Source organism: Microcaecilia unicolor, chromosome 4 (assembly GCF_901765095.1).
Source record: "Microcaecilia unicolor chromosome 4, aMicUni1.1, whole genome shotgun sequence".
NCBI lineage: Eukaryota > Metazoa > Chordata > Amphibia > Gymnophiona > Siphonopidae > Microcaecilia > Microcaecilia unicolor.
This window is the reverse complement of record NC_044034.1, coordinates 292,191,511-292,428,559: the sequence shown is the minus strand read 5'-3', so window position 1 is coordinate 292,428,559 and position 237,049 is coordinate 292,191,511. Positions and strand designations below refer to the sequence as shown.

Here is a 237,049-nt window from a genome sequence, read left to right as displayed (position 1 = left end):
AGTTCATAATTATGAGAGAGATTTCCATGCAGTGGAGGCAGTGCATTCAAATGTCTTTCATGAATATTGTGGATATCTTGAAAACCTGACTGGCAGGGGAGCCCTCAGGGCAGCTTTGGGAATCTGTGGTTTAGGGGTTGGGTTTACAGTTGGAGTTCATAGGATTGTGGTTGGGATTAGGTATGAGATCGCTGCAGCGTACAGCAGCCTTGATCCTGGTCTTGTTATGCCACAGTTCAGAGTGTTAGAGTCTAAGGTATGGAAAAAGTTCAGCCTAGAGGCATACTGAGAAGTGTAATTTTTATTTTTTTTTACTTCCCCCTCTGCCTCCACAAGGGGGTTGGAGAAAAGAAGTCTCTTGGAACTGAATGCCTCAGTTCCACTGTTCTGCCAGCAGAGGTCAGTCCAGTAGCAGCAACCACCTTTCCCTCCACCCACAGTTATGTCACCTCTGTACAACACTCCAACTCCACTGGCCCTGGGAAAGGAGTCTGGAACCTGAGTCTCCTGCACTGCAGCCCAGCCCTGAATTCTACTCTTTTAATAGAAAAGTGGGTTTATGATCCCAAGATCAAATAGGTGACTGGAATCTGTTCTAAGCTTATGAGCTGTTTCCTTTTTTAAAAAACAAGAACAAACACAGTTACTCCATAGAGCCACCAATATTGTTTTTTAAAATGATGATTATTTATTTTAATCTTTCAACTTGCTTTTTAAGATTTTGTCTCTTGCTGGAAGCTGAAGTTCCCCTTCTAATTAAATGCAGAACTACAAATTTCAGCTTTGCAGGCAGTGATACTTGTCATTATACTAGCATAGGAATGATTCAGGGCCCCCTGACATGAAGTTTCGAGACCACAAAGGACAATGTTCAGTGTTGTATCTGCTATTGAAAGTGTCCAGGGACCATTGCCGGTATAAACAAATATGAAAGTTCGCCCAGTTTATGAAGTAAAAAATTAGATCTCTGCAGGGTACTGCTATAAGGAAGACTGGACGCTGGGAAGACAAATTCCTACATAAGGAATAAAGGCTATACAAGGGGTTATTTACCATCAACCCTGTGTAACAGTGGAATTTCTTGTGGACTCCAGCAGGAACCTATACATAAGACAATGCTTCCCAGTCTTTTTGTGGCTGTGACCCCATGATTCTAACCAAATAAATTTGCGTGGCCACCATGGAGCCCCCACCACCCCACCTCAATGTTGTGACCCTATTTTGGGTCCTGACCCATGTTTTGGGAAACTCTGCATTAAGGGGAAAATATTCTGCCAGCAGCTGCGAGTGTTTATTCGGCTGAGACATTCAATGCTGAGCCATGTCTGGGCGCTGAAATTCAATTTCCGGATTTATGGGACTGGGTATCTCCTATGTGCAATACTCGGCACGTAACCACCTAAGTGAAACCGGATAAAGCTAGGACTGTGTTTTATGCAGTCTGATTTATCAGGTTAAGTGCCGACTCCACCGCCGGACCACCCACAAAGAAGTCAGCTTTGCAGTTAGTGCGGGTATTCAGCATCACCAGTTAAGGGCCGCTGAATAAAATTACTTTCTTATGCGTTATCCTATACTGTTTATTGTAAGCCATATTGAATTCAGACTTGTGTGGGATGTAAATGTCATAAGCTATTTAAACCAGCCAGGAGCCTCTCCTGCTCAGTTAAATCACTATCAATATAGACCCCCCCCCCCCCCCCCACATTATTTCATTTATTTGTTTTGCCTAAGGTGGATACAAAATTTAACATAAAAAGACCCCACCCTTGTTATTTAAACTGTATGGTTGTCATTGCTTTAAAACGCTGACTACAGTATTTAAAGTTGTACTCAGATACTTGATTCTGGGCTGTACCCAGATAGCGGTGCTTAATAGGTGGGTATAAGGTGGTACCGGAACTATCTGGGTACCGCCAGTATTTAATGCCTCTACTCAGATAATCATCCGGACAAGTTAGGATATGCATGCACGCACTGGAGGCCCAAGATAGCAATGGTTGTCCTAATTTCTTCGGATAATGCTATGGAAAATCCACATATGGTATTGGTGAGTGGTGCTGAGCCAGGTAGGAGCAGCTCCTGAATTGATAAGTGCCACTGAATGTCAACCCGATAGTTCTCACAAATAACATCGCACAGAACAATATGCATTTGAAAATGAAGCAATACCTTAAAAATCACCTAGTTGTGGCTAGTGGGGATCCCCCAAGACTTGCCAGCTGAACTCCTTCTCCAGTGGCCAGACTCCTCCAAGCTCAGCAGCCTGCAGCAGTCCCCAAGTTGCTGCTGCCACTGCTAAACCACTGTCACTCCCCCCCCCCCCCCCCCCACATGCATGCATAAAGTGGGTGGCAGTAGCTCGGGAATACTGTCACCAGCTGCAGTGAGAGTTCTGGCCCCCAGACTGGAAGAGGAGGTCTTGAACTAGCAGGGCTTGGGGATCCCCGCCAGCTCAGGTCCTTATACTTTGCATTCAGAGGGTCCAAGGGGGAGGACAAGAGGGTAAGGAGTAAATTTGGCACCCACCATTTTAGGCTCAGCTCCCCCCACCCCAAGTCAGCTGTCTGGCTATGCCACTAGTAAAACTAGTTATCAGAAAATGTAAATAAGCCAATAAACATTCTGGTACTCAAAGCAACAGATTGTTCACCGGTTGCCTATACATTTATTTTTAAAAAAGTACATATTGTTCATTTGCAAAGCACATAGACGTAACAAAGTATGTAACTTTGTAAGTCTATGTGCTTTGAAAATGAGCTTCACAGTGTGCCGATATAATGCTCACGGCCTGCCAACAGGTATCTGCAATTTCTGTCTGCTCTGCGCTATAGAATGAAAAGGTTGTGGATGATATCAGGATGGTTTACTATGTGGAGAGCTGCATCTGGTACCAGTGCAGTCCATAGGATAAACATGGCAGGTGGTTAGTGGCTTAATCCCCATCAGAGGCCTGTCTTCCTCAGAGTTTGTTTGGTCTCTTTTTGTTGGAGAGCCCTGGACCTTTTGAACCATCCCCTGAAACCTTGCTGGAGATTCCCTGAAGAGTCCCCAAGTTGTTGTCTGAGGTCATTGAGCAGTTAAAACAGCAGAGCTAAGCCCTCATTAGGGGCTCTGAGCCTCCACAGGAGGCGTCATGAGGGGGCAGGGGGTGCTCTCTAGAACTTAGTGATTAGCTTAAAGGCATCTGGGAGCTGAGCAGAGGATGCTTTCTCTCTGGACCAGGGCCTGTTGTTTTCACTGCCTGTCTAGGGACTCAGTGCTCTTTAGCATTAACTTGGCAGATTAAGGGAAAGAAAACAAGAGACAGCTTTTGCTAATGGATTTAAGAGTGTGGTATTAAGAAACAAAACTAAGAGAACACAATAAAAGCTTACACACTGAATAGCATCAACTGTCAATTACGTGAGCAAAAGGGTAGAACAGCAGAGCACCGAGGCTCCAGCAAATTCAGGCCTTGCATTCTGTATTTTCCTGATGTCTCCACCGGTGTTTTCAGCACCTATAACCTGTATTTTCTGGTGTCTTCAGACACTTTGCCTCCTCCCCACTGCAGTTTTACCAAAGGCTGTGAATTGAATTTATTTTCTTGACAGGCAAACCAGAAAGTATATTATTTGTATCCAATGCATGGAACTGCCCTTCCAAATACATCCACATTGACATACTGGACAGCTAGCCACACATGTACAGACAAGTGATGGAGTGAGATCTAAGCAAAGGAAAGACAGCAAGAAATATCAGAAATTTTAGAAAGAAACGTATCTTTCTCACCTCCCTAAAAACTCTGTCCCCAAGCAACAGGAAATAAGTCACCCCTCTTTTCCTCTTTACCAGTTAAACTGTATCTAAACAACTAGATACTCGGGTTGATTACTGAAAGCAATTTAACCAAGCAGAAATGGCTCCTGACTGGTTAAATCACAATTTCAGGGCTAACTGCTCATTTTCAGCAGCCCAAGGCAAGATTCTGCCTCTCCCCCAGGCTGAGATGCTGCCCCCTTCTTTCCTCAATGCCGTTTGCGGCGTTTACCTTGTTGTTTCATCATGTCCTAAAAGCCAGTGGCGGCAGTAAAGGGAAGAGGTAGATGCCAGCGACAGGGCAGCATATGGGAATCGCTGCTACCGCTGGCTTTTGGAACATTCCTATGCAAGTAGAAGGATTTGACACCATTTGAAAAAGGATCTATGTAATTATATTTAAGGGGATTGTGAAGATGGGGTGGTTGTTTATTGTGGGGATGGATAGCTATTGGGTGGTTGTGATATGTATGTTTTGGTTTCTATGATGACAGTTTTGAATGTATAATAGAAGAGAGTGTTCTCCAACAGTGAGAACAGCATTGCAAAATTTTAGACAAAACTCAGAAAATTCAAAGGTGTATTTTATATTTTATTTATTTTACAGCACTTATATCCAGTGGTGTGCTGGAGCAGGCTCTCACAGGCTCTCGAGAGCCGTTTGTTAAGTTTTTAAGAATTTTGGGAGCCGGTTCTCCATGGCTACTTTAACAAATGGATCCCAAAATGTGGGCTTGGGCCCCTCCTGAATTCTCTTTTACTTTGCTGGTGAGAGAGAGCCCCCTGTTAACAATTTACCAGCACACCCCTGCTTATATCCCACAATTTCCCACCGCTGGCAGGCTCAATGTGGCTTACAACAGTTAAATAACAAATAGGCGAGTACAATAAATGGAAAGGGATAAGCGGGGCAGAGAGGTAAGGATTAAGAAATGGGTCAGTCTGTAAGGTCAGTATCCTGAGGTCAGTGAGGTTGGAAAGGATCTTTGGGGTACGCTTGCTCAAATAAGCAGGTCTTAAGTGACTTCCTAAAAGTCAGATGATCCTGAACCGTTTTCACTGATTTAGGTAGTGCATTCCACAAGTGAATACTGACGTAGGAAAAGGTGGAAGCATACATGGTTTTATGCTTGAGTCCAGAACACGCAGGGTAATGGTGGTTTAAGTAAGAACGGGCAGTTCTAAGTAAGTTTCTTGGTGGTAGGTGGACAAGGGCATCCATGTACGCTGGGGCTGCTCCATAGAGAATCTTGTGGACTAAAGTACAGATTTTAAAAGTTATACGCTCATGTACGGGAAGCCAGTGTAATTTCTCGCAAAGTGGTCCGGAACTGGTGAACTTTGACACTCCATAGATGAGTCGAGCTACTGTGTTTTGGACGGTTTGTAGCTTCTTTAGGAGTACGCCTGTGCACCCTGCGTATATGCCATTGCAGTAATCTAGTCGGTTTAAGACTAACGATCTGACCAGATTGCAAAATACTCCCCTTGGGAAATAAGGTTTCACTTGTTTTAGCTTCCAGAGAGAGGAGAATGCTTTCTTGGTGGTTAAGATGGTATGATCCAGCAGCGTTAAGTTCCGATCTACAATAACACCTAGTATACGTAGGCTCTCAGAGATGGGTAAGGTACAGCCTGGTACAGATAAGGTAGTGGGCCTGAATTTATTAAAAGGAGAGGTAAGAATAAGGCAATGAGTTTTTTCGGTGTTAAGTTTTAACTTCAAGGTGTTGGCCCATGTGAGCATGGTGGTTATTCCAAGGCTGATGTCATCAGTGATTTCAGTGAAGCTTGTACGAAATGGGATGTAAATAGTGACATCGTCTGCATAGATAAATGGGTGGAGACCAAGTTTTGAGAGGGCTGCAGCCAGGGGAATCAGCATTACGTTGAAAAGAGTAGGAGAGAGCGGCGAGCCTTGGGGCACTCCACAGACCTGGTGCCACGGAAAGGATAACTTTGAGTTGGACTTCACTTGGTAGGTCCTGGTGGTTAAGAAACTGGCTAGCCAAAGTATTAACCACTTAGGATCACCTCCAAGCTCTGGATCCTCAGTATAAGGCTGATGCAGCTACTTTTACTCCTTATTACATGAAAGGGCTTGTAGTGCTAGCCTGGTGACTTCCCTGTCTCAACTCCTTATGAAACAGACAATGGCCATGCAACTCATTGCCAACCAGCCTGCAAGTGGTCTTCAGCTTACCTATAGCCAAAGGATTGGCTGAATAATTTAATTAGGTCCGTGCTGTTGCTTGAAGTAATGGTTCCATCGTCTCTGCCATTATCATCATGTAACCTTGACCAAGGTAGCCAGATGACTGCAGGTCATCAGGGACAAACTGAACCAGGCCAGTTGTAGCCTATTGACTTGCATCTATTGACTTGTAGTGCCAATTTTTCTAAGAGTAGTGGGACTAGCAGTGGCTATGTCCAGTGGGACAAAGACAGGACTAAGTCTTGTCTATGGCCTGAAAGTCATCCTGAGTCTCTCACTCTTTAAGGAAATGGTGGTCAACCTTTGTACACAGAGGATTGTGTAAATGTCAGAACAATCCCTAGTAAGACACACAGAGAAAATTAACAAATTTTTCAAATTTGGAGTCAGCCTCATAAATAGACATGGAATCAGGTGCCACCTATATAATTTCAGAATACAGTTTCCACACAAGGCTCTAAAAATAACTTTAGACGCAAATAATAAGAGAGAGAGAAAAAATCACAAGCCAATATTGGACCATTCCCCTAGTTCCTTCTTTCTTTATCATCTTCAGCCTGTCCTGTGAAGTACAAAGATAGCAAGACACAGCAGAGGCTAGAAAGCAGAGAGCTGACAAGGTGCAGAAATCAAGGCTTTAGGAGAGCATGCTGCTCAAGCTGCAGCATCTGCACAGGGCAGGCTCCCTCATAGCTGTTGAGAGTTAGCTGGCAGAGAGAGCTACCAGAACTCCAACATGCTGATGCGTCTGAATCGGGTGTGGAGCTTGGGAGTAATATACTGAAATGCCTCTGCACTGCAGCCTGTGTCAGACATGGGCTTCTGGGAAGAGTGCTGGCTATAGGCATCAACAAACTGGTTCAACATAGGAAACTGTCAAACGCCAAGCAAAGACAAATGGAGTCAAAAGACCTCCGTCAGATGGTGTCCACATCAAAGTCGTATATTTTACTTATTTGAATACAAAACTATACGACTTTGCTGTGGACACCATCTGAGAGAGGTCTTTTGACTTCATTTGTCTTTGCTTGGTGTATTATGGGACTTACGTGGAGGGGCATAATCGAACGTGAACGCCCATCTCCATGGGCGTCTATGTCCGAAAACGGGTATGTGAAGAGGCGGGACAGATCGTATTATCGAAAAAGATGGGCGTCCATCATTCGTTTTGAAAATACGGATTGGACGGACCAAATGCCATGGATTTGGTCCCTTCTGAGATGGGCGTTTTTTGTTTTTTTTTAAGCAATAATGGAAACTAAAAACGCCCAGCTCAGAAACGTCCCAATCCAAGCCATTTGGTCGTGGGAGGGACAAATGTACAACACTACCATAGCTCTTAGGGGTGAAGGGGGCAACTACATGTGGGTACAGTGGGTTTTAGAGGCCTCCCATTTACCACCACAAGTGTTACGGGTGGGGGGGATGGGCCTGGGTCTGCCTGTCTGAAGTGCACTGCAGTACCCACTAAAGGTACTCCAGGGACAGGACTTGTTGCTGGTGTATAACCTTGGCACAGCAGTTGACACCTGAAGACTAATCTTGCTGAAAACGTCCTTTATTTGAATAAGCACCTTTACTCACAGTTAACTGCCGATCAGAGGTTGTGCCCCACTGGCAACGAGTCTCGCTGATACTGAGATTAGCAGTAGGTCCGAGCTGGCAGAATGGTGTACAATGCCCTCTTTCAGCAACATTCAAGGTAAGAACTAAGTGCTGTAACGTGGCTAACACATGAAAGGGATCTAAAAGTGTCTTTCACAAATGGCCACTACCTCATGGACTACCGGAAACAAAACAGGGCACACTCTGACCCAGTAAGCAGAGGGAAAAGCACCATGGGAGTAGAGCCTACCAACATCGTGAGCATTTAACACAAGCTAGTGGAAACACGGAGCCCAATATCCTACACCCACCACAATGCATTGCTGATGTGGCTCTGCAGTGCCCTTAACAGAAAAGGCGTCACACTCACCCGAGACCCACATCAGAACCAGGGAAAGGCTGTCAGAGGATAGAACACATTCTGCTGTCATGGAGGTGGGTACGGCATTTGAGGCTGGCATACAGGCTGGGAAAAAAAGTTTGTAAAGTGGGGGGTTTTTTGGTGGGAGGGGGTTAGTGACCACTGGGGGAGTCAGGGGAGGTCATCCTCAATTCCCTCCGGTGGTCACCTGGTCAGTTGGGGCACTTTTTTGGGACTTGGACGTGAAAAAAATGGTCCAAATAAAGCGGACCAAATTCTCGTCAAAAACTCCCTTCTTGTTTCGATTATCAGCTAAAGACGCCCATCTCTCCTCAGCCAATAACCACGCCCTAGTCCCGCCTTCACCAGGCCTCCGACACGCCCCAGTGATCTTTGTTCGTCTCCGTGACGGACTGCAGTTGAGGACGCCAAAAATCAGGTTTCGATTATACTGATTTGGGTGCCCACGGGAAACGGACGCCCATCTCCCGATTTGGGTCGAAATATGGGCGTCTTTCTCTTTCGAAAATAAGCTGGATAGTAACATAGTAGATGACGGCAGAGAAAGACCTGCACGGTCCATCCAGTCTGCCCAACAAGATAAACTCATATGTGCTACTTTATGTATATACCTGACTTTGATTTGTATCTGCCATTTTCAGGGCACAGACCGTAGAGGTCTGCCTAGCACTAGCCCCACCTCCCAACTACTAGCCCCGCCTCCCACCACCGGCTCTACCACCCAATCTGCGCTAAGCTTCTGCTATATCTTTTTTGAGATACAGTGATCAGAACTGAACACAATGCTCAAGATGAAGTCGCACCATAGAGTGATACAGGGGCACGATAGTATTCTTGGTCTTATTTACCATCCTTTTCCTAATAATTGCTAGCATTCTGCTTGCTTTTTTGGCTGCTGCCACACACTGGGCAGAAAATTTCAGGGTATTGTCTACAGCAACACCTGGATCTTTTTCTTGGGTGCTGACCCCCAAGGTGGACCCTAGCATCAGGTAACTGTGATTCGGATTATTCTTCTCAATGTGCATCACTTTGCACCGTGCTATAAAATTACTCGCCATGTGGGAGGTGTGATATGGATAAATGAACTATCCATCAATTTCCAGTAGCATGAGAAATCTTACAGACTGTCCTGGCACTTTTTGGATAACACCGAAGGGGGAGAGGGAAGATATTCACTATCCGTATAGTTCAGCGGTTTAATTTTACAGTTGTGAAAAAGCAGAGCTATATGGATAGCAACTGAATATCAATGCTGTCTATATGGCTGCCATCTGTCAGTGGGTACTGTGTATATTCAATACTGCTTACCGTATGGATAGTGGCATTAAATATGTGTTATTTAAATGTCATGGCCAGCATTTTAAAAAACCCTGCTTGTACCTGCTGAATATTGAGCCATTAGAGTATAAGCCCACTTGAGCAAGGAAATAACTTGTGTATCTACTTATAATTTGCTTGAGCTTGGAACTGTGAAGGGAAGTAATTAAGGGGCTACCATTAAGATTTCTTATTTTACCACTAACTCACACTATCATAGCACAGGCCCGATTTTATGCGATTTGACCTTTTACTAAGGTGCGCTAATAGATTTAGTGCATGCTAACGATTAGCATGTGCTAAGGAGCCCTTTTACTAAAGGGTTGCCAATATGGCCACCAGTGGTAGTTCTGTCTTGAGCGTGTGCCATTTCTAGTGCTACGGAAAATAATTCCATCATTTCTAGCACAGCGCTAACCCGGATATCTCAATGGGTGGCAGCAAGTGCTTCCCCCTGCTTTTTACCCACTGCAATAAAAAGGGCCCTGGCACAGGGCAAAAACGGCTACCGCAGAGCCCTTTTTACTACAGCTTGGTAAAAGGACCCCTAAATGCAGCACAGTCCACTGTATACACGAATTTCGTGACCACTAAATACATTAGTGCAGCTTAGTAAAAGTACCCTCTAGTTACTAATAACTGGGGTTAACAGTAAAATAATATGTTTAACAGTTGCCCACCTTGATGACTTACCTCTCAAATCTGAATGTGTGCTAAGTTTTAGCACACAATGTTTTACTCCTATTTTATTACGTTCATCTCTAAAGAGGGAATTTTCAAAGGCATTTCAATGGGGGGAACACTGTGTTCTCCATGCAGAAATGGCCTTTCCTAAGATTACCCAGAGTATAAGCACTTAAACATGTATGTACACAGGGTGTGTGGATGTATCTCTGACCTGCACTGAGGTGATCCTGGGGGCAGGAATTGATCTTAGGCCTGAACTGTGTGTGTACTGTTTGTGCAAAATAAAGTGAGAAATTTGTGCATGCCAGAGAGCAGGTGTAAACGTGTGCATGCATTTTTTGTAAGGTAATTTTCAAAAGAAAAATATGTGCACACTTTCCCTTAGAAAGCTATATAATTTATGCACATACCTGCCATACAAGTTAGGAGACCTATTATTAAATTACCCTCTATGTGACTTAAATAAATAATGAATAACTGGTTAATTATTACAGAGAAGAAGCTACATAAATAACTTGGCATTTCAGAGACAGGCCCCTTCCCCTCACTCCCCCAGAACTCTGCAATATAGAGGAACTGCAGCATTTAATTAAAACCTTGGCCCCTTTGGCTTTCTGAAACTGGCAGCTCTCTCACACACACTACCTTTTTCATGGGCACTTAAATCCTCAAGCACATGCTGTAAGTGGTGAAAATTGGACTCTTGGCAGAAATTCTCAATTCCGACCTGCAAGTGGACTATGCTAAACACACACCCTCTGTGTTGATTTAACTAAGTAAAGAGGCTTTCAGCAAATCTGTGGGAACAGCATCCATTTACTGAAACCACATAGCACCACAGCTTCTAGCCAGTAGTGGAAAAGGAGACTACTCTCTTCCTGATTAAATAGTCTCCAACACTCAATGTTTCTGTAATACATTAAAGAGACTTCACCCAATATGACATATCCTCAGGGCTTTTTTTGAGGGGGTACTTGGGGGTACTGAGTACCGGCACCTTTTCCACTGTCTGCTAAACTTGACCCATGGTTCTCATATTCTAATGAAAGAGCTCAGGTTCTACATACAAATTCTGCCTTGTCATAGATTCTATGATTGGTTGCAGGGGTCCTGGCTATTGTAGGGTGGGTCCCTCAATGACCACTCCACCCCTGAAGGGTGACCTGGTATTTGAGTACTGGCACCTTTTTTGCTAGACACAATGCATTGCATATCCTTGATTAACCCACTCTTCCCCACTCCTGGTCTGAGTCTTTCTCCCATTCTGCTCACAGTATTATACCCCTTATTACCCAGCATATTGTTCCCTAATACCTCTAGTCATGACCTTTCCATATTCTTCTCAGAATGGTTCATGAGTGGCCCACTGTCCTGTACTGGAAAGGATAGTTCCAGAAAAACCTGGCCTCGTATTCCTTTGGCACTTTGACACATCCCACTTTCTCACCAACCATAATCCTAGGTGTCCCTCATAGGTTATGAGACACTGGCGCCCGCTTATGATGTCATCAAACAGCATCAGCAGTCTGTTCTTCTTATGCTGATGATGTATTATTGGCAGTGATACATGTTCTTAAGACCACTAGCTGACAGTCACAATGCTAAACTGTACTCCATGACTTTTAACAGAGTAAGGTAATACTTCTGTAAGAAGATTATGGAGACTGTGATAGAATCTGTAGATTTCAGCCTTATTTTGTGCTTATGTTCATGTATTTATATATGTATTTGAAATACTTATATGCTAACCTAAGTACTAAGGTGGATTACAACCAACACAGGAATTAATATAATCACAATACAGACAAAATAAACCTCAAAGGAAAGAGTAAAACACAGTCTATAAGGGCAACTAATTAAAGACTACTTAATATTATGCAAAACAATTAATAGGTTTATAATTTTTTTCCCAACAAAACAACAAATGTGTATCTTTTACCTTACATCTACCCTACCAAATGGGTGCACCAGCTCTTCAGCCTCTTCTCCTTCAAATTCCCCTTTCCACATCCCAGAATGCAATAGCACATTAATATTCAAATCATCTACCTTCATAACCTAGGGCCTTGCTGTTAAAACAATCTCCACCTTGCCTAATCATTTTTCCAGTGCTCTGCTTAGACTTCCTGCTGGTCAAATTATTTCCAGTGCATCATAAGTACAATGATCTCACATGTCCCAAATCTCGACCTTGCTCTCTCAAGACCAGCCTTTGAAAGCTGGCCATCCTACACAACACCAGGTGTGAATGAAGATGAAACCCAGGGAACCGGAGGCAAACCTGGAAAGATCCACTTTCTGGGGCTGCCACTGTTTCCTCACAATGAATCATTTAAATAGTCCTTCCTTAATTTGCTTTGTTTATTGACAAAGAGCCCTTGGGGCAAAAATCCTATTAGTGTGAGACAGGAAGGCCTATACTGGAAGCAGAGCCTTTTGTTACTAATTAATCAACCAGGGCACAGCAAGAGAGAAAGAAAGAAAATAAACTTCCCAGAATTCCCCTCACTTCTCTCTGAACATCTTTCTCCTCCTGTCAGGTGCAAGTTTCTGTTGGAGACAGAAATCAAGTGATTAAAATGGGATATGCATATGCATTATCTAAAACTCTTTTAAAATTATTTAGAAAGGAAAGTCTGCTTCACAAAAACTTTTCAAGCCAAATCAATCTTTCCCCCATTACCATAGCTAAAATCTGTATTATTTGTTCTAGTCTTTTTATTCCTGGGTTTCCCCACATTTTATTCCCCTCCCCAATAACTCAGTCACTGCAGTGGCCACAGACAGTGGCCCCCTTTAGAATGAGTTCTCTATGCAAGCCTCTCCTTCCTCCGTCGGTTTTGCTATTTTGTGATGAACAGGCCTATCTTCTAGTCTCCCTACCCGCAGCTGGATATGGGGAAGGAGCAGGCAGTCCATGCTGCTTTCACAGCATCCCCAGCAAGTTGCACTCACTGAGGAGCCTGACTCAGAGAATCCACTGAGGAGAAGGACTTGGATCTGCCTGGTAAAGCTGGGTTTCCTGTGCAGCAGAAAATCAGAACTACAAGGTCATGGGCGCAGTAGATGTGCAATTGGCACTGAAGCCTATCCTGCAAAAAGAGTCATTTGGATACCCGCAGTATTGCAACTGGGCCAACCTGCTGCCCCCTAACATCCATATATAAATATTTAAGAAGAAGCTTTGCACTGGACACCTGGAAATGCTGTGAACCTGCTCTCTGGGATATTCTGGATACAGAGGGCTGTAAGGTGCCACAGATTCTGCTTGTGGTATACTGAAACACTGTGTCATTAGGTAACACCATGGATTTGGACATGCCACATTATATTCCAAGTTTATTTATTTATTTATTAGGATATATTTACCGCCTTTTTGAAGGAATTCACTCAAGGCGGTGTATAGCAAGAATAAGTCAAACATAAGCAATAGACAATTACAGCAGTAAAAATATTCAAACAATACAAAGTATGGCACAGTATGCTACATTATAATGCCAACATAATGCACAATAAAACATTTTAATAGCACAGGGTGTACGCAAAGATGGAACATATAGATAGATAAGATAGAGTAGCAGGAGTAAACAAAATAAGGGACTAGTTAAAGAGAGTTGCAAATGAGGTCAGAAAGGTGTTTGAACATTATCTTGGCTAGGGTAGGAGTGGATAAATGTGTCCTGCTAGAATATGTGTAGCTGGTGTCATTTACTTCTACCGTTAAAGGCCTTGTTGAAGAGTCAAGCTTTCACCTGCTTCCTGAAGAAAAGGTGGTCTTCTACCTCCAATTCCTATGGAGGTACTACAGATCTGACTTCTCAAAACCAGCACTCTTTCTGAAAATAATCCCGTTCGCCTAGCAAAAGCCAGTGTCCCTGACTGTGCATTTCTCAACAGCCCAAGCTTTTCTGGAGACAAGAGGCAGTCACCTATAGAGAGGACTAGCTGTTTCCCTTCATTACGGACAATCTTCAACTGACTCTTTGTACACTGCTGATTCTCAAATAACCGTCTCAACTACTCACATGCTGAACCTGTCCCCCTTCACTCCCTTCTCACCCTCAAGCCAAACCAAAAGAAAAGAGTCACCAATGGTGATCTCAGAACACGAGAGGAGCACGAGTTGGTCCAGCAGCGCGATATCTAATTAGCACTAGTGTGTACCACACTTGGATGGTATTTCCCAAGCAACCGGCTTTGTAACATGTGGAAGAGCCCACAGGGAGTTATTGTCCTGTTTTACAACACTGACCAGCAGGAGACAGAGGGTCCCTGGGCCCTTATGCACTGAAGGGAGGGACTAACAAAGCACCTTTTTTTTCAATATGCCTTAATTGTATATTCTTTTGTCCCTTCATTAGTTAACATTAATTGGAAATGACAGAGGATTTCGGTAGCTGAATGCAGGAGAGAACATAAGATGTAACATACTGTGTTGCAGTGATCGGTAATGCCTTTTATTTGCATACTAGCCGTTAAGCCCATACCAACGGGCTAGTTTTTGTTTTCCTATGGCCTCCCCCCCCCCACCCCCGGTCCACCAACCCTGCTCTCTCCCCTGCCCTCCCCCAGCGTCTGTTTCCCTCAGTTCCGCCCCCTCCTTCCCTCCCTGCTCCCTCCTACTCTGATTTCCACGCCCATGTCCAAGCCCTCCTCCCTATTGAGCTGTGCTGCTGTTGGAGGCGGGGCTTGGACTTCTACACTCTCAGCGTTCCGACTCTACTGCGCATTTGCAGGTGAGTCGGTCACTTGCCGTTTATATGTTTGATTTTTGATTCTCTGGGCCATGTGAATGTGCAGGAGTTTGTGAAAGTGGCAACCTCATTTTTGCTCATGAACACATTTTTAAGTGTAAGGATCTCTTTGGGACCTTTGCTAGCCTAGTATGTTCCTGGTGACAGGATCACACATCATAGTATAGTGAGAAGATGTAAATAAACCATTTTGCCACAGCATCTCCTTCTGGCGTGGCTAAGCCCATATAAGGAAGAGACCCCTAGATGGCAGTGTGGACTTTGCTTTGGGCTCCTGAAGGCAAGATGGGTTTTTTTGTTTTGTTTTTGCTTTGCCTTAGGCCTTTATGCTTGTGGAAAAGCCCCCCTTGGGACTTAATTTTAATTTAATTCTATTTTATATTGGCAATCTAAATAACCAACAAGTTATCAAATACATAGTAAAATGCCATTAATTCAAATAATCCAAACTTTTACAGAAATTTTGTTAAAAGGTTCAATATCACAACTTTTAAAAACATCTCTGAAGCTCCACTTAAATCCTTTGTGAAGTGCATCTGAGAAGTCGTAGGTTTTAGCCAATAAGGGAAAAGGAAATATCAACTAAGAGCTTGACTACAGGAGACAAGATATTGTGGGAGAAAGGCTTCCTCGTGGAAAGAGTCTCCGTGGTCAAGGATCTCAGAACGGAGAGGGGAAAGCCATTATAAAACTCAGTGAAAGGGATTAGCTTTACCCACAAATTTTTGTGGAGGGGGGGGGGTACCAAAATTATGTGAGTATGGCCAATATTCAATACCGTACTTGCATAACTTATCACACAAGGTAGAACTACTATTTGAGCAGCCTTACTTGCCTGGTTAGCTATTTGGGAACCAGCACGAATATTAGATACCTGCAAAACCCCCAACTTCACCCAGATTCTGCCCCTAGACCACCCCAGCACTGCCTGAACAGAGCTATGGTGGTTAGAGGGGATATTCAGCGGGATATTCAGCAGTACTGTCTAGTTAAGTGCCACTGAATTTCCCCTCCTAACCCACTCGGTGTCATTTAACCTCTCCTGCTCAGTTAAATCATTGTGAATATTGGACCTGGTGTAAATGTGTGCAGTGCTCTGTGAGTGTATTTATAAAATAAGCATGTATGTCGCAACTCTGCTTCTGCTCCACCCAAACCATACCCTCGGGAATGCCTACAAGCAAATCATGCACACGTAGGCACACTTTTCCCCTTATTCTATAACAGGTCACCTACAATTAGGTGCCAAATGTGCATTTAAGTTACTAGAACTTACAGTGCTTGGTGGTTACAGTTATGTGCATAAGTGCTGGTTGGGTGCTAACCAGTCTTCTGTAACTTTAGTGTGCAACTTGCTTAGCACATAAATGCAAGGAGGCATTCACAGGGAGAGGCACATGGGCGTGGTCAATAATTATCCCCCGGATTCTATATATTGTGTCTAGCGTTTGCCAAAATCCAAGTGTATTCTATAACAGTATGTGTAACTTAATTGACTGAACAAGTTAATCAGCATTGATTACAGCACTTAAGCAATAATGAGCACTAATTGGCAATGATTAGAATTTACACTCTCAACTCGCTAAGCGTATTCTGTAATGAACGGCACCTAAATTCTAATGTGTGCAGTTCAAAAGGGAGGTGGCTATGGGTGGGGAAATGGGCATTTTTCATGGGCGTTGCAAAACTTACTTGCATAGGTATAAAATATGGACCAATGTGCGTAAATCTATGCAAAGGGATTTATGCCACATTTTTGTTGGTGTAAATGGAGGCGTGTAGTTTTAGGCACTGGGATATCAACTAAGCGTATTCTATAAATTGAGCCTAAATCTAGGTGCCGCTTATAGAAAATGCTTAGTCAGAAATGGTTACCGTGCAGATTTTTTAAGCACCTTATATAGAATCTGGCCCTATATCTGCAACTTATAGAGTACAGTTACGCATTAAATTGCCACTTTTAGGCATGTGCATTTACGCCTGCTATTGACATGGTTTAACTATTGGCACATAAATGCCAACTGAGGCTAGCATTCTGTATTAGAATTTGGATACTGTATCCTGGCACTCACTTTTCACTTCCTTTATAAAATTTTCCCCCTTTGTGGGCTAGATTCTATAAATAACATCTGAAAATTCCATGCGGAAAAAAATATATACCTAGGCGTATTCTGTAAAGTACCCCTAAATTCAGAGCTTTTTTTGAGGGGGTACTTGGGGTTACTGAGTACCGGCACCTTTTCCATTGTGTGCTGAAATTGGCCCATGGTCCCCAAGTTGTAATGAAATTGCTCAGGCTCTACACACCAATTCCGCCTTGTCATAGATTCTGTGACTGGTTGCAGGGGTCCTGGCTATTGTGGGGTGAGTCCCTCAGTGATCACCTCATCCCTGAAGGGTGGCCTTAGCATTTGAGTACCGGCACCTTTTTTGCTAGAAGAAGCACACAGCCTAAATTTTACAGAATAGGCTTAAATTTCCACACAGTATGCTGAGTGCCGGTCCATGTGTCTACATTTAGTCATGGTCAATTAAGCCAACTAAAACGGAGTGGGTATATTCTATAATAACGCTCATAGATTGTAGAAACACCCATGACCCACCCATTCCACACCCATAACCACTCCCACTTTTCAACTATGAGACTTAGAATTTATGCCCCCCACATTACAGAATAAGCTTAGACAGTAGTGCGCACAAATTCTAATTAATGCCAATTAGTGCTGATAATTGCTTGTTAACATCCAATTATCAGCGCTGATTAGCTTGTTAACTAATTAAGTTATGCACATCGTTATGGAATACGCTTTAATATCCTCACGGAAATCACCACGCAATATGTAGAATCCCGGAGTATATGCGTATTCAGTCACACCATTTCATAAAAGCCCTTCTCTGTGTATTAAAAGGGCTTTACATGCAGAAAACTCTATAAATTTATAATCTCCAATGTGGTATGTCACAAAATGACTCATTCATCCCCAAAAGTTTTCTGTCTTTCTCATTTCTAATTATGTCCTCCTTTTGATGGAGAATTCTGCTTCCTGCTTAATCCTGTCCTCTCTTTCTTGTCCAGACAGGCTTTGGGCATTCCTCCTCTACCCTTGACCCATCTCCAACCCCAGCAGAATATTCTAGACTTGGCCCATATATGGTTCTAGCATGGCGTCCATTGTTGATATGACAAATGAATGCTAGCTGTAACGGATAGCCAGCGTAGTGTTACACTGTTGTCAAAACAAGGCTTTGCTAGCGTAACTTGTCATGCCAGTGATGGATGCTGAGCTGGAAGCAGGTAAGGGGGAGTGCTGCTTCCAACTCAACCCACATATTGATTGAGGAATGGGAACTTTAAAGATAAAAACCAGTTTAAAAGAAATCAAATGTATGCAAAAATTAAGAGGTAGTTTTATACTTTTGAGCATGGATTAATACATACTTATCTCTGCAGATTTTGCTAGAACTTCAAAATGAAAGTGGTCATGTACCTCCACTTTGAAAATTACCCCAGGAAAACTATGTGCTTACATTTCTAACTGATCATTGGGAGCACAGGTTTTCAGGATTAATCTATTTGCATATGCTTCAAGTTTCAAAAGTAGGCATGTAAACAGGGGTGATATGATACAGACGTTCAAATATTTGAAAGGTATTAATCCACAAACAAACCTTTTCCGGATATCGGAAGGCGGTAGAACTAGAGGACATGAAATGAGATTGAAGGGGGGCAGACTCAACAAAAATGTCAGGAAGTATTTTTTCACGGAGAGAGTGGTGGATGCTTGGAATGCCCTCCCGTGGGAGGTGGTAGAGATGAAAACAGTAATGGAATTCAAAAATACGTGGGATAAACATAAACGAATGCTGTTCAGAAGGAATGGATCCTCAGACGTTTAGCGAGATTGAGTGGCAGAGCCGGTAGGGGGAAGCGGGGCTAGTGGTTGGGAGGCGGGGCTAGTGCTGGGCAGACTTCTATGGTCTGTGCCCTGAAAAATGGCAGATACAAATCAAAGTCAGGTATACACATAAAGTAGCACATATGAATTTATCTTGTTGGGCAGACTGCATGGACCATACAGGTCTTTCTCTGCCGTCATCTACTATGTTACTATCCAGCTCATTTTCAAAAGTGATCGCCGGCCATCTTCTGACATAAATCGGGATATGGCCGGCGATCTCTCAAAAGCGGCGAAATCGGTATAATCGAAAGGTGCTTTTTTGACACCTTCTCCGCTTTCCCGTTGCCGAGCCAGCGAAAGTTCAAGGGAGCGTGTCGGCGGTGTAGCAAAGGCGGGACATGAGCGGGCATGGGAGTGGCTACCAGATGGTCGGCTTTCGCGGATAATGGAAAAAAAGCGGCGTTAATCAGTATTTTGCTGGTGCAGGTCTTTTTTTGCCGTCATCTACTATGTTACTATCCTGCTTATAATCGAACGAGAATAACGCCCAAGTTCCGACCTAAATCGGGAGATGGGCGTTCTTCTCACAAAAACAAATAAAGCGGCATAATCGAAAGCCGAACTTTGGACGCTTTCAACTGCACTCCGTCGCGGATGCGGACAAAGTTGACGGGGGAGTGTCGGAGGCGTGGTGAAGGCGGAACTGGGGCGTGGTTATCACCCGAACAGAGATGGGCGCCCTTCGCCGATAATGGATGCGTTTGTAGCTAGAATTTAGGGCACTTTTCCTGGACCCTGTTTTTTGACGAATAAGGCCCCAAAAAGTGCCCTAAATGACCAGATGACCCCCAGAGGGAGTCGGGGATGACCTCCCCTGACTCCCCCAGTGGTCACTAACCCCCTCCCACCACAACAAATGATGTTTCACAACTTTTTACTTTCACCCTCAAATGTCATACCCTCCTCCCAAGCAGCAGTATGCAGGTCCCTGGAACAGTTGTTAGGGGGTGCAGTGGACGTCAGGCAGGTGGACCCAGGCCCATCCCCCCCCTACCTGTTACAATTGTGCTGCTTAATGCTACTAGTCGTCCAACCCCCCCCAAACCCCCTGTACCCACATGTAGGTGCCCCCCTTCACCGCTTAGGGCTATAGTACTGGTGTAGACTTGTGGGCAGTGGGTTTTGAGGGGGATTTGGGGGGCTCAACACCCAAGGGAAGGGTGCTATGCACCTGGGAGCTCTTTTACCTTTTTTTTTTTTTTTTTTTTGTAAAAGTGCCCCCTAGGGTGCCCGGTTGGTGTCCTGGCATGTGAGGGGGACCAGTGCACTATGAATCCTGGCCCCTTGCATTTATTCGTTTTTGAGCTGGGTGATTTCATTTTCCATTATCGGTGAAAAGCAAAAACGCCCAGCTCACACCTTGGCGAATAAAGCATGGGCGTCTATTTTTTTAAAAAAATACGGTTCACTCCGCCCCTTCACGGACCCGTTCTCGGAGATTAACGCCCATGGAGATAGGCGTTTCTGGTCGATTATGCCCCTCTATGTTACTTAGTCCTTTTATTTTCACGACCAAGCCTCAAAAAAGTGCCCCAACTCACCAGATGACCACCGGAGGGAATGGGGGATGACCTCCCCGTACTCCCCCAGTGGTCACCAACTTCCTCCCACACTAAAAAAATAAAAACCTTTTTGCCAGCCTGTATGCCAGCCTCAAATGTCATACCCAGTTCCCTGACAGCAGTATGCAGGTCCCTGGAACAGTTTTTGTTGGTTGCAGTGGACTTCAGGCAGGCGGACCCAGGCCCATTCCCCCACCCCCCCACCTGTTACACTTGTGGTGGTAAGTGTTGAGCCCTCCAAACCCCCCAAAACCCACTCTACCCACATGTAGGTGCCCCCCTTCACCCATAAGGGCTATGGTAGTGGTGTAGAGTTGTGAGGAGTGGGTTTTAGGGGGGATTTGGGGGGCTCAGCACCCAAGGTAAGGGAGCTATGCACCTGGGAAGTATTTGTATATATATATATTTTTTTTTTTAGAAGTGCCCCCTAGGGTGCCCGGTTTGTGTCCTGGCATGTGAGGGGGACCAGTGCACTACAAATGCTGGCTCCTCCCACTAGCAAATGCCTTGGATTTAGCCGGGGTTGAGATGGCCGCTTTTTGTTTCCATTATCGCTAAAAAACAAAACCAGCCATCTCAAACCCGGCGAACTCTGGCATTTGGCCGGGCCAAACCGTATTATCGAAAAAAAGATGGCCGGCCATCTTTCCGATAATATGGTTCGGCCAGCTGTTTGCGGCACCGCCAAAATAGATCGCCAGCAATCTATTTCGCCAGCGCCATTCAATTATTCCCCTCCACGTTAAATCAAAACCACATTCCAACCCCACCCCTGCCCCTCGCCCTTCAAGGAATGACGGCACAGGCTAAATGCATGTTATTTTCACTACATGTTGAATAGGACATTTTCAAAAAGCTAATTTTTACACATAAACCATTGTTTTACCTACAGATATGGGTTTGAAAATTTAAATAAAGCCCATAGGGTACAAAACAGTGCAAGCACAATTTGATTTAATTTTCATAAAATAGTTTGAATTTTATGATATTTTCCATGTGGCTCTAGGTCTCACATGTGGAAGATGTCGCAAACTAAATAACAATGGGCTCCTTTTACAAAGTTACGTTAGCGCTTCTGGCATGGCAAATGCGACAGAGCCCATAGGAATTGAATGAATTTGCTGTGCTGGAATCAGTAGAGCAGCTTTGTAAAAGGAGCCCAATTTTTCCTGAAAAAAATGTTGATTTGTCTCACAAATTTTTATTCTTTTGAACTCAATACATAAAAGTTTGAGAATATTTTTATGTATGTCGGGGGGGGGGGGGGGGGGGGGGCAAAATAACTGCCTGACAATTTTACTGAACAGAACCAAATTTGGCATGGAGAAAAAAGTTGATGAAAAGATACAGATTGGACTTAGGGTCCGAGAGATTTAAAGTCCCCTACCCTCTCCCACCACGTATAAAAAAATGGCACAATGCATATGCAGGTTTGAAAATAATTCCATCATTCCTTCATATGTTTTCCTCATCACACACCTCCCACCTCTGCCACACCCCATCCCTACTGGGCTGGACACTAGTGTACTATGAAACAGTTACTGAACAGTACAGCTTTCCCTTGAAATCTGTTGACAGTGAAACATATTTTCAAAGCACTTAGGGGTCCTTTTACTAAGCTGCGGTAAAAAGTGGCCTGCAGCAGTGTAGACACGTGTTTTGGGCGTGTGCCAGGCTGGTTTTTACCACGTCTGCTAAAAAAGGCTTTTTAAAAAATGGGACGGAAAAAGGGCATATGATACAACTGAAACTAAAACGTGCCTAATACCGGCCTGAGCCCTTAACGCCATCCACTGATGTAGCAGTAAGGGCTCACGCGCAACACGCGCGGTGACTGGTCAGCATTTGCCAACTGCCAATTACTGCCAGAAAGGCCGCGCATGGGAGGAAAGAAATAAATCATCCAGGCGTTATGGGCGCACGCCAAATCTGAAATTACCGCCAGGGGGATGCAGTAGCCTGGCGATAGTCTCATTTTGGCACGTACTACACACGTGTAGAGCCTAATGCACCTTTGTAAAAGGGCCCCTTAAACTTGCAAAGATACATAGAGGTATATTTTCAAAGCACTTAGACTTACAAAGTTACGTGGTGTCACCTAATGGTTAGATATGATCATGCTTTGGGAGCCTTTTACTTACGTTAATGCAGGAATTAGTGTGTGCTGATAGTACATGGCTATACTAAAAATGTATGTTTATGTTGTTATGTTTATTAAAATTTAATATAACCCTCATGCTAACTGGCAGACCTGAGCAGTATACAATAGTAGCATAAAATCAAAAACAGAGGGAAAGGAGCTCCATTATAAAATAAGAAAGATACTCAACATTCATCCCATATGAGCAGAGAACTCAACTATCATATCATATAAGAGTAGCATAAAAAAAGAAAGCAAATAGGGACAAAAAGGGTAAGGGATGCATAGGGAAGAGGGAGCGGGGAGGTAGGGAAACATTGATAACCCAATGAGGGCACCCAAACTCAGGAAGTCGTATTGTAAGCCTAATGAAAAAGTCAGGTTTTTATTGTAGTCTTGAATTTTTTTTGAAAGATTTAAACAGCAGTTTTACACTTTCCCCTGGATTCTGCATAGGTCACCCAAATTTTGGCACAGATCCCAGATCTGCGTGTAAACTAATTAGTCAATTATGCGCTAACAATCAATTATTGGAGTTAAGCAATTAACTGGCAGTAATTAGGAGTTACACACAGATCTGCCCTACTCCCTATTCTATAACATGCAAACCTAAATTTCATAGCGTGCAAATCCAAAGGGGGGCATTCCCAGAAATTAGATGCGATGTTAAGGAGTACCTGCATTTGTGTGCCAAAGTTAAGAATTTAAAATACAGGCATAACCCGACACGGGTTATTGGAGGCAATTTGTTGCGACATCATGATTGAATCTGGAGAATCTCACATTCAAGTGTGTGGTATGTACATTTTGTCCGACCCCTGTTGGGTTTTGGTTTCTAACATTTGTGTTCACCACTGAGTATTCGTTACTTTAATACAGGACCCTTGATGAAGGCCTTTGTGCCGAAACACGGCCCATGTTGGGTTATGCCTGCATTTGAAATTGAATAAACACCTTGGAACATTTATACTGGTTATCTTTAGGACTTGTGGTTTTAATGACTTCCACTCATTTGTTTTTGTTTTTGTCTGGTACTTCTTTGTGGAAGGTTTTGGGGTTTTTTGCCATTTGTTTGTTTTGCTTTGTGCCCAAAGTTAGGCACGAAATGCATACTAAACTAGTCCTACTATATAAATGAAGAGTGACCGACATGCCGCGCATGCACAGAACAGCACATCACAAATCTCTTCCAACGTTGTTAGAGGAGGCAGGAACAGAGCTACGGGTGACCGGCGACCACTGGGTGGGATCGTCCGACAGCAGCTCCGAGGTGCACTCCGACATGTTCGATGAGCTGCTGCCGCTGTGACCCGGGCGCTTTCCACTACCACCATCCCCCAGGGCGGCTTTCCTGGGCAGGGTCTCGGCTGGACCCGGCGGGGCTCCGACCGCTTTCTTGCTTGTTTTAATGGGCTCAATGGCTTGTACTCTATAAAAGGATGCTCTGCGCAGATCATCACAGTGCCTAACTTTGGGTGCCATTTATTGAGTGTAGCCCATAGTGCATACTAATTCCTGAGTTAACTACAGTATGTAGCAGGAAACGGGCGTGGACTGCACCTTGCAGTAATGCATAGTAACTTACCGCATATTGACATGTACACTGGCTCCCAATCAAAGAACGCATTACCTTCAAAATCTGCACCATGGTTCACAAAATAATTTACGGAGCAGCCCCTGGATACATTTATTTATTTTATTTTTATTTATTTGCTGCACTTGTATCCCACATTTTCCCACCTATTTGCAGGCTCAATGTGGCTTACAAAATGTTACAATGACATATACATATTATAGAATAAGAATTTCAGAATATGGATACAGATAGGTACATAAGAATATTATAGCAATCATATTAACGAAATAATAATTTTACAATTCTTACAAATAAGAGTGCATAAGTAAATCACATTGGAATAGAAGTGGATTGATACATAATGACAGACTTGATCGACTTACCAGCTAGAAACACATCAAAATCAACTCGAACATATCTAAACCTACACTACCCAAGCTGCAAAGGCCTCAAATACAAATCAACCTACGCATCCAGTGTTTCCTACATAAGCACACAACTATGGAACACATTACCAAAAGCCATGAAAGCGACACACGACCACCTAACCTTCCGGAAATCAATAAAAACGAACCTATTCAAAAAGGCATACCCCGCTGATCCAACCTAAATGATTGATTTCTGCGACACATCAAAATTAAAGCACGTAATGGACATAACTTAACTCCTCCGCTGCACAATTCCCTAAATGTGACTGCGCCACATGAACTTTATCCTACCACTATATCACTATGTATCTGTACTCACCGGAGCCGACAAACGCCTCCCGGTACTATGTAAGCCACATTGAGCTCACAAATATGTGGGAAAATGCGGGATACAAATGCAACAAATAAATAAATAAATAATACAGCAGATAATGCAGATCACTTAATGCCACCTGTTGCTTCTTTCTCTATAGCATCAGCAAAATTTGCCCTTTCCTCTCTGAGCACACCACCCGAACTCTCGTCCACTCTCTCATTACCTCTCGCCTTGACTATTGGAACCTACTCCTCACTGGCCTCCCACTTAGCCATCTAGCCCCCCTTCAATCCATTCAGAACTCTGCTGCACGTCTTATCTTCCACCTAGACCGATATGCTCATATCACCCCTCTCCTCAAGTCATTTCACTGGCTTCCGATCAGGTACCGCATACAGTTCAAGCTTCTCCTACTAACCTACAAATGCACTCAATCTGCAGCCTCTCACTACCTCTCTACCCTTATCTACCTGTACGCTCCTACCCGAAACTTCCGCTCACAGGACAAATCCCTCCTCTCTGTTCCCTTCTCCACCATCGCCAACTCCAGGCTCCGCCCTTTCTGCCTTGCCTCTCCCTATGCTTGGAACAAACTTCCTGAGCCCATACGCCAAGCCCCTCCCTGCCCATCTTTAAATCCTTGCTCAAAGCCCATCTCTTCAATGTCACCTTCGGCACCTAACCATTTCACCTCTATCCAGGAAATCTAGACTGCCCCAATTTGACTGTCTGCACATGTTGTACATTAGATTGTAAGCTGACTGCACATGTTGTCCTTTAGATTGTAAGCTCCTTTGAGCAGGGACTGTCCTTTTTTGTTACTGTACAGCGCTGCGTAACCCTAGTAGCGCTTTAGAAATGTTAAGTAGTAGTAGTACCTCAATAGTAGTGTTAAGTGCATCTGTGTTATCTGCAGCGCAGTTAATAGCTAAATTTATTTTCTCTATGTTAACTATGTGGGCAGAAGCTGGGAACACCATAACAGTTAACAGAGAGGCTTTGCATTTACTGTGCAGTAATTTGGGCCATTACGGTATGGTAATGGCAAAACTTTATTGCCATTTATAAAAGGCCCCCTTTGTTTCATTAATTATTCTTTCAAACCACCCAAATGTTTGGGTACCATTCCATTCAAAACTCTCCACCCTTCACCCCTCTGCTTCAGACACATGCATAGGAGTTGGAAAGCTCTGAATGCTTTCCCTACGTTTCAGTTTTATACTCATTTTTTTCATTGAAGGACTATATTTCACTGTGAGAATTGTTTGAGATGTTGGATTGAAAAATTCTATCCTTTTTTTATGGTGCCCACATAAAATTGATACAGTTATCATTTGTATTTCATAAACATTGAGCAAACTCATATGAAAAAACTTTAAAAAATTGCTGTATGCTGCAAAATAGAAAATTGACCAAAGTTAAGCAGAAGTGGCATATTCAGTCCAGACCTATTAATCACTGTCCGTTCTCTGTTGTTGTCTTCTGAAAGACTGAACATCGCCTGAAGTGGTGAAATTTGTTAGATTCTGCAAGTTTTCTTCAATGTCTGTAATTTGTAGTCCTTATAAGTATTTAATAGTAGCTGTCTTGTGTACTTGTGTAGATAGATAGATAGATAGATAGATAGATAGATAGATAGATAGATAGATAGATAGATAGATAGATAGAGTTTATATAAAGAGATAGAGAGAGATGGAAAAGTTATTGATATGGGCTACTGTTAAAACATGTTTACTGTTAGCTAGGTCTCGTTGTATAAAATGGGATCTGTCTTAAAATAGCACAAGTTAGTGGTAAAATAACACATATTGACAGTAGCCCATGTTGATAACTATACCCCTTAGTGTGAAGAGTTTCAGTCTCTGGGAGCCAGAGCAGATATTGTGATGTCATAATGCCTCATTCCACCAATGCCTAAGAGTGAATCTCATCAGTGATGGTTCGATTGTCCTATACTTGGCTCACTTTTATTACTTATAAGAAGTGATTTTGATTTCTAGAGACATTTCCTTATTAAAGGGAGAGTTATCAATGTGGACTATCATTAAGACATGTTGTTTTACTGTTAACCCCAGTTATTAGTAACTCACTGCATAAAATGGGACCTCTGCTAAAATTGCACAAATTAGTGGTAACATAGTAGATGACAGCAGATAAAGACCTGTACAGTCCATCCAGTATACCTGGTCTTGATTTGTCCTTGCCATTTTCAGGGCATAAACCATAGAAGTCTGCCCAACACTGTCCTTGTTCTAAAATTTCTGAAGTTGACATTGAAGCCTCTGAAAAGCTCCACTCCAACCCATCCAAGTCTATTCAGTCATGATCAGGGCACAGACCGTAGAAGTCTGCCCAGTACTGGCTTGGTTTCCCAATTGATGTTGTTGCTTTCTAATCTCTGCTATGCTTCTTTGGATCCATTCCTTCTAAACAGGATTCCTTTGTGTTTATGCCATGCATTTTTGAATTCTGTTATCGTTTGCATCTCCACCACCTCCCACAGGAGGGCATTCTAGGTATCTACCATCTTCTCCATGAAAAAATACTTCCTGACATTATTTCTGAGTCTGTCCCCTTTCAACCTCAATTCATGTCCTCTAGTTCTAACACCTTCTCTTCTCTGGAAAATGTTTGTTTGTGGATTAATACCTTTCAAATATTTAAATGTCTGTATCATATCACCCATGTTTCTCTTTTCCTCCAGGGTATACATGTACAGGTCAGCATGCCTCTCCTCATACATCTTGCTATGCAAACCCCATACCATTTTCTTCACTTTTCTTTGAGCTACTTCAAGTCTTTTTGTGTCCTTAGCAATATTCAGCTTCCAAAACTGAACACAGTACTTATGTACTCCAAGTGGGGCATCACTAATGATGTACAGGGGCATCAGAACCTCCTTCTGCTGGTTATACCCCTCTCTATGCAGCCTAGCATCCTTCCGGCTACAGGCACCACCTTGTCGCATTGTTTCTTCACCTTGAGATCCTCAGATACCATCACTCCTAGGTTCCTATCCTGAGCCGAACTTAATAATCTCTCCCCTCCTAACTGGTACATCTGTTTTGGATTTCTGCACCCTAAGTGCATCACTCTGCACTTCTTGGCATTAAATTTTAACTTACAGACCCTTGACCATTCTTCCAACATTTGGGGATCCCTTCTCATTGTTTCTACACCCAGAGCCGCTGAGGGCCTGGGGTAGGACTGCTGCCTGCCCTGCCCCCCCCCCCGGGCCAGCGCGCTGCACCCCCCCTTCAGCTGCCGCCTCCACCTACCCCCTTACCTTCCTGTGTCTGACTGTTCCTCTCTTGGTCTGTTGTCTCTTGCTCCTGTGTGCCGGGACCTGGATGATTGCATTAACGCGATAACCCGGGTCACCTTGTTAATACAGTCATCCGGGTCCTCCTGGCATAAAGGAGCAGGAGAGAGACAGATCCGGAAGCAGGCAGGCAGGAAGAAGCTTGCTGGCACCAGGGCCCCTCTCTTGGAGGCAAGGCCCATGGAATATTGTCCTCCTTACCCCCCCTGGTGGTCCTGTCTATATGTATATGTTTCCTCTGATTTCTGTGGCATCGTTGGCTAGATATACAAAAGAATGTATTCATATAGCAACCACCACAACATGGATAAATCCCTTCTCTGTGAACTTTCAGCAGCACTAGGCACTATCCCCCAGATTATATAAATGGCACCCAAATTTGGGTGTGATCCTGAGATCTGCATGGAAAATAAGTTGCTGAGCTGGCTATTAACAATCAGTTATTGACATTAATTGGCTCTGATTTGAATTTGTGCATTGAACTGGCTGTGCACGATTCTACAAGGATCTGCAAACAAATCCTCTTGTGGCCAGCTCAGAAAGGAGTGTGGCTATGGTAGGGGCATGGGTGGATCAGGGGCCTTCCAAATAATTACACTCAATGTTATAGGATTTGCATGCCAGGATTTGCACCAGGTTTCAGGTGGTGTAGAGTCCTTGTGCCCAAAGCTGAGCATCAGACTGCGCAGTAAGGCCCCAATGCTCAAAACTCCAGTGCTGTTCCGAATAGAACCATAAAAATAGCTCTGGAACAGCACAGAAAAACAATGTTCTAATGCTCAACCCTAATGAGATGCAAGTATAGGCGCGCTCATGGCGTTGAGCATTAGGGAGTTTGGTGAGAAGATTGCGCTTGGCACATGCGCAGAAGAGTTCTGCATTAAGCTCGGCTCCTGTGCACATGCTCCTGATAAAACCCAAACATGAAGAACACATTGGCATCTGTTTTCTATGGCCTAAATATAAGAGTTTTAATTTTTTTTTCACCTTGGACGCTTATATTTAGATGCAAGAAACAGATGCCAATGTGTGCTTCACTGGACGTTTTAATTTTTTGTTGTTGTTGTTAGCATGGGCGCTTTAAATTTAGATACAGAAAAGAGACAGCAATGTGTGGGGTCTTCTGTAGCCAGACTTCGACAGGAGGGGGGTCTAGAGGTTGAGGTGAGGGGGCACATTTTAGCCCCCCTGGCGCCGCTGACTCCCCCGCCTGCTGCCAACTTTCACCCCCCCCCGCTGCCGCAACCCCCTCGACCCCCCCCTTCCCACCGCCAAACCTCTCCCGCCGCGTACCTTTGCTGGTGGGGGACCCCAACCCCCACCAGCCGAAGACCTCTTCTCGGCCGTGCGGCGTTGCTGACCCCCCCCCCCGCTGCCACCACCGCAACCTTCTCGACCCCCCTTCCTGCCGCCAACCCTCTCCCACCGCATACCTTTGCTGGCGGGGGACCCCAACCCCCGCCAGCTGAAGTCCTCTTCTTGGCTGCGCGGCGTTGACAAATGATCAGATCAAGTTTAAATCTGTTTCTGTGTGTGTATCTGAAGTCCTGCACCTATAACGTGCAGGACGTCAGACGCACGCACAGAAACTTGATCAGATCATTCAGCAAGCAACGACGCACGGCCGAGAAGAGGACTTTGGCTGGCGGGGGTAGGGGTCCCCCGCCAGCAAAGGTATGCGACGGCGGCGGGGGAGGGTTGGCGGTGGGAAGGGTGTCGAGGGGGTCACGGCAGGGGGGTCCAGGGCCAAATCTATGGGGGCCCATGCCCCCGTTGCCCCATGATAGCTACGTCCCTGTTTCTCACAACCAGCGCTTAAGGACTCGCATGGGCTTCCTTCTGCTTCCAAAAGCAATCAAAACCGGCAGAGTTTGCAGAAAGAAGCATGAGAGAAGCATGAGGATCATGGGAAATCCTCTCTTCCAACACCATAACACCTGCTGCGACCTGGGGTTATTTTTTGCAGCAGTAAGACAATTTTGTTTAGGGCACTCTTTTCTGCACATTGGGAAGGAATACAAAATGACCTCATTAACATGAGCTTGACTACATTTGCGTGCTGCCTGCCCTAAGGCCTGGCGTGCTTGTTGTTTATCATGCTAGACCCCTCTGAACATTCTACGCAGGTAAATGCGGGCTAATGGCTTCTAGTGCCCGCATTTACTTTCGAGCATCAGGGCTTAAGCACTATTCTATAAAGAATGCTTAGTCTGGAGAGTCCTTTATAGAATTGCGCTGATCGTGCATTTTTCCCGCCCTCTAATTTTGGGCATCATTTACCAAATTTATGCCAGTTAAAAAGCTGTCCTAAATTAAACCACTTAGTGGTATGGATCAGTGGCGTTGCCAGACATATTATTTTGGGTGGACCTGAGCCCAAACTGGGTGAGTACACAATCTCCCCCTCCCCCCTCCGCATGCTTTCCACCCCTGCCCCTGTACCAGCAATGCCCAAAGAATAAAATAAAAACCTGAGCTGGTAGGGATCCCCAAGCCCCGCCAGCTGAAGATATTCTCTGGCAGCCAGTGATTTTCCTACTTGCTATAGCCGGCGGTGCTTTCCACCCATTGCTGCCACGCCAGCCTCTCCCCTCTTGCACACACTTGGTTTTTGTGATTGTGCGTGGGGGAGGGGTGTTGGTGCAGTGGCAATGGGTGGAAAGTGCCACTAGCTGTAGCAAGTAGGGAAACCACTTGTGGCTGCCGGAAGATATCTTCAGTTGGCAGGGTATAGGGATCCCCGCCAGCCATGGGGGTGCAGAATTTTGGGTGAGCCTGAGTCCAAACTGGGTGGGCTCAAGCCCACCTGGGCCCACTTGTGGCTATGCCACTGGTATGTTTAGCAGCTGACTATCACAGCTGTCTGTACAGTGGTGATGATCATCCTCCTTTCTGCAGGTTCAGCACCACTGTTTCTACAAATACATAAATGCCACAACTAGCATTAAAAAAATGCTGATCACAGGATTTACATATTGATCTCATTCTATTGTTCAATCAAGTATGTATTCTAGTGGGTTTGTTTTGAGCAGATGCCTTGAATAGATCCAGTCTAGAACAATTAATAGTACTGTTCGCAAGAATATCTCTTCAGGCTTATCCCCTCCTGCTGTCTGTAAATGGTGAATATTTGTATCAATAACCATGCTTGTTTTTCCCACTTCAGACTGGTCATGGAAAGATGGTTACACTATCCATGAAGTATATGAAAGAAAGGGGTGCTGGCATTCCCTAGGACAGGGTTGGGCACCACGGACCTTGAGGGCCACAAACCAGTCAGGTTTTCAAGATTTCTACAATGAATATGTATGAGATTGATTTGCATGTACTGCTTCCATTGTACTATAACAAAAACAAACCTCACACTGATACCAACTATATAAAAAAATATATGTTTTCATATTTGTTGAGATATTTGTAAACTCATATTTCATGGACAACAAGCCTCAAATATTTGAATCATTGCATAATATAACACATATCTTATCATTACATAATATAACACCACTAATCCAGTGGTGAACTGGATTAGGAATTGGTTGACGGACAGACGACAGAGGGTGGTGGTAAATGGAGTTCGCTCGGAGGAGGGAAAGGTGAGTAGTGGAGTGCCTCAGGGATTGGTGCTGGGGCCGATTCTGTTCAATATATTTGTGAGTGACATTGCCGAAGGGTTAGAAGGTAAAGTTTGCCTATTTGCAGATGATACTAAGATTTGCAACAGAGTGGACACCCGGGAGGGAGTGGAAAGCATGAAAAGGGATCTGAGGAAGCTAGAAGAATGGTCTAAGGTTTGGCAATTAAAATTCAATGCGAAGAAATGCAAAGTGATGCATTTAGGGAGTAGAAACCCACGAGAGACTTATGTGTTAGGTGGGGAGAGTCTGATAGGTACCGAGGGGGAGAGGGATCTTGGGGTGATAGTATCCGAGGATCTGAAGGCGACGAAACAGTGTGACAAGGCGGTGGCCGTAGTGAGAAGGTTGCTAGGCTGTATAGAGAGAGGTGTGATCAGCAGAAGAAAGGAAGTGTTGATGCCCCTGTACAAGTCATTGTTGAGGCCCCACCTGGAGTACTGTGTTCAGTTTTGGAGGCCGTACCTTGCGAAGGATGTTAAAAAAATGGAAGCAGTGCAAAGAAAAGCTACGAGAATGGTAAGATGGGAAGGCGGTAGAGCGAGAGGACATGAAATGAGATTGAAGGGGGGCAGACTCAAAAAAGATGTCAGGAAGTATTTTTTCACGGAGAGGGTGGTGGATGCTTGGAATGCCCTCCTGCGGGAGGTGGTGGAGATGAAAACGGTAACGGAATTCAAATATGCGTGGGATGTGCATAAAGGAATCCTGTGCAGTAGGAATGGATCCTCAGAAGCTTAGCCAAAATTGGGTGGCGGAGCAGGTGGGGGAAGAGAGGTTGGTGGTTGGGAGGCGAGGATAGTGGAGGGCAGACTTATAAGGTCTGTGCCAGAGCCGGAGATGGGAGGCGGGACTGGTGGTTGGGAGGCGGGAAATACTGCTGGGCAGACTTGTACGGTCTGTACCCTGAAAAAGGCAGGTACAAATCAAGGTAAGGTATACACATATGAGTTTATCTTGTTGGGCAGACTGGATGGAGCATGCAGGTCTTTTTCTGCCGTCATCTACTATGTTACTATGTCACTGTGCATGCTTCAAGTGATATTAACTTTTAAAGAAAATGTGAGTTCAAACTCATTGTTACTATGCCAAAAGTATGGAGAAATTATATCTTACCTGATAACTGTTTTTCCTTAATCAGCTACAGTATTCTGCACAAGTGGATATTATCCCCACCTACCAGCAGATGGAGGTAGAGATCTCCATGCTTGACCAGGCCCAGTCTGGGGACTGGATGACCTAGGAGTGGATCCTAGGCTTAATGAAGATGTGTGGCTGTAGCCAGCAGAGCAGGGAACTAAGCCAGAGACCAGGAGCACCTAACATCTGATCAATAGAGAAAATACTGGATCTTTCCAGGGAGCACCACCAGCTAATACTGGTGAGGTCACTGGTAAAACTTAGTTTTTCTCTACCTCCATCTGCTGGTAGGAGGAGATAACATGTCTTTCAAAATATTTTATAATGCACTTAGGGGTTATTTTACTAAGTGGCAGTATGCCCAATGTGGGCTTACCGCTCGCTAAACCATACGTACCACCGGACTACTGTAGTAGCCCAGCAGTAATTCCCACCCCCAGCGTACTCCCGGCGGTAATTGGGCAGTGCCACGTACTGCCCAGTTACTGCTGGGTTAGTGCGAGATCCCTTACCACCACCTCAATGGGTGGCAGTAAGTGCTTCCCTTGAAATGGCCACTTGGCAAGTGCTTCACTTGCCGCATGGCTATTTCTTTAAACAAAAACCTGCCTTTTACCTACTGCGGTAAAAGAAGGCCTCAGTGCATGCCAAAAACATGTGCTGATGCCAGTGCAGACCCACTTTTGCCGCAGCTTAGTAAAAGGACCCCTCAACTTTTATACTTGAGGTCCCTGACCATGTTTCATACCCTACTTCAAGTAGACCACTGACTAAAGGTTCTTCAGTCAATCATGAAAACAAGAAATAAATTTCCACATAGCCAACACATTAACCCCCTAATTTTATAAAAGTTGCAAAAAATACACACGCAAATTTGGATGCATTTCCAATTTGCGCACGCAATATAATTGAATAATGAGCCAATTAGAGCCAATAATTGGCATTTTAACAAGCAATTATTGGCACTAATTAGATTTAATTGGAACTTACGTGTGTAAATTTAGGCACGGAATCTGCACCTAAATTTTACACATGAATAAAAAAGGGGCATGGAAACAGAAGGGTCATGGACAGAACAGGGGCGTTCCTAGCATTTATGTGCATTGCTATAGAATAACGGGAATATGTACCTAATTTTAGTTCATACATTTGCTCCACATTTCAGTTGGTGCAAATGGCCACGCCTAAAGTTAAGTGCGAGTCCCGAGCATGAGCACTATTCTATAAACCACGCCTAACTTTAAACATGGCTTATAGAATAGCGCTTTTTCTCTGTGCCAATTTTTTCAGTGCCATATATAGAATTCACCACTAAAGTACTAACCCAACGGCAGTTGGTTGGATTGCCAATTTCTGCCAGCAACCTCTTCAATAGCCATATTCACACTGCCGTTCTGCAGGGTACGAAACATTGTCCATGTTGGGGACCTCAAGCATGACAGGTAAGCGCACTATAAAATATTTTGAGATATATTTTGGCATAGTCACAATGATTTTGAGCTCACAGTTATTTAAAAATTAAAAAACACTTGAAGAATGCATGGTGGTGCTATATTGTGCAATGATTCAAATATTTGAGACTACTTGTCCATGAAATATCATGAGTTTAGAAATGTGAGCACATATAAAACATTTTTTTGATAAAGTTGGCATCAGTATGGGTTTCGTTTTTGTTATAGTTATAGTAGCATTGCCTTACCCTTCCAAAATGTATTCTCCTAATTATAAGGCTCCATTGTATGCAGATAGATCTCATGCATATTTATTGTGGAAATCTTGAAAAATCCAATTGGTTTGTGGCCCTTGAGGATGGTGATTGCCCACTCCTGCCCTAGGACAAGTACTGCATGAAGTGTACTTCAGACACAAAACTGCTTTCTTTTCACCCAGGCAGCTAAAGGACAGGACACCCAGACACATGCAAAAAAAAAAAAAATCTATTTGCAAACACTGCAACATGGGGGAGAAATTGCCTGAATCCCGGATGAGCTCTTTAAATTCATAATTCCAATGGGTGGAGACACAAGGGAGTTTGGAGAGGTTAATCCTTTTATCAGAGTGCAAACAGCTAATCTGATTTTAGTGCCTGGTAAAGTGGCTTTGTTTAAGAATGAAGCTGATCTAAAAAGGCAGCCCAGAGGGCATAAAGGCAAATTGAGATTCCATCTCTGGCACTTTGGTAGCCAGGGTAATTTTGTTGCAAACCTCAATGTGGAGCAAAGATAATAATTTGCATTTTTCACCATCTTTACGAAAAGGGATGATTTGAAAGTGCATACGTGTTAATTTATTTATGTATGTGCTCATATGTACATAATTAATTCTGTTTGAATGGGAGCCTGCTGTAAACATTTCTGTGAGGAACAACGTGGATGTTGTGTATTTGCCCATTGCCTGTCTAATTTCTATACTTCACCTGTTCGTATGTCAGGGAGGAAAAAGTTTGAATATTTATCTCCCATCGTGGCTGAATTGCATTGGTTGCCTATTACAGTACAAATTACTTTTAAGTTATTCTGCCTTGTTTATCAAATTTTTCTGTATGAGTACCCCAAAATATATTTCTGATAAATTACAAAGACATGTCTCTCTTCTCAGTATTCTTTGCTTCAGCTTCCTTCTCTGAGCTCAGTCAAATTGACAGCTACTAGGAACAGAGTTTGCTATGTTGGATCTTTTTTTACTGCATTCCTTATCAACTGAATTTAGTAGCTTTTCTACTTTTTCAGGTATTGAAAAGACCCAAGACTTGGCTCTTTGAAAGAAGTTACGGACTTTCTATTACTTAGGGCCTCTTTTATCAAGCTGCGCTAGCGGCTCCCGGTGCGGTAATGCCAACCAAACCCATTCACTTTAAATATTCTCCGTCGGCATTGCTGTGCGGGAAGTGCAAGCGTGGCTTGATAAAAGTGGCCCTTTGTTTAATTAATTGGATTCTGTGCTATTTTTATTTTTTGGGCTTTGCAACGTTTGAAGTTTTAGGGCTCCTTTTACAAAGCGTGCGCTGAAAGCAAAGAAGTCCATGGGAATTGAATAGGCTTTTTTGCATTCAGCACACCACTAATTGGTACTGCTGCTTTGTAAAAGGAGCCTTCAATTTTTTGGATGTTAGTGATTTTTTTGTCAATTCTTTTGTTTTATAATGCCCTGTTTACTAAGCAGCGCTAAATGCGCACTAACATTTTTAGCACAAGCTAATGATTAGCACGTACTCTAGTGTATTAGCATGTACTAAAAATGCTAGCACGGCTTAGTAAACAGGGCCCCCCCTATATGTTTTATTTTGTACTATTATATTGTTTTGTGTTATTCTTATGTGTATTGTAAACTATTTTATCATTTTTGTAAACGTTGTTTTATCATTGAGCCTGCGTGTTTGTGGAGATACTGTGGGGTATAAATACATTGATAAATAAATAAATAAATAATTTTTTTAGCTGTTATGTTTGTTGCAAACTGCTTTAAAATGTTGCCCTATTAACAGTCTATAAAGTAAACAAATCAAATCAAAATGCCTGATGAGTCCTGAAAAGGTTTGGTACAGTCTTACACATCTGCATCATATTTGTCAGCCCCCATCCTATATTATTGGAACATAATCATTGACAGGATATAGCACAGTTGGGACGATAAGTTAGCAAACCAGATACCAAAGTTCAAGAAATATCATACAGCAAGTATATGGTTACATAATAGAATCTGGTTCTGTTTTATTTTTTGGAAAGGCAAAAATTACCTTCTGTACATTCAAATGTAGAATTCCATGACTGGAATTTGAAGAACTGGTAAAATCCCAGTTTTATAAGGAAAGGTATCTGTCTCTATCTGTAGGGTAGCCATCTAGTTCTCCATTGGTCTCTCCATCTCCTGTCTGTCTGTAAAGCCACTATTATTGCTATTTAATCATTTTAGCCTTACTATCAAACATTCTGGGTACAATTCATGTGGATAATCTCTAAATGACAGAACAAAACAAAAATAAATCATTACTTAAAATTAAATGGAAAATATCATTAACAAAACAAATAAAATCACCACCACCCTTACAGGAAAGTCTTAAGGAGGTCTACATTAATGTGCCTTCAATTGTTTTCTGAAAAGGTGCACATTCTATAAAGCCCAAAGACAAGGTGACAACTCATTCCATCCCCGAGGGCTGGCAACTGAAAACATCTACAACTGTGACCAGGTCTTTTCTACCATTTTAAGGTGTCCTTTACAAAGCTGTGGTAAAAAGTGGCCTTACACTGGTCTTTCTCATGCACTAAGGCCATTTTTACCACAGCTGGAAAATGGCTGATTTTCCATTTCTTGAATTAATGGCTATTTATTTATTTACTAGCCGTTAAGCCCAGCTACCCTCCTCGCCACCGCTCCCTCCCCCCTCCGTGCCAGTCCTCCTGCACTGACCTGACAGCGCCTTTCACCTCCGTGTGAAAGCGCTGCAGGCAGCAGCAGATCGCTCTGCTGCCTGCAGCACTTCCACACGGAGGTGAGAGGCGCTGTCAGGTCAGTGCAAGGGGCCCGGCACGGAGGAGGGAGGGAGCGGTGGCAGGGATGGGGGAGAGGGTGGAGGTTGGTGCATGCGATGTTCGTTTCCAGGCTCCAGTGGCAGCATCCGACAGTCCGACTCCGTTTCCCTCTCTGTTCTGCCCTCTGATGTCATCACGTCTTGACACGAGGGCGGGACAGAGAGGGAAGTCTCTACTGCGCATTTGCAGGTGAGTCGGTCACTTGCCATTTAAATGTTTGATTTGGATTTTGTTCCCACCTTTTTCAGTAGTAGCTCAAAGTGAGTTACTTTCAGGTGCCATTACATCCTTTTAGTGTCATTTTTTGATGCGTTCTTTGCTACTTTTGGACCTTAATATATATCCACAACCTCCTGAAGCAGACACATTTGCCGAAACACAGTGCTGTGTCGAGTCGTCATTTTTAATACCATTTCATTTGCGGAATAAAGTATATATGATAGTCTCCCTGGTATCAATGGAAGAGTCCTGTTGATCATGCTACTCCTTTGGCCCATAGCACGTGGCCATCACCAAAAATTAGCACGTAAGCCCCTACCGCCACCTATTTTGTATGTGGTAAGAGCTTACGCACTAATCCCATGCTACTCAGTGAGTGCGTGACAATAAAGATACGCTAACTGATTAGCACAGAAATGCCTCAGACACACTCCCCTCCCTGAAAAATTAAAACATACTTTTTAGCCCATGGTACATATGTGAAGTCCTTTAAAGCTTCGGTAAACATTTGCTGGTGCTTAACACAGCTTAGTAAAAGGATCCGTAAATGAATTACAATCCAACAATCCTAAACTGAATGACCTCAAGGCATGGTGCAGCTGATAAAACCATAGCAGACTGATAAACTCTCTCCTAATCCCATACATTAAAAACTGAACTTCAATAAATAGAAGTTTAAAATGAGTCTGATAGATTACTTGGTCAGTGCAGAGCTGTCAAAGCAGAAGTAATATGTTCAAAAAAATTACAGTCTTTGATGTCGAGCTGCTGTGTTCTGTTTTTGTGGTAATGGATGGCAAACCCACAAACAGAATCTAACAATATTCTACAACAGGATGTCACTCTCAGAAAGAACCAAATGAAAGCACCGAAGCAAAAGTAACTTTTAAAATGGCACCTAATAATACTATGAACATGGAGGTGAAATTTCAATCTGCTGTCTCAAGCTCCCAGCTAATGCACCTCAGAGCAAATTGGGATTAAAAGATTCCAGACAGTCAGTACGTCAGGAGATGAGGAGATGCCATATCACCCAAAAACTAAAACCGCAGTTGGTATGTTAGGCAAAAAACTGTTGCACCAACATTTTTGCATGGAAATCGAAGCATATGGTATAAAGTATGCTTTAATTCAGGCATACTTTATAGAATTTGCTGAGTGCTCGTCCTTGTGAATAAATTTAGTTGTGGTCAATTATGCCAACTAAAACCTGGTGTACATCCCGACGCCTAAATTAGGCACAGAGTGGGTATATTCTAAAAAAGCATGCATAAATTTTAGAAATGCACATGACTCGCCCATTCCATGCCCATAACCACGCCTACTTTTCAACTGTGCGACTTAGAATTTACACACGCCACATTACAGAATATGCTTAGCAAGTAGTGTGCATAAATTTTAATTAATGCCAATTAGTGCTGATAATTGCTTGTTAACATCCGATTATCAGCGCTGATTAGCTTGTTAACTCATTAAGTTATGTGCAAGGTTATGGAATATGCTTCGATGTCCATGCAGAAATCTCCGTGCGATATATAGAATCCTGGCATAATGGGCCAATTCTATAAAGTGGTATCTAAATATAGGCACAGCAAAGAAGCATGAATAGCACCAATTTTCTAATGGCGTCAAGGTGCGTCTAACCTGTTAAAGAACAGTAGCACAAGGCCGCTTTGTGATACTACTCTATAAGGGGCGAATGGTGCTAGGCAGAATGCCCATGACACGCCCACTGGTACAGTCCATGTGCTGTTACATGCCACCCCCGGATTCTATAAATGGTATGCAAAATTGCCCACTATCCTGAGATGAGTGCAACTAAATTTGCTAATGAGCCAATTAGCACTAATAATTGGGTGCCAACAATCAATCATTAAATCAAGGCTGGGGCCCTTGCAGATAGGCTAGACTTTGGACCAGGGCCTCTGGTTTGACTGGCAGGGGTCCCCTCAGGCCCCACCAGCAGAAGAGGTCTTCCTCGAGTGCTGCTGTTCTTCACTCTGTCACCTTGCCTGTCAAGCGGCTGCTTTTCCCCTCAGGCCGTGCATGCTCGCTTTTGAAAGTGAGCATGCGCGATATGAGAGAAAAAGCAGCCGCAGGGGCAGGCCATGCGGCACTATGAAGAAGAGCAGTGCTGGAAAAAACCTCTTTTGCTGGAGGGGCCTTGGGATCGCCGCCAGTGCGGGGGCGGAATTAGCAATTCTGGGTGGGGTGGCAGCAGCGGCGGCGACAATCTTGGGGGGGGGGGTGGCTGCCCTGCCCCGGACCTGGCCAGCTCAGTCTCTTGGTGGCCCTGCCAACAGTACTACCTTTTCAGTCTTACTATATGGCATCAAAGAATTCTAAATCATCCCCAACGAGGGATAAAGATTCAAAACTTTTTGAATAAAAGTATATGGAGCATACCTTATTTCATTCTTTTCAACTCCACTTTATAGGTAGGTGAATGTATATGGAGGAGTAGCCTAGTGGTTAGAGTACCAGTCTCGACATCCAGAGGTGGGCAGTTCAAATCCTACTGCTGTTCCTTGTGATCTTGGGCAAGTTACTTAATCCTCCTTTACCTCAGGTACAAAATTAGATTGTGGGCCCTCCAGGGACAGAGAATTGCTCAGTGTACCTGAATGTAACTCACCTTGATCAAAATCTAAACAAATGTATGTCTGTGGGTTGTTGAGTGTAGAGGTAAGAATGTATGTGTAGATTGCAATTGTTTATTTGTGTTGGTCCTGCACTTTGTTTGGTAGTGTTAGGGTTGGGACAGTTTGCAGAGTGGTGGATAGTTTTTTTTTTTTTTTGGGGGGGGGGTGCAGTTAGGTTTTGTGTATGAGGGCATTTAGCAGGGTGCCGTGGCAATTGCAAGCAGTATTTTTTGGAGGTTTGGCAGTTTTTGTGTTGGCGGAGCACAAATGAGACCCTAAAATTATCCACTGCAGGAAATCTAAGCAATTGTCTTGGACAAATCATAGATGAAATATCTTGTTTTCCATCTGTCTGTCTATCTTTTGATCTTTGTCTGTAGGTTGTTATTATTATTAATATTATTACTATTGCTGCTTTTATTTGTATAGCATATTCTAGTATGTAGTTCTATACAGAGACACATGGTCCTTGCACCTTGGAGCATAGAGTCTACTTGATAAAGACAGACAAGACACACAACGAAAGATAGCAAGGCTATGACTGAGAAGATAGAAAGGTTTAAACTGGGGAGGGGGATTTAATTTTTTTAATTGAGTATCATCAGATGTGATATAACAATTGGAGGTCTGGCAATGCATTAAGAAGAACACTGCTTATGTAAGTTGTTGTAAATCAGCTTTTATGTATAGTGTGAAGTAGGAATGCAATATCAGCCCCATTTCCATCTATGACAATGAGAGCACTCCCTGGTCTAGAATCCCGACTGATAAATCTGTTACAAGAGCAGAAGGAATTGGTATTCAGGTATTAAAAGCACCTTGCATCGTAGTCAGGAAAAGATTCACGTTTCTAAGTAGGTTAATGGGTGCAGTTTAATTGTAGATAGGGACCAATTTATTTTGGTAAAGTCGTAATAATTGAATTTTAGTTCCATAAAGCAATTTATACAAAAACAAGAAATGGAGTGGCTGGGTGACAGACAAGGTTTGTGGGCCTCCCAGTCAAGCAAAGTATTTCCTGGACTCTGAATTTTTACTTCCCCTCTTTAAAAAAGTGTGCTCAGGTTTTGTACTTAACATACATTGAGGAGGAGATTCTATATATGGCACCTAAAAATTTTCACTGGCCGAGAGCAGCAACTAATACACACTGCTCATGTTGGCCCCATAGCCTTCCCTCTGATGCAACTTCCTATTTCTGCATAGGCGGGAATACATCAGAGGGAAGGCTGTGGAGCCAGTGCGAATAATACGTATCTGCCGCTGCTTGCTGCAGGCGAAGATCTGCTATTTACAAGGTATGCAAGAGGGACAGTTGTTGTAAGTTCTTGGTGGGGCTTGGGGATCCCTGCCAGCCACATTCATGCGTGTGCTGCTACTGGGTGGGCCTGAGCCCAAAGTGGGTGGGCCTGGGCCCACCCTTGGCTACGCCACTGCTCTATCAAGCAAACGCAGATACTACAGGCCCTGAAGATACACTGCATTGACATTTCTCTTTTACAAGAGACACCTGACGCATTCTGAACATTTAAAACTAAAAAAAGATTGAGTTGCAAGCTCTTCTCAGCATCATATTCAGATAGCCAATGTGGTGTGGTGATACTGTTACACAAACAATTACTCTTTGTACTTCATAAGCTTCATTGGTACCCAGAGGAGGAGAATTACATGGGGCAAAAATAACACATATGCAATATATTTGCACCCAATATTTTCACTCATAAATGTTTTTCACATTTCCTTGATGTTCTCCCTTATTGGGAATGACTTCAATATCTCAAGTGATCCCTCGATTGATTGTACAGTGAAACCCCAGAAGGACCAAGAAGGTAGAGGAGTCAATCTTCTCATGCATGAATTAGTAGTATTAGATGTTTGGAGATTGCTTCATATAGAGGAATTTGTGTACACATTCTTTTCACACCCACACAGGGTTCATGCATGGCTGGATTATATTTTAATCTCTAAAGCACTCTTTAGTAAGGTTTCTAAAGCATTTATTGAGACTGCGGAGTTGACGGATCATTCTCCAGTAGGGGTGGAGCTTCGGCTAACACACATGCCACATTTGCATCATTGGCGCATGAGCCCTACTTTGTATTTTAGTGATGACTTCCATATATTTCTAAGATATGCATGTTTCCAGAATGAAACAAAGAAAAGGTTGGAAGAAGTTGAGCCCAGGCTTTATTGGGAGGTGTCCAAGGCTGTCCTTAAAGGTAAAATTATAGACTTTCCAACAGGGGCACAAGAATGCCATGATAAAGAAATTCTTGACATGCAGCTCCGGAGTCTAAGGAAGACCTTTATTTCTACATCTAATGTACAACGCTGCCAGGAATAATTCTCCTGTAAACAGAAACTACAAAGATTATTGGATCAAAGGGCCCAAGCTAGTATTAAAATATATAATTATCACATTCATTGATGGGGCAATAAAACAGGGAAACTATTAGCTTCACTGGTCATACAAAGTACATCTAAAAACTATATTGGTAAACTTAGAGGCCCAAGAGGGGAAAATTTTTACAAAGGAATGTGATATACACCTAGAGTTTATATGATTCTATGAATCTTTATACACCAAAGGTTCATTTAATGAAGCTGAGTGCTCTCAGTTTTTCCACAGCTTACACTTGCCTCATATTTCTCCTGAACAATTACAATATCTCACTGCCCCATTTGCAGGCCTGGAGGTACAGAGAGTGATCAAGGGATTAAAATTGGTAAAGGCCCCTGGGCCTGATGGGCTGAGTACAGAATTTTTTAAAATACTGCAAGATATGATTCCTTGACCCTTTATTCAAATGTTGGTCAATAGATTAAGGATGTTTTCCCCCCCAATTTATCCACATGAATCAAGTTGGATTTGTCTCAGGACGGTTTGCATCCACTAATATATTAAAAATGAAAAAACTCCTTCAGGAGGGCAATACATCGTAGATAACTCAACAAGTATCAACACCCCAGGCCACACCCTCCCCATCTCAGACAGCCTGAAAATCCTCAGCGTTACATTAGACCCCAACCTAACATTAGAGAGCCAAGTGAAATCCACAACAAAGAAAATGTTCCACGCAATGTGGAAACTCAAACGCGTGAAACCATTCTTCCCGAGGTAAATATTTCGCAACCTGATACAATCAATGGTACTAACCGCCTCATAATCGAAAGTGAAAGACGCCCATATTTTGACCCAAATCGGGAGATAGGCGTCTTTCTCCCGTGGGCGACCAAATCGGTATAATTGAAAGCCAATTTTGGTCATCTTCAACTGCACTCTGTCGCGGAGACGAATAAAGATCACTGGGGGCGTGTCAGAGGCATGGCAAAGGCGGGACTGGGGCGTGGTTATTGGCCGAGGAGAGATGGGCGTCTTTAGCTGATAATCAAAACAAGAAGGGCATTTTTGATGAGAATTTGGTCCGCTTTATTTGGACCCTTTTTTTTCAGGTCCAAGTTCCAAAAAAGTGCCCCAACTGACCAGATGACCACCAGAGGGAATCGGGGATCACCTCCCCTGACTCCCCCAGTGGTCACTAACCCCCTCCCACAAAAAAAACCCCACTTTACAAACTTTTTCTCCAACCTCTATGCCAGCCTCAAGTGCCGTACCCACCTCCATGACAGCAGACTGATTCTATCCTCTGACAGCCTTTCCCTGGTTCTGATGTGCCTCTCGGGTGAGTGTGACACCTTTTCTGTTATGCACACTGCAGAGTCACATCAGCAATGCATTGTGGTGGGTGTAGGGTATTGGGCTCCGTGATTCCACTAGCTTGTCTTAAATGCTCACGATGTTGGTAGTTGGTAGGCTCTACTCCCATGGTGCTTTTCTCCCTGCTTATTGGGTCAGAGTGTGCCCTGTTGTGTTTCCGGTAGTCCATGAGGTAGTGGCCATTTTTGTAAGACAGTTTTAGATCCCTTTCATGTGTTACCCACGTTACTGAAAGAGGGCATTGTACACCATTCTGCCAGCTCTGACCTACTGCTAATCTCAGTACCAGGGAGACTCATTGCCAGTGGGGCACAACCTGTGATCTGCACCAGTGGCATAGCCAGACCTGAGATTTTGGGTGGGCCCAGAGCTAATATGGGTGGGTAAGCACTGTCTATATAAGTATGAGTAGTGTCTCTTGGGATCCTTCAAAATAATGCCTTAGAATTCACTTGATGATAGATTTCTAAGTAGTCTGCCCAACAGCTGCCTTGCATCAGTATAACCACATACATACTTAATGGAAAAATTGATAGTTTTAAATACAATTACATTATCCCACAATCTCTCTACTGCAAAATTCTATACACAAACTTATGCAAAAACACACTCATATCCTTACTAAACCATAACAGCACTAATTCCAAGGACAGGATGAGCTGCTTGAAAAGGCAGAACTGTAATTACACTAGGCTCTAAAACACCAATACACTACCTTGTGAAAAAAGAGTAATCAAAAAAAGAGTAATCAAAATGCTGGCAGGTCATGGGGGTGGGCTTCTGGGTAGGGGTGGGCTCTTCACTGCAGGGCAAAAAAGGGTATATTTTAATAATTAAATATATACATTTTTTTGCCCTAGGCAGTGAAGTGCTTATCTCACCCAGAAATTCCACAACAATACATTTTAATAGTGCCCAGGCCCTAGCTAGCTTAATTTTAAAACAATTACAAAAAAAAAAAAAGCATTTACAATGTATTACCTGCTGCTGGGCTGGGCTGACAGCTGCTGCTGCTAACTCGATTCTGGAACTGACTGGATGATCTCGATTCTCGATTCCAACTAGAACCTTCTTCTTTCCAAGTTCCCACGTTTTTCAGGGCAGCCGCAGGGCCAGGCTGAGGCTCGCACTAATCATCAACCCCCCTGCGTGCCTTGCGTGCAGCCGTCCACGTGCAGCTAATGCCCGAGCGAACCGACGAAGGAGCCGAGGAGCGAGTCGAGAGCGAGGCTGATGAGCACGCCCGCCGCCGTGCACAGCCACGTCCGGCGCGTAGGATGGATACTTGGAACAACTACGAGTCGAAGCGCCTGGAGTGGAGAAATCAGCTGAGCCTGCTGGGCAGGTGCCGGCTGCGATGCGACGTGGTAGCAGTAGTAGCTTACGGCAGGGCAAGGCTGCTGCTTCGCAGAGTATGTATTGTGCGCTTGCTTGGGTGGCGTAGTGGGCAGGCCAATCGGGCTGGAAGCAGGAAGGAACCTCGGACCTCCTGGAAAGATCAGCTGAGCCTGAGCCAGAGCGCGAGCGGGTGCCCCATCTCTGCTGCACGTTAGGCTGCTGCTGCTGCTTCAGTGTGCGTGCGCTTGGGTGGGCGGGCGTGGGCCCACCCAGGCCCACCCGTAGCTACGCCCCTGATCTGCACTGAACTGTCATTAAACGTGGTTATTCAAATAAAGGACTTTTTCAGAGAGATTAGTCTTCAGGTGTCAACTGGTGTGCCAAGGTTATACAGCAGCAACAAGTCCTGTCCCTGGAGCACTTTTAGTGGGTACTGCAGTGCATTCAGGCAGGCAGACCCAGGCCCATTCCCCCCTCCCTGTAACACTTGTGGTGGTAAATGGGAGGCCTCTAAAACCCACATGTAGTTGCCCCCTTCACCCCTAAGAGCTATGGTACTGTTGTACAGTTGTCCCTCCCACGACCAAATGGCTTGGATTAGGACATTTCTGAGCTGGGCGTTTGTAGTTTCCATTGTCGCTAAAAAAACAAACCGCCCATCTCAGAATGGATTTGGTCCTTACAAACCGTTTTTTTGAAACGAATGATGGACACCCATCTTTTTTGAAAATACGGTTCGGACCACCCCTTCTCATAGATGTTCCCGGAGATGGGCGTCCTCTATGTCACGTAGACTACTGCAATGGAATCTACGCAGGAAACAAAGAACAAATCCTAAAGAAGATTCAGACTGCCCAAAACACAGCAGCCAGGCTAATATTTGGTAAAACACGATTTGAAAGCGCAAAACCCCTCCAAGAAAAACTACACTGGCTCCCAATCAAAGAACGTATTGCCTTCAAAATCTGTGCCATGGTCCACAAAATTCTCTACGGAGAAGCCCCAGGATACATGACAGACCTCATCGACCTACCAACCAGAAACACATCTAAATCATCATGAACATACCTAAATCTGCACTACCCTAGCTGCAAAGGCCTCAAATACAAATCAAGTTACGCATCCAGCTTTTCCTACATAAGTACACACCTGTGGAACGCATTACCGAAAGCCTTGAAAACAACATACAACCACCTACATTTCCAGAAATTACTAAAGACCAACCTGTTCGAAAAGGCATACCCTACCGACTCAACCTAAAAGCCTGATCTCTGCAACACAACAAAAGTGAAGTACGTACTGGACATAACACAACTCTTCCGTTGACTGCTCCACACGAACCTTTATTACCAACACACCACTTTGTATTTCTTCACACCGGAGTCTGCAAATGCATTTCCAGCACTATGTAAGCCTCATTGAGCCTGCAAATAGGTGGGGAAATGTGGGATACAAATGCAACAAATAAAATAAATAAATAAATAAATAAATAAATAAACTAACTCAGATGACACAAGTGTGGCAAGTTTAGATGCAGAAAAAACATTCAATAAAGTGATATGGGAATACATATTATGAGATTACAGGGGACTTTGCAGATTGGATTTGGGTACTTTACAGAGATCCCACAGCCTAATTAATGCTCAGTGACTCTTTGACCACAACCTTGCACTTAAAGCAGGAGACCCACCAGGGATGCCTTCTTTCCCCTTACTTTTTGTATTATCACTGCAACCTCTAGTGGCAAAATATGGCAGGATCCTTTGCTTGAAGGAAGATATGAATACCGTATTAATTTATTTGTGGTCAATATGCTGCAACAAACACACCAGGGAAAGTGATGGCTTGCATTACAACATTTGGGTCATTCACAGGACAAATCAATTTTTCCAAATCAGAAACCTTGACTGTCTCCCAACCCTGTGCCTGCAAATCAATACTCAATTTTCCTCTTACACGGGCTGCTACTGGGATTAAATATTTGGGGGTGTACCTGAGTGTTGACATTGAGTGGGTATATAGGAAAATCATAACAGAGAAGCTTGAGACTAAACATTACCTATGTGTCAGATTGAAAGATCTGCCAGTCAGTTTTTTAGGAAGAGTGACACTGGTTAAAATGATCCTCCTACCCAACAAATTCTTCCCCTTTGGGTGAGAAGTAAGGATGAGGGGCACTACAAAAGCTTGGTCAGCACATTTATTTGGAGGAATAAAGCTCCAAGGACTAGGTTTCAGAAGCTCATCTTTGATTGTTCAATGAGGAGGATCAGGTTGCCTGACCTTATCCTTTACAATGTGGTCTCACTACTGCAATGGCTCCACAAATGTCATACAGGAGAGGCTGTTTATGCTCCACCTGGGTTCTGGGCTGACTGGTGTTCTCTGTATAGGACATTTAATGTTCTTCAGGTCAATATGGGGGGTAAGCTGGGGACAGTCAGAACAAATATATACCTACAAGCTTTGTGCTGTGGATGGACCTGGTGGCGGCAACACATAGGGGGTGCAAGGAGGTGGATCCATTCTTGTCTCCAGCAGGCATAGGGAGATCATTATTTCAGGTTTGGGACTTACAAGGGTGCAAATACTTGGGTCTTCTCACAGAACTGGTGGATGATCATTTCCCATCCTTCAAGCAAGTTAAGATATGCTATGGTCTCCCCAACATATACTTACTACAGTTTTTACAGGTCTGTCATTATTATTCCATGCTAGTGCAAAAATCTAAACAGCCTGTCAGCTTCTCCAAGATAGATTTGACCTTTTTACACCTCCCTACTAAATTAAATAAGTTTTCTCAGTGGCATCAGCTAGCCTGAGATAGTAGACAGACACCCCACCTGGACCAACTTACTTCCACTTGGGAGGCCTACCTAACTGAGGAGTTGACGACCACTAATTTGCAAAGAATGTTTGGAGAGTAATCAATGGTAACCCTGAATGCCCTTCCTCAAAAGACTCAATATAAAATACTACATAGGGAGTTCACAACTAAGCAGAAGGGGAAGCAATGGGGGATGTGGGAGGATGATAAGTGTAAATTTGTACTGATACTTTTTTGCACACTACAGCCTATTTGATACAAGACAATCTCAGTTATTAAAACTGTTACACATATTGAATGGTCATACAAGGTTTTGCTGATGGGTGACGGGGCCTCTCTGCGTCAGGCAGGCCTTGTTGAAGCTACTTGTAGATTTGCAGTTTTGGCCACCTTATTAGTGAGGAAATGTATCCTTCAAGTCTGGTTAATATCTGATGCCCCATCTACTACCACATGGCTGAATGTGATGCAAGAGATGGCTGAATAGCTGGATAAAATGAATAGTCAAACAATAGCTGTATGGAAGAAAAAATAACAAGCCCTTTGGCATAGATTCTTGCAATTGTATCCCAGACACACTTCTTAAATATTCAGTTGTTTTGGGGTTTTTTAAATTTTGTTTTGTAATATTCTCAGTGTAAGGGAAGACTAGGATAGGGAGGGAGATGGAGGGAGGGGGTTGCAAAAAAAGTGGAGAAAACTTTGATCCTTTTGCTTGAGATGATTACACCAAGGAATGTCCTTTGACATGTCTCTGTTTATAGTTTGTTTTCACTGTTCTGTTTACTAATGTTACTATTGCCAATTATTGTATGCTATACCTTTAGCTCTATGGTTGTACATTGGGATCATTAAAAAAAGCACAATCAAGGAAGGCAATTCTACAAATGGGAATCTCCTTTTAAGCACCCAGATTCTGAAGAACTAAGGCTGGTGCTGGGCAGACTTCGTAGGTCTGTGTCTGTATATGATAATCCAGTTTAGGATGGGCTGGAAAAGGTTTCAATGGCAACTTCAGTAGTTGGAACCAAGGGCAGTGCTGGGCAGACTTTTACGGTCTGGGTCCTACAAATGACAAGAATGATGTGGATAGGCTGGAGTGAGCTTTGACGACAACTCCAGTAGGTGGAACATAAGGACAGAGCCAAGCGGACTTCTATTGTCTATGTCCCAGAAATGCAAAAAAAAAAGACTCATGATAAAGTATATAATATCACGTTCATTGTTAATTTAATCATGAATTGATAATGAATGTGACTGTTGGGCAGACTGGATGGACCATTCAGGTCTTTATCTGCTGTCACTTACTATATTACTATGTTATAGAATACTTGCATAAATCAGTATCAATGTTTCTTACATTTAAGCACTTGCAGTTACTCCAGCCACCGAAAAGCAGCAGGTACCTGCATAACTTACAGTATCTGTAAGCTGCATGTGCAAAGGGCAGCCCTGCCCATGCTCCCCTATGTGCATGCCCCCTTGTATTTATATACTATGCCCCTAGATTTCAGCAGGGAGATTTACGGACTAATTCATTGCAATTAATTGATGTTAACAATCAATTATTGCAGTTAATTGGCAATAATTGAAATTTGTGTGCACATCTCCCCATTCCCTATTCTATAATCCCACGTGCCTAAATCCCCTAGCGTGCAGCTCAAAAGGGGGCATGGTCAGAGAGATTGGCAGGGGTGTTCCTAAAAGTTGAATGCGGGGCCATAGAATAGCTCAATTTATAAGCCAAAATGCCTGGAGTTCGTGCCAGCATTTAAACCAGGTTTCAGCTGGTATAAAAACTGGCACCCAACTTTTGATGCATAAATGGGCTCTAAGCACTATTTTATAAACAGCACTCAACCCAGAGCATCTTTATAGAATAGCATGCCACACCAACCTTTTCTGACAATGAAATCTCACCGCCACTTATAGAATGCCCTCATACCACTTATATGTGCCCTTCAGGGGTGGTCCAAGGTGGATGAAATAGCACCCTAGGCCCCCAGCATCACACCCCTATACCAACTCCTTCCTGCCCCCCCAGCTACGGTCTTGCATCTCTACCCCCCCCCCCCCAGTCTACTTTCTTTTTTGTTGCTCTTGTTTTCAAAAGTTGGTGGCGGCAGTGATCCCCATAGAATGTCCTGTCACCAGCACCACCATCTCCTCCGTACTGCAGCCCACCTCCAAGGAAACAGGAAGTTACATCAGAGAGGCGGGCAGCGCAGCGTATGGGGATCACTGCCGCTGCTGCCTTTTGAAAAACAGGAAGTAGGCTGTGGAGAGGAATTGAGGAAGGAAAGGGGAGAGATGCCGCTCCATAATTAGTGCCACCTGAGGCCCCCGCCTCCGTTGGCCTAATGGTAGGGCCTAATGGTAGGGCCGCCACTGGTGCCCTTACAGAGCAATGTTTAGTCGCCTTGTTGTCACACCTGTGTAAGTGTTCATTTACCCATAAAAGTGATGGCATTCTGCACAATTACACATGCAAGAGGCATGTAAGCACAAATGCACAGTTACAGAATTGCCCATTAGGGACCAGATTCTGTAAGTGGTGCCCAAATTTGAGCACAGAAAAAAAATGAGCGCTAAATGAAATTCTATAATTTGGGCACCATTTATAGAATAGCACTTAGTGCCAGGATCCGTGCCCAATTTTGCACATTAGGATTTACACCAGCTGAAACCTGGTGTAAATCCTTGCACCTATATAAGGCGCAGATCTGCCATATTCTATAACACTGCGCACAATTTCTAGGAATGCCCCTGATCTGCCTATGCCCCTCCCATGGCTATGCTCCTTTTTGGTTCCACGTGGAAGAGTTATGCGTGCATCTTTATAGAATACTGACTACTCCTTTGGCTTCTCTTATCCAGTCTAAGGGCATTTCTTCGTACCTCTATGCTGATGATATTCTTCTGATTTTTTTTTCCATCAATCTATTTTCACCTTCTATCAGTCCTCTCCAAGATTGCTTAGATTCGGTTGACAAATGGCTCTTTCAACATAGATTGGTCCTAAATAAAGAACACTGATTCTTTTGCTCAAATGTTTTGGAATTTCAATCAATCCAGTGGAAAGTTTTTGCTATTTAGGAATAATTCTGGACTCCAATCTCACATTCTTGCCTCAGGTTTCTAATTTATCTAAAACAAGTTTCTCTCTCTTCCATCAGTTATGGTCTATTAGGCATCTATTTGATCATGACCATTTCCATGCTCTTATTCTTTTCTGTTTGTATCACGGTTAGACTACTGTAACATTATCTATGCAGGTCTTGGCCATTCACTTTGAAGAAGTTGCAGTCCTTACAAAATATAGCTATCAGACTCCTATGCCGTGTGGCCCATTTCAACCATGTTTCCCAGTTGTTTATTAGACATCATTGGTTACCAGTGGAGCAAAGAATTATATACAAGGTTTGGTTCTTACTTTCAAATCCCTTAGAACAGGTGTTCCAGAGCACTTATCAGTTTTAACCATCCCTTATTCCCCATCTCCTTATTCGCTCTTTGAATGATTATCACTTGGTACTTCCTGGGCCCAAGAGTGTACAGTTGGAAGTTACCAGGCATTATGCCTTTTATTATTATTTTTTTAGCACAGTTTACTTGGAACAATCTCCCACTTTCTATTCGCAGTGAACCAGCTTTTAAAATTTTTAAATCCACTATGAAGGCTTGGCTATTTTGTCAAGCCTTTAGTGAGGGGTAGGCTTGGGGTCTCACTTGGTGATCACAGGAAACAAAATTTTATTAGTTTTTGTTGAGTGAATACCTTTTCTTTCTCTGTTGTTTTGTCAGTATGGTTGACTCTCTTTCCTATCATATTAGATGGAGTTCCTTTCTTATTTCTATTTTTTTTTTTTTTGATTGTTGACTGCTCAGTTCTGCCAGTCAGCTGGGGCGGTATAGTAAATTGAATGCAACAATTCCAAGACTTGTACAAAGTCATGACAGCAAAGAGACAAATGCAAGCAGATTACATACAAATATCAGATTTTTAATAAAATCCCTGCCCTTCCCCCTTCCACATCTCCCACAGCAACTTCCCCCCCCCCAATCAAATACCCCCAGCAGTGAAATTCAAATAACAGAAATATAATGCCCGCTGGGATATAAAATAACACACATCAACAGAACTAAAAAGAAAAGAGGCGGAGTCACCTTAATATACAAATCCTTCTTTACAGTAGAAACCATAGTTGAACATATATCCCCCTGCGATTGAAATCATGGCATGCAAAATCACAGACTCAACATTAACTAATCAATTAAGTGGTATACTTTTCTACCATCTGCCTGGAAGATGACCCAATGCCCAAGACGACTCAATGGACTTTATCATCAAACATATGCAGAAACTTCTCAAATGTCCTTCTACTAGGTGATACCAATCTACACCTACTGTACTCATAATGCTATATTGGCTCCCAATCAAGGCCAGACTATTTTTCAAAACCAGCACAATTATCTTCCAATTGTGTTTGGCATGTCACTGGACTACATGCTAGACATGATCACACTATCACCAAGAAATGCAAACCCAGGAACCAGAGGTTACCTACTACTTCACCTGTCCAAATGCAAAAACATACAAATTCACCAACACGGCAGGATTTAGCTACCTGGGCTCAAAACAATGAAACTCAATTCCCATAGTCATAAGAAGCATCATGAACTACCTTCAGTTCAGAAAAGACCTAAAGACCTACCTCTTCAGGAAATTCTATGAGTAAAATATGCACTAATCATTCTGGAACAACAATACAGAACACAACTTCTAACTGTAATGCGTCTTTTCATATAAGAAATGAACTAAGACATATCTTCTCCAGGAACTCAATGACTATTCCAAGTGCACTAATAGTTATCTTGCCAACCACTGTAAAAGACAGCATCATACAACCTTGTAATTGAATCAGTATATAATCTCTATCAACTGTTAAATGTAAGCCACATTGTACCGAAACTTGTTTTTGGATAATTGTGGGATACAAGACAAGTGTGAATGAATAATAAATAAATAAAATAATATTTACTGAATCATTTAATAAGCACACATTAGAACATTAAAATTTATAAGCATAACTTTAAAGCTCTTAAATTTAGATGGATTTTTAATTGAAAATAGGGCATACATTTAAGAGCCTAAATTTAGGATCCCAGCTTTTATCGAATATCAGGTCCTACATCATTATCTTATGCGGTCATGGGTAGAGAAAACACAGCCTGAGAAGAGCCATCCATTTGCATTCTGCAGGAGCTACAGGAAAGAAATCATGATCTTATCTAGAAAACAAAGCAGAGCCACAAAGAAGGTGCCCATGAGAGAAATCCATGGGATCCTAGACATGGGTGGACAGATGCTGGAATATGACAGCCATCTGTGACAATGCTTATTAGAGGAAGCCATTAACTGCCACATGACTGTTTTCAGTCCTGAGGCTAACTGTGAATCAAGGTATCGTACATTCAATTGCAAAGGTATTTGATTTCAAGATTGTTTTATTTTCTGTTTCTGATTTGTAGTTAAGTCCTGATCAGCGCACTGAGCCAAATAGCTGCTTTTCTGAGTTTGATCTGCTGTGTCCTATGAAGAGTTCAATTCAGGTGCTGCTGCTGTAGGTCTCTATGATCATGGCCTGTTATTGAGACCTAGATCCAATCTGGAGAATAAAGCATATATCAAAATATATGCCAAATGTACAAAAGCATTTTCCCATTAGATACTACACAGAAAAAGCCCTTCAGTATATAATCCTTAATGATCTATTAATGCACATTTGTCCCGACCAGCAGAAGCCCCTGTTAATGAGACCCACCCTCCTCCCAACAGACAGCTCTTCCAATGCACCTTAGGCCTGTCCTGTACCACCCCCTACTATACAACTCTGCCATTGCACCCCATTCCTGCTCTGCAGTACCCCTGCTATTCCAGTACATAGACCCAGACACACAGCTCTGCCAATGCACTTTAGTCCTGTCCTGCCGCCTCCTCACTCTATCTATTGCCTATGAAATATTTGCCCTCAGCTGGGAGTGACTTTGCCAAAGGATGGATTATTCCTCTAACCTGTCAGCGCAGACCAGACTGGAGTCAGTTTAACTAAGTGTTCAATTTGCTCTCCGTGTTAGTACCCAGAAAACTTTTCAGTTTCCTTTCCTCAAACAAGGACTGAGAAAGGATGGGCAAAGCTGAAAACTCCAGATGCAGCAGTTAAAAGGAGGACAGAGCCAATGATCCTTAAAATTGCCACATCTGTATAATCTGCCTTTTATTTTCTGCCTCATGAACTTTTATTTCCTATTATTTATTCACCTCTCCCCCTGCCGCTCTCCCTCCCTCGCCAACTCCTGCCTCCCCTCCCCTTTTCTCGTTAGTATTCGCCACGCTGAGATACGCTCCATGGCCTCCCCCCCCCCCCCTCCACCATCCCCACCCGAACCACTGCACCTGGACCCTCAGAATGTCTGCAGGACCCGATGATAAATAGCACCTTTCACCAAGGAAGGCAGAGGCAACCCAGCCAGACTTTTCAAATCCATTAAGCAAAGAAAAAAAATCTCTTAAACATCTTGCATACGCTTAAGCTTTAAGGTACACGGATCCCTTTAGCTCTACTTTCAAAGAGACGTCCCACGTCTCGTAATATTTAGAAAAATATGAACTTCCTCAAATCTCTTCTGGCAGAGATGCCACCGGGTCTGTATGTAACAAATTCTTCTCTGCTCAGTCACAGCCTGTTCCCTCTAGTGGTGTCACACTTCTCGCCTGATTTCTGTCGTGGTGTCACAGTGCAGAGCGAGTGTGTGTGACAGAAACTCTCCTGTACAGCCACAGCTGTCTCCCCCTACCCCGATCCCTTTATTGCCAGCAGAGCACAGGGTGTGAGAATGTAATAAAAACTCTTTCCTGTGCTCTTTCATTGAATGATCAAGTTCGGGGTGGGGTTTTTGTGTTTAATTCACTGAGCAGACAGTCTGTAGACTTATATAAGGTTGATGTCTACTATGGAGAATAGAGGTGATGTGGTCCAAATACCCCTTCATTGTGGACAGTATGTAATATTTACAGTACCCGCTGTTCAGGAAATGGAAAATGAAATAGGTGAGTATCCCAAATAGTGATCTGCAATTCGTCATGGTTGTTGTGATCCCACCTACTGATTACGGATCGCCATCTGAAGGTAAGAAAACAGTGTGATGATGAATATGGAATGATCTGGTTTACCTCCAGGCATGTGCTTAAAACTCACAGATTATGGGTTCTGATGGAGCAGAGTTTGGAAATGGGACAAAGGGGGGGAGAGAGTTCTTTTATTTCTTTGCCCAAAGCTGGATGCCAGGTGAGGTAATGGGGGTCATGAATAGTGCCATGTCAGTAAGGATGCTATTTAGTAGGGCAGAGTCTCCCCCAAATCAGGCACAGAAATTATATGGAAGCGGGAAGCAAAACTCTAAACACTGTTTTCCCCAAGAAAAATGGGGGAAGCTGGTTCCCAACATGAGGCAGTGAGAGCAGCGCAGGCGTCTTTCTTAGAGTCATTTTACAAATGAAAGTGTCAGGATGGTAATTTATGGTTCACCAAACTGGATTTGGGAGGAAGAGAAGAGGGGAGGCGGGAGAGGGTGGGATCTCATGAGTTTATGCACTGAAAGGAGGAGGGGAAGAGGAGAAAAGCCAAGAAGGAGGGGGTTGAGGGAAGGGGGGTGTCTGTTGTTTTGCTTCTTGCTGTTTCTAGTTTGATTTATCCCTAATGAGTTCTAAGCACTTGGCTGATCACAGCACTCCTGTGGGACTCCCAGGCCTCCTGTAGCCGCCAGCCAACAAGAAGTCCACGGCACTGGCAACAACAGAAAAATAAAAGCCAGAGTCAGTTCCAAAGATGTGAATCCTGTTTCACTGAAAAGGGAATCATGTTTCCTTGCAAAGGAACCTGGTGTGTGCCACACCAAGACTTTAAGACTGTGGGTTCTGAGCCTGGTTTATTTATATTTATTTATTGCATTTGTATCCCACATTTTACCACCTCTTTGCAGGCTCAATGTGGCTTACAATAATCATGAATAGTGGAAATATATTAGAAACAGGACATTTGGTGTTTGCAGAAGGATATTGGGCTACATGATAGTGATCATAGTTTGTTCCTCTAGAGATGAACTTAGGGACAGAATGCATAGAGCCACAAAGAAAATATGATTGAATTTTTGAAGCCATTCTTATCCAAATGGGATCCCAATATGCAAAACATCTACAGCAGGGATGGGTAAGCTGCACGGTCCTCGAGGGCCACAACCCAGTTGGGGTTTCAAGGAATATGCATGAGATCTGTTTGCATACAATGGAAACAGAACATACAAATGAGTCTCATGCATATTCATTGTGGAAATCTCAACATCCCGACTGGGTTGTGGCCCTCGAGGACCGTGGCTGCCCATCCCTGATCTAAATAGATCGATGCACACCCACACATACATGAGGATTCTTAGCTTGGGGATGAGGGGTAAAGCCTGAGATAAGAAAAGAGGATCCTTAGCAGCTCTGAAGCTAGAGATGAAACATATTTCCTGCTAGCTTAGTGCAGCGTCCTCCATGCCAGTGATTTGTACAGCTCCGGCCACTATTCCTCTTTTTATTAATTTATTTACATTTTGAAATGCCTATTCCCCCTCACCAAAAAAAAAAAAAAAACCCAAAACAACAACTCTAGGAGATGTACTGACAATGAGTCAATGAAATACAATACACATGATGTAACCATACAAAGGGAAAGTAAAACCAGGGGGATATAAGAATAAATAAATAACAGTAGTTTGATTCAAAAGCTCAATGCATAATAATAATAAAAAGATAGAAAAAAAACAAGAAGCTTAGACCCACGGCATGTATACAAAGAAGAAAACACTGCATATTAAAACTATAACTACTTATTACTATTCTTTAGCATTGAGGGGTCCTTTTACAAAGCCACAGTAAAAAGTGACCTATGGTAGTGTGAGCATGTCTTTTGGATGTGCACTGGGCCACTTTTTTACGTGGCTGGGAAAAAGGCCATTTTTTAATGGACCGGGAAATGGGCGTGCACAAAAATTAACACTAGCGAGCACCTATTTACGGCCTGAGCCCTTACCACCAGCCAGTGACTTAGTGGTAAGGGCTCACATGCTATCCGCATGGTAACCATGCAGCGCACGCTAATGTGGCCGCGCTGCTGATTACCGCCGGGAATGCCCCTGTGGTAGAAAATAGAAAAATCTTTTCTACTGCAGGATTCGACGCACGCCAAATTTGGAATTACCACCAGGCACATGCGCTACCCCGGCAGTAGTGCCGATTTGACGCATGCTACCTGCACATTAGCCCTCCTGCACCTTTGTAAAAGGGCCCCTGAATGAATAAATTGAAGTTCAAACCTACCCCCTCTATCCCTTCTAAAACAGTATCACAATAGGATAAGGCAAGCTATAAGAAGTTGTGACCAAATTCTTTTTTTCAGAAAAGCAGTCCTAAATAATCTCATCCTTAACCAGCCTCCAAATCCTTAACCATTTTCTAAACTAACCTTCTTTTCCATAAGATAGGATTGCACACAAAAAAGCAGGGGCCCTTGATCTGACCAGTCAAAATCTTTGAATGATGGGACCCTACGAGACCTTTCCCAGCAGAACTTAATCATTGTATTGGAGTATACTAGCTTAAGCTGAGCCTTGGCCACCCATGGCCTTAAAAATGAGATAGAGCTGTTTCAACTGGGTACATAATTATATAGGAAGCCAAAGCAAATGATTCCATACTAAAGTAATCTGATCTCCAATGCAAAGCCCATCTTGGCAGCCATATTCTAGCCAAATTCAAGCAGGAAATAGCAACAGGCAAAAACATTCTTCTCCTCTAATTCGACATGTCTAGTGCACTCGACATGGTAAACCATAATTTATTAATAAGATTACTAGATAAGTTCAGGATTGGTGGAAACATACTTAACTGGATCAAGGGCTTCCTAACCACAAGAACATATCAAGTAAAATCAAATTGAAACATATCATCACCGTGGAAAACAGACTGTGGAGTACTCCAAGGATCGCCACTATCACCGATCCTATTCAACTTAATGATGACCCCACTTGCCAAGTCCTTATCCAACCATGGCCTTAACCCTTTCATATATGCAGACAATGTCATGTTGGAGGAGGCGGAAGGCCTCCACTCCTCCAACAGTCACAATATACATTCCTTACAAAACCGAACTGACAGAAATCACCAACAAAATCAAGCTCGGCCTGAACATCATGGATTAATGGGCAAATGCATTTCAACTAAAACTCAATAAAGAAAAAACTCATTGTCTCATCCTCTCATCCCAAAACAGCGCGGACATCCCCACAATTATCAACACCCCAGATCACACCCTTCCTATCTCAGAGAGCTTGAAAATCCTCAGCGTTACAATGGACCGTAACTTAACACTAGAGAGCCAAGTGGCATCCACAAGAAAGAAAATGTGCCACTCAATATGGAAACTCAAACGAGTGAAGCAATTCTTCCCATGGGAAACATTTTGAAACCTGATACAATCAATGGTACTAAGCCACTTAGATTACTGCATTGGAATTTATGCGGGATATAAAGAACAAACCTTAAAGAAACTTCAGACCGCTCAAAACACGGCAGCTAGGCTTATATTTGGTAAAATGCGATTTGAAAGCGCAAAACCACTCTGCGAAAAACTACACTGGTTCCCAATCAAAGAACGCATCACCTTCAACATCTGCACCCTGGTTCACAAAATCATCTACGGAGAAGCCACGAGTTACATGACAGACTTGATCGACTTACCAACTAGAAATACATCCAAATCAACATGATCTTATCTAAATCTGCACTACCCAAGCTGCAAAGGACTTAAATACAAAACAACTTACGCATCTAGTTTTTCCTACATAAGCACACAACTGTGGAACGCATTACCAAAAGCCTTGCAAAATAACGTACGACCACCCAAACTTCCGGAAATCACTAAAAACCAACCTGTTTAAAAAGGCATACCCTACCGATACAACTTAAATGCCTAATCTCTGCAGCACAACCAAACTAAAGCACGAAACAGACATAACACAACTCTTCCGTTCTCCGATTCCCTAATGTAATCGGTAAGCTGTTTGGTTACCATACTTTCCATCAACTTAACTACTAGTGGAATAGATGCTACAGGACGGTAGTTGGTGAGATCACTAGTTTTTTTCTTGGTATCTTTTGGAATTGGGTAAGTAGGATGTTGCCATTTTCCTCGGGGAAGAGACTTAGTTGGAGCATGAAATTCACGTAGGAAGTGAGATCTGCTATGAAGCAATCAGGGGCAAATTTTAGTAGGTAACTGGGACAGGTGTCCAATGTGCAATGACCGCCATGGTAATTGAATCAGTACATAAGTACATAAGTAATGCCACACTGGGAAAAGACCAAGGCTCCATCGAGCCCAGCATCCTGTCCACGACAGCGGCCAATCCAGGCCAAGGGCACCTGGCAAGCTTCCCAAACGTACAAACATTCTATACATGTTATTCCTGGAATTGTGGATTTTTCCCCAAGTCAATTTAGTAGCGGTTTATGGACTTGTCCTTTAGGAAACCGTCTAACCCCTTTTAAAACTCTGCCAAGCTAACCGCCTTCACCACGTTCTTTGGCAATGAATTCCAGAGTTTAATTACGCGTTGGGTGAAGAAAACGTTTCTCTGATTTGTTTTAAATTTACTACACTGTAGTTTCATCGCATGCCCCCTAGTCCTAGTATTCTTGGAAAGCGTGAACAGACGCTTCACATCCACCTGTTCCACTCCACTCATTATTTTATATACCTCTATCATGTCTCCCCTCAGCCGTCTCTTCTCCAAGCTGAAAAGCCCTAGCCTCCTTAGTCTCTTCATAGGGAAGTCGTCCCAGCCCCGCTATCATTTTAGTCACCCTTCGCTGCATCTTTTCCAATTCCACTATATCTTTCTTGAGATGCGGCGACCAAAATTGAACACAATACTCAAGGTGCGGTAGCACCATGGAGCAATATAATGGCATTATAACATCCTCACACCTGTTTTCCATACCTTTCCTAATAATACCCAACATTCTATTTGCTTTCCGAGCCGCAGCAGCACACTGAGCAGAAGGTTTCAGTGTATTATCGACGACGACACCCAGATCACTTTCTTGGTCCGTAACTCCTAACGTGGAACCTTGCATGACGTAGCTATAATTCGGGTTCTTTTTTCCCACATGCATCACCTTGCACTTGCTCACATTAAACGTCACCTGCCATCTAGCCGCCCAGTCTCCAAGTCTTGTATGGTCCTTCTGTAATTTTTCACAATCCTGTCGCAAGTTAACGACTTTGAATAACTTTATGTCATCAGCAAATTTAATTACCTCGCTAGTTACTCCCATCTCTAAATCATTTATAAATATATTAAAAAGCAGCGGTCCTAGCACGGACCAGGTGATGCATGTGGGAAAAAAGAACCCGAATTATAGCTACGTCATGCAAGGTTCCACGTTAGGACGTCAGACTCACCGGTCTATAATTTCCCGGATTTCCCCTGGAACCTTTTTTAAAAATGGGCGTTACATTGGCCACCCTCCAATCTTCCGGTACCATGCTCGATTTTAAGGATAAATTGCATATCACTAGCAGTAGCTCCGCAAGCTCATTTTTCAGTAGTGAAGAGAGCAAACTTTAACCAGACTCAATCCGCTGGATATTCTCCTGAGGATGGGTCTAGACCAGTAATGAAGTTTTCAAAATCGATGGTGCTCTGAGGAAGGTTTTTTCATAATTTAACAATTTTTTCATTAAAGTAGATTGCTCTTGAGTATGATATAAATCCTTATTACGCCATAATAGGGATAAGTATAATTTATAGTGGTCGGACCAAGGAATTTCTGTCCACTTGGTATCTGATATAATCAGGTTTTGGTCAGTAGACAATTTATAAGAGATTAGGTCAAGTGTGTGTCCTTTAATATGAGTTGAATTCACACACGGCCATTTAAGATCCCATGAGTTAAGGAATTCCTTGCATTCCTGTACGTTTGTAGAATTCGGGTCTTCAAGGTGGAGGTTGATGTCTCCTAAAACCAATATATTAGAGTTGGAAGTACAAGTATTTGAGATGAAGTCCATGAAGTTTGACTGACTTTCATTCCAGTTCCCTGGTGGTCTACAAAACAAGACACAGGTCAGGTGGTCAAACAGGGGTTTGCTGTGGATCCTAATTGATGCAATCTCTAAATGGGTTGTTATGGACTCAGCAATGGTGACAGTGGTAGAGTGGGATAGGTGAATTAATGCTATCTCTCCGCCTCTTTTTTCCTTCCTAGTCCAGTGAATGATTTTATGTCCTGGGTTGGCAGAGATCAAGGATTATGGGATCCTTTTGATCATGAATCCAAGTTTCACTTATGAAGATTAAATCAAGGTTTTCCGACGTGATCCAGTCAGTTACTGTGTTAGTTTTGTTTACAACAGATCTGGCATTGATATAACCCACTTGAATTTTTTGGTAAGGGGTTTCATTGTTTGTTGTTGTGAGTATTTTTGTTAATTGTCGAGTCTTGATGTATTTATTACTAGTAAAAATGGCCCGTTTCTGGCGCCGATGAAACGGGCGCTAGCGGGCACGGGACTCCCTTCCCCTCCCCTTCCGGTACCTGTTCCGTCGGCCCAGGAAAGAAAGAGCCCCCCTCTTTCCTCCCGTAGCGGTGGCTTCCTTGCTGCATGGTGTGGGAGTCCGGCTCTCGGCATTTCAAAATGGCCACCGAGAGTTGAAGTCTCGCGAGGCAGCTTGAACTCTCGGCAGCCATTTTGAAACGCCAAGAGCCGGACTCCCACACCATGCAGCAAGGAAGCCACCGCTACGGGAGGAAAGCGGGGGCTCTTTCTTTCCTGGGCCGACGGAACAGGTACCTCTAGACCACCAGGGAGACACGTGTAAGGGGAGGGGAGGTGACAGGGAGGGAGGGAGGGAGGTTGGTGAGGTTAAGCATGTGCTACCCTGGGCGGGGCTATGTGGCGAAAGGGGCGGGGTTCATGTGCATGTCAGCGGCGGCTGGGATTTGTTGGAAGGGCAGGAGTAGTTTCCCTACTGCTCCCCGTGCGTAAATTGGTTTTCGTGTTCCGCCCTCGACGTCATCACGTGTGATGCGAGGGCGGGGCATGAAGATGTTGTGGTGGCTTCACCATCATGAAACCACGAACCGGTGTGTGAGTGACTTCAGTGACGTCAGTGTCCTCAGAACGTTGAGGCTGCGTTTTATTATAGTAGATGGCCTTTCTTTCCGTTCTGATGATATTGACCATGGATTAGTGACCTTCTTACAATATGGTTGTTAATAATTTGGTGGGGTGTGGAGAATCTGGACAGTTTTTTATTGTTGAGTAATATGTAATATGTAAGTGCTGCTATCAGCACTCATTAGCTTGTTAAGCTTGTTAAGTTATGCATATTGATTTTGGCGCAGATCTCTTGGTGCGCTATACAGAATCCAGGGGATAGCGGCTAACTCCCCCCCCCCCCCCCCTCGGCAGCCCTGCCATAACCACCTAACTACAAGGATAATGTCTGTCAAGGCTGTTTCCTAATCTATTACCATGGCAATGCCAGTCAGTCATCTTGATGGAAATCAATGTACAGAACAATTATTGGTCCAAGCAGTAGCAACTTTCATTAAGGAGAACAACAAACTACCCTCCCCCTGGCAAGAGAGGGGACAGCTTTGAGGCTTTTGACATCACCCACCTTAACAAAGGATCCTCTGATTGGTGCTGTCAATCTTCTTACAACTCAGTAAACATGCATTTGATTGACAGACATGATCAGGTCAGAGGTCAGTACACTGCTAGACCTCAAAGGCCCAACGGTTGGGAGGGGATTAGGCCTGGCATCCTTTCATCAGAGTTCTGTAGTTTTGAATGCATGTTTGTTTTTTCTCCCTTTTTTAAATTTTTTGAAAGGAGGCAGAAATGTTACACTGGTAAAAAGTTGCAAACTGGGCAGCTCTCTGTGAACTTCCTGAGTTACTTAAGGTTTCTTTTTGGAATACATCTCTGACCCAGTCATGCTTTCCAGAACCAATTTTTGTTGTCTTATGCAGCTGGGTGCACCTAGAGGTAAAAAGACCATGGGGGGTAATATTTAGCCAGCGTTGGTCATCATTTCTTTAAACACTGACAACTACCAGCTAAATTAGACCTGGAAATTCAGTCCCGGACCATGTCTGGGAACTGGCACTGATTATCCAGTGGTTTGGTTGCCCCATAAGTTATCTGGGTACAGCTAATATTCAGTGCTAAGTCCAGATAGGTAACTGGGCATATTTAAGATTGCCTTTTGTGCAGTCCAACATGATAGTTATCTATCCAGGTACTGGCATTGAATATCTGTGGTGCTTGGATAACATCCAGATCTTCCTCGGATCACTACTACTACTACTACTACTTATCATTTCTAAAGCGCTACTAGACGTACGCAGCGCTGTACACTTGAACATGAAGAGACAGTCCCTGCTCGGCAGAGCTTATAATCTAATTAGGACAGACAAACAGGACAAACAAGAGATAAGGGAATATTAAAGTGAGGATGATAAAATAAGGGTTCTGAAGAAGTGAATAAGGGTTAGGAGTTAAAAGCAGCATCAAAAGGGTGGGCTTTTAGCTTAGATTTGAAGACGGCCAGAGATGGAGCTTGACGTACCGGCTCAGGAAGTCTATTCCAGGCATATGGTGCAGCAAGATAAAAGGAACGGAGTCTGGAGTTATTGTAAGCTCTTTGAGCAGGGACTGTCTTTCTTCTATGTTTGTGCAGCGCTGGATATGCCTTGTAGCGCTATAGAAATGCTAAATAGTAGTAGTAGTAGAGTTAGCGGTGGAGGAGAAGGGTGCAGATAAGAGAGATTTACCCAGTGAACGGAGTTCCCGGGGAGGAGTGTAGGGAGAGATGAGAGTGGAGAGGTATTGAGGAGCTGCAGAGTGAATGCACTTATAAGTCAATAAGAGCCAGAATATCACCCCAGAAGTAACTGCATAAGTAGGGTTACCATGCATCCAGGATTCCCCGGAGATGTCCTCCTTTTCAGGGGATTTCGGGGTCTGGGTGGTTTTTTCCAGTCTGCCCGTTTGTCGGGGTTTCTTGGCTGGCTGGCCTCCCCACTCCCCCCCCCCCCCCGAGCCTCAGGGTGCCCTTCCCGAACATATCTTTAACATGTTTTGGTGGTCTAGTGGTCTCTTTGGGGCAAGAAAGAACCTCACTCTTTTCTGCCCACTGCCGCTGACCTGCTCACTGCAGCCGCTTCTTCAAAATGGCTGCCAAGACTTCAAGTGGAAGTGCTTGAAGTCTTGGCAGCCATTTTGACGAAGCAGCTGCAGCAAGCAGGTCAGCAGCAGCAGGCTGGAAAGAATGGGGTTCTTTCCAGCCCCAAAGAGACCACTAGACCATCAGGGCACGTTAAAGGTATGTACGGAGAGGGCACCCTGACTTAGGGCTGGAGGGGAGGGGAGGGGAGGAGAGGTGGGTGGATGGAGTCAGATGGGTGAGTAGGTGGTGGAAGGGGCTGTAAAAAAGGTAGATGGAGTGTGAGTACAAGGAGGGAGGCCGTAAAAAAGATTTGTGAGGGGGATGTACAAGGAGAAAAGACTTCTGAGGGCAAATATGTTAGAGGTCTATAAAATAATGAGTGGTGTGGAATGGGTAGAAGTTAATTGTTTGTTTACTCTTTCCAAAAAGATTAGGACTAGGGGGCATGCAATGAAGCTACAAAGTAATACATTTAAAATAAATCGGAGAACATATTTGTTCACTCGATGTGAATTAAACTCTGGTATTTGTTGCCAGAGAATGTGGTAAAAGCAGTTATCTTAGAGTTTAAAAAGGTTTAGATTACTTCCTAAAAGAAAAATCCATAAGCCATTATTAAGATGGACTTGGGGAAAATCCACCTCTTATTTCTAGGATAAGCAGTATAAAATGTATTGTACTGTTTTGGGATCTGGCCAGGTACTTGTAACCTGGATTGGCCACTGTTGGAAACAGGATGCTGGGCTTGATGGACCTTCAGTCTGTCCCAGTATGGCAACGCTTATGTTCTTATGTTCATGTGTTCTTATGAAACACAGCATATGGATAGAAGGGGTTGGACAGGAGAGGAGGACATGACATGCTGCTCATGGGTATTCAGTTTTTTTTAAATGTACATCTTTTCTAATTTTGTATTTAGCAGAGTATGGAAGAAAATGCATTTCTGTTACTTTTACTAGCATTTTCACTGCTTATAGAATCTGGTTTTCTTGGGGGGTCAAGGTGACTGTGCGCATGGTGCGGTGGAGGTGGGGCTGGGGCAGAGTGGCATTTTATTTTTTGTGTCCTCGTTTTTGTCTCCACAAATATGGTAAGCCTGTGTATAAGGCCATGGTGTGGTATGGGGCAGGCCAAGGGTGGCGGTTAAAGTTATCTATTCAGTGCCAAAATTAACCCACTGCCTGGTTAACTTATCCATTGAACTCTGAACACACGAGAAGCAGATATAACTTTTAAAGAAATTTGTTTAAAGATATATGTAAAGTTTCAGCAGCATTTACTGCCACTGAAAACTTGTGCATCTTTAAAAGTATTTCTTATCTGTTCAAAGTTATGTCATTGCCACACTGCTAAATATTTACCTCATGGTATTTTTAAATAGTTTTAGGGGCCATTTTACTAAGCCTTGTAAGGCTCTATGCACACCCAAAGGGCACCAAAATGGAGTTACCACCTGGCTACCTTGTGGCTCTTGCATTAATTTTATTTTTGGTGTGCGTCCAATACGCACATCTGAAAAATAATTTTAATTTTTGGATGCGTGTATCGGATGCACACCAAGTGGCATTTGATGTGCATAGGGCATTACCGCTTGGTTACTGCGTGAGAATTTACCACTAGGTCAATGGCTGGCGGCAAGGTGGCAGACCCAAAATGGACATGTGGCAATTATGATTTTGCTGCAAGTCCATTCTCGGCAAAAATTTTGTTTTTTTACAGGCATGCTGAAAAATGGATCAACGCACACCCAAAACCTGCACCTACACTACCGCAAGCCATTTTTCAGCGCACCTTAGTAAAAGGACCCCTTAATGCTCACATTTGATGATGAACATTAAAATAAAACATTTGTGTGCTGTCATCTTGCTTTACACTTTTGATTTTCCTAGTCCAGTGATTATCATTTTATTCTATCCTCCTTGCTCATCTGCAAATTACAGTGACAGACATAACATAGTAGATGATGGCTGGCAAGGACTAATTGGCCCATTCCATCTGCAAGTCTTTCCTTTCCAGACTGGTAAAGACTTAGCCCAGCTGCCAGCTGTTTGCAGGATATCACTTCATATCCAAGTCAGGTTTGTTTTGCTCATTGGATCTTTGCCAGCCTGCATAGGTGCACACACAAGTCCCATACTTAATGTAACACCCAGCTCTCCTCCTGCTCAGACGTCTCACAGTCAAGCATTGTAAACATAAAAACAGTTATCAAACCTAGCAAGTCTGTTGCCCAAAATCTTGTCCTGCTGCCTGAATAATTATGTGAAGTTCTGTAAACTTTCTGCTAACAGAAAATGAACTTTCTAATTAATTATTTTTGGTATTACTTCATGACTATAATGATCCATCTCTTATATCATACTGGTTATGCAACTACTTCTGGATTCTTCCACCTTAAGCTGTATCTTACACTATATATATATCCAATTTTTGATGCTGTATGTTATTCTTTGTTGTTAGCCACATTGAACTTGAGAATGCTTTGGATAATGTAGGATATAAATGTCATAAATAAACATGTAGCCAGCTATGTACCCATATCCTTGTTGAATGGCAGCCAGCCACTCCTTCAGTGTGTTAGGTTTCTGGGGAGTAGGAGCCTTGTGTATTGTTCCTAGGGTGAACCTTCCTCCCTTCAACTTCATTTCTTGACCCCTTGTTTTCGAAATTCTTTTTTTTTTTTTATAAAAATGTCATCTTACAATAATTTGCTGAAGCTTTTTCTGTATTTAATTATGTGATCTAGCCACTAAACATGGCCCTTGCTATTTGTAACATCCCAGTGCCACAATGCTATTCTATAAAGGGCATTTCAGGATTACTCTTCATAGAATAGCACTGAACACCGAATTCGGTGCTGAGCTTTGGGCACAAGGGCTTATACCAGCTGAAAAGTGGTGTAAGTCCTGGTGCCAGATTGGGGATGGATCCATGCTATTCTGTAACAATGCATGCATCTTTTCTGAATGCCCCTGACCCGCCCATGCCCCCCATGGCCATGCCCTCTTTTGAGTTGTGCACAATTCAATTTAGGCACTTATTGTTACAGATTAACGTCTAGCCAGATCTGTGCCCAAATCATAATTAGTGCCAATTAAGTGTTTGTTAGCGCCAATAATTATTTATTTCAACACTTTTTAGCCTGTGTTACCTTACAATTCTAGGCAGTTCACATAAAAACATACACAGTAAAAACCTCTCTCTATAAGTCATTTCTAAAACACCATATAAAACCAAAACCAGATAGTGACAACAAGTTCACACTGGTGAAGTGTGAGTTGTGGGGAACACCCAAGATGGCCGACTGTGCAGGTTCTTAAGCAGACTGCACCGGAATATCACTGCTACTTTTGCCTTTGTCATACTGCTAAAATGCCTAAGAGGAGGGGAAAGTTAAATATACTTTAGCACCCCTCCATTGGGACAATCAGCGATATAGAGTGACTATGCAGGAAAGCTCTGGTGGTTCTTCTGCTGGTGTCCCAGTGCAGGGACGCCTTGTGGAAAGCATCTTACTCAGTCCATCTGCTCGTGCTCTGTCATAGTTTCTTGCAGTCAGTTTCCCGGTGTATTTGAATGTGATGCTGATCCAGACCCTATCTCAAGATGAGAACACAGATCCTGGAGTTGTAGTTGACCGCCCTGAAACTGGTGGGTTTCTGGCTGGAAGAACAGGAGGGGAAAGACTGGCTGAGGAGCCAGTTTTGGTAACTCCTGAGGGAATAATCTTGGAGAGTACGGTACTTGGTCAAACATCAACTGCTGGAGTTTTACCTACAGAAATCACTTTGGTTTCGATTTGGGAGACAATAACCAAGTTGATTATTAGACCACGTTGAGGATAAAGTTGGCAATTTGTCTGCTATAGAACAATCTAAAGAGGAGGTGGAGGAGAGGCTTTCTAGCACAGAGGAGGAGGTTAAAAAGACTCTAGAAAGTCAAATAAAGATCTTGTATGGATGTGGTGGTATGCAGTGAAAATTGGAGTTGTTAGAAAATCAAATGTGAGTGTGCAACCTTCGATTTCTGAACTTTCCTAAGACTCAGATGATATCACCTAGAGAACTTTTTTAAAGCATTATCACCTGTTAATAGGGTATATTACCTCCCCTCAGTGTCTAATGTAGAAGAGGAATTATCATCTCCAGATAGTTAAAATGTAACTGAGGGGCCCTTTTACAAAGGCGTGCTGAAAAATGGCCTACGATAGTGTAGGTGCGTCATTTTGGGTGCGCGCAGAATCATTTTTCAGTGCACCTGTAAAAAATGCCTTTTTTGAATTTTTGCCGAAAATGGATGAGCGACAAAATGAAAATTGCCACGTCCATTTTGGGTCTGAGACCTTACCACCAGCCATTGATCTAGCAGTAAAGTCTCATGCGGTAACCGAATGGTAATGACCTGCGAGCGTCAAATGCCACTTGATGCGCGTCCAATATGCGCGTACGAAAATAATTTTTTGGACGCATGTATTGGACACACGCCAAAAATGAAATTACCGCAAAATCCACATGGTAGCCAGGTGGTAACTCCATTTTGGCATGCATTGGGCACGTATAGATGCTTACACGGCTTAGTAAAAGGGCCAATGAGTTTGTAGAGTCTACAAAGAGGCCACACAGATCCGCAACAGAGCAGACGCAAAAGAGAGCAGATCCAAATCCAATATATAAAATGATGCCTTTATTTAAAAGTACCCGATGTGGTCAACATTTTGCCCATACATGGGCTGCACCAGGGGTTACAATACACCAGGGAGGAGTGCCTGGGATGCACACTCCCAATCTAAATATGTTAGTGCTCAGCACAACAGCTTGAAGCACAACGAAGCACAGGCTGTTTCCTTCACAGCTTCAGCAGTATGCGTACTAGTTTCTGCTCTACCACAGTTGCTCGTTGGCAGATATTACATTATGTGATTTCCTTTGGAGAAGGTGTGGCTATGAATATTCCTTGGGAAGACATTAGCAGCCTTGGAGGTGTGTAGAGGGAGATCCTGTTCTTCAAATACTCTGACCCATTTCCTTTAAAGGACCTTAAGGATCAGACGTGGAGTTTTACATTTTAGTCCTGTATCATACTGATAGCCAGTGAAGTTTATGCAGAAATGATGTGATGTAATCATGTCACAGCATTCTGAATCAATTGGAGCTGGTGTAAACCCTTTGTCGTCACACCAATGTAGAATGCATTACAATAATCTAGTTGATGTTATTATCATGGCATGAACCACTGTGAAAAACTTGCCACCTTGATGTATGGTGAGAGGCAGCATAGTTGTTGCAAGATGATAGAATCAGCTCTTCAAGATTGCTTGGATTTGGGGGATCAATATAAGTGCTGAGTCTAGCTGTACTCTAGGGTTCCAGATTTGTGGTCAAAAAAGGAGTCTGTACCCCCCAAAAGGGATTGTCATGTCAGGTATGTGACTGTTTTTTTTTAGGGACCTGCTGGAGCTCAGTTTTAGTTAAGAATTATTTTGAATTGTCCATTTATGAATATAATCTTGTTATGAATTATATTTGTATAAAACCAGGGATAGTCCTATGGGAATGAAAAGGTGAGAAGTATAAGATTAGGTTAGAAAATTGTACTCTGACCTCTATATCCTGAAAAAAATGTGTTTTCTACAGTGCAGTAACTTTGCAATGATTGTCACACTATTCATCTTAATATTTATTATGTTAATTTGAAAGTCACTTTGAATTGCTGAACAAAATTGGCTTTAAATAAAATCAAATGAATGAACAAACCATTAATTCATGGCAAAATGCCAAAGATTGCCAGTTAAGAGGGTAGTTACTAAAGTGTGTTAGCCGAATAGTGCAAATTTTCTGCCAAACAAATGGCAGAATCACACATGGTTTGCACTAAATGCATGTTTTTGTAGTGCAACATGAGTTAAATAATACTGAGATGGAAGGCATGTAAATGCAGTATGGGGCCTGCTATCTTTGTGTTGCTGTGGCCAAGAATATGCAATGTTCTTGCCTGAAGCAACTCAATAAGGAATTTACTGCAAATGTTACTAAACGTACAGTAAATTCACCTGTGTTAAAATACAATATTTTACTGTAGTATAGTAACTACCCCTAAAAATGTAGAAGATGGTGGGACAAGAACATTCAGCATATCCAGCCTGTCCAATTACTCTGTGCACCCTGTTAAGGATACATGCAGTGCATGACCACCTCCAACAGGACACAGTCATCATGGCATTAGTGAACACAGGGCTAAAGTGACCACTGTGTCATTTTTTTCCTTTTCCCTATATTCAGGTAATGACGTACAGGCTGGGACTTCTCAGCAGCAAAAGAAGTCACCGGAGCCAAAGCAGGAGGCAGCCCTTGGCCAGAGCTTCAACACTAGTGTTCCCTTTTCTGGAGCCATAGAAGAAGGCAGAGACTTGCAGGAGGCCCAGAGGTGGATAGTCCCCTCACCTGTCAACCGGTGGAGGATATGTAGGCCTTCGAGGATTAGCAAGACCAGCTGAAGGACAAACCATCGACCCTAGTTTTAATGGCCTAGCAAACTCTGTTTAGTGTGATGATAGGATGATCTTAAACACAACTATAGTGAACTATCCTTTGTTTTGTCATTAGAGCCGTTTGTTTTTATTGATTGTATATTATCTGCCAAGAACTGTGAATGGAACGGACTATAAATATTTCAAATAAATGCATGTCACTTCTTATTCCATCCTCTTGGGTAGAACAGCATATAGGATCCCCAATTATTTCCTTTCCCATGCTTAACCACAGCATTCAAAAGTAATCCAAACAACCAGCAAGAAGAGTGCAGCAGTTGTTTGAACAGCTGGAGCACGATATTCAGCCAGCAGCAATCAGTGTTTTGCTGACCGAACCCAGGAATTCAAAGTTGGGCCATGTCTGGGCAGCGGCATTAAACTTCCGGGTTTGCAGAGCCAGCTAACACATTGCCAGTTAAGTGTGATATTCAGCACTAAGGGGGTCTTTTTACAAAGGGATGGTAGCATTTTTAGCATGTGCTAATGATTAGCGCATGCTAAATGCTAGAGATGCCCCTAGGAATATATGGGTGTCTCTGGCGTTTAGCACATGCTTATTTTTAGCATGCACTAAAAATGCTAGCATGCCTTTGTAAGAAGACCCCTTAACCGGCTATGAGGCATCATATAAAGATAGGACTGACTTTTACGTGGTCTTATTTATGGGGTTAACCTGGCCAGTTAAGTTCTGAATATCATCACTTAACCAGTCAAGTGCTGACTCCGGCCCCTGGAATGCCCCAAAATAGCCAGATTTGAATTTGTCACTAACCGGTTATATTCAGTGGCACTAATTGGTTAAGTGATACTGAAAATGACTGGTTAGCCCCGAACAGACAATTTAACCAGCTAGGAGCCATTTCTGGCTGGTTAAATCATGTTGAACATTGACCCACTGGTCTTTTAGGCCCCCTGTGTAGCCTGCCTGGCTATGTGAGTATCCACAATTTCTACTACTACTACTTATCATTTCTAAAGCGCTACTAGACGTACGCAGCGCTGTACACTTGAACATGAAGAGACAGTCCCTGCTCGACAGAGCTTACAATCTAATTAGGACAGACAAACAGGAGATAAGGGAATATTAAAGTGAGGATGATAAAATAAGGGTTCTGAACAAGTGAATAAGGGTTAGGAGTTAAAAGCTGCATCAAAAATGTGGGCTTTTAGTTTAGATTTGAAGAAGGCCAGAGATGGAGCTTGACGTACCGGCTCAGGAAGTCTATTCCAGGCATATGGTGCAGCAAGATAAAAGGAATGGAGTCTGGAGTTAGCAGTGGAGGAGAAGGGTGCAGATAAGAGAGATTCTGCTAAGACTTGTAGGAGGTTATTTTCTAAACCTTTTTTGTGTATATAATGTTGTTGCACTCTGTAAAAAAGCTTTTCTAAAATGACCTCACGTTTAAAATATGTGCTATGCAAATAGGCACATACTCCTAATCTACTTTAAGATAGGCGTGTTCAGGGGAGGAGTTTGGGCAGAGCATAGGCAAAGTCCTGTTTTACATAAACTACGTGTCTACATGTGTACTTTACACCCTAGCATTTACGTCGGCTTCTGAGTTGGCTTAAATGTTCATACTTGGGCTAGTATTTTATAAAGACACACAGGTGCCTATCACGTGTCTTTAAAAACAGGTGCCTTCCTGCTATACTTTAAGAATTTATTGAAAACTTTTTGCAGTCATAGAATTTTGATCTTCCCTGATGTGACAAAGACAATGCAAGACAGAAGGAAATTATTTCTTGCTCTTAGGGAAGAGACGAGGGCACTAGGAGCAACATTCTTACTGGCATATCCCTGCAAATGCCTAATTCGATTCTTGGGCAACAAATATGTTTTCTTTAAACCAGAACAACTTCGAACATTTTTGGATATGAAGAAATTGGTCAAATAGACTGTTGGAATGATAGTTGGAATAACTGATTAAGGAAAAAGAATAGGATTGGAATAGGCCAGGCCATTTACTTTGAACAATTTTGTGTTTTATTTTTTTGGATCTCCTCATCTATTAAGCTCCCCCCCCCCCCCCCCCCCCCCCCCCTTTATTGCTTATTGTGGTCTAAGAAACAGATTGGTTGTAATCTTCTTTAAATTATTTTATTTTTCTTCTTTATAAAAAATATTTTATCTCTGTATTTCAGTCTACAAGTTAAGCTTGTAAAGGAATATAAATGTTATAAATAAAATAATAAAATTAAAAAAAAAAAAAGAGAAAAACAGGTGCCTTCCTACCCATTTAACCAAAGAAGCCTGGCATAAAATTACCCCCCACTTTATAACGTCTAGTTATTGGGACTTGCAGTCTGCCAGATGGATCCAACTGTTAGTTCAAGTCTATCACATCCTGATCTAATAGCTACCATTATTACCAAAAACAGATTGACCTGTCAGGACAGAGGTAGCTCAGGTGGCAACCATAAGCCCCATGGAAACATATATTTTGTGATGGCAATATTCAATGTGCTAAATAAATACCAAACTCCAAAAACTGGAGAAAAAAGGAAAGAGCATCTTGAGGGAAAAGTAGGGTGGGCCAAATGACTTCCAGCAACCAGGCATAAAACAATCAAAATTGAATTGACGCATCCAAATTTAGAAGAGTCCTGACACAGGGCCAAGTTTTGGCAGGGAACCGCCTGCCTCAGGGGTCAAAATGCTCTGTCAGCTATACTCCAAGATGGAAAAGACTGGAGGGACATGCAGGTCCAGCGACATAAAGCTCACAACTGGGTATTCTAGACTCAAAAACAGGTACAGAGATTTGAGGAACTAACACACCTAAAAAATGCAGAAAGAAAATAAAACCGCTTCTAGCGCCAGAGATGACCAATAAAACATGGGAAAAAATTTTTGATTGTTTTATGCCTGGCTGCTAGAAGTCATTTACTCCACCCCTACTTTTCCCTCAAAATAGTCAATGTGCAGCAGTAAGTGGCTTGTAAGCGGCTTACAGCAGCAGGCTGAGCTAACCCCGGATATTCAATGCTGAGGCATGCAAAGCTCCCAACATTGAATACTCAGGTATCTGTGCTGACCTAGAAGTTAACCAGGCACTGGCTAATATTTAACTATTTTGCTGTCCTAATTTTATGTACTCAGCTGGACAGTGCACTGAATATTGCTGCTGGCAGTCTAAGTGCTGGCTCTACCCAAGCTCTGCCCCCAGCCCACCCCTAACTTAGCTGGTTAGAGAATGGCTAGTTAGCAGAGGTATTCAGTGGCATTAGGTGCTGCTGAATATCATAAGAACGTAAGAATAGCCTTACTGGGTCAGACCAATGGTCCATCTAGCCCAGTATTCTGTTTCCACAAGTACCTAGTAGAAACCCAAATAGTAGCAACATTCCATGCTACCAATCCTAGGGCAAACAGTGGCTTCCCCCATGTCTGTCTCAATAGCAGACTATCCTGCTTATAATCGAACGAGAAAAACGCCCAAGTTCCGACCTAAATCGGGAGATGGACATTTATCTCACAAAAACGAATAACGCGGTATTATCGAAAGCCGAACTTGGACGTTTTCAACTGCACTCCATCGCGGAAGCGTACAAAGTTCACGGGGGCGTGTCGGAGGCATGGTGAAGGCGGGACTGGGGCATGGTTATCACCCGAACAGAGATGGGCGCCTTTCGCCGATAATGGAAAAAAGTATGCGTTTTTAGCTAGAATTTAGGGCACTTTTCCTGGACCCTGTTTTTTCACGAATAAGGCCCCAAAAAGTGCCCTAAATGACCAGATTACCACCAGAGGGAATCGGGGATGACTTCCCCTGACTCCACCAGTGGTCACTAACCGCCTCCCACCACAAAAAATGATGTTTCACAACTTTTTATTTTCACCCTCAAATGTCATACCCACCTCCCTGGCAGCAGTATGCAGGTCCCTGGAGCAGTTGTTAGGGGGTGCAGTGGACTTCAGGCAGATGGATCCAGGCCCATCCCCCCTACCTGTTACAATTGTGCTGCTTAATGCTTAGTCGTCCAACCCCCCCAAACCCACTGTACCCACATGTAGGTGCCCCCCTTCACCCCTTAGGGCTATAGTAATGGTGTAGACTTGTGGGCAGTGGGTTTTGAGGGGGATTTGGGGGGCTCAACACACAAGGGAAGGGTGCTATGCACCTGGGAGCTCTTTTACCTTTTTTTTTTGTTTTTGTAAAAGTGCCCCCTAGGGTGCCCGGTTGGTGTCCTGGCATGTGAGGGGGACCAGTGCACTACGAATCCTGGCCCCTCCCACGAACAAATGCCTTGGATTTATTCGTTTTTGAGCTGGGCGCTTTCATTTTCCATTATCGCTGAAAAACAAAAACGCCCAGCTCACAAATTGTCGAATAAAACATGGACGTCTATTTTTTTTTTTTAATACGGTTCGGTCCGCCCCTTCACGGACCCATTCTCGGAGATAAACGCCCATGGAGATAGACGTTTTCGTTCGATTATGCCCCTCTATGGATTTTTCCTCCAGGAACTTGTTCAAACCTTTTTTTAAACCCAGATACGCTAACTGCTGTTACCACATCCTCTGGCAATGGGCAGGAAACCCTTTTGAATATTGACTCGTGTACCTTTTTTTTGTTTTGTTTTGCAATACAGGAAAAAAATCTTTTAAAAAGGGATGTCGAGTAGAGAGTGTAACTGCTTTGCTCTGATAATGATCTATAGATGGTGAGTAGAATTGCCATCTCATCTAGGTCAATGATGCTGAACTAGTCCTAGCTTGGCCCACTATATGCATATAGTTGTTATTCTGGTTCCAGTTTCCTAGGTAAAGTAGGATTATGTCTCTCTGAATGCAGTGGATGAAAAAAAAAAAAAAAAAGACCAGGTCTGGATCAACCTCTCCAGTTTGGCTTCAATGATCAGACTGCCCTAGTAGTGATGTCATTCTGCAGAGAGCTCAAGAGGCCATATCTAAACGTCTGGTGCCCAAAGAGACCATATTGGAGCTAGTAATGATTTTGCCACAGTAATTGACATGGAAAAGGTTGAAATCTTGGAAATGGCTGTGTGTAGCTGCCTGCTGGGAAGGGAAATCGTGTGTGAAATGGAGAAATCTGTATCTATAATGCATATGTGATGTTTGTCTCTGACTACAAAAGCTTTTTAACTATAAGGTTTTAAGATGTAAATTAGGTACTAAATGCAAAAAGGTTTTTGCGTTTTGGTTAGCACACCCTCTCCCCCTTTCCCATCCTCTGTTCTGTAGCCTGCACAATACTGCCTATCTTAAGAGTTATTGAGTCAAAACTAAAGGGAATGTAATTCTGATGTAAAGTGCAATAAATGTGCACCAAATTTAGGTGGGCAGGAAATTGCAGTGCTTTAAAATTGGTGTAGAGAAATATTTTGGGGGGGAGCTGGGGATAGAGCCTAGGAAACTAGATAGATTTCTTTCTCATGAATTTCATGGGTGTTTTACTGGTACTGCCCAGTGCTGTTGATGGTGACAGAATCCCAGGAACTGGGATATGCAATGGCAAAGCTATAGCATTTTATTTTGTTTTTCACTCTTTTCTACTTAAATTGTATTTCCCCTTTCTCTTTCTTCTTGCTACATATTGGATATGTTATTAGATTGATTGTAAACCACATAGATGGCTTCTCAATAAGCAGTGCATCAAATAAATGTGACGCTTGAAACTTGAAAGCCTGTTTTGGCATGCCCTACAACACAGTGACCTTACTACAAGTAGTCAAACACCAACTTTGCCTTCCAAGTGGAGGCAAACAAGATTTAGAAGACCAAAACCGATCGACACAACAATTAGGGAAAAGAAAGATCCATTTTCGATGTCAGGCAAGGTATGTAACCTAGAAATAACATAGAAACAGAGTATATGATAACAGATAAAGACCTTAAAGTCCAACACTATACTAAGAGCTATGTGAGTAGAGCAGCCGTACAGGGTGCAGATATGGAGGGGCACAAAAGTTTCTCCCAGTCATTTCCCTCATTGGTGGTAGTGAAGTGGGTGCGGTGGGGTGGGATGGGGGAGGGGAGGGCCACTGGATGGGTCTCACAGCCCAGAGCTACAGCTTGGTACAGTCCTACTAAGGCCCATTTCATCTGTACAATGTACTTCCTGTCGCATGGACCCCAGCTGATCTCTGACTTCCCTTCACTTCTTCACAGTTAACATTCATATGTGCTGATCCCAGGCTTCTCTAAACCCTGTTCCTGTTATTTCTTCCTCCACTTCCAGTGGGAGGTCATTCCATGCATAGGCGGTTGGTGGCCCAACTGTTTGGGGAGGCTAAAGGGGACGGGGTTAGGGGTGGGGCCAGGGGTGGAGCTTAAATCCATAATTGTCTGATAACACACAGAAAAAGTAAATAAAAATAAAAGTCACAATTAATACCTTTTATTAAATTTAGATATTAGATATGTATCATATGTCAAAGAATAAAGTGGTTGCTCAAAGCATATTCTAACCACAATCGCTCAACTGCAAAACACTATGCACAACTTTGTGCAAAAACACACTCAGAACCTTACTGTACCATAAATATTACACTGGGCAGAACCTAATACACCAATATACCACTCATACGGAAAATGCAGACCGCCAACAATATGAAACAAGGGATCATATCATCACAATTCTCATGCAGAGCCACAAAACACCCTAATTCATGTTTAATGTGGGATAAAATGCCATAAATAAGTAAATAAATATAAACTTTTAATGTTGAGCACCTGATTCTCAAAGTGGACATATTCCAATCACTATAATGAAAATAAAATGATCTTTTCTACCTTTGTTGTCTGGTGACTTTTTCTGATCATGCTGGCCCAGTATCCGATTCTGCTGCTATCTGTCCTCAGGTGTCAGTGCAGGTCTCTTTGGTATGAACTGCTCATGTGCAGGTCAGGAAGTCATCCTCCTTAAATATCTCCCTGGCAACCCAGGACACCTCCAGCTAACCCCCCCTGCTCTCCCAGCAGTAAGGTAAACAAATTAAACCATAAACCTATTTCTACAACTGGTTACACAAGGCTAGAGACAGCTTTCACTGCAGCTCCAGCTGTGAGGATGGAGGTAAATCAACAATTTAGACCCCCCAGAGCAGTGGGACTCCACAGCTGATCCATCCTGCTGCAGCAGGGGAGGCTTAGCCTCCCCAAGCCTCTTATACCAGACGCCTATGATTCCATGCATTTACTGCCCTTTCTGTGAAGATATACCTTCTGATATATCCCATTTGAGTCTGATACAATGATCTCTCATTTTAGAAATTCCTTTTCTCTGAAAAAGGTTTGCTTCTTATGCATTCTTTCTACCTTTCAGGGATTTAGTACAATTATACCCCTAAGCTCTCCTCTCTCCTTTACAGCTTACAGATTTAAGAACCAGAGTCTCATTTCATAGCATTTTCGGTGCAGACTATTGATAGTCCTTCTCTGGACTACCTTCTGACTTTTAAGACCTACTCTTTAAATATGTGAAATCCAGTTTTGGATAGTTAACCTATCCCAAAATCTAGACATGAAAGTCACCATCTAAACTGATATATCCCTGCCCCTGGGGGAAAAATAAACCTGTAGGTTAGGTGCAACACGTGTAGGTTAAGCTGCTTTCCACATGTAGAGGGAGGATCAATTTTATGAACCTACACATTTAAAAAATACACATGGAAAGAACCAGAGTTTACATGTGTGTGCCGTCAGTCACACCTATAGATTGCAAAATAGCAGCCTAGTGGTGGCACATACACCTGTATGGATGGCGTAATGCAAACTTACACATTTATCTTCTGATCCCCCGTGGAGTCAAACCTACCCCTCCAACAGTAACCTCCCTCATGATTATCAGCCCCTCCCCATGAACCAGAATCCTCACAATTATCACCCCCTCCCTAAACCAGACCCCTCTCAATTAGCAGGCCTTCCTGATCTGATTCCCCTGCCCCCCACCATCAGCACCCTCCTCCAGAGTCACTCTCCCCCCATACTAGACCAGCTGTTCCAACCATTCCTACCCCTCAGGATCCTCCATCCACTCTCAGGGCTTACTTGGAGGGCATCCTGGTAGTCTAAGGATTGGAGATGGTAGCAGTCTCCCTCCTTTCCTGCCCTATTCAGCTCCAGCACAGAAAATGGTATTCATGCCCTTTAGCAGTAGCACCATGAGACAACCAGTGGGGGGTCAATCTTCCATATAAGGGCCTGCTAATTGAGAGGGGTGTGGTTCAAGGGGGAGGCTGATAATTGGGGAGGGTGTTGTATGATGCAAGGGGGAAGGGAATGCTGATCATGGGGGGAGAACAGTCTCATGAACGAGTTATGTTAATGTGCCAGTTTGGGCAGGGGATAAGTGCAGCCTAGCCTGAAATGGGAAATAGAGGTGTAAATTCTGAAGTGCGGAATAGACATGTAAAAGTCTGTCCCACCATGACCCTGCCTACAGACCACAGAATTCACGCCCCCTTTATGACTAAACGTGGATAGGACATACACAGATAATATCAACCTTTCTAAAATGGGATTTTACATTTTATGTATGTTGGTATTCGTGTTTGCATGTGCTTCTAAAATTATGGGCCTCTCAGAGTATGAAAGTGATAAATATAATAGCTAATAAGAGCAAGGAAGCCTTAAAGTCTGCCTTATGATCCATCCAGACTTCATAGTCTCCTAAGATTACTTCATGAGTCTTTCTCAGCTTGAATTGTCAACATGGGTAATCAAAGAATGGGTTTTTCTTCTTGTTAACATCATTACTTTCTATAGTTACAACACATCTTTTGCCATTGAAATATCTGCCATTTCTGATCGTAGAGTGAGTATTCGAAAAGACTTCTCCAGGAACAACCTCATAAGGTACCCATAATTTAGAAATGCCATGAACTGGTGCTGCCTGCCAAACTTCCCCACCAACACCACAGCTCCACAAACATCAACACAGTCATCCTTGAACTGAAGTTTGTTAGTTGACCATGTTGTGAAGAAGGCTAACTCTGGAAGAAGACAGAAAGCTGCCGAAATGCCATTGTTTTAAGACTACATTGGGAAAGTACTCTTAAGACAGCAGTTACCTTATGATTGTGGGCATTGAGTGACAACATGTTACTCTGTTTCAGCGCTGATTCAGATAAGTGGTCAGTTGGTCTATTTTGGGAGTTTTAAATTGGGTGACTGAATAATATTTCTTTGAGTTAATTCATAATTGTGTTTGATTACATTTTTGAGGGATTAAAACATTTTTGAGAGCAGATGATGGAGAGTTATAGAAATGGTTGGGTCTTGTAATGGATTCATGGCCCATAGGAAGCCCTATGATCACTATTAATGAATGAAATCTATCATTTAAAAGTAAACAACTAATTTAAACACAAAATATATTTAAAATATAAAAAATCAGAATACCTCTATAGAAGTTCAACTTGTCATACGTCATGGGTTTTTTTTTCCACTTTTTTGAGTGGACTCATTTGTTCATGCTAATCTGAACACCAGTTGATTGATCACATCATCAGTCAGGCTGATCATCATATCTATGGACTTCTTAATCTTGCTCTTCTTAGATAAATGGTTTATAACCCTACTCTGATCCATGTGCATGAAAGAACAGCTTTGCCAAACTCTGTTACTCCATTCCACCTCCCTTCAAGTCCTGGTAAAATTGCTCTGGATATAAAGATTTTTCTGGTATAGTGATTGAAGCACTGCATAAGTGTTGGATTTTAAGGACAGAAAGAAAATTTGATTTCATATAAATCTGAATTTTCAAAACATTTAAAACCCCAAGATTGTTTTATTGCAGGTTTCACATTCTTTAAAAGCACTGAAAAGGAAGTGGAGACAATTCAACATTGTGGGAAAAAAAGTTCCTTCATATGTCCCCGCATAATCACTGGGAGTGATTGGATCAACTTCCCCTCCCTAATTCCTTTACAATATTTATATAATTAATATATGTATTTGTGTATACACATACACAAGCTCTATGAAACCTGATTGGACCTATATACAATAGCTCACACTTTTAGATACGCTTGGTTTGGTTGTCACCACAGCTGGTCATTTCAAGTTACTCTAGAGAAGGTCACACTTGTAACCATATGCTCTTCAAAACAACACAGATCTTTATAGTGAGTCAGAAACAGAGGTGCAGGAGACAAATTACAGGCAAAATACCTGATTCCCCAAGGGGGGTCTCTGGTGTTTTAGAAATGCAATGAATGAGTTTCCTGGAAACAGTGCATCCTTCTCAGCCACTGGCTAATGGAGCACATCATAGGCAAGTCCTCCAACAAGAGACATGCATCTGCCTTGCCAATCCCAGGAAGAAGGGTTCTGCTTGACAACAGAAAAGGATGAGAACTAATTCACTATATGGTCAGATGGGAAATCCAACATGAATTATTGCCTAGGTTATGTTAGTCAGGCCTAGCCTTAAGTCCAGTTGGCCCTTGGTTAACACCATGGGCTTAAAACAAAAGAGAAAATTCTGAGGTAAGGCAGCCAACCATCAAAAGCAATTTTGAAAAGCATTTTTAGCATGTGAGGTGGGTGTTTGAGAGCCACGTCTAAAAGTTCCATTGCAAAGTAATACATTGTATAAGGGGGCTAAAATATTTGGCTCTCCCTCCAAAAGTAGGAGACTTGGCTACCTTTCTTTGATTACATCATGGAAATGAAGAATTTCATTAACCTTTCCCAAATATCTTTCAATGTTTTTTCAGTCTTAACTTTAAAAAATTGATAAAACTGTTTTGATGATGAGAAGAAGCTGGTAGAATCAGTCTATGCATTCCACTGAAAAAGGTAGGCCTGACTGTTTACATTATGTGCTGCCTTCCAAGTCAAAAGACCATTTGTGAGAAGTCCATTCCTATCCTGATAAATATCAGCATTATCAGGTCGTTGAATGTTGAGTCTCATTTTTGACTGCTGTGGAAGTACTACAGGTGTGTGTTTTGGCTCCATAAAGTTTAAAATAAAGTTTCTCTTGTTTTAGTAGTCTCCCAGGACATTGTCGCCATTACCAAGATCATCATGTTTATCATTTCACGCAGTGACTTTGTTTTAAATGGTGTGTAATAAATAAAGATTCCTTTGTTTAAAATTCCACAGGCCTGTCTCAGCCTGACTTTAACTTCCCCCTTGTTCTCTGTAGTTGCTCCCATAGTTTCCCTGGTAACTACAGGTGATCATAGGCTGCAGCTGCAGTAGGAGGTGCAGTGGCTCTTGAGGTGGAGCTGTAGTAGAACGGAGAACCTGAGAATTGAATAACAACAGAAATCACTGGATGGAAATATTATCCTAACTACTCTTAATGGCATCTGCAACATGCTAGGACACTGTCAGCTAATAAATTAATAATCTTGCAAATGGACTCATGAAAGATTAACCAAGGTGCGACCCTGCTCATTTTGTCTTCCCTTTTAATTGAAAGTGTTGTTTGTCCAGTTTCTTAGTAACATCCTTGTCTATCATTCTTTTATATGTTTAAGACACACATTGTTAGCTCTGATTTTAATTCATCTGTGTATCCAGAAATGTTACTAGCAGCTCAAACTAATGTTGTAGGCCAAATACAATAAATTGTACATTTTGATGCTTGTCTAGATTTGTTTACCGCAATGATTTTTTTTAATGCATGCATTAGGAAAAGTGCACTGAAGCTTTTCTTTGTTAGGAAATGGTGCTGAAGCTCAACACACATTTCTAATGTTCTGCTTTTCACATCAGCATCATGGTGGAAGAAGAGGATTTTGCTGGTTTGACAGCTGCAGAGCTGCCTATCTGTCCCCTCCTTTCTTCTTGTACCTAGGTGTCCTTTCTTTTCTTTTTTGTGTGAATATATTTCATGATATTTTTACATAGGGGGCGATATTCAGCCAGTGGCGGCGAGCGTTTTTTAGCCGCCTCCGGTGTTGTTTCCAGATATTCAATGCTAGGCTATGTCTGGGTACTGGCAGTGGACATCTAGGATTATGTCGCCTAAGTTTAGTAATTAAATAGGACCAATTAAGTGATGCTTATGCGGTTAAGTACTGAATATTAACACCCACATAAGTGCCAACTCTGCTCTCGGACTGCGCATAAAATAGCTAGCATTGAGTATAGCGGTGTGTGGTGATATTCAGTGGTACCAACCAGTTAAGTGCCACTGAATATCAGTGGATAGCCCAAAACAAGTGATTTAACCAGTCAGGAGCCACTTCTGGCTGATTAAATTACTTTGAATATTGACCCCCCCCCCCCCCCCCCAAAGTCTTTAGAAAACATGTTGCAATCAATGGCATAAACCATTTTCTCCCTAGTTTTTTCTTTTGACAAATTGTTCTTTCTTGAAAACAGGTGACCCATGTGTATGTTTTACCTGGACCCTGTCTTGTGTAATGCCTTCATGGGATTCTGAGAGGGGTCAGTATAGCAGTGTCCCCCAGCACCCTACATTGCTCAAATTCGTACTCACAAATCTGGTTCATTAAGAGAGGCCTTCAAAAACCTTTCAAAGTGTGTCTGCTTTGGAACAAAAAAAAAAAAAAGAAAGAAAGAACTGGGAGGAGACAGGGGAATTATAATGATTTTTTTTTTTAGTTTAGGTGCAAACTGATTTATGTAATTACTATGGCTGGTTTCAGCTGCTCTGAAGTACATCTCACCATTTTTTGAATTAGCAGTTCTCTCTTGCTTCTTTGGGCTTTCAGCTCAGTTGGAACCAAGGTTGGGGATCTGGTACCATGAGCCTTCATTCATAAGTATTTTATATCCCCTTCTAACATACTTTAGTCTACTAATTGTAATGAAAATCCTTAATCAGGTGACACATACCAAGGTTCTTTCAAAACCTTGAAACCACTTAAGGTCCCTAAATTGTCACTAGGTGCCACTATTGTACAATGACTCAGTCGTCTTACCTCTGCTCCCAGCGCAGAGGCTACAAATGGTGCTTTCTCAGTACCTCCATCCTCAGCCAATCTGGGAAAAGGAGGACCTGACCTGTGAAATTTAATACCAGGTTCCTCTCTCTGGCCATTGGGCCACCAACTTACTCACTAGGTAAATTTATCCTTGATCTTTTTCAAGCTGTGGTGTGTCACTGATACATCCAGTTTCATCTATCCATACAATCCTCACACAAAGCTCTGCAAGACCACCTTACAATCTGGTCAAATTCTATACAATCAGAAGTTCATCTTTGTCAGTGGGACAAAATTCTAGGCACTGGTTTCTAGGACTCTTACATGGGGGCTCTAGGCAAAAAAAGCACAATGAGCCTCCCATAATAATATACATTTTAAAACTTCTACAAATGGGGTCCCATGAGGTATTGACTGCAGAGGGAAACCAGCATAGGAGGAAGCAGCAGGTAAAAAGCACTGCTTGATGACTCTTGCAGCCAAATGGAGAAATAAATATGCTTTGGGAGCCATTGAATTAGCAAATCTGAGAGGACCTCCAAAACATTTGGGCCCTAGGCATGTGCTTTAATCTTACTTAATTCACTTCCAATTGAGTTTAGAAACTGGCTTCAAACTGCGATGTGAGCTGCTTTCAACCATCCTGGAATGCATTTAAAATGTTTCTAATGCACTGCAAGAAATGAAATAAGGGCTGAACTGCCTCATTGCTTAACTACTCCTACCTCTAATCATTTCCAAACACTACTAGACATACACAGCATAGTACAAAAACATGCAAGAGACAGTCCTTACTTGTCAGAGTTTATTATCTATTCAAAACAGACAAACTGGAGAAATAAGGTTGTAAGGAATTTCATTTAGTATGGGGTGTGGGGTCCTGACAAAGATATGCTTTCTTCATTGCATACAGTGAGTTCTGTATTTCAGCCTGTTGTTCTTATCTTTAATAAAATAAAATTTGGAACAACCAAAAGATAATGACATGGGTATTGAACAAGAGAATGAGGGGTTAAGATTTAAAAGCAACCTCAAAAAGGTGGGCTTTTAATGTGGATCTGAATAGGACCAGAGAGAGAGCATGACATACTGACTCAGGAAGTCTATTCCAAATATACGGCACAGCAAGGTAAAAGGAATAGAGGGTTCCTTTACTAAGTTGCGCTGAAAAATGGCCTGCAGTAGTGTAGGCGTGTGTTTTGGGTGTGCGCAGATCCATTTTCAGCATTCCTGCAAAAAATGCTTTTTAAAGTTTTGCCGAAAATGGACGTGTGGCAAAATAAATATTGGCGCATGTCCGTTTTGGGTCTGAGACCTTACCACCAGCCATTGCCTTAGTGGTAAGGTCTCACGTGTTAACCGGGCAGTAATAACCTACGTGCACCAAATGCCACTTGGCACGTGTAGCGGATACGTGCCAGAAAATAAAAATTATTTTTGGGACGTGTGTATCGGACGCGCGCCAAATTACTGCAAGAGTCATGCTGTAGCCGGGCGGTAACTCCAAAGTGGCACGAGTTGGGCACGTGTAGACGCTTGCATGGCTTCATAAAAGGGCCCCAGAGTCTGGAGTAAGTGGTAGAGGAGAAGGGTACAGACAATAGTGACTTAACAGATGAACGGAGTTCCTGAGGAGGGGTAGAGGGAGAGAAAAGATAGGAGAGATACTGAGGAGCTGCAGAATGAATGCACTTGTAAGTTAGTAGTTTAAACTGTTTACAGGGACAGATAGGGAGCAAATGAAGGGACATGAAGAGAGAGGTTATGTGGGTGTAGTGACTCTGGCAGAAGATAAATTGTGCAGCAGAATTTTGAACAAATTGAACGGGCAAGAGATGGTTTAGTGGGACACCTCTGAGAATTAAGTTGCAATAATCTAAATGGGAGATGAAGAGTGTGTGGGTAAGGGTTTTGGTAGAGTGTTCAGATGGGGGGGGGGGTACATTTTGGAGAAAGAAATGGCAGGATTAGCAATTAGTTGGATATGTGCAGAGGAAGAGAGAGGAGTCAAAGATGACTCCAAGGTTACAAGCAGAGGATACAGGGAGGATGAGAGCAGTGGCGTAGCAAGGGCGGGGCGGTAGGGGCGGTCCGCCCCGGGTGTCCGCGGGTAGGGGGGGTGCTCTGTCGCGTCGCTTCTCCTGCCACCGCCTGCCTTTTTCTCTTTTTTAAAAAAAATCCGTGCAGCCACGCAGGCAGCGCTTTGCGTCTGCCCTGCGTGTGCTGTGAAAGAAGTAAATCGCCAGCACTGGCTTCGGGCCTTCCCTTGATGTCCCGCCCTCGAGGAAATAGGAAGTTACCTCACAAGAGGGTGGGACATCGAGGGAAGGCCCGAAGCCAGCGCTGGCGATTTACTTCTTTCACAGCACACGCAGGGCAGACACGAAGCGCTGCCTGCGTGGCTGCACGGATTAAAAAAAAAAAAAAAAAGGCAGGCGGTGGCAGAAGAAGAGGGCTCTGTGGCTCTCAATGGAGGGGGGACGGGACTGGGTCAGGGGGGGAGCTCAGAGGGGAGATTGGAGAGGGGGTGGGGGAGTTCAGAGGAGGGGTGCTCAGAGGGGAGAAGGGGACTGGAGAGGGTGGGGGTGCTCAGAGGGGAGAATGGGGATTGGGGAGGGGTGGGGGTGCTCAGAGGGGATTGGGGAGGGTGGGGGAGCTCAGAAGGGTACTCAGAGGGGAGAAGGGGATTGGAGGGGTACTCAGAGGGGAGAATGGGGATTGGGGAGGGGTGGGGGTGCTCAGAGGGGATTGGGGAGGGTGGGGGAGCTCAGAAGGGTACTCAGAGGTGAGAAGGGGATTGGGGAGGGGTGGGGGAGGTCAGAGGAGGGATGCTCAGAGGTGAGAAGGGGATTGGGGAGGGTGGGGGGTGCTTAGAGGGGGGATTGGGGAGGGGTGGGGGTGCTCAGAGGGGATAAGGGGGACTTGGGAGGGAAGTGCTCATGGGAGAAGGGGTCTGGAACTGGGGGCTGAAAAGGGGCAGGGGCTGAAACTGTGGGGACTGGGGGCTTTAAAGGGGACAGGGAGAACTGGCTGGGGTTGAAGCTCGGGACTGGTGAGGAAGAAAAGGGCTGGGGTTGAAACTAGGGCTGAAAAGGGGACAGGGAAAGTGGCTGGGGGCTGAAGCCCAGGACTGATGGGAGAAAAGGGCTGGGGACTGGTGGGATAGTGGGGCTGAAAAGGGTGGCATGTGGGAGATGTGGGCAGGAACTAGGTGCAGGTGGAAAGAGGGGGCTGAAAAGAGGGGGGCAGAGAGAGGGGACAGACCCCGGATGGAAGGAGGGGGAGCGTGAGGGAGGGCAGACCCTGGATGGATGGGAGAGGGAGGGCAGATGGATCGAAGGGGCAGAGAGAAAGGGGAGATGGTGGGTGGAAGGGGGAGAGAGAAAGAGGGCAGATGGTGGATCGAAGGGGCAGAGAGAGAGGGCAGACACTGGATTTCAGAGAAAGAGCAAAGACAGATGCTGGATGGAAGGAAGACATTGAAAAGAAGATGAGGAAAGCAGAAACCAGAGACAACAAACTGTAAATAAAATATATATATATATATTTTTTTTGCTTTAGGGTATAGTATTGTATCTGTGTTTATGTGTTAATAAATGTTTATAAATAGAACATATAAATAAGGTAATCATTTTATTGGACTAATTTTTAATACATTTTGACTTAACTTTCAGAGAACAAAACCCCCTTCCTCAGGTCAGGATAGGATACTATAACAGCACTATACTGTATTGACCTGAGGAAGGAGGTTTTGGCCTCTGAAAGCTAATGTATTAGTCCAATAAAATGGTATTTTATTTACTATATTTGTTTTATTTCTATTGTTAATTTGTAAAGTGGTGATCGGATTTGTTAGTTTTTTCAAATTTACATCCACTGTCTTTATATTTTGCACAGTACTAGGGGCCATTTTCTGTTTCTGTGGTGTTGCATTGTATGCAGAGTCTGGCATCGGGAGTTCAGTTTAATTTTTGTCTAAATAGAAAGTTTATGATTACTTATTCTATAGTGGATTAGGGTGTATCTGTGTTTGTGAAAAAGACATGGCTTTCGGTTGGCATTGACTGTGCAGGATCGACGATCTGTACTAATCTGTCTGTTTTCATTTTACAATAGGTGAATTGATGTTCTAGTGCTCACTGTAGCGTTTAAGATGCTTGTGTGACTCGTAGAAATGACTGCTTATGGTATGGTAGAATTGCGCTATAGGTCCTGAGTGTTTTGTATTCTCGGTATGCCTAGTACTGGATTTGGGGGGGGGGGGGTGTTAAAAAATGACCGTCCCCGGGTGTCAACTACCCTAGCTACGCCACTGGATGAGAGTGTTATCCACAGAAATAAAGAATGGAGAAAGAGGGTGAAGTGGGTTTAGGGGGAAAGAGAAGCTTCAGTTTGGATCATGTTCAGTTTCAGGTAGCAGTAGGATATCCAGGCAGTAATGTTAGACAAGCAGGCTGAGACTTGAGCCTCGAGGACTACGAACAGGTCTGGAAGACCGAACTGAGCACTAAAAAGCACAACGTGGAAACTGATGAAGTCATACAGGGGGGCCCTGTGTACTAAAGTTCAAAGTTACTTCACAAAGAGCACTTTGCAAGAAAAAGAATGTAAGACACTTGGAGATATGCAAAAATGACAAAGTTCAGGCATTTTGTCCTCTTTTTTGCATAAAGTGCACTTTTGTAAAGCCACTTTGCACAAGTACACTCACAGTAGTCAAATGTTTATGTAAACATTGCAGTAATGAGCTGCTGCAATGCCAAATCATGCAAAGCATCTCTTTAATGTAAAGAAAAATGCAAAAAAAACAAGTGCACAGAAAAGATTTTGTAGGTCTGTTTTTGAAGAAAAAAATAATACAGCTCGAGAGCTGTCAGGGGAAAAAAATTGTCACTTTGTGTGTCAATGGCAGCAGTAAATTAAAGGGCTCTTCAGCTCGAATCTGAGGTTCCCCTGGACACCTTCTTCTGGGGAGACCCAACTTCCTGTTGGTCCTGAGGTCCTGACACCTCCTCCCCATTTTTAAAACATTTTTAAACAACCCCCCCCCCCCCCTCCAAAGCCTTGCCACTTAACTGTGGAGAGGTTTGGGTAGAGTCAGGTTGGATTACCCCATCCCATCCTTCCTTTCTTCATTCCTCTGCTCCCCCTTTCTGGTACCCCGATTCATCCCAAGGGTCTGAGAGTGATGAAGGAAAGAGTGATCTCCACTCAGCCCTCTCCTAGTGACTGTCTTCCTCTAAAAGGAGTCTCTGATCTCAAGCAGTAAGAGTCAGGTGGCCAAATGATTGCCCTTATTTGGAAAATCTGACTCCTAGAAGTAGTACCTCCTCTCAGTTAAGGGGTGAGATGATAAATCTATTGAAATCAGTCTGTTACTGGGGCCCAGCTATTCTAATATATGTCAGGGTTATTCATTGTGAATACCCTGAAAGCCAGACTTCCTGGAAAGTGGGAGAAGGATGGTGTCTCCAGTAGAGTTAAATTAGTGCTCTAGAATTTTTAGAAACATATGAAGTTTTGCAAAACATGTGAGTTCTAAAACATTTTAAAACATGCTCCTCCTTTTAGCTGTGGGAGAGGGAGGGTCAAGGAAGGAAACTCAACTGAGCTTACGCCATTGTAGCTATGTGTGTCATTTGCTAAAATTTGGGTGAATGATTTTCTAGAGGGCTCCACATTTGGCAAACTTGCTCCTTTAGTAATTATCCATACTTACTCTGGACTCTGTCCCTTCCCATCCCCCCTCTTGAAATGAAATCACATGCAAAGGTCACTTACTCAGCAGGCTGGAGTTGGGGAACCGCCAGGCTTCGCCATAGCTGGAGTACGGTCCATGGGCATAGGCATTTCCTGAGTAATCACTTCCTGCTAGAACAGATATGAAGAAGTTCAAGTTTATTGAAATTTAATATACCGCCCATCAAAGTATTTTCTAAGCAGTTTACAATATATAATCCAAATAACAAAGGGAATCACAATCAAGAAATCAAAGAGGAAAGGACAGAAGGTACATAAGTCCCCAACATCCACCATCGGGTATAAAGGCAAAGGACTACGAGGGATAGGCCTGTTGGAAAAATGGGTTTTTAAACCAGATTGAACCTAACAATAAATGTCTCTAACCAAAGCAGGGAAGGGAGAGCATTCCAGAAGGTAGGGCCCACAACACTAAAAATTTGGGAGTGAAAGAAATTACCAGTTATATCATGGAGGGAAGGAACCACAAGACTGTTAGCCTGTGAGGAGCAGAGTGTTGTGACAGAGACATAGGGTATGAGGAAACAAAAGAGGTTATGAAGGGATTTGGTCAGACCTCCACCATTGCTACCTGCTAGCCAGAATCCAGTCCCCAGAAATGGGGTTGGAACAGAGGCTGTTAATATCTTGAAGATGTTCCATTTCGCTGGCTTAATACTTTGAAATGCTTGTGTGAGCTTTCTATTTTTTTTTTTTTTGTAAATTGTTGTAGTGGAAAAAACAAAATCTAAAACAAATGCTATCTCAGAGTTGCAATAATCCCCAGATGCTGTAGCTGTGTACATAAACTTAAAATGGAGCACTAGAGATAAAATTCACTGTAGAGACTCTTACATTGCCTGTGCAAAGTTGCCATGTAACTTACAGTTCAAATCTGCTTAGGTTAATGGTTAAAAATCACATTTTTAACAGGGGGCTGCCACAAGATGATGGTTTCCATGGCAGTCCTTGGGTATGTTGCCAGTGCTGTCCCTGGCCATCTTGGGGGGGGGGGGGGGGGTTGAGCGACTTGCCTAAGGCCACAAGGTGATGCTGTGGAACTTGAGCCTGGGCCTTCCGGCTCCCAGCCTGCTGCTTTAATCATTGGGCTACTCCTCCACTCCCCAATAATACTGTGTATTAAACAATTCATCAAGACCATGGGTGTTTCCAGAGGTTGATTTCAAAGGCAATCATATCCTAATGTTTAGTGATGTCACCTCTTGATAAGAGTCTTATAGAGCTTTGTATTTTTTATTTTTAGTGCATGCCTACATAGTGGGGAGTTTTATTTCAGTTGCTGGCAATGTCAGCAACAATAGGGTGTCACAGTTATGTCGTTCAGGGCCATTGTTTTCAGCTGGCACCCTCACCAAGTTTCCTGCATAACACTGGGCCTTACTAGTTTCTATGGAACTTTAGAATAGAGAGTTGCATGAGGATAGAAATTTCACCTATTCCTGCCCATCCCCAATGGAATCTAACCATACCCACCATACCCGCTAAGATCCATTCCATCCGTGCCCATCCCACAATTAACCTCCTCCATCCACTCCTGTACCGCAGGAGTCAACGTTATTATTACTTGCTCTCAGCCCTCTATTCCCTCCCAACTCCAACAGCCTTTCATGGTGTGCAGGGTTGCCAAATAAAAAAAAAATTCTCACACAAAACCGTCAAAAACCCGCCCAAAAACCGCACACACCCCACCCTCGCCGTCATCAACCCCGCCCCTTCGGTCATCACCCCCGCCCCCGCCGTCATCAGCCCCACCCCTCCATCATCACCCCGCCCCCGCCGTCATCAGCCCCGCCCCACTGCCATTGCCCCGCCAAATACGCCAGCAAACCCCGCCCAAAACATCACAAACCCCGCCTCTGACGCCATTAGCCCCACCCCCCGCCGGCCGAAAAACCGCCCCAAAACCCGCACAGAAACAACAAAAACGAGCCCAAAAAAACCGCAACCCGCCGTGGGCAAAAGTTTCCCGCGGCGGGTTGCAGAAAACCGCCCAATGGGACGGGAAAAACCGCCCATCTGGCAACCGTGATGGTGTGGAACATTCATTGGTTGAATAGTGTTCCAAGCCTCAGTCTGATGTTCCAGCTGCCTCTCTCTGTACATTCCAAGCCTCATTCTTGCACTCCACTTGCCTCTCTGTCCATTCCAAGCCTCATTCTGGAGTCACCAAAGATTTGACTACACTTCTGGTCTAGAACGGGTAAAAGTGAATCAATTTTTTACTCTTTTCAAAAAAATACAAAGACTAGGGGACACTCAATGAAGTTACATGGAAATACTTTAAAAATAGATAGGAAAAATATTTTTTCACTCAACAAATAGTTAAGCTCTGGAACTCATTGCCAGAGGATATGGTACAGTGGTTAGCGTTATCCTGGTTTAAAAAAGGTTGGACAAGTTCCCGGAGGAAACGTCCACAGTCTGATATTGAGATAGACATGGGGAAGCCACTGCTTGGCCTGGGATTGGTAGCATGGAATGTTCCTTCTATTTGGGTTTCTGCCTGGATTGGCCTCTGTTGGAAACAGAATACTGGGCTAGAGGGACCATTGGTCTGACCCAGTATGGCTATTCTTATGTTCTTATGGGAATTCCTGTGCAACTCTCTACTTTCCATTTCCTTTCCATTTCTCTACCATTTCCAGTAAAAGTCCCATTATTTTGGAATGCCTGCATAACTGGCAACTTTCCCAGGCAACACTTGCAGTGGAGGGGAATGACAGGAGGGGAAGGGTTAGATTAAGTTCTGCTATGTCTCCTCCAGCATTTGCCTCCTCTCCTCCTGCCTAGAGGAAAACAGGAGGGGAGATAGGGGGAAATGACAGGCAAGGAGAAACTGAAATAGGGAGCAGAGCACAGGAACTCTTTTTTACCTTGTTTTGTGCTCTGTCCTCACCAGGATCATTCCCTTCCTGCCTGTTCCCCTCACACTGTTGCCTAGGAGAGGAGGAGAGGAGTTGGCATATGAAGCAGAGAGCTCTCAGGTAACTGGTAGTTTTGATTCAGAAGCACCCTGCATGCTAGGTTTTTGAGTCTTCATATCTGCAGTAAAGCTCTGAAAGCTGTGGGATTATGAGCAGGGGGATATAATTCTCATTTTATTTCTTCTAGTCTCTTCCATCTCTTTTTGCCTCTTTTTTCTGCTCTATGCTCCATTCTCTTTTCTAGGATTCATCTTGATGACAAAGCCGAGAGAGAAATGGTGAAATATATCTGAAAAAAGAGGACAAATATTTTTCGTAACTTTGAAAAAGATACTTTTGGTTGAAAGTTGTTAATGAATAAGCTTTGTATGAGGCTATCGGCTCTGTTTATTTCACTGTATATAGTGTATCACATATATTGGTTTCTCTATGTTGCCAGTTATTCGGGGGGATGGGGGGAGGGGGGAGTGTTCTTTAACCAAGTCTACAAGGTGCAAACTAACATAACATAAACTGTTAAATTTTACAGTGCTGCGTAACCCTAGTAGCGCTCTAGAAATGTAAGTAGTAGTAGTAATAACATAAACTGGGCCAAATAGTAAAAAAAAACATTTTAGAAATAAATTACAAACATTCTTTAGTCCTACTGGCTTTTTGTAACCTTACTAATCCCTCCTTCACTCCCTCAGTCTTACCCCCCTAACCATTACTCATGATACCCAACCTCTTCTCCAAAACCTCTTTGTGTGCAAGTCCAACTTTAGGAGTCTTGTACTTGTATAGCATCCCTTGACACAAGGTGTCACCACTATAATCCTCTCTAACCCTTTTCCTCCATCCCTATTTCTTTCCACTCCCACCATCCCTGGAATTTTACTAAAGCCTCCTTCAGCTCACAGTCCAACTTTATGATCCAGCTAATCCTTGCCTTATAAACCTTGGAACTTCTCTTCTGCTCCTCTCTCATGCCCATCTCATTCAATAGATACGCTGTGTGTGCTAGGTAGCAATCCTGAATGTAGGGGTCCCATGTCATTAAAAATTCTTCCATTTAAGTGTCACTCTTGAGGAGGTGCAAACTATTCCTCCAATACCAGACGGGTGGGGTCCTTTTGTATCCAATATCGCATAACAACCTCTCCACCAGACAAGCTTTTCTCACCAATAATGTGGTCCCTGCATTTCACACCCAGGCCTTACCTTTGTCCAAAAGTGTCCCCTCTGGGAAAGTTTTACTGTCCTGGTCTATTATTCTTCTCAAGTACTCAGTAACTCCGTCTGGTAATTTTGAATTTGGGGGCAGGTCCAGTCAGATTACTTGCAAGAAAGCCACTCTTTCTTGCTCACATTCCTCACACGCTACTGAATACAGTTATTCTTTTTAAAACAAGGCTCTGTCTTTTTGGTATGGTTGGACCCTGTTATCTATGCTATATTCTATGTTGGCTTGCAGTTGTCTCTGATGATATTAGAGAACTTGGACCAGAATTCAATTGACACCCACCAAACCACTACTTCTATCAATGTCAACTGTTCTTCCATGAGCATCACCAAATTTCTAGATTATTTTCAAGAAACCTGCATTTCAAGATAATGCCTTAGATTATAACATTAAGACATAGCAAAAGTTCTAGGTTGAGCTTATTCCTTTTCACCAGTAGCTCATGGTGAGTTATATTCAGATACAGGAGTTGACTCCTATCCCAAAGGGCTCACAACCTAAGGATTCTCATGTACTAATCTGCATTAATGGGAGTTATGCATGTGGAGAGTAATTTTATTACAGGTTGCTAAGGCTGTGAGCGCCTGTTTTAAAGATATTTTATGAAGATGCATAGGTACCTATAAATACTGTCTTTATAAAATTTCTCCACGAAGAGTCACATGGTGCCACGAGCAAGTGAGAACGTCTCCTTGCTGACTCTGAAGATTTCTTAAGAGAGGCTAGCCTACCCAAATTAACTCAATGTTTTAACTGTGCCTCTCAGGCTCAGGAATTACAGAAAGCTATCAGATCATTATGCTAGCATTCTGCTCCAGGGACAGATGGCTTTAGTAAGACATTTTATAAGACACTTCAAGATCAACTTATAGGACCATTAATTGATACTACCAAGAGGTAGTGAATAAAGGTGCATTATCGCCATACTCCAATGTAGCACTTATAACATTAATTCCTAATCCAGGTAAGCCCCTGATGTAGTAGATTCATATCAGCCAATATCTATACTTAATGTTGATATGAAAATTTTTGCAAGAGTTTTAGCATCTTGGCTGGTGGATTATCTTCCAACGCTGGTTGGATCAGAACAGGTTGATTTTGTTAAGGTCAGACAATCAGTGCTTAACATCAGGAAAGTGCTCTAGCCATGTCTACTGTCAGGCAAATGACATCCATGCCATGGTGCTTGGGCTAGATGTAGCCAAGGCATTTGACCAGGTACAGTGGCAACATCTCTTTGTGGTATTGCGTGAGGTGGAAATATCAAAGTGGTTTTTACAGGCAGTGTAAACCTTGTAATCTTTCCCATAAGCACAGATTTTGATCAATGGAGGTTGCACTCAAACTTTTGAAATTCGTAAAGGCACACGGCAGGGATGTCCTCTCTCACCCCTATTATTTGTTCTCTCCCTGGAATCCTTCCTTAGAGTATTGATTCAACTAGACACAATTCCTGGGCTTAGGCTGCATGGTCATTTAATTAAAGTTATGGCATATGCACATGACTTTTTGTTGTTCCCTGACTTCTCCAAGAGAGCTTGTTGCCATACTTGTTAAGTCTGATGGAATGCTTCGGGAGTTTCTCGGGATTTACACTAAATTTGTCCAAATCTAGAGCTTTGCCAGTGTTGCCCTCAGTCCATGCTAAATAGACAGGAGATTTGCCATCTGTCTGGGAAGAAAGAGTGCAGCCTTATTTAGGAATTTGGTTACCTACTGATCTGAAAAAGCTGTATTCATTGAATGTTAAACCATTGTTAGATGATACAGAATTGAAATTGGACCTTTGGAAAACCTATCCCTTGCCAAATTGGGGCTGGATACACCTTTTCAACATGATAAAAGCCCCCAATGGCTATATGTTTTTCAGCTTCTCCACTTTATCTTAGACAGACCAAAGATAAGAAGCTTCAAAAATGTTGCAAAATATTTTGTGGTTGGGAAAATGCTCCTCATCTGCAGCTAGCCATGGTTTAGGCCCCAAAGGCATGTGGTGTGGATGGGTCGCTTAACATTCACTATCTTGCAGTGGCAGAAGGATGAGACACATCAATGACTGGTTCGAGGTACAGAGTCATTCTCTGCCACATCACTTGGAAACTAGCTTGCTTTCGGGGCTCCACTTTAATCAAGTGCTGTACACTCCAATAAGTTGTCAAGGGGTCTTTTGGGAACTTTGGATTCCCTGAAATCCACAAGCGCAATGTGGTGCGTGAATATGCCGGCACTTTCATTTTCTTCAAAGGGTCCCCTACTTATCCATATACGATAACCCGACTTTCTTCTGGTCAGGTAACTCTGTGTTCCCTGCCTGGGCTGGAAAGGCATCCATTACATATTACATGTAACCCACAGAGGAGGCAAGTGTGAAATCATTTGTGGAGCTCCAAAGGGTTCATGGTTTGCCAGATGCACATCAATTTTGCCTATATTCAATCTGAACACTATATCACATCTCTACAGTGGCAGAACCTCACCGAAGATGTTCAAGAAACACTATCAGAGGCCTTCAGGTTGGGGTTGCAGCTGCCAGTGCTGTTAAGGTTCTCCATTGCTTTTTAAAAGATACTACTCCAGATATTGTTGGCAAGGAATTGGTCGACAGATCTTGCAAAAACTATAACTGAAAGTCAGATAAAAGATTAGATTTGCATACAAATGTAGGTCATGCATGCTAATTTATCTCAAGCATATTTATTGTGGATATCCTGAAAATCTGACTGTCTGGAAGTGTCCTTGGGTTGAGAACCCCTGCTCTAAACACTAGGCTACTCCTCCATGTTAGCTTTACCCCTCTTATTCCCTCTAGATCAGGGGTTCTCAACCTAAGGACACATCTAACCAGTCAGGTTTTCAGAATATCCATAATAAATATGCATGAGATAGATGTATACGATGAAAGCAGCACATGCAAATTTATCTCATAGATTCATTACAGATACCTTGACAACCTAGATCAGTGTTTCCCAAATCCAGTGCTAGAGTACCCCTTGCCAGTCAGGTTTTCAGGATATCCACAATGAATATGCATGAACTTTATTTGTATATACTACCTCCATTATATGCAGATCTCTTTCATGCATATTCATTATGGATATCCTGAAAACCTGACTGGCAAGGGGTTATTCCAGCGTCCGGACTTGGGAAAACACTGCCCTAGATGCTACATTAAGCATGCATTCTTAGCTGTTGAGTTAATGCAATTTACTTTGTGACTTATGCCAGGCCTACTGTACAGTGTATCCATGTATGTTACACACGTGTGCCTGATGTTGGGTCACAAGAGTGGAAATTAAGTATTACTAACTGTTAAACACCATCCTGTATACCACTAACTTTAGTGAAAATTTAGCTTTGGCAGCTCTCTTCTTGGAGTCGGGTATAGGGGGGGGGGGGGTTGTTTTGTTTTTTTTAACCACTGTTGCACCTGATTGAATTCATATTTGGCATGATGTGCTGCACTGTATTCTGTGACATATTGCTTTAACATTGCATTAACCCAGTGGCGTGTAGCAATGGATTAATTTGTCATGGTGTCACCAGGGGATTGTACCAACGGACGGATTAATCTGTCATTTTTAGTTGTAATTTAAGCACAGCAGGGGGGAAGGAAGCGGGTCCCAAACTGGACCAATACCCATCTAAGATGTTTTCATTGTCTCAAGCCACGACTGGCAATGCTTACAGCCAAATATAGACCTTTCAGCCTATTAAATTCTTGACTTTTAAGTTGTTTCCATCATGAGACAAGTTTAACAGAAGCCACTGTTGTCACCAAAAGTCACCCACCCAGGACACAGGAAGGCTTCTGCAAATCTAGATGGAATCTTGCATACTTATTTTTATAGTAGTAGTTGTCCCATGTGTTCCGAGGTGAGAAAGGGGTAAGCGGGGACAGCGATGCTCAAGCCGTGTCACATAAATTTGGCCTTAAAATAGGATATAATCAAGTCATGCAATGTGTGGAATGACTTATATCATATCCAACATAGACCTAATGGGAGTCAATATGTGTGAGATAATCTGTGACTTCTTTGATGACCTGGTATCTCCCTGGATCTCTAGGGAATTATAGCAAGGAGCAGCTTAAACAATATAAAATAGACCTACCAAAAGGTATTTAAAAATATGTGCTGTGATATCTCTAATTGAACCTTCATAAGATTTATTCAAAGAAGATTCTGTACCTTAATCACATCTGAACAGCAGACCTATATTGTCTTTAGAAATATAGGTCTGCTGTATCCCTATTTGTAAGCTAGAATTCTATCCAATTCACTGGGGACCAAGCTGGGATCTGCTGCTTTAAGCCTTCATTTGTGCACGTTGGCAATTTTATCACCAATTTTATATTTCTCCTCTTCCTAGCAGCCTCACTTGGGTTATCCTGAGTCAGCAGTCATACAGCCTGGCTCCCTTTGGAACGACGAGGGGAGGGGCAAGATTCCTCCGGGCCTGACCTCCAAGTGGGGTCCAACGCCGGCAGTAGAAAAGCTGCTTTCTTCAGGTTTCAGTGGCAGGTACAGGCAGAAGGCTGGCTTGGTCTCCTGCTCCTGTGTGCCAGGTTATGCATTATCGCATTAAGTCTGCTGTACCAGCCACATCCCACCTCCTATGAAAAATATTCCTATTTCCACATAGCAGACCTGCCAAGTCTCTCCCATTCAGTGGGAGATTCCCTCTTTCGCAGGTCATTTCTTGCCAAGAAATTGAGATCTCCTGCTGAGTGGCCTCCCATCCAGCATCAACAGGAAGCACCTTCATAAAGCACCATCTCCTGCTACCGCTGATCCCACGCCCCACAGCAGCAGGAGATGACATTTTATGAAGGCGTTTCTTGCTGCCGCTGGATGGGGAGACCACTCCTGTAGCCGCTGGCCACTAATCAGCTGTGCTGGGGTGGAAAATTGGTGGAGTTGGGTGGAGCAATGGTCGGGGCAGAACAGAGCTGGGGTGGGCTGGGGATGGGCCCTAAATCCCCCACTGAGTGGATCGGCCCCCTTGACAGCTCTGACATAGGCAGGAGGGGATGCAGCAGGAGACAGACCGAGTGAGCAGTAAGCTACTGTCAGGTGGGGGGCCAGGTTGCAGGGGGCCTGAGGGGGCACAAGAGGTGGGGGCCATGGGGGTTCCTCAGGAAACCCAGGGAGGTACCCTCAAGATTGTTTGTCCTGGGTCCGGCTTGGTCTCTCTGTGGCCCTGCTTTGGAAGGACCATGGGTCCTCATTTATAACTCCAACACAATCTAGGTGTAACTTCTAAGTAATGAGTATAACTTCCCTCCCCCCTTCCCCAAGGGGCTGCAAACCCTGCTTTTATAGTATTCCTTCTTCTATATATTCTAGGAAGTGGAAGTTCCAAGTTGGCAATTGAACTGGAGACCTTCTACAAGATGGTCCCCCAGTACTTACCATTTGAGCTAAGAATCCAGCCTGCTCTTTGATTAATTCTTATGTTCAATAAGAGGCTTCATAGCCTGCAATGTTCCCAGCACAGAGAGGGAGCTGCTGGCTTCATGTACTTTGAAACTGCTATACAGTACACAGAGGTTATATCTTTATTTTTAGTAAAAAAGGGAAAATAATTATAATGCTAAACCAGTCCAAAGGCCATCATCTACTAAGAAATATGATAAACCACAGTCCATCACTGAGGAGTGACTTAACAATGAGTAAGCACTATTCATTCTTGATTCTGATTGACTTTTGATAGCCTAATGGTGTATAATTAACAATAAACAGATACAAGAGGAATTTTTTCTCTCTCTCTTAAAGTCCAAAAAGGGTAATGAAAGTAGATTGGAAATGGAATTTGATTGAGTGTCCCTCTTGTACATACTGTTAAAAAAAATAACTGAATCTTTTTTATTTTTTATCTTGGCCAATCTCATTACACGCTTCAGAAGAGGTAGAAAGGGTGGGGGGGAACTAGGAGGGGGTTGAGAAAGAATTTTGTATTTTCAACGCTGCATTAACTGCATCTCCACGGCAACGCTGCAAAAGCCAGCTCAGCATGTTCCAGGGTAGCTCTGCCAACCACAACCAGTTCTTTTGTCTCATTTACATGTACCTGATGCTGTCACAGCGGAGGTCAAAGAAGGTCAAACAGCAACATCCAGCAAAGATTAACCCCTCGCTAGGAACTGCTGGGTTAATAAGCAATGAGCCTCTGCTGGGTACTGACTTTTCAAAGTTGCCGGGGTCTTCCAGGCAGGGTAGGGAGGGGCACTGCCATTGGTCCTTCAGAGCTGATCATCAGCCTTTAATTCTCGATTTTTCATTCATGGTTACCCCTTTTCCTAAGGCTGAACCCAGGAGGAAAGACGGTTGCTTGTAAAACTAATCTTCTTGGGAAACAGGCTGAATGTGTTGGGGGTCTCTGATCACCCTGTACAAGCATATCAGTGGGTCTTATTAAGGACTGGAGAGGGTGGGGGAACATATACACATGGAGAGAGCAATGGATGGAGTAAATGAAAGTGTTCCCCTAATTCCCCTAAGTGTTATGCTAATTCAGAAGAAAGAATTCTTAGCACCAAAAGACATGAAATAAGGAATATGCTGCCACCTGAGAGAGTTCAAAATACTTGAGGAAACACATATAAAATGAAATTCGATGGGTTTGGAGATGTTAGAAAGAATTTGCTCATGATCTGGTGCTGACCCACCAATTTGTGCTGGTTTCTTTCAACAGTCAGGCACACACAAAAAAAGGAATGAATTAGGAGAAGTTTGGGGCTAGAAAACAGCATGAATGCCAGCCATTATGAAGGATAAGGTGTTACCATCTCAAGCAAATAATTGTCCAGATGCAGCCTTTGAGTATAATGAAACTTTGGAAAACTCATTCATTTGAAGATCAGACACAGAAAGGCTATACAACCTTTGGCATTTCACCCATAATTGTTAGTTGTATAGCCTGACCTTTCTATGTTACATAAAGCCATTTACAAAAAATAAATTCAGGAAGTGAATCTCAAGTAAATTAATTTTCTGGGAGTAAAATATTCCAGTGAATAACCATGACAATGTCAGCAACCACTGATACACCTATTATTCTCTAGCTCTGTAAAAAAAAAAAAAAAAGGAAAAATCTTTTTCAGTATAACAATAAATTTTTGCGAACATTAGCTATCGACTGTGTCAAAAGAGAGATTAATTTTTAGGACACTCCATTATTACAATGTTACAGTCATTCTTAATGTCAAATAGATAAAAGCACAGACTTCCACAGCTAGAGGCAGACTGCACAGGACAGAAAAGAAACAAATGCTTTTTCATAATAAGTTCACTGCAACTGGATTCTTACATTTGCATTCTCCGTATCTAATAAAAATTATACTGTTGTGGCAAACACCTTGCTTTCAGCTGGGTTTTAGAAGCAGAGATTAGATTAGATTACAGCAAGTAAGTGCCAGGGACTTTTCCAGACCACAGCAAAAAAAATAACACTTTCCTTGTAAGTCCTTCGCAATGTCACTTTTATGCAAATACCAAACAGACCTCATCTTCTGGTATATTCCCCCTGATTCTATGTATGGTGGCCAAAGTTGTGGACACAATTTAATTGACTAACAAGCCAACTAGTTTCAAGTTTATTGAGAATTTTCTATCCAGCCCAACAGAACAACCATCTGGGCTTTCTAAAATCTAAAAAAAAAAAAGGGGGGGGGGGGGAATCGCCTAAAAAAAGCAAACATGATACAAAAGGAAAGAGGCGGAACTACAGTACAAGGATAGGAAAGAAGAGAGGATGAAAAAAACAAAAAGGGAGGCAATACAGTTCTCCAGGTATGAGTAGATTCATCTGGAAAAATTAGGAAAAAACGTCTTGAAAAAGAAATATTTTAAGTTCAGTTTTAAAAAGTGGCAGAGAAGTAATCTGTCTGAGATGGGATGGTAAGGAATTCCATAGTTTGGGACCTTGAAATAAGAACATGGTGTGTCTACCATGTTCATGAAAAATGTTTCTTTAAGTAGGAATGGTGAGAAGATTGAGTTGCATAGATCTAAGTGTTCGCATCTGAAATAGGGAGTAAGGCATCGTGAAAGGTAAAGAGATTCTGATGAGGTAAGCGCTTTAAAGATGAGCAAAAGAATCTTGTAAATGATATGGTGAGGGAAGGTAACCACTGCAAAGCTTTAAGGTAAAGAGTCAGTGATCATATTTTTTAAGATGGTGGAGAATTCTGATAGAAGTATTTTGAACCAGTTGGAAACGGTGCCGATCTTTGACATGAAGTCCAAATTAATGGCATTAACTGGCAACCGTTTGAATTTGCATGCACATCTTGTTAAGCGCTATTCTATAAAGATGCATGCACAAATTTGTTGTGCACAACTGAAAAGGGGTGTGGCCATAGAGGGGCATAGGCAGGACAGGGGCATCCACTAAAGATGTGTGCAGTATTATAGAACTCAGGGGATCTATGTCTAATTTATGTCTGAGGATTTACACCAGATTTCAACTGGTGTATATCCTCATACCCAAAGTTAGGTGTGGATCCTGGCGCTATGCACGATTCTGTAAATGGCACCCAACAAAGAACGCTATTTATAGAATAGTGCTCAGCACACATTTTTTTTTTTTTGCACCCAAATTTGGGCACCATTTACTGAATCTAGTCCATTGTGTTCAGGGCCAGATTTACATCTCACATAATCTTACGCAAGACAATGCACTAACCAAATGGCATACTTTGCATGCTTGAGGTGGGGGTGGGGGGAGACAGAGAGCTCTCTTCTAAAGATGCAGGCTGTCTTGCCTCATATTTGCCATGATCAAAGGGTGCCTGCATCATCCAGATGGTGCTTTCTTTGATGTGACGCTCTATTGCAGTTGGTTGAGTGACAGCATCCTGTTGGAAAGACGGAGCACACAACAGTGCCTAATAGGAAACTTACCCTGACAGGGTCCAGTTCTGGATCCTAGACTTCCTAAAAGGGTATAGATAGAGTATAAGTAATCCACAGAAATGGCACTAAAATGTTGCAGAATCTGCATCAGAAGTCCTTTGATTTAAAAACACATGATCCAAATATCTAGGCCTTAGAGGAGAGGCAAGAAAGAAGAGTGTAAATGCACAAAAAGGAACCATTTCTCACAGGAGACCATAAAATGAGAATCAAAGGGATAAGATTGAGTAATATTACAATGTATTTCTTCACAGAAAGTATGGTGGGTACATAGGAACAGCCTCCCAGGGCTGGTGGTGGAGGTAAAATCTGAACTGGAATTCAAGAAAACCTGGGATAGCCACAGATGTGCTAAGGGCACTGTCCATAGTCTGAACCTTCAGAGATGAAATGAAGTCCTGTTGCTCCAATCCAGAAGCTGCCACCATTTGCTAGAGCCACTCAGATATACAGTAGTGAGGATAATGATACTGTAAAGTTGTGTTTTCTGTCTCCATCTGCTGAATGGGGAATATAAACCTATGTGTCTGGACTGGTCTAGCAGGAAAAATAAGAAACATTTTTTCAAATGACATCATGATGTGGGAATTAAAAGGGTGAGACTGAGAAACAGTACAAAATATTTTGTCACAGAAAGGGTGGTAGATGCATGGAACTTCCTCCCTGGGTGGGTGGTGGATTTAAAATCAGAAATGGAATTCAAGAAAACTTGGGAAAAGCACAGAGGAGTCTTAGCTGTAAAAAAGGGAAGAGAAAGTCAGAAATCAGCTAGGATCTATGATATTGAAATACAAAGGCAGTTGGGCAGACTAGATAGTCCTTAAGGTCCTCTTCTGCCATCAGATGCTATGTGATTGTGGAATAGAGCCGTAGCGAGGGGAGCTGACACCCGGGGCGGGTCGCTGCTGCGCATCCCCCCCCTGGGTGCAGCACGGCGCACCCTCCTCCCGCTGGAGCGCACCCCCCCCGGAGCACATACCTGCGGCGAGGGACGGGCGGGAGGGCCGATCCGCCCTGACTGCATGTTGCTGGGGTGTGTCGGCTCCGCGCTGGTTCAGTGCTCTCTCTGTCCCGGAACAGGAAGTAACCTGTTCCAGGGCAGAGAGGGCAGTGCACCAGCGCGGAGCCGACACCCCCAGCGGCGTGCACCCGGGGCGGACCGCCCCCCCCCCCCCCCCCGCCCCCCCCCCCCTTCCTACACCACTGTTGTGGAAGTTCATGTGTAATTAAGAATGACTGTAATACTGACAACATAGGACTCAGTTTCTACTCTTCATCAGGTCTCCTTTTGGGAAACACCCTGTAATCCAAGCCTCAGCAAGTATGACCTGTCAATTCCAAAGCAGTTTTTTCATCTTAAAGCATGAATCTTGCCCTGATTTAATGGAAGAAACAGGCTCTGTTGATGGCATTATCACTTCTGCTTTTAGAGTCCTAGTAAACACCATTATATTTATTGTGGTATCCAACTGGCTTAACATAGTCCATGGAAATTCACCAACCACAGATATGGAAACTGGAACTTACGAATCTTTGCCCTGGGTTTCCAAATGGACAATTTTAGGCTCGAGACTCAGTGCCTGATGAATGGAATCAACTTGGCATTGGCAAGCAATGCTCACCGTACAAAAGATACCTTCGAAGTCAGAATGCAAATGAAGCTTCTAATTCCAGCTGGAAATATATGATGGCTGTACTCTACTGTGTCCTTCTTCCCCAGACTATTCCACACTTCAGGCACTTTTAACTCCAAGCCAATGACTGTACCACTGATTTAAGGAACAGCTCCCCTAGCTGAGAAAGAAGATCCCAATCTGGCTGAGCCAAATTAACCATTGCCCTCCCCTGCCACCTTACCAAAAAAGCTTGCCTCCTTCAGTTGACCTACCTGCCACCATGCCAGCTATTGCAGATGAGGTGTAGTTGCCCTGGCCACTGGTCGGGATATGAGGAGGGTACCCCGGAAGGGTGGAGCCTACCATGTCACGGCCTAGATAGAGGACAGTACCAAAAAGTCAACAGAGAAAAAGAAAATGTAATTCATACACATCAGGTCAAGTGATCACAATTGCAGTTGGAAAAGATTCCTTAATTTTAGGACCCAAATCACTGTTACCTGTATACCTGTCTCATGTCTTAACTCTGACATTTTCTACTCTGTAATATAACTAAATGTGAGAGTGAAATAAAATATCTCTGTTCAAATAATGTGTTCCCTTTTGGTCTTTCATGTCAGGTTTGCTCTTGTCAAAATTAATACATAACTAAGCGGTAATGGGCCTTCCTAACTGTTCTCTGCTGGTTAAAAGCAAATGGAATTGCCAGGGCTAGCATATCAGACTAGAGAACAACCTTTATTGGTATTTTCTAAAATTGTTATATTAATTATATTTCAAATAACAAAAAAAGTGAGGAAATGGAACAGGGTCATGAGAGAAACAACAAATACCAATTTACACAATAACCAAGGAATTATTCCAAAAATCTGATTCAAAGGAGCTTGGGCAAGCACACCAGTCCCTTCTCTTCATTCACATCTGAAGAAATGGGATTACAGGATCTCAAAAACTCATGTACTATAGCTTCTAATGGATTAAGGGTCATATTTAAAGCCATTTACAGAGATAATTAGACATTTACCTAGACACTGGTTTGTTTAAAATTGCCTTCCTTTATGTGGCTAACAGTATGCGTAGGCTTTCCTGGCATGTGTGCTACTAGCTAAGTGAACAAAGCATTCCATAGGCATTAGGTTGGGACAGTAAAACAGCACACATAGTATAGGCCTTATTTTGTAATGGAGCACCTAGGTAAGAAGTCCAAAACTGCACCTATTTGAAGCCTATGGTATAAAGACAACATAGACACCTATGTGCCTTTATAAAATGGGCACCCAGAACCAGCCACTGCAGACATCTACATTGTAAATGTGTGAATGTACTCTAAGTATGTACTGATGCATTATATTAAAATATACATGTACTTTGGAACGCCTCCCCTGTTTCTCCCAATTTATGCCCCAGAAACACCTACACCCAGCTAACATACATATATACCATCTTGCTGCCATGCTCACTTATATGAATGTATATTACCACACAATTTTATAATAAAAACCTTAAGAAAATGACCTCCATGGATGTTATTTTGCACCCTGCCCAACCCAGCCACTCACACAAACAGCAGGTGCACAGTACAAGGGCTGCTTTTGGTGGTTTCCCTATAGAAACTGGCTGTGATGTACTATCACACACCTAACAAAACTTGACCCCTGTACTGGAGGTGAGCTCAGGCCTCTTTCTGCTTTTATATTACTGTATATCTCTGCCCTATGAGGTGGCACTACTTGATTGATCCTTTTCTAGATTGCTTGGGCTGAATTATCCTTATAGAAGACTTCCCTATATATATATATATATATATATATATATATATATATATATATATGAGGTACATACTCTAGGACTACCAGCTTTCTCTGTTTTCAGATATTTTATGGAGCTCTGAGTGGCTTGTTCTCTTTTGATCCCTGGTGGTTGACTTTGGCTAATCTATCGCTAATGAACCTATGCTGCCTGCTTTGACCTCTGCCTGTCATCTTGGATTTATTCTCTGATTGGAATCTCTCCTGCCTCCTCCTCCTCCTCTTCCACCTGATGTCTTTACTTTACTTTATTGGATTTATATCCCACACACATCTGAGTCGAAGTGGCATACATTAAATTAATCAGATATACAAATACAAGTTGAGTTGGCTTAGATAACTTAAGCAGATATATATGTTCAGATTAGGGTGCAAGAGGAGGGAGAAAAAAGATAAATGGACGATTAACATGTCTAGGGTGGGATGTGTGGTAACATGTGTGTCCACTCCTTTCTCTTTGAGACCCTGTGCTTCAAGTCCTGATAGCTTCTGAGTACCAGAAGACTGAACCCAAAGGGTAGGGGAATAGGTGAAGGTACATGGCCCCAGTTCCTGGTGTTCCCCTTGATTAGACCTGGCTGTGACATGTACATACATGCCCATGTGTATTGTGAATATCAAAGGCTATCAGAACTGCCGGTCCCCCAAAATGTATTACGCCTTACAAAGAACCTGGTTTTCTAAAGTATCAATATGACTTCTAGACTTTGCAATTCATTGGCAGCAAATGAATTTTCCTCAGATTTTCTTGACCTTTTTTTCAGTGACACTTTTTACATTCTGAATAATACAACTGGGTAGCAATCTGCATGCAGTTGCTGTAGCAATGCTTTCTGGAAAGACAAGCTCCCATGAACTGACGCATCACTATTCTTCCCATAAGGGAGTGAAATGGAGAAAAACAAACATTTTGGACCCATATGTTTTATCTTCTCACTACAGTATCACACCATTCAAATGGCTATCAGAGACTGAGCTCCAGTGACAGGAATGAAAATAGATCCCCAATGCACTACTGCTCAGTGGGCCGAGTCCAGGCAATTTCCTGATCTGAAATTCATAATTGACTAGCCCTTACAAGGTCAGAGGCTGGCCTAGGATTTGGGGAAGGAATGCATATGTTATTGTGGAGGGGCAGAAGTACTCCCACTTCCTCAACAGGGTTCCAGACCTATATAGCTTTGTGTGAAACTGCTGGAAGTCTGTAGAGAAATTTGCCTGGGAAATTTACTGTACAATGGCTCATTATGGTGACTCTAGAAAGGCAATTTGGCTGCAGCTGCATACATGCATAGGTTAGTTGCTTTAGGTCATCTGTAAAACTCTCACAAAATGACTGAGGATACTATGGAGGCACCATTGACAGACCCCAGGAGGGAAACTCAGACATCCTTCAAGAGCACTGCCTACTGGCCAAGTGAAGCATGTCAAGTAGCAGAGGGAGCTGCGTTCTCTATTTCTCAACCAGAAGGCTGGCTGTCAGTGTGATGGCTGGGCTGAATGGGAGAGGGAGTAGGAATAAAAATCTAGATGGGGAAACTCTGGGTGACTATGAATGAAAGATCACTGTGTCATACCCCTGCTGGGGCAGATTCTGAGTTAGTTGAATGCCCAAAGGAGCAGGAGAAAGCTGTTTTGAAAAAAAATCTCTAAAATGAATGCTGACTTAATTAGAAGGGATGAAAAATACAATACTTAAGTTACTAGATAAACCCAAACGTCAGTGCATGTTCACCTTTGGAAGCAATTTTCAAACTAGCTGCAGTGGGGCAAAGGCTGCGTGTACTTTTAACCTGTGAATTCTGCACCAATTTTCAAAACTTAGAGGTCCTTTTACTAAGGTGTGCTGAAAAATGGCCTGCGCTGGTGTAGATGTCTGTATTGGACATGCGCAGGTCCATTTTCAGCACACCTGCAAAAAAGGTCTTTTTTTGGCTGAAAATGGATGTGTGGCAAAATGAAAATTGGCGCGTGTCCATTTTGGGCCTGAACCCTTACCGCCACCCAGTGACTTAGTGGTAAGGTCTTACAAGTTAAGCATGAGGCAATCATCAGTACGTGCACAATGACAATTACTGCCCGGTTAGCACCATAAACCGGAAAATTAAAATATTTTCCGAAGCGTGTAGCAGACACGCGTCAAAAATGAAATTACCACCCGGGCCACGTGGTAGCCGGGCAGTAGTTCAAAACTGATGCGCATAGGACGTGCATATGCACTTACGCGGCTTAGTAAAAGGGCCCCTTAAGTACCTGTATACTTTCCCTTTGAAAACCGCCATTGAGTGCATAGTACATATGGTCCCTTGCTCCTGCTTTTGTCTGCAGGTAGAATTTTGCTCGAAAAGTAGATGTGAAGATTTGAAAGTGAAATCTGCATGTACACTTTATTTCTAAACTTCCCTAGCAATGCCTTGTCTCAGTGCAGCTACAAGTATATGTGTTGTCATGTAACGCATGTGCGTGTTCTCACACTGAGGGAGGGCAAATTTCAGACAACTGGTTTATACAAATTACATGCTTTGCTTTATACCTGCTTGGCCTCTTTGGGGGTAATTTTGTAAGTGATTTACAGCATTTTAGAAGGAGGTACTCATAAAAGTGCACTAGTATATGCATGCATAAAAGAGGGTGCTAGGAAAACGTAACACCTACTCATGTGTAATATAAATACAGGCCTTCCCAGGAGAAGAGAAGAGGTGGAGCAGAAGCAGGATGCATGCATAAATGCCAATTCTTACCAGCATATACATATGTAAAGTTACTCCCGTGATAGCTTTCTGGTGGACTATTTCATACAGGCACATAGGTATCTCTGTTGCTTTTATAAAAATCCAACAGATCCTACTATCAAGGATATTTTCATATTCTGATTTATACATTGTACACTGCTATATGAATTAAATATGCTAATAGCTTTTATTAAATAGGCACAACCAGTTTTAGAAGAGCTCCATTTCTATGTGGATGGTGCTTATTTTATAAAGCAATAATAAACATTACCGTGTGCCTCAGCGATGTAACTCATTGAAGACCAGCTTTCAACCACAGTGAGATTTACACCACCAACCTCTTCATTGCCATCACAGGAAGATATTTATGTGAATTTTGCATAAACAGTTAATTGCTTTTCTTATATATATATATATATATAAAGTTTTAAATTAAGTACTCATCTGAGTTAATATTCCATTGCTGGGTTGGGGACATAATCCGACATGACTCATGTTCCCTGCTTAGATTCAGCAGTCGGTGTATTACTGGTTAAGCTGGCACTTATTTATTGTTTGTTGTTTCAGATCTTATTATGTATGTTTTTTGATCCCCGCTTAGATTGTATTAAAATATAGCTGGTTAAAAATAAAGTTTAGATAGATAGATAGATAGATAAAGCAATTAACTATTTATGATACTTTTGAGAATTGCAATAATTAGTAAAATGCACATAAATATCTTCCTGTAATGCCATAGAAGAGGTTGGTGGTGTAAATCTCACTGTGGTTCAAAGTTGGTCTTCAGTGAGTTTTACACCGCTGAGGCACATGGTAATGTTTATTATTGCTTTGGGATACTGACTTGGTGTGCTGCTTCAGTTAAAATACCCTTAGCATAGATTATTTGCAGTTAATTGGGGGTCATTTTACAAAGTTAGCATAGGCCCTGATGTGCCTTTATAATTAGGCTCTCAGAAGCAGCCCCAATAGTGCACAAATTCACATGAACAAATGCACATCTGCTCCGAAGCAGGTGTAAATGTATGCATGTATTCTATACATGTATACTCTGGAGGAAAGGAGAAACAGGGGTGATATGATACAGACGTTCAAATATTTGAAAGGTATTAATCCGCAAACGAACCTTTTCCGGAGATGGGAAGGTGGTAGAACGAGAGGACATGAAATGAGATTGAAGGGGGGCAGACTCAAGAAAAATGTCAGGAAGTATTTTTTCACGGAGAGAGTAGTGGATGCTTGGAATGCCCTCCCGCGGGAGGTGGTGGAAATGAGAACGGTAACGGAATTCAAACATGCGTGGGATAAGCATAAAGGAATCCTGTGCCGAAGGAATGGATCCTCAGGAGCTTAGTCAAGATCGGGAGGCGGGGCTGGTGGTTGGGAGGTGGGGATAGTGCTGGACAGACTTGTATGGTCTGTGCCAGAGCCGGTGGTGGGTAGCGGGACTGGTGGTTGGGAGGTGAGGATAGTGCTGGGCAGACTTATACGGTCTGTGCCAGAGCCGGTGGTTGGGAGGAGGGGCAGGTGGTTGGGAGGCAGGGATAGTGCTGGGCAGACGTATACGGTCTGTGCCCTGAAGAGCACAGGTACAAATCAAAGTAGGGTATACACAAAAAGCAGCAAATAATAGTTATCTTGTTGGGCAGACTGGATGGACCGTGCAGGTCTTTTTCTGCCGTCATCTACTATGTCATCTACTATGTCATCTATACATGTGTACTCATATTTTATAAACTATGTGCAGACATGACAACTCTGTCCCACCTCTGCTCCTAGGAACACCTACTTGCAAAACACATATAAATACAGGTGTAATTTTTAGCACACATACTTAAACACTCATATACAACAATGCAGTTTCAGAAAAGCTCCTTTTCTTGGTGTAAGAGGCTTCCTAAATCACCTCCTCTGTGCCTTTTCTGTCTAGGCATTTTTTAAATAAGATTACCCTTTCTGTGCATATCTAGATGTTGATGTGCTTGCACTGATTGAGACTGAAACCCAGGGACAAAGGAATTAGAGAGTGGTTCTAGGGACAACAGGCAAAGGTTGTACAGATTTAGGTTACTTCATATAAAAGACTCTTCTGCATCTGTAGTTCACTCTCAGGCTTATTTTTGAAAGAGAAGGGCGCCCATCTTTCGACACAAATCGAGAGATGGGCGTCCTTCTCCCAGGGTCGCCCAAATCGGCATAATCGAAAGCCGATTTTGGGCATACTCAACTGCTTTCCATCATGGGGATAAGCAAAGTTCACGGGGGCATGTCGGAAACATAGCAAAGGATGGACTGGGGCGTGCTTAACACATGGGCATCCTCGGCCGATAATGGAAAAAAGAAGGGTGTCCCTAACGAACACTTGGCCGACTTTACTTGGTCCTTTTTTTTTTTACAACCATACCACAAAAATGTGCCCTAAATGACAAGATGACCACTGGACGGAATTGGGGATGGCCTCCCCTTACTCGCCCAGTGGTCACTAACCCCCTCCCACCCTAAAAAAAAAAAAATTAAATATTTTTCCAGCCTCTATGCCAGCCTCAAATATCATACCCATCACCATGACAGCAGTATGCAGGTCCCTGGAGCAGTTTTAATGGGTACTACAGTGCACTTCAGGCAGGCGGACCCAGGTCCATCCCCCCTACCTGCTATACTTGTGGTGGTAAATGTGAGCCCTCCAAAACCCACCACAAACCCACTGTACCCACATGTAAGTGCCCCCCTTCATCCCTAAGGGCTATGGTAGTGGTGTACAGTTGTGGGGAGTGGGGTTGGGGGGTTCAGCAAACAAGGTAAGGGAGCTATGCACCTGGGAGCTTTTTCTGATGTCCACTGCAGTGCCTCCTAGGGTGCCTGGTTGGTGTCCTGGCATGTGAAGGGGACCAGTGCGCTACGAATGCTGGCTCCTCCCATGACCAAATGGCTTGGATCTGGTCGTTTCTGAGATGGGTGTCCTCAGTTTCCATTTTCGCCGAAAATCCGGGCCGACCATCTCTAAGGTCAACCTAAATGTTGATATTTGGGCGTCCCTGACCGAATTATCGAAACAAAAGATGGCCGCCCATCTTGTTTCGATAATACGGGTTTTCCTGCCCCTTCACGGGGACGTCCTGCGAGGACGTCCTCAGGAAAACTCGGACGCCCCGTTCGATTATGCCCCTCCATGTCTTCTGACATCTCTGTCCATGGTACTGAATACTAAGCACTACCATGTTGTGTTTCTACAGCCAAAACCTAATGGGGGGGAGGGAGGGGGGGGGGGTTGCATGTATATATGATTTGGATTTAGCTTATGCTTTTGCATTTGCAGGCCAAGTGGCTAAATCCCTAGTTTGCTTAAATGACTCTGGCAGTCCACAAGAACCATTCTGAGGAGACCAAGGAAATCTGAAACATGAGTTGTCCCAATTTGGAACAATCATTCTAAAATTCATTCTCTACGGCAGGTGTTAACATTCCGCCAACTGAAAAAAATATCCATTTTTATAATCAATAGATATCAATAGATATAAACCTAGGTTACCTCCTGCTACATAAAATAAAATATCCTTCCATAAAAAACACGTTGAAGTACTGCATGACTGCTATCTCTTGTCTGATCAGAGTCTTATGGGATTCTGTTCTGTGTCCCAGCATCCTCAAGAAACCCAAGGCTTACCATAAAGGAATGAAACTAATGAAATAATAATGAATATCCAGAGCTTTTTTGAGGGGGTACTTGGGGGTAAAATTGACCCATGGTCCCCAAGTTTTAAAGAAAGAGCTCAGGCTCTACACACCAATTCTGTTTTATCATAGATTCTGTGACTGGTTGCAGGGGGTCTGGCTGCTCTAGGGTGGGTCCCTAAGTGATAACCCCACCCCTGAAGGGTGGCCTGGCATTTGAGTACCGGCACCTTTTTCGCTAGAAAAAATGCACTGTAAATATCATACACATAAAAGTGATATAAAAGCAATTGGGAAGGATTCTAACTTAATGCTGATACAGCCCAAACCAAAACTATATTTGTTTTCAGTGTATTATTATATCAGATCCCCTGCATCTGCAGCGAGATGATGTTCATACAGCAGATTGGTTATGGATATCCATTCAGGGGATCTTTTCCTAAGCAGCAGTAAAATGTGGCCTGCGGTAGTGTAGGTACTTGTATTGAGCGCACGCTGGGCCAGTTTTTACCACATCTATAAAACAAAAACTGTTTTAATGGGATGGGAAAAGGGCCTGCAGTAAAAATGAAACCAGCGCATGCTCAAAACTGGCCTGAGCCCTTAACACCATCCATTGATCTAGCGGTAAAGGCTACATGAGCGGTGACCGGTCGTGCACACCAAATGCCGATTACAGCCAGAACTGGTATACGTAGGAGGAAATAAACAAATAATTCATCCATGCATTATGGGTGCATGTCAAATCTGAAATTAACACCAGGAGGGCATGCTGGCCTGGCGGTAGTCTAATTTGGGTGCACGCTACATGTGCGTAGAGCCTACCGCGGCTTAGTAAAAGGCCCCTCAATTAGGTATTGATAATAATTGTCTTTCAGGACTAATGAAATGGCTGTTTTCACTTGTGTGCAGTAGAATGAGTTTTCCAGTGTCTCTCAGATTTACTCAGGACCTGACATGATTGGAAAACAAAGAAATTCTGATGTTATGATATTGGCTCAGAACAGTCTTTCCTGTTCTTCCTAATCATTTTAAGTAAATAATCATTAAAAAGAACTTGGATCTGACTCAGGGATAATGCTGTGAACTTTCAAGTGGAGGAATGGGTTTGATTTCCATGTATTAAAAAAGTAAGAAGGAAAACCAAATGACAGTCGGCATGGTTAAAAAGTGAGGTGAAGGAAGCTATTAGAGCTAAAAAAAAAAAAAATCCTTCAGAAAATGGAAGAAGGAACTGACTGAAAATAATAAGAAACAGCATAAGGAATGTCAAGTCAAATGCAAAGCACTGATGAGGAAGGCAAAGAGGGACTCCGAAAAAAAAGATTGTGATGGAGGGAAAAACACATAGTAAAAAATTCTATATTAAAAGCAAGAAGCCAGCAAAAGAATCAGTTGGACTGCTAGATGACTGAGAGGTAAAAGGGGCAATCAGAGAAGACAAAGCCATAGCGGAGAGATTAAATGAATTCTTTGCTTCGGTCTTCACCGAGGAAGATTTGGGAGAGATACAGGTGCCAGACGAGTCAGAAAAACTGAATGAAATATGTACAAACCTGGAGGATGCAATGGCTCAATTTGACAAATTGAAGAGTAGCAAATCTCCTGGACCAGATGGTATTCATCCCAGAGTAATGATAGAATTGAAAAATGAACTTGCGGAACTATTGTTAGTAATATGTAATTTATCTTTAAAATCAAGCATGGTACCAGAAAATTGAGGGTGGCCAATGTAACACCAATTTAAAAAAATGTTCTAGAGGAGATCTGGGAAATAGACCGGTGAGCCTGACATCGCTGCTGGGCAAAATGGTAGAGACTATTTAAAGAGCAAAATTACAGGAGCATTATCAAAAGCATGGATTAATGAGACGTGGAGGGGCATAATCGAACGTCGCTGGCCAAATAGATCGTCGGCGATCTATTTTGGCGGCAGTGCTATAACTGTCCGGAACCGTATTATTGAAAAAAATGGCCGGCCATCTTTTTGTTCGATAATACGGTTTAGCCCGGCTAAATGCCTTGGATGTCGCCAGGTTTGAGATGGCCGTTTTTGTTTTTCAGCGATAATGGAAAAAAATGCCAGCCATCTCCAACCCGGCGACATCCAAGGCATTTGGTCATGGGAGGAGCCAGCATTTGTAGTGCACTGATCTGAAGTCCACCGCACTGACCTCTAGGGTGCCCAGTTGGTGTCCTAGCATGTCAGGGGGGAGAGTGTACTACGAATCCTGGCCCCTCCCACGACCAAATGGCTTGGACTGGGACGTTTCCGAGCTGGGTGTTTTTAGGACACCCTAGAAGTCAGTGTGGTAGACTTCAGAAAAACCTCCCACATGCATAGCTCCCTTACTTTGGGTGCTGAGCCCCCCCCCCAAAAAAAAATCCCACTACCCACAAATGTACAACACTACCATAGCTCTTAGGGGTGAAGGGGGCAACTACATGTGGGTACAGTGGGTTTTGGAGGGCTCCCATTACCAGCACAAGTGTTACAGGTAGGGGGGGGGGATGGGCCTGGGTCCGCCTGCCTTAAGTGCATTGTGGTACCCACTAAAAGTGCTCCAGGGACCTTCATACACGCAGGCCTCTAGGACTTGTTGCTGCTGTATAACCTTGGCACAGCAGTTCACACCTGAAGACTAATCTCTTTGAAAAAGTCCTTTATTTGAATAAGCACGTTTAATCACAGTTAACTGCAGATCAGAGTTTGTGCCCCACAATAGGTCAGAGCTGGTAGAATGGTGTACAATGCCCTCTTTCAGCCACATTCAAGGTAAGAACTAAGTTCTCTAATGTGGGTAACACATGAAAGGGATTTAAAACTGCCTTACAAAAATGGCCACTACCTCATGGACTACAGGAAACACAACAGGGCACACTGACCCAGTTAGCAGGGGGAAAAGCACCATGGGAGTAGAGCCCACTACCCTACACCCACCACAATGCATTGCTGATGTGACTCTGAAGTGCACCTAACAGAAAAGGTGTCACACTCACCCAAGAGCCAAATCATAACCCGGGAAAGGCTGTCAGAGGATAGAACACATTCTGCTGTCATAGAGGTGGGTACGGCATTTGAGGCTGGCATACAGGCTGGCAAAAAGGGTTTTTATTTTTATTTGTTTAGTATGGGAAGGGGTTGGTGACCACTGGGGGAGTATGGGGAGGTCATCCCCCATTCCCTCCAGTGGTCATTTGGTGAGTTGGGGCACCTTTTTGAGGCTTGGTCGTTAAAATAAAAGGACCAAGTAAACCCGGCGAAATACTGCTTAACGCTGTTTTTTTTTGTCCGTTATCGGTGAAAGCCAGCTATCTGGTAGCCACGCCCATACCCGCCCATGTCCCGCCTTCGCTTCACCGCCGACACGCCCCTTTGAACTTTCGCCAGCGAGGTGACGGGAAAGCGGCGATGCTGTCAAAAAAAGCAGCTTTCGATTATACCGATTTTGCCGCTTTTCCAAGATCGCCGGCCATCTCCCGATTTGTGTCGGGAAATGGCCGGCGATCACTTTCGATTATGAGCTGGATAGCCAACATGGATTTACTGAAGGGAAATCTTGCCTCACCAATCTATTACATTTCTTTGAAGGGGTGAACAAACATGTGGATAAAAGTGAGCCATTCAATATTGTGTATCTGGATTTTCAAAAGGCGTTTGACAAAGTACCCCATGAAAGACTCCTGAGGAAATTCGACAGACATAGGATAGGAGGTAGTGTCCTATTGTGGATTAAAAACTGGTTAAAAGATAGAGATCAGAGAGTAGGGTTAAATGGTCAGTATTCCTATGGAGGATAGATAGTGGGATTCCCCAAGGGTCAGTATTGGGACCGCTGCTTTTTAAGGTAATTAAATTTGCTGATGACACAAAGTTATTCAAAGTTGTTTGTTAAATTGCAAGAGGATTGTGAAAAGTTACAAGAGGACCTTATGAGACTGGGCATCTAAGTAGCAGATGATGTTTAATATGAGCAAGTGCAAAGTGATGCATGTGGGAAAGAGGAACCCAAATTATAGCTACGTAATGCAAGGTTCCACATTAGGAGTCACTGACCAGGAAAGGGATCTAGATGTCATCGTTGATGATACGTTGAAACCCTCTGCTCAGTGTGCAGCAGCAGCAGCTAAGAAAGCAAATAGAATGTTATGTATTATTAGATAATGAATGGAAAACAAAAATGAAGATGTTATAATGCCTTTCTATCGCTCCATGGTGTGACTGCACCTTGAATACTGTGTTCAATTCTGGTGACCACATCTCAAAAAAGATATAGTGGAATTAGAAAAGGTACAGAGAAGGGCAATGAAAATGATAAAGGGGATGGAATGACTTCCCTATGAGGAAAGGCTAAAGCAGCTAGGCCTCTTCAATTTGGAGAAAAGATGGCTGAGGAGAGACATGATAGGGATCTATAAATTAATGAGTGGAGTGGAATGGGTAGATGTGAATCACTTTTTTACTCTTTCCAAAAATACTAGGACTAGTAGGCATGCAATGAAGCTACAAAGTAGTAAATTTAAAACAAAATAGAGAAAATGTTTCTTCACCAAACATGTAATTAAACTTGGAATTTGTTGCCAGATAATATAGTAAAAGCAGTTAGCTTAGCAGGATTTTAAAAAGGTTTGCATGGCTTCCTAAAGGAAAAGTCCATAGACCACTATTAAAATGGACTTGGGGAAAATCCACTGCTTATTTCTAGGATAAGCAGCATAAAATGTGTTGTACTTTTTTGGGATCTTGCCAGGTATTTGTAACCTGGATTGGCCACTGTTGGAAACAGGATGCCGGGCTTCGGTCTGTCCCAGTATGGCAATACTTATGTACTTACATGTACTTCTGTACTTATGTACCGAGACACGAAGAGGCATCAGATAAAATTTACATTGAGCTATGGGATCTCTTATAGCCCCAGCTATTTCAGATCTAAGCTCCTTTTCAATTCATCAATCATGTGCCTCCAAGTCAACGGTGCTCAATTCAGTTTTTATATATTTTTACTTTACTTTATCCATTGCTATATCCCAAGCTTTATTCAAAATACCAAAACATGAATAATACAAAAAATAGCGGTTACTCATCTTAGAACTGCAAGCAGCGATGACAGCGCTGTAAAAATATTCAGAAACTCTTTGGGATCCTGCCAGGTACTTGTGACCTGGATAGGCCACTGTTGGAAGCAGGATACTGGGTAAGTCCAGTTGCTGAGAAGGAGGACCAGTGCTGGGCAGACTTCTATGGTCTGTGCCCCAAAATTGGCAAAGAGAGAAAGAGATTAAGTATGCATGTGTTTAATCATGGAGAAGTGGATCCTGTGCAGAGTGCCAGATTCAATCGGCCACCTTGTTGGGCAGACTGGATGGACCATGCCAACATATGTTACCATGGGCTAGATGGACTGTTGGCCTGATCCAGTATGGCTATCTTATGTTCTTATGTACATTATCCTACTCAAGCTGGATAGATTACATAGGTAAAAAGTTCTATCTCTCTATCAATCCACTTTGTTATTCACCCATCTACCTCTACTGTTCTTGCTGTTATCTGTATTTAACACATTTGATATATATTGACTAAACAAACTGATTAACAGTGCATTTGAAGCCACTTTCAAAATAAATGGAAATGTATTCCATGATGATTAGAAATGGGTTAACTTTGCTATTAGAAACTGGCCTGCGACCAGTTTATTCCAAACTTATTGGTTAATCATACGACAGGAGGACTGTTCTTGTACACATGAACCAAAACATTGGAAGATAATTCCCTTTTAAACATGTTTGGACAAGTACAAGAAACAAAAGTAAACAAAAAGTCAAGTGTTGGGTGCCAGCATTAGGCAAGTCCGCAGATGACTTTGCTGTTCATGAAAAAGAAGAAAAGTCATTAACATAAACAGCTTCTTTAAAAATTAACAGCAAGGAGCTTATTTAGCCTTTTGGGCTGTAGTAGGGGAGGGGGATGAAACACCCTCCAATGTTGTGAGAGGACTGGAGCCCCCACAGAAGCTTGTCTTGTGATTATTAATATGTCAGGAATGGCCAACATTTGCCTCCTAGAATTACCAGCTTCAATTCACAGCAGGAAGTGGACAGAGGAACAGTTGAGTAGGGAGGGTGATGTGAAACACTATACTAATTTATAGCATGTGAAAGTTTACTTATCTAAGGCTGTTAGGAGGCATGGGGTGAGAACATACAGCATCTCCTCTAAAGGAGAAAAGGGTGGGAGTACTGCGGTTTTTTGGAAGTGCTTTTTATATATGTACGTATGTAAAAGAATTTATATACTATAATAAAAGCTAATGTTTTATCTATGCAATTTAAAAATTACATACACAAACTGCATAACAAAACTGTAACAATTAAAACCCAGTTTAAAAACATACAACCCTGCCCATTGCATTATCTGATGGAGAATCTGGTGCTTATGAATGGAGAGTACGTTTCTGACGTCAAGATGGCGGTCCATTTGGCATCTAGTGATCATCGTATGGTATGGTTCAATATTAAAACAGAAGAGAGGGTTCACTCGAGATTGAAGGTCCTGGATTTCAAAGGAACTAACTTTGCCGAGATGGGGGAATTTCTCAAGGAACAGTTAGCGGGATGGGAACAGCTGAAGGATGTAGAACAGCAATGGACAAAACTGAAAGGAGCTATATTAAAGGCAACTAACTTTTATGTTAGAAAATTACATAAAAGTAAGAGTAAAAGAAGGCCTCTCTGGTACTTGAATGTAGTAGCTGAAAAGATAAGGGAAAGGAGGCTAGCCTTTGCTCGTTATAAGAAGACTCAGAAAGATGAAGACAGGCGAGAATACCTAAATAAGCGAAGAGAAGCTGGAAAAGCTATCAGGAAAGCAAAGCGGCAAATAAAGGTAAAATTGGGGGACAAGACCTTTTTCAGATATGTAAGTGACAAGAGGAAGTGCCATAATAGCACTGTGAGGCTCAAAGCTGAGGGAGAGAAATATGTGGAAGTTGATAAGGATAAAGCCGAACTGCTTAACGATTATTTTAGCTCTGTGTTCACGAATGAAAAAACGGGGGTAGGGCTGCAGAAAACAAAGGCTAAAGGGGATGGATGTATGGTAGACCAAGACCCATTTACGGAGGACAGTGTTCGTGAGGGGCTTGCCAAAGTAAAAATAGACAGAGCGATGGGGCCTGATGGGATACACCCGAGGGTGCTTAAGGAACTTGGAAAAGTTCTGTTGGCTCCGCTGACGGACCTCTTCAATGCTTCCATAGAAACTGGAGTGGTCCCGGTGGACTGGAGAAGGGCGGATGTGGTTCCTTTGCACAAGAGTGGAAGTAAGGAGGAGGTAGGGAATTACAGACCTGTCAGTCTGACCTCGGTGGTGAGTAAGCTAATGGAAACGCTTCTAAAGAGGATTGTGACATTTCTTGAACTACATGGAATGCGGGACCCAAGGCAGCATGGCTTCACTAGTGGCAGGTAGTGTCAGACGAATCTGACTGTCTTCTTCGACTGGGTGACCAAACAGTTGGATGTGGGATGGGCGCTTGATGTGGTATACTTGGATTTCAGCAAAGCCTTTGACACAGTTCCTTACAGGCGACTGATAAATAAATTGAGTGCCCTCAGTGTGGGACCTAGAGTAACTGATTGGGTAAAAAAATTGGTTGAATGGTAGGAAACAGAGGGTGGTGGTAAATGGAGCTTGCTCTGAAGAAAAGAAGGTCGTCAGTGGAGTAACGCAGGGATTGTCAGCGATATTGCGGAAGGGCTGACTGGTAAGGTTTGTCTCTGCAACAGAGTGGACACCCTGGAGAGTGTGAATGACTTGAGGAAGGACCTAGCGAAGCTAGAGGAATGGACCGATATTTGGCAACTAAGGTTTAATCCCAAAAAATGCAGGGTCATGCACTTGGGTCGCAAAAATCCGAGGGAACAGTACAGTATAGGGGGTATAGTGCTTCAGTGTGTGAAGGAAGAGTGGGACTTGGGGGTGATTGTGTCTGACGACCTTAAAGCTTTCAAACAGGTAGAAAAAGTGATGGCCAAAGCCAGAAGGATGCTTGAGTGCATAAAGAGAGGCATGACCAGCAGGAAAAAGGAGGTGATAGTGCCGTTGTATAAGTCTCTGGTGAGGTCTCATTTGGAGTACTGCATGCAGTTCTGGAGACCGCACCTAAGGAAAGATATAAACAGGATGGAGTCGGTCCAGAGGGCGGCTATGAAATTAGTAAGCGGTATTGAATGCAAAAATTATAGGGACAGGCTTATGAACCTCAACATGTATACGCTGGAAGAGAGGAGGGCGAGAGGAGACATGATAGAAATGTTTAAATATCTCAAAGACATTTATGTACAGGAAGACAGCCTTTTTCAAATGAAGGAGAGCTCTGGAATGAGGTGGCATACGACAAAGTTGAGAGGGAATAGGCTTAGGAGCAACCTGAGGAAGTATTATTTCACAGAAAGGGTGGTGGAGGTGTGGAATGGCCTCTCGGTGGAGGTGGTGGAGTCGATGACTGTTCCGGAGTTTAAAAAGGCATGGGATAAGCATTTGGGATTGCTTAGGAACAGGAAGAATTAGGGGTTACAGAGGATGGGCAGACTGGATGGGTCCTATGGCCTTTATCTGCCGTCATGTTTCTATGTTTCTAGAATCCCTACCTCACCTACATCTCTCCCAGATCTCCCAGCCCCACTATTTATCATTAATCTACCCCTACTTCTGGGATAATCCAGATCTTTATACTCTGTAGAAATTTACCGTAATCCAACCCTAACTTAAACCAACTTTCTATATATATCAGAACTTGTGCTGAAGCAATGAATGGCCCAATATCATATGATCATAACTCAACAAGACTCATCTCATTCTCCTCTTCAAGAGGAGAAACAGCCTACTCTTCCATCTCAGTAGATTTCATTTACCTCCCACCCTTCTTTAAAAGAGTGCAAACTGAATGGACCCTAGTGCTTAAATGTTCTGAGGATGACATCTCTTTGTGAATGAATGTGTGGAAAACTAACACAAGAATGCAAATTATGCACTTATGTGATAGTCTGTGATAGTCCCTGTATGATGTGTTGTAGGTTCAGCTCTAGCCATTTCATGCCATTGGGAAGAGAGGGTACCCATAGGTCTCTCTGTAGCAGTATGATATCATAGGAAGTGTATAAATGCCAGATTGTTTGCACAATTAGTTTGCGGGCGCTTTCCACCTTATAATGACAATTAAACAATTAAACAAACGGAACCTTAAATCCCCCGGTAGCGAAACTTTCAATACAGAACTACCACTACCAACATAGGGGTCCATTTATTATCATAGGTTCCGTAAGGGACAGAAGATGAGGAAAACCAATCGCTCAAAAAAACTCACTCTAAGTGAGAAAAACGAGCGACTTAAAAAACCTCCTCCTGTTCCTTACTAACACCTAACGTGGAGTACGCCAATCACCAAACTAAACAAACATGTCCTAAGACATGGATTTGAGGTTCCATTTGTTTAATTGTTTATTTAGAAGAAGTCTTTATTGAAAAATGAAAGATCCCTGTACAACAATTGAAAACTACAGCAACATCGTTAAGAAAATGTCAATCTCTTCATTTCACACAAAACCATATTCAACTTACAAGGTTCACTGCTAATGACAGCATATGTCTGGACTTCACTTTTTGTTCCCATTTTCCCCCGTTAGATTTATCCCTATCATAGTACAAAATATCAAACCAAGCCTAATTATAGAAAATATCCCACCCATCCTACCCAGTACATTACCCAGCAAAAGACAATATCACATTTATTCAGCAGTCGAATAGTAACAGCAACCCCGTCTATGATCCCATACCTAGAGGAGCCCATATTCTTCCCCATTTTGCCAATTGTTTGCGTTCCTTTGCTAATAATTTCTCTTTTTCTGCAATATTTCCAAGCAGAGTTTTCCACTTAATTATTGAAGGACTGTTACGTTGCTTCCAAGCCTGTGCAATTATCAGTCTGCCTGCACAAAAACAATGTTTCGCTAGAGTCAAGCCCTCTTCTTTAAGTCCCAAAATATTTTTATGAAATAAGTACACTGCGGGGTCCCATGGTATATCAACTCCTACCCAATGTTGCACCCTCCCCTGGATATCCCTCCAAAATGCTCCCACCTTTCTGCATGTCCACCATATGTGGCCCATGGTGCCTAATTGACCACATTGTCTCCAGCACATCTGGGACACTGTACTAAACATATGATGCAATCGTACTGGGGTCAGATACCAACGATATATTATTTTCGCAACATTCTCCTGAATGTTTATCGCTGGGGAAATCCAAACTGAGCCTCTTTCAAATCTCTGCCACTCCGCCTCTATATATTTTACTCCCAGTTCCTTTTCCCACTGGTCCCAATGTCTGGAGTTCTGCGGGAATTGATCTCTCAAATATCCATACAGCAAGGAAATTAGACCTCTAGTTCCCTGTTCTCTTACACATAATTCTTCTAAGAATGTGACTTCTCCAAACAGATTAGCTCTTAATCCCGGGGATTGTAGAAAATGCATTAATTGCGTGCATGCGTATTGATCTCTCCGAGGGAGGTTATAAGTTTCGGCTAATTCTGAGAACGTGACAAATCTCTCTCCACTCAATAATTGTCCCCAAAGGTCAAGACCATTCTGTGCCCACCTAGTAAAGGTTGAGGGTCTGCATCCCAGAGGAAAATTTAGATTGTATGCTATTGGGGACAGCCTAGAGTTATACACTTTCCTTCTACGTTCCATTTTATCCCAACACGAGAGTGTAAAGTGAATAACAGGACTCACCCCCACCCTCAGCTGCCTATGTTTAGGTGTTAGCCATAGCATATGTCCTAATTTTAATGGACTGCGAAGTAGGCACTGTTCTGCCCTTATCCAAAGCTTATGAGGGGTTTCCTGGAACCATTCTGCCGCCGCTTTAACTTGGGCTGCCGTGTGATAGAATTCTAAGTAGGGGACTCCCAATCCTCCTTTAGATTTGCGGGCCATATAGGTCTCATTGGAATGAATTCTCGGCTTATTCCCTTTCCAAATAAACTTTGTTAACCGACTCTGCATGCGCTGAAGCAAATGTTCTCCTATTGGCAGTGGTATCGATTGAAAGAGGTATAATAGACGTGGCAAAATGTTCATTTTTACTGTGGCTATCCTGCCGAACCAAGACAAACCAAGAGGTTCCCACCTATCTAAATCTGCCTTAAGTTCAGTCACTAAGGGAGTATAATTCACCTCACTTAGGCACTGCATATTACTAATGAGGAAAACTCCCAGATATCGGATGCCATCAGTCACCCATCTCAAGGGGAAAAGCTGCTGACACGTCTGGTAAATTTGCGCTTCCACACCTTGTGCCAATGCTTCCATCTTGGTATAATTAATTTTGAAACCGGAAACCTTTCTGTAGGCCTCCAGAGTCTGAAATAGCTTTGGAAGGGAGTCTAGAGGAGATGTGATTGTCAATAGGACATCATCTGCAAATAGTGCTACTTTGGACTCCCATTCCCCTACCTTCACTCCGGTAATTCCCGGATCGTTTCTAATGGCCCACGCCAGGGGTTCCATCACCATAGCAAACAGAAGAGGTGATAGTGGGCACCCCTGGTGTGTTCCTCTTTGTAAATCAAAGAAAGGGGAGACCTGTCCGTTGATCTTTAGACATGCTCTAGGTCTAGTATAAAATTCCTCTATCCAACCCATAAAATTAGTGCCGAATCCAAGATGTTGCATTGTCTGGTATAGCAAGGGCCAATGCACCCTATCAAATGCCTTTTCGGCATCAATACTTAACAAGCAATAGGGTAAATTTATTTGCTGTGCAGCATACATAACATCTATTGTTCGCCTAATGTTATCAGAGGCTTGCCTATTTGTAATGAATCCCACTTGGTCTGGGTGAATGATAGATGGCAGAACTGTAGTTAACCTGGTGGCCAACATTTTTGCCAGTATACGCACATCGACGTTTAATATCGAGATTGGCCGGTAAGAAGAACATTCGGTCACATCTTTTTTGGGCTTAGGGATTACGGCAATCCATGCCTCTTGCATAGTTTCTGGCATACTTTTTCCTGTTCGTATAGAATTTAACACTTCCGCTAACAGAGGTGCCAGATATGGGGCAAAAGTTTTACAAAATTCACTTGTATAGCCATCTAGCCCAGGCGCTTTGCCAGTTTTTAAGGATTTAATAGCATTTAGCACTTCCTTTGCCTCTATAGGAGCGTCAAGCATTTCCCTGTGATCTAGGGAAATACTTGGCAGGTATATTTTCTCTAAATATGACCGAACATCTCCTTCCTGTATCGAGCCATCCTTGGAGTATAATGCAGCATAATACTGGCTAAATCAGTTTCTAATCTCTTGCGACTGTCGGAGACTCTCTCCTTGTTGCCCCTTAATACAAAAAATGGTACGCTCTACTCTAAGCTTTCACAGTTTAAGCGCTAGCTGTCTACTAATCTTATTTTTCTTAGTATAATTATGAAGCTTTAACTTTTCATTAAGGAAATCTAATTCCTGGCTTAGCAAAGCATCTAATTGTACCCTCTTAGCTTGCAAGGCTCGGTAATGTTTAAGACAGCCTGTGCTTTTATGTTTTAGTTCTAGTTCCCTAATCTGGCTCCTCAACTGAGTCAGTTCGCTATCTCTTTTCCGTTTAAATCACCCCGACACCGCCCTGAAGTGGCCTCGGGATACTGCCTTAAGCGCATCCCAGACCACCGCTACTGACAGGCCTGAATTCAAGTTAAATGACAAATATTCCTCAAGTACCTTCACATATTCAGCACAGGCCTCTTCTTGTTTTAATATCATATTATTGAAAGTCCAGGTACCTCCCCTTTTCTCTGTCAGGTGACTATCTCACTGTAGCATACATGGAGCGTGATCAGAGAAGGTGATATTTCCAATCTGAGCTCTCCCAATTTGATTTCCTAGCAGTTTATCTATAAGAATATAGTCTATTCGGGAATACGTCTGATGAGCTTGGGAGTAAAAGGAGTAGTCACGTTCTCCGGTGTGGTTGTCCCTCCAGGAATCACAGAGCCCCACGTCCTCCACAAAAGTGGTAAAATGCTTAGCAATTACCCTGTCGTTCCTTGTGGGAGAGCCAGATCGGTCTAAATCTGGTTGCAAGGTGGCATTGAAGTCGCCTCCTAAAATCACAGAGCCTCCTATCATTTCCATCAATTTTCGCTTAAGAAACTGGAAGAAGGAATGTTGCTCCGTGTTGGGGCCATAAATTGATCCGAATGTAACTTCCCTTTTCTATAGTACCTCTGATCAAGACATACCGCCCTTTTGGGTCCCGTTTCACCTGCTGGACCTGCAGAGAGAGGTTATTATGAAAAAGTAGGGCCACCCCTCTTTATTTCTTATTAGAGACATCGGATGCAAAATAGATTTTTGAATAGTGGTGGTGCCAAAACAGAGTTTCATGGGCCCTTTTCAAATGTGTTTCTTGTAGCATTATGACCTGTGGTTTCAATCTCAGAAGTTCCTGCCACACTAATTGGCGCTTTCTCTGGGCGTTAAGGCCCTTTACGTTAAGGGTTACAATATGTAAATTATGTGTCATTAGGTTGGTATCGACCTAGACCAGGCCCAAAGCATGATCGCTGTCCCTGAATAATGTACTCCACAAACCCCCCACCTTTGCCCCCCTCATCCCCCTTCCCCTTCCCAGAAACTCCCTACTGGCAAAGAAAGACAAGGGGGGATCCAAAAACAAGTATCTCTCCTGCCTCTCACCTCCAGCCAAGTCGGCAAACCCATCTATAACCCACCAACCGGCCCCCCTGAACCCCTCACCTCTTTTGCTTTACACAGATAACAAATGCATCTCTCCCTTTTTGTCTCCCATATGCTTACACTGATGTACTTGCAAGACACTACCAGTTATATATGTTCATTCAGTCTCAGCAGAAATCATGTGGCAGATTTAGATGCAGTCAACCGGGGCTTCTTCGCTTTATTGAAGACCTGTTGCCACTGTCGCACTTTGTCCCGTGTTGCTGCGGTTGTTGTTGTGGGAGAAGGCTCTGTCTCCCTTTCCATCAACCTTGCCATTTGTAACCGTTGTCGAGCCGCTTCCACAGTGCGGACCTTATGGAGTTGTCCCGCTATGGTGAAGCAGAGAGAGAACAGGAACGCCCACCGATATTTAATATTATGCTTTCCCAGGATCTCCAAGATGGGTCTCATGTTTCGTCTTTGTTGTAAAGTATACGCTGAGAGGTCCTGGTAGATAGTAACAGTGTTTTCATGAAATTATAAGTCCTTCTTCTGTCTAGATAAGGCAAGCACATTTTCCATCTCGGCATACTTCCAGAAACGCACAACAATGTCTCGTGGCTTGTTGGCCAGCGGTTTTCCCAGAGCCCTGTGGGCCCTCTCGATTTCAGGGAGTGCTGCTTCTGGGGTCCCCTCCATTAATTGTGTGCACAGTTCTTTTATTATTTTCGGTATATCTTCTTGCTCACCCACCTCCGGAATTCCCCAGAAGCGCAAGTTATTTCGTCGTCCCCGATTTTCGATATCGTCAATCTTGTATTGTAATTCCTCTAACTGGGTAAAAAATCCATCTTCCCGCTGTTTTACTTGCACCAACAGTTCGTCCTGCTCTTCAACTCGGCCCTCAAGCTCTTCCAGCCGGGCCCCAACATCTTTAATCTCGCCTCTCAAATTGTCTATACTTTCTACAATTTCTGATTTCATATGAGCCAGGTCTTTTCGGAGATCTTTAAGTATCTTGGTGAACTGCGATTCTCAGACATTGCCCACTTCGTCTTCAGATCTCATCGATTCAGAGTCCGAAACATCCTCGTGTTGCGGAGAAGTATGGCGCCCGGCTGTCTTGCTCACCCTTTGACTGCTCCTCGCACCGCTTTTGGGATCCAATAGTTTTGATTTCTGCGACATCTTAGCGTAGACAGGTTGCCAAAAGTTGTTTAACTTGTAATCGCTGTCTTATTACTTAGTCTGTGTCGCTATGATAGCTATTTTAACGGGTCCGGGAGCTTCGAGCTCAGGCTGCCATCGAGGTTGTTGACGTCACCGGAAGTCCATTTGTTTAATTGTTTAATTGTCATTATAAGGTGGAAAGCGCCCGCAAACTAATTGTGCAAACAATCTGGCATTTATAGATTTACAAAAGTTTACACTCCCTGTATTATTTTGAGTTTATCTAATATCATAGGAAGTGTGTAATATTTTTCAAACACTCCTTGGTCTAAGGCAGAGGTTGTCAACCTAGTCCTCAGAACACACCTAGTCAGTCAGGTTTTCAGGATACCCACAATGAATATGCATACAATGAAGGTAGTGCACACAAACTTATCTCATGTGTATTCAGTGCACATATCCTGAAAGTCTGACTGGCTGGATGTGTCCCAAGGACTGGATTGAGAACCCCTGCTCTAAAGGGAGGTATTCTTCTCACCAGTGTGATCTGAAGAAACTGGAAGGACACTTAGTAACGAATGAGCCCCAGAGGTCTGCAGCTGTGGACATTCTGCTTCAAAAAATAGACTCATGCTACAAATACCCCAAATGTCTCAAAGAGCTATAATAATGTCACTCACTAAAAATCTCTGAAAAAAAGTTGGTACCATCAACACTCCAAATGCACTACATGAAATTCATCATTGTTATAGTTTCCATTTTTTATTATTTGTTATTTCTAAATTTTTCACATTTATAATAATTTTATACATCAGAAACAATGCCGCTACTAGTATACGTGGCTAAAGCAGGGGTTCTCAACCCAGTCTGTGGGACACACCCAGCCAGTTAGTTTTTCAAGATGTCCACAATAAAGGGAATAGGACTTGATATACAGTCTTTGATGGTTTTTTGCAACTGCATTCAAGGTGGTTTACATAGAGGGGCATTTTCGAATGGGGCTGGCCATCTCTAAGGGCGCCCATCTCCGAGGATGGCGCTGCGAAGGGGCGGGGCCAACCATATTTTCGATAATATGGTTAGAACCGGCCAAATGTCAGAGATGGCTGGGTTTGAGATGGGCGGCCTCAGTTTTTGCCGATAATGGAAACCGAGGATGCCCATCTCAAACTCGGCCAAATCCAAGGCATTTGGTCATGGGAGGAGCCAGCATTTGTAGTGCACTGGTCCCCCTGACATGCCAGGCCACCAACCGGGCACCCTAGGGGGCACTTCTAAAAAAAAAAAAAAAAAATGTAAAATAGCTCCCAGGTGCATAGCTCCCTTACCTTGGGTGCTGAGCCCCCCAAATCCCCCCCAAACCCACTCCCCACAACTCTACACCATTAGCATAGCCCTTATGGGTGAAGAAGGGCACCTACATGTGGGTACAGTGGGTTTTGGGGGAGTTTGGAGGGCTCCCATTTACCACCACAAGTGTAACAGGTAGGGGGGATGGGCCTGGGTCCACCTGCCTGAAGTGCACTGCACCCACTAAAAACTGCTCCAGGGACCAGTATACTGCTGTCAGGGAGCTGGGTATGACATTTGATGGAATAGAGGCTGGCAAAAAAAGTTTTTAAAGTTGGTTTTTTGAGGGTGGGAGGGGGTTAGTGACCACTGGGGGAGTCAGGGGAGGTCATCCCGATTCCCCCCAATGGTCATCTGGTCAGTTCAGGCACTTTTTTGGGACTTGGACCTGAAAAAAAAGGGACCAAGTAAAGTTGACCAAATGCTCGTCAGGGCCGGCTTTCTTTTTCCCATTATCGGGCGAAGCCGGCCATCTCGTACCATGCCCCCATCCCGCCTTCTGTACCCTGCCGACACGTCCCCTAGAAGTTTGGCCGGCTCCGCAATGAACTGCAGTTGAGGCCAGCCAAAATCGGCTTTTGATTATGCTGATTTCGCCGGCCTTGAGAGATGGCCGGCCATCTCCCGATTTGTGTCAGAAGATGGCCGGTCTTCTCTTTCGAAAATAAGCTGGATAGTATACCTAGGGCAACAGAGGGTTAAGTGACTTGCCCAGAGTCACAAGGAGTTGCAGTGGGAATTGATCCCAAGTCCCCAGGATCAAATGCCTAGATTGCACTAACCAGTAGGCTACTCCTCCACTCCATGCATAAGACACATTTGTATTGTAGGTATCCTGAAAACTTGACTGGATGGATGTATCCTGAGAACTGAGTTAAGAACCTCTGGGCTACAATGAGCATAGATGCAAATGACACAACTGCTAAAGCAGTAAATCATTTTCTTTGCTTGAGCATCATCATAAGTCTCCTTGTTTTAACATGCTATGTATATGTATCAACATTAAATTAAAATGCAAATGATCAAATCCAAATCTATTGTCAATCAAATACACTACAATCCACTCCATATATGGCAGTTCAGATAGAAATTGATCGTGAAATAACACTGAAAGACATTTATCTGGTATGATGCCCAAGAAACATATATGAGGACTCTGTAGGAAACTTTCCACCTTATAATTGAAAGAGAAAAACGCCTAGATTTCGACCCAAATCGGGAGATAGACGTTTATCTCACAAAAACAAATAAATCGGTATAATGGAAAGCCGATTTTGGACGTTTTCAACTGCACTCCATCGCGGAAGCGTATAAAGTTGACGGGGGCATGTTGGAGGTGTGGCGAAGGTGGAACTGGGGCGTGGTTATCGGCCGAGGAGAGATGGACGCCTTTCGCCGATAATGGAAAAAAAGTATGCGTTTGTAGCTAGAATTTAGGGCACTTTTCCTGGACCCTGTTTTTTCCACAAATAAGGCCCCAAAAAGTGCTCTAAATGACCAGATTACCCCCAGAGGGAATCGGGGATGACCTCCCCTGACTCCCCCAGTGGTCACTAACCCCCTCCCACCACAAAAAATGATGTTTCACAACTTTTTATTTTCACCCTCAAAGGTCATACCCACCTCCCTGGCAGCAGTATGCAGGTCCCTGGAGCAGTTGTTAGGGGGTGCAGTGGACTTCAGGCAGGTGGACCCAGGCCCACCCCCCCCTACCTGTTACAATTGTGCTGCTTAATGCTTAGTCGTCCAACCCCCCCAAACCCACTGTACCCACATGTAGGTGCCCCCCCCCCTTCACCCCTTAGGGCTATAGTAATGGTGTAGACTTGTGGGCAGTGGGTTTTGAGGGGGATTTGGGGGGCTCAACACACAAGGGAAGGGTGCTATGCACCTGGGAGCTCTTTTACCTTTTTTTTTGTTTTTGTAAAAGTGCCCCCTAGGGTGCCCGGTTGGTGTCCTGGCATGTGAGGGGGACCAGTGCACTACGAATCCTGGCCCCTCCCACGAACAAATGCCTTGGATTTATTCGTTTTTGAGCTGGGCGCTTTCATTTTCCATTATCACTGAAAAACAAAAACGCCCAGCTCACAAATTGTCGAATAAAACATGGACATCTATTTTTTTCTAAAATACGGTTCGGTCCGCCCCTTCACAGACCCTTTCTCGGAGATAAACGCCCATGCAGATAGACGTTTTCGTTCAATTATGCCCCTCCATGCCTTCCAATGATAAATTCCAGTTTCCTCTGGTTATTCGATTATATTTTGATCTTCGATCTCTTATTTTTGTTAGCTGCTTTGAACCGGTTTGTGGGATTAGGCATTTTATAAATACTAAGATTGCGATTGAGATTGAGACCTTGCTTTGCTGCCTTCTTCAGGAACCTGCACTGGATCCTTTTCCTGCCACATCTGTTCAAACAAAAGCTGAACCATAAATTTCATTTAGGGCATTTGGATTGCTGGTGGCACTGATGTTTTTTCAAAGAAGATTTCTAATGAGTGAAAAGATCAGGGCTTTTTTGAGGGGGTACTTGGAGGTACTGAGTACCAGCACCTTTTCCATTGTCTGCTAAAATCGACCCATGGTCCCCAAGTTTTAATAAAAGAGCTCAGACTCTACACAACAGTTCTGCATTTGTCATAGATTCTGTAACTGGTTGTAGGGGGCCTGACTATTGTGGGGTAGGTCCCTCAGTTATCACCCCACCCATGAAGGGTGGTCCGGCATTTGAGTACCAGCACCTTTTTCGCTAGAAAAAATGCACTGGAAAAGATAGACAGCAGAAGTCCCCCCCCCCCCCCCCCCCCCCCCCCAATGTTATGTCCTCCTAAGACAGTAAAGTGGAAGTCTGTGGATTGAAGGTCATTTTTCTGAAGCATAGCGTTTAACTCTGATCATTTTGTTACATTTGTACCCCGCGCTTTCCCACTCATGGCAGGCTCAATGCGGCTTACATATTGTATACAGGTACTTATTTGTACCTGGGGCAATGGAGGGTTAAGTGACTTGCCCAGAGTCACAAGGAGCTGCCTGTGCCTGAAGTGGGAATCAAACTCAGTTCCTCAGTTCCCCAGGACCAAAGTCCACCACCCTAACCACTAGGAAAGGAGCAAGAATCAAATATATGGGGGAGTACAATAGCATCAAGGAGACCCCTTTGGCATAACCTGAAAGGATGCCTAGAGTTTTGAATACATTTAGGAGCTGATATTCAAAGGATTTATGCTCTTAACTTTGAGAGTTATGCACATATATCAACTTCTTTGAAAATATACTAGGTCTGAGTGCATAAATTTATACTCATTATTCACTAAGGGCTCGATAATCAGCCAGTAGTGTTATTCACCGAAATTCAATGCCAGGCCCTGTCCGGGCTTTGGCGTTGAATATCTGATTTTGTGGACCCGGCTAATGCATAGCCAGTAAAGTCCGATATTCAGCACTTATCTGGCTATGGGTTACCACATAAAGATAGGACTGACTTTTTTGCGGTCCCATTGATAAGGTAAACCTGGTTAAGTGCTGAATATCGGCACTTAAATGGTCAAGTGCCAACTCCACCCCAAAATAGCTGGTTTGCAGTTCAGCACTAACTGGTTATTTTCAGCAGCACAAACTTGTTAAGTGTCCATGAAAATTAGTGGTTTGCCCCGAACAGGAGATTTAACCAGCCAGAAGCTATTTCTGGACGGTTAAGTCGCATTGAATATCGACCTGTAAACTTTTAAATTTAGGAGCATAAAAAGTAGATGGAAACAGGGGTGGATTTAGGGTGGGGAAAAGAAGTTAGGAGCTTACCATTGACTTTCAGCACTAGGCTGATAAATCTAGACCAACAAATGGCCAGCCTAAATTTACGAGCATAAATTTTAAGCTCCTAAATTAAGATACATTTTCAGATGAACAGTTATGCTCCCAAATTTGAAAATAGGGCACAAATTTAGGAGGTTAACTTAGGAGCATAAATTTAGGAGCTCAGCATTTCTGAATATTAGGCCCTTAATTTACAAGTATTACCAGAAGAAAATGTGTTTTTGTCAGTTTATCACTATTCAGCACATTGCTTACTCAGAACTTTTAATTTGAGAACAATACAATCATGTGCAGATTTATCTTTATTCCAAAGTCACAAAAGAGTGTACCTAGCACTAAGGATACTGAAGACTTTTACACTGCCATAGGGAGACTCTGGGTTGCATAATGGTCCAGTATGTCCCAAATGAGCCTCTCTGTCCAGTCCCAATGTGGAAGGGGAGTTGCAGAGCTGTTTCTAATTCTACATTAGGAAGTGCCAACAAGTAACCACAACAGGACAAACAGGTGGAGGAAGGGGTGGTTAGATGTTTTTTCTGCTGCAAATCCTGGAGCATTCTGGGTTGTGAAGTGCTACTGAGTCAGTAGACACAGCTAGACCAAAACTGACTGATGAACCAATTCCAGTCTTTCTAACCTACACATCTCACTTCCACCAGAGCATTCTCAGCAACTGGATTTCTGTAGTCTCTTAACTTTTCTAGCTCAGAGTTCTATACTTTGCTGCAGTATCTGGCATTTTACAGCCTCAACAACATTTTTCATTTTTCTGGAGTCTCTTGTGATTTTCAACACCAGAGAATTGATCTAAAAGATAACTGGCAACATTTCAGCAAGATCTCTATTAACAGTCTGAGGTCAATTAACATGACTGAAGAGCTCGGTTGGGCACTTCTTAGGGGTCCTTAGTTATCAGAAAGGCCATAAAATGCCAGAGTGTGTACATAGGATTGAGAGATGAGAGTAGAAGCATTAATATCTCCAAGGCCTACCATGGGTATCAGCTCTGCACATACAGTTGGTGCTTCACAACCTCTCATATTAAGCAGGGAGGAGTAATTTGTGTTGATTTTAGCACACCCCCAAACATTTTGAAAAGTTACCCCCAATATTCAGCCGGCAGTGCTTTTGCTGTCCGCTGCTGGCATTAAACGCCAGGCTATTTCCAGTGACTGGCACTGCATATACAGGGTTCTTTTAATCGCTAAAATGTTAACCGGCTATGCCAATATTCAGCACTAACCGGTTAACCTTTTAGCAGTTAAAGATAGGATGATTAAATTTATCCAGTTAGGCGCTGAACATCAATGCCTAACCAGATAAGTTGCGCAATATAGCTGGTTATGCGCTAGGCGCTAACCAACAATATCCAGTGGAGATAACTAGTTATCTACTGCTGAATATTAGCGGTTAGGTGTCGATATGATATTTAACTGGTCCTGGCCAGTTAAATAGCTATATATACAGGGGGTTAGTTCGTATGGATCCCATTAGCTGCTAGCATTGGTAATGGGTGAACCAGTGCATACATCTGAAATGACAATGACATTCTCATTGGCTCTCACGTTGATTTACAACTTTCTGCTTTCCGTATTGCACACAGAAGTCTGCAAATTCAATCTCTTGAGTTGTCCCACCTGGTATCCTCCCTGTACCCTACTCCTCTTACACAAATGTTGCACTGGAATAGATTCAGTATTTGTTGATTCTTTTCTGGTCTATATTGACTCTCTGAGGGCAGTTTAGCCTGACTTATGCATAACTGAAGAAATCAACCCCATACTGTCTGAAGTTGGAAAGGTATGGTGCATGGGACATCTTAATGGACTGGCAGGAGGACACAAAAGTTTGTCATGCCTATGTCGCTCAAGAGATCAAGTCTTGCCTGGATTAATAGTGACCAAATGATTCTACTGTTTTACGCAGACTGTGATTTCAGGCTGGCGCCTGCTGGATACAAAGCCAGTTACTGAAAAACACTGCTATCATAAATATTGATGGTTAACTTCGAAGGAAGCCCAAGAACTGAATAAGCATGGATACCAAACTTGCATCTCATTGTTACCAAAGATTGTCAGGGGATATGCGCCAAACAGAGAAAGTATGATTTATAACAGCAAGACTAAATGGGTGCAGTGGCATAGCCAAGGGTGGGCTTGAGTGGGCCCAGGCCCACCCACCTTGAGCTCAGGCTCACCAGTAGCAGCACACCTATGATGTGGCTGGTAGAGATTCCCAAGCTGAAAACTCCCAACAACTGTCCCTCCTGCATACCTTATAAATAGCAGATCTTCGCCTGCAGGAAGCAGCAACTGATGCATACTGCTCACACCGGCCCCAAAGCCTTCCCCTCTGACGTATTCCCGCCTATGCAGAAACAGGAAGCTGCATCAGTGGGAAGGATGTGGGGCCAACATGAGTACTGTGTATTAGTTGCTGCTTACTGCTGGTGAAAATCTGCTATTTAAAAGGTGTGCAGGAGAGGGGGGATATTTGAGAGACCATATGGCATGCAGGCGAGAGAAGGACAGACCAAATCACCTGTGGGATGGGATGGGGTTCTTCTGCCCACCCATCTTAGGCCCAGGCCCATCCAAAATTGGGTGTCTGGCTACGCCCCTGCACGGGTAAACTTGGACTGCTGCCCATGTCTCCCTGTTCTTGATGTAAATGTCAAGACTCCAGTTTCCAAAGATGTTAAATTGATTCCCTTAACCAAAAGCAATACATATTCAGCATTCCCTGCCAAACTGTTAATTTCGTTTCCTCTCCCAATCCCATAATGTAATAGCACTTAAATGGACACGGTATCCATACCTGGAATGATAGCCTGGCTTGTGAACTGACCATAAACTGAAGCAGCATGGGAAAAGGCATTGAACGTTGATGGGACAGAGCTGCTTACAGGGACTCCTGTGCTGATTGGCTGAAGGTCCAAGAAGGCAGGGCTAGATATAGAGGAAGGGGTGGGACTAGAGCTGGAGCCATCTGATGTTTCCTGCTTAACACTGAAAGATGAATGGGGGTCTGTTACAGGGAAGAGGAATGAGGGGAGGCAAAGGGAAAAAAACAAAAGTAAAAAAAATGTAGATGAAATTAGAAAACACAATGTCTAAAAAAATGGCAATAAATAATAATTGAAAAGGGGAGAGGGTACATTGAGAATGAGAGGGAAGGGGATATTCTTCAGATGGCATCCCAAGCAACATTTTTGGCTAATGATGAAGCGAAAAGTAAAATATGCATTTTGTAAATAGTTTTGTAATATCACATAAAATTCTCAGTACTTTCAAAAACCCTTTGCCATTGACTTAAATGGAAGAAATTCAAGTTGAAAGGTGGAAAGCCCAGTTTCATGGCCTCATTGTCTTACAGTTGAGAAAAGATTGCGGAACTAATTTTTCTGTTTTATATTCGTACTTGGATTCAAAATAAAAATTTTGGGAAAAAATATTCAAAAGGGAAGTTTTATGAATGCAGCAAAAAGGGGCAATTTTGCTTTTGCCAAAATAGTTCCCATTAACTTCCATTGCAAGGAAAGTAGCCAGTTTTAGAGTGTGAGAAATTGTTCCACCACAGCAAAACATATTATACATATCTCTTAACACTAGGCTCATTTCATATGGAATTCTTGCTAAAGGTCACCCCAGAATTTCAGTAAGACCAATTTGGACCAAATGAAGGAGTCAGCTTTTTTGCTCCTTGCCCCTACCTACTTTCGTACCCTTGTCAAAATGGGAAGAAGGAGCCAAGGTGAGATGATGAATATTTTGATGTCATTACATTTACCTGAAATAAGTTTGTACTTGGGAATCTTCTATGGCTTTTATGATTTTGTTCATGTTTTTTCTCTTGTTCCAACAGCTTTGTTCTGTTTCTTTGAGTTTTCAGTTCGACTGAAACAGCCCCAACTGGGGTGGTAGCAACCTAAATCTTTATTTACCCCTTTCCGAGGGGGAGGAGGTGCTCCCATTGTTAAACCCCCTCCCACTTAACCCAGTTTTGCAGTGACAGTTCTGTGGATGAGAGCTATACTTATTTATTTATTTATTTATGTCATTTTTAGTCTGCTGTATTAACTAGGTGTAGACAGTAGATCCTTCTTGGAGCAAGCAGGAGCGTAGCCTTGGCCAGCCCGGCCAGAGGGGGAGGTCAGTGTGAGACTTTGAACACTGTTGAAGTAACCTCTAGCCCCAGACTGGCACAAAGAGCAACAGTCACATCTGGGAAATGATCCCAGGGCTTTTGCCTAGAAAGAGGCAGTGCAACAGTTGAAACATTGGGCTGATCTTGGATGCTGGAGCTTTGTGAAAGAATATAGTTACGATCTCTCATCAACTGTTTTTTTTTTCCCCTCTGTTCTCCCCAAATGTTATTCCTACTGTAATGTATAGCTGTACTCAGAGACAGAATCTTATGAATTTCTTTAATTTCTGTTTCTAATTTCTCTGTTATTATTGTTAAGTTGTTAATTTTAAATTGCTTTCTTATGCTGTATCAGTTGTTAATTATTTTCTTGTCCCTCAAGGGACAGGAAAATACCAATTATACCTGAATCTAATTCACTGTGAATTATTAAGAAAGAATTGAGCTAAATCCAGATCTCTTTGCCCTTTATAAATAACAAAAATACAATGATGATGTTAATAATATTCACAGCAAAAGCAAACCTATGATGAAAACTTTGAGTTTCACCTATGTAGAAAATTTACAACTGTCTGCTTTCATGAAATGTTGTGCCATAGAATATTATGGGAACAATTTGGGGTCCTTTAACTAAACCGTGGTAAAAAGTGGCCTGCGGTAGTGTGGGCGCATGTTTTTGGTGAGCACTGGGCCATTTTTTGCCACAGATGGGAAAAGAAGGCTTTTTTAATGGGGGCAGTAAATGGCCAAGCACTAAAATTAAAAGTAGCACATGGCTATTTACTGCCTGAGCCTTTACCACTACCCATTGACCTAGCAGTAAGAACTCACATGCTACACGTGTGGTACTCATGCAGTGAGCGCCAATGTGGCCGCGCTGCCGATTATCACTGGGAACACCCCCTGCGGTAGAAAACAGAAAAAATTTTCTACTGTGGGAAACAGCACTTGCCAACTTCAAAATTACCACTGGGTGGGCACGCTAATTGGGCAGTATTGTCAATCTGGCACATGCTACATGTGTGGTAGCCATACTGCCGGTTTGTAAAAGGGCCCCTTTGGTGAAAGCAGGGGCATAGCTAGGTGGGGCCCCACAGATTTAGAACTGGCCCCCCTGTTTCACCCTCCCCGCCGCCAACCCTCCCCGCCACATTCAACCCCCCCTCCCGCCGCCGCCAACCCTCACCCACCGCCGCCGTCAGGTACCTTTGCTGGCGGGGGTCCCCAACCCCCGCCAGTCTAAGTCCTCTTCAGCGCCAGTCTCCAGCGCGTTGCTGATCTGGATTCTGTTTCTGTGAGTCCTGACATCCTGCACGTCCCTTTAGACCCCACTCCCCCGCCGCAAACTCTCCCCCGCCACCGCCAGGTACCTTTGCTGGCGGGGGTCCCCAACCCCCTGCCAGTCTAAGTCCTCTTCAGCGCCAGTCTCCAGTGCGTTGCTGATCTGGATTCTGTTTCAGTGAGTTCTGACATCCTGCACGTTCCGTGCAGGATGTCAGGACTCACAGAAACAGAATCCAGATCAGCGAACGCGCCAGACTCGGAGACCGGCACTGAAGGGGACTTCAGCTGGCAGGGTTGGGGACCCCCGCTAGCAAAGGTACCTGGCGGTGGCGGGGGAAAGTTTGCGGCGGGGGGAGTAGGGTCTAAAGGGACGTGGAGAGGCGGCAGCGCCAAGGGGGGGGGTCAAAAGTGGCAGGGGGGTTGGCGGCGCCGGGGGGGGGGGGACTAAAAAGTGCTCTCTCACCTTGAGTTCTGGACCCACCTCCTGCCGAAGTCTGGCTACTCCCCTGGGTGAAAGCAAACCCAGAGCAATACCACTATCTTCACAAATACTTCTCCTTCTTCTTTTTAAAGAAATGTGGGCTCAAGCTGCAGGGCGTGCTAATTCCCCCACTTTCATAGCTGAGAGGTCCATACTGAACACTTTTGCAAATATGCAAAATACAAGTGATGTTCACAAAAAACTGTTTAAGCTTAAGAGCCTCATTATCCATCATATCCAGAAGCAAATTGTAAGAGTGAAAAACTGGACATGCAGGTAAGCACCATTTCAAGGTGCTTTGCTTTCTCCAAAATGAGTGTAAGAGGCTAGAATGAGCTGTTCTTCAGAATTCTTATTATTTCTGGAATAACTTAGGTTTTATTACTATCCAGCTTATTTTCGAAAGAGAAAGACGCCCATATTTCGACCCAAATTGGGAGATGGCCATCTTTCTCCCGTGGGCGAACAAATCGGTATAATCGAAAGCCGATTTGGTCGTCTTCAACTGCACTCCGTCGCAGGAACGAATAAAGTTGATGGGGGCGTGTTGGAGGTGTGGCGAAGGCGGGACTGGGGCATGGTTATCGGCCGAGGAGAGATGGGCATCTTTAGCTGATAATCAAAACAAGAAGGGCGTTTTTAACGAGAATTTGGTCCGCTTTATTTGGACCCTTTTTTCTCAGGTCCAAGTCCCAAAAAAGTGCCTCAACTGACCAGATCACCACCAGAGGGAATCAGGGATCACCTCACCTGACTCCCCCAGTGGTCACTAACCCCCTCTCACCAAAAAAAGCCCACTTTACAAACTTTTTTTCCCAGCCTGTATGCCAGCCTCAAATGCCGTACCCACCTCCATGACAGCAGAATGTGTTCTATCTTCTGACAGCCTTTCCCTGGTTCTGATGTGGGTCTCGGGTGAGTGTGACACCTTTTCTGTTAAGGGCACTGCAGAGTCACATCAGCAATGCATTGTGGTGGGTGTAGGGTATTGGCAGTGGCGTACCTAGGGTAGTTGACACCCGGGGCCGGTCATTTTTTAACACCCCCCCCCCCCAATCCAGTACTAGGCATACCGAGAATACAAAACACTCAGGACCTATAGAGCAATTCTACCATACCATAAGCAGTCATTTCTACGAGTCACACAAGGAAAAGGAAAGCATCTTAAACACTACAGTGAGCACTAGAACATCAATTCACCTATTGTAAAACGAAACCAGACAGAACAGTACAGATCGTAGATCCTGCACAGTCAATGCCAACTGAAAGCCATGTCTTTTTCACAAACACAGATACACCCTAATCCACTATAGGATAAGTAATCATAAACTTTCTATTTAGACAAAAATTAAACTGAACCCCCGATGCCAGACTCTGTATACAATGCAACACCACAGAAACAGAAAATGTCCTCTAGTACTGTGCAAAATATAAAGACAGCAGATGTAAATTTGAAAAACTAACAAATACCAATCACCACTTTACAAATTAACAAATAGAAATAAAACAAATACAGAAAATAAAATAATACCATTTTACTGGACTAATACATTTAGCTTCCAGAGGCCAAAATCTCCTTCCTCAGGTCAGTACAGTATAGTGCTGTTACAGTATCTTATCCTGACCTGAGGAAGGGGGTTTTGTTCTCTGAAAGTTAAGTCAAAATGTATTAAAATTAGTCCAATAAAAAGATTACCTTATTTACATGTTCTATTTATAAACAACACAGCTACAATACTATATCCTAAAGCAAAATAATAAAAATATATATTTACAGTTTGTTGTCTCTGGTTTCTGCTTTCATCTTCTTTTCACTGTCTTCCTTCCATCCAGGATCTGTCTTTGCTCTCTCTCTGCCATCCAGTGTCTGCCCTCTCTAATGTCCCTTCCATCCACTGTCTGCCCTCTCTCTCTCTGCCCCTTCCATCCACTGTCTGCCCTCTCTCTCCCTTCCATCTACCATTTGCCCCAGTCTGCCTTCTTTCTCTCTCCCCCTTCCACCCACCATCTGACCTTTCTCTCTGCCCCTTCAATCCATCTGCCCTCCCTCTCCCATCCATCCAGGGTCTGCCCTCCCTCATGCTCCCCACTTCCTTCCAGGGTCTGTTGTCCCCTCTCTCTCTGCCCCCCCCTTTTCAGCCCCCAGTTCCACCTGCCCCTAGTTCCAGCCCCAGCCCACATCTCCCACCGGCCCCCCTTTTCAGCCCCACTATCCCACCAGTCCCCAGCCCTTTTCTCCCATCAGTCCTGAGCTTCAGCCCCCAGCCACTTCTCCCTGTCCCCTTTTCATCCCCTAGTTTCAACCCCAGCCCTTTTCTCTCACCAGTCCTGAGCTTCAGCCCCAGCCAGTTCTCCCTGTCCCCTTTAAAGCCCACAGTTTCAGCCCCTGCCCCGTTTCAGCCCACAGTTCTAGCACTAGCCCCCTTATCCCAAATACCCTCCTTTTCAGCCCCCAGTTCCAGCCCCCTTCATCCACCACATGCTTTGCAACCCCCCTTTTCAGCCCCAGACCCATTCTCCCACCTGCCCCAGGCATGGACCCATTCTCCCTCCTGCCCCCTTGTCGGACCCCAGTTCCAGCTTCAGACCCCTTCTCCCCTCTGAGCACCCCCACCCCTCCCCCACCCCTCCCCAATCCCCTTCTCCCCTCTGAGCACCCCTCTGAGCTCCCCCACCCCTCCCCAGTTCCCTTCTCCCCAGTTCCCTTCTCCCCTCTGAGAACCCCTCTGAGCTCCCTTGTCCCCTCTGCGAACCCCTCTGAGCTCCCCCACCCCTCCCCAGTTCCCTTCTCCCTTCTGTGAACCCCTCTGAGCTCCCCCACCCCTCCCCAATTCCCTTCTCCCTTCTGCGAACCCGAGTTCCCCCCACCCCTCCCCAATTCCCTTCTCCCTTCTGCGAACCCCTGAGCTCCCCCACCCCTCCCCAGTTCCCTTCAACCTTCTGTGAACCCCTCTGAGCTCCCCCACCCCTCCCCAGTTCCCTTCTCCCCTCTGCGAACCCCTCTGAGCTCCCCCACCCCTCCCCAGTTCCCTTCTCCCTTCTGCGGACCCCTCTGAGCTCCCCCACCCCTCCCCAGTTCCCTTCTCCCCTCTGCGAACCCCTCTGAGCTCCCCCACCCCACCCCTCCCCAGTTCCCTTCTCCCTTCTGCGGACCCCTCTGAGCTCCCCCACCCCTCCCCAGTTCCCTTCTCCCCTCTGCGAACCCCTCTGAGCTCCCCCACCCCTCCCCAGTTCCCTTTTCCCTTCTGTGAACCCCTCTGAGCTCCCCCCACCCCTCCCCAATTCCCTTCTCCCTTCTGCGAACCCGAGTTCCCCCCACCCCTCCCCAATTCCCTTCTCCCTTCTGCAAACCCCTGAGCTCCCCCACCCCTCCCCAGTTCCCTTCAACCTTCTGCGAACCCCTCTGAGCTCCCCCACCCCTCCCCAGTTCCCTTCTCCCCTCTGCGAACCCCTCTGAGCTCCCCCACCCCTCCCCAGTTCCCTTCTCCCTTCTGCGGACCCCTCTGAGCTCCCCCACCCCTCCCCAGTTCCCTTCTCCCCTCTGCGAACCCCTCTGAGCTCCCCCCCCCCACCCCTCCCCAGTTCCCTTCTCCCTTCTGCGGACCCCTCTGAGCTCCCCCACCCCTCCCCAGTTCCCTTCTCCCCTCTGCGAACCCCTCTGAGCTCCCCCACCCCTCCCCAGTTCCCTTTTCCCTTCTGCGGACCCCTCTGAGCTCCCCCACCCCTCCCCAATTCCCTTCTGCGAACCCCTCTGAGTTCCCCCCACCCCTCCCCAATTCCCTTCTCCCTTCTGCGAACCCCTGAGCTCCCCCACCCCTCCCCAGTTCCCTTCAACCCTCTGTGAACCCCTCTGAGCTCCCCCACCCCTACCCAGTTTCCTTCTCCCCTCTGCGAACCCCTCTGAGCTCCCCCACCCCTCCCCAGTTCCCTTCTCCCTTCTGCGGACCCCTCTGAGCTCCCCTCACCCCTCCCCAATTCCCTTCTCCCCTCTGAGCTCCCCCACCTCCTTCTCCCATCTGAGCCCCCCCCCCCTCCATGGAGAGCGACAGAGCCCTCTTCTCCTGCCACCATCCTGCGTTTTTTTTTTAAATCCATGCAGCGACGCAGGCAGCGCCTCGTGTCTGCCCTGCAGTGTGCTGTCAAAAAAGAAAATCGCTTTGCCGGCGTCGGGCCTTCTCTCGCTATGTCCCGCCCACTTTTGAGGTAACTTCCTATTTCCTCGAGGGCGGGACATAGTGAGAGAAGGCCCGACGCCGGCAAAGCGATTTTCTTTTTTGACAACACACTGCAGGGCAGACACGAGGCGCTGCCTGCGTCGCTGCATGGATTAAAAAAAAAAACGCAGGATGGTAGCAGGAGACGACGGAGCACCCCCCCACCCGCCGACACCCGGGGCGGACCGCCCCCACCGCCCCCCCCTTGGTACGCCACTGGGTATTGGGCTCCGTGATTCCACTAGCTTGTGTTACATGCTCACGATGTTGGTAGTTGGTAGGCTCTACTCCCATGGTGCTTTTCCCTCTGCTTACTGGGTCAGAGTGTGCCCTGTTTTGTTTCCGGTAGTCCATGAGGTAGTGGCCATTTTTGTAAGGCAGTTTTAGATCCCTTTCATGTGTTAGCCACGTTACAGAACTTAGTTCTTACCTTGAATGTTGCTGAAAGAGGGCATTGTACACCATTATGCCAGCTCTGACCTACTGCTCATCTCAGTACCAGGGAGACTCTTTGCCAGTGGGGCACAACCTCTGATCTGCAGTTAACTGTGAGTAAACGTGCTTATTCCAATAAAGGACGTTTTCGGAGACATTAGTCTTCAGGTGTCAACTGGTGTGCCAAGTCCTAGAGGCCTGCATGTATGCAGGTCCCTGGAGCACTTTTAGTGGGTACCGCAGTGCACTTCAGGCAGGCGGACCCAGGCCCATCCCCCCTACCTGTAATACTTCTGCTGGTAAATGGGAGGCCTCCAAAACCCACTGTACCCATATGTAGGTGCCCCCTTCAACCCTAAGAGCTATGGTAGTATTGTACATTTGTGGGTAGTAGGTTTTGGGGGAGGGGGGTTGGGGGCTCAGCACCCTTGGTAAGGGACCTATGCATGTGAGAGCGTTGTCTGAAATCCACCGCACTGACCTCTAGGGTGTCCAATTGGTGTTCTGGCATGTCAGGGGGGCGAGTGTACTACGAATCCTGGCCCCTCCCACGACCAAATGGACGTTTCCGAGCTGGGCATTTGTTTTTTTTTAGCAATAATGGAAACTAAAAACGCCCAGCTCGGAAACGACTAAATCCATGGCATTTTGGTCCGTACAAACCGTATTTTCGAAGCGGAAGATGGATGCCCATTTTTTTTTTTTAAATACGGTCTGTCCCACCCCTTCACGTACCCGTTCTCGGACATAGATGCGTTCGATTATGCTCCTCCACGTCTTCCAAAATCCCATATTGGAACTCATAAAATTAGTTAAACCTCCAGGGCTTCAAATTAACCTAGCATTATGCCCCAAGATATAGGCTGATCCAGTCCTAAATTTTTCCTATTGCATCCATGGATGTGCAGTTCTCATTTTCATAGGCAAATCAATTAAAAAAAAACCTGCACCTACAAGACACCTTTCCCCATTTAGGGGGTCTTTTACTAAAGATTAGCTCAAGCTTTATTCCTATGAGACCTCCTGCAGATAACTCGAGTTAATCTTTAGTAAAAGACCCCCTCAATGAATTAAAACCAGAACTCGTGGTCTACAGAGCACCTTGCAACAACATATCATTTGTGCAAGAACTGTTGAATCTGGTGACTGAGGTAACCCCGAGTTACCCTAGGTTACTGATCATGGGAGACTTTAGCTTACACATTAAAACTCCAGACACCACCACTGCTGCCTTCCTTGATTCCAATGGCAGTTCTAGGATTCACTCAGATGATCAAATCTCCAACCCATGAAAAGGGTCATACGATAGACTTGGTGTTCTGCAAAGGGGTCGACATCTTTGAACACAAGGCTGGTGGCATCAAGATAACACCCTATCGTGGACAAATCATTTTCTAATCACATTCTCTACTAAGACTAACAAAATCAGATGGGCCAACCAATGTTTGGAAGGAATTTAGAGACATGAAAAATCTGACTGCTGATAACTTCCTATAAACCTTGTCCTACCCCCATGTGGATGAAAAGATGATGACAGTGTCAGAACAGGTTGATATCTGGAATGTACGCTTAGTAACGGAATTGGAAAAATGGCCCCTCTAAAGAATGTCCTATGCTCTACACACAAACGTTCCTCGTGATTCTTTCCAGAACTATGGGTCCTTAAGTGTCAAGGACGCCAACTTGAAAATGGCACAAATCTCACCGAGATGAAGACAGACTGAACTGTAAGAAACTCATGGCAATGTACCACCAGGCCTTAACAACAGGCAAAAAACAATATTTCTCTCAACACATTGAACAAGCTGCAAATTCAACCAAGAAACTATTTAAAATAGTAGACAGTCTTCTGCAAACCCCACAACAGAACCAGCCCTCCCAGTCACAACTCACCAGCAATGATTTTGCCACATGCTTTGCCAACAAAATTAAAGGTCTCCATCAGGACCTACAGACAGTCCCAACAAAATTCTCACCAAGTAATATGGAGAACACTCCCAGTTCTCCACCATGCACAGCCATCTGGACCTTATTCAACTAGGTCTCAGAGGAAGCACTTGAAAAAATTCTGAAAGGGCTAAGGCTGACAACTTGTCCTCTTGACCCCTGCCTTGCAAAGATAGTACAGCGAGCAAGCAAGCAAGCAGAGGCTTCTTTGAAGGGGCCACAAAAATTAACTCATCTCTTGTGGAAGGGCAGTTGCCAACAAACAATAAAAAGAGCTGTGGTGTGCCCCCTACTGAAAAAGAACTGCCTTGACCAGGACAAGCATGAAAACTACCGACCAGTCTCTAACATTCCTTTCTTGGCAAAACTTATAGAAGAGACAGTTTGCATTCACCTCAACGACTGGCTAAATGAAAGTAATTGGCTAGATCCATGTAAATCTGGTTTCAGACTTGGGTAAGGAACAGAGAAAGTTCTTGTGTGCCTTCTTGATGATCTGCACAGAAACCGTGACAGGGTGATCTGCCTTGATACTAGTGCTGCTGGATTTCTCAGCAGCTTTCGACACTGTGGATCATAATATCATACTTACTAGGCTGGTAGAAACAGGTATCGGTGGCACAGTATTTACATGATTCAAATCCTATTTCAGACACACAACAATCAGTTCTCTTCAACAACAGAATATGATTACCTTAGGCACTGAACTGTGGGGTGCCACAGGGATCCATACAGTCTCCCATTTTATTTAATATCTACCTCAAGCCTCTGGCTGAGCTGCTTCGGTCAATTGGCACAAAATTCTATATCTATGCTGATAATGTGCAACTACTCATGCCCATTGAACCAGATCTACCCACAGCTTTGAATAAACTGACTGCTTGTCTAACTGCAACTCAGGAATGGGCAAAAAAAACCAACAAAATCTGCCTAACCCAGGCAAAACAGAGATTCTTTGGGTACCTAACACAAGTGGACAAACACCTGATTTCAAAATACCTTTTGGAAAGTATGAACTTCCCCTAAAATCACTGGTCAGGAATCTTGGGATACTGCTGGACTCATCACTCACTCTGATCCTGAAAATTCAAACAACCTTTAAAAATTGTCTCTGTCACCTTATGGCAACTATGAAATCTCTCTCCATATAATGAAAAGACAAGTCTGACCACAATGGTCCATGCAATGATAACATCACTACTAGACTATTGTAATGCCCTGTACACTGGTCAATTCAAAAAGAACTTGCATCAGCTCCAACTAATTCAGAATGCTATAGCACGACTGATAGAAGGCTGCAAGCAATTTGACCACATCACACCCTTCCTGCAAAATCTACCATACTGGGCTAAATTTAAAACTCTCTGTTTGGTTTTCAAGGTCCTCAGACAATATGGCCCAGAGTACTTAAAGAATAAGTTAGCCCTCTACAAACCTTTGAGACCTCTAAGGTCATCTCAAGGATCATCACTATTTGTACCCTCATCAAAAAAGAATTGTACAAAGTGATACCTGCCAGCGAACTTCTCAGTAGTAGCCCCCACACTCTGGAACCTACTCTCAGAGGGGCTACATCTAACTCAAGACTACAAGACTACCTCTACTTCAGGAAGCAGGTGAAAGCTTGGCTCTTTTCACAAGCCTTTAGTACATGTAGTGACTGACTATACACTCACTGTGCATGTGGACTAGCTTGCAGCACACCCTATAAATTAGACCAGTTCCTCATATCCTGGCTGATATTCGAAACCATTTAACAGGCCAGGAATGGCACCTGGCCGGTTAAATGTTACTTTGCCGGCTATACGTTGATAATCAGCAGGAGATAGCCAGCTATCTCCTGCTGAATATCCCGGGTTAGTGCCTAGCGGATAGCTGGTTATATTGTGCAATATAACTGGCAAATCACCGCTTTTCAGCATATTGCCAGCTAAGTTTGGCGGTCAAATCTGGCCATGTCAATAGCAGGTCTATCTTTGGCTGCTATGAACTTAGCCAGCCAGTTCTGAATATCGGCTTGGACGGCTATGTTCTTAGTGGCCAAAAATAAATTGGATATTCAATGCCAATCATCAGAAATGACCCAGCATTGAATATCCAGGCTCCACGCTGACCACAGAAGGCAGCCCAACTACCTCCCATGATCTGAATATAGGGCCCTTCTTGTTTAACTGTACAAAGATTTTGCCTTGAGTTTAGCTACCCATCTATTTATCCCAATTGACTCTGTACTACTCATTTTGTCTCCATCTTTATATCTGCACTTGGCCCCTCTGCTGCATAGAAAGCATTAGCATCATATCTGTGCTATTTCAATGCTCTATTGGGTTGCTTATTAGGTATTTCATTGGTATTATGTTGACACTTCCATGCTGTCTCTTATGGTATTGCTTGTACTGTACTGACATTATATTTCCAAGTTTTCCTCATTTATTATATTTATGTTTATATTTGGTCATTTTATTATTGTTATGTCGTTAACAAAATTATAAGTTTTATGTTAAACTGGACCTGCTGTACACCGCCTTGGGTGAATCTGTTCATAAAGGCGCTTAATAAAATCCCAATAAATAAATAAATAAAACATCTACATGAGAGCAAGGCCAGGGATCATGTGAAGGTCTATTTGACACTGCAGTGGGAAGGGATATTAGGATGACTGGCTGAGCCTGGAGAACATTTCTGGCCATCAGGTTTTCTGTTTTTTTTTATTTGCTTGCTGGAGCATCCACCTTTCAAGCCTGTATCTGCCCCATTTTCTAGGAAACCCATGGCAAAAGCCCTCCCATAGTTAACTAGAACCAAAGGAAAAATGCAGATGAAAAACTAAAGATGCTGCTGTTATCTGGGTACAAAAAACAGGAAAATCCACTATGAATTAAGAAGGTACAATAAACAAGCTCACTCTAGCAGTTTCTGCCCACGTAAAGTTAATTAGTCATAGACTGAACTTTGTCATAGTACAAGAGCATAAGGCCTGCCTTCACAGGAAGAGGGAGGGTTGGAGATGGGAGATTCTGGTTTCCCATCTCCATTGGTGATTTTATACACACCTCTCTCTCTCCACCCCTCTCCCCACTGCCACATATCCCCACATTTTCCTGCCAGAGGACTTCAGAGAGAGAACAGGGACCAAGAGAATGGCTGCTGGCTCAGCCTGCAGTTCAGACCATGGTGGGGGGGGGGGGGGGGGGGGTTGATTTGACTTAATTTCATTATATTCTGCCCATCTCTGGGAAAATCTAAGAGTGTGAAATAAAATATATAAACCACAATCTAGCACAGATTTTTTTTTCCCCATTCTGCATTCTTCCACTGGAATGGCCCTGGTGATAAAATGGTTCAGATCCTAGTCAGCAGGGCATGGGTGTTCATCTGGTACAATAAAGATCCATTTTGTATAGTACTGGAACATCCAGGTTGGGATATACACACATCCCCAGTATTTTACAAACGTGGAGCCTTTTTGTAAAATTCATAGAAGGATGCCAGCAAATACTTTGTATTTACTGACAGATACAGTGGGAGGGGCAACTTTACAGAGCTCCACATACAGTAGGAAATAAAGAGTGGCATCATCTGGTAGCTTCTACCTAGAAATGTCAGTGATAATATGTGGAAGTTCAATTTTGCAACTTTAGTATAAATAAATGCCATCATCCCCCAGATTCTATATACGATGCCCAAAATTGGGCGTCGATCCGAGATATGAGCCCATCTAAATTGGCTAAGAAGCCAACTGTGCCAATAATTGGGTGCTAATTGGCACCAATTTGAATTTGCGCACACATCTTACTACGTGCCAGGGGTGTAGCCAGACTTTGGCAGGAGGGGGGTCGAGAGCCCAAGGTGAGGGGCACATTTTAGCCCCCCCCCCCTCAGCCATTGCCGACCCCCCCTCGCCATTGCCGACCGCCGCCACCGCTGCCACCAACAACAACTTTGACCCCCCCCCCATGCCAACGACCCACTCGACCCCCTCCTGCCGCGAACCCTCTCCCGCCGCCACCGTCGCCTACCTTTGCTGGCGGGGGACCCCAACCCCCGCCAGCCGAGGTCCTCTTCTTTCGGCGCAAGGCTTTGTTCTGTTTCTGAGTACGTGCAGGATGTCAGACTCAGAATCAGAGCAAAGCCTTGCGCTGGAAGAAGAGGACCTCGGCTGGAGGGGGTTGGGAGTCCCCCGCCAGCAAAGGTAGGCGACGGCGGGTTAGCGGTGGGAGGGGGGGTCAAAAGGATCGTCGGCAGGGGGTTCCAGGGTCAAATCTACAGGGTCCCAGGCCCTTGTGGCCCCACATAGCTACGCCACTGCTACGTGCTATTCTGTAACAATGTGCGCCCAAAGTGTGAAACCAATGGGGAAGTGGCCAATTGGAGGGTCATGGGCATTCCTAAAATTTGTGCGCAGTGTTATAGAATATTAGGGATGTGTGCCCAAATTAGGCACCAGGAATTACACCCTTCAAGCAAGCACAAGTCAGCACTTAATGCTGTTCTCTAATGGATGCTCATCTTTGAGTGCCCGTTATACAATTAGCCTTGAGTGCTGATTTTTCAGCACCATTTACTGAATCTAGCCCCATGTAAATATAGAGTTGGCTGATTTCACAGATCTATAAGTGGAAATGTAAACAATTAACAAACAAGGCTGCTAAAGACATTAGAAGCAGGAATCAAAAATATGGGATTAAGGAGGACAATGCCCCCTTAATCCCTCACTTAAAGTCCTGGTCAAAATTAGCACTTATTTATATATTTTTAAAAAACAACTATTCTGCACAATCCCAGAGTTCTAGGCAGATCACAAATGTTACATAGAGAAAATAAATTTTACAAAACACAGTTTACAAAAAACAACACACCACATAACATATATAATTAATCAACTTGTTGCAAACCTATGCTTGCCTCAGAGCAGGTGCTAAATTTGATGGGGAAACTGTATATGAGAATATACTTTCTCAGCCCGACAGCCCACTCAAACCAAGGCCTCTTGACATCCTTGTATCCCACAGATCTACACATATAAGTAGTGGCTTTCTGAAACTGCTATTTACATATGTAGATGCTTCTAATAGGACCTCCTCAAGTGTCCCTGGAGCCAAGTTAACCTTCCCATTCTCTCCCTGCTTCTGCCCTGGTTACTCTGCATTGCACCTCTGCTCTTTTTCCCTGCCATCAAAATCTGTATTTACTTGAACAGCTGCAGAGATACCAGAACACCACAGGGGAACTTTTCTATATGTATAGATAAGTACATCATTTACTTAATCATCCCCCCTCCTCTCCCCACACACACACATATACATGTGTGCCACTTGACATTGCCTCATGATAGTTGACCTGTGAGGGGGGGGGGGGGGGCTGTACACAGTTCCCACTATTTGTATTTCTTTGGTGTGACAATAAAGTTATTTGAAACTGAGCCTGAACACCTTGCCATCCTTTAATACATCATTTTTCATTTCTGTCACTAGGCACAGGCAGACACTGAAATGGCCTTTTCCCATGGCTGTGTCATGACTGTGTGGGAACTCTTGGGAATGCTTCTGCTCCAGTGAGTCCGTCTCTTTTCCAAAGCACCATCAGGTCCAGCCTAATGAGGCGGCACCGCTGCAAACACACTTCCCAGCTGGGCAGTATCAACAGCCACAACGGGCAGGAAGAAGCCACTGCTTTCTCTCTTTTACAACCTTCTCAGTTTTTTTCTCTTTCTTAGCAATATTCTGACTTCTGAAATGTGTTAGTTAAATCAACTGTCCAGAGAGGAAGCAATCCATCAGAGATCTATGAAAAAAGCTGGGAATGAATTCTAAGCCCAGCTCCGACACTGACTTTCTATGTGACCCAGGGCAAGTCACTTTATTTCCCTGTGTTTTACAACTTTTCTTGGCTTTGAGCTCTGTCACCATGTCTTAATATCACCCTAGGCATGTTGTTTTATCTCCCTGTGCCTCATTTACTGACATTCGGTGTGACCTTGAGCTCATCACTTTATCTCCCTGTGTCTCACTCACTGATTCCCTGTGTGACCCTGAGCTCATCAATTTATCTTGACTCTCTGTGTGTTGGATCTAATCCTGATTTTGACAAAGACAAAATTCCAGAGGACATTTTTGAGCAATACCCTACACCTCTCTGCTTCCGTATCTGTTTGTCTGTCTGTCTGTCTGTCTGGGTGCCGGACCTTTGTTCTCATCTTACCTGACACAGCAGAGTAGGCCTGGTGAGCAGAGAGATTTCGACCCAAGGGTGTACTTGAAGGAGTCAGAGTAGCCTTTCCATCATCCATTGAGCTATTGATCAGAGGCAGTGGGTACAGACCCTGACAACAGAGAAGAGGGTTTAGAGATAATCATTCACGTGGTAACATAATAACCTAGTAAATTATTATTATTATTATTGCATTTGTACCCCACATTATCCCACCTTTTTGCAGGCTCAATGTGGCTTACAGAGTGTTGTTATGATGCTGTCATTACATGATGGCAGAAAGGGATCAGATTTGATCTTGCAGTCATCTCAGAAGCAATTTTTCCACTTTGAGGAGATGAACATATTAATTCTCATTCTCAACCCAACCTCGGCTCTTTTACCTAAACTTTCAACTCCTTTCCTACCACTGCACTCCCAAGCATGCCCAAAATTTGTTCATGTATTAGGTTCCACCACCTCCACTGGTAGGCTATTTCAGACCTTTGTCATCTTCCTTTATGTTTCTTACAACATAAAAACTAAATCCAACACCTAGGCCTCAGTGTCTTCTTACTAAGCTTTTTCATAATCCACACAACTACCCAAACTAGCAAATATCTGACATCCCCAGGCTTATTGAGTTTGGGGTTTTCACCATGGTCATTCCAAGCAGGACACCTCAATGCTTTCTTGGAATCCTACTGTGGACATATGTCCTTGACATGTGCCAGCACCACCAAACTTCATGTTGGGACCATTCATATGTGTCCCGATAAATAAATAAATATGTTCCTGATACGTATCAATATCACAAAATTCCAGGTCAGAAGACCACATAACCTTGAAAAGTGTCAATATTACCAAACTCCAAGTCAAATGGAGACCATCTATGCATCCCTGAGATGTGTCTATGTCATCAGCCTCCAGATTAGTAGATGGTTCACTTGTCCTTACAAGTCCTTATCAGTGTCACTAAACTCCAGTTCAGGAGATTCTTATGATGTGCTAGTCTTCCCTGTTCTCCTGCCTTTCTCATTCCGTGGGTTGTTTTCCTTGCCTTAGTACATTTACATGGCTTTGATAGTATGTTAGAGATATAATCATTGGTCTGAACAATGGAATCTTGCTTTAAAGACTCAGAGGAAGTAGTTGCTGTGCATACAGACTGCCTCCTGTTCCTTGTCCCTGTGTGGTATTCCTGCTGAGCCTACAATGATGCCTATGAAAGTGCACTCCCATTTTGGATGTTGTATTCACTTCTCCCCTTCTTGATCTCTCCTTCACTGAGAGGAACATCAGAGCTTTCATTTTCTAGATGGTGGTGCCTGCTGCTTCTTAGCAGATGTTCTGTGAGCTGGGACTGCATGCAGATCTGCACTGAGACACATCAAAACGTATACACTGTTCTGCTGAGGCAACTTAAAACAAACACCTTTCACCCTGCCTTTTCCCCATCTGCCAGGGCCTCAGCTCATCACCCCAAAAGCACTAAGCCCTTACAGTACCATGACATCTTCTGTCCTATGATATTATTTCCTTTCTTCTCTCCATGTTGTCTAGAGGAAGAGGTGTCTCCCTTGGAAACTCCCGTCCTGATTTGAGAATTCATGACTGAGAGCTTCTCTTTCCCAGTATCAGGATGGGATGTGATCCCTTCCCCACCTTCCAGTGCTCCACCATTGTACCGCAATCCTGGATGTCCCAACCTACACTACAGTTCAAAGGGAAAGCAGGAAAAACCTCTACATAAGTCCAAAGGGAATGTCCAAAAAAGAAGAGGATGACTCACAACTTCTACATGTGGTTAGAGAACAGAAGATCTTTATAGAAGCACTGATAATGGCAGTGCAATAATTTACAGTGTACCTATGCTCACTGCTGTGGCAGACTAGTTAGGTTATTTCTGTACCCTTATATGATATGTCTCTTTCCAACAGCAGAATCAACATATTATTCTCTAGAGTGTGTGTATCAGACCCCTAATGCAGGTGAACTGACTGCCAAAACATGGCCCCATGTTGGGTCTTTATTCACTGCTTCAATAAAGATCTTCTGTTCTTTAACCACACGTGGAAGTCGTGAGTCATCCACTAATAGATGTTTCACCTTACAACATTCCTCCAGTGCACCACAGTCTAGGTATCAAGAGGACATTTCTCATAAAATGGAAATTTGTGTCCTGGCACTTTCTCAGATTAGTTCATCAATGCATCTCAAACAATCATCAGTTAGAAAGAACACCTTGTCCCCTGGGGAAATGAAATGGGAGATGCTAAGGACTCTCTTTACAGCCTTGTCTAAGACAGTTATCAATCATGTATCCTTCCCAATGGACTGAGTTCTACACCCTCTCCCCACTATTGAACTAACCTGTTCCCCTTTGGTGTGGCTTGGTGAAGCGTAGGATTCTGGATAATGTTGCCTCTCGAAGGGGCACTCCAGAGAGTCCAAGTGATGCTGGCTGAAGGTGTCAGTGCGGAGGTGCTTCCGGGGGCCTCCACCACTGCTCTGAGAATCTATGCTGAGTCTGCAGCTGTCCTGGTCACCTGAGAAAGGAAGGCATCACACCAATCACAGCCTTTGCCTGATGCACAAGAGATCTTGTAGCTATTAATCCAATGTTCTAACCCCCAGACCATGAGCTCAAATCCAAGCTCTGTCATTCACTATGTATCCTTTGGCATTTTCCTTTCTCCCCTCCCTCCCCCATCTGATTTATAGGCATTGCTCTGAAGCCATAACAGTTGATAGCTAACTGATATATCTCAGAAGCATCTGCTATTTATGGAGTACTCTGGCTGCAAAACATACTGGGTTTGGAAGAAAAGGACAACATAGCCAATACCAACAATGCAAAACTACCACAGTTACCCCAGGCAAATCCATAGAGTGATGGGATGGTAGATTGCCCATTGTTGTCAAAGCCCAAAAACAGGAAGACCTCTGCAGAAACACATAGAGCAACACAAATAGCAAAAGTGATCCAAGGAAGGAAGAACAGACTGGAGTTCACCAAAATAAACTTGGTGAACTCCCATCTGTTCTTCATTCCTTGGAACACCTTTGCTGTTTGTGTTTTCATTGTTAGACAAGGCTATTTCCTTGTAACTTTCAGCATAGTCCTCATTTACCTGTAATGTGTTACATCTGAGCCTCAAATTATTTAAGGAGAAATTATATGTGAGCCATGTTGTAGAGTACTTGAAAAGTGATGTGTTAACCATACATCCCACTTATGAGGTTATAGAGGGAGAGACATAAATAAGAAATGGTAGTAGTGAGGGAGGGCAAAGACAGATGGATAAAGTGGAAAAGAGAGTGAGGTTGGGAGGGGGAATAGGTGAGGAGCAGAGGCCAGGTTCAAGTGGGGAAGAGGATGAGTAGAACTGAGGAGGAATTGATAACCTTTAAAAGCTTGTGGTAACATTGGATTCAATATCTAGGCTAGTCATGAGGTACACTCACTGTCATCGATCTTGCGCTTGCCATCACTGCCAGGCTGTGCAATTCCCAGGAGGCCATTGATAGAGTAGGTAGATCCCAGTGAGTCAGACTGAGGGGATTCTGGAGGGGTCACTGCAGAACTAGGGACTAGAACGAAGACAAACAAATTTACAAGAGATCTAAAAAGACCACACATGGCACCCACTTATGTCTTGAATATGTTGCAGGGAAGACTTTCACTAGGTTGAGCAGCAAGACCTTTTATTTAAACTTTCTTTATATCTCCTGGGAGAGGACAAGGAAAGGAGAGCTCTTAAATTCAGATATTCTTAAGACAAGGCAATGCATGCTGGCACCTAGGGTTGGTTACAAAATCATTCTTGCTTATCGCCTGTAAACATAATAACCATACCTGACTTTCCAAAGAGCTCTCTACCACCTCAATCCAACAGAAAGTATCTATTTCCTGGCACAAACTGGTTTCAACACCTTCACTACTACCACATTCAAAGTTCTAGAAAATTGACAGTGAGGACTGTGGGACTGTGTTTTTTTGTTCTAGGAAGCATTTTCCCTGGTTCAGATCCTAAGAAACCTGCAGTGAGTATTATGGGACTGAGGTTTTGTTGACTGCATAGAGTAATTACTAAATGTTTTCTGTGCTTCAGTTCTTTGGAAAGTTGCAGTTAATACTTCCTCCAATGGATAACTGCTGAACTTTCTCTGTGGTTCAGCTCCCAGAAAAGCTGCAGCAAGGGCTGTAATATTTAGGGTTTTTTTCTTTGAAAGAAGATGTGATTACTCACTGTTCATGCCAAACAAACTAATTTATCTCTTCAAGAGCACAGAAGGACTTTAACTAGACTCTCCCTAGCTTGGTTCAGGTTCTCCATTCATTAAACCTAGGGGTGGAAAAGCATCAAAACAAACCACACAGTACGTACTCAAGGTGTGTCCTGGGCTGAGTGTCTTGGTAGCCACACAGTTTTCCATGGGGAGATTGAAAGGCTGCTGCACTTTGGTGCGGATAATTCTGTCATTGATTAAAAAAAAAAAAAAAAGAAAGACAAGGTAGATGAGATAAAGGTGAAGTGACTCTGAGTTCTGAAGGCTGTGAATATGAATGTGTTATAGAAGAAGACCAAGGACCAGATATCCCATAGCCACAGAGAGGGGGGTGCTTGAAGGCCTGCCCCCTCCCACACACACACACACACACTTTGGACTCAGGACCCCTCCAAACCCGAACTGCACCCATTAAATGGCTAAAGGGATACTAAAGCCCTGCAACCAAAGACATTCGCTGCTGAGCCGCTCTCCTCCTCCTCGTGCTTCTGCATTAACCCAAAAGTCAGTGGGTTGCCTCCAGCTGCTGACATCGGGACTCCTCGCACATGCCCAGTTCACAAAAAACTGAACGTGCTTGGGGAGTCACAGAGTTAGAGGCTGGAGGCACTCCACCGACATCTGGGTTACTGCAGCAGTACAAGGAGGAGGGGAAGTGGCTTGGCAGTGAATTTCTTTGGCTGGCAGGGCTTCGGCATCCTGGCCAGCAAAGATATCGTTTTTAACACACCGGGGAAGGGAGGAGTTGTATATATGTGGCCCCCTTAGTCCACCTCTTGCCCCCCTTCAAGATCGGAGCGCTGGCTATGCCCCTGACAGATTAATGAAGGTAGGCATATTGGCATGTACAAGCTACACTAACTGTTTCCTGGGGACAGGGTTTGCAGTAGGTTTGGGCAGTCAAGAAATGTTTGTGTTGTTTTGTTTTAAATTCCAGAATAAATGCTGTCAGTAGTGAACACTCTGCAACAGAGTGTGCACTATCCTCCCCCCCCCCACCTCCCCGATTCTATAACTGGTGCTCAAAATTGCACATGCAAATTTAGACACATGTCCAATTTAATTGAGTAATGAGCCAATAATTGGGTACAAACAATTATTGGTGTTAATGGGCAAAATTTGGATTTGTATGTGCATCCTGTTAAGTGCTGTTGTATAGATACATGTGTAAATGTTTTAGCACATAATTGAAAAAGGGGTGTGCTCATGGGAGGGGCATGAGCAGGTCAGGGGCATTCACTAAAGATGAACACAGTATTATAGAATTTGAGGGATCCTCTCCTCATTTACATGCAAGGATTTACACCAGGTTTCAGTTGGTGTAAATTCTCACACCCAAAGCTGGCAAAGATCCTGGTGCTACATGCTATTCTATAAACAGCATGCAACTTGGAGCACCATTTATAGAATGATGCTCAGCATGCATTTTTTTCAGCACCCAAACTTGGGTGCCATTTACTGAATCTAGCCCTGTTTGTAAAGAGGATGCACTTTTCTTACAGCGGGGCCCTTTTACTAAGCAGTGGTACCACAGGCTTGCTGCACAGTAATCCAAAATACCACTGGCCCAACATGGGTGTCAGCAGTAGTTCCACCCTCAGCATGTGGCCATTTCCGGCACTAGTGGAAATATTTGGAAAATATTTCTGCAGGGGGTTACCTGATGGTAATCAGGCAGCTCCAGTGATATGCTGAATATCAGCAGATAGCCGGTTGTATAGCGCAGTATAACCAGCTATCTGCTATGCACTAACTGGCAATATTCAGTGGGAGATAGCTGGCTATACCCCACTGAATATCACCAGATAGCCGGCTAAGTACCATTTAACCGGCCAGGTGTCATTCTTGGCTGGTTAAATGGTTTTAAATATTGGCTGGATGGTCTTTTGCACTGTGAAATCTATAAGGGTGGGAGAACTTCTCCCAGTGGTCCCTTCCGAGTTCTTCTAATATAGCTTCCAGTTTGCCTTTCTCCTGCATTCATCTACATTTTGCCTTTACTCCCCTTCTTCTTCATTACCTGTTTATTGAGCTGACGCTGGGAACTGTATCATTGTCGCATATACCCTCTGTTAGGAGGCGGTCCCGAATCTCCCAGGCAAACATTGTTGGATTCTGACGCTTGTAGTCCCCAATTTTCTCGACGACTTTGGGAGTTGCCACCTTTGGCTTAGAGCCACCAATCACACCTGGTCGTATACTTCCAGTCTCGTAGTACCTACTCCAATAGAGAAAGGAGTATAATTACCTAATACATAGCAAGATATAGAGGAAGAAGGAAGGTGCTCTAAAGCTTTTTGAAAAGGGGAGCAACTTCACAATAGCTGTATTCTGAATGACTCAGATCTTCCTTGTTCCTTCATCCATTTATCTCAATCACTTTTATCAACCTTAGTTTTTCCTGACCTTTATGGTCTCTTTTTCTCAGTATATCCTCATTTTACTTGGTAGATGGTGTATATCTCAACTGCCTCTCAATGCAAAGGTGACTTTCTAGGAAGACAGTGCCATTCATCTCCACAGACACTGTAAATGCCACCATGTTCTTTTATATCAGAGTTATCTATTTAGCTATTTAAAGTGAACAGATCTCATTCAATGCATGAAAATTATGGGGGTTACATTCTTCATGGACTCAGCAGGGAAAGGGGTATGAGATCCCCTTATGTGGTAAATGCGCAGAGTGATAAGTGGGGGACCTCCTGATTCATAACTTAACATGGGGAGTAGTATGGAACCTTCCTTATTAATTACTCAGCAGGGGAATCAGTGTGGGTTTCCTTCATTAGTGACTCAGCAGGGAGAGATTTGTAGGATCTCTCTTATTAATGATTCAGAAGGGGAGCTTACGGTCTCTTATTAGTGTCATACAGCTTGAGAAGGACCTAGATCAGGTGAAGTATAGAAGGGCATAGAGGGCTGTAATCTGCGTGGAGTGGCAAGTACAACCTCAAACAAGGGCACAGAGGGATGTAACCAGCACAGTGCGTCAGGTACAACTCTAGCCATCTGTAGTGGCAATCATCTAGACTATGTCCATTGCCCTCTGGTTTACACTATGTAAACATGTCAGTTGACTCCTTAGAACATCTGCTATCCTCTGCTATCGTCAGTTTGGAACTACCACCCGGCTATCACGTGGCCCAGGCGGTAATTCCATTTTTATGCGCGTTGAAAAATAATTTTTATTTTCTAACATGCGGCACTAACCGGCTGGTAATCGGCAGTGTACACGCTGACAATTACCACCTGGTTAAGGCGTGAGACCTTACCGCTAAGACAATGGGTGGCGGTAACGTCGGACCCAAAATGGATGCGTGTCAATGTTTATTTTGCTGCGTGTCCATTTTTGCCCCCCCCCCCCCAAAAAGGCCTTTTTTACAGGCACGCTGAAAAATGGACTTGCGAGCATCCAAAACATGTGCCTATACTAGTGCAGGCCATTTTCTGCTCAGCGTAGTAAAAGGACCCCTTAGTGAGTTACATGTGTAATTGGAAGCCCCACCCCCATGCACTTGCACTCTATCCTGCTTATTTTCGAAGGAGAAGGGCACCCATCTTCTGACACAAATCGGGAGATGGGCGTCCTTCATCTAAGGTCACCCAAATCAGCATAATCGAAAACCGATTTTGGGTGTCCTCAACTGCTTTCCATCGTGGGGATGACCAAAGCTCAAGGGGGTGTGTCAGCAGTGTACCAAAGGCGGGACAGGGGCGTGGTTAACAGATGGACGACGTCGGCCGATAATGGAAAAAAGAAGGGCATCCCTCACGGGCATTTGGACGACTTTACTTGGCCCATTTTTTTTCATGACCAAGCATCAAAAAGGTGCCCAAACTGACCAGATGACCACCGGAGGGAATCGGGGATGACCTCCCCTGACTTCCCCAGTGGTCACTAGCCACCTCCCACCCTGAAAAAAACAACTTCAAAAACTTTTGTCTTTTTTTTTTTAGAGTATGTCCTTCGCTATGCCTCTGTCCCTGTGACGGCAGTTGAGGACGTCCAAAATGTGGATGTTTCTGTGAGAAGGACATCCATGCCTTTGGTATGACTCCAACACCCTCTTTATTTATTTATTTATTTGGATTTGGATCACAAGTGGCAGCAGTGGGATTTAAACTGGCCACCTCTGGATTGCAAGACCAGTGCTCTAACCACTAGGACACTCCTCCACTCCACTCCACTCCACTCCCTTGAAATATGGCCATCCCTGTGTGAGAGGGCAGTATGCAGGTCCCTTATATTTTGCGCATACTCTGTTGCTTTATGTTATATAAATTGTTTTGTTCAGATCTTGCAGTATAGGCATGATTACTATATGCTCATTGAGAGGAAAACACATAAAAGGAATTAAGTAAAGCATGCTTGTCTGGGTCATTGCCAGCTGACCCAGACAGGCATGTTAATCAGGAAAAAAACACCATTATTTAACTAGACTGGAAAATTCTAGAAGTCGAGGTCTTTTCTCTGGGGTTGACAAACTGTCGGAGAACTCCCATAACATCACTCCTAACTTTGCCTGCTGGTGACAGGGATTTTCGCAGACTAAGTGGACTGGTGACTGAGCCAGGATGTTGTCATTTGTTGCAGTGATGTATTCTTGTTGTTATTATTATTAGCTGTAAATATATTTCATTTGCTTTTAAAAGCATGGTACTAGCAGTAAACAAATTGCATTTATCTTTGGGAAAGTTTGTGTGCTTTCTCTTCTTTTTTGGGCATCTTTCAAGGCTCAAACATCACCTTACTGGGCAGACTACATGGACCATAATGTTCTTTATCTGCCGTCATTTATTATGTTACTACATATGTGAGCTAGAGGGAGGATTAATGTAGATCCTGTTTCAGCCATAGATAAAATTATCTTACAAAATCCACTTCACTTCAAATTTTTCTCGATCAAGTGCTCAAGATCTGAAAATATTACTGGCGTGCCATCCCATTCTACCACCCTTTCCTGCAAGTAGGGATGTGCATTATTTAGTGCACATTCAGGGCCCCTTTTCCAAAGTGGTGGTAAGCCCAAAGCCATCATATCCAGCACTACAAAAATATATTTACTTTTGTAATGCCGGTGTGTACCCAGTGGTAATTGGACAGTGCCGCGCGGTTACCGCTGGGTTAGCGCAGAAACCCTTACTGCCACCTCAATGGGTGGTGTGGTAAGGGCTCCCCCCAAAATGGCTGCACGGCAAGTGCTTTACTTGCCACATGGCCATTTCCTGCAGAAATGAAAGACTGCTACGGGGGCCTCGGCACATGTCAAAAACATGCGCTGACTCCAGCGCAGGCCCCCTTTTGCCGCAGCTTGGTAAAAGATGCCCTCAATTTGTTAATGTGCCTTTTAAAAAATTTTGGGCGCTGTTTACCAAGACGTGCTAGCATTTTTAGCACGCGTGCTAATGCTAAATACATCCATATATTCCTACGAGTGCCTCTAGTGGTAGTGTGTGCTAATTTTTAGCACATGCTAAAAATGTTAGCATGTCTACAGCAAGGCTTAGTAAACAGGGTCCTCTGTCTGTAATTGCTAAGTTAATTTAAAGCATATTAACCTACAAATGAACATGTTTTAAGTTAATTAGTGCATGTTAAAAGGTTCTAAAATGCATTAAAATATTTTATTGAAATTAATGTTTGAAATGAACTGAAAAGGACATCTGAAAAAATCAGGGAAAAAACCCCAAATGAACAAACACAGACACAAACCACAGCACTATGCTCCAAGTAACCTTGTAAGCAAAGTTTTCTTGTAGTACACTTACTGGGTTCAAAGTAAAGAATTCTGATTCTGGAGAACCATGTTGAGAACATTTATAAATGTTATAAAATCTCTCAAAACTGATGGATCCCATGTAGGCATCCCAGGGTGATTCTAGGTCAGTTCCCACCTGGACAGTTCCCACTGGACAACTCCCACTTACCAATTTCCATCTGGAAAATTACCACCTGGGTTATTTACCACCCAACCAATTCCCACGACTCCAGGGAAGACAGTTCCCACTCTTACTACTACTACTACTATTTAGCATTTCTATAGCGCTACAAGGCGTACACAGCGCTGCACAAGCATAGAAGAAAGACAGTCCCTGCTCAAAGAGCTTACAATCTAATAGACAAAAAAATAAATAAATGAATAAATAAAGTAAGCAAATCAAATCAATTAATGTGAACGGGAAGGAAGAGAGGAGGGTAGGTGGAGGCGAGTGGTTACAAGTGGTTACGAGTCAAAAGCAATGTTAAAGAGGTGGGCTTTCAGTCTAGATTTAAAGGTGGCCAAGGATGGGGCAAGACGTAGGGGCTCAGGAAGTTTATTCCAGGCGTAGGGTGCAGCGAGACAGAAGGCGCGAAGTCTAGAGTTGGCAGTAGTGGAGAAGGGAACAGATAAGAAGGATTTATCCATGGAGCGGAGTACACGGGAAGGGGTGTAGGGAAGGACGAGTGTGGAGAGATACTGGGGAGCAGCAGAGTGAGTACATTTATAGGTTAGTAGAAGAAGTTTGAACAGGATGCGAAAACGGATAGGGAGCCAGTGAAGGGCCTTGAGGAGAGGGGTAGTATGAGTAAAGTGACCCTGGCGGAAGACGAGACGGGCAGCAGAGTTTTGAACCGACTGGAGAGGGGAGAGGTGACTAAGTGGGAGGCCAGCAAGAAGCAGATTGCAGTAGTCTAAACGAGAGGTGACAAGGGTGTGGATGAGGGTTTTGGTAGACTGCTCAGAAAGAAAGGGGTGGATTTTACGGATGTTGTAAAGAAAGAAACGACAGGTCTTGGCAATCTGCTGGATATGAGCAGAGAAGGAGAGAGAAGAGTCAAAGATGACCCCAAGGTTTTGAGCTGAGGAGACAGGGAGAATGAGAGAGCCATCAACAGAAATAGGAAACGGGGGGAGCGGGGAGGTGGGTTTGGGGGGGAAAATGAGAAGCTCGGTTTTGGTCATATTTAATTTCAGGTGGCGTTGAGACATCCAGGCAGCAATGTCAGACAAGCACGCTGAAACTTTGGTTTGGATGCAAGGTGAGATATCAGGGGTAGAAAGGTAGATTTGGGAGTCATCAGCATAGAGATGGTAGGAAAAGCCATGGGATGAGATTAATGAACCAAGGGAAGAAGTGTAGATAGAAAAGAGGAGGGGACCAAGAACAGAACCCTGAGGTACGCCGACAGGCAGAGGGATAGAAGTAGAAGAGGATCCACCAGAGTGAACACTAAAGGTGTGGAGGGAGAGGTAGGAAGAGAACCAGGAAAGGACAGAGCCCTGGAATCCAAGTGAGGACAGGGTATCGAGAAGTATGCTGTGATCGACAGTGTCAAAAGCAGCGGAAAGATCAAGAAGAATGAGGATGGAATATTGACCTCTGGATTTAGCCAGTAATAGGTCATTGGAGACTTTAGTAAGCGCAGTTTCGGTTGAGTGGAGAGGGCGAAAACCAGATTGTAGTTGGTCAAGAATAGAAAATTCGTTCCCATACCGGGAGTTGAACCCGGGCCGCCTCTTAACAATCATAATGGAACAAAGTCTGGCATATATCTCCATCCCGTTCCCCTTCCAAATATGCAGCTCATTGGGGGGGGGGGGGCAATGCGCTCCACATCCCCCCCCAAACTACACCCATGTTACTTCCCCTCTCAGACATAATCTTCAGCAAACCACACTATACCATGCAGAAAAAAACCCCCAAATCCAAATAAATAAAAACCGTAAACTATAACCCCCAATACAACCCAACAATATCCTCCAACGCAACCCAACACACTAAAAAGAAAAAAAAAACTAAATTTCATACTTTATTATGTTTTTTAACTGACTTGTGTATATTAAATAGATATTGAAAAATTAGTGTCCTTGCCACTCACCAATTCCCACCCAGTCCCAGTAAATCACCTTTCCAACAAACCCACCAACTCCCACCCGATTCCACTGCCAAACACCCAATTTTTCAACAAACCTTGCTGCCTATCAGCAACTTCAAGCTTCACCTCTGTTCAGAACCATACAATGCCACTTCTTATGCAAATTCCGATGCATTAAAAAAAACCTCAATAAAACACCGACGCAAGAAAATGACCAAACACTACATCTCGATAAGAAAAAACTTCGAAGAGTGGGAAATAGCTGGGGGGAATAGTTCTAGGAGGGAATTGTCTGGGAGGACTTCGCTGTTGAGAGATGTCCAGGGGAAAATGTCCTGGTGACAACTCGCTAGACACCCCTCAGGGTATCCTCTTGCCGCTAGTGATCCTCTGTGTTTATCCCATGCTTTTTAAAATTCTGTTACTGTTTTTGTCCTTCACACCCTTGGTGAGTGCATTCCATGTATCCAACCACTTTTTCATTAAAAAATATTTCCTGAGGTTGTTCCTGAGTACAACCCTTTGAGGTCTGGCTAATCACACCTTCCCCAAAAGAACCTATAAAGCAAAATAAATCAAGGACTTTTAATAATTCATCTAATTGTTTACCATCTAGACTGAGCACACCCCCTAGCTAGGGCTGTCATCAAGCGTAACAGAATACTCTGGTTACTTTCTGATGATGTAAACACAAAACAACAGGCACACAGGAATTTGCTCTAGTAGCAGTGGCATGGACTCCATTTTGTCCCTCTCTTCTGAAGGCCCTGCCCTTAGCGCCTTCTCATTATTAGGACAACCTCTCCTTCCCCTCATTTGAAATCAGTCAAACGTTTATGCATAACAAGGACAATTTTCAAAGGGTTTCATCCAGTCAGATAATCGTGGTTGAAAACTGTCCCCCTGACAGTGAGTAAATATATGCATAGAATGTGGGCCATTATGGGGACAGGGATGGAGTGGGGAGGAGGGGAACATTTTACATAGATCTGTGTTTTGCCCTCATTGTACTACTCACAGAATTATCAGATGTAAAATTTGTCTGTGCTTTGGTACCTGCATATCTTGTAAGCAATTTTCAAAAGGAAATTATGTGAGCAGTTTCCCCAAGATCCTTGTGTACACAAATATGCTCTTACTTTGTAGCAGCACCAGCTACTGAAAATTGCCCCATCTATTTGCAGAGGTATGCAGGTGACTTGAAGCTGCAGAAAATGATGAGTCTGTCAGAACTTTATGATGGGTATCAAAAACTGAAAAACTGGGAGAAGCTTCATAGCCAAGTATCCCTGGTCCAGTGGTCTTCACTCAGAGTCCTCATGGGCTATTTGAAAATTACCCACCCTCTCTGTGGATAAAAGTGCATGATGATGGTTCTTTCAGCTGTTAACATCTACTGTGTTGTTTTGACTGAACTGTTCTTTGCCACACACCCAGAAGTTGCCACCCTAGGTGACTTCCTGGTTTGCCTAATGGTTAGAGTCAGCCCTGGGCTTTTTTACAAGGAGGGACTTTGTTAGTATCTTGTTAGCAGGCAGGGAACATCCTGATTTTTGTTTGCGCTGACACTGAGCATGGCAGATGAAGGAAGAAGGCTTCCTTTTTGATACTAGGTCTTGTGTGTGTGTGTGTGTGTGTGTGTGTTGGTACTGGGCATGGTAGAGGGAGGAGAAAGAAGAAGAGGAAAGTGTCCATGTTGGTGCCAGGTCCTATGTGTATTTGTTTGTGTGTTTCTGTAGAGGAAAGAGAAGCAATCCCTTATTGACAGGGCTTTTTTTGTGGGGGTACTTGGGGGTACTGAATACCGGCACCTTTTTCATTGTCTGCTAAAATTGACCCATGGTTCCCAAGTTTTAATGAAAGAGCTCAGACTCTACACACCAATTCTACCTTGTCATGGATTCTGTGATTGGTTGCAGGGGGCCTGGCTATTGTAGAGTGTCCCTTAGTGATCACCCCACCCCAAAGGGTGGCCCTGGCATTTGAGTACCGGCACCTTTTTCAAAAGAAAAAACACACTGCTTATTGATGCCACACCTTGTGTATTGGTTGGCATTGCACATAGCAGGAGAAAAAGAAAGGCTCCCTTGTTTGCAACAGTCATGGTAGAGAGAGAAGGACCTGCTCCCCAAAGCTTAAACTTGGTTCTTTCTTACCTGCCAAGGATTTTGCTGACGCAGCCATGGCTGACCCGTAACTGTCGGGAGATGTCGCATGGTCTCACCCCCTGGTGCGCCAAGTCCACAATGCGCTGTCGTACCACCTCTGGCAAAGGACGGCCATTCACGAAGGCCCCACCTAGCTGATTCATTCCACCATGACCTGCAGTAACAAATGGAAGAGCGATTCATTTTTACCGCTGCAGCCAGAATGACACCAATGACATACAGAACTAGGCACGAATGAACCCTGAGAGGCAGCAGTTCTTGCTGTAGTACTTGAAGGTTTATAAGATAGCTCCATGCCATGAAGAAGAGCGAGGCTGAGCCCATCCTGACTTTACCCCATTACATTTAAAGAACAATTCTATAAACTGGGGTGCTAATATTTACATGCCCATTGTGTGCATGAATGTTTAAAATACAAACATGTAGGCGCATAGGTGTGCGCTCATGAACATATATGTCAGAATGTCATCTAACCACTATTCTGTAAATATGTGACTATCCTGCATAGCCTATATTTGGAATGAGGGTGTTCTCATGGATGGGACATACCTGGGGCTCCAACTTGTGAGCCAAGCTTACAGAATACTATGTCACACAGGTTCCTACCACATTTAGGGGTCCACATTTACACCAGTTCTAAGGCTGGTATAAGTGGGGCCACCTAAATGTTAGACAAATTGATACTGCATTACGCTAGTACAGTACGTAGATTATCCAAACGCCGATTAACCGAATGTCCAATTATCCAAACCAACATCTCATTCTCCCTCTCACTCCAAACTTGCTTTTACAGTCAACAGTGCTACACATGCTGCTTCTTTCTAGCTCATTGTAATGTAGTATCCTTCCTGCAGGAAACAGGAAGTTCCATCAAAGGAGGCGGGACGCTACAGGCTAGAGAGAGGCACCATGTTCAATAGTTGCTGACTGTAAAAGTAGGTTTGGAGGGTCAGCAGAGGGAGAGAGAACGAGAGATGCCGGATTGCTGGCCATTGGGGGGGAGGGGACAGGAGACAGAGAGAAACTTGACATGGTAGTGGGGGAGCTACAAGAGATGTGGAAACAAGGAGGCCCAGTAATCAGTGAATTTGTTTTGTTTTACTGCGAGAAAAATGCTTTTTACCGTTCCCGCAGGGCAGTAAAAGGTTTGTCCAATCATCCAGATTTATGATTATCTGCTGAGGATAGTCCAGATAATCAGCGTCGTTATGTATTCTATAATGGAATCTAGGAGCTTTGGTTCCATTATATTATAGTTATAGCGGGTCGATATTCAATGCAATTTAACCAGCCAGAAATGGCTCCTGGTCAATTAAATTGCCTGTTCGAGGCTAACTGGTCCTTTTCAGCAACACTTAACCAGATAGTGCCACTGAATATAACTGCTTAGTGCCAAAATGAAAACCAGCTATTTTGGGGGTGTTCCGGGAGCAGAGTCGGCACTTGACTGGTTAAGTGCTAATATTCAGCACTTAACTGGCCAGGTTAACTGCATAACTAGGACCACATAAATGTCAGTCCTATCTTTCTGTGGTTCACCATAGCCAGTTAAGAACTGAATATGCGTTAGCTTGCTCTAGAAATCCAGAAATTCAATGCCGCTGTCCAGACATGGACCGGCACTGAATTTTTCAGTTTAACACTGGTGGTGGTCAACAAAATGCTGATTGCCGCTGGCTGAATATCAGACCCTAGGATCCTATCACTTGCCCTCAGGATGCCTAAACGGAGGAGCCCAGTGTAGAATTATTCTCTTAGCGACTTGCAACATGGCAGTTAATAAAAAAACTTGAAGGGCAATTCTATAACGATGTGCCTGTGATTAGGCGCCCCTTTGCACATGTGTGTGTGTGTGTGTGTGTGTGTGCACAAAAAAACAGTACTAATGTACTTTAGCACACTAGCAGGCTTATTTTCGAAAGAGAAGGGTGCCCATCTTTCGACACAAATCGGGAGATGGGCGTCCTTCTCCCAGGGTCGCCCAAATCGGCATAATCGAAAGCCGATTTTGGGCGTCCTCAACTGCTTTCCGTCGTGGGGACGACTAAAGGTTATGGGGGCATGTTGGAAACATAGCGAAGGCGGGACTGGGGCGTGCCTAACACATGGGCGTCCTCGACTGATAATGGAAAAAAGAAGGGCGTCCCTGACAAGAACTTGGTCGACTTTACTTGGTCCATTTTTTTTTACCACCAAGCCTCAAAAAGGTGCCCAAACTGACCAGATGACCACCGGAAGTAATCGGAATTGACCTCCTCTTACTCCCCTAGTGGTCACCAACCCCCTCCCACCCTAAAAAAAAGGTTTTAAATATTTTTTTGGCAGCCTCTATGCTAGCCTCAAATGTCATACTCAGCTCCTTCACAGCAGTATGCAGGTCCCTGGAGCAGTTTTAGTGGGTCCAGTGCACTTCAGGCAGGCGGACCCAGGCCCATCCCCCACCTGTTACACTTGTGGTGGTAAATGTGAACCCTCAAAGCCCACCAGAAACCCACTGTACCCACATCTAGGTGCCCTCCTTCACCCCTTAGGGCTATGGTAGTGGTGTACAGTTGTGGGGAGTGGGTTTTGGGGGGCTCAGCACATAAGGTAAGAAAACTATGCACCTGGGGGCAATTTGTGAAGTCCACTGCAGTGCCCCCTGGGGTGCCTGGTTGGTGTCCTGGCATGTGAGGGGGACCAGTGCACTACGAATGCTGGCTCCTCCCATGACCAAATGGCTTGGATTTGGTTGTTTCTGAGATGGGCATCCTTGGTTTCCATTATGGCCGAAAATCGGGGATGACCATCTCTAAGGACGACCATCTCTAAGGTCGACCTAAATTTCCAGATTTTGGCGTCCCCGACCGTATTATCGAAATGAAAGATGGCCACCCATCTTGTTTCGATAATATGGGTTTCCCCGCCCCTTTGCCGGGACCTCCTGCGAGGACGTCCTCAAGAAAACTTGGGCGCCCCTTTCGATTATGCCCCTCCACGTGATATTCCATATGTGATATAGAGTGCAAATGCATGGGGGGCGGGACTCCCGATTACACATGTAACTCACTAAGGGGTCCTTTTACTAAGGTGAGCTGAAAATGGCCTGCACTGGTGTAGGCACATGTTTTGGATGCTCGCAAGTCCATTTTTCAGTGTGCCTGTAAAAAAGGCCTTTTTTGGGGGGGCCAAAAATGGACATGCAGCAAAATAAACATTGGCACGCATCCATTTTGGGTCTGACGTTACCGCCACCCATTGACTTCGTGGTAAGGTCTCACGCCTTAACCAGGTGGTAATCGTCAGCGCGTACACTGCCGATTACCACCCGGTTAGTGCCGCATGTGAGAAAATAAAAAATATTTTTCAACACTCATAAACATGGAATTACCACCTGGGCCACGTGGTAGCCGGGTGGTAGTTCCAAACTGATGCACATTGGACACATGTAGGCTCCTACGCGGCTTAGTAAAAGGGCCCCTAAATACTGTAAGTTATGCGCCTTTGCTGTGTTTAGGCACCAGGTCTATTGCTGGTGTAACTGCAGGCACTCTAATACCAGGTTATACTTGTATTCTGTAACCGAATCTGGGTACCTACATGCCATTATAGAACTGCTTGTTACCATGCAGCGTCAAAGTGCCTACAATGAGATGCCAACTTATAGAATTGTGCCCAAATGTTCTGGTTTCCAAAAGGAATGTAGAACTAAACTTCCTGCTTATACAGGAGCCAAGAGAGGATGGGCTCAGCCAGACCCAGATGACCTGGAGCCTCCTCCTAATAGTGGAGACCCCTTGTCCTTAATGGCTTGAACCTTCTGCTAATACTCAGAGAAACAGCAACATTTTCAGTTTAACCAGGTTAAAGAGTGAAACATTAAGCCAGTATCCATTTTTTCACTTGTCTCCATGTGCATTCTAGGGTTTACTTTCTTAAAGGACTACAAGTACCAGAATGAACTGGGATAGGAGTTATGAAACCATAGCAAGCTTTGCTCACTATTGCTTAGGGTGCATGCCAAATAAGGGGTTATTCATGAAGGGGTCAATATTCAAAATGATTTCACCAGCCAGAAATAGCTCCTGGCCAGTTAGAAAGAGCTGTCCACCGATATTCAGCTGCACATAACCAATTAATGCCAATGAATATTACCACAGAAGTGGTCTGTGGTGATATTCATTGGCATTAATCGGTTACATGCCCCTGATGCTAGGGTCCACCTTGGGAGTCAGCACTCAAGAAAAAGGTCTGGGTGTCATTGTAGATCTGAAATCTTCTGCTCAGTGTGCGGCAGTGGCCAAAAAAGCAAACAGGATGCTAGGAATTATTAGGAAAGGGATGGTGAATAAGACCGAAAATACTATAATGCCTTTGTATCACTCCATGGTGCATCCGCACCTTGAGTATTGCGTTCACTTCTGGTTGCCGTATCTCAAAAAAGATATAGCAGAATTAGAAAAGGTTCAAAGAAGAGTGACTAAAATGATAAAGGGGATGGAATGCCTCTCGTATGAGGAAAGGCTAAAGAGGTTAGGGCACTTCAGCTTGGAAAAGAGACGGCTGAGGGAAGATATGATTGAGGTCTACAAAATCCTGAGTGGTGTACAACGAGTAGAAGTAAATCGATTTTTCACTCTTTCCAAAAGTACAAAGACTAGGGGACACTTGAGGAAGTTACATGGAAATACTTTCAAAAAAAATAGGAGGAAATATTTTTTCACTCAATGAATAGTTAAGCTCTGGAACTCTTTGCCACAGGAGGTGGTAACAGCGGTTAACGTATCTGGGTTTAAAAAAGGTTTGGACAAATTCCTGGAGGAAAAGTCCATAGTCTGCTATTGAGACAGACATGGGAAGCAACTGCTTACCCTGGGATTTGTAGTATGGAGTGTTATGATTTGGGTTTCTGCCAGACACTTGTGACCTGGCTTGGTCACTGTTTGAAAAACAGGATACTGGACTAGATGGACCATTGGTCTGGCCTAGTATGGCTACTCTTATGTTCTTATGTTCTTAAGTGAAAGTCAGCTGTTTTGTGGGCAGTCCAGGGGCGGAGGCAGCACTTATGAAGTTAAGTTCCGATATCCAGCTCTTAACCACATAAATTAAGTGGCCATATCTGACTGCATAATTCAGTCCTGTCTTTATGTGGTGCTGCTTAGGCGGGTAAGGGCTGAATATCACACTTAACCGCAAAAGAGATAGCCAATCACATAAACCTGGATATTCAAAGTTGATGCCCAGACATAGCCCTTACTGAATATCTGGGAATTACGCACTCACCACTGCCAGCTGAATATCTACCCAAACTATTTAGTGTGGGTAAAGCCCCTTGCTAAATGAGACATGCACGCTAAGGACTGAGTTCTATAAAAGATACCTAAAAAATTAGTGCCAAAAAATAGCGCTAAGCACTATTCTATAAACAACGCTTAAAGTTAGGCACCATTTATAGAGTAGCGCTTAGTGCTGGGAACTGCGACTACATTTAGGTGTGATCATTTACACCAACGGAACCTTGGTGTAAATCCCCCTGCCTAAATTAGACGCGGATTCTCATTATTCTATATCAACGCATGCAAATTAAGGGAATGCCCCGATCTGCCCACAACCCTGTGTACAATTTACAAGCGGATCATACATCTACGTTTACGCTTGTAAATTTTAATTCCAATTAGCACCAATAATTGCTTGTTAAAATCTCAATTATTGGCACTAATTGGTTCATTATTCAATTAAACTGCGCACGCAGTTAGAATTTGGGGATAAATGCTAGCACATGTGCATACAAGATATACAGACAGCATGATAATAAGCTCATTTGCTCTTATCATTAAAATAAATATATATCAGTAAATCTGAAGGTTGTCAGGACCCATTAATGTAGCACCTGCTGGAAGATAGTACTATAGTTAGCAAGCCAGCCATTAACCCAGGGCTCACATTGAAAAGTAGACCTTCTGGATATCCAATCCATCCCCATCCTGAAGACATCAAAGCCTCCACTGGACTCCCTGACACCAAAAGAACAGACCAGTTCAGAGACAACCCATCCTTTGCCAGCAGGAGGCAGTACAAAATCTTTCTGCTAGCAAGTCCAAACTGAGGAATAGGCAATGTAGGCATATGCATAGGGGGTCTTTTACTAAAGGTCAGCTCGAGTTTTCTGCAGCAGGTCCCATTTTATTCCTAAGGGTCCTGCTGCAGATAACTCGAGCTAATCTTTAGTAAAAGACCCCCACAGAGCAGCAAATTCAGAAGGTGTCTGAAATCTGGGACCCTGGATTCCCTGTTGCTATCTGATCTCTGGGAGAACATCTCCCCACTGGTTCTCTACCTGCCGGGTGCCATGATTTTAAACCCAACCTTGACTGCCAACAGTGCCACTGTTCTCTATACAGTGCCACTTTGTGGCTTGGGTTATCACCTCACTGTATCTGTATTTCAAATCAAATTTCTGGAATCAACAGCAGCACAAAAAAAAAGGAAAAAAAAAACCCCAGAAAATAAAATCAAGTTACAACGCAAATGGTGGCTTCTTCCAAATTCAGTTTCCAAGCTACTAATGAATGTGCAAATGGACCTAAGAAACCAAGACCTGCAGTCTAATGTAAGATACAAGGGTCGCTTGAATCTGAGCTATGCCTGACAGACAGACAGACACCGGAGCAGCTGCAGCAAATAAGTAGCTCTTTTTTTTTTCATTTCTGGATTTTTGCAGTATTTTTAGTACTTTAATTCTAATTTTTGATTACGGAAAAGGCTGCTGACATTTATTACTTGGGGTTCCTCCCACTCACCCTTTTCTTTTCTTATATAGATTGGGGCAAAATTATTTAATTAGGCAGGTGAAGCTCTTGCCCGGCTAAATCACGTTGACTGGGCCAAACCCAGACGTTCAGCGACATATTCCCACATATTGTCGCTGAATATTTTGGCAGACTACAGCAGCACTAAACTAGTTTTCTATAAAGGGTGCTCTGAGCTGAGCAGATATAGAGAATGCTAGCTTAGCATGGATTTCATGCCTAACTTTGGGTGCCAACATTTATGTCTGCCAAAACCTGGTGTAAATACTTGGCAGTTAGGTGCGTCAAATGACGGTATTCTACAACATTGCACCTAACATCTGGGAACACCATGATCTGCCCATGCCCCTCCCATAGCCACACCCCTTTGGAGTTGTGCGCTATGAAATTTAGGCCTGTATTTTCTAGAATAGCGCCTTGAGCATATTTATTTATTTATTATTTATTTATTTATTAGGATTTATTTACCGCCTTTTTGAAGGAATTCATTCAAGGCGGTGTACAGTAAGAATAGATCAAACATGAGCAGGAGGCAATTAGAGCAGTAAAAATATTTGAACAACAATACAAAGTATGGCATGGTATACTACTTGCAATGACAACACAATATGTACTAGAACATTATAATTGGTAGTGAAGGGTATACGTAACTCCAAATTGTTGCCAATTAACATCAATTATTGATTGTTAACAGCTCATTAACTAATTAGTTTGCACATGGATCTGAGATCCGCACCCAAATTTGGACGACCTATACAGAATCTAGGGGTAAGTGCCAGGGCAGTCCAGGGACAGCATTGGGGTGCTGGAAGTTATTTGGGTATCACAGATATTCAATTTTGATGCCTAGATACTAACCGAGCATGTTGGACTGCATTTAGGGTCCCTTTTACAAGCCATGATAGGGCTACCATGGGCCTGGCATACGGCGAGTTGGCCCTATTGCCAGGCCACTGCGGCAACCCAGTGGCAGTGCTGACTCCCACTGCATGGCTTTCTGGCGCCAAAAGTTTATTTTTAATTTTTTTAGCACTGGGGGCTTACCCAGTGGTAATCATTGCCCAGTTACCACTGGGTTAGTGCAGGAGCTCTTACCACTCCTAAAAAGGAGACAGTAAGGGCTCCCCCCCCTTTGGAAATGGCTGCACGGCAAGTGTTACACTTACCGCACCACCATTTCCAGTTTTTTTTTAAAGTTCTTTTACTGGCAGCAGTAAAAGGGGGCCTCAGCTCAGCATATGGCAAATCCAAGTGCTGATGCCACTGCAGGGGTCCTTTTACCGCTGCTTGGCAAAAGGACCCCATAATGCGGTCCTATATATGTCCAGTTATCTATCGGGATATAGTACTGAATACTGGTGTACCCCAATGACTTCCAGACACTGTCAAACACTCAGATATTTAATGCTGGTGGCCGGGTAGGGGCCTGTACTGAATATCTGGGTTAATTCTGCCTGTGGTGGTCAGTGCTGTCAAAAACAGAAACCACTGCAGGCTGAATATCGGTGGCATTGTTTCTATGGATGTGCACCGGCAAGAAGCAATCTGTTACTTCAGAAGCAGGTGAAAGCTTGGCACTTCTCACAAGCCTTTAATACATGTGGTGACTGACTACCCCACTCACTCCGTACCTGGACTAGTTTTCCGTACACCCTGTAACTTAGACCAGTTCCTCATATCTTGTTTAACTATACAAAGATTTTGCCTTGAGCTTAGCCACCCATCTACTTAACCCAATTGACTTTGTACTATCCATCTTGACCCCGTCTATATATCTGCACTTGGACCCTGGATACATAGTAAGATGTTTCATTGTACTGTAGAAAACATTAGCATCATATCTATGCTATTTGAATGTTCTATTGTGTTGTTTATTAGGTGTTTTGCTTGTATTCTGCTGACATCATATTATATCTGTTATTTGAATATTCTTCCATACTTCCTATTATGGTATCATTTGTATTGTACTGACATTTATCATATGTCTAATATATGACTTTTACACTGCTGTTAAATGTGTATATTTCTGACACAGTATCATGTTAGTCCTATTATTATGATTCAATTTGCCTATCTCCAAGTTTATCTCATTGATTTGTATGTATGTACTTACCCATATAGGTAATGGGCAGATTAAAAATGCTAAAATAAATGAAATGATATGCTTATATTTGGTCATTTTTACTATTACTAATAATCATTTCTATAGCACTACTAGACATATGCAGTGCTGTACATATTATATATAGGTACTTTCTCTGTCCCTAGGGGGCTCATAAGCCAAGTTTCTTGTACCTGGGGCAATGGAGGGTTAATTGACTTGCCCAAGGTCACAAGGAGCTACAGTAGGAATTGAACCCAGGTTGCCAGGAGCAAAGCCCACTACACTAACCATTAGGCTACTCCTCCATTTTACAATTGTTATGCTGTTAACAAAATTGTAAATTTTGTTAGTCTGTACCTGCTGTACAACATCTTGGTTGAATCTCTTCATAAAGGTGGTTCATAAATTCCCCCTCCCCCCCCCCCCAAAAAAAAAAAATTAAGTTAGATTGTAAGCTTGAAGAAATGGGCAGTTTTGTGTATCTGTAAAATGCTTTCTACACCTGGTAGTCCTATAATACAGGCCTACACTACGTGGATAACCTATCCAGATAGCGGCTGCATGCTTCCACTCTGTGAATAATCTGTAGGGTCACTGCCCCTAAACTGGCTCACATTGATATGGACCATATTGGCCTTTTTAGCAATTTAAATGGTCTGATACTCTCTGTATAAGTTTTCAAATTCTACAGGCAAGCAAATTATGCAGCTGTCGAACCCTGGTGAATGCATAATTTGCCTTGAATTTTTTTGGCCCAATAGTTCTGACTACCCTGCACAGTGGGACTACATTTCCCTGCATGCATGCAGTGGAATAAAACTAGAACTGGATCTGCCCATGGGAGTCAGTTCTTTGTTTATGTTATTTATTTATTTATTTATTTATTTATTTGAGGGTGCTTGATATTTTGTCAAAAACATGTGAATGCAGCTTGGTGGTTTACAATTTAAAACAATGAAAGGAAAAGGAAGCAATGAAATAAATCATCATAAGAAAAGCCTAGAATAAAGGGGATGAAAGAGGCAAAAGATACAAAAAGAACAAGGGAGGGAAAAAGGGGAAGGTAAAAGGGGATAGGGAAAGGAATAGGAGGAAATATTTTTTCACTCAACTAATAGTTAAGCTCTGGAACTCTTTGCCAGGGTTAACGTATCTGGGTTTAAAAAAAGGTTGGACAAGTTCCTGGAGGAAAAGCCCATAGTCTGCTATTGAGACAGACATGGGGAAGCAACTGCTTGCCCTGGGATTTGTAGTATGGAATGTTGCCACTATTTGGGTTTCTGCCAGGTACTTGTGAACTGGCTTGGCCCCCGTTTGGAAAACAGAATACTGGGCTAGATGGACCATTGGGCTGACCCGGTATGGCTATTGATATGTTCTTATGTAAAACAGAAAAAAGGATCTGTGGTGAGAAATTCAGACAGTATGCTTCTAGGCATTTAAAGTAGGGGTGGGGGGCGAGAAAAGGAAACAAGGGAATTAGGAAGTCATCCCCAGCAAAAACAGGGCAGCAATGGGGAAGGTAAAGTTAATATTTTTAAAACATATCTAAACAACTTACTTAATGGAAAGCAATGAGCATAAATGCTTGCTGTCAAAGTAAAAAGGTTGAGAATCTGCAAGCCCTGATGTTTAAGGCAGACTTAAGAGCCATGATGACCCTAACAGAGAGCATAACTCACTTATAAAGTAACTGAAAAAGCCATTTTTAAGATGTATCTTACATGTTTAAATGGAAGGTTCAGCATGGAGATAAATGGAAAGGGAAAGGGAATTCTAAGGGTATGATCCTCCTAAATATCCAAAAGCAGAATCTCTTTTAGTTTTGTGTTGAATATGGGTAGGTAGAGAGAAGACAAGTAATGTAGCCTGTGAAGAGTGGAGAGTACATGGGGGAATATAAGTAAGAAGCAGATCAGTGATGTATGAAGGTGCCTGTGGCTGCCGGCCCTTGAAAACAAAGACCAAAATTTTATATTTGAGCCTGGCTGAAATTGGAAGCCGCTGCTCTGTAGTAAGTAGCGGGGTAACATGATCTGTGCAACACAAATTGTGAAATAATTTAACAGCGGTGCAGTGGACGAGCGAACTGGGAGGCAGGCCACTATAAAGGGAATTGCAATAATTAAGTTTTGAGATAACAAGGGAAAAAATAAGAATTTGGATGAGGTGAATAGGAAGGAATATAAGAACATAAGTATTTCCATACTAGGACAGACTGAAGGTCCATCAAGCCCAGCATCCTGCTTCCAACAGTGGCCAATACAGGTTACAAGTACCTGGCAAGATCCCCAAACAGTACAAAACTGCACAGGCTTATCCGGGTCTGGTTCTGCCCTGTTCCTTGCATGGAGTTGTAGCTCTGATTCTGTAAGGTAAATTAACATGACAACTAGAACTAAACTCCATGCATGCAACGGGGCAAAATCTAGACTGGATCAACTTGTTCAGTTGAACCAGGGTCAGTGACGTTCCTAGGGGCGCTGACACCTGTGGCGGATCGCCGATGCGCCCCGCCCCCCCGGGTGCAGCGCCCCGCCCCCCCGGGTGCAGCGCCCCCCCCCCCCCGGCGAAATAACCCCCCGGGTGCAGCGCGACCCCCCCGGTGAAAGAACCCCCCCTGGTACACGCCGCGGGGGGGGGGGTGCCGCGCGCCTGTCGGCTCTTCATTTCCATGCTCCCTCTGCCCCGGAACAGGAAGTAACCTGTTCCGGGGCAGAGGGAGCATGAAAACGAAGAGCCGACAGGCGCGTGGCACCCCCCCCCCCCCAGCGGCGTGCACCCGGGGCAGACCACCCCACCGCCCCCCCCCCCTTGGTACGCCAATGACCAGGGTAAGGTATTAGATGTGATTTTCAGCAGCTATGTTAACCTGTGAGAAGAAAGGAGACCTGTGTCCTGCTGGTGTATGTCCAGGTGTAGTATTCAGGCTAAACATTTTCATTTTATTTAGTTTCCCATTTCATTTATAGAATTTTCTTTCTTTCTTTTGTTTGTTTTGTTTCATTTTGTTTAAATAAGAACATGAGAATAGCCATACTGGGTCAGATCAATGGTCCACCTAGCCCAGTATCCTGTTTCCAACAATGGCCAATTCATGTCACAAGTACCTGACAGAATCCCCAAGGGTAGCAAGATTTGTGCTACTGATCCCAGGGACAAGCAGTGGCTTCCCCATGTCAATAGCAGACTATGGACTTTTCCTCCAGGAACTTGTTCAAACCTTTTTTAAACCCAGATATCGCTGTTACCACAAACTGTGGTAACGAGTTCCAGAGTTTCACCAGTCATTGAGTGGAAATATATTTCCTCCTATTCGTTTTAAAAGTATTTCCATGTAACTTAATTGAGTGTCCCCTCATCTCGTACTTTTTTGAAAGAGTAAAAAAACTTGATTCAGTTTTACCCATTCTACACCACTCAGGATTTTGTAGACCTCTGTCATATCCCCCACCCCCCAGCCATAAATTTTCCAAACTAAAGAACCCTAACCTATTTAGCCTTTCCTTATTTTTCTTTTAGGAGCAATGTCATAAATACTTCACACTATCGGTCAAACAGTGCACTCTGTTCTTCATTATTACATAATAGTGTGCCCTATTGCACACCATTGCCCAATAATTCACACTTGTGCAATAGTGCACCTTTCATAAATCAATAGTGTGTGCTATCATACACTATTGTGGAGGAGTGCCTAGTGGTTAGAGCACCAGGCTGACAACCAGAGAAGCTCAGTTTAAGCCTTCCTGCCACTGCTCCTTGTGATAGCCAACAAGTCACTTAACCTTCCATCACCTCAGGTACAAACTAAGACTGTGAACCATCCACAGACAGGTAAATACCCCTCCTCTATCTGAATGTAACTCACTCTGAGCTGCTACTGAAAAAACATATCCGCCAAATTCTGTGTACTATTGAAGAAACAGGATAAAACCTGAAACTTTGGATTTAAAATGATATGAAACGGCAGGGGAAAGGTTGTTTGGCATTTTAAAGGAATCCGCATCTCTAGTGTATTTCCTCAGTAATCCTCTTCTATCTACGGAGCTTTCTACCAATCAATAACAGTCTCAGAAAAGTGAAAGAATGTCAGACTGCTCTCCTTTCTTTCCGGACCAATGTCTCCAAATGGGTTGGTTTTGCACAGATCCTGACAGGAATGAACCTCACTCCTAAGCCAGGCTACGTGAAGTATGATCTCAGTCTCTCCAATTTATTGCTAACGCTTGCCATAGTACTTGCATTGTACCAAAAAGAGCTTCTTTCTGGAGTTCATAAGATGGAACATGCATAGGCAACTTATCCAGATGTGCTTGGAAGTTTTTTTTCTCCTCTGTGAATCCTGCAGTGTCTTTTTGTGCAGTAGAGAATGACACGGGGACAAAATTTGTTCCTGTCCCCCCCGGGCTCTGTCTCCATCCCCACCCTGTCCACACAAGCCCCATCTCCATCCCCATCTCATCCCCGCAGGCCCTGTCTCCGTCCCTGCCCCGGTCCCCATTCCATCCCCGTGGGCTCTATTCTCATCTACAGAAGCCTCGAACACTTATAATTTTATATTTAAATCTTTTCATTAAAGTATAAAAGGAACGATATACTGTGCAACTGTTGTGTATAAATTACAAATAGAAAACAATAATAACAACTAGCAGCTATAATAACCCTCCCATCACCACCACCACTCTCTACCCTTCCAACCCCAACAATAGCTGACTTCTACTAGCCCAAGGAATCCTAATCCACCTCTTAAATTGTCCAGGAGTACAAAATACAACCTGTTCTGTATGCCCTACATGGGAGAAATATACCCTATGAAGCACTGTTCTGATTTTTTAATCTGTGGATGAATAAGAAGTCATCAACAATCTCAGGATTCAGTCTAGCTCTCCTGTCTTCCACAGTCCCTCCTGCAATAGAAGATGTCTTTTTAGAAGATGTGCTGGTAGCAGAATGTACAGGATCCTCCATGCAAATTTTGCTAGCTGTGGCCAACATGTTTGCTTGTTTTTCCAAAAAATAAAAATATTGTCATCTGCATCAATCAAACATAAATAACAGTCCAGTTCAATAACAGGCTTCAAAGTAAAAAGTGACACGGGGACAAAGTTTGTCCCCGTCCTCACAGGCTCTGTCCCCATCTCCGCCCTGTCCCCGTGGGATCTGTCCCTGTCCCCATCCCATTCCCATGGGATATGTCCCTGCCCTGTCCCTGTGGGCTCTGTCCCTGTCCCTGTCCTCATTCCCGTGGTTACTGCAGGTCCCCGTCCCCGTGTGCAGGCCATGAGAGAACTGAAAGAGCCATGCTGCAGTGTGGTTTTGTGTGTGTGTGTGTGTGTGTGTGTGTGTATGTGTGTTGGGGGGGGGGGGGCGGAGGTTCTCTTGAAACAAAATGGTGGATTTTTGTTTTGAATCAAACCACAGCAGCGGAACTAAAAATAAATAATAAGAATAAAATAGCTAAGAGGCAAAACCAGCACACAAAGACAAACATTAAAATACAACATGAAAAGCACAGATGCTCCCACAAAAGGTCTATCCTCAACTAAAATTCAACAATATGAATGTCCACATTAATTGTTGCCTTCTAGTATTGCCCAAGCAGAAAACACTGGATTCTCCTAACTGGGCTTTCCATGATGCTCTTAAGAAAGGGAGCAATGAAGAGTTCAGGGGAGAAGGGAGCTTGGAAATGGAGAGGACCACAGGGCCTAGTGGGAGAAGGATCTAAGCTTGTTAACTGGAACCAGGTTTGCCCAACAGGGTTTATCCAGTCTTAGGTTTACCCCCATTAAATGCAGGGACTAGAAGGCTTGCTTTTCTTAAGGGGTCTTTTTACTAAAGTTTAGCTCGAGTTATCTGCAGCAGGGCCCATAAGAATAACATGGGCCCTGAGGCAGATAACTTGAGCTAAGCATTAGAAAAAGACCCCTTTAGAGAATACAATGGGGAAATCAGAACTACAAGTCCCTGTATGCATTGGGGTAAGCTCAGGACTGGATCAACCTAGTCAGGCAAATCTGGATCCAGTTGGCAACCCTAGAAGGATCGGAGAAAGAGGTGAAATGAGAAGGGAGAAGGTTTGGGGGGGGGGGGGGGGGGCAAGTGAGAGGTGTCTAATTTCTATTTGTGCCCGGCATTGCAGGCTGTAGATGGGAGGTGGCTGCATTCTCTCTGTGCAGTTCACCTAGTACTGATACATTTTTAAGGCTTCTATTTGCAGGTATTTATGAATGAGAAATATAGGTGTTTATTTTCCATTTAAGTAGGAAGGTATTTGTTGCTGTGTTCGCAGTGCAGGATCTACTACTGAGTACCTTTTCAGGTAAAATCAGCTACCCCACACTGAAGCTTCATTGAGATTTGCAACAAAACAAGACTGAATGAATGATTATGTTTGAACAGCTGATGACTTGTCAGTGCAGAAAAGGCATAACAACTCAGGGGAAGATGCAAGTAATGAGGGGGGGGGGGGGGGGGTGGTGAGAGAATTCTAGGGGAAGTGTTTTTTTTTCCAGTGTTTATTCAATAAACACCTGTTCTATTTTTTTCCATAGCGGTGTGTTATCACTGTGTGTTTTGTTTTTAAGTTTAAATCTAAAATCAGAAACCCTATACATATGAGAGAATTTCTTTTTCTGGTCCTCACTTCTCCCCATCTCCAACTCTGAAACTAACCCTTTTATATGCTTCGTGCTACATGGATCAAGCCCTCTACAGACAAGACATATTGATGGTGCATACTTTCCTTGCTCCAGGACACACACAACTTCTCTCTGCCACGCTGGCACAGGGAACTGGCAGGAAAGACGTCTCTTGCATTTGTGCTGTTCTTTGCATTTCTTGTTTCACTGCTCACAAGAGATAAATCTGCTTTGCAAAACTGGCACTCAGAAACATTAAAGCAGATTTTTCTGACACAGCTCCACAGTGAATCTTATTCCTGCTGTTCCAGTACTGAGAACAACACACACAATCCTGCCAATGCACCATACCCTGCCTTGCAGCACTCTTTCCTATTCTCATACTGTGACCCCCAACACAGCACTATGCCAATGCACCTTATTCCTGCCCTGCAGCAGTCCCTGCCATTCCACGGAGATTTCGATTATGCCCCTCTTGGTCTCCTGACACCACCTTGACCTTTTCTTCAGAAGTCTGAAATCTTTATGTTTTCCAAAGCTCATATACTACAGTTGGTCCTATAAAAGTTAACACAACCTCAAAATGTCTCCAGTTTACTCCAAAGGTGGCCCCATTAAGAGACATCTAGCTGAACAATAAAAACAGGTAGCAGTGTGGCTACAGACATTTTGACATATATTTTAAAACATACTCCCAGCAAGAAACATGTCTGTATCCTCGCGAAAGTACCTCAACCTGCACTACCCCAACTGTAAAGGTCTCAAGTACAAAACTTATTATGGATCCAATTTCTCCTTCCTGGGCAACCAACTCTGGAACGCTCTCCCTAGACCTATTCGAGCAATCCATGACCACCTACCATTCATGAAAGCACTAAAAACCCATTTATTCAAGCAAGCCTACCCAAAGGACCTAAATTAATCTTATGAACCCATCTACCTTACATATACTGAAGAGAAAACGACATTGACCCAGACTCTATCTCCCACCTTACCTTCCTCTCTATCACCTATTTCTACCTACCCATCCATCCTATTACTATGTTATACTTATTTTCCTACTTTATATAACAAAATTCTGTGTTACCTATTACTATGTAAGCCGCATTGAGCCTGTTTTTAGTGGGAAAGTGCGGGATACAAATGTAATAAATAAATAAAAGTGAAATGACTGTGTTCTGGTGCTGTGTGCATCAGAGGCAGAAGCTGAACTGCAGCCGTGTTGGGTTTTACAAATTCAATATGTTTTATGGTTTTATTAATTTATGTTGAATACATGTGGAGGTGTATGCTCAAAGCACTTAAACTTACAAAGTTACATAGTCTGTGGCCACACTGCTAACTGTTTAGGTTTGACCTGCTGTCTCTTAACTGGGTCCCCTTTGGTGTTGCATCAGTGTCTCCTATTTTGTCTTTAGTTTACTCCAGACAGAAACAGCTCCATGAAATCTGCTCCAGCTCAGTTTTGTCCTAAACCAATCACCTTTACTGTGTTCCCTGCAGTGCGCATACCCCACACCACCTCCTGGCAGTCCTGAGGAATAAGAGGGTGGAAGGATTGCCAGATGACCTTATATCTATTGGTGCACCAGCAAGGGATGTAGAGACAGAGGGAGAATCCAGGTTCCTGGCTGTTTCTTCGTAACAACAATCTAAGAAGCAGGTCCAAACTCACGCCGTCAAACAGTGACATCACCTATGTGTGTCTGCCTTATCCTTTTGTGTGCACGGAGAATGTGAAAATCTTTCTCTGGAGAGTCCCCAGTCACTGGATGTCTTGTTAATACTGCCTAGGACTGACCTTCACTGGAGAGACCACAGTCACTGGCTACAGTAACACAAGCCCAAGATTGTTCTGGGTTTTTCTGTACATGTATTCACACTGGAACCTCTCTTCAGTCCTTTTAAAAAGGGTCATCATGTCAACACTGAGCGAGAGTCAAATATCATGCAATGCACGTGCTCTCCAATGTTTAATGGAGAGTCCTTGAGGTCTCACATGACCTTCTCCTGTGTTGAGTAAGGGTCCTGTATGCCCCACACCACACTCTCTCCCTGTGTTGAGTGAGGGTCCTGCATACTCCATACTATACTCTCTCCCTCTGCTGAGTGAGGGTCCTGCATACTCTGCACCATACTCTCTCCCTATGCTGAGTGAGGGTCCTGCTTACCCCGTACCTTACTCTCTCCGTGTGCTGAGTGAGGGTCCTGCAGACACCATGCCATGCTCTTGTGTGAGGGAGGGGCTTGGCTTTCTGACACCTCCCCCCTGATGTGCATTATGCCTAGGGCCTGCCATCTCACCCAGGTCAACTCAGAAAGGCTGAATAAATCCTGGCTGTGCCCCATTTTATCCAGGGAGATGTAATTCTGAGTTCCCTAAGAAATTACACCTCCCTGCATTCAGGGGGGCAAAGTCAGGACTGGATCAGTCTGTTTGGGTTAACCTGGATGAGGTGGTAATGATATTGTATCAGGAGGAAGTGCCAGAAAGCTAGGACTCTCTCCTGAAACTGGGTTGCATCAGACTCCCTCCCTTCACCCATCATCCCCCCCCCCCCCCCCCCCGGGCCTAATGATGTTAGAGTAATGAGCTGAGAACAAGGGAAGCCAGAGCTCACATCCCATCTCTCCCCCCCCCCCCCCCCCCCCCCCCCCCCCTCGATGTCTCAGGAACCAGCACCCACCTAGACTGCAAGCTCTCTAGGCAGACATTTTTGCTTCCTGAATTCTACAAATACTAGAAGCTGCCTTCAGCATTGTTTGGAGAGGCAGGGTAAAAATCCAGATGTTTGCTTCTCTCATTTCTTGTCTCTCCTTGCCTACCTGTGTGCCCCTGTTCTCCCCCTCCCCTCCTTGCCCTTACTGTGCCTTTTTTTTGCAGCCCTGTTAATAGCCGGCCTGATTACTGTGCTGTGCAGTTCGATTCCATCTCCCCTCCCAGGCATGTTCAATTCCACTGTTATTCTTGTATTAGAATTTCAGCCCATTAAAACTAATTTGTTCCCCCTAATCTCCATTTATTTCTCCCTAGTTGATATTAGATTTGCCTTTCCTCCACTTCACCCTGATTTTCTCTTTGTCTTTTTAATGGCTCCACTCCCCTTCTCTCTTATTAAAGTGCTTTTTTTTTTCCTTTTCTACCCTTCTGCACCATGTGGTTCCATCACACTACCTCCACACACACACACACACACGTGTGCATGGCATGTGCCCACATACACATGCTCCCCTCTCAAAAATCACTGAAGCTTAACCCTTTGCCTTCTGCTAGGACCACAGAATTCACAGCCAAGAGCGGGGGAGGCATGATAGTTAATAGAGGTGGGGGGTAGGTTACGGATGCATGTCCAAATTCCACAGCAGGCCAAAAGATCACAAGAACTTGAAAAAGAAAAGACAGTCTTTGGAAGCAACGAAGTGAGGTCAAGAGACTTTCTGAAGCAAACCCAGGAAAGACTTCCTGCAAAGAACACTTGGGCATTGAATCCAAACATATCTTCAGCATCTAATTCTCTCCAAGACAGGCAACACTCTCTGAGTTTGCTAAAGAGGGACAGGCAGTGTTCTCCTTACATAAGTACATAAGTATTGCCACACTTGGACAGACCAAAGGTCCATCAAGCCCAGCATCCTGATTCCAACAGTGGCCAATCCAGGTCACAAATACCTGGCAAGATCCCAAAAACGTTCCATACATTTTATGCTGCTTATCCCAGAAATAAGCAGTGGATTTTTCACAAGTCATTTTAATAATGTTCTATGGACTTTTCCTTTAGGAAGCCAGCCAAACATTTTTAAACCCCGCTAAGCTAACTGCCTTTACCACATTCTCTGGCAACAAATTCCAAAGTTTAATTACACATTGAGTGAAGAAACATTTTCTACGATTCACAGATAGACAGACAACTCGTTCCTAGGCTCTCTCCCATTCATACATGTGGGGAAATGACTGTCCCGACCCCTCATATAGAAACAGAGGGTGCTCCTGTCTAATTTGTCCATCACAATCCAGTACCCTCCTGAAGCTGTAATAAGTGAGATCTTAGCTAGCTAGTAGTTTTGCTGTGGTGTGATAGCTGAAATTCCCTTCTTTCTGAGGGCTGTGAATGTCGCTTCCAAAGCAATTCCAGTCCTGGCTGTTCAAAGAAGTAGGGGTCAGGTCTGGGAGTCAATGTGGGTTCCCCCCCCCCCCTTGTTGTAATTTGGCCATAAGTCCTGTCTGTTGAGTTTTTATTTTAGCACACTGAATTACTGTCTAGTAAGCATGGCATAGAAAGTTCAGGATGTGTTCTATCTACAGCTCCTGTCGTCACACACCAGGACAATCACAGTTTAACCAGGACACAGTAGCCTCACAGGCATCATTTAAAGAAAATACACTTTCAAGAGGCCAGGCAACTCACTCACAAACATGCAGCAACACTCTCATGGGTACTGAAAGAGGTACAGGATAAAGACAACTCACTCACATGTACTCACAGGGCTATAGAGAAGAACAGGCAACTCTCTCAAACGCAAGGGAAACAGAGAGCTCACCAAAACCTACACACAGAGCTTGCACCCAAAGGAAGACAGACAATACCCCTCTCACAGTGACATACATAAGAGAACAGAGACACGCATGGGCACATATGAGGAGAGAGGGGTCTTGTCTGTCATCATAACATAAATAGATGTAGACTCAGGGGTAAGGTTGTGAAGCCCTTCTTCACAAAAAGAACAACTACCTCATGGAGATGGGAGGGGCACAACTGGTAGTAGAGTGGAAAGAGACCTGGGATAAACAGAGCACTGGGGGAAAGAGGAGAAATTCCAAAATGAGGGAGAGTCTGCAATATTACAGTGGGAAGGAAGAAAGAGCAGGTGAGATGTGCTGTCATATTCTCTGTCTCTGTGTGAACAGAATTAACATTAGAGCATTTCTTTATTTCAGAAAGCCCATAGCTCTGGTTTGCCCTTTCTCCCACTTTTACTACAGTGTTGACACCCTCATAAGACAATCACACCTCTTGGTTATCATCTATCCAGTGCGTTTTTTTCTAGCGAAAAAGGTGCCGGTACTCAAATGCCACCCTTCAGGGGTGGGGGTGATCATTGAGGGACCCACCCCACAGTAGCCAGGCCTCCTGCAACCAGTCACAGAATCTATGACAAGGCAGAATTGGCGTGTAGGGCCTGAGCTCTTTCATTAAAACTTGAAGGGCCTTAGGTCAATTTTAGCAGACAATGGAAAAGGTGCCGGTACTCAGTACCTCCAACTACCCCCCTCAAAAAAAGCCCTGCATCTATCTCATTATAAGCAATGAACACCATCAAGATGTCACTAACCGGCACCCTACTTAACTAATAAGGAAATGCCAGAGACTCCCCAGTTCTGATTCCTGTCTTTTCCCTCAGTTTCCATCTCACTCTCTTTCTCTCTGTCTCTTTCTTTTGGAGAGAAAGACTTTATTTCTGGTTAATAACTGCCCATTTATCTACTCTTTCCTTATAAGGTCCTCCAAGTCCAATTTCATGCCCTGCAAAATGAAAGTCTCTTTGCATGTATGGCAGCTCTCTGACTTCCAGCTCATGGTTGCTAATTGAACAGCCTTCTTCTAGGTTCTGAGATACTGTGCAGAGGAAATGGACTGCAAAGTTCAGTCTGTGCTCTCTCTCTAGCTGATACCAGAAAATCCTAGAACAATGATGGACGCAGGATGTCATCTGTAGAGTGCTATGCTATGCTATGTCATGTTGTCTAGTCTGCAACATCAGTTCAAGGCAGATAACATTATCAAGAAACCAGATACAGTATATCCAGGAAGTACAATTCAAGCAACAAATCAACAAACTTAACCAAAGAATTCTACAATAAGATAGATCTAGTTAACACATTATCTGTAGATCCATCTTATTGTAGAATTCTTTAGAATGGCTCTAGCATATCAATCCTTTCTGAGATCTATTAAGTCTAGGAGAATACTGCAAAGCAAAAGATAGCATTGTACTTACTCTTGTTTTTTTCAGTGAGAGAAAATGGAAACTTTTATTCATTTTTTTTTAGCAAATACACTATGTTTAAAAACCTAAACATAACATACACCCCTCCACCTTACTAATAACACTATTGCGCATTAAAAAGCAATTGTGTTAGGGCTTCTCTGTGAGTATGCTCCTGCTCCTTCATGTGTTCATATCTCTCACACCACATGCTCTCCTCTCATCACTTCCCTCCTGTCTAACTCACAACCTAGCACACATATTGGCACTGAAAACATGAGACCTGCAAAGCCACTCCCCCTTCTGAGAGAAAGAAAACAGGGACACAGAGGTAGGCAAGGAAAGGTGATGAATGAAAGAAACAGAAGGAAGCATTTTTAGATTTTTACCCTGCTTTTCCAAGTTATGCTGATGGCAGCTTACAGTACTAGTCAAATTCAGGTACCAAAATCCCTGTGCCAGAGCAGTACAGTCTAAGCAGGTGTTGGTACTTGAGGCACTAGTGCAGTGGTTCCCAGACCTGGTCCTGGAGGCACCGCCAGCCAGTCAGGTTTTCAGGATACCCACAATGAATATTCACGAGAGAGATTTGCATGCACTGCCTCCACTACATGCAATTTTCTCTCATGAATATTCATTGTGGGTATCCTGAAAACCTGACTGGCTGGGGTGCCTCCAGGACCAGGCTTGGGAACCACTGCACTAGCGGGAGGGCATGGGATTTGAACACTGGCTTAGGTGTGCACTTACACTAGCTCTGTGACTAGCATAACTGCTCATGCCTAGCTTATATACACTTTTCTAAGCTGTTTTGCTAGTATTCTATAAAGCAGTGGTTCTCAACCTTTCATCTGTTGTGACACACCTGACAACGTACATGTATGTGACAACCAGTACGTTTTTTCTAGCAAAAAAGGTGCCAGTACTCCAATGCTAGGCCACCCTTCAGGGGTGGGGTGATCACTAAATGACCCACCCCACAATAGACAGGCTCTCTAGATCCATTCACAGAATCTACGACAAGGCAGAATTGGTGTGTAGAGCCTAAGCTCTTCCATTAAAACTTGGAGTCCATGGGTCAATTTTAGCAGACAATGGAAAAGATGTCGGTACTCAGTACCCCCAAGTACCCCCTCAAAAAAAGCCCTGGTGACAACCAAACACTAAAATTCACACTGAACAATTGTTTCACTGTAAGTTTAATATGAATTTGCCTATCCCATATCAAAATGCTGTATGCAGTACATCCATCCCAGATTTCTCACTTGCCATACAACAAAACAAATATATTCAAATTCTAATGTCACCTCAGTAACAGCAGCACAAAATCCATCCACTGCCAGATACTGTGAAGCACACAACAGCATCCTATATATTCAAAAATGTTTCTTTGCCAAATAGTTATTGAAATATTGTTGGAGCTATCAAACACGCATACTTCAACCCTTTAGGCTATATTATTTAAGCCATTAAGCCAAATATATATATATATTATATATATATATATATATATATATATATATATAGTGTGAGCATGTAATCTTCATCGATCCTTCGACTACAAATGTTTCATTTTTTCACAGAAACTTGTGTTTCCTACTATGATTATATATATACAACAAAATGAAAACATTTAAGAAGAAATAAAGATAAGCACTTTCTCAAAAATTTCTTTCTGAGAAGATATGAAAACTAGCTTGGCTACTGTTTGGAAAATAGGATACTGGGCTAGATGGACCATTGGTCTGACCCAGTATGGCTACTCTTGTGTTCTAACTGCTAGGAAGGAGAGGACATCCATCCCCATGCAGAGCAAGTGTAAGTGTGATATAGCTCTGCAGAATCTAACCAAAAAGCACAGTAGGCCACAAGAATTGATAGAGGAAGCAAAGTCTATTGAGAAATATTACTGTGAAGCGGTAGTACAGACACTGTTGTTGTTTAATGATCCCCGATACAGGCATTACGCTGAAACACAGGCTGTGTCAAGTCTTCAGTAAACTTTGCTTCCTCTACTGCTTCTTGTGGTTGATAATGCTGTTTTGGTGTGTTTTTGACAATGTGTTTTTTTTTCTAGCAAAAAAGGTGCCGGTTCTCAAATGCTAGTCCACCCTTCAGGAGTGGGGTGATCACTGAGGGACCCACCTCATAATAGGCAGGCCCCCTGAAACCAGTCACAGAGTCTATTACAAGACAGAATTGGTGTGTAGAGCCTGAGCTCTATCATTAAAACTTGGAGTCCATTGGTCAATTTTAGCAGACAATGGAAACGGTGCCAGTACTCAGTACCCCCTCAAAAAAAGCCCTGTGTTGATTCCCTCTGATTTGGCTCTCTGCAGAGTATAAATCCACACCTTCTTGGAGGTCAGCACCTTCTTGGCGGTCTAGGGATTGCTCCCAGGTGCAATCCCTAGACCCAGAGGATAGAATTATCTAAGCAGGGCCAGTGCAAAGATAATGGGCGTCCTAAACGAACCTTCAGCCATACCATCCCCCCAGTTAAATTTTAGTCTGTCCCATCCCAATACATCATACATTTAAATGACTAAATGTTGTTATGTTTGTGTGTTGGGGGGGGGGGGAGAATCACACACATATAAATAAAGGTAATTTCTGAAAAACATTTACCTGACTGCAGCTGCTGTTTGCCTCCCCCACCCACTCAGAAACGGGTGCCCTAGGCAACTGTCTAGTCATGCCTAATGGTTGGGCCGGTCCTGTACTTGAGTCCCATAAATCTCCTGAAACACTGCCATCAGAGAGCCAACCTTTATGCTGTAGACAGAGACAGAAGCCTGCAGAATAAAGCAGGAGCACACCACTGTGTGTAATCACACCCACACTACTATGGGTGAAATGCTATAGCTGATTGTGAAACTTTTTACAGAGTATTAAAACTCATTGTGTACAGTAAGATCTTCACTATTTCTGGTTTTCAATACTGTATACCAGGTATATCTGTCTGTATACTAGTTACAATTACTAGCCTCCACCATCCCCGGGGGCAACTTCTTCCTGCTCCTTTGGGTCACTGCTACCCAGGGCTCTCCACCTGTATTTCTTTCCTCTTGTCCTTCTCTACCCAGTTCAAACATCTTAGTTTGCCCTTCCTTTGACTGGAAGCATGGCCTACAGCTCCCTCCTGACTCGGGCACAACTCTGCTCTTAGCCAGTCAGTTAGTAGGCTTCACTATTTTGGGCCAGTTAAGATTTTCTCCTTCCTGTGGGCTGCTTCTGCAGCATGTCCAGGTAGCAGAGGGTGTGAGAAGCAAGTCTAGGATAGTCAAAGCTGGGTCTCCCAGAAGCTCCAGCTGGATCATCAGGCCAGCCTCCTAAATTCACATTTTTTATGCAATCACTGTAAGAGTGAACATGGAATAGAAAGCTCAGGATGTATTTTTCATAAACAGTTGTTATTACCCATTAGGACAGCCATTGCTTAATGAAGAAACTTAATTGTCCAATGGCATCAGTTACAGAAGGATCACATCATGAGTTTTCTACTCCATTCTCAGATTTTAACCATTAGAGAAGGCAAATGCAAGCCAAACATCAGAGAACACCATCACTCAATCATTACCGGATAATACCGTGCTTACCGAGCAACTTTTCTCATCTCCAGAATACATTCAGCTTCTGTAAATCCCCTGTGCACCTGCACACATTCATATTTGCTACAGACTCACCAGTGACATCACCCACACAAACTGGTACCTGATTGGCCCATGCAGTGTGTGAGAGTATGATGTCATGGCTGACATTCTTCTATTCCTGTCTGTCTGCAGGAGTGCAGAGACACGTCCAGCAAATAGCTCTGTACTAAGATCTGTAACTGATTCTAGATTAATTTGGGTAATTCTGAAACATTAAATAGTATACAGAGGATAAAAATTATTTGTAATCCTTGCCAGCAAGTTTTAAATCTTCCCCTTCCAAACATAACATTTGTTATTCCTGGAACATACATACCGTTTTCAAACGTGTCCTGATGTACCGACCCAAACAGTCTAATATCTGCAATAAAGACCCCAATTAAAAACATGACAATATTATGCTCCAAGCTAAGCTAGAACATGTTAAGAAAAAAAAATTGCAACCCCTCCCCCACCCCTCCTGAAAATTCACCCATAGAAAAGGCCACAATAGTCTTTCACAGCACCTATCATGTACACTCTATCCCAAACATAAGTGAAAGAAACCTGATTCAACCTCTTCTGAGGTGGAAATCAGAAAAGTGTCGGTAGCTTGGGTGAGAAATTGGAGGGAGGTGGGGAGAATTACCTGGTTGATAATTTAAGTTATGCAGTCAGCGGTGATGCCAGATGCATAACTGTTTCTTTTTTTAAAAAAAGATACACCTCTAATTCTGGCCATTTTAGTCACAAGACAGCCAAACATGTATTTATAAAAGAGGTGTGATTTGGGATGGGGCAAAGACAGGAAAGTTATACATGCAATGATGAAGCTCAGCCACTGAGTATATAATCATACATAAGCCAGGGGCATAGCCAGACTTCAACGGTAGGGGGGGTCCAGAGCCGAAGTGAGGGGTCACATTTTAGCCCCCCCCCCCCGGCGCTGCCGACTTCTCCCCCCCCCCCTGCCATTGCCGACACCTCCAACACCTTTGACCCCCCCCCTGCCGATGACCGACTCGACCCCCCGTCTGCCGTCGCCTACCACCTTTGCTGGCAGGGGACTCCAACCCCCACCAGCCGAAGTCTTCTTCCTTCGTTTGGTTTCTGCAGGTCTTCGTTCTGTTTCTATGAGTCTGACGTCCGGACGTCAGTCAGAAATCAAACAAAGGAAGAAGACTTCGGCTGGTGGGGGTTGGGGTCCCCGCCAGTAAAGGTGGTTGGCAGCGGGAGGGGGGTTGAGAGGGTCGCTGGCAGGGGGGTCCAGGACCAAATCTACGGGGGCCCAGGCCCCCATGGCCCCATAGCAGCTACGCCCCTGACATAAGCAGTGACAGGCAAATAGCAGGTGTGGGAGCAATTTTAGAAGTGGCCATTTAAATGGATGAAGGTGTGCGTGTACATAGCATCAGTTTCAGAAATGGAAAGTGCATGTATGTACGATCTCTTCTAAAAGTACCGCTCACAAGTGCATCTGGCTGCGGCAGACATATGTACATATATAAGCTCTGGAACAAATGCAAATATATAGGCATGTATTTGGAAAAACCCTAAACTCTGCCCAACTCCACTCCCAAGAATTCTCTCTTTAAAAACTTTTAAATGTATACATAGAATTTTAGACATGGCTCTTTCTATATTTTATATCTGATTTTAACTGAGCAAATCCTTTCTAAAATGACCTCCATAATGCTACACAGATAAGAAATCTGTTAAAAATTATATATGCATTTTCAACAACAGCACTTGCACGTTTTCTGGAAAACCGTATTACTTTAAATGGCCCCGCTGCGGAAAATTGGTCTGTACATATCTTCAGATCCCAACAGGCCAACATAGTTATAACACTGATCAAAAATGATGCACCATGATGTGATCTCACTCTGTTCCATAAGTCCTGGGATAATAGAGGCCTCACATGATTTAGGGGGTGGTCTACAAAGCCGCGCTAGTGTTTTTAGCTCGCATTAAAAATCACCTGGCTGTAGATGTTAAAATGCCCATTATATTGAAGACCAATTTATTCAAGAAAGCTTACCATAATAACGCACCCTAATTGTCAATTAACAAGATGTACACTAGACTTTCACAATATCTAATTCTTTATTTCCTATCACTCATACTAATTTTGAAGTTTAATATTCATGATTGTTTCAAGTTAAGTTATCCCGATTTTTATTATAAGATGAACTTTCCTTCCTGAATACCTACTCCATTTCTGTCTCCTCTATCTTAACTATGTATTTCTTTTTTCCGGAACTGGTAATCACCATTACGGAACTATGTAAGCCACATTGAGCCTGCAAATAGGTGGGAAAATGTGGGATTACAAATGTTATAAATAAAAAAATAAAATATTCCTATGGGTATCTCAGAATTTACCACCAGCTGATTTTTATCATGAGCTAAAAATGCTAGCGAGGCTTTGTAAAAGGCCCCCTTACTGCTTCTCTTGATATTCCTCCCTCAAATCTTCTGCTATTCCCTGAATTCTTACAGGCCCCTTATCATTTCCTCCTTTATATCTGTGTGTGGGGGGGTGTATATATGTGTACATATTAGATATAAACAGAGATAGATACACACACTCATATATATATATATATATGACACAGACACTAATTAAGTCAGATAGCCAGACTGACATAACTTAAATGTTTTATGTTTTAAAACAATGTCACAAATTAAATCATTTCCTGTGTATTTACAATTTGCACAGTTTACCTAACACAACACTATTCTCCAAAAGCATTTCAGCATCTAAGTGTGATCAAGGACCCCCCTTGCACCCTCTTTCCCCCATCTTTATGAGAGGTACTGAGAGTATGAGAGAAGCTTGAATTACTGCCAATTCTGTATAAAGGATGCTCTTACTTCTCTTATCTGTGTTGTACGTGCTTCATGGTGGGGGGGGGGGGGGTGCTTGTGGTGGGGGCAGGAGAAGCTGTACTGCTGCCTGTGCTATACCTGTTCTGTGGTGGGGGGGGGGGGGGGGGGTTGAGCTTACACTGCTGCTGCCTGTGCTGTATCTCTTGTGTGGTTGGACAGTATGTGTGAGGGTGAAGCTTGCATTGCTTCTGTCTTAGCTGTTCCTGCTACGTTGTGGGCAGTATACAGAAGATGGCGGTAAGAGGGCTTCATAACTGGCTTAGATCAGAAGCTGGTGGCAAGGAGGGGACTATACACTGGTGCAAAGTCTGGTTTCTCCCCATAGGGTGGGAAACCTGATATACTTTCCGGAATTTTAGTGGGAATCTCTCACTATCCCTCTAGCCTTCAATAAAAGTATGGAGGAAAGTGTATAGAAACCAGTGATGGATGAAAAAATGAACATTATTACACCGCCTTAGAGGAATAAAACAGTCTAGATCTGTGGTGTCTAAATGGCCGTAATATCTAAAACCAGAAAGGAACTAATACTCTAGAACAATTATTCAGTGCAAATATGAACATCTTAAATGTGAACTTTTTCCGATAGCTGCAGTCACATCATGGATTAAGTGCTGCCTTGGAGGGTGGGAAACTTGTCTCTCATATCCTTTGCGAAAAGATGATGCTGAAATGTTTCTCTAATTTCACCACAGAACGTTTAAAGAAATGAGCAGCTGCCATTGTGGTTTTTAAGATAGGCACGAGCTGAGGATGGCAATGTCTTCAAAACTTGTCTTTCTTAATACTGATTTGAGGCTTCTTCATTCTAGCTTTATTCAAAGCCCAGAAAGGCTTTTCAAAATAAGGTGGAAGGAGTTTTTGAATTGTACAAGGTGTGGGGATGCAGTAGGAACTTTCACCATATGGTGTGGCAAGGTGGGCTTATATAGAAAGAGATATTCAAATAATCCTGCATTAATCATTAACAAGGTTTCCAATCTAGTAACCCCTGTTAACCCTTTAACTCCATTTTCAGCTGTTTGGTTGCAGCTGACGCTGTGGTTATATTTCCTATTAGTCTGGGTTGGTTCTAGGGCTGGTGCTACCATTAGGCAAAGCACGTATGTGCCTAGAGCACCAAAATTTGGTGGTGATGGTGGTGGTGTTGATGGTGGGGGCAGCAGAAAGTGCCCCACAAAAGCCAACGCAGTAGCAGCTTCTGATCGCTCTTCAAACCCCAGCCGCCTGCCTGCCATTACCATTGATGTCTATCCCCTGGAACCACAGTGACACCAATAGCAATAACAGTTAAATGAAGCATGGGACAGGGCTCTGAATCCCCCGTGGATAGTGCTCTGAAAGTCTAGCCATGCCCCGCCCCCCCCCCCCCCCGCAAACAGGAAGTCTGCGATGGAGAGGGTGGGACACAGCTGGCCGTTCAGAGCATACATAGGTTTGAAGGCCCCGTGCTGGCTTCCAATGTATTTTATAGCCATTATCACTGCCGCAGCATCCAATCAGATGTGGCAGGGGTGGTGGGAATGGCCTGGGTGGAAGAAGGTTGGAGGGGAGATTCTGGACAGAAGGAGGGGGTGCAAAAATGAAGGTTTGCCTAGGATGCCTAATATTCTTTGCCAGCCTGGGCAGTTCTGCCTCTAGCATGAAGGACAACAATACACTAGAAGGATCAAATTTACAATCGACAAAATACTGGATAGCTGACATTTTACTCCCCATCCTCAAAGAGAAAGCTATTTATTTGCAGACGGGCTGCATGGAAAGATTTGGACATATTGATGAGAGCATGTGTTAAAGGGAGCAAATGAGTAGACAAAAGTAGGAAGTTGGAGAAGGCTAGAGAAAGACCAGGGACATGAGATTTATCAATAATCAGAACACTTATCAATAAACACTTTATTGCAAATACATTCAAGGCCCAACACAGCACCGTGTTTCGGCACTAAGTTCCTGCCTCAGGGGTCATAGATTGTTGCATAATAAATGCTATGGGAATCGTGAATTCAAGGGATTACTGTTATAAAAGTAAAACCGGTCTTTAAAAAGACCTTTGTAATAATTATTACACCGCACTTTGCAAAAGCAGCTTGTGATTTACAATGTCTTTTTAAAGACCGGTTTTACTTTTATAACAGTAATTTCTTGAATTCACGATTCCCATAGCATCTACTACACAACAATCTATGACTCCTGACGCAGGCTCTTAGTGCCGAAACACGGTGCCATGTCAGGCCTTGCATGTATTTGCAATAAAGTGTTCTGATTATTGATGAACATCTCATGTCCCTGGTCTTTCTCCAGCCTTCTCCAACTTCCCACTTTCATCTACTGATTACGTTCTACGTGGGATTTTTTTTTTTGGTTCTCTTTTCCCCATAGACAGAAAATGATCATGAGGCCTATGATCCTGGGGTTGGAACTGTAAACAAAAATGTTCTGTTCTACTTTTATCGCTGTAGTGTTGTGATAAAATTGTTAAACTCTTATTATAAATTAAGATAAGCACCAGGATCGCATGAAACTGGTCACATTCCTGGCATTCCATTATCACTGTCTGGGTAAAGTCACTGGTGCTTCTCTGTGCAGCCCTGGCAGTCCCGCTTCTTCAAAACATGCCCCATCCTGCCCTGCTGTTTAATGATTCAGAAACTGAGACCACTGTAAAAAAAGAATATCTGAAACATAGTGAAGCAAATACTGAGGGGCGGGGGGGGGGGGGGGACTGTCTTTCTACACTGATATTCATATGGGAGAATCAGCACATTTTACTGATGAGGTACGTAAGAACAGTGGAGGACCCCTTGTCCTGCGTGAAGGGTAATTCCATAACAGAGCGCACAAAGATTCATGCCCCTTTGTGCGTGCAAATGCAAAAAAAAATAGCACTTACTAGTGCTATTCTGTATGGGCATGCATAAGTGCTGTAGTATGCAAACGCAAGGGGGCAAACATGTGGATGGACCATGGGCGGGCCTCTCAGTGACGTGCATAACTTACAGAATACTGTAGGTCAGGGGTACTCAAAGGGGTCCACCAGCCAGTCGGGTTTTCAGGATATCCCTAATGAATATGCTTGAGAGAGATTTGCATATAATGGAGCTGACAGGCATGCAAATCTCTCTCATGCATATTCATTAAGGATAGTCTGAAAACCTGACTGGCCTGTGGACCCCCAAGACAGTGCTGTAGTTTACGTACACTCTTGCCACAATTGGGCAACCCACAATGTAGCTGGAATATCTGTAGCCTAAAGGTTAGCCTCACCCATGCTGGGTTACTCTAGTCTTCTATGATGGAATCTGAGAGTCCAGACAGGTCTTCACTGCGTGGCACTGAAGTGCCTAAAAGGAGGTGCCCACTTATAGAATTGGCACTTTTGTGTCCCCAGCTTCAACTGGCCTCTTATGGCACAAAAACCCTGCACAGTCCAAGGTCTTCCCCTCCCTCAGCCATACTACCGCTCCCCAGATCTGTTCCATGCAAGTTACATAGAGGTCTTCAAATAGGGCGGAGCAGAGGAAAATTGTCCGATACACAAGGAAAATTGTCCCTTGGGCAGAAGATTGTTTGGAAACATAGTACTATGTCAAACAAGAAAATTCATCACCTATAGAGCAACGCCAAGCTCCATGGTCTAGGAATTTGTGCAAAGTCAAAGAACTGTTTATGACCAGAATTCAGGTCGGCATAGTGAATTCAGCTAAGTACTGTTTCTGCATTATTCATAGAAACTAATTTACATAAGTACATAAGTAATGCCATACTGGGAAAAGACCAAGGGTCCATCGAGCCCAGCATCTTGTCCACGACAGCAGCCAATCCAGGCCAAGGGCACCTGGCAAGCTTCCCAAACGTACAAACATTCTATACGTTATTCCTGGGATTTTGGATTTTTCAAAGTCCGTTTAGTAGCGGTTTATGGACTTGTCCTTTAGGAAATCGTCCAACCCCTTTTTAAACTCTGCTAAGCTAACTGCCTTCACCACATTTTCCGGCAATGAATTCCAGAGTTTAATTACACGTTGGGTGAAGAAACATTTTCTCTGATTTGTTTTAAATTTACTACACTGTAGTTTAATTGCATGCCCCCTAGTCCTAGTATTTTTGGAAAGCGTGAACAGACGCTTCACATCCACCTGTTCCACTCCACTCATTATTTTATATACCTCTATCATGTCTCCCCTCAGCCGTCTCTTCTCCAAGCTGAAAAGCCCTAGCCTCCTTAGTCTTTCTTCATAGGGAAGTCGTCCCATCCCCACTATCATTTTAGTCGCCCTTCACTGCACCTTTTCCAATTCTACTATATCTTTCTTGAGATGCAGCGACCAGAATTGAACACAGTACTCAAGGTGCGGTCGCACCATGGAGTGATACAATGGCATTATAACATCCTCACACCTGTTTTCAATACCTTTCCTAATAATACCCAACATTCTATTCGCTTTCCTAGCCTCAGCAGCACACTGAGCAGAAGGTTTCAGTGTATTATCGACGACGACACCCAGATCCCTTTCTTGGTCCGTAACTCCTAACGTGGAACCTTGCATGACTTAGCTATAATTCAGGTTCTTTTTTCCCACATGCATCACCTTGCACTTGCTCACATTAAACGTCATCTGCCATCTAGCCGCCCAGTCTCCCAGTCTCGTAAGGTCCTTCTGTAATTTTTCACAATTCTGTCGCGAGTTAATGACTTTGAATAACTTTGTGTCATCAGCAAATTTAATTACCTTGCTAGTTACTCCCATCTCTAAATCATTTATAAATATGTTAAAAAGCAGCGGTCCTAGCACAGACCCCTGAGGAACCCCACTAACTACCCTTCTCCATTGTGAATACTGCCCATTTAACCCCACTCTCTCTGTTTCCTATCCGTCAACCAGTTTTTAATCCACAATAGGACATTTCCTCCTATCCCATGACCCTCCAATTTCCTCTGTAGCCTTTCATGAGGTACCTTGTCAAATGCCTTTTGAAAATCCAGATACACAATATCAACCGGCTCCCCTTTGTCCACATGTTTGTTTACTCCTTCAAAGAACTGAAGTAAATTGGTCAGGCAAGATTTCCCCACACAGAAGCCGTGCTGACTTGGTCTCAGTAATCCATGTCCTCGGATGTGCTCTGTAATTTTGTTTTTGATAATAGTCTCTACCATTTTCCCCGGCACCGACGTCAGACTCACCGGTCTATAATTTCCCGGATCTCCCCTGGACCCTTTTTAAAAAATCAACGTTACATTGGCCACCCTCCAATCTTCCGGTACCACGCTCGATTTTAAGGATAGTGCGGTAGGCTGAACTTAAATTTTCAGTAGAAAAATTGCTTAAAAATTTTTTTTTAAATGATGAAGCACATAGGGAACTTGAAAAGAAAAACACATAGAGAAAGGAGAGAAAAACTCTCTTCAGTGACAAGTGACAAAAATATAGCGAGACCATAAATTGCATCATGGTGGTATGTGGACAAAGATAAACTTGCGGGGACTCTTTAGCAATGGCTCCCTGGGAAGGCCCGTGCATGCAAGAAAAACCTAGAGAGAGCTTCCCATGCTGGGCCATCAGATGAGGGCACTCACTTTTGTGGCCGCTCCATCCTGCTTGTCCACAGGGAATAAACAATAGCAGAAGTTCAAAGATCATGAGCGTTCAACCCCCAAGCAATGCTCTTAAACTCATAGACATAACGTTATGTTTTATTCACTTCTAAATCTCCCACTACCCCCTCCCCAAATAAATCCCCAACTCCCCAGAGACAATATTTTCTGTAGAAAGAAAGTTAACTTTCAATTATTTGGTCATTGTACAGTTGTCAGGTGTTGATGCCTCAGTGAGGTTGGACTATTGTAACATTGTGAAAACTGCTTTTCTATTGGTAAGTGCTTCATGACCTGTTTACTGCACTTTGAGCCCTACTAGTGACATGTTGCCATATCTGCTGCTTCTCAGCCAATTTATAAAGAAATGTTGTGTGATGAAAAAACTGGAGTTCTTAAAATGAGTCCAAGTGTCTGTATTTACTCGTATATATTTACATGATGTGGGGTTTCCGTGCCACGCTAGTGATGGAGAAAGCTGGATTCCTTATAAAAGATAAATTTAATCTATATGTTTTTAAGACCATGAAGGTCTATTCTTTAGATTATATAACTGTCAGTGTATGTGCATATTTATTTATGTCTATTTTCTCTTTCTGTTGATTTTACGATTTTTGATTTTTACTGTACTGTGTTATGTTTTTTGAAAGTCTGTCTAGGAGAGATAAAACCTAATCAATAAATAAATATTTGTTAATCTGTATCTTTCAAAATAATAAAATAGGTACTGTATCAAACCTACCCACAATAAATTAATCCAGGAAAGCAGATGAGTAGGGCTGATGACTTTCTCAGCTGGCAGTGTTCTAAGGTGCAAGCCTTCCGGACTATGAGCATCCTTGGAACTGCAGGAGAGAGGCACCTTCAGCGTTCTGAGAGTTTGCACATTAAACACTTCTCAGCTTTAGAAAGGAATCACTCCAATCATCTACTTTGTCTCTGGTAATTTCAGTCCTTGTGTATTTTCCTATAGTCTCTTCAGCTCCTAATTGCTGCATTTACGTGCAGTTTGCTAAGGTATTTTCAGCTGCTGTGTTCTGCATTTTCCTTTACTTCCCTCTGGTATTTTCAGCCCCTGATTTCTCTGGGGTTTTTTTTTCTGCAGTTTCCTCTGGTATTTTTTTCAATACCTGTGTTCTGTACTTTCCTGCAGTTTCTTCTGGTATTGTCAGCCACTGATTTATGTACTTCCTATGGTCTACTCTGGTATTTTCAGCCCTTGATTTCTGTATTTTCCTGAAGTCTGCTCTGGCATTTTCAGCTGCTGTGTTCTGTATTTTCCTGTAGTTGTATCTTTTACTTAACTGGCCTCTCTGACATTTTATACACCTGCATTTTACAATTTGCTGTTCTATTTGTCGCTACCTGAAAATCTATTTAATATATTGAGAATTTCCAGCAATATCTGCAAATGTCTGGTGGAGAAAAAGTTCTTTAAAAATTCATTGAAAACATCTCTAGTACAGCTCTCATAAACTTTATCATGGACAGGATTAATTCAAGGCTGGCTTTAACTGTTAGGCAGACCAGGTGGTTGCCTAGAGCAACAGTTTCTGGGGTCAGCACAGAGAAACTACAGTGAAAACAAAACAAGGGATCCTGACAGCACACACTCCAAGAACCATCAGCACCTACTTTCACCCAAAGAGTAAGTGGACAGTTTTCAAATAGTTATTTACCTGGGTAAATAGCTTTTGGAATTTGTCCTCATTATTTATGTATAAATATACAAAATAAAGTTTATTATTTAAAGCATGGCGCTGACTTAATCCTTTCATATATACAGACGATGTCATAATATACATTCCGTACAAAACCAAACTGACAGAAATCAACAATGAAATCAAGCTCAGCTTAAACATCATGGACTTATGGGCAAATGCATTTCAACTAAAACTCAATAAAGAAAAAACACATTGTCTCATCCTCTCCTCCCAACACAGCACGGACAACCCCACAAGTATCAACACCCCAGACTACACTTTTCCTATCTCAGACAGCCTGAAAATCCTCGGTGTTACAATAGACCGTAACTTAACATTGGAGAGCCAAGTGGCATCCACTACAAAGAAAATGTTCCACTCAATGTGGAAACTCAAACGCTTGAAACAATTCTTCCCAAGGGAAACATTTCGCAACTTGGTACAATCAATGGTACTAAGCCATGTAGACTACTGCAATGGAATTTATGCGGGATGCAAAGAACAGACCTTAAAGAAACTTCAGACCGCTCAAAACACAGCAGCTAGACTTATATTTGGAAAAACGCGATTTGAAAGTGCAAAACCCCTCCGCGAAAAACTACACTGGCTTCCAATCAAAGAACGCATTGCCTTCAAATGCTGCACCCTGGTTCACAAAATTATTTACGGTGAAGCCCCGGGATACATGACAGGTTTGATCGACTTACCAACTAGAAACACATCAGAATCAACATGAACATATCTAAATCTACACTACCCAAGCTGCAAAGGCCTCAAATACAAATCAACTTACACATCCAGCTTTTCCTACATAAGCAGCACACAACTGTGTAACACATTACCAAAAGCCTTGAAAACGACGCACGACCACCTAAACTTCCAGAAATCACTAAAAACTAACCTGTTTAAAAAGGCATACCCGACCGATCCAACCTAAATGCCTGATCACTGCGACACAACAAAACTTAAGTACGTAATGGACATAACTCAGCTCTTCTGTTGCACGATTCCCTAATTGTGGCTGTGCCACACGAACTTTATCTTACCACAACATCGCTTTGTATTTGTTCTCACCGGAGTCAGCAAACGCCTCTCCGGTACCATGTAAGCCACATTGAGCCTACAAATAGGTGGGAAAATGTGGGATACAAATGTAACAAATAAATTATGTTTCCAGGCTTGTTCTGGCATGGGTGGTGGTGGGAAGTTCATGATTGCTGAGTTCAATTATCAAAGTCTTAAGGGGAAGACCTAGCGTCTGAAAGTTAATCAACGCAGGGGGAGGGGGAACAAGCAAGAAGGTTTGTCTTGGCCACCTAATACTCTTGCCCTGGCCCTGAACTAAGTTTGCATTCATGCAGTAAAGGAGTAAAATGGAGGCCAAAGAGTGAAAAGGGTCAGAGGATCCATAAATTACCCATAACAGGTGAGCAGGCGGCTCCATGTCAGTGAGAGCAGGCTGATTCAGTCCTGCTTTTACCTCCCACTGATGTAATTCCCAGGGCCACTAAAAGGGAGGACGGGGGGGGGGGGGGGCAAAATTCCCTCAGGGCCCCGCCTCCAAGGGGGTCTGTCTCTCTCCTGCTCCTGACAGGACCTGGGTGATCGTGTCAATGCAATCACCCTGGTCCCAACAGGAGCAGGAGAGAGGCAAACCCCGGTGCCGGAGCCCAGTGGCGTACCAAGGGGGGGTGGTCCATCCCAGGTGCACGCCGCTGGAGGGGTGCCGTGCGCCTGTTGGCCGAGTCCGCTCGTTCCCTCCCTGCTGCTCCCTCTGTGCGGAACAGGTTACTTCCTGTTCCGGGGCAGAGGGAGCAGCAGGGAACGAGCGGACTCGGAGCCGACAGGTGCACGGCACCCCCAGCAGGTAAAAATGCACCCGGGGGGGGTGTAATATCACCGGGGGGGCCGCGCTGCACCCGGGGGGGGGGGCGCATCGGCGATCTGCCCCGGGTGTCAGCCAGCCTAGGAACGCCACTGCTGGGGCCACCCTTAAAGGCTATGGAGGAGCAGACATAGTTGGGGCCCCTGGTAAGCCACATTGCCCACCCTGCTTCCGCTCACATCGCACATGCTCGGTTTTGATGAAATTTAGAATGCACGACGTGAGGAGAAGCAGCTGCACTGGGCAGGCAATGTGGCAGAGAACAGCGCTGGAGAGAAGGCTTCTGCTGGCATGGTTTGCGGACCCTCGCCAGCCAAGGTATGTGGAGTTGCAGTGGGGGGCAGGGAGTGGGGCAAAATGCCCCCCCCCCCCCCCCCCACACACACACACACTTTGGGCTCTGCCCTTCAATCTGGCCTCGGGGAGGGTGGCAGCAGTGGCAGCGGCGTCCGGGCCCGGCTCAGTCTCTCAGCAGTCCTGGTAATTCCCTCAAAAGTGCCAGATCCTTTGTAAAAGTGTGGAAGGAGGGGGCCAAGCTCAGGGAGTATGGGTGTGGCCTGACATCACCATGATGTCATCATATTCTCCTCATAGCTCTACCTTCCCTTCAGAATATCATGACAGTCTTCTGTCACCTTCTTGGCACTCTCCCTCCAGAGCTCATGCCTCACTGCTCACTTCCTCTCTCTCCTCCACCCCTTACCCCAGAAACTCTCATTATCCTTTCGCTTTGCCTCCAGCTACCTCAGGGCTCCTAAAGATTTGCAGTGCGGCCATGAGCAGCACTTACCATAGGAGGTTAAGGGGTAATTCTACAACTTGGAGCCAAGTTGTAGGTGCTTTAGTCACAATTATCACGCTAATTTGCTTGTTAACTAATTAAGCTGCATGCGCAAATCCAGAATATGACTGGATTTGCACATACTACTTAAATCACGCTACATAGAATCTGGGGATTTGCATCTAACTTTAATGCCATGGGTTAGTGCAATGTCTCAGAGTGCATATGTGCTCACATCCCTGCCTCCCACATGGACACCAGAAAGTTGGTGAGACCTCTACTTGCACGTGGGTTCAGTGAGTTCCCATGCCAGCTGCCAGAGCCCTCGCACTTCCCTTTAGGAGTTATGAGGTCCTCAAAAGGAGCACTGGCAAATTGTGTGTGTGTCATGGTTACCAAGTCATGAAACTATTCTTTACAGGCTACCAAATGTTAACTAACAGCCTTTTTCCTAAACACGTTTTACCATCATTGCTTGCTTGTGCAGCTGAATGTACTGTGCCTAGACTCCTCAGCTCTCAAGTACTGCACCTCGCAGTGCTTGAGCCCAGCACTAGAGACACAGACCCTGCTGCTCATGCATTTTAACAGACGTTAAGCTTGTTTTATGGACATGTCACATTCTTGTTCATTATCTTTTTACTGACAGTTGGCAACAATGGCAGGTGTGAGGGGAAAGGGTGATTGTTTGGGGATGGGCAGTCTGCAAATCAGCACATATCTTTTTTCCTCTTAAAGAATGAGATCTGGCTCTGTTATTAAGTGCCCCCCCCCCCCCCCCGGCCCTTCCTATTTTGGCATCATTTGTTCCTGCTATTCCTTGAGGATCTTCAGATTATTTTAGAATACTCTCTGGATGACTTTACTTCTTTTTAGGCAAAGGTGATTCCTACAGGACCAGATTAAGGCACATTTGACTTCACAGTAGTGTTCTGCTGTGAGACAAGAGGTGTGTGTGCGGACTAAGTGTTTGCCTAGGGTAACTTCATTTGAGGGCAGCAGGATAGCAGCACCTTCTCGCCCCTTCCTTACCCACCTCTCCTGTGTCTAGCCTCTTCCCCCCCCCCCCCCCCCCCTTCCCTGCTGCCGCCTCTGTCCTAGCTTTTTGCAGACCTGGGCTAAAGTTGAAAGCAGAATTAACACAGGCACAAGGCCTTTAAATACTGATTCATACTCAAGCATTGCCATGCTTCACCCCCCCCCCCCCCCCCCTCCAACCACCACCAAAAAAAGGAACTCCTGTGCTGGGGGGGGGCAAGGTGTGGTAGCACTTGAGTACCCTGCACCTGTGCTGCTTCTGCTTTCAACTTTGACCCAGGGCCATGAAAAAGCTAGGACAGTGGCAGCAGCAGGGAAGAGGGGGGAGATGCTGGACATGGGACAGGGATAGGGAAAGCAAGAGAAAATGCTGAATAGGAGAAGATAGGGAGTGGAAAAGAGGATGTTGGCTGCCTGGGGAGGAGTGTAGGGAGGGGATATAGGATACTGGAGAATGGTGAGATTAGCGGAGGGAAGGAGAGATGCTGGACTATAGGGAGTTAGGGCCTTGAGCTGCCCCAGAGGAAGGGGGGGGGGGTTGCCTAGGGTGTCATATGCTATTTTACTTGGCCTGTTTCTTTTCATCTGCATTCATTGCCTGCCCCCCTTCCACCTCCCACCCCCAAATTCACCTCTCCAGAAGTGGTAGGAAAAAGCACAGAGCCTAGCTATAGACATGGCAGCATAGTTTGAATTAGCATAGGGACTAGGCGAGAATATAATTAAATGGATTTGTTTAATGGTTACAGAGGGAGGGCTATCAAGTTATCCAGTTCCAGGAAGGAGATTTTAGGCTAGTCCGTGATTTCTGACAACCATTTCCTGGTGCACTGTGAGACCTGCGTGCTGATTTCAATGGTTATAATCTACAAATACTTTCCAATTCAGTACGCTAAGTTGAAAAACAGGGCTGGCCAAAGTCTTCCTCCTGGAACGGAAGAACATGGCTGCTGTGAAGAGTGAACTGAGAACTAGAGAAGCTGGGCAAGTCATTTTCACCCTCCACTGCCTCTCCTGAGATAAAAATGTAGACTGCCCCAATGAGTGAGATCTATGGGAAATGTCTGATGAAATGTATGGGGAAAAGAATTGACAAATGGAAGAAGCAAAATAAAATATTTAGTTTTCTTTGGTGCTTCTGAAAGGCTATAGGCAGAGTGGAGGCAGTATTAGGAGAGTTTACAGAGAAATTTGCCCAGGTAATTCCCCAGACTGAAAACTTCCCTTCATATAGTTTGTGCACTGATACATTTGTACCACTGAATTTTTCCACTCCAGCCCAAATTTTTAAAGGGAAACAATATCCCCATCAGAAACACAGACATGCATGCATGCATGCACTCTCTCACTTTTTACTCTTCAGTCTTATATGCATACTCTGTCACGTTTCTTATGGTACTGCGCTGCTGTTCATGAAGTCAGTTTTCCCAGCTCTGCCCACCGTCATATAAAGTTCTTGCTTTTGCTGCCAGCTCTCTCATCCTGCAGGAGCACTCTCACACATCCACATTCTTCTAATCCTCCTACACCTTCTGAACATGCCCCCCCCCCCCCCCCCCCCCCCCCGATTCTCACTGGTTCCATTGGCTTCCTCCAGCCTGCAGAGTTCAGCCCCTCCTTCCTGTGACTACAGCAGGCTTCCCATTGGATGGATCCTACCACAGTTTCAGCACTGGAAGAGGAGGAGCAGTGGAGAGCTATAGAGGACTAAACTCTGAAAATATCTACACACTTTGGCAATCCTTTTGACTTCCAAATACTTCATTTACAAATACGGAGAATACTAAAAAAAAAAAAAAAATCTAGACAGTTGGAAATCCTCAAGTTTTCAAGGTTATTTCAGGATTTACTATTCCGCCCATCAAAGAACATGTCTAGGTGGCTTACAGTAAAGAAAAGGAAGAAAATAGCAAGGCATGGAAAGAAGAGGAGGGTGAGAACTACAATTTCATATAGGTTAGAAGAGAGGGGGGACAGCAGGGGTGTAGCCGGACCTCGAGGTGGGAAGGGGAAAGAGCCCAAGGTGAGGGGGCACATTTTGGTCCACCTCCTTGCCGCCACCACCACCACCTTGCCGCCCCCACCCACCCACCGTCACAGCTGCTGCTGCACATACCTTGGCTGGCGGGGGTCTCCAACCCCTGCCAGCAGATGCACTGCCGTCGCCGCACATGCCTTGGCTGAAGGGGATCCCCAACTCCCGCCAGCAGAAGCGCGTTTTCCAGTGCTGGTCTCCGGCGCCACTGCATTTCCTGCCTTGCTCTCTTTTCCCCTCATGTCATGTCCGGTATGCTTGTTTTAATGAAATTGAGCATGCGCACATGCTCAGTTTTACTAAAACGAGCGTGCCGGATGTGAGTGGAAGAGAGAGCAGGGCAGGAAATGTGGTGTCGCCGGAGACCAGCGCTGGAAAAAATGTTTCAGCTGGCAGGGGTTAGGGACCCCAGCCAGCTAAACCACAGGCACAGATCCAGTTTGGGGGGGCCCAGGCCCCCGTAGCCCCCTTAGCTATGCCACTGGGGGACAGGAAAGGAGGGCCGAGACTGGTCTGCTGGATCCAACAGGCTTCATCTCCATGAATAGCCCCAGCAAAATTAAGAGTACACATCAAGGAATGTTTTTAGATTAATTTTAAAGTTTTTGAGGGATTTCTGCAGTCGAAGGGACTGGGGTAGTTTGTTCCAATGCTCATGACCCTAAACTGAAAAAACTGCTTTCCTGGTGTGTTGATGGATTATCTCTCGAAAAGATGGTATTGTCATTACATTTTGAAAAGATGAGCATAATGTTCTTGTATCTGAATATGGGATTAATAAAATGGAAACATAAGGTGAGTCCCCAGATAGGTAGATTTTAAAGACCAAGAGTAAAATCTTATAGATGATAGATGAAGCAGAGGGAGCAATGGGCCGCTTTCAATAGTGGAATAACATGATCAAATTTCTTTCTACCAGTAATAAGTTGAATGGCTGACCTGAGCCCTAGGCACAATCCCTACAAAGTAGCCCCCAACTACATGAATCACCTTATTGACCTCCCAACCAGGAACAGTTTGACGTCTTCCCGTACTTACCTCAATCTACACCTCCCCAACTGCAAAGGTATTAAATACAAATCCTTCCACGCATTCAATTTTTCCTTTTTAGGTAGCCAGTTTTGGAATGCTCTACCAAGATCTATCCGTACCATTAATGGCCTTCTGCCCTTCAGAAAAGCACTGAAGACCCATCTCTTCAAGATAGCCTACCCTAACGATCCAACCTAACCAAAACTTGCCCATATGATTCTTATTCACAATAGTTATATTCTGACCATGTTCTGCATTATCCTTTCTACTACCCCATATCCATCCCTTTCCATCTTTCTACGCCTACCTCCCAATGCTCTTTTCCTTCTGAACCCAATTCCTCCTATGTTTAACTTACTTTCCATTAACCCCATTAGTTTTGCGTTTACCACAAACTGTATATTCTTCTTACGACTTTGTAATTATTTATATTGTTACTATGTAAGCCACATCGAGCCTGCCATGTGTGGGAAAGCGTGGGGTACAAGTGTAATAAATAAATAAAGTATTCAGCTTTAAGAAATGTAAATTGCTTTACAGATGGTGAAGCCATCAGCTAGAAGACAACTGGTATAGTGTCCTTCAGTGTCATAGCTGAAAAATGAACAGGATGATCAATATGTACCTACCAGCTCCCACACACTTACAGGCACAGACAAATAGCAGCACACTCAAACATAAAACAAACACAGATGCACAAACACACAACAGTGTATAGCATACACAAAACCAGACACAGGTACTCTCCCAATATGTATTACGCAGCCACTTCTTGCTGTAAGGCCAGTGGCCTGTAATTCTCTGCACCACTGGAGAGATGGTGAGTGACACCCCTTCCGTTCTGTACTTTAAGTCTAATCTGCAATGCGTTTAGTCCAGGACTAGCTGCCACACCTCACACATATTTCACCCAGAAAGGACCACATCAGGATAACAGAGAGAAAGTGCCTGTCCCATGAGTCTCGCACACACAGTTCCAATAACTCTGTATTCTCATTCCAAGCCATTATATGGTGAGCTTTTGAGACCAAACAAGCCCCTTCTTTAGATGTTTATGTAATCTCAAAAGCTCATGTCTGACATTTTTGCATAATTCTTATCGTGATCTCACAAATGACAAAGAACCAAGGCCTCAATGCTCAGAAGCAAATGCGGGTGCTAGAGGCCCTTAGCGCTGGACTAGCGCCCGCATTTGCTGGCGCCAAATACTCAGAGGGCTCCAGCACATGGGACAGCGAGCGCAGCAGAGATTAGCGCAAGTATCATGCTACTCTCATTTAAATTAGGGCATTTTCATTCAGCACAATGTTCAAAGAAGAGCACCGCTGGGAACCTTACATCAGGTCGACGCAGGCGTTAAGTAAGCAGCTTGGTAAATTCCTTTGAAGAGGCGATTTTTCACAATGCACAACTCTTGCCTAAAGGTATGGGTCTGTGAAAGTCTTTTAAGAAAGTTGACCACCATTAGGGGCAAGCTAGAAGAACCTTTAATGGATGAGGTTCACTTTAAGATTAAAAAAAAATTAGGCCAGGTAAGATAGCTTTTAAATTGAAATCTCCCCCAAATTATTCTAATATTATAGCTAAAATAAAAAGATGAGTGGGGGTAGAGGGACTAGCTGCTCTATAGACATTGGAGGGAGTTTTACTATTTTCCTGCCGCTGCCTGTGAGGCAACTTACCCTCAGCCTCGCAACGGTGATGCCACACTAGTGCCTCCTCCCCCTGGCCATGCAGGGCTCCCTCTTGTGCACATGTGCTGGGCACATACCCCCCCCCCCCCCCCCCTACTCCTCCAATGCTCAACGCTAACAGTGCACATAAAATTTGAATGCCATTAACGCTGAGCATTGGGAAGTTTTTTTGCCACGCTGTAGCGACGGTATTTTCTGTCGCTGTTTGTACAGCATCAGAGTTTTGAGCATCTGCCCAGGAGTGAAATTCTTGGATGGAAGAGTCAGCCACAGGGGAGGGGCATGGTCACATACAGTAGGATTGGAAACATTTACTGCACTTAACTCTGCACCCTCATACACATCACCTGTCTTTGAGACACTATAATGTTAGTGTAAACAAAACATCAGAGCCCAGAGCAAAGCCAAGGCAGAATGAAAACATTATCATACATTTGTAAAGGTATTTTGCTATTGATTAGAGCTTATCATTTGCTAATTGTCAGGGCATCTTTCACTAAGGCGCACTCGCATTTTTAGCAAGTGCTAAAACTGAGGGCACGATAAACATTAGAGACACCCATAGGAATGCATTGGCGTCTCTGACATTTAGTGCGCCTACAATTTTAGTGTGCGCCAAACACGTGAGCATTCTTTAGTAAAAGACCCTCTGAGTTTCCCTTGTCTGTCCCTCCCCCTCCATTTACTATTTCTCTATTAGAAGGAGGAAGAGGAATGGCCTAGGGGTTACAGCAATGGGCTGGAAACCAATCAAGTCCTACCTCTTCCTTTGACCTTAAGCAAATCACTTTTTCACCCATTGCCTCAGGTACCTACTTAGGGGCCAATGCTCAAAGCTGAGTGCAGATGGGCCAACGGTGCAACAGTAATGTGAAAAAATATTAAATCGATGCTCGAAGCAAATAAATACTAATTTTACGTGTGGTCAAACCACGCTATTAAATTGAAAATGGGAGAAGGAACATGCCTGGTGCATGTGTACGAAGGTTATGGGGTAAGCGTGGCTCTTGTGCTCATGCTCAGACAAAAAGCGGACGAGTCAGCAGCACGCACAAGCTTTTTCTTCAGTGCCTAAATATGAGCCCTGCAAATATTAGTAGCACATCGAGTATTTGCAAGGCTCGTATACAGGCGCGGATGTGGCTTTTTACTTTTAGTTTCGTTTACACACGCACACGTGTTTGGTACTTTCCCGAATGTCTTCAAAACTTGCAGGAGCCTCCTTCCACTTGTAAAGAAAACAAAAGCGGCAGTTCAGTCTAAAAAAATTGACACGAAATCCTCTCTTCTACACTGCCCCTGACCTGGCAAAAACCTTTTTGGCGTTATAGGCCGTCATTTCCTTCTGAACATTGCTGAGCTCCTGCCTGTGCATTAAGATGGAATACTGAGGGGGTCTTTTACTAAGGTAAGCTAGCGTTTTTAGTGCACGCTAATATTTAGGGTGTGCTAAATGTTAGCGACGTCCATGGACATCGCTAACATTTAGCTCACCCTAAATATTAGCACGTGCTAAAATCACTAGTGCGCCTTATTAAAGAGGCCCTTAGTGACCTCATCAATACCGTTCAATTCTGTTTGCGGCCATCTATACCGAACTTGAGCCACTGAGTATTCAGCACACAATAAAGTGTGCAAACCTGGCATTAACCAGATGTTTACACTCACAGTAGTTTGGCCCCTCAGATTGTAAGCTCTTTGGAACAGAGACTTATTATCATTGTACAGTCACGATATAAAGCGTAGAAGTACTGTATTATTATCACTGCTACTTCTCCCCTGCATCCCATCACTTCTCCTCAGCAGCTACTGGATCCGTTGTTTTTCTTTGTTGGTCCTCTCTTTTTCTATGTCTGTTCATTGCCCCTGCTTTCCTCCTGCCTACTCCAAAACATATTCTATACACTGGCACCTAAATATGGGCACCGACAGAATGCCAGATGTATAAAATACTAGCGCTTACAAGTGTGACTGGTCCAGTGGTGTAGCCAAACCTGTCATTGTGAGTGGGCCCAGAGTTTGAATGGGTGGGCCTTCCAAAATTCCCACCACCACCACCACCTTTGTTCTGCATCTATCTCCCTCTCCTCCATCCCCAGATCCAGCATTTGCTCTCCCCTTCCGTGGCCCAGCAACTCTTCCTTCTCTGAAACAACCCCCATACCTCAGTATTTTCAACAGCAGGAGCAATGTACATCCTGTGCCAGACCCGCAGGCTTCCCTTTGCTGCATCCTGCCAGAGACGAAACAGGAAGTGACATCAACGAGGGCAGGATTTAGCAAAGGGAAGCCTATGGGTCCGGCGCAGGCAGTGGACGTGCATTGCAGCTGCTGGGGAAGATGCTGAGGTAGAAGTGGGGGAGGGGATATTGCTGAGCTGCCAGATGGAAAAAATATCAGATCCAGGGGGTGGAGGAGAGGGAGAGAGGGGAGTGAGGCAGCCACTGCTGAACTGTTTTGGAGGCCGGACAGGATGGACCTGAGCCAAGAATGGGTGGGCCTGTGCGCACCCAGGCCCACCTGTAGCTACAACACTATTCTATAAATGGCAGGCCCAATATTCAGACCACAGGAGGTAGCTGGACTGCCTCCCACAGTTGGCACTGAGCCCAGATATTCAATACCGAGACGTTTCTGGTGACCGGCATTGAATATCTGGGTGTATTTTGGCCAGTTTAAATCTAATCAGCCAAGACAATATTCAGCACTGGCCAGTTAAGTTTAAAACAGCCAAAGATATACCTGGCATTTTGGCGGCCACTTAGCTGGCTATGCACTGAATATCAGCAGATATCCGGTTATATCATGTGATATTACCGGCTATCTGCTAAGCGCTGACCGCTGAATATCACTGGATAGCTGTTTAATTACCATTTAACCAGCCAGGAGCCATTCCTGGCCGGTTTAATGGTTTTACATATCAGCCGGGTAATTCACATAGGACTGCATTCTATTAATGGTGCTGAGATTTCGGCACTGGAAAAAGAATCGGCACGGAACACTGCTCTATAAACCACTCCAAGTTGCGTCATTTATAGAACAATGCTTAAAACCCATTTCCACGCCCAAAATTGGGTGCCGGAATTTATGCCAGATGAAACCTGGCGTAAATGCCAGCACCCAACTCCAGGCATTTTGACACGGAAATGGGGCTATCTATAACCCTACATGGTACTTATAGGAACACCCCTGCCACTCTCCTGACCACACCCCCTTTTGAGCTGTATGCTAGGGGATTTAGGCATGTGGGGTGCAGGGAGATGCAAGTGCAAATTTCAATTCTTGCTAATTAACTGCAATACTTGATTATTAACATCAATTAATTGCAATTAATAAACTAAATAATTTGTGTGCGGATCAAAAGTTTCAGTGCCATATATAGAATCTGGGGGATAGCACATAACTGCATAAAACCTTTCTTCCCGAGGGAAATATTTCACAACCTAATATAATCAATTGTACTAAGCCATGCAGACTATTGTAACAGAATCTACACGGGATGTAAAGAAACTCCAGACTGCCCAAAACACAGCAGCCAGGCTGATATTCAGTAAAACACGATTCAAAAGTGCCAAACCCCTCCGAGAAAAACTGCATTAGCTCCCAATCAAAGAACGTATCACCTGCATCCTGGTCCCCAAAATTATCTACAGCAAAGTCCCAGGCTACATGACAGACCTCAGATCTACCAAAGAAACAGATTCGGATCATCAGAAACATATCTAAACCTCCACTACCCAAACTGCAAAGGACTCAAAAACAAAGCAACCTATGCATCCAGTTTCTCCTATATAAGCACACAACTATGGGCACTGCCAAAAGCCGTGAAAACAATATACGACCATTTCAACTTCAGGAAATCTCTAAAAACCAACCTGTTCAAAAAGCATACCCTACTGACCCAACATAAATGCCTAAACTCTGCAACACAGCAAAACCAAAGATCGTATTGGACACCATATAACCTTCCTCTCTTCAACCCCCATAGTACCTGAAACACACATACCTTATTCTACCACAACATCACCTTGTATCTGTCTCCCTACCGGATTGGCGAACGCCTCACTTTATTATGTAAGCCACATTGAGCCTGCAAATAGGTGGGAAAATGTGGGATACAAGTGTAATAATAATAATAATAATGTTGTTATGAGCGGAGCATGGGTATGTTGCCAAGTGATGTTGTGTCCACTCCTACAATGTGAGCAACTTATAGAATATTATACATTGATTGGCACACTTGGGTGTACCAAATTACACCAGCCATTGACATGACATAAATTGACGTACCTTATTTTTGCATGGCAAACCAGCTTTGCGCTTGTATTATATTAAACCTGTTATAGAATTGACACAAAGGGAGCCTTTTATGGCACCTAAACTGAGGTGTCAGATTACAGAATTGCCCCCTTAATCTTCACATGTAGGGCTAGATTCTACATATGGTGCCTAAAACATTGGAACCAAAAGAACCCATGTAAGCAGTATTCTATAAGCTGCGCCTAAAATTCGGTGCAGTTTATAGAATTAACATTAAAGTGGAAAGGTCATGTGTAAATTTAGGCACAGCCATTTGCAGCCATGAAAATGTGGTGGCAAATGCCCGCACCTAGATTTACACAAAGGGCACTCTTATTCTCAATACCACAACCCCGATCTGCCCCCAAACACCTATGATCCTCCCATTTCTGCGCCCCCTTTTTTGGACCATGTGTAAATTTTAGATGCAGATCCTGTGCCTAACTGTATACGGGTAAATCCAAATTAAATTTAATTAGTGCCAATAATTGCTTGTTAAAAAGATAATTGTTGGCACTAACTGGCTCATTATTCTATTACATTGTGCATGCAAATCGGGAACTCACCTAAATTTGCACATGCAATTTTTGGTGACCTTTAAAGAATCAGGGTGATAATATATATGTAGGCATGGTGGTTAAAAAACCAGCAGCACTGCTTAGATCAGGAGAGCACCTGGCATTTATGATCATAACAGAAAAAGTTAATCCTGACACAGGATCTGAAGAGATGGAAGAGAGCAGGTGAGGTGGGTTAATCCAGAAAGTTTGCCATCAGCTCCGGCTAGATTCTGAGTTAGGGCGGAGAGAAGACAGCGTGAAAAGAGCAAAGAAGGTAAAGGTGATGATCCAAAGTTCACACAGGAAGGCAGGAGAAAATTCAAGGAGCAAATAGAAGGGTTCAGATGAGCCAAGAACAGGCAAAAAAAAAAAAAAGCCAGATTCTGAAAAAAATCAAATTCAAAACTGGTGGTTCTTTGAATGTGGAATATTTTCCCTTTTTATTTATAATGGTCTTTATCATGTGAGGTGTCTTATTGGAATCATCACCCGCAGCTACTCATGAGTGGGTTGGCCCAGAACTGAATCACAAGCAGCTGACAGACACATAGACGGACAGCTGTTTGTTGCAATGTATTATTTTGTTTTTCAAAGGGTTATCTTTAAAGAAAAGGGACATCGGTGGTGAAAACCAGTGTGGTGAGGATATTAAAAGCACTTGTCGCAGCCCCGTCCTTGCCTTTCTCCAACTTTTTCTGCACGTAGTGATTTGTGAAATGTAAGGGCCCATGGAAATCACTGTATTTTCCTTTCAGCATTTCTTTGCTTCATTTCTCTTTCTTCCTTGCTCATTCATACTTACTATTTTTTCCCTTTCCTCTCTCTGCTTTTTTATGTCTCTATTGCTTTCCCATTTCATTTCCTTCTTTCTGCTTCTCTTATTTTCTTTTTCTTATCTTCTTGTCTTTTTTCTTCATTTTTAAAATTTTCTTTCTACCGTTCTTTATCTCTATTCCAATCTCATTGAACTTATTCTTTCTCTCTTACTGTCTTTTCCACATTTCTTTTTCTCTTTTCTTTTTCTGTCTTTCTTTTTGTTTCTTATTTTCTTTTTTTTTCTTTCCTTCCATATGTTTAACTTCTTTCTCTTTGCCTTCTTATTTTCTTGTCTTTATTTTCCTTCCCCTATTTATTTATTTTTTTCCTTTTTCTTTCTCTCTTACTTCATGCTTTTTTCCACAGACACAGTTCTCAAACATCTCTGCACTAACTTTCCTCTGAAGGAAATGTTACTGTTCTGAGTTGCAGAAGAAACCCGTTAATCTGCTTTGCAAGAGAGTGGTCATTAAAATTTTAGAAACGAGGCAGTGACATTTTCAAGGGAATTTTACATTTGTGGAGGAGGGAAGAAGCAAGCTCCGAAGTTTTGGTGAATGGGAGATTTTGGGGTATCATGCTTCCCAAAATTCTCCAAAAATAACATTGAATCTTATGTGGGAGATTTAGAGAACCACAAAGGAGTATGACATCTCTAGGAGAAGAACTGTAGGAGTCTTTTACAAAGGCATGCTAGCATTTTTAGCATGTGCAATGATTAGCATGCTCTAAATGCTAGAGATGCCCATAGGGGGTGCCTCTAGCATTTAGCGCATAATTAATTTTAGCGCATGCTAAAAACACTAGCATACCTTTGTAAAAGGGGTCCAGCATTTCTGGATTGTTCTTCTGTTGACAATGTAAAAAGTATCACAGTGGCAAAGGATTGTGCTTTCTCCTGGCCCAATACAGCCACAAAACCTTCCAATGACATTATGCACAGGTGAAAAGAAAAACCTGAAAGAATTAGCTCAACCCATGAGTACCCCAACTTTATTTTAAACTTCTCCACCCAAACAACTCAAAAGCTTTTCCCCAGACCTTCCAAGGTATATGAAAATAACTTTCCTTTCCCACCCCTCTACTACTACTACTACTTATCATTTTTATAGCGCTACAAGGCATATGCAGCGCTGTACACCATACACAAAAAGACAGTCCCTGCTCAAAGAGCTCACAATCTAAATAAGACAAGTAGACAGAACAACTAAGAGGTAAGGGAATTAAAGAGGAGGGGATAAAAGGTACAGGGCAAGTGAGTAGTGGTTAGGAGTCAAAAACAGCGTCAAAGAGATGAGCTTTTAGCCTGGACTTGAAAACGGCCAAAGACAGGGCTAGACGTATAGGCTCGGGAAGCCTATTCCAGGCATGAGGTGCATCTCAGCAGTAACACCAAGATACTCTCTAATCTGACCCACCTCACAGGAATCTTTTTCTCTAGTGTTACAAATAAATTCCATAATGAAACAAACACCTTTAGGTTTATCAGATGGAGAAGATATATGTTCATGTGTCACCCTGAACTCAGTGTGAGTCTAGCTATAATCAGGGTGAAAATCCTACCTGATCTGTGATTTTATGGTAAGAGTGTGATGGAAAATTGCCATAGCCATGCTCAGAATAAAATAACGCCTGCTTGATCTGTATTTGATTAATCCAGATGTCAGGATACACCTAACAATTACATGATAAATGATTGCGCTGTCCTAAATTGCAGCAAGATAAAAGACAGGCGCTCTCAGACTAGGGTAACTCAGTTGCAAGCTTTTCCATTCAAAGTCCTCATCACTAGGGCTAAAAACTGTTATTGGCATGAGTCTGCAACAGTTAAGATACAGCTTTCTTTAAAGCAGCTTCTGGTTTCTGTTCATTATTCCACTTTGAAGAGTGAAAGGAGCTTGAGATCTCATTTTAAAAAGCTCTTGCTCTTTACAAGTGCTGGAATTAATATTATTTTTAAAAACACTTTTTTTAAAATATATAGGTATATGTCTACTAAAGGGCACTAAGATATGGGCTTAGCGTGTCCTAATGTGGGACTTTCTCACATGCTAAGCCCATTTCCAGCACACCCAGGAAATAGAGCATTTCCCAATATTTCATTTTCAGGTCATGCGCTAATGTTCACAGTTGCACACGTAATCTGAAAATAATTGTCACAGGAACACTTACCACCTCCTATTTAGGATGTGAGGCTCGGGCATTACGGATGCTCTGATCACTTAGCAAGCACAAATGTCAATGTGATTAGCCCATTCTCTGCCCATGACATGCCCTCTCCCAAAAATACATACAAAAATATAACACATGTATAGCGCGTGCAAAAGGGTTACTTACTGCAAAACGATTTAGCGTGCTTTTTCACACACGATAATTGCGCATTAAGGCTTAATGCCCTTCAGTAGACAAGATTTTTCCCTAGAAGGACAGGGCAGGTACATCTTAAATAGCAAATAACTGCCTAAAACTTAGCTAAGCAGGACATTAATTCCACTGCAACTTCAGTTTACACTAGGATGTGGCTTCACAAACCCTATTCAAACTTTTCTGTACAGTGTCAGTGAGACATATAATAAATATCATTATTCTGACCCAAATGATAATATATTTATTTTCCTTTTAATTAAAAGACAAATTAGGCTAGTTGTGTTTGAGATAAAACCCGAAAATGGCTGCCTTGCAAGGTTTTATATCAAAAGCTGATTCTCCAAGAGAAACTTGTTATATTGTAAAGCTTGATGGATTGTCCCATAAAATCACTGGATACACATTTTAAGGCAGAATTCTTAGGCAATGTTTATTTTGAACTAGGTTTTTTTGTCCCATTTTTGCATTCAGTCAATTTCATATTTTTAGGTTGTTGTAGAAATAGAGTCATATTTAATTTGGTCACAAGGGATTGATGTAGTCAGTGACCAAATTTCAACTAAGGACAGATTTAGTCCTAGACACAAAATGAGAGAAATCTCTTTAATACGGCTGGCCCTGTATTGCACAATGTCAAATGCTTTTGTCCAGTTTGCAAGCATTTTACAGCTGTGATTCGCTTCTGTTGTCTACGGCTTGTTTACTGACTTATTCTCATGTATTTGAAGGGATTAGCATGGCATCCGCATGGCTTTATTGGCCAAGCCACCCAAAATGTTTCACGTTGTCTCACTCCAAAAGTCTGCACTGGCTTGCTTTGTATTTATGCTGTTGACCTCCTACCCTTAAACTTTTTTGTGATAAAATCAAAAAGGGGGCTTCCCCCTTTCCCTGGTCACCTCAAATCCATTATCATGCATTCACCCAAAAGTAAAAGCGGGGTTTCATTTTTCTACCAAAGTTTAACAATAACAGGGTATCAGAAGATCTAATCACAATGCTGTTCCATCCTGAGGCAGAAGCACTGTTGCAGTATACCTCAATTATTTGTTTGTGAATTATTTCTACATCTTTTGTCTCCTGTCTGATTTGGTTTATCTCATGTGTGTGTGTGTGTGTGTGTGTGTGTGTGTATATATATATATATATATATATATATATATATATATATATATATATATATATATAAAACAAAACTGACTATATATAGACATCTGTATACAAATGCATATTACTTCTATCAGCCATCTATTGACTTATATGTAGCTCACCTAGTTCACACCTAGCCTGTGAATAAGCATTATGTGTTTGGAGAAAAGTATAGAAGATGGCTAGCCCTTCTTCAGGCAAATCCTGTTTTTCAGCAAATCAAAAAGATCTCTAGCAAAGTAACCTCTGCAATATGCATTACAGCAATATAATAAACCATCTGTATAGCGCCCCTTGTTAGGCAGAGAAGAATGTACTGAACATATCAGAAGTGCTTATTTTTACTAAAACTGGGTTTGGGTCTCTGTCTTTCTCTTTAAACAGTCTCAACAATTCATTTGATTGATTTCCACTCAGTGTTCTCTTTACCATCCCAGATCATACATATCGATATAGATTGTTTAAAATGGACATGTATCAAGGTGACATCTTAAAATTAATTAACCCCTCCAAATGAAGCAGAGGTTAAGATTCAGGACCAGATAATAATTGTTTTAAAAAAAACGCCTGTTCAGAGCAGAAAAACAAAATAAATTCCTTCCAACAGCCATCAAAAACCTGTCAGTCAGGAAAAAAATGACCCCTCCATCCATCTACAGGGCAATTAAAGTGACACTAGCTGAAAAGATACTTTATCTACAAACTAATTCAGGAGGTAGCTAAATTATCTCCTAATTAACTTTCATCCAGGACTTTTTCTTGGTGGGGGACAGGAATCCAAGTGTCTAAAAAAATAACAATCCCCCACCCTATAAAAAGAAAGTGGATAATTCCCACTCATTCATTTCCTCCTTTCAAGAATGGGGTGTCAGAGGGAGCACAATCAACTATTTTTAAGACTTCTTTTCAACAGTGCCATCAGCTGTTGACTAAGATAAAGTTTCGATCGTTATCTTAAAGTAAGATCCTTTTATGTCAGGTCCTGTTCAAACAAAGAATATGATCCATTTCTCCCCCACACAAACATGTTTTAAGTAATTAAACAATATGTCTTATGGACCCCGTTTCCCCCCCGCTGGAATGTCATTATTTTAAATAACATGATGATGATGATAATAATAATAATAATAACAACAACAACAACAATAATAACCATACTTAAACCTCCATTTTAAAAAAGAGGCAACATTTTCCTGAAAATTCCTAATGGGAATTAATCTAAAGAATTTCTATGCACCGGACAAAGCTGTAATCTGGGGTTCCAGTTTGTGAGCTGTATTTTAATAATAAGGAGCCGAAATGAGTTAATTAAAATAAACACGTTGTGTTGGCTTTGAGCGCTTTTCGTTTCGATGCAGCAAAAAAAATGCCTGAACGTGACTCGTAATTAATCTTCCAACAGATGTGTTTTTATTTGTTTGTTTGTTAAAGTGTCTGTTTAGAACTGAGAAAACTATACGGTGTTGTTGGCCTTATCAAAGAAAAAATGCGCCACTAATTTGCTTCTGTTGAAAATGAGAAGAAACACCTGTCAGGCACTGAACAAGTCAGATCCCAGGTACCCTGCATAGTTCTGAAAATACTCGCTTTCTTAATCCTTTATTTAATAAGCAACACAACCTGACTACCATCGGAGTGACTTTTTTTTTTCATTTTTAAATAGGGGCAAGATCCCCTATTCGGGTCTTATTTCCACGGGGTAACATGTAAATCTAGAATAGAACCTTGAGAAGATACAGTTTTAGGTTTTATGATAGCTTTTCAGAACTTGTGAAAAACAACCTTGTAAAAGATCCGGTCCGATCATTAGGGGAGCCCTCAGTCCCTAGATCTGGGTGGTTTGTCCGTATGAGAGGTGCGGATTGAGAACGAGAAATGTATCAAAATTACGGGGAGGGGATGGAGAAGACGAGATCAATCACTTTTGGAGGGAAAATTCAGAAATAAGTAGGAAATGAGAAGCCAAGAGTACGAAAGAAAAGGTCAAACTCAACTGCATATCTAGAGGGAAAGGGAATTGATACACCGCCTGTCTGTGTTTTATTTTGCAACTACATTCAAGGTGGTTTACATAGTATATACAGGTACTTATTTATAGCTGGGGCAAACGGAGGATTAAGTGGTAGAAAGAGCTGCGGTGGGAATTGAACCCAGTTCCCCAGGATCAAAGTCGGCTGTACTAACCACTAGATTACTCCTCCACTCCCTATTAAGGTAAGTAATAAATGTGACTCTATTTATTTCCATAAATACATAGATCTAGTTTCCCAAAGGTTCACAAGCGATTTCTTGATCGGTTGTGGAAGGTTTTTTTTTTTTTTTTTTTTAAATAAAAGGACTACAAGCAGCCCCTTTTCTATCCTTAGTGCCTAATCTACATTATTTTACACTTCTAAACAGGCAGAGCAGGTGTAAGTTATCAAAGCACAAAAACTGGTAACAAACATAATATTCTCCACAAATCCTGAGCGTCATACTGTACCCTTCAGTAATATACATGCATATTCAGTGGTATAAATGTACCTTTTCCTTCACTTAGCATTTCTGTATATATGTGGCCTGCTTTCGGTATATATGATTCCTGCTTTTCTATATATTTTTTCTTTGGTGGGTTGTCTGTCTCCAAGTTCACCATAGGAAGAAATACTTGAAATTTAAAATATCACAGATCCAATTTAGCAGTTTTATATGAGAAACAGCACAAATACTGAATCTGTCAGTGGATTTTACACTGGGACTTTTCTACATCCACCTCTGTGGAAATATATTTAGATGCACTCTCTATAGCTGCATAAATTGCAGTGTGTGTGTGTGTGTGTATGTGTGTGTGTGTATATATATATATATATATATATATATGTGTGTGTGTGTGTGTGTGTGTGTTCTATTTATCTAGATAGCTAGAGAGAGAGAGAGAAAAATACAATTATGTGTTAACATCTACAGAAATTGAGAGATTAGATGGCACTCAGTTCACGCCCTGACCCTCCTTTATTATAACAAATGTTTCGTTTACAGAGTGGACTTCATATGTGCCCAAATTAATTTGAAATATTGATTTTGTCTCTGCTTGGTGCCTGGGATCAATAGGAGTGCAACTCTCTCTCTCTCTGTAAATTCACTTTTCTGTCCTCTCCGAGAACTATATATCACTCGGGGGATCGGCGCGCTAATCCTCTAGTTAATGGCCTCAAAAGGACAGAAAGATCTTGTTGGGAAAACAAACGTGTGGGAACTTTTCGACCTCATTCCTCCAGCATCAAACCTTTCGGGCACCAATCCTTAACTTTCAGTTTGCATAATCCAAAACAACAACAACAACTCCCTAGCCCAAAAATAACGTCTTAGGGAAGCAATCTGCACCTTCAATTGCTCAAAAGACCATTATTTGCCTTACTTTCTGTCTTAGGAAAAAAAAATCCAGTTTCACCAGAGCAAAAATGCACAAAGCGAGCCCTGGAGATAAATAACCCTTTCTCCCCGTATCTCAATAGCTGAACTTATCCCCCCCGTTATTACAAGGAAATAGGAAAAAGGGAACGTTTAAAACCCCAAGTCGATTCGTATAAGTTATAAGCAGTCCAGTCCCACTCCTATCTATCTCTGTCTCTTTATTGATTTACCTGTCTGTGGTTTTTCTCCCTAGAAACAGGGATTCCGGGGTATAAAGCTATATCAATTTCCTCAGTATGGATTGCTATTATTTTTCTTCTTACGGTTCGCTACTTTGCTCCTTACACTCACTAACATGTTATTTTGTTCTAACATAATAAAACACCTTTTTTCCTTGCCACTTCACTGAGCAGGAGCAGGAAAAAAAATCCAATAGCTTTTAACCTCCTGTCTGGTCTTACCCACGACTTATTGTTGTGGCTACTTTAAGCTGTATTCCTAACATGTTACCGTGATGGTATTTCACCATGGCTATACCTATCTATTTTGTATTCGAACATCTAGAAACAGTCAGTAATTTATTCCACTTATTACCTCAATATTTTCTTTAGTCAAATTCTACACGCACTAAAATTGCATTACCAAGATTTATTATTATTCTTAATTAAGTATGTTATTGAACTGTTGCCGTGATGACAACTTTTTGGGAGATTTTTAAGCCTTTTTTAAAATTTCTTATTTGCCCCTTACATTTTTTTTGTTTCCATTTAGATTGCTTGAAGCCGATTCTGACCCCCTCCCCCCCCAGCCGATTCTGACCCCCCCCCCCCCCCCAAAAAAAATCCCATATCAGGGCCTTGTCTTCTTAAATCAGGGCCTCTGACTTGTGTCTGTTGTATGTCTTGTCTCTCTGACATAAACTGGATTGTAAGCTCTAAGCATTGGAACCAGCTCTGTGGGTGCTGTGGATGCTTGAGCACCCCCCAAAATTGAGTAAACTCTTTGCCTGTATCCTGGAAAGGGTAGTTTTCGTTGAGTTTCGCACCCTCAATCATTTTTTAAAAGTTGGCAGGGACCCTCTAGTATTGGTTTCTGTAAAGCGCTGAGTACACCTTGTAGCGCTGCACAAATGATTTCTCTCTAGCTTAAAATTGATTTCGGGCACCGTAGGAACATAAATTACGGATTTATACGTGTTCTTAGTTTTTAAAATATTTTTTTAAACTTTATTTTTAAAGTTTACCAGAGGGAAAATCCACAGCAACAAAAGAAACGTATTTTCTTGTTGAAAGGCTCACCTAATCATTCCTCACCACACCGTTACAAAAGTCTAATTTCAAAGGGTCTTTATTTTTTAGTGTTTCGGCTATTATTTTAGCGTTAATGTTTGAGACTAAGGTGAATTAATATGTTAATTTAAATACTGCTGCCAGTTTATACATATTTAATACAGAGAATAATGTATTCCCATTTCATAGAGAAAAGCATACAATCATCATGATTTAACTAAACCAACGTGGCCTTCAAAACTGCAAGCTTATTTCTCCCTTCAGATTGCTGGGGACGTTGCGTGCACATAAAAGACTAATTTTTTTGCAGGTAAGAGTCTGATACATGAACCCTGCAGACCTCAGCTAACCAAACCTTCCCCTAGTCCTTTAAGTTTGTTTAAATCTGATCGGGGCCCGTCCGTATAGCAAAACGGGTGCAGCGTAACATTAGGGAAAATCTATGAGCTGTTCTCTTCCATCCAAGCCCCTTCTACATTTTAGTATTCAAAGATACAGGATCCAGAAAATCCCTCTCCTATTAAAAACAAAATCCTATAGAAATACAACTCATCCACCTTAATTAATGACGTGTCCAAAAGCCCCTTGAAATATCACTTACCTGATCTTGTAAGATTATGCGGCATAGTTTCTGGGGGCTGGGTTATTTTTTTTTCACAGTGGGGAAATGAATTTGCCAGTCACAAATATTAGAAACCAGTCTGCGGAGGACAGTTCTCTTCTTTCCGATACTCTTTGGAAGTACAGAAGTCCCGTTCGGAATCAGGGTGAATCGCATAGGGTAAAGTCCGGCACTGCTGGGACACCTGGACGAGAGACTCGAGTTAGATTCAGCTATGATTTAGTACTGTCATGTCCACCTACATTTTTCTCCTAAGCCCGAGACAGCCAAATCTCTCCAAAGCAGTTTCTCCATAGAACTTTAACCAGTCTTTGGGGTTTCATAAAACTTTGGTAGGAATTCGTTCACCTAGAACCTCATCTGAAGAAAAAATAATTCATGCTTTTTTTTCTTATTGAGTGTTCTGCTAACAATATACTTTACTTTCACGGTGCTCTTATCTTTCTATCAATTTTTCCAAATTGCAAAAGTCCTTTTGTAAATAGAAAAATCCGCGTGAGGCTACAATATTCTATCCTTGCAACCGCTTCAAATATTAGACTTACCTGGTTCACAGAAAGATGGTCCAAACTTCCTCCTTTTTCTGGCAACGTCGAGAGCCGGAACCGCGGTGAACAACCTGCACCTTTTACTTTTGGTGTTTGATGGTTTAAGAAGGTTTTATTTTATTTTATTTTTTTATTTTTGCCCCAATCTGTTAGAGATTCCCGGCTGGTTTTATGCCATTGAGGAGGTGTGAGAGGTGCAGAGCCAAAATTACCGGCCTCCCATTGGCTGTCTGGGGTTTGGGAGGCGTGGTAAGAGGAGGGCTTAAGAATGTGATGGAGAAGAGGGGCCATGGCCCAGTGGTTTTGGAGTTCGAGCCGCAGGGCAAGCTAGGTTGCTCTAACAAAAAAACAAAAAAAGCATTGGTAGCCTAGTCTATTCTTTCCTCTTATTCCTAGGTCTCCTTTCATGTGTAGTCTAACTACTCATTTTTTTTAATGTATTTGCACTGATTTAGAATTAGATTGTGCACGTTTTCTCCTGGTCACACATTCCTGTATTGGGGAAAATCTGCTTCAGAGCCAACTTCTTCCTAATTCCAGTTTCCGGTTGTCCCTGCTGTATTCATTCTTTATATGCTGTACAAAGTGTTTCCTGTAAGAAAGCAACATTATTTACCTATGTTCTGGGGGTGGAGGTGGGCGCAGATTATCGTGGGTACAGATTTAAAAAAAAAAAAAAAAGGAAAGAGAAAAAAAGAAAAGCCGAAATGCGAAACTTTCAAATATCCATAAGTACTGTTGTTCAGTGGTTTACATTTTTCAAAATTAAAATGGCACTATAATTTTCAAATGGATTTGCTGAACACCAATATTTTTGCAGTTTGATATATTGTCCTTCAATTTGTCCATGCTGTATATTCATGCTGTAAGTATATCAGTGCAAACCTATATGGGGCTCTGATGAAGATCCGCTGTCTGATGTATTTGTGCTTTATAGGCATCAAAGTGACGCCTGTATGGGGTTATATGGAAGATACACTGTTATTTGTGCTTTACAAGGGCAGTTCTAAAAGAGGCAGCTACATTTAGACGCTTAGGGCCAGATTCCATATGTCACACCTAAAAATAGGCGCCCCAAAAAAGTACTTTATAGAACACACCTAAATTTCCATGCAGTTTATAGAATGCACGTAGCGTCCATCCACATGACTAAATTTAGTTGCCGGCAGTTACGCCATGTAAATCTTGATGTAAATCGCCGATGCCTAAATTAGGCGTGGATCAGATATTTTCTACAACAAAGCACATAGATTTTAGAAACCCCTCCCATGGCCATGCCCCTTTTTCAAGCAGGTGACTTAGAATTGACGCGCATCACGCTTAGACAGTTGTGCGCATGAATTCTAATGAATGCCAATTAGTGTCCATAATTGCTTGTTAATTGCCATTATCGAAAATCTGCAAGACAGTTCATAAAATTATTTATGGCGAGGCACCGGGATACATGACAGACCTCATCGACCGGCCAACCAGAAACACTAGGAAATCAGCATGATCATACCTAAACCTCCACTACCCAAGCAGCAAAGGACTCAAATACAAATCCACTTATGCATCCAGCTTTTCCTACTTAAGCGCACAACTATGGAACACACTACCAAAAGTAATAAAAACTACGGTCAACCACCTAAACTTCCAGAAAGCACTAAAAACAGACCTGTTCAGAAAAGCATATCCCACCGACCCAACATAAAAAAAACCTGGATACCTGCGACATAATGAAACCAAAGACCATACTGGACATATCCTAAATCTTCCTCTCCCTCTCTAATGTTCCCCCAATTGTATTTGTATTTACCACACATGTACCTCTCTCTACCACAATATCACCTTGCAATTGTATTAGTTCATACCGGAATTGGCTAACGCCGTTTACGGTACTATGTAAGCCACATTGAGCCTGCAAATAGGTGGGAAAATGTGGGATACAAATGTACCAAATAAATAAATTATTGGCACTGATTGGCTTGTTAAATAATTAAGGTGTACACTAATCTAGAATACGCCTGGATTTGTGCACACAACTTAAGTTGCGCTATATAGAATCTGAGGGTTAGAGGGTGCCTATGTGGAGTTATTCTATAAAAGTAAGAAGGCATGTACTTTTCTGTAAAGAATATTATTGTGAGTGTCAGGGCTGTACCGAGGGCTGTACGGGCAGGGTGGCTACACAGGGCACAAGGGAGAAAGGGGCATCAACGTTGCTCCCCATCTATTGTCTCCTCTGCTTGGCTGCAGTGTAGTGGGCAGGGTGGGGTGCCAGGAGGCAACAATTCTGGCTCAGCAAAGTCCTGGTAGCTGAGTATATTAAGTGTGAGCACTTACACCTGCCACAGAGCTGATGTAGATGCTCAGGCCTAGATTACTTAAAAAAACATTACTACCTCCAACTTAATCTAGAATAATCAGGATAAGTCATCCCTTCTTTCTCTCCTGGCATTATTCTCTATAACATCATTGATGTATATTTACATTTGTTAGATTATACCTGTCTTAATACCCCTCCTCCCCCCACCTACCCCCCTCCCCCCACCCTCTCCCCCCAAAAAAGAAAAAGCTTACCATGGACTATGCAGCACTGTTTATTTTCTATGTATTTTTCTATTTATTAATTATTGTTAATTGTGTTTTATGTCTCAAGTGTTATACTTGTATATAAAATTTTAAAATAAAAAAACAGAAGAAAGACATGATAGTATTCCATAATTTTCACGTAACTGTCCAAATGCCTTTCACATGTATGCCGACCTTCAAACTACACACCATCACGTTTAGGCGCCAGTTTCTAGAACAGCACAGAGCCTGAATATTGCCAGTCATGTGACTGCGCACACATTCACATGCATATGCCAATGTTCTAGTCATTTACATGCATTCTTGACATCTAAACATTGGCACCTTCTTTACAAAATTATCCCCCTGGGAACAATTCTGTAACTGGCTGCTCCAGTTAGGTACACCAAGGACTCATGGTGACAGCTTCTTCTACAGTATAATAGCATTTGAGTACTAGCGTAACCTGCTATAGATGTGCCCAGCAATTACAAACCCACAGTTACAGCAGCTCTAGACCTGGCGTAACTGCGGGTGCAAAAATGCAGCAGGGACACATGTAATACCGTATTCTGTAATTTACACATGTAAGTGGCAGCTCCACCCATTGCCTGCTCATGCTTCACCCATGTGCGTTTACACGCTATGCTTCTTGCATGTGCCCTTACACATTAACCCTGTCACAGGTAAGTGTACACTTCCACACATAAATGCTAGGATTCTGTAAGTTTGTGTACTCCAGAGGCATGTAAATGTAGGCACCCAGTGTATAGTGACTCAGGCCATTATAACATAACTGCACAGGTCACCTTTATTGATACCTTTATTATTATCTTTTAGATCTCCTGGACTTTAAATAAGCAGTTTGTGAATTTTTGTACCAGATACAATAGATGCTTTTCTGTTCTGTTATATTGTTAAATTGCAAGTTGTAAACTTTTAAGAAAATGTTTCAGTAAAAAGATTTGAAACAAAAAACAAAATTGGTGTACCAGAATGACACTTGCATGGGGATTGGAAGAAGATCCACTCTTCAGCTACCCATGCCATAACCCATGCTTTATTTATTATCTTATTTCTCTATTTATTTATTTATTAGAATTTATTTACTGCCTTTTTGAAGGAATTCACTCAAGGCAGTGTACAGCAAGAGTAAGTCAAAAATACGCAACAGACAATTACAGCAGTAAAAATATTTAAAGTATGGCATAGTATGCTACATTACAATGTCAACACAATACATAACAAAACATTTTCATAGACAGCCTAGACTATAAGCAAAGATGCAGGGGGGGGGCAGGGGGGCAAAATTCCTCTGGCTTAGCCTCCAAGGGGGGGGGGGAGCTGGGTTTAGGCCCCTGCATGGACAAGCTTCTTCCTGCCTGACTGGGCCTGTCCTCTCCTGCTCCTGCATGCCGCCCAGGACCCAGATGATTGCATTAATACGATATCGCGTTAATGCAATCATCCAGGTCCCGACTCCTGGCATGGATAGGAGCAGTGCAGGAGCGGACAGAGGAAGGAACCAGACAGAAATATGTGGGGGGGGGGGGTCGGGGTGGTATGGCATCGTGCGGTGCAGCATGGCAGTGGCTGCTCAGGTGTTGGGCACGGTGGGTGTGGTCCAGTCCTGCCCCAGGCCCGGCTGTGTCTCTCGGCAACCCTGCAAAGATGGAACATATAAATAGATAGAGTAACAGGAGTAAGAAAATAAGGGACTAGTTAAAGAGAGTTGCAAATGAGGTCAGAAAGGTGCTTGAACATTATCTTAGCTAGGGTAGGAGTGGATAAATATCTCTGTGCAGCCCATAGCCACCAATGGGGGAGGCAAGGGGGACAAAATTCCCCGGGCCCAGGCCTTCAAGGGGGGCCCAGCGCCGCAGTCCCACCCGCCCTCTGTTGTTGACCATCTGCCCCCTGCATTGAATGCCACCCTTTGAGCCTCCTTCCCTCCCTGTGTCCCGCCCTCGTCTGACGTAACTTCCACGAGGGTGGGACACAAGGAGGGAAAGACGGCCGAAGGGAGGTGTTCTGCTGCCTGCAGCGCTGCTTTCACGGAGTGGAGACTGCGATTTCAATGCAGGGGGCCTGGCCCAGTGGCGGCGACCTCGGGGGGGGTGGAGGGGGAGCAGTGGCTGCGGCGACCTCGGGGGGCGGGGGGGCGAGGGCGGCAGGGGCGGGGCCCCGGAGGCAGCCTTGCCCCGGGCCTGGCCCAGTCTCTCAGTGGCCCTGGTGTAGCCAGTGTCATTTATTTCTTCCATTAAAGGCCTGGTTGAAGAGCCAAGTTTTCACCTGCTTCCTCAGTAGAGATAGTCTTGTGTTAAGCAAAGCCTTTCAGGGAGTGCAATCCAGAGCATGTTAGTGTGACACCAGCTTGGAACTCTGCTGAAGATCCACCATACATTTGATATCAAGGACTAGATTCAGTAAATGGAACTCAAGATTCAGTAACTAAAAACATGGGCACTTAGCACAGTTCTATAAAGGATGTGGACACTTGATAGAATCGTGCTTAGCACCGATTCTGCACCAAAGTTTTAGGTGCCAGACTTACATCTGGTAAAAGCAGGTATAAATGCTGGCACCTGACTTGGGAGCGCTCAGACCATATTCTGTAAATACGTGCATAACGTTTTGGAATATCCCCGACACACCTCTGGCCATGCCCCCTTTTCAGATATGCACTATAAAAGTTAGGTGCCGAGCCTTATAGAAAAGCACACAGCCAGATACATGCACAGATCCTAACTGGAGGCAATTAACTGCAATAATTAGTTGTTAGTACCCAATTATTGCTAGTTAAGGGCTTGTTAATTAAGTTGCACATGCAACATGGGCACGCACTTGTGGGTGCTATATATAGAATTAGAAAAGGTTAAAAAAAGAGCAACCAAAATGATAAAGGGGATGGAACTCCTCTCGTATGAGGAAAGGCTAAGAGGTTAGGGCTCTTTAGCTTGGAAAAGAGACGGATAATGAGGGGAGATATGATTGAGGTCTGCAAAATCCTGAGTGGTGTAGAACGAGTAGAAGTAAATCAATTTTTTACTCTTTCCAAAAGTACAAAGACTAGGGAACACTCGAGGAAGTTACGTGGAAATACTTTCAAAACAAATAGGAGGAAATATTTTTTCACTCAACGAATGGTTAAGCTCTGGAACTCTTTGCCGGAGGATGTGGTAACACTGGTTGGTGTATCTGGGTTTAAAAAAGGTTTGGACAAATTCCTGGAGGAAAAGTCCTTAGTCTGCTATTGAGACAGACATGGGAAGCAACTGCTTGCCCTGGGATTTATAGTATGGAGTGTTGCCACGATTTGGGTTTCTGCCAGGTACTTGTGACCTGGCTTGGCCACTGTTTGGAGAACAGGATACTGAGCTGGATGGACCATTGGTCTGACCCAGTATGGCTACTCTTATGTTCTTAAGTAATGTGAAATTTGAATACAGCGTGTGCAGCTGAAGGGCACATCTTCATTACAGTGCCATTCTGCTGGTATTCAGATACCCATAAAATACGAGTACTGCAAGAACAACTAAATGGGAACATGCCAAGTTGCACAAATATTGGTGTTTGAAAAAATTAATGCAATTTTGTTTTGAAAAAGTGTAACCCATCTGAATCCAGAACAACCTGCTCCCCTTCCTCACTCCCATCCACAGAACTTGAAACACTGTAATTGTCCTCCAAAATACACTTTGTAGACTTTAGACATTAAGAACTTTCCAGAAAAAGGTCAGATACACTTTATTTACAAATTAGGATTTGATCAAATTTGTGTGGAGTACTTTTATGAATCATTTTCATGTGTAAAACATTCTTATAAAACTAGTAAAAAAAGGCCCGTTTCTGAACAAATGAAACGGGCGCTAGCAAGGTTTTCCTCGGAGTTTGTTTGTTTGAGAGAGTGTATATGAGAGTGACTGTGTGTGAGAGAGTGAATGTGCGAGTGTGTGTGTGTGAGAGAGAGAGGGTGAGTGAGTCTGGGTGCGAGTGTGTCTGTGAGAGAGAGTGTGTGTGTGTGAGAATGAGAGTGAGTGCAAGTGCGTATGTGAGACACAGTGTGAGAGAAAGAGAGTGTGTTTCACACAGACACAGTGTGTGCGAGAGAGAGAGAGTGTGTGTGAGACACAGACTCTCTGTGAGACAGTGTATGAGACCAAGAGAATGTGTGAGTGACTGTGTGACACATAGAGTGAATGTGATACAGTGTGAGACATAGAGTGTGTGAGAGACAGTGTGTGAGAGTGAGAGAGAGAAAGACATTGACTGTGAGAGAGAGTGTGTGAGAGAGAGAGTGTGTGTGTGACAGAGATACCTCCCTCCTCCTCTCTGGTGTCAGGCCCCCCTCCCTGTCTCTGGTGTCAGGCCCCCCCCCCCCCCTCTCTCTCTGGTGTCTGAGAGTTACTGTGCAGGACGCTGAGCTCTGGCTGTGCTTCAAGGAACTGACCAATCCTATTTAATAGAATGCACCTCCAACATTCTGAAGCCGAGAAACCTCGTGTGGTTGGTCACTTCTGCTTGTGACGAACCCGGAAGTACGTGATGTCAATTCAGGAGATGGATACAGAGAGCAGGAATGCCTCAGCCATGCAGTCAGCTTCAGAATGTTGGAGGTGCGTTTTATTATATAGGATTAGGTCATGCCTAAAACTATGTGCAGTGCATACCAGTGCATTCTTATACAGCATGCATCTTCAGGATTGGTTTGGATGTTTTATGCAATACTAATAATACATTAAGAAGTCCTTTTACTAAGCCACGCTTCCTGTTCTGAAATGAGGAATGCGCATTTATTTTTTAGACCTGCCCTAGTTGCATACAGAACACACCCACACCACATCCCCTTGCTAAAGGCATGTTTTTGCACTTTACACATGTATATCCTGGCTTTAGTAAAATTTGGATTCAGACATGAATTTTTTTATTTATGTTACATTTGTACCCCACACTTTCCCACTCATGGCAGGCTCAATGTGGCTTACATATTGTATACAGTACTTATTTCTACCTGGGGCAATGGAGGGTTAAGTGACTTGCCCAGAGTCACAAGGAGCTGCCTGTGCCTGAAGTGGGAATTGAACTCAGTTCCTCTGGACCAAAGTCCACCACCCTAACCACTAGGCCACTCCTCCACTATGCAATATATATGTCAAAAAGGCAGTTTATATACATCTCCAAAACACAAATGTTGCTTCTAAACTAAGTGTCCACGTACTTACCTTCATTTTTGCAGACTTTTATAACCTTGAACCAAAGCTAGCCTATTTTGAGAAAGTCTTTGCTGATTCAGGGGTGTGGGGGTGGTGTGAGAGTGGGTTTCTATCTTTCTCTTGTGTTGTTGTGCTCTTTGTTGTACTGTTCAAATCTTTCTTAATAAAAAGATATGTTAATAATAAAGTCACATGGGTGCTTGTGTGGCTTTATAAAATAGACTTAAAATACATACCTTGCTGCCCTATTATCCTATGCACCCTCTTATAAGATTAATTTCATAATGCTGAGAATGTGTTTATTTATATAGAAGATAGTTGGCAACAGATATGTTCAAAAGAGATCCAGCCAAGATAACAAAAAATAAATTTATACCCACTTCTGTACCTATTAAAAAAAAATAAAGGCCCCTTTTTACAAAGCTGCACTAGCAGCTGCCAGTGCGGTAATGCCGACACAGTTCATTCACTTTGAATGGGCCTTGTCGGCATTGCCTCGTGGTTTTGTAAAAGGGAGGGAAAATCTGCAAGCTGCTTGTATAAAAGAGCAGAATAGGAAAGAGTCCAGAATGGAGGAGAAGTCGCTTTTGAATACGTTCCATAGATTGCTGAATTAGCACACACTTGCTTTAAAGCATGGTATGCGCTGGAGGGAGGTGCCATGTTGTATTTTCCTGATAATTTGGTGACTTTCAAACACCAGGTTTAGTCTGTGGCAAGTGTTCCTCACTCATCAGTGATGAACCCACCATTCATGAGCAGTGTTTTCTTTTCTTGAAGTGATTTATTTGTTTTCGCACTTTAGTCAAAGAAGATTTGTGAGCGTTCTGGTTAAGGCTTTTCCCACAGTGACAATGAATTACATGCCTTGAAAGGACCCAGTTACAGTGAGACTTGGTTCTGTTCTGCTTGTCAGATAATTAAACAGGTTTACATCACACTCTTTTTCCAAACAGTAATCCACCAGGGAACATTCTTAATTTATTTGTGCTTGTCAGGAAACAGGCAGGGCTTGCTGGTCAGAAAACTAGACCTGGGCAATGAATCACAGTCTCTCTCTCTACCACTGATTCTCTTACTCTGGTAAGTCACATGATCTCTCTTATAACCCAGGTCTGATCATAGGCTGCCATTACCATTCTGTGTCACCCTGAGTATATCACTTTATCTCCCTGTGCCTCAATCACTGACTCTCTGTGACTTGTGTCTCAGTCACTGACTCCCTGTGTGACCCTGAGCTTATCACTTTATCTCCCTGTGTCTATGTATGACCCTGAGTTTATCAGTGCCTCAATCACAGACACTCTGTGACTCATTTATTGCTTTATCTCCCTGTGTCTCAGTCACTGACTCCCTGTGCAACCCTGAGCTGCTCATCACTTTATCTCCCTATGCCTCAGTCACTGACTCTCTGTGATTCAGTTATCACTTTATCTCCCTGTGTCTCAGTCACTGACTCACTCTGTGACCCTGGGCTCATCATTTTATATCCCTGTGTCTCTATCACTGACTCCCTGTGTGACCTTGAGCTGCTCATCACTTTATCTCCCTTTGCCTCTGTATGACCCTGAGTTTATCAGTGCCTCAATCATTGACACTCTGCTTTATCTCCCTGTGTCTCAGTCACTGACTCCCTGTGCAACCCTGAGCTGCTCATCACTTTATCTCCCTGTGTCTCACTCACTCTCTGTGTGACCCTGAGCTGCTCATCACTTTATCTCCCTGTGTCTCAGTCACTGACTCACTCTGTGACCTTGAGCTCATCATTTTATCTCCCTGTGTCTCTATCACTGACTCCCTGTGTGACCCTCCCCTTGATATTTAAAACCATTTAACCGGCCAGGAATGGTACTTAACTGGCTATCTGGAAATATTAAGTGGGAGACAGTTATCTCCTGCTGAATATCGCCAGTTAGCACTTAGCAGATAACCGGTTATATTGCACGATATAACTGGCTATCCACTAATATTCAGCACATCGCCGGCTACGTTTGGCGGCCAAATTAGGCCGCCAAAATAGCAGGAATATCTTTGTCTGGTTTAAACTTAACTAGCCAGTACTGAATATTGGCTTGGCTGGTTAAATTTAAACTGGCCAAAAAACACCTAGATATTCAATGCTGGTCACCGGAAATGGCCCAGCATTGAACATCCGGGCTGACCGCGGGAGTTAGTCGGGCTTCCTCCTGTGGTCTGAATATCAGGCCCTTGAGCTCCTCACTTTAGCTCCATGTGCCCCGTTCTAATCCCAGCTCTGTCACTGAATTTCTCTGTAACCTAGAACAAGTCACTTATGCCTTCTGAATCCAGTTATGAACCAGATGTTTGTCCTAAATTAGCTTTCCAGGCAACAAATTTAAAAGTGCAGAGACACAAAGATTGTATTAAAAGAAATGTATTGTGTCAGGGAAATTTAGTAGTTGTTTCAGTCCAGTGGGGACTTCCCCACACAGAACATTCAAAGATCAACCTATTTACTTTACCGATCCTTGGGGACTTGTGATGGAAGAAGGAAGTAAACATTCTGTTTAATTGTCCGTGTCTTGTTCTTCTACTTTGCGTGTGTGTGTGTGTGTGTGTGTGTGTGCGTGTGTGTGTGCACACGTGTGTGTGGTCTTGTACTTTGTGTGTTTTTGTGTGTGTGTGTGTGTGTGTGTGGTCTTGTACTTTGCGTGCTTGCATGTGTATATGTGTGTAGTCTTGTTCTTCTACTTTGTGTGTGTGTGTGTGCCATGTCTGTCTGTCTGTGTGGAGAGGTTTGTTGGGGTTCTTAAAAATATTGTTCAGTTCTTCACTTCCATCTTGTTTCTCAGGAAATCATGATGTGTCCATATTAGTCACATGAGGAAATTATGATGGAAGCCAGTTCATGGGCAAAGTCAGGCAACCCCAATCCTTTGCTCTTTCTCTACTAACTGAAAAGTTCACCAGAAATGTTTTAGCGAATACACTAAAAAGGTACTGCCTGCAGCATGTTTCTAACCTTCATTTCTGATTGCCTAAGGGAAAATCCTTCGATAAATCAAAGTTAGCGCCCATCATCTGGTGCTGCTGAACAAACAAGGGGACAGCCGAAAATCAGCTGGGGTCTGTGATATTGCACTTGGGATGAGGTTGGGCAGGTCTGGATGAAGTTAATGGTCTTCTCCCATCCTGTTCTACATTAGTAGCAAAAACAGAATGGGAAGGTTGTAGTATTGCTTTGTTCTCTCAGGTGTGGAGGCAAGGAGAGGGGTAATAACAACAAACAAAAGGTGGAGAAAGGAAGCAAAGTCTTGTATTACTGCAGGCAGGGAGTAGACAAGTTGGTGCCAGTACATTTGTGGTGGCCAACTCTGCCCAACAAGGCCAAGTAGACCTACAAGAGTAGTGCTTAGGCTTGTAGCTCTCTGGGTTAATATGAAGTTTGGGGGTAAAGCATGGAGGAAGTTGAAGCATGGATGGGATCTCATGGGATCAGCTATTCAGGACATTGAGTGCTGGGCAGACTTCTACGGCCTGTGCCCTAATCATGGCTGGACAGATTCAGCTTCACTAGCTGGAGAACAAGGCCAATGCTGGGTAGACTTCTGTGGTCTGTGCCCTGATTGTGGCTGGACAGATTTGGATGCGCTGGAGTGGGGCTTTGATGACAACTTCAGAAGTTGGAGAACAAGACCTGTATCAGGCAGACCTACAGTCTGTGCCCCGAAAATGACAAGGATAAATCAAGATCAAGTATACATATCTAGTATCACATCATACCTTATGGTATGAGTTTATCTTGTTAGGCAGACTGGATGAACCGTATAGGTCTTTATCTGCTGTCATCTACTATGTTACCCTAAGGCATATTTTCAAAGCACTTAGACTTACAAATTTATATAGGGGCTCATTTTCAAAAGAGAAAAACGCCCAATAAGTGTCATAAAGCACCATTTGGACGTATTTCATCTCAAAACATCCCAATCGGTATTTTTGAAACATGATTTGCAAACATCTATCTATACATTTCATCTATAGTGCATCCAGATCACAAGGGGACATTGTCAGGGGTGTTTCAAAGGTGTGATTAGGGCAGGCTTAGGGTATGCCTAACACTTGGGCATTTTACAGGCATAATAGAACAAAACCAAACGTCTAAGGTGAAAACTTCAACATTTTGGTCTAGACCTCTTTTTCTAATTAATAAAACACAAATGACCAGATGACCACTGGAAGGATTCAGGGATGATCCCCCCTCCTTGCTCCCCCAGTGGTCACTAACCCCCTCCCACCACCAAAAAATGTGAATAAAAATAGTACTCACCAGCCTCTATGACAGCCTCAGATGTTATAGCCAGGTCCATTAGAGCAGCATGCAGATCCATGCAGATCCTTGGAGTAGTGTAGCAGTGGATGCAGTGTCCTGTAGAATGGTGGACCCAGGCCCATACCCCCCCTACCTATTACACTTGTGGAAACTAGAAGCCCTCCAAAACTCACCAGAAACCCACTGTACCCATATTTAAGTGCTCCCTTTACCCATAAGGACTATTGTAGTGGTGTACAGTTGGGGGTAGTGGGTTCTGGAGGGCTCAGCAGAGAAGATAAGGGAGCAATGGTCAGATGTGTATGTGGGAGCATTTATATGAGTCCACAGCAATGCCCTCTAGTTTGCCCCATTGCTCTCTTGGGATGTCTGGGGGACCAGTCTGCTACTGGCCCCTCCTATATCCCAATGGCTTGATTTTCTATGTGTTTTACTTATGCATATTTTTAATGGCCTGAAAAATTAATGCACAGAGCACAAAACCTTGTTGCAAATGGTATTTCCAAAAAGAAAGTTAGACATTTTGCATTTT

General features: G+C 43.5%; 1 protein-coding gene across 8 annotated transcripts; it reads right to left on the bottom strand.

The window, feature by feature from the left end:
* Nucleotides 1-80,431: 80,431 nt before the first annotated feature.
* On the bottom strand, nt 80,432-224,594 carry PAX8 (paired box 8). 8 transcript variants are annotated; one of them, XM_030201694.1, is made up of 13 exons: nt 224,458-224,594; nt 223,892-224,096; nt 191,099-191,143; nt 165,597-165,762; nt 157,603-157,803; nt 155,681-155,769; nt 154,758-154,883; nt 153,663-153,838; nt 151,302-151,422; nt 135,411-135,620; nt 104,577-104,678; nt 89,649-89,738; nt 80,432-82,215 (listed from the first exon to the last, which is right to left on the bottom strand). In XM_030201694.1, the coding sequence occupies exons 2-13, from the start codon at nt 223,914-223,916 to the stop codon at nt 82,139-82,141; spliced, it is 1,428 nt and encodes a 475-aa protein (XP_030057554.1). In that variant the 5' UTR covers nt 223,917-224,096; nt 224,458-224,594; the 3' UTR covers nt 80,432-82,138. The 8 variants fall into 8 exon arrangements, with proteins under 8 accessions (XP_030057554.1, XP_030057556.1, XP_030057555.1 ...); XM_030201696.1 differs by having other exon boundaries at nt 89,649-89,735; XM_030201695.1 differs by having other exon boundaries at nt 157,603-157,800.
* Nucleotides 224,595-237,049: the final 12,455 nt, after the last annotated feature.

Excerpts from the sequence above, each read along its gene's own strand:
- PAX8 (XM_030201694.1), bottom strand. The coding sequence starts at position 223,916 with ATGCCGCATAATCTTACAAGATCAG. Across the intron at positions 157,804-165,596 it reads GTCAGCAAAATCCTTGGCAG|TAGGTACTACGAGACTGGAA; the intron begins GTAAGAAAGAAC and ends TCTCTATTGGAG. Across the intron at positions 82,216-89,648 it reads CCCCAACTCCAGCCTGCTGA|GTTCTCCGTTCTACTACAGC; the intron begins GTAAGTGACCTT and ends TTCAATTCTCAG.